At 40.5% G+C, this 288358-nt stretch overlaps 17 protein-coding genes, 1 long non-coding RNA gene and 1 pseudogene across 20 annotated transcripts; 8 read left to right on the forward strand and 11 right to left on the reverse strand.

The window, feature by feature from the left end:
- Positions 1 to 1207: 1207 nt before the first annotated feature.
- LOC307248347 (olfactory receptor 52E8-like) lies at positions 1208 to 2185 on the reverse strand (the record flags this gene model as incomplete). Its single annotated transcript, XM_080024750.1, has 1 exon — positions 1208 to 2185. The coding sequence occupies one exon, from the start codon at positions 2183 to 2185 to the stop codon at positions 1208 to 1210; it is 978 nt and encodes a 325-aa protein (XP_079880876.1).
- Positions 2186 to 4804: 2619 nt separating this feature from the next.
- LOC307248348 (olfactory receptor 10A6-like) lies at positions 4805 to 5755 on the reverse strand (the record flags this gene model as incomplete). The annotated part of the gene is made up of 1 exon (XM_080024751.1): positions 4805 to 5755. The coding sequence occupies one exon, from the start codon at positions 5753 to 5755 to the stop codon at positions 4805 to 4807; it is 951 nt and encodes a 316-aa protein (XP_079880877.1).
- An 8327-nt stretch (positions 5756 to 14082) lies between these two features.
- Positions 14083 to 15033, reverse strand: LOC307248349 (olfactory receptor 13C2-like; the record flags this gene model as incomplete). Its single annotated transcript, XM_080024752.1, has 1 exon — positions 14083 to 15033. One exon carries the CDS (start codon positions 15031 to 15033, stop codon positions 14083 to 14085), a length of 951 nt encoding a protein of 316 aa, XP_079880878.1.
- Positions 15034 to 21728: 6695 nt separating this feature from the next.
- On the reverse strand, positions 21729 to 22643 carry LOC307248350 (olfactory receptor 2AT4-like; the record flags this gene model as incomplete). Its single annotated transcript, XM_080024753.1, has 1 exon — positions 21729 to 22643. One exon carries the CDS (start codon positions 22641 to 22643, stop codon positions 21729 to 21731), a length of 915 nt encoding a protein of 304 aa, XP_079880879.1.
- A 15545-nt stretch (positions 22644 to 38188) lies between these two features.
- Positions 38189 to 39127, forward strand: LOC307248351 (olfactory receptor 6C1-like; the record flags this gene model as incomplete). The annotated part of the gene is made up of 1 exon (XM_080024754.1): positions 38189 to 39127. The coding sequence occupies one exon, from the start codon at positions 38189 to 38191 to the stop codon at positions 39125 to 39127; it is 939 nt and encodes a 312-aa protein (XP_079880880.1).
- A 7297-nt stretch (positions 39128 to 46424) lies between these two features.
- LOC307248353 (olfactory receptor 2AT4-like) lies at positions 46425 to 50914 on the reverse strand (annotated as a pseudogene). Its single transcript has 3 exons — positions 50595 to 50914; positions 46742 to 46933; positions 46425 to 46432 (listed from the first exon to the last, which is right to left on the reverse strand). The product of its transcript is annotated as an olfactory receptor 2AT4-like (transcript).
- A 7935-nt stretch (positions 50915 to 58849) lies between these two features.
- Positions 58850 to 59788, forward strand: LOC307248354 (olfactory receptor 6C1-like; the record flags this gene model as incomplete). The annotated part of the gene is made up of 1 exon (XM_080024756.1): positions 58850 to 59788. The coding sequence occupies one exon, from the start codon at positions 58850 to 58852 to the stop codon at positions 59786 to 59788; it is 939 nt and encodes a 312-aa protein (XP_079880882.1).
- Positions 59789 to 69470: 9682 nt separating this feature from the next.
- Positions 69471 to 70433, reverse strand: LOC307248355 (olfactory receptor 10A6-like; the record flags this gene model as incomplete). The annotated part of the gene is made up of 1 exon (XM_080024757.1): positions 69471 to 70433. One exon carries the CDS (start codon positions 70431 to 70433, stop codon positions 69471 to 69473), a length of 963 nt encoding a protein of 320 aa, XP_079880883.1.
- Positions 70434 to 75455: 5022 nt separating this feature from the next.
- LOC307248356 (olfactory receptor 2AT4-like) lies at positions 75456 to 76394 on the forward strand (the record flags this gene model as incomplete). Its single annotated transcript, XM_080024758.1, has 1 exon — positions 75456 to 76394. One exon carries the CDS (start codon positions 75456 to 75458, stop codon positions 76392 to 76394), a length of 939 nt encoding a protein of 312 aa, XP_079880884.1.
- An 11058-nt stretch (positions 76395 to 87452) lies between these two features.
- On the reverse strand, positions 87453 to 88388 carry LOC307248357 (olfactory receptor 52B2-like; the record flags this gene model as incomplete). Its single annotated transcript, XM_080024759.1, has 1 exon — positions 87453 to 88388. The coding sequence occupies one exon, from the start codon at positions 88386 to 88388 to the stop codon at positions 87453 to 87455; it is 936 nt and encodes a 311-aa protein (XP_079880885.1).
- Positions 88389 to 90430: 2042 nt separating this feature from the next.
- Positions 90431 to 91366, reverse strand: LOC307248358 (olfactory receptor 52B2-like; the record flags this gene model as incomplete). Its single annotated transcript, XM_080024760.1, has 1 exon — positions 90431 to 91366. One exon carries the CDS (start codon positions 91364 to 91366, stop codon positions 90431 to 90433), a length of 936 nt encoding a protein of 311 aa, XP_079880886.1.
- A 5814-nt stretch (positions 91367 to 97180) lies between these two features.
- Positions 97181 to 98122, reverse strand: LOC307248359 (olfactory receptor 1M1-like; the record flags this gene model as incomplete). The annotated part of the gene is made up of 1 exon (XM_080024761.1): positions 97181 to 98122. The coding sequence occupies one exon, from the start codon at positions 98120 to 98122 to the stop codon at positions 97181 to 97183; it is 942 nt and encodes a 313-aa protein (XP_079880887.1).
- Positions 98123 to 108568: 10446 nt separating this feature from the next.
- On the reverse strand, positions 108569 to 109504 carry LOC307248360 (olfactory receptor 52J3-like; the record flags this gene model as incomplete). Its single annotated transcript, XM_080024762.1, has 1 exon — positions 108569 to 109504. The coding sequence occupies one exon, from the start codon at positions 109502 to 109504 to the stop codon at positions 108569 to 108571; it is 936 nt and encodes a 311-aa protein (XP_079880888.1).
- Positions 109505 to 114299: 4795 nt separating this feature from the next.
- On the forward strand, positions 114300 to 115232 carry LOC307248361 (olfactory receptor 13H1-like; the record flags this gene model as incomplete). The annotated part of the gene is made up of 1 exon (XM_080024763.1): positions 114300 to 115232. The coding sequence occupies one exon, from the start codon at positions 114300 to 114302 to the stop codon at positions 115230 to 115232; it is 933 nt and encodes a 310-aa protein (XP_079880889.1).
- Positions 115233 to 116810: 1578 nt separating this feature from the next.
- Positions 116811 to 125097, reverse strand: chrna10a (cholinergic receptor, nicotinic, alpha 10a; the record flags this gene model as incomplete). Its single annotated transcript, XM_080053967.1, has 5 exons — positions 125031 to 125097; positions 120823 to 120968; positions 120523 to 120677; positions 117950 to 118482; positions 116811 to 117517 (listed from the first exon to the last, which is right to left on the reverse strand). Exons 1-5 carry the CDS (start codon positions 125089 to 125091, stop codon positions 116811 to 116813), a joined length of 1602 nt encoding a protein of 533 aa, XP_079910093.1. The 5' UTR covers positions 125092 to 125097.
- Positions 121674 to 123019, forward strand: LOC307269750. The gene is made up of 2 exons (XR_013845511.1): positions 121674 to 121910; positions 122589 to 123019. It is a non-coding gene; the product is annotated as an uncharacterized lncRNA (long non-coding RNA).
- Positions 125098 to 126155: 1058 nt separating the features above from the next.
- On the forward strand, positions 126156 to 129833 carry LOC307248305 (post-GPI attachment to proteins factor 2-like; the record flags this gene model as incomplete). The annotated part of the gene is made up of 5 exons (XM_080024706.1): positions 126156 to 126323; positions 128880 to 129129; positions 129251 to 129357; positions 129456 to 129564; positions 129703 to 129833. The coding sequence occupies 5 exons, from the start codon at positions 126156 to 126158 to the stop codon at positions 129831 to 129833; spliced, it is 765 nt and encodes a 254-aa protein (XP_079880832.1).
- Positions 129834 to 132772: 2939 nt separating this feature from the next.
- On the forward strand, positions 132773 to 163064 carry stim1a (stromal interaction molecule 1a). Of its 2 annotated transcripts, none has more exons than XM_080054043.1 (13): positions 132773 to 132908; positions 134080 to 134212; positions 137574 to 137704; positions 139170 to 139284; positions 143708 to 143819; positions 144058 to 144173; positions 147153 to 147330; positions 153026 to 153203; positions 153780 to 153947; positions 154309 to 154409; positions 156036 to 156265; positions 157913 to 157976; positions 158650 to 163064. In XM_080054043.1, the coding sequence occupies exons 2-13, from the start codon at positions 134092 to 134094 to the stop codon at positions 159170 to 159172; spliced, it is 2037 nt and encodes a 678-aa protein (XP_079910169.1). In that variant the 5' UTR covers positions 132773 to 132908; positions 134080 to 134091; the 3' UTR covers positions 159173 to 163064. The 2 variants fall into 2 exon arrangements, with proteins under 2 accessions (XP_079910169.1, XP_079910170.1); XM_080054044.1 differs by lacking the exon at positions 132773 to 132908 and adding an exon at positions 132957 to 133089.
- Positions 163065 to 163280: 216 nt separating this feature from the next.
- On the forward strand, positions 163281 to 170281 carry LOC307271180 (protein sel-1 homolog 3). Its single transcript, XM_080053568.1, has 23 exons — positions 163281 to 163423; positions 163517 to 163994; positions 164212 to 164338; positions 164428 to 164549; positions 164642 to 164757; positions 164850 to 164911; positions 165000 to 165132; positions 165219 to 165357; positions 165479 to 165616; positions 166555 to 166760; positions 166861 to 167040; positions 167452 to 167571; positions 167788 to 167928; positions 168054 to 168116; positions 168231 to 168404; positions 168510 to 168637; positions 168727 to 168810; positions 168896 to 168986; positions 169075 to 169162; positions 169274 to 169383; positions 169494 to 169621; positions 169716 to 169818; positions 170184 to 170281. The coding sequence occupies exons 1-23, from the start codon at positions 163340 to 163342 to the stop codon at positions 170271 to 170273; spliced, it is 3105 nt and encodes a 1034-aa protein (XP_079909694.1). The 5' UTR covers positions 163281 to 163339; the 3' UTR covers positions 170274 to 170281.
- Positions 170282 to 288358: the final 118077 nt, after the last annotated feature.

A 288358-nucleotide genomic window follows, 5' to 3' on the forward strand; every position in this document is an offset into this window, starting at 1 on the left:
TGTGAAGCTGACAGCGATTTATTAAAAAAGAAAAGGCACAGTGCTTCCTGCAATTGGGTCGGATCGAGTCCGGCCAAATTCACACCACAAACGAACTGCAGCAGAGTACGTTTTGAAGCGCATCGAGACCACCTCTTCAACTGGGTCTCGGAGCGTTTGTTTGGTCCGCCCCCGAGTGCGATTGCTGTATTCACACCTGTCTGAAAGATGCGCACCGAAGGCGGAAGTGCATCTGAGTTCGTTTCAACTGAACTAAACACGGCATGTGTGAATACACCCTTACTGTCTCACAAAGGAGCTGAGCTCATCTGAGGTCTATGTGTAATGCTAAGGCTCACACTGATTGGTATTATATTAGCTTTATTTTTTATTGTTCATGTGTGTGAATCTGTGTGCTTTTCCAATTTTAGTTGTGTTTTGTATTTTAAATAGATGTGTTTTCCAAAGGATTGCAGGTGATTTCCTTTTTGACCAATGTGTCTTATGTAAAACACTGTGTGTAGTGTTTTGCAAAAAGTGTGTTGGAGAATTTCAAACACAGTGCAAAGCACTTATTGTGTTAGTAGGGTTGGTGCTTGTGTTTAGGGCATGGTCACCAAAGTTAGAGGTTGTGATGCTTTGGGCCTAGCAACCACTATTAGTGTGTAAGCATTAGGCAAAAACTGCAATATTTTTTTAAATTTTAATTGTGTTTGTCAAAGCCAGCCACACATTATGGTCATATGTCTGAATCCGGTCCACATGTTAAAATCTAAGAATCAAGCTTACCTTATCATAAAACTCATTTGGCCTGATATTATAGTGTAATACAAATAATATACCTTGTAATAAACAATAAGGTGTAAAAAGTAGTGTAAAAGTACAAGAACTTTAAAAAATATTAATTATTTGAAAATTTTAATATAAAGTAATACAAATACAGTACATGTAAAACACAACTGAGGCTCTGTCTTCTTATATTATATATGTTTTTATTTTACTGATCAATAATGTCAATTTCTCACATTTACTTTGCAGAACTTTGTTTTGTTCTGACAGAAAATGTTAACAACTGCGAAATGTGGAGATTCATAAAACAATTATGCCTTCACACAAAAAGGTACATGAAGCACAAGCTTGCAATCTGAATTACAATTGACAAACATTTCTCATTTGATATACTGATACATTGTTAGAATTTACTGTACATATTCTGACACTAAGTACATTACCTTGATACTTGCTTCATTCCATCTGTAATTGTAACAACTGTAGAATTTTTCAATTTCTTCATTAAAATTTCTTTGATATCCTTGGTTTTGAAGCAATATATGATTGGATTAACAGCACAAGGAACAAGACTGTACAACAATGTCAATAAAATGCGGATGTCCACACTAAAAGAAAATCCTATAGCATTAGCTATATAAACAAAACATCTTGGAATGTAATACAGGCAAGAAATGACAAGTTGTGGCATAACAGTTGACAAGATTTTGTATCGTCCCTCAAGGTTTTGTATCTTCAAAACAGCTGCAAAAATGGCAATATAAGAAAAACCGATAAACGAAAGTGGAAGCACGAGACCAAACAGAGCACCACCGAGAGCAACAATGTTAACATATTTTATATTTCCACCAGATGCACACTTAGTTATTGAAATGTGGTCACAATAACATTGGAAAATAATGTTAGCATTAAAATAGGGCAAGGTTAGGGCATGAAGTACAATTCCAGTCATCCTAATAAATGTCCCTATCCATGACAAACCGCAAGCAAGAGAAATGATTTTGTTTGTAATTAGAGTAGGATATTTTAAAGGAAGACAAACTGCAATAAAACGATCAAGGGCCATTATAAGCAGAAGCAGAGACTGTATCGCTCCCAAGGAATGAACAAAAAACATCTGAGTGAAGCATGCACCAAAAGATGTTATCTTGTCATTCCACCAATACCTGGATATTATTTTTGGTAAGGTCACTGTCCCAAATAAGAAATCATTCATTGCCAGATGACAAAAGATAAGATATGTTGGCTTATGAAGACGTCTTTCAACACTAACAAAAACTAAAATAAAAATATTTCCAACAACGATAATCAGGTAGCCCAAAAAAAGAAATATAGACAGAAGTCCATAAAATGTTGGGTCAAGTCCTGGGAATCCAAGTATCACAAAGTATTTGACTGTATTGTTCGTAAAAAACATTTTGAATTCTGTCTGAAGTGTTTGAAAAAAAATATCTCTACATTTTCTTTGCCATGTATTGCAATTGGTCATCAAGCATCATTCAGACATTATCTACAGGTAACCTCCATCTACCTATAGTGTTTACTTACAGAGCTCAGATGCCATGCCGTCATGAGATCCAAGGTTTCAGTGCATGATACAGCCCCTTTTAATATATATATAAGTGGTCCTTAGTGAATGACGTAATGAGTTACTATGGTTGTGGAAATATGTGTGTGTACGGTGCAATACTTAATTCATTAATATTTTTGTAAAAAAAAACAATGTGTCTCAAAAATCAGTAGTTTGCCGGACTAAGTATTATTTTATAATGTGGAAAAACAGTTTTCTATGAAGAAATTGTACAGAATAAGTGTTGTTTGAGACTCTTAAATAACACATACTAATACGTCAAACTACATGAATAGGGATTTTTTTCCCCACTTGACCACCCTGTCCCAGGTACCAGCGATATATAATTAAAGAATGTTTAGGGTCCCCTTGAAAAATAAATCTTGGCCCAATAAGACGACTCCCAGATGGCACTCACAAGAATATTGTGGTATACTTTCTTATCCATGATGCCATCTACTTTCACTAAGTCACCTGTTCCTGAGGCTGAAATGGCACCCCACACCATTGTACTACCCCTCCATGTTTAACTGTTTGCAATAGACACTAATTTTTATATTTATCCCCCACCTCCGTCGAACATACACTCTTAACCTGTTGCCAACATGTTGAAACTTGGATTTATCAGTCACAACACTTTAAAGCATTCTTCCTTTGTCAATTCCTTGTGTACTTTTGCAAATTTCAGGCATTTCACTCTATTTTTCTCTTTCAGTAATGGTTTCTCTGCTGCTGTTCTACAAGTCCTTCTGTTCTTAAATAAACTGTTTACAAAAGTATTCACCCATAATTTGGTTGAATACTTTTGCATTCAGGCCATACACTTCAAGTTTGGTCTCATCTGACTATGATGTGTCCCCCGCATAGCGTGTGGCAAGGGTTGGAGGAAGGTGCTCTAGATAGATGAGACCAAAAATGAAGTTTTTAATGCTATGTGTGGCAGAAAACAACCTAACAACTGCACATCTCCCTGAACACACCATCCCCACTGTAATACATGGTGGTGGCAGCATCATGTTGTGGGTGATGCTTTTCTTCAGCAGGGAAAGGAAGCGGGTCAGAGTTCATGAGAATATGGATGGAGACAAATACAGTGCAGAGAACCTGACCAGTCTCCAAAAGACTTGAGACTGGGGCTGAATACTTTTGCACGCCACCTTTTTCAGTTTTTTATTTATAAAAATAAATAAAAACATGTTTCATTTTCATCCAACTTCATAATTATGCACCACTTTGTGTTGGTCTATCACATAAAATCCCAATAAAATAAATGTACTTGTGTGGTTTTCATGTGACTTAAAGGCCTACTTCACCGGTTTGAATATGAAGGTGAATTGAATTCTGAGATCCTATGTAGTATAAATGTGCAAAAAAAATTAAAATCGGTTCATCCTAGCCTGAGAAAAGGCAGAAAGAGTGTTTTTTTTAACCCTATATTTCTCCTTCTCGTGACATCACAGAAAGAGAAATATAGGGTTAAAAAAAACTTACTTGTAAATATTACTGTGATGTCACAGTAAAAGACATCACAGTAATATTTACAAAGTAAGTTTTTTTTTTTTAACCCTATATTTCTCTTTCTGTGATGTCACGAGAAGGCCTTCTCGTGACATCACAGATGTCACGAGAAGGCCTTTTCTCAGGCTAGGATGAACCGATTTCAATTTTTTTCGCACATTTATACTACATAGGATCTCAGAATTCAATACACCTTCATATTCAAACCGGTGAAGTAGGCCTTTAAATGTGGAAAAGTTCAAGGGGTATGAATACTTTTGCAAGCCACTGTATATAAATCAACTATTGATTAAAACAGATAATTGTAATAAATGGTTGTTAACTTTTTCTACATTTTGTAACCCGGCCTATTTATTAATCACACCCTCCTCGATACACAACACATTTAAGATATGTTTTGGTCTGCAGTGTATAGGTAATTATAACTTTATTCGAACATGGACAATGTACAAAAGAAACATTAACCTTGTTTAGAGCAAGGAGAGATGTATTGTACCAGGTTTTAGCAAACTGCTATTTTCCACCTGATATTGTTCTTAAAAGACTGTGAGGTTGTAGCTCCTAAACGGTGGAACTCTCTCCCTGTGGATACCTTTCTACATCTGATTATACCTAATCATTTCATTCAATAAATGTGCACTGTGCCCTCGCAATTGTATTACATTTAAGATCACATAAGTGACTATACATGAACATATCTATTTAAAAGAGTGTACATTTCTGAGATTCTAGAATAGTCTGGCATCAAGTAAACAAAAAAGTCAAAGTACAACACTTTACAATTTTTGTACACAAACAGGCATGATGGTAGCAATTGATATATACATTTGTAATATTGCAATTGCAAATCCATTTTAGTTTCACTGCCGATATTTGTTTTACAGGAACATATAATTGGACTGTTTTATTCAATACAAGTCAGTATATCAGAAAGAAGAAACATTTTGCCTAATGTTGTAGGACAGTTCTTTTGTTAAATAGTTTCTGCAAGCTTTCTCTCATGTCTTTCGCTCTTAAACAGTATATAAGCGGATTAATCATTGGAGGGCAAAGGCTATAAAGCATGATAATTACTATCCGCACATCAGCGCTAAATGTAATGCCAACATTGCTGGCTAGATATACAAAACATCTGGGTAAATAATACAGTATTAATATGATCAGTTGAGGACTACAAGTGGACAGAGATTTTCGGCGACCTTGTACATTTGCTATCTTAAGAACACTTATAATTATAGAGCAATATGAGAAAATTATAAATGCCAGAGGCCCTAGTAGGGTAACCATTGCACCACCAAAAGCGGGAATACCATACGGGGCCCTGTCAACGCATGCCAGTATTGTTATACCAATATGATCACAGTAGCAGTGGTTGATTATGTTTGAGGCACAGTAAGGAAGGGGGTATGCCCGTATAACTAACGGCATAGCGAATGAATTAGCAATGACCCATGCACTAATACTGAGAATGTTGATAGTGGAGTTTTTAAGAACAACTGGATATCTGAGAGGATGGCAGATAGCCAAATACCTATCTAAAGCCATTAGGAAGAGAATATAGGAATTCACTGAACCGAGATAGTGAACAAAGTACATTTGAACAAAGCAACCAGTGAATGAAATGGTCCCTGATTGAAACCAATACTTACTGATGATCTTAGGTAAAGTGGTTGTGCTAAAGAGAATGTCACAGATACTCAGATTAAGAAGTATGTAATACATCGGCTTATGAAGGCTGCGGTCAGTTGCAAACAAGAATAAAACTGTAGCGTTGCCTGTCAAAGTGATGAAATATACAAAGAACAGTACAGCTGAGACAAAGCCATTGTACTCTGGGTGAAGTCCAGGGAATCCAGTGAGAATAAATTCCGTCACAAAGCTATGATTTCCCTCTGGCATATTGAAGTTGAATTGTCCTAAACACCTTAGAAATATTTATAGGGAAAGTGATAATACACATCAAATGAAAATTTAAATATCATTTCAACATTTTAACAATAGATGTACTTATCATCATTTAGCTTATTTGTCATTCATTGTCTTGTCACTGTCACTGTACTGTTAACCATTTAATAGTAATAACTGATATGCTTCAAAAGATAATAAAGTGTGTACCTTGTTCTATAGCTTTAATTTGCCACATCACTTTGTGGACTCATCCTATTAATGCTTACCTTTCTCAAACAGTACAGCAGCATACACTGCTGATTCACCTGCTGTTTCACCTCTTATAGAGATTTATAACAGCCTGTCTTGCGATGGCCTAATGGTATCCACTCCCCTTTTGTGATCTTTGTGGATCACTAACAAAAGCTCAATCAATTTCTCTCAGCAACACTATTGGCAATTATTTCGTTGAGCAGGGTCTGATTGATTGTGATTCTTTAAATGAAACAAAGTAACAGTAATGGTGGTTTCATATTTTTCTTTGTTCTCATTAGGCGTCAATAGCCATAATTTCTGACATTCATCAACAGAACAATTAAGAATTTCCTAAGAAAACCCCAAACCCTCTGCCTTAATGACAACTGTCCGGTAACAAACAACTCTATAAGTATAAAGTGCTTTGAGTGGTTAGTCCAGTGGTCTCCAGCCCGCAAAAGGGCCTGTGTGGCTGCACTCCTTACTAAACTTGATCAAACAACGGATCCTTCTCCACACAGTTGATTTGTTGGATCAGCTTTTCTTGGCTTTCCCTTTCATGCATTGATCGAAGACCCCTGAGTTAGTCAAACCATTCATCATTCAGGATTATTAAAGACCCCCATCACCCCAGCAACACATTCTTCCAGCTGCTGCTGTCTGGTAAATGGTACGGCAGCATCCGGCCTCGCGCCACCAGACTCAGGGACCGTTGCATCCCTCATGCCATCAGACTTCAGAACTCTTGAGCTGTCAAACTCACCATATGTCACTTACAACAGTTTACATGTCTTTAAAAATGGATGTCTGTTTACATTTTATTCCTGTTCAAGTTACATCTGTTTATAATTCTAATCACTTACAATAACATTTACATAATTATTTTCCATGTACAGTATTCTAATTAATGACTCTATTTAATCAACATTTAATAAAAAAAAACACTCACTACTTAGATTGTATTTGCACAGATGTCTTAGCACTATTTTTGTGTTTATTTAGGTGTCAGGTGGCTCTCCTCTCTTGTGTGTTTCTCTTCATTTTTCCTCTTTTATATTGCATTGTTAAAGGGAGCCTGAGACTCTAGAACTGCATTGCCAACGACTGCTGGTGAACTTGTTGTGCATATATGACAGATAAACCATTTTGAATATTTCTTGAATCTTGAAGATTAAATTAGCCTGTAGGGAAATACTGCACACTGATCCCTTATGGCTAATTGGAATAATCATTCATTTAATAATGCTAATGGAATATACAGTAAATCCCACAGGAGCTAACGACTGCACCTGTTGCACAAAACCCCAATGTGTATTACATTGATACTGAGGAAGGAGTGTTGAAGTCCCAAGTGTTTAATGGTGGTCTCTTAGCACATAACATGTAATTAATCAAAGGGGACAGCTTTACGCTATAACCCTCAAGGTTACAAGCAAATGATAAATATGTGTAGTCTATGTGAAGCATGCTGGGTTTTGAGTTTCAAAAAGCTGCAAAATGTCTTCATTTGGTTGTTATAATTGCTATAGTAATTTGTAGTGTTTGCTGTTTTAGTATTGGTATTGTAATGTTAAAAATAATTGCTGAAGCAATATATATAATATATACGTTTGAACCTGTCAATTCTACACTGGACCCATATCTTTCAGTACAAGACCCCTTAACATTAATAAACACTAAGTATTTGAAAACACCACCAGCAACAGAAAAACACAATGCACACAATCATTTTAAGTGTACCACAGTGAATTATGCATTAAAGCTGGGGTATATGATTTCTGAAAGGGGACATGAGCGGTATACTTTGACCAATCAGAGCGAGGCTCCGATTTAAAAAAAATAAAAATAATCTGATTCTCTGTTCTTATTGGCTGTTGGGACTGTCCATTCACTTTGGCACCGACATAAGCCCCTTTTACACAGCCAGTGAAAGCCGGGAATATGCCGGCCTTTCGGCCCTCCGCCCTGCTGTTTAAATGCGACAGTTGTGGAACGAGGGAAGAAAGGTGCGAGTGATTGTTCCGGGAATTTTACTACCTCGGGGGGTAGTAAGATTCCCGACACAATCAGTTCCGCCTCTCTGTTTAAATGCTCCAGCTTGTTGTTGCGGAACAGGGGGGCGTTTGACGTTCCATAGCCTACGTTCTAAACATGCGACCATGTTAGCAGTTGAAGGACGTGTGTTTAACATTAATCACGGCGGCCTGATGTCCCGTAAAAATCACCAAATAAAAAGGAACGGCGTATAATCTATCTGATCATAAGGTCCGCTGCTCCATCCAAACCCCTGCGCTTAATTTTGTGTATGAGTCTATTTCTGCCCAGTAGAAGTTGTACAATGGAAAAGCTAGGCTAGGCTAAGCTAGGCTAAGCGGCTGCTACCGGATCGCCGCCACTATTATTATTATTCTAAGTCTGAGCGTATATCCACACTTTATTTCTGCCTACAGTAACGTGACTTCACACACTGTGTGTATGTGTATGTGTGTCTGATTGGCAGATCTCTGCTCTCACAAAGAGACTCGCTTACAGCCAACCTGTCACACAAAGACACACACAGACAGAGGTGAAGCGGATTGATTTTGTCAGTTTTGACGTGTGTTTATCATTAATCACGGCGGCCTGATGTCCCGTAAAAATCACCAAATAAAAGGAACGGCGTATAATCTAGCTGGTCATAAGGTCCGCTGCTCAATCCAAACCCCCGCGCTTAATTTTGCAGAGTGTATGAGTCTATTTCTGCCCAGGGGAAGTTGTACAATGGGAAAGCTAGGCTAGGCTAAGCCACACACACACACACAGGGGCGTAGCCATCATTTCAGAAGTGAGGGGGACAGATTGTTTAGGAGTAAGCCGACGTCTAATGAGTGATTTATCATCCTCGCATTCATTGAGCCTCTCCTCAGTCGCTGAATAACCAAATACCAGCTACAGTACTGCACAGACTTAGCCTAAGTAAAATTATCAAAATCAAAAGTTTGAGCTGCCAAACTCTGTATGAGTTGACATGTAAAGCCGGTAAGGCATCTGCAGCGTAAATAGCCAGAGTGACAACACTGAACATAGAAAGTTCAGTAACACATTGTTCTTATTAGCAGTTACGCTAAGTTCTAGCTATAGATTACATTCCCATGTGCTATTTGTAAATTAGATAGAAACAGTGTTTCCCGCAGGATTTTTTTCAGCAGCGGTGGCGTGGTCCCCGAACGTCCCAGGCCAAATTTTTTTTGTACCCTTAACATTTGAATGCATTGATCTAGTGCACTTTGAGAGGAGAATATGCACTTATTACTATTCAGATAGATGGGATTATTGGTGTTGCAATTTAGCCTTTTGTGTCTTTACTTACAGATTTTGACATTTTTGTATAGAAATGAATATTTGAACACAAAATGCCACAACGCAGAAAATGATTTGCACAATTTATTTACAGTTCTTGCTTAATGCCTAAACCAGACCTGCAAACTCATAAGAGGTGAAAAAGGTGACAAACACCTGACCCCTCTATCAGGGGGTGGTTTTCCTTTATTTGATTTTTTGGGGACATGGAACTAGACAGGGACATTGGGTGCTATAAATGGGAAGAGGTTCAGTAATGTCCAACACAGAAGTAGGCCTACTGGTTATTATGAGCAATTGATAAGCAGGACCTAAGACTTTAATTTAAAATAATGTGATTAAAATTACAAAGTATCCTTATACAAAGGCCTATAGATACAAATAAAACAAAACTATTCATGAATTTCAAGGGTGTAGGTTGTGATTAAACCTTGGTTTGGGACACATTTTAATGTGGGGGTTTGGGGGTGTCCCCCCATACATTTTTGAGCATTCAACACTTCATTTCCTGCATTCTGGTGAATTTGTATGCACCAAATGTATGTAAAGTAGGCTAATTGACAACATTTAGGTTCCTGGTGACAAAAATAGAATACAATACAATGCAGTAATATCATGCATTCTGTATTGCTTTCAAATATTTATTCTCCTGTATTGTTCAAATATTTGATTTAAACTGTTAAAAAAAAAGGTAATTATTCGTCTCTATCATTGAGAATGTAGTGGCTGGTGGTATTTTACTTGCCTGCAATCTTCTAATATTTAAAAATAATAAAGTGCAAAATGAGGGTATAATCCTCCTGCTTCCTTAAAACTAGTGGTAGTGACTAAGTGTGCAGTGGAGAGAGAAATATAGGCCCTATACAGACAGATAGAGGGAGGAAGAGATAGCTTTATTTTATAATTTAGCTTTTTGATTTGTGAGTGATCATCGCTGACTTTAGACTGACTCCCGCTGTCTGCTCCGTGAGGCTCGAGCCCATCAGCTGAGCGAACAGCTGTCCGACACGGAGATGAAAAACGAAACTGAAACTTAACTATCCTGTCCTGCCTGGACTGGTGGAGCAGCCAAATATAAATGAATACATATTGTACTAAACTCTAACACAAGTAATGAGTTGTGGAATTTGCACCAGTAGCCTACAATAGTCCACATTCTTCGCTCAGCCACTAACTGTTTCGTTAGTGAATGTTCCGCGATCTGTTTGTATGTCTCGAGCCCGGATACACAGAGCCCTGACGGAAAACTGACAGCGCGACTAAAGGGACTCTACAGTGAGCCGCTCCCCTCCGTTAGTTTCTGTTTTCCGCCGAGTAAGTTACATTCACCTTCGACGCATGGACAGCGTTTATGTTAGGCATTGCCCCGTTTCTAAAATGAGCTACGTACCAAAAAAAAAAAAGAAAAAAAAAGTAGAATAATGAGGAGGAGGAGGATTTTAATAGCAGCGGCGGAGAAAATATAGCAGCGGTGGCGCGCCGCTGCTGCGTGGGGGAAACACTGGAAGACTAACAACACAACAGATTGGATAGTTGAGGCACTGGCACTGGCTCCAACTGAAAAGGGTTTATTAGAACGTTTTGGCACAACTATTAGCAAGTTATACATTAACACCACACACTGAACATACTTCACTTGATGAAAGTTACAGGCTGATGCCGGCTTCTCATGGTGCGTTTAAGGACAGTTCGGAAAAATGTGTTACGACATATAACAAATGAATTAAGTGGTTGTAGAAAGTGCGGGGGACAGAGGGCACAGACACGAAAAGTGCGGGGGACACGTCCCCCGTGTCCCCCGCGTCGGCTACGCCCTTGCACACACACACACACACGCACACACACACACACACACACACAGACACAGAGGTGAAGCGGATTGATTTTGTCAGTTTGGTTAACAGTCCCAGTGATGTTGGACTCAGCGCGTAGCGAGATCAACTGGCACATCGTGGGGACAGTAAAATACGGCCCTCTTACTGCAAGCTCCAGCACTTCTGCTCTCAATTCACCTGCCAGTGTTGTTGTTGTAAAGCAGCTGACCGGCGCGGCGCTAAATGTTTACGTCACACCTGACGCTGTTTACAAGCACCTCTTTCATTCCGGAAAGTTGTGTAAAAGGAGCTACTGATGCGCCAGCAGGCCGGCGTTGCTTGGTTCTGTGTAAATAACACAGAAGCAAGCAAAGCCGGCATATTGGAGTGATGTTGTTCCGTCAATATGCCGCAATCTCTGTGTAAAAGGGGCTATAGTTGGTATAGACAGGGAGGGACCATAGGGGAGGGACCAAAGAGAACAAGTGGAGCGGTTGAGGTATTTGGATTCGAATCTCTATCCCAACTGCTATTTTCTCCCCAAATCATATACCCCAGCTTTAAGTGCTTAACACAAGACCTACGTACAGTTCAACCATCAATTTACGTGTCCTTATCTCTGCTATAATCTCAGCAAAAAATGTGTTTTTAAAGGGTCCCAGTAAGCAAACACAATATTCTTAATTTAAACCTGACAACAAATAAAAACTAAAATGTATCATTATTATTAACATGCTTAGTGTAGCTCTGGAAACAAGGGAGCTAACTCCCGTAGTCCAGCCAAAGTGCTGCAGACAACCCCAGGGAATGGACGGCCTGGAACTTACTTGATTTTCACAACATTTTAAACTTTACTTTTCTTACTTTTGCCTAGACAAAATAAGAAATGTTAATCTATGGAATTGAAGTTGGATATTTATGTGTAACATAAATAAGCAACATATTTAAGATGTAATGCTCCCAAAACTAGTCAGAGAATAAAATTGGTTCCCCTGGTGTTTGGACTAAGGTGCACTTTACACTGTGAAAACGTGACAGTTTTCCAGTTTTTGGTTTAAAAAAAAAACACGTTCAGACACAATTTATCTGACATCTTCACCCGTACACAAGTTTTCAGAGGAAACGGGCCGAAATCGCTGTAGCAGCAGTGCCAAGCCAATAGTCAGCGGTGACACAGCCTAGTAGATAGCTCTTCCGGTACAATTTGATGCATAAAACCTTACTGTAACCGAAAATGAATGCCACTAACGTTCATAAAGCGGTTGGTGTAAGCTTGGGGTTACAAATATTGTAAAAGACAAGCTTTCTGTCCCCTTCCTTCTCATCACCCGGCCATACAGATGTTTTGGTGCAAATTGCGCTGAATTGTTGAACGATGTACAGATACACAATCTGCAGCCAGATGTTCTTGCAGGTCTTTGGAGGTTATGTGGGTTGTGTGCAACCATTCTCACAATCCTCCACCTATGCCGCTCCTGTTTTTTTGTTGGTCTTCCATGCCTGGGTTTAACTGCCACTATGCCTGTGTCCTTCCATTTCCTGACAACGTTCCCTACAGTCGAAATTGACAATTGAAACCTTTGGGAAAGCTTCTTGTAGCCTTCCCCTAAACCATGACAATGAACAATCTTTGTTTTTCAGATCTTTTGGGAGCTGTTTTGATGATCCCATTCTGTCTCACTTCAGCAGAGAGTCAAAGAGAAGTGTAACTTGCATTTAGGCACCTAAAATACATTTTCTCATGATTAAACAGACATTTCTATGAGGTTCAAGGCTTAACAACATAATCCAACCAACTTTGTGTTTAAAGTCATCAGTTTTACATGCTGTTACAGGCATTAAAATCAACAAAACCACAAGGGTTCCTATATTTTTGCACAGCCAGTTTTTCACATTTTATTTTATTTCATACAACCAAATACTGCTTTTCAAAAAATCTTTGTTTGGAAAACATCCCAGTACTTAGCTGTTCCTAGTAAATTAAAGACATACCACTTTTATATTTTATTTGTGAAAGCAGAGTCAATTATAATGCCGGCTGAGAGGGGTTCCCAAACTTTTTCATATGACTGTATATGAAACGTTTTATGTTTTAAATTGTAAATTATTATATTAAAATTAAACCTTTCACATTATAACAAGATACATTGTATATTGTTATAAAATAATGTGTTTATACTGTATATAATAATAACATGAAAAACCTTTCACGTTATAACCATAGATAGAATATAAAATGGATGTAGCATCCGGGCTGACCTCAGTGTACATGTCATTACACACAAATTATAATACACAGCAGCTGAAAATTTAGATTAAGACTAAACGACTAAGAATACAACTTTTTTCTGGAATTAGACTGAGATAACAGCATTTAATATGAAAATACATTATGACATATACACTTCCAAAATACTCAATACTTTTCAAATACAATACAAATAGCTGAAATTCACACATGAATTAACTGAATTTTCTGGTTTGACCTTTAATCACTAAATAGTTTCCAGGGACAAAACAATTCTAAACAGTAAAAAAAAAGGCTTGAAGTCTATTTTAACTTTAAATCTGGTTTCTGCACTTGTGCTTTCTAAGTAATGAACCATAATGTACAGCCCTGCATTTTTACGCCCTTCATTTCTCTCTTGATCAGTGAAATTTGGCTGCAATAGGGACTGCACTCTGACTAGTTGTGCTGACACGATACGCTAAGGGTCAAATATAATAAACAGTACAGAAAGTACAGCGGTGCATTTTTGCGCAACAGTATGTATTTTGACTATAGCTAGAGCAGCTCTAAAGAAGCAATAACATAACCACCCAATAATTGCAGGCTGTGTCTCAAACAGGTAAACATGGAGGTCACCTTATCATTTTATCAGTGTTTTATTCAATACAAGTCAGTATATCAGACAGGAAACAACATTATGCCTAATGGTGCGGGAAAGTCCTTTTGTTAATTAGTTTCTGCAAGCTTTCTCTCATGTCTTTCGCTCTAAAACAGTATATAAGCGGATTAATCATTGGAGGGCAAAGGCTATAAAGCATGATAATTACTATCCGCACATCAGCGCTAAATGTAATGCCAACATTGCTGGCTAGATATACAAAACATCTGGGTAAATAATACAGTATTATTATAATCAGTTGAGGACTACAAGTGGACAGAGATTTTAGGCGACCTTGTGAATCTCCTATTTTAAGAACACTTATAATTATAGAGCAATATGAGAAAATTATGAAAGCCAGAGGCCCTAGTAGGGTAACCATTGCACCACCAAAAGCGGGAAGACCATACGGGGCCCTGTCAGTGCATGCCAGTATTGTTATACCAATATGATCACAGTAGCAGTGGTTGATTATGTTTGAGGCACAGTAAGGAAGGGGGTATGCCCTTATAACCATCATCAAAGGGAATGCATTGCCAATGACCCATGCACTAATACTGAGAATTAGGATGGTGGAGTTTTTAAGAAAAACTGGATATCTGAGAGGATGGCAGATAGCCAAATACCTATCCAAAGCCATTAGAAAGAGAATATAGGAATTAACTGTGCCGAGTGTGTGAACAAAGTACATTTGAACAAAGCAAGCAGTGAATGAAATGGTCCCTGATTGAAACCAATACTTACTGATGATCTTAGGTAAAGTGGTTGTGCTAAAGAGAATGTCACAGACACTCAGATTTAGAATTATGTAATACATCGGCTTATGAAGGCTGCGGTCAGTTGCAAACAAGAATAAAACTGTAGCGTTGCCTGTCAAAGTGATGAAATATACAAAGAACAGTACAGCTGAGACAAAGCCATTGTACTCTGGGTGAAGTCCAGGGAATCCAGTGAGGATAAATTCCGTCACAAAGCTATGATTTCCCTCTGGCATGATGAAGTGTTGTCCTAAACACCTTAGAAATATTTATAGGGAAAGTGATAATACACATCAAATGAAAATTTAAATATAATTTCAACATTTTAACAATAGATGTACTTATATATCATCATTTAGCTTATTTGTCATTCATTTTCTTGTACTGTTAACCATTGTAATAACTGATATGCTTCAAAAGATAATAAAGTGTGTACCTTGTTATATAGCTTTAATTTGCCACATCACTTTGTGGACTCATCCTATTAATGCTTACCTTTCTCAAACAGTACAGCAGCATACACTGCTGATTCACCTGCTGTTCCACCTCTTATAGAGATTTATAACAGCCTGTCTTGCGATGGCCTAATGGTATCCACTCCCCTTTTGTGATCTTTGTGGATCACTAACAAAATCTCAATCAATTTCTCTCAGCAACACTATTGGCAATTATTTCGTTGAGCAGGGTCTGATTGATTGTGATTCTTTAAATGAAACAAAGTAACAGTAATGGTGGTTTCATATTTTTCTTTGTTCTCATTAGGCGTCAATAGCCATAATTTCTGACATTCATCAACAGAACAATTAAGAATTTCCTAAGAAAACCCCAAACCCTCTGCCTTAATGACAACTGTCCGGTAACAAACAACTCTATAAGTATAAAGTGCTTTGAGTGGTTAGTCCAGTGGTCTCCAGTCCGCAAAAGGGCCTGTGTGGCTGCACTCCTTACTAAACTTGATCAAACAACGGATCCTTCTCCACACAGTTGATTTGTTGGATCAGCTTTTCTTGGCTTTCCCTTTCATGCATTGATCGAAGACCCCTGAGTTAGTCAAACCATTCATCATTCAGGATTATTAAAGACCCCCATCACCCCAGCAACACATTCTTCCAGCTGCTGCTGTCTGGTAAATGGTACGGCAGCATCCGGCCTCGCGCCACCAGACTCAGGGACCGTTGCATCCCTCATGCCATCAGACTTCAGAACTCTTGAGCTGTCAAACTCACCATATGTCACTTACAACAGTTTACATGTCTTTAAAAATGGATGTCTGTTTACATTTTATTCCTGTTCAAGTTACATCTGTTTATTTCATTTAACTTTTATTTATCCTCGAGAGACCAATTGAGGGGTGACCCTCATTTTCAATGACGTCGAGTCAAAACAAATTCAAAACAACAATACAAACAAAATATTCAATGCAAAAACATCAAATACACAACAAGTGAAGAGAAGAAAAAAACAAAACGATTGAAACATTTACAGAGTGGGGAAGAGAGGCAGCAATTAAAAGGCATACAGTACAATATAGTCTAATTAAAACAGTTACAAGTAGAGTTTGGCAGATCCAAGATAGTCTGTTTAAATTGGCCAAAGGATATGAATGTATTTAGTTTAATTTTTAGCTGTAAGTTGTTCCAGGAGTCAGGTGCACTGAAGCTAAAAGCTGTCTTTCCCAGCTCAGACCTCTAATCACTTACAATAACATTTACATAATTATTTTCCATGTACAGTATTCTAATTAATGACTCTATTTAATCAACATTTAATAAAAAAAAACACTCACTACTTAGATTGTATTTGCACTACTGTCTTAGCACTATTTTTGTGTTTAATTAGGTGTCAGGTGGCTCTCCTCTCTTGTGTGTTTCTCTTAATTTTTCCTCTTTTATATTGCATTGTTAAAGGGAGCCTGAGACTTAGAACTGCATTGCCAACGACTGCTGGTGAACTTGTTGTGCATATATGACAGATAAACCATTTTGAATATTTCTTGAATCTTGAAGATTAAATTAGCCTGTAGGGAAATACTGCACACTGATCCCTTATGGCTAATTGGAATAATCATTCATTTAATAATGCTAATAGAATATACAGTAAATCCCACAGGAGCTAACGACTGCACCTGTTGCACAAAACCCCAATGTGTATTACATTGATACTGAGGAAGGAGTGTTGAAGTCCCAAGTGTGTAATGGTGGTCTCTTAGCACATAACATGTAATTAATCAAAGGGGACAGCTTTACGCTATAACCCTCAAGGTTACAAGCAAATGATAAATATGTGTAGTCTATGTGAAGCATGCTGGGTTTTGAGTTTCAAAAAGCTGCAAAATGTCTTAATTTGGTTGTTGTAATTGCTATAGTAATTTGTAGTATTTGCTGTTTTAGTATTGGTATTGTAATGTTAAAAATAATTGCTGAAGCAATATATATAATATATATACGTTTGAACCTGTCAATTCTACACTGGACCCATATCTTTCAGTACAAGACCCTTTAACATTAATAAACACTAAGGGTGTATTCACACATGCCGTGTTTAGTTCGGTTGAAACGAACTCAGATGCACTTCTGCCTTCGGTGCGCATCTTTCAGGCAGGTGTGAATACAGCAATCGCACTCGGGTGCGGACCAAACAAACGCTCCGAGACCCAGCTGAAGAGGTAGTCTCGCTGCGTTTCCAAACGCACTCTGCTGCAGTTCGTTTGTGGTGTGAATTTGTTCGGACTCGATCCGACCCAAATGCAGGAGGCACTGTGCCTTTTCTTTCTTTTCTTTTTTAATAAATAGCCGTCAGCTTCACATTATGGGAAAGTGTTGTTGTCGCCATTGTTAGGAAGATTAGTTGTGGTTTGACCGGGAGCCCAGAACAATATAAATGCTGAATGTGTTCAGCGATCAGATGAAGGAGAGGGGAGCGTCTCTCGCACAGTGCCAACAGGTTCACGCTGCGCAAGAAGTGTGTGTTTTTATTTTGCTTCCCATGTACGGGACCGTCAATACTATCCCCGTGTCAGTTTGGAGCTGAACTGTGCCGACCCAGCTGATACACAGCTTAATCAGCTGAGTGTCAGCTTGAGCCTATTCTTCTCGTGTGACGCGCGTCCAGCACCAAAAATACAGTAAAAATTATGTTTCACATCGTAGGCTACAAGCCACATAACGTGGCATTGACATAAGGCTACACATTATGACCATATGAAACAACAATAATTTGATGTTTTTCCTCTTTATTTATAGGTTAGATGTAGGCCCTTTTATTATTTTTAACCCCATATTATATCAATGATATATATTTCGCAGTTTAAACTTTGTGCTTCCTGTTTCTCTCCACCCCAGAATGTCTGTCCAATGAATGAATGACCTCAGATCACGTGTGGTTTTGCTTCGTAATGCTGGTTCACTTGCAGAAGGGGCAATATGAAGGTGGACCACACCAAACAAAAAAAATCAAAACTCTATTTGGTCTGGACCAAAGCAAGTGAACTAGCGGACTTTCCCAGTGTGAATACACCCTAAGTATTTGAAAACACCACCAGCAACAGAAAAACACAATGCACACAATCATTTTAAGTGTACCACAGTGTATTATGCATTAAAGCTGGGGTATATGATTTCTGAAAGGGGACATGAGCGGTATACTTTGACCAATCAGAGCGAGGCTCCGATTTAAAAAAAAAAAATAATAATCTGATTCTCTGTTCTTATTGGCTGTTGGGACTGTCCATTCACTTTGGCACCGACATAAGCCCCTTTTACACAGCCAGTGAAAGCCGGGAATATGCCGGCCTTTCGGCCCTCCGCCCTGCTGTTTAAATGCGACAGTTGTGGAACGAGGGAAGAAAGGTGCGAGTGATTGTTCCGGGAATTTTACTACCTCGGGGGGTAGTAAGATTCCCGACACAATCAGTTCCGCCTCTCTGTTTAAATGCTCCAGCTTGTTGTTGCGGAACAGGGGGGCGTTTGACGTTCCATAGCCTACGTTCTAAACATGCGACCATGTTAGCAGTTGAAGGACGTGTGTTTAACATTAATCACGGCGGCCTGATGTCCCGTAAAAATCACCAAATAAAAAGGAACGGCGTATAATCTATCTGATCATAAGGTCTGCTGCTCAATCCAAACCCCTGCGCTTCATTTTGCAGAGTGTATGAGTCTATTTCTGCCCAGTAGAAGTTGTACAATGGAAAAGCTAGGCTAGGCTAAGCTAGGCTAAGCGGCTGCTACCGGATCGCCGCCACTATTATTATTATTCTAAGTCTGAGCGTATATCCACACTTTATTTCTGCCTACAGTAACGTGACTTCACACACTGTGTGTATGTGTATGTGTGTCTGATTGGCAGATCTCTGCTCTCACAAAGAGACTCGCTTACAGCCAACCTGTCACACAAAGACACACACAGACAGAGGTGAAGCGGATTGATTTTGTCAGTTTTGACGTGTGTTTATCATTAATCACGGCGGCCTGATGTCCCGTAAAAATCACCAAATAAAAGGAACGGCGTATAATCTAGCTGGTCATAAGGTCCGCTGCTCAATCCAAACCCCCGCGCTTCATTTTGCAGAGTGTATGAGTCTATTTCTGCCCAGGGGAAGTTGTACAATGGGAAAGCTAGGCTAGGCTAAGCCACACACACACACACACACACACACACACACACACACACACACACACACACACACACAGACAGAGGTGAAGCGGATTGATTTTGTCAGTTTGGTTAACAGTCCCAGTGATGTTGGACTCAGCGCGTAGCGAGATCAACTGGCACATCGTGGGGACAGTAAAATACGGCCCTCTTACTGCAAGCTCCAGCACTTCTGCTCTCAATTCACCTGCCAGTGTTGTTGTTGTAAAGCAGCTGACCGGCGCGGCGCTAAATGTTTACGTCACACCTGACGCTGTTTACAAGCACCTCTTTCATTCCAGAACGCTGTGTAAAAGGAGCTACTGATGCGCCAGCAGGCCGGCGTTGCTTGGTTCTGTGTAAATAACACAGAAGCAAGCAAAGCCGGCATATTGGAGTGATGTTGTTCCGTCAATATGCCGCAATCTCTGTGTAAAAGGGGCTATAGTTGGTATAGACAGGGAGGGACCATAGGGGAGGGACCAAAGAGAACAAGTGGAGCGGTTGAGGTATTTGGATTCAAATCTCTATCCCAACTGCTATTTTCTCCCCAAATCATATACCCCAGCTTTAAGTGCTTAACACAAGACCTACGTACAGTTCAACCATCAACTAACGTGTCCTTATCTCTGCTATAATCTCAGCAAAAAATTTGTTTTTAAAGGGTCCCAACAATATTCTTAATTTAAACCTGACAACAAATAAAAACTAAAATGTATCATTATTATTAACATGCTTACTGAAGCTCAGGAAACACGGGAGCTAACTCCCGTAGTCCAGCCAAAGTGCTGCAGACAACCCCAGGGAATGGACGGCCTGGAACTTACTTGATTTTCACAACATTTTAAACTTTACTTTTCTTTCTTTTGCCTAGACAAAATAAGAAATGTTAATCTATGGAATTGAAGTTGGATATTTATGTGTAACATAAATAAGCAACATATTTAAGATGTAATGCTCCCAAAACTAGTCAGAGAATAAAATTGGTTCCTCTGGTGTTTGGACTAAGTTACATTTGCATTTCCTGGGAAAACAACATTGCATAAGACTGTTTTGAGATGGCAATTCACTAAGGTACTAAGACACAAAGGGAGGCCTCCAATCACACCTACACACTTAATTCACACACTTGAGACCATTATTGACATGCAACACTAATTAGGGTCCTCTTGGAACTACTTTGCATTGTTGCTTCTGATTATCATCGGCCTAAAGCCAACACGTCACTCTGCCCTCAAGACTAAACTTTTTAATGGTAATCTGTTGCGCTGAACACAACATCAAAATAGATTGTACATTGGGATTTGGGTTTACAAGATTGTATATTATTTTTATAAAATATAACTTATCAAGTTATAGTGTCAAATGTTTAACATTTTAAAAATATACATGATCCCATGTATATATATGAAACGTTTTATGTTTTAAATTGTAAATTATTATATTAAAAGTAAACCTTTCACATTATAACAAGATACATTGTATATTGTTATAAAATAATGTGTTTATACTGTATATAATAATAACATGAAAAACCTTTCACGTTATAACCATAGATAGAATATAAAATGGATGTAGCATCCGGGCTGACCTCAGTGTACATGTCATTACACACAAATTATAATACACAGCAGCTGAAAATTTAGATTAAGACTAAACGACTAAGAATACAACTTTTTTCTGGAATTAGACTGAGATAACAGCATTTAATATGAAAATACATTATGACATATACACTTCCAAAATACTCAATACTTTTCAAATACAATACAAATAGCTTAAATTCACACATGAATTAACTGAATTTTCTGGTTTGACCTTTAATCACTGAATAGTTTCCAGGGACAAAACAATTCTAAACAGTAAAAAAAAAGGCTTGAAGTCTATTTTAACTTTAAATCTGGTTTCTGCACTTGTACTTTCTAAGTAATGAACCATAATGTACAGCCCTGCATTTTTACGCCCTTCATTTCTCTCTTGATCAGTGAAATTTGGCTGCAATAGGGACTGCACTCTGACTAGTTGTGCTGACACGATACGCTAAGGGTCAAATATAATAAACAGTACAGAAAGTACAGCGGTGCATTTTTGCGCAACAGTATGTATTTTGACTATACCTAGAGCAGCTCTAAAGAAGCAATAACATAACCACCCAATAATTGCAGGCTGTGTCTCAAACAGGTAAACATGGAGGTCACCTTATCATTTTATCAGTGTTTTATTCAATACAAGTCAGTATATCAGACAGGAAACAACATTATGCCTAATGGTGCGGGAAAGTCCTTTTGTTAATTAGTTTCTATAAGCTTTCTCTCATGTCTTTAGCTCTAAAACAGTATATAAGCGGATTAATCATTGGGGGGCAAAGGCTATAAAGCATGATAATTACTATCCGCACATCAGCGCTAAATGTAATGCCAACATTGCTGGCTAGATATACAAAACATCTGGGTAAATAATACAGTATTATTATAATCAGTTGAGGACTACAAGTGGACAGAGATTTTAGGCGACCTTGTGAATCTCCTATTTTAAGAACACTTATAATTATAGAGCAATATGAGAAAATTATGAAAGCCAGAGGCCCCAGTAGGGTAACCATTGCACCACCAAAAGCGGGAAGACCATACGGGGCCCTGTCAACGCATGCCAGTATTGTTATACCAATATGATCACAGTAGCAGTGGTTGATTATGTTTGAGGCACAGTAAGGAAGGGGGTATGCCCTTATAACCATCATCAAAGGGAATGCATTGCCAATGACCCATGCACTAATACTGAGAATTAGGATGGTGGAGTTTTTAAGAAAAACTGGATATCTGAGAGGATGGCAGATAGCCAAATACCTATCCAAAGCCATTAGAAAGAGAATATAGGAATTAACTGTGCCGAGTGTGTGAACAAAGTACATTTGAACAAAGCAAGCAGTGAATGAAATGGTCCCTGATTGAAACCAATACTTACTGATGATCTTAGGTAAAGTGGTTGTGCTAAAGAGAATGTCACAGACACTCAGATTTAGAATTATGTAATACATCGGCTTATGAAGGCTGCGGTCAGTTGCAAACAAGACTAAAACTGTAGCATTGCCTGTCAAAGTGATGAAATATATAAAGAACAGTACAGCTGAGACAAAGCCATTGTACTCTGGGTGAAGTCCAGGGAATCCAGTGAGGATAAATTCCGTCACAAAGCTATGATTTCCCTCTGGCATGATGAAGTGTTGTCCTAAACACCTTAGAAATATTTATAGGGAAAGTGATAATACACATCAAATGAAAATTTAAATATAATTTCAACATTTTAACAATAGATGTACTTATATATCATCATTTAGCTTATTTGTCATTCATTTTCTTGTACTGTTAACCATTGTAATAACTGATATGCTTCAAAAGATAATAAAGTGTGTACCTTGTTATATAGCTTTAATTTGCCACATCAACTCTAACCAGCTTCCCTGTGCCTGCTGAAGAAAAGCATCCCCATAGCATGATCCTGCCACCACCATGTTTCACTGTGGTGATGGTGTGTATATGGTGGTTTGTAGTGTTAGTTTCTGCCACACATTGCATTTTGCATTCAGGCCAAAAACTTCACGTTTGGTCTCATCTGACTATGCATGGCTTTTGGCAAGGGTTGGAGAAAGTTGCTCTGTTCAGATGAGATCAAAATTTAAGTTTTTGGCCTTAATGCAATGTGTGGTGGAAAACTAACACTGCACATCACCCTATACACACCATCCCCACGTAGAAGAAAAAAAAGTCACTTTTTTCTAAACTCACACTGCCTCCTATGCTCATTTCCGGTACATTCAGAATTGATATGTAGATAAAAATAACATGAATCTATTTTTCCAACAATTTTTTTTTATAACTTTCTTTTTCAACTTCAGTCCTCACCATACAAACCATATTCATCTTTATTTAAAGGATTTTAACCCTTTAAATCCCAGTTGCTTTACAAGTCTGCTCCCAATATGGTGCAGACTTTGATATTAAGTACAACTCCAAAAAGAGCAATATCATGATCGCTAGAAGCAGGGAGGACAATAAACTGTTGGTTCCTGATTTTCTTCTGTCCGGTGCTGTCCTTAAAGTATGTGAGGAGGTCAAATACTTAGGGCACTTTATAACTGCTGACCTGTCTGACGACAGGGACATCCGCAGACAGTACTGTATGATGTATGCACAAGCTAATATGTTGAAGCGCAAGTTTAGTATGTGTTCATTGTCTGTGAAGACCACTCTTTTTAAAGCTTTTTGCACCCCAATGTATACTGCCCACTTGTGGCGACGCTATAAGAAAAGCAGTATGCAGAAACTCAATGTAGCATATAATGATGGCATGAGGCTGCTGCTTCATATGCCACGTTGGAGCAGTGCAAGCCAAATGTTTGTCAGTGTTAATGTGCCCACCTGTCCTGCTGTGCTCAGGAATCTTATGTACAGATGTATGTGTAGACTATCGGAGTCATGTAATGGCATAATCACAACTCTAGTGAACCCTACAATGAGTGCGGTTAGGTTCACTTCCACATTATGGAACCATTGGCGCTTTAGCCTATATGCTAATATCTGAACACTCTTTGTGTAGTGTGGAACTGACAGCTGGAGTCTTTTTTAGTCTTTTTTATTGTTGTTTGTCTTTTTACTGTTTTTGTATTGTATTATGGACCGTTTTTCTCTGTGTCTGGAATAAAATTAAATCATAAAGTCAATCGTTTTTATTTATGAAAAAACACAAAAAAATGTATTAAAAGCAAAATACTTATTGCAAATTAGATTTTTTTGAGGGGGATTACAAGAGATTGATAGATGTCAATAATTAGAAATAATATTGAGTAGAATGCATTTCTATTTTTTTTTTGCTGTTTAAGATTTCAAATTTGACACCCATTAAGGGCCATTGTACGGCACACAGACTTCCATTAATATCACACTTTTTGCTGCTCTTGCTGCTAATAGAAGATAGAATCCGATTTTTTTATCATTCTTTTGTTTCCGTGCACTAATATCTTGAAATTTTAAATTTTTGGAATTTTTAAATAGTTGGTGCTATTTTCAAACATATGCCATTGTTTCAGTTACAGACTAAAATGTAATGTTGCACTCCCCTCGTACGTAGGCCACATGCATACATTATTTAAGATAAAATGCTCTGTATGGGTTCTTCATAATGGCATAGAGTGCTGTATACCTGCATTTCGACAAATATGTATGTGTGTGTGTGCCTGTGTGTATCCAATAACAGACAGTGAAATTAATTTGAGGATAAGTTTGTGATTGTGGTAATATTACACATTCATCCTGCTCTTATAACTTGAAATGTAGGGGAGAACGGGGGAATCTGAGGCATCGGGTAATGTGAGCCACCCCCTGTATCTAGGCAACGGAAAACATTTGTGGACATGTGAGATATATGTTTTCAAGCCCCTCTCATTTCCCCATGGCCCTGGAAGAGAGGACCTAATGGTGCTGAGGTAAGCATGTTTTTTTCACCAAAATAGGTATTTTGCATATAAAAGTAAATTTTCTTGCTGTCAACTTAATCAACTGTTGTGCCAAAGCAAATGTATTCACGTAGAAAAACTTCTATCATACGTGTTGATGAACTACCAACATATAAAAACCATGTGATGATATTAGCTAAAGATTAGCCTGAAATGTTAAGAGAGGTAGTTTTTTTCTCAAATTGTGGTGGTGGGGGAAAGTGAGCCAAATGACACTGTCTCACTTTCCCCCACCATGAGGCACAAGTTAAGTTTAGTCTTAAACATATTTTAATGTAATATTACATAACATATGTTTTATTTTAATGTCATACACATTGTAGAAAAGCCATCATGCCAAGGAAATACATCAGGAAGACGACCTGGGGCAACCACATGGAAAGATCACCTTCTCATCTTTCCCTGTAACTTTCAGGGCTGGAATGTAGAGTAGGCCTAGTTTTAGAGTATGACAGGCTGATGTTATAATCCAGTTGGGTCTTCACCTGTGTTCTGAGTCCCAGGCTGTTCTCGCTGGTTCTGATTTCCCTATGCTTTGACCCCCAGACACAAGCTGGCTCTAAGAGTCCTGTGTTCTGACCCCTAGACTGTGTTCTAATCTGACTGGTTCTATCTTTCATCATTTTGAATCTTATTAAAACATTTTGAATTATAATATGTTGTATTTGATTTTGTTCAGAGTTACTTTCAAGTGTTTAGAAAATTTGCTTTGCTTAATTGACCAAACCCCATCATTCTTTTACTAGTCCGACATTAGTTCTGGAATGTGTGGCTAGCTTTCAGGATTCTAACTGTTACAATATGTGTTGTTATGGTAGTTTCAGAGAGGAAAAAGTAAGTGGATCAGTTTACCCCTAGCTGGTTCACTTTACCCCATTGATTTTTCTGGTCTGTCTCAGTTTACCCCACAGCTGGGGTAAAGTGAGCCACATGACAACTTGTTTGAAAACAATCATATTTTCACTGCCCTTTGTCTTGAAAAAATTCTGCTACTGCCCATTTCTAGGAAACATCCTGAATTAATGGGACATGTGTATATTTGAGCGATAAATCATTTTAGCTCGCTTAGAGGGGAGCAAATGTAAAAAGTGGCTAAGATTACCCCGTTCTCCCCTAATCCTTTTATGATTTTTTCAGATTATTCATTAATCGTGTCCTTGCCTATGGCCTTTACAACTAAAAACAATACAATAGGTATCACAGTTCCCTCGTTTCCACTAGGGGTGTTTTTGCTCTTCAGGCCTTTAAGGATGAAATTCACGCATCATCTGTAAAATAGTAAAAATTTTAAATGTCAAGGTATGAGAACAGGATGAAAGTCTAATATTACCACATTCATGTATTTAACCTCAATTGACCATGGGATCAAAACATGCAGTTTTTATGAATTTACATTGAGTGGTTTTACTCTATGCGAATTTCAGTGTCTGTGTTTGGATACACACACAGACACGCACACACACTTATTTGTCGAAACACACATATATACTGTACTATGCCATCACTAAGAACACATAGAAAGCATTTTAGCTGATATAATTCATTCATGTGGCCAAATAGCAGAGGAGTGCAATATTAAATCTCAGACTATAATTAAAACCAATGGCATGTGTGAAAATCAATGAAATTTATAAAAAAACACCAAAAATGAAAAATGTCAAGACATGAGTGCAAGGAAGAAAAAATACATAAAAATTGGTTTCTATCATCTATAGGCAGCAGGGTCAAAGAGTATTTTTTGAATGGAAGTCAATGGGGCCAAAAAGGGCCTAAGGAGGCAGAGTGTGAGTAAAATGAATAGGGGAGAACGGGGTAATGTGAGACACTTTTTACATTTGCTCCCCTCTAAGCGAGCTAAAATTATTCATCAGTTAAATGTACATATTTCCCATTAATTAAGGATGTTTCCTAGCAATGGACATTATCAGAATGTATTCAGGACGAAGCGCAGTGAAAATATGATTGTTTAAAAAAAAGTTGTCTTGTGTCTCACTTTACCCCAGCTTAGGGGTAAACTGAGACAGACCAGAGAAATCAAGGGGGTTAACTGATCCAATTACTTTTCCACTCTGAAACTACCATAACACCACATGTTGTAACAGTTAGAATCCTGACAGCTAGCTTGAAAACCAAATATTCCATAACTTATGTCGGACTAGTAACAGAATCATGAGGTTTGGTCGATTAAGCAAAACGTTTTTCTAAACACTTGAAAGTAACCCTGATCAAATACAACATATAATTAATATTCAATAATTAACATTCAAATGACAGATAGAACCAGTTAGATTAAAACACAGTCTGGGGGTCAGAACATAGGACCCTTAGAGCCAGCTAGTGTCTGGGGGTCAGAGCAAAGCACAATCAGAACCAGTTAGAACAGCCTGGGACTCAGAACACAGGACTAGACCCAGCTGTCATTTTACATCTTTTGAGCCTTTGATTAATATTCTTCTGCTTTTGTTTTATTGGGATCATTCATTGAAAAAAACATATTACTTAAGGTCTATTGATGTTAAAGGTCACTCTCCTGTCCCCCTTATACATACGTGCCAAACCATGCCCTTGCTGACACCCCTTCAACCATTCAACCCCCACCTCCGGCCAGCATTGTCTTTTGTCTTATTCAAACTAGTCTCCTCACAGACACTGTCTCACTTTACCCCACAACATTTGTCTCACTTTACCCCACTGCCACAATTTGAGAAAAAACTACCTCTCTCAGCAATTCAGGCTAATCGTTAGTTATCATCATCACATGGTTTCATATGTTGGTAGTTCATCAATATGTATGATAGAAGTTTTTCTACCTGAATCAATTTGATTTGGCACAACAGCTGATTAAGTTGACAGCAAGGAAATCTACTTTTAAATGCAAAAAATAAATGTTTGTGAAAAAACATGCTTACAACAGCCCCATGAGGTCCTCTCTAGGGTTGCTGGACGGGTCCCGGGATTTCGGGATTCCCGTGAAATGAGTCAGTCCGGGAGTACCGGAAATTGGCCGCGGGACCCGTCCTCCCGTTTTTTTTTTTTTTTTTCGTTTTTTTTGAGGGGGGATATATTTTTAAATATTATTTAGACAGGCAGGCATACGAAATACCAGCGCCTCTACAATACTGAAAGTGCTGTGTCCGAGGAAGAGTCTGATGATACCCAAGAATATGCGTATCAGCCAGAGCCAAGCGAGCAGACGATGACCCAGAGCCTGACTGCACATCTGCAGCAGGCAGTCATTAGCCTCGTTAGAGATGTCGCCGTCTTGCTCAGACCTGCGCAATTATGACGCTCGGCTTGCTGAGCGCACAGCATTTTTGTTGTGCGCTCAGCAAGACGGGCTTCATAGTTGCGCAGGTCTGAGCAAGACGGCTCCAAGTCGAACGAGGCTAATGACTGCATGCAATGTCCCAAGCCAGACCAGAAGTATGGGAATGACCTCCACAAAATAATTTCAAAAGAGTTTGCGCTCTTCGAGGCAACCAAAGAGCGACCCAAACACCTGCAGCAGCTCTACTCTGCACTTTCCACCATACAGCCGACGTCCGTGGAAGAAAGAGCGTTCTCGGTGTGCGGTCAGTTCGTGACAAAGCTCAGAAACAGGCTGAGCATGTTTCTTGAAGTCACACTTCATGAAAATAAAAGAAAGGAAAGCTGGAAAGTAATCTTGCTTAGCGTGTCAGTTTGAATAGGCTGTTAGTTCTGTCATGTCTTATTTCACACGTTAAGAGCAATCGGTAGTGCATTTTTTGTTATTTGCCTATCCTTTGGAAAATATTCAATTTAAACTGATTTCGTTCATAGAAATAAAAATAGATTGTTTGAAATACATTTGTTCGCCAAACACCGTTTTTTGGCCATGTTTTGATATTGAACCTCTGTGAAACATTTTTTGTATTTTCTTCATAAAAACACCGTTTTCAATAGGCCTATTTAACTTCTGGAAAATATTTTGCCTAATTTGAATGGCTTTTCTTCATGTTATTTAAGTAGAAATAAAACGTGATGTAATATAGCGGTGTTCTGCTGCATTTATTTATCTATTGGCATTGATTTAGTCCCATTAAAGTAGTATTAAAGGGCAATAATGGTTTCAACGGGAAATCCCGGGAAATCCCGTGAGGAGCTCTGAAATCCCGGGATTTGAAAAGGGGCCATTTCGGGAAATTTCAGCAACCCTAGTCCTCTCCTTCATGGCCAAGGGGAAATGAGAGGGGCTTGAAAACGTAATTCTCACATGATCAAAAATGTGTTCCATTGCCTTGATACAGGGGGTGTCTCACATTAAGCGGTCTCACATTCCCCTGTTCTCCCCTACCCAGTGCATTATAGTGTTAATATAAATGTATTATATAAATTGGTCAGAAAACATTACTTGACCAAATATGAAGCCATGTGCATGAACACAGCCTAAGTAGTTGTAAAATGAAAAACCAAAATTTATCAAAAAGGGCCTAAGATGCACTGAAGGTTAATATCTGTTTAATTTTTTTTTACATAATCTATTTTTTTAAATGTTACACCTGTTCATGTTACATCTGTTTATAATTCTAAACTAGCTAGCAACCTACAAATGTAACTAAGCTGGTGTCAATATCCAATGTGATTGGATAAAAGGTCTGCCCAATGAACTTACTGTACTGGTGAGCCTCATAGATATATATAGAACACTAGATACGCCACGCCCCTCTCAGCCGCGGCACACGGAGTCGCCATATTGAGTGGGGCATCAGTCTGAGGTCTGTATGTACTCGACTGTCAGACAGCGATAATAATGCCGGTTCATTGTGCTGCTTTTGGGTGTGTACAACGTCGTTCAGTACACACCCGACGAGAGGGAATCACTTTCCACAGGTGAGATACATTTTACATTACATTACATACATTTTTTAAGTAGCCTAAATGTTTTAGTCATCATTAGCTAGCTTATTGTGGAGAACTACGGTGAAAAGTGAATTGTTCGCCGTTCGCGCTAGTAACATTGTATCGCTGATTAAACGTCTGCTTACTTTAATATTACACAGTTCAATTTCCCCTTTAACTTAAGTTTGGTAACCTATATTCCAATTTAAATGTGTATGGTTTAGAGATGTGAACGTTTTCAAACATGTCTAACGGTTTAACGACTGCAATATTTTCATGTAGGTAGATACGTATGTTAGTTTCGTATGGCGAGGGGCGATGTTTTTCTCTTTGTGACAGACAAGACAGACTGATAGACAGAGTAAGGCCGAGAGATCTTTATTTTATAATTTTACTGTTTAACTTCAAAGTGATCATCTGACTTTAGACTGACTCTCGCTGAGAAAAAAGTAGCGGTTTGTGTCAAACGGCTACCGGTTGTGTGTCAAACGGCTACTACTTTCGGAAACAAGGGGGAAACTGAAGGTGGAGCAGTTAAATAGAAATGAATATCCTAAATATTGTCATCAAACTCAATTAATGCTCACGTCGCCCCTCTCTCAAAATTGAAGGGCTACCTTACCCTAACACAAGACCAACTTTTGAACATTTTTAGAAATGTGGAAGGTCATTACAAAGTGAAATGATTTACTCCCCCTTAACCCTAGCTTGACATGTAAATTGTTTTTGGTAAATGCCATCACCTAAATGGTAACTTCTTTTTCCTCTTTTCTTATTCCTTAAGGTTTCCCAAAGCTGGTGACCAGCGAATACAATGGGAAGTCGCTCTTAAAAGAGAGGGGTATGCTGCCAGTGATGCCAGTATGCTCTGCAGTAAACATTTCAAGCAAGAGAATTTTGACCGGACTGGTCAAATTGTCAGGATCAGACCTGGTGTTGTCCCATCCATCTTTGCCTTCCCCGCTCATCTTATAAGAGTAGGTATAGGCTACTATTTAGGCTACCTTGTATGTTAGTGAAACTTATTTATTTATTATGTTATTTCACCAAAGTCAACAGCCAGCACTGAGCGGACCACCTCTACTTCAAGGCGAGCCAGCCTTCCAATCGACAGAGCTCAAGATGCCCCCCTTGAACCTGCAGCTCTGCCACAGTCTCAGCTTGTTGTGAGTAGGGTTGAAAAATATTTACGCCCCCTACTGTGCATGGGAGAGTTGGGGGGGTCATTTTACTTTATTTATTGAATGAGTGGGATCAGACAGATGAGTAATACTCAACAAGGGGGAAACTGAAGGTGGAGCAGTTAAATAGAAATTAATATCCTAAATTTTTCCTCTCTTTTACTAGGACCACACCTATGCTCTGTCCAGTTGTCCTACTGCTCTAAAGGAGGGGTACATTAAGGCAAGGGACAATGTAACCAGACTGCAGAGGGAAAAGAGGAACACAAGGAAGCGTGAACTGAGGGCAAAGAGTTCCTTGCAGGATATGCTGATTGAGCTGAGGGACAAAAACTTGATGACTGAAGACCTCAGTCAGAGGCTTGGATTGTATGCAGGTAAAATGACGTATAGGTCTGATTCCTTATACATGTCTACTGTATGGCCCGAAGACATTGTATCTGTATGTAAAGTTGAATTTGTGCTCATGAGGCCAATTTGTTTGGGAATTGTATTTGTTAATTTTAAGCTGCTCTACACTTTTGGTGAGATGTAATCTACTCTAAGCTATGAATACCCACACCCATAATGTGTGGAACATTTTTAACCTTTTGCATTTTTTTAAATAAATTGGTCATTTCTTTGACAACCGGTGGACTTAATTCTGTATTCATTGTTAGATCTCCCACTGCACCTTTTTGAGAAAAAGGCCAATGAATACAGCAAAGAACAGAGGGAGTTTGCCATCACATTACATCTCCATGGACCTAAGGCATACCACTACCTTAGAAGCACGCTTCAACTCCCTCTCCCTCATCCACGCTCATTGCAAAGGTATTGTAATGTTTTCTTCCAGAATTAAATAAATCCAACCTCTATTAGTTCTAAACAACAATTTTATATGGTCCGGTCTAGAGAGGTTAAAATCAATTGCCAAGTTGTCAAAATGTACAATCATAATGAATTGCTTGAGGAAAATTACTGATGATTCCCTAGCCTGATAATATAATAATTTTTTTTAAAGGTGGTTATCATCACTTGATGAGAGGCCGGGCCTGAACAGTATGATGCTCAATATGTTGGGGCGTAAATATAAAGAAGACCCTGAAAAGCATGGCCATGTTTCATTAATGATCGACGCCATGTCCATTAAGAAACACCTTCAGTATAATCCGAGGGCAAAAAGAATGTCCGGATATGTGGACCTTGGAAATGGTTTCAATGAAACGGATCCTGCCACAGAGGCTTTAGTGCTGATGGTTGTTGGCCTCAAAGGTCATTGGAAGGCACCAATAGGCTACTTCCTGACAAAAACACTAACAGCAGACACACAGAAAGAACTCATGGTCCACGCTCTGGAGGCACTTCATGAGCGTTCCATTAAAGTTGTCTGCCTTACCATGGATGGACATGCCACCAATCTGGGTATGTGCAACCTGCTTGGGACAAATCTGAAGGGAAACCCAAAAGACCCCCTGAGGACCAGCTTTTTACATCCCTCTTCCAGCCATGAGGTCTTTGTGATCATGGATGCTTGCCACATGCTAAAGCTAGCACGCAATATGCTTGAGGTAATACGTTTTTCTTTATATTTGTAGTGGTCTTCATATTCCCATCCTCTGTATGAACTATCATTATAGATCATCTACTATTCTTTCGCATATCTTAATGCAGTTGCTGATGGGCATATCCCTCTGTAGCTGCCAAAACCATATTTACATTGTGGTTCTACTTGTGCGACTAATGACAAATAATAATTCTGATAAAATTTCTGTAGTCATACCGGACTATCAACAGCTGCAGTGGCAGGATCGAGTGGAAGCACATTGTTGAGCTCAACAATGTGCAAAAAAAGGCAGGGCTGCATGCAGCCAACAAACTGACAGACACTCATGTCCATTTCGACAACCAAAAAATGAAGGTTTGTTTGTGTTTGTGTGGGGGTGTGCGGGGGGAGGGGGGAGGGGTGTGATACACTGAGATTTGTTTTAAATTGTAATATGCAATACAAATTACAATACATTTCTTCTTATTAAGGTTTCCCTGGCGGCACAGACATTAAGCAACTCGGTTGCAGTGGCCCTCCAGACACTGAAAGATCTTGGCTATGCACAATTTAATGACTGTGAAGCCACAGTGGAATTCCTTCAGGTACTGCAACACTAGGTTATGTATCACTTGAACCCAATTGTCACTCCTACTGCACGCATCTGTCGCACCGTCGTGATATATACTTGCATGGCATGTATACATGTTTTTTCAGTATACAAAAAGTAATTAGTATATTGACAAGCATGCCTCTCTCACTCACTTCCTACTTTCAGCCTCATATGTTCACCACATTTAAGCCAATATTAATTAAATGTTGACTGAAAGGCAATTAAGTTGGATATCTGATACCTATGGATCATCAGATTTTTCCCTCTAGTTGTCAAAGCTCCACCATCAAATAACTTGTCACAGTGATTTAGATATATGAAGAATTAACCCCAAAATTTCTTTAGACGATTGACAGGTTATTTGACATCTTGAATAGCCGCAACCCTCGTGCTCGAGGATTCAAGGCACCTCTTGGGAACCTTAATTGGAGTTATAAGTTGGAGTTCCTATCTAAAGCCAGGAAGTACCTGATTGATTTAGTGATGATGGATGGAAAACCCCTTCACCAGTCAAAGAGGTTACTTTTTAAATACTTATTGCATGTTGTTCTGCATGGAGGTCATGATATGCTATTATGCACTGAGTTCACAATGTGCTGTTTCGCACGGATTCATGATATGCTGTTTTGCATCAAGTTTTAAAGAAGTTCCGTATTTTTGTAGGTGGAGTTGGTAAAATAATGCACAATGTTGATCATTTAGAGTTAATGTAGTCTCCAGCATGTCTGCTATGATCAGTTCTACAAAACATTTTGGAATTTAAGGTACCTGTCTGTCATGGGGTTCGTTATTAACATTGACACTCTGATGAGGATGATTCCTCAACTCCTGGAAGAGCAACAATATGTCCTGACCTACCGGTTCAGCCAGGATCATTTGGAGCTTCTCTTCAATTCTATCAGAGCATCAGGTTTGATAGATTAGATAAGATAAGATAAGATATGATAAGATAAGATAAGATATACTTTATTCATCCCAGCAGGGAATAGTAGGTGTTCCAGCAGCTTACATACATACATACATACATACATACATACATACATACATACATACATACATACATACATACATACATACATACATACATACATACATACATACATACATACATACATACATACATACATACATACATACATACACATACGTACAGCGGTTCAATTTCTTGTTATCCCTTATAACTAATCATCCAATCACATGGAAGCAATGCATGTAGATGGGGACAGGACAACTTATTGAATTTAAATCCAAGCAACAGAATGGGAAAGAAAGGTTTAAGTGACTTTGAACATGGTATGGTTCATGCAAAAAATAAAAGGGAGCAAGACAATAGGTCATATCCCTTTTGTGGCATTTTTGTGTATGGTCTAGTATAAGTAAATTGCTTCAATGTTAAGTAGCCCTGTGTTGGGTTTGATTTCCTTCCTACTCTACCACTCATGTATCTTCTAATCATATAAGGAAAACACGAAAGGTTGAAATATCTGAAACGGTTGTATGTTGCTGTTTGTTTCTCTTTAAGGAGGCTGGAATAACAATCCAACTGCTGGACAGTTCCAGGGTATCTTCCGCAAGCTCATGTTCAGATGTGGTGTCAAGCCTGTGGATTCTGGCAATGTTACAGGACAGGATGATACTGTGACCCTGTCAGCTGAGCACTACACCAGAGTGTCCCTTTCCGCTGCTGAGATGTCCTCTGCAGATGCCTCCACTGCTGAAGAGCTGCTTTCCCCATTCCTGAACATTTCTGCCCTTGTGGGGGACCACAGCTACCTCCCTACTCGCTTTGGTGGACTAGTAGACAACGCTCTTGTCTACATTGCAGGGTTCGTTGTCCGGTGTATTCTTCGCAGCCTGTCCTGTGATGTGTGCCGTGCCAGCCTGGTGACAGATGCTGTAGCTGTCCCTGTTACATTTGATCAGAGCTACCACCTTCTGGAACTTAGGAATAACGGTGGGCTGATGATTCCCTCAAAAGGAACTGTTAAGGTCAGTAAAAACATCCATCAGCTCTTTCTGTATACACAGCTAGCATTCTGCCCAACAATGATCCACAGCCCAACCCATCCTCTCATACACAGTTACAGCTTTAACATTTTCTAATTCTCTTTTTGAAGGTGGTGAGAGCTGCGGAGAGGGCAATACGCCGACAATCTCCAGGGAAAGCCCCCGATGAGGTCACCGTAGCCCACTTTGTGAGAGAAGAAATCGGGACAGAGGACGTGTTTGAACTGGGGAGCCATGTCGAAGAAACCCAGTTTGGCATCGATAATCACTTGTCCCTCCTACTGTCGCTGGTTGTATCTGTGTTCATGAGAATACGGCTGCATCACATAGCAAAATTAACATCGCTTACCTGGCAGAGAGGAAATACCAGAAAGAAACTGGGAAAAACCATCCTGTTTCAAGGATTTTGAAACTGACAGTGAAAATAATTGTATATATTTTGAAGGAAGTCTGCTTAGGCAGATGTTAAGTCACTCTTAAAGCTCTCCATTTGTAGATGATTTGCCTCACGGGGGACCGATGGAGCTCAAACTTTTTTTGAAATAATTTATAGCTGTCCCCAGACAAATGTGCAGCATCACAACTCTATTACTGAGATCCTCTGAGATTTGTTTCCCTTTTAGCATGTCTGACCTGTATGGGTTCACTTTGTTGAGTCTAAACTGACCTGGTTTTATCTAGTGCCGCCCAATTTCTTCCCTAAAGATCTCTCACTACATTTCATGACTCAATTTGGCCCATCTGATTGTGTTTACTTGCTCGATTTAATCAATGCAGCTCAGGGTTCACAAACGTTTGCACATACAACAGTTGTAAAATAATTTGTTTTATGTATTTTAACGATTGATTTCTGGAAAAGAAAAATGTTGAATTGATAAACAAACAGACTGTGTGTGTGTGTGTATATATATATATATATATATATATATATACACACGTATATATATACACACGTATATATATACAGGTGAAACTCGAAAAATTAGAATATTGTGCAAAAGTTCATTTATTTCAGTAATTCAACCTAAATGGTGAAACTAATATATTATATAGACTCATTACATTCAAAGTGAGACATTTCAAGCCTTTATTTGTTATAATTGTGATTATTATGGCTTATAGTTTATGAAAACCCCAAATTCAAAATCTCAGAAAATTAGAATATTACATAAAATCAATAAAAAAAGGATTTTAAATACAGAAATGTCGGCCCTCTAGAAAGTATAATCATGCATATGTACTAAGTACTTGGTTTGGGCCCCTTTTGCACAAATTATTGCCTAAATGCGGTGTGGCATGGATGCTATCAGTCTGTGGCACTGCTGAGGTGTTATGGAAGCCCAGGTTGCTTTGATAGTGGCCTTCAGCTCGTCTGTATTGTTGGGTCTGGTGTGTATCATCTTCCTCTTGACAATAGTCCATAGTTTCTCTATTGGGTTCAGGTCAGGAGAGTTGTCTGGCCAATCAACACAGTAATACCATGGTCAGTCAACCAGTTACTTGTGGTTTTGGCACTGTGGACAGGTGTCAAGTATTGCTGCTGAGTCTATATAATATATTATTTTCACCTATAAAGTTGAATTACTGAAATAAATGAACTTTTGCACGATATTCTAATTTTTCGAGTTTCACCTGTGTATATATATATATATATATATATATATATATATATATATATATATATATATATATATATATATATATATATATATATATATATATACACATATGTGTATCAATAAATGTATAAAAACATACTGTACCAAACTGTATAGATAAGGATTGTATAGATAATATAAAGTGTAAATATAGTAAAGAAATTAAACAAATAGACTAAATATATAAATTATAAAAAATATAGTATTTTAAGTTGTATTGATTGTAAATATATAGCATCGTAAATATAGCAAATTGTGTATGTATAAAATGATAAGGAACACAGAAAGTACATTTATTAAATATTTTTTATTGTGCTTTTCATTTTGTTTTGTATTTTTCATATGTTTAATTTGTATTTGATGTGTTAAATAAATTCAATCAATAGTTCCAGTTGTATCTCAGTCTGGAGGGTTGCCGGTTCAAGTCCAGTGTGGTGCAGTGTTAGAGTGGTTTGAGAGTTATAATCCTGCTTTTCAACATATGTCTGCAGTTATCTTCTAATCTGAAGAAGTTCTGCAAATATTTTGGTAAACATTCTTTTGTTTGAATACATAGTTAAAATTTGAAGTTCAACAAAATCCGTGATTTTCAATAAGACAGGATGAAAAATGTCTAATGTTCTTTAAATTTGGCTTTTTAAATTATATCTTGAGCAATTTTCTGCAACAAAAACAAAACTGAATTAAGAGCATACCTTAATGTGCTGCATATCAAATCAGAAATAAAGTTTATAACGAAATATGGCCATGGCAAAACATTTCTGATAGTAGATACAATCGTGGCAAGTTAAAATGCCATGTGTTTAAAAGTGTGTTTTTTTGTGTAACAGAGGGAAAAAAATCTTCCTACCACTCAGAATCAAATATGGATCATCAACTATGATGTTTTTAGTGTCATCCACTGAGCCATCACGGCTCAAATTTGCTACATGTTTGTATGAATTTTCCATATGGTGTAATGCACTAGGCAGCAGGTTGACCTCTCCAAGATGGCCGCCGCGTGTGCCGTCAGCCGACTGGAGCTCAACATTGACGTGACGTATCTAGTGTTCTATATATATCTATGGTGAGCCTTACAAAGTCCTCAGATCTTTTTGGTGAACTCCATTGCTGGTTGTAGTGGAAGCTGTTTGATTGAGCTTAGTTACTTTTGTAAAATCTGACATAATATGCTTCTGGATGGTATGATTAACAAAAGGTTGAATGATATTTCGCTCTAAGAAGAGTTTAATTTTTTTACTTTACTTAAATTGTTTTATTCTGAAGAATATTTATTTATTATTATTCTTTCGGACAATTCCACACAATACACAATTATCTCTTTCACATCATACATCTTACTTTGTGTTGTCCGAAGGGTGACGGAAGAAGCCTAAGACTTATCGAGACCCGCACCCATCAATATGCCTTTACAAAATGCTTCAATCAAAGTAACAGAATTTATAATAGGTGGTTTTGACAAAATCAACAATCCTATTGAAGTTGGTGTGGTTATATTGATAGTCTATATTCTAGCTATTATAGGCAATGTGTCAAACATCGTCTTCATTATTTTTGACAAGAGACTACACAAACCAATGTATCTTCTTATTTGCAACCTTTCTGTTGTTGATATACTGTACACCTCCAGTGCCAGTCCAACAATGATCGGGGTGCTACTTGCTGGTGATAAAACTATATCTTATGTGTCGTGCTTCATTCAAATGTTTGTGTTCCATGTCGGAGCAGTGATGGAAATGTTTGCTATAACGGTTATGGCATTTGATCGATTGATTGCTATTGGTTATCCTTTACAGTACCACAGTTACTTGACAAATTTGCGAACCCTTGTCCTTATATTTATCCTGTGGATTGTTGCCTGTTGTTTTATGGCTGTAATGCCTGTAGTCTTGGTTCCTCTTTCTCACTGCAAATCAAGGCTGAAGTACTTCATGTGTGACTATGCTGCCATAGTACGCACTACTTGTGTTGATTTCTCATACTACTTCAATATGCTTACCATCTTGTCATTTTTTCTCATGTTCTTCACTTTTGGTTTTATTTGCCTGTCATACCTGGGGATTATATTTTTTGTGCGACTAGCTTCAAATAACGACAAAAGGAAAATAGGCAGCACTTGTTTGAGTCACATGATCGTGGTAGCATGTTTTTACTGCCCATTATTTGTCCAAATTGTCTTGACCAGGGCAGGTTTGGTATTGACTCTTGAGGAGCGCCATGGTTTATTGATTGGGGCCATGCTCTGCCCATCACTTGTAAATCCTTTTGTGTATTGTCTTAGAACCAAAGAAATTAAGTATAAGATCTTTAAAATATTTCAAAAAGTTAAGACTTCTGAGTAAATTCAGAGTAGTATTATACTAAATTGTTGGGTGTGTATGTACTGTATATGTTTCTGAACTGCTTGTCTGTTTACTATGTTTATGTCAATACACTGTCTGCCATTGATCTATGAAATTAAACAAAGGTTTCAACAGAAACATGAAATGTGCCATTTGATTCTGATATCATAGACAGAAAAGTCAGATGTGTGTCACACCATATTAAAGCTACAACTAAGTTACATTTGCATTTCCTGGGAATGCAACATTGCATAAGACTGTTTGAAGATGACAATTCACTAAGGTACTAAGGCCCTGTTTCCACCTGGCATTAATATGTGGTTCTGAGGAATCCGATCGTTATATGTAAATGTAATATGCTTGTTCACACCTGGCCTTAACAATGCGTCTTCTATGCGCGTTTGCGATCCGGATTCGAATTCCCCGCGCTGTATGGAAATCAGCTCGTACATCATTTCCGCTTATACACTCCATCTTCAATGTTTTCTGTTTTCTGTTGTCTGTTTACCTGCAACGGTGCGCTTTTATGACGTGAATTGTCGCGTGAATGAGTACGCGTTTCCGCCCAGTCACTCGCCGCAGTTGAGTGGGCGGGGCCTAATGTGTATGAGATGCGCATACGCGTTTCCACTGTTAATGGGTATGTGGATAAGTGGTCTCAAACCACCTCCGAATGTGGATCATTTCAATGCGCATTCAATGCGCATTGAGCGTGTTTCCACCTGTAGTTAGCGCGATCGGATCCTAAAAACCACATATTAATGCCAGGTGGAAACAGGGCCTCAGAAACAGCGGGAGGCCTTCAATCACACCTACACAATTAATTCATATACTTGAGACCATTATTGACGTGAAACACTTATTAGGGTCCTCTTGGAACTAACTTGCATTGTTGATTCTGATTATCATCGGCCTAAAACAAACACGTCACTGCCCTCAAGACTAAACTTTTTAATGGTAATTTGCTGCGCTGAACACAACATCAAAATAGATTGTACATTGGGATTGGGGTTTACAAGATTGTAAAATATAACTTACCAAGTTATAGTGTCAAATGTTTAACATTTTAACAATATACATGATTCCGCGTATATGAAACATTTGATGTTTTAACAGTAAATTATTATATTAAAATTAAACATAACAAGATAAATAGTATATTGTTATAAAGTAATACGTTTATACTGTATATAATAATAACATGAGAAACCTTTCACCTTATAATATGATACTATTACCTTTTCTCTTTTCAGTATGCTTCTGTATTAAAGCAAGACATTTCTCATATAAATTGAATAAATGTCTCAAATTTCTCATTACTCAAAAATTATAATCCCTTTTACACAGCAGCTGAAAATGTATAATAAGACTAAACGACTAACAGTAAGACTAGAATAAAACGTTTTCTGAAATTAGACTGAGATAACGGCATTTAATATACAAATACATTATGAGGTAGGGGAGAACGGGGTAATCTGAGCCACTTTTTACATTTGCTCCCCTCTAAGCGAGCTAAAATGATTTATCTCTCAAATTTACACATTTCCCATTAATTCAGGATGTTTCCTAGAAATGGGCATTAGCAGATTTTTTTCAAGACAAAGGGCAGTGAAAATATGATTGTTTTAAAAAAAGTTGTCATGTGTCTCACTTTACCCCAGCTGTGGGGTAAACTGATCCACTTACTTTTTCCTCTCTGAAACTACTACCATAACAACACATATTGTAACAGTTAGAATCCTGAAAGCCAGCCACAAATTCCAGAACTAATGTCGGACTAGTAAAAGAATGATGGGGTTTGGTCAATTAAGCAAAGCAAATTTTCTAAACACTTGAAAGTAATTCTGAACAAAATCAAATACAACATATGGCGCTTTTCCACCGCATGGTATCAGCTCGACTCGACTCGACTCAACTCGCATTTTTGGCTTTTCCACCGCATTTGCATGGTACCTGGTACCACGTAGCGGCTGCTTTTTTGGTATCGCCTCGCTCTAGGTTCCAAGCGAGCTGAGCCGATGCTAAAAGGTGACGTCGGCAGACGACCGGCCACTGATTGGCCAGAGACTATTGTCTGGCCAATCAGTGGCCAGAGACTACCGGCTTCATTCTGTTGTTTATTCTCCCCAACTCTCCGGGACTTTTGAGTGTATTTACGCCGCGTGCAGCCTTCTCTGGCTCTCTTTCATTTGATTTGCATCACAGATCTGAATTTATTTTCCATATATTCGCTAAGCTCACCCAGTGTTGGTTGTTGGGGAAGTTACTTACATACGAGAGGAGACATGTAGGGCAGCTAGCAGCTAGGCTAAATAGTAGCCAGCTGGGACAGACATGATAGCGAGCGATTACATTACAAGCCTCGGACTGAACTGATTACCTCAATAAAATATTCAGGCTGAGACACGGCTTGCATTTGAAAACACGTATCCTGAAACAAGCACTAAACAGTCAACTTTATCATGCCCGTGTTTACGTGCATAGGGATGTACGTGACGCATCCCTACAGCTGATCGTGTGGCAGAGTCACACATCGGGACAACAACCATCCCTTTTAATGGCCCGTAGCAATATTCTTCTACTTCTTTTAGCAAACAGATACAAGGGGGGTATTTCTTAAACATTTTTCATCCGTGTTTTTGGCGGTTGGTTCAGTTAATAGTGCAACAACTGCTCGCAATTTCTGCTCTGCTACTTTGCTCCGGAGTAGGCTTTCAGCCCCTTACGACGACCCCGCCCACGTTCAGCAGGTACTATTTGCGGTGGAAAACGACCCGTGCTGCTACCAAACCAAGTTGAGTCGAGTCGAGTTGAGTCGAGTCGAGCTACATTTGCGGTGGAAAAGCGCCATTAGTATAATTCAAAAGGTTTTAATAAGATTCAAATGAAAGATAGAACCAGTTAGATTAGAACACAGTCTGGGGGTCAGAACACAGGACCCTTAGAGCCAGCTAGGGTCTGGGGGTCAAAGCATAGGAAAATCAGAACCAGCGAGGACAGCCTGGGACTCAGAACACAGGAGAAGACCCAACTGGATTATAACATCAGCCTGTCAGGGCGCACTCACACTAGTGCCGTTTGCCTGTTCCGTGCTCAGCACGATTCAGCACGATTCCCCCCCCCCCTCCCCACTCCCCCCGCAGGCCCGTGCTCACACTGCTCGTGGCCTGGGCACACTTGCACCTTGCCTACGTCACCGTGCACGTTTAGGATTTGGAGCTTAGTCTACTTGTAGGCTATACGACTGTTTGTGAATATTTTCATCCGGCCAAATTTGCATCAAATATTCCACTTCCACTATTAGAGCAACGAGAATCCTTAAGCTATTGTTTTTTTAAAAAATGTAGCCTTGACGTAATAGGTCGCGGTGGACAGTCTCATATTTGTGCAGCACGCTGTTTATTATTAATATAACGGCCCGTCATCAGACCATATGTATCCGGATGGTTTTGTACACATCGATCGCTCCATCAAATCCATGTGTGTGGGGGCCGTAACGGCCCCCACACACATGCGTCTGGTCTGACTTTTTGTCACAGACTGTGAAATCAACGTAGAGCGAGCACACATCCAACCTCAGACGCACTGCTGAGGCGCGTCGGAGGCACGTCTGCAGCGACGCTCCCCTTCACCTCAGGAGGCTCGCCTATTTTTTTCTGAGAGCAGCGCGTCTCTCTCGCGTCTCTGTGCTTTAACTGATAGAGAAATACTCTGCTGACAGTCATACCAGCAGCATTCACTCTAGTTACACGTTTACCCGGTGTGTTTATTCCAAAATAAAACATCCCTCAGTCGTATACGCGAATAATCCCTTTATTTCACGATTTAATTGTGCAATCAAAGTCCGAGGGATTTAAAACCTAATTTTCAATTAGTTCTGGCATTTCATTTTTGGATAAATGACACATATAGAGATCCAATATAGTGAAGAAATAAAAAAGATCATGATGAGCGCAACAGTTTTCCGTTGCTCTATCTGTGTCTACGGCCTTCTTCTTCCCCGACCACACCCCCTTCTCTCTCTCCCGTATAAATCAGTAAAGTGATTTTTGAAATACTCTGCTGAGAGTCATATTGACTTCATACTGGCAGCTTTCGCTGTAGTTTCACCATTTCCTGGTGTGTCCCCTTCAAAATAAAACTTCCAACAAGCGAAAATATGGCAAAAGAAAAGAAGAAAAATGGCAATGGGGCGCACGGATTACTGCAGACTCAATATAAATCATATGCATCATAGATGACATGAAAGAACTTCATTTTTAATGGGAATTATCTAAAACTATATGTGGAAAGATAGGGCTTTTAGAAGCAGCGCTGCAGCAGCAGCAGCTGCTGAGACGTTGCATGTGTGTCCGAGAAAAGTCCGAGAGAGGCAGCAGTAAGGTAACGCGACGCGCTCCAGAGGTAGACGCAGGATGTGTGTGGGGCGCGTAAAGCTGGGAACACACCGCACTGGCCGCGCGGCGAGATTACATACAAAGTCAATGTACTAGCGCGTGGCCGCGCGTCCACCCAATAATCGGCGTCCAGCGGCCGGCGGCGGGGGCTTGCGCGGCGCGTGGCCGCGCCTCTGAATCGGGAGCGCGGCCATTAGCGGCGCATAGAAATTGTGTCATCGAAGGAGCGTGAATCGAAGGCTTGTGCGGCGAGCACGGCGCCGCAGAAAAAGATGAAAATTTTCATCTTTTTCTGCAGCGCCGCTGGGCGCCGCGCCTCCACAGCCAATCAGCGTTGAGATTGCCCGGTGGCGGTGGTCTGCAAGACGAGGTGGGCGTGTGGAGTGAGGACATTGGGCTTCCAATACATTGTGCAAATATGTGTATTTTGCATCTGTTTAGCTGTTGGTTGTACTTTAGCCAAGGTAGCGCCGGTTAGCATAGTGAAACTCACCCAGCTGTGTGCTGCTCCTGAGGATAATATGAACCCAAAGTTGATGGCAGTGTCCGTGTGGAATTCCATATAGTACAGCGAAGCACCGGTGTTGTCCTCCGTCAGCCGGCACACTTTCACTTTCAGGTAGGCTGATGTCTGCCTTTATTTGTGCTGCTGAGCACACACTGCTGTTGTTAATGTGTTTAGTATGTTGCTGAATTGCTGTTAATGTGTGTGTATTTGCGATCGGGGTGCGTGTTCAGGCTGTTTTAATGATATTTGTGACAAGACTGCCGCTGGTTACACAGTGAACCTACATCTGTATTTTTTGGCACAGCTGGACCATGTTATTGTTGTTGTTGCACCGTAAGTGTGACGGGTCTGATCTCGGCGTCGGCGTCAGGAATATATGGCCCAATATGATCAAGCGGCGAGCCTCCTGCGGTCACGCGGCCAACCGCTGCCTACGATGAGGCGGCGGTTGGCCGCGGCGGCGACTGCGGTGAACATGGCCCAATATGACCAAGCGGCGAACCTCCTGCATTCACGCGGCCAACCGCCGCAGGCGGCCAATGCGGTGTGTTCCCAGCTTAATACTGTGCAGTAAACAGACTGTCGCTTCTTTTAAATGGGGAGTGAAAGTCATTAACATCAGACACATTAGGTGACAGTTTCCATTGAAGAGCCCGATTGATTTATTACCAGATCCATTTTCCTCAAGTGATCACGGTTTAAATTATTATATAATTTTTATATTCATATTAGGCTATTTAACGAGGCTCGTCTGTGACTTTAGGATCGCACAAGTGAACAGTAAAGATTGCGTGCAGCCACAGCGTTACATGAATCCACCTGACATAAATCTGACACAGACATTAAAAAGCATACAATACAAACAGGTTTATTAATCTGAATGTAGAGCATGTCACGATGTGTAAGGTGGCCGCCTATATGAACGGACCGAGGGCTGAGAACAAGGCTACTGATCAGATGAATGATCGGTCAAACGTAAAATCATCAGGAAATGATAAAAACATCCCGATGGAGATTTCTATGGAGTGATTTTGCTTCAAACTGTTCAGGGACGCGTGTGACAGTGACACTCTTTCTTCAGTCGGAGCTGCAGCGTAAAGTGAAAACAAACTCAGGGTAGGTCTAACCACCTACCGAGCAGGTTAGACCCATGGCGTATGTTGCCGCAGTAACTGACTCTTGGTTGCGCTGAACCTGCTACCTGAAACGGAAAACCCAGAGTTTCCACTAACTCAGAGCGAACAAACTCTGGGTTGTCTCAAAACCAGCTACCTGAAACAGGCCTCGGCATATTCATTAGTAGTTCATCAACACGTATGATAGAAGTTTTTCTACGTGAATACATTTGCTTTGGCACAACAGTTGATTAAGTTGACAGCAAGAAAATTTACTTTTACATGCAAAATACCTATTTTGGTGAAAAAAAACATGCTTACCACACCATTAGGTCCTCTCTTTCAGGGCCATGGGGAAATGAGAGGGGCTTGAAAACATATATCTCACATGACCACAAATAGCTTGAATTCACACATGAATTAACTGAATTTTCTGGTTTGACTTTTAATCAATTAAATGTTTCCAGGGACAAAAAATTCTAAACAGTAAAAAAAGGGCTTATAGTCTATTTCGACTTTAAAACTGGTTTCTGCACTTGTGCTTTCTTAGTAATGAACCATTATAGAATAGAATAGAATAGAATAGAATAGAATAGAATAGAATATATTTATTGCCATTTGCACAGGTACAAAACAGTACAGGTACATTGGGATTCTTGTGCGAATCTCCCTGAGTCAGCTTCAATAAAAACCATGATATACTGTATAAATAGCATTATACAAGAAAATAAAGAAAATTGTAGACAAGTATGAAAATAAGAATAAGTGGAAGTAACAGCAAAGTGATTTGAGATACCCTGTATAGAAGCTATTCTCTTTTAAAGCAAGATATAATACAATAGAATACAAATAAATAACAAAGGGGAACACTGTACAGTCAGATGGGAGACACATTTTTCCCAATATCTATTGCATTATTTTATATTATTATTATATATTGCACACTTTTACTGCACTGTAGAACAGTAGACTACACTGAGATTAAACACACATGAAGTTATTGCAATTGAAATGTTGACATTATATTATTGCAATATTTAAGGTTAATATTGCACACTTGTATTGCACTGCAAGGTTTTTGTTTGTTAAGGTTAATATTGCACACTTATATTGTACTACGAGGTGTAGAGCACTGAACACTGAGATGAGAAGAAACAAACAAGGTTATTGCACTCAACATTTTCACATTATATTATATTATTGCACTTGTTTAAGGTTTACCTAGAGCAGCTCTAAAGAAGCAATAACATAACCACCCAATAATTGCATGCTGTGTCTCAAACAGCTAAACATGGAGGTCAAAATATATCACCTTATCATTTTAAACACATGTATAGAGATAATGGTAGCAATTTCTATATGTATAGACATTTGTAATATTGTAATCCCAAACCCATTTTAAGACTAATTTCCTCCGTACCCTGCAAGTCACTTAGTTTTGTCATAATGACATACCTGGCAATATTTGTTTTAACACAAAAATAGCATTGGACTGTTTTATTCAATACAAGTCAGTATATCAGACAGAAAACAAAATTATGCCTTTTGTTAAATAGTTTCTGCAAGCTTTCTCTCATGTATTTAGCTCTAAAACAGTATATAAGCGGATTGATCGAAGGAGGGCCAAGACTATAAAGCATGATAATTACTACTCGCATATCAGGGCTAAATTGAATGCCAACATTGCTGGCTAGATATACAAAACATCTGGGTAAATAATACAGTATTATTATAATCAGTTGAGGACTACAAGTGGACAGAGATTTTAGGCGACCTTGTGAACCTCCTATTTTAAGAACACTTATAGGTGAGTCAATCTAGGAAAAAAAAGGGCTTAACCCCAAAAAAATTGATACAAAAGGTTTTTCAATGGATTCCAGTAGTATTTGGTGTGCTGAATAACATACTAAAAGTCTACCAAAATCTACCCCCCAGAAAGCCCTCATTTCCAAGATGGCGGCCGAAATGGCGGCAGGGAGCTTGAAATGGCTATATCTCAAATTGAAAAAATGTTGCAAAGGAATTTTCAACTGATTTTGGTACCTCTGGACATGCTTACAAACATACTAAAAATCTAGGAAAATACACCTTCCGGAAAGGCTTAATTTTCAAGATGGCGTCCAAAATGGTGGCCGGCCAAGCTTAAAATGGCTATATATCTCAATAGAAAAAGATTATTCGAATGATTTTTAACTTGATTCTGGTACCTGCAAATATGCTTATGAACATACTAACAATCTAGGAAAATATACCTCCCAGAAAGGCTTCATTTTCATAATGGCGTCCAAAATGGCGGCCGGGAGCGTAGAATGGCTATATCTCAAATGGAAAATGTTACAAAAGAATGTCAACTGATTCTGGTACCTCTATACATTAATAAAGTGCGACAAATCTAGGTAAATATAACTGCTAGAAAGGCATCATTTTCAAAATGACTGCCTGTAAGCTTACATTGGTTAAATGGTTCAAATTGGTTACTATTCAAACTAGAAAGGTGGTGTTGTTGTTGAATAACATAAATGCCACACTTATTGTGGTCTTTATTCATCATCATCTTCGGGCTCCTCTGGAAGAAACTTGTTAAGTGGATTGTCACATTCCTTAAGTTGACATGGTCCACAGACAGTAGTACAAGGTAGTCCATATTTTCTGCAAGAACAGCGGAGTGTCTTGCAGGCAGTGGTACAGTTACAATGAATGACCTTCAAGAGACTGTCTGGAGCAACATTCGTTGTTGACATGAGTGGGACAAATCTATTGTCCTGCAGGCTCCACCCCCAGTTCAGGGCATCCATACCATCTTCTGTTCCCATCCAGACCATGACCTGGTAGTACGCTCTACTATTCAGTTGGTGGCAGACGTTCAGGCGTTACAGTTGATGAAGCTGAGACAACCTTCTTGCTGAAAATGTTATATCGCATTGCTGCAAGGGAATCTGTGCACTTTCCACCAAAGAGGACAGTCATTACTTGGCACCCAAGGTCATCAATCACCTCTGTGGTCTGGTTTGGGACAATGAATGCATTGGCACAAGATCGAAGGACGGGATCCCCTTTTACAAGCTTCTGGAAAGCAGTCTTTTTGCAAACCCCGAAGATCCGAGAAGTTGTGTCACAGCCAGTGAGAGCATGGATGAACATCAACTGAGAACACACATCATGTCCAAGTACTTCTTTTAAATGGTTTACGGCATACACTTTAAAACTGCCATCAGCTTTTGACTTGTCTGATCTGAAATATACGCCCTTACTATCTCTCTGTGCATAGTGAAGTAGTAAGACAAGGAGATCTGTATCTTCTCCAATCAGCGTAGTGGTGTGAAGAAGAGATGATTCCACTGCGGCCCTTACGATGTCTACATCAGCATCTCCAATTGAATTGACCTCAGTGCAACCCCTTTCTTTCAGTTCATCGCTTATCATTTGGATCAGCCTTTGTTTATTCAGATCTCTTGACATGAACTCCTCCTTCTTACCTGAGAACTCTGTCTCAGCAGTGAAGTTGACAATGGGATGAATATTGTTTCCTCTTCTTTGATGTGTGTTGTCTTTAATGGATGGCCCATCCCCATAGCCATCGAACACAATGGTTGTAGCTGAGCCATAATGTTGGATGGTGAAGTCTGCATATGACTGCACAATTTTACTATAGCTTTGTCCGTGCTTCCATGGTATTCGGTGAAGGAGTGAACCTCCATCAAGAACATAATGATCTGTTTCTGGTACAGAATCTAGGATTGCATCACTTGCATGATCACAGATTGCGTGCGCAAGTTGTGGTTTATCAGCCTTGCGGAAGATGTTTCCAGCTTCAAAGAGGGCAGGAGGGAAAGGACTGAGTTCGTAACGCATAACCTCCTCCAATGATAGCTCTCCAGTTTGGGAGACAATCAGGAAACGTTGAAAAAGAAGTGCAAAATCAATTGTTCGATCAGGAGCAACCTTGATAGACGATTTTTGTCCAAGGGTTATGGCTTTATCCTTTCTACTAAATGAGAACGTGAATGCAGGCTGTCCAATCATTTTGTGCATGATATTGCGTCCAACAGAGTCATAATCATGCACGTTCACTCCGTCCTCAGCAACAACACCTGTAAAAACATTCCTTAAAGAAGAGTCTGGAGAGAAAGGTGACCATATAGCAAGTTTTGAAGTGATCTTCTCCAGGTCAGCAGCATCCCTTTTCATCCTTGCCTCTGTTGAGTCCTTGTGCTGTTCTGATGTTGTGTATGTCTGGTTTGTGAACTCCTGCATTGCGGTGTTGTACTGTGATGTTATGCACTTTGACATGGTCCAAAGGGCTCTCTGATTGTCAGTCATTCCACTTCCATGCGTCTTCAATGACCTCATCAATGTCGTCTCGATGACAAGATCTGAGCTGAAGCCTTCCACATCAACAACGTTAACGGGCAGGATATCCCCGGTTCATTTTAGCCGTAAAGCCACAGGGCTTTTCTGTGCGGCGGCTCACACTGGCGAGGTGTCACTGTGAATGACACCGTTACCCACCGTCACGGAGTTTCAACTGGCAACTCGCTATTTCGCTCACGCAAGGCTTTTGTGTTTCGATTTAACATCAGTCTTGGGCGAGTACTTTAACTTTATGCTGAATAAACCATTGCATTGCAATCGCTGAAAGCGAAAGTGTTTGGGTGGGGGCACAGAAGGGTTCGCTGCATTTACCACACAAGACACGGCGTGCGACACAATAATCAATTTATTACGATTATCTTGTTTTCATGATCGAGGGACGCCAAAATCGTAATCGAAATTGAATTTCAATTAATCGCCCAGCCCTCCCCTATACCATCAGGCAGTCATTTTGAAAATGACGCCTTTCTAGCAGTTATATTTACCTAGATTTGTCGCACTTTCTTAATGTATAGAGGTACCAGAATCAGTTGAAACATTCTTTTGTAACATTTTCCATTTGAGATATAGCCATTCTACGCTCCCGGCCGCCATTTTGGACACCATTATGAAAATGAAGCCTTTCTGGGAGGTATATTTTCCTAGATTGTTAGTATGGTCATAAGCATATTTGCAGGTACCAGAATCAAGTGAAAAATCATTTGAATAATATTTTTCTATTGAGATATATAGCCATTTTAAGCTTGGCCAGCCACCATTTTGGACGCCATCTTGAAAATGAAGCCTTTCCGGAAGGTGTATTTTCCTAGATTTTTAGTATGTTTGTAAGCATGTCCAGAGGTACCAAAATCAGTTGAAAATTCCTTTGCAACATTTTTTCAATTTGAGATATAGCCATTTCAAGCTCCCCGCCGCCATTTCGGCCGCCATCTTGGAAATGAGGGCTTTCTGGGGGGTAGATTTTGGTAGACTTTTAGTATGTTATTCAGCACACCAAATACTACTGGAATCCATTGAAAAACCTTTTGTATCAATTTTTTTGGGGTTAAGCCCTTTTTTTCCCTAGATTGACTCACCTATTATAATTATAGAGCAATATGAGAAAATTATGAAAGCCAGAGGCCCCAGTAGGGTAACCATTGCAAGTCCAAAAGCGGGAATACCATACGGGGCCCTGTCAACGCATGCCAGTATTGTTATACCAATATCACAGTAGCAGTGGTTGATTATGTTTGAGGCACAGTACGGAAGGGGCCATGCCCTTATAACAAACATCATAGGGAATGCATTGCAAAATGACCCATGCACTAATACTGAGAATTAGGATGGTGGAGTTTTTAAGAACAACTGGATATCTGAGAGGATGGCAGATAGCCAAATAACTATCCAAAGCCATTAGAAAGAGAATATAGGAATTCACTGTGCCGAGAAAGTGAACAGAGTACAAGCAGTGAATGAAATGGTCCCTGATTGAAACCAATACTTAGGTTGCGTTCCGAATCGCATACTCTTTCTTTTTTCTATTCTACATACTACATCCGACGATAAAAAGAATCTAGTTAGGATGCAGTAGACATACTATTGGGACATACTTTTCTCTCTTATTTCATCATAACATTGCGCCTTGATCTTGCCTCTTGCTTTTATATCCGTCGCATCCCCGTTTGTTTTCATAACATGGACCTATAGGCTTCGTCGATGTTACGTCACTTCACGTGCGCACTGGATTGTGGGTCAGAATCGCCCAAATAGGATGCACTTTTCAACACTAACAATCTTGGCCACATGAAGTAGACCATCCGGGTATTCTAACCATCCTAAATCTGGCCACAAGAATCGGGACATCCTAAATCTTTTTTCTACATACTATATAGTAGAAAGTATGCGATTCGGAACGCAACCATACTGATGATCTTAGGTAAAGTGGTTGTGCTAAAGAGAATGTCACAGATACTCAGATAAGTTTTAATTAGGCTATATTGTACTTTCACCCATTTAATTTTAATTGCTGCCACTCTTCACCACTATGTAAATGTTTCAATTGTTTTTTTTTCTTCTTTCTCTTCACCTGTTGTTTGATTTGTATTTGATGTATTTGCATTGAATATTGTGTATGTATTGTTGTTTTTCTGTAACGGCTGGATCAGGAGGACACAGGCGCGGAGACAGTATCAGTTTTAAGAAGATTTATTTTGGAAGTAACCAGCAGGGGGTTAGGACCGTGATCCGGGGGGGAAGCTGGCTGTCATGGGGCTCCAGGGAGAGAGCAACGGGGCAAGTCCAGGGAGCTGAGTGTGAGCAGGCTAGAGCAGGCAGGCAGAGGGGTCCGGGAGGAAGTGCTGGCGGGCGAGGGCTGGAGCTGGTGGCTGGAGTCAGGCCGGGAGAGCTGTGGCAGAAAAAACAGGTTAGCTTAGAGAGAGGACTGACTGTGTGGAAACAGAATCTACAATCTGGCAGTGTCTGGAAGGTAGGGCCGGGTATATGAAGAGCAGTTGATTGATGATTGATGTCAGCTGTGAATGCTGGTGATTGACTCCAGCACACCTGACTCCAACCCTGCAATTAGACCAGCACATAGACAAGGGTAAAAGGGAAAAACAACACAAGGGCTTGAGGCCCAAGCAGGATCATAACATTTTCCTTTGAATTTGTTTGAACTCGAAGTCATTGTAAATGAGGGTCACCCCTCAATTGGTCTCTCGAGGATAAATAAAAGTTAAATGAAATGCAAATGAAAATGAAGAAGTATGTAATGCATCGGCTTATGAAGGCTGCGGTCAGTTGCAAACAAGAATAAAACTGTAGCATTGCTTATCATAGTAAAGCAGTAAACCAAGTCAAATACAGCTGAGACAAAGCCTTGGTACTCTGGTTGAAGTCCAGGGAATCCAATGAGGACACATTCCGTCACAATGCTATGATTTCCCTCTGACAACAATTTAATATAATTTCAAATATATAAAAAACAGATATACTTAATCATAATTTAGCTGATGTATATTCTAAAGCTTTAATATTGATGTTTCTTAACATTATAGACAGTGTTCCCAGAACCTTTAATTTGCCTTTAAAAAAAAGAACACATAAAACACATCATTGTTAATTCAACTATGTGTTTTTTAAACACTTTTTTGAGTATTTAACATACAAAATACCAGTTTTAATAAAGCATGAAAACATTATACATACACGATACAGGATATGTATCTGCTATAATGAAATTATCACGAAGCAATGAAAAACCCACCAATGAAACCAGTAGGTACTTGGAAGAGGATTTCAGAGAGGATTTCAGTTAGTTTGGCAATTTTTTTTATCACAACAACTTTATTTTGCTACTTATAATGCATATGTAAAAATAAAACACAGGTTATAAATATTTAAATTTCCTACTTTAAATATAGCTAATTATGTCATTTAAACCATTCATTGGTTTACTTAAATGATAAAAAGACTGTATGCTGCTTTATGAAATGCAAAATAAATGACAATTGACAAAGTTGGAGATAACTCGCCTTGTATACATGGGGCCTGTTTCAGGAAAGCAGGGTTAACAAACTCTGAGTTCAACCCTGCGCTCTGAGTTGACCAACTCTGAGATGAGCAACTCTGGGTTATCGGTTTCAGAACAGGTGATCAGCATTGGGTCAGTCAACTCAGTCTGCTCACTCTTGGTTGAGTGCGTGCGTAAAAGCCATCATCAATGGACGCTGATAACATGATTCACCATGGAAACAGGAGAAACAAATGATTGATCCTCCCACTTCTCCACTTGTCAAAAAAGAAACAAATGGGTTTATGGGGCGGAGAATAATTAACGGGGATATTATCTCATAAATGACCTCGGCAATTCAAAATAAAACGGGGCAAACATTTTTTTGTCAAGAGAATCATTACGCTTCCGTATGAGAAGCAAGCCTATTTAAAAAAGTTAAGCATATCAGCAAAAGTATTGAGCTGGCAAGGCACAAAATTGCTGACAGTGTTTTATTTTCGCTGAATAAAAATGTAGTCAATACATACTATAATCCTGTGCAGTAAACAGACTGTCTTTCACTCCCCATTTAAAAGGAGCGAAATACAACATCAGACACATTAAGCGACAGTTTTATAGAGCCTGATTGATCTATAACAAGATCCATGTTCCTCAAGTGATCACAGTTTAAATTATTAAATAATTTCTATATTCATATAAGGCTATTAAACGAGACTCGCCTGTGACTTTAGGATCACACAAGTGAACAGTAACGATCGCGTACAGCCGCAGCGTTACATTTCAACCTGACAGAAATCTATTCAGTGGCACAGATGCGAAAAAACTCCCGTTAATAAACAAAAGAATGAGATGCAACACAGTTTATTAATCCGAATGTAGAGCATGTTCATGATGTGTAAGGTGGCCCTGTATGAACGACACGAGGTCTGAGAACTATGCTACTGGGGCCGTATTCACAAAACATTAGTTATCTTCATCTTAGTAAAGCTATATTTAAAAAAGTATAGACACATTTATATTAATTTAAAAAAGTGTATTTATTAAGCTCCTTTTCCTGCAGTTGCTGTCGGTTTACAATGCACTGAAAGTTACCGGTGGTGTCATGTTCTGGTTTAATTTCCTACTAGAGTCAAGTACGCCAACTTAGTGGAGGAGTGCCGCAGAGGGGGTGGCGTGCCCGGTGTGTGCCAATAGAGGTGGGCTGTAGAGGCTTTGCAGCGCGGTCTCTCTGCAAAGCATACAGCATGCTTGGAATCACAGGTGCACGTCAGAGAAAGGCCATCAAGACCAGCACAGAGGCAGCTGAGAAGGCCTCTAGATGGCTGTGGATCTAGAGGGGCAATCCGTGGGTACATGGGTGAGGGTGTATGATGTTGAGAGACCCGAAACACCCAATGACCCCAGGTTCCATCACTGATGATGTGTCTAAGTTCATCAATAGATGTATATTAAACTATGGACCTATAAAGGCCTATATGTGGTGCTTCACAGCATCTCCTCTGTTCCAAAGGACGGTCCGCTACTGTATAGTTGTGTGTCTCGCCTTTTTCCTTCCAAAATGGTGAATTTCCTGGTTCGACGCTGTCTGACAATTGCATAGTCCATAGTCCGCCGTTGAGAGAAATACAGTGAGAGTGCATGGTGTGCAGCTCTTCAATGAGGATATGTTATCCAATTCAAATCATTTTAAAATTGAAAATGAATAGGCCTATATGGCGCTATTGGAGGCTAATTGTGAACGAATGTGTGGGAAACCCTGCAGTAGGCTATACTGGTTTCATGTTAAATCAGTGTCACTTATCATTAATTGTATTTAAAAACTCTTTACTTTAATAAAGCGACACAATATGGATATCTCCCACAGTGTTTCTATCAAACTCTTAGTAACTCATTTCCTCTCAGCCAATCACTGTGGGCATAGAAGGTATGGACATGACATCATCCATAGCAACAGGGTCAACCCCACCCTCTTATCTTAGCTTAGGAGTTCCTCACACTCCATGGTAAAAGTTGGTCTCAGGCGCTTTGTGAATAGGTTTTAGGAAATTACTCTTAACTAAGAACTTTAAGTGCTCGTTAGGAGTACTCTTAACGCTAAGATCAAATGTTTTGTGAATACGGCCCCAGATAAATGATAGATCAAACGTAACATCATCAGGAAATGATAAAAACATCCCGATGGAGATTTCTCCGGAGTGATTTTGCTTCAAACTGTACAGGGACGCGTTGTGACAGTGGCACTCTTTCTTCTTTCTTTATTTATTTCTCGCACCACGGAATTCAGGGACAGTTTCATCCCCCATAAGACTTCTGAACCCCGGACATGTCAATCTCACCCAGAGCCGGCCCGAGGCATAAGTGAACTAAGCGGCCGCTTAGGGCCCCCGACTGCCTGGGGGGCCCCCTAAAAAAAAAAAATAATAATTTTTTTTTAGTTTGTGTGTTTGATATTAACATCATACTATGCAAATGTGAGTTATCATACAAAAAAAGGAATAAAATGTTTTGGTCTAGATAATTAATAGCCTAAAAATGTAATCAGTTCATCTCGGAGGAAATCCGAAATTCTCTGATCATGTCACGTTCACATCCATGCACAGTGTGTATTGAGTTTATTTAAAAACAATTGGAAATGGGGCTGCCCTCAGTTGCCCATGCACTGTGTATAGTCTATAGCCCATTTCAGCCTCGTCTGTAGAAAAAAAGATACAGTAGCTGGACAACAGAGTTCTTCTGCTTCGTTCCTCACACTGCATTTAAATGCATTCACTATATTACAGAGAAATATGTCCCGTAAAAGAAAAAGAGCTCCAAGCCCAACCCATAATATTTTATTTTATATTAATATTTTTATGGAAAATCCATGTGTCCTTCTTCAATAGCTTCTAATTCATCTGACCCAGTGTCTCCAAATTATTTGTTCACACACAATTTCTCAGATTTAGCCTCTTAATTTTCCTCTCAAAGTGCACCAGATTCATGCATTTCACTTTAAAAAGGTTAAAAAAATCTCCCGGGGGGGCATACCCCCGGACCTCCGTAGGAGGGTCTGAATCTCGGCTGTCTAATATTTTCGCACAGCCGCACAGTGGAGGCACTAGCGGAAAACACTGGGTGTGTGAATGATATTTAACAAAGATCTATAGTTTCAGCAGCGCTAACATTGGAGAGGGGCCCCCTAATCATATTTCGCTTAGGGCCCCCTGAAGGCTTGGGCCGGCTCTGATCTCACCCCATGTCACTTACAAAAGTTAAAGCCCCGGTAAACCCAAATCCACAAATTGGTTTAGATGAGGCGGCTGTGCTCTAGTTCTTATGACACATTAAGTATTTCCAACCAATCAGGTTATCTGCCCGAAAGTTCTATAAAAACAATGACTGTTGCCATGGAAAGCGTATGATTCGACCAAGCTAAAGGCCAGGACACACCGGCCAGATAATCGCCGTCGTAGTGTCGGTAGGGGGTCGGGACACGAATCTGTTTGGTGTGTGCCGTGACGTCGGCCGACGTAGAGGTAGTCGGGCTTGTTTTGCGCCGATTGAACATGTTCTATCGGCGGCCGACCGTCTTTCATTTGGAGCAATTTGATTGGTGGAGGGCTAGCGAATCAGTGAAGCCCGGAAGTGAGGCGGGTAGCACAAACAGCTAACAACAGCTAGCCATCGTTTTAATGTGTTTGTTCGTTTCGTTTTGAGAGTACTCACATGCATCAACCCTTGTTGACTGCTCGACACCATGCTCGACACTCTCTGCTAAAAATTGTGGTCTTATTGTCCATAAATATAAATACGTATTTCTATCTATGTTTATGCTCTAGAGAGCTGTCCCATCATTTCCGGCTTTCGTATTTTTTCGGGCCACAATACAGATTAGCGCCGCCTGCTGTTGTGGAGACATTACGTCCCGTGCAAGCGCAGAGCGTACGGAAAATAAGCAGTCGTCTCGGTGTGTTTTTTGGCCGCGACGGAAAGACTGGAGCTTCCTGAAACGGCGACTCCAGTTTTTGGGTAGTCGGAACGTGTCAGACTGGTGTGTCCTGGCCTTAAGACAGTCCTGTCAACAGGTCTAGACAGTAAAAAAGCTGTCTTTTTAAATATTTATGAAAAAAAAATTCAATCTGATTTTTGTAAAATCTTATTGAGAAACTCAACTTTTATAGGGGAGAGTGGCCTAAGTTGTGCATTTTGGAAGTTGTGCCACCCCTTGTTTCTAGAAAACCGTGGAAGAAATTGGAAATGTGACCACATATTTAAGAAGAGCCATCCATTTGACTCATCCTGTAAAGAAGGGAGACACAAGTAATAAGATATAAGCACATTTAAGCTAAAAAAAAATGTGTTTTGCCTTTCAAAGTAAAATTTCCATGATCAAGGTTTTTTGATTATTGTGTCTGAACAATTATAGACACGTTTGAAAACATTTGACAAATGTTTTAGTGCTTTAGTATGCTACATTTTGAGTCTATACAGTTAGCACAATGTTAGCCCTAAATTGCTGCATCATGCTTATTATCCAAATTTCTGGGATTGGGGTGATTTGTGCCAAAGGGCCTGGGTGAGTTATAAGTAAGTAAGTAAGTAAAATGTATTTATAAAAGCACATTTATGACAGTTTGCACTGTCCAAAGTGCTGTACATAGTGCATTCAGTAGGTAAACAATGAAGGTAAAATAACCAAAATAAAAGACGTAAAGCCCATACATCCACATAAACACAGATAGTAGTGCAGAGGTAAGATAGTTAATGGGGAGGAAACACCAGGGTGTACAGATGGGTTTTGAGCCTTGATTTAAAGGCAGAAATGTAGGGGAATCACATTTGTCAGGTGGCAGTTGGTTCCACAAGCACGGAGCAACTAGTGCAAAGTACATTTCTGAGAGTTGTGCCAGTGGCATGGCTGTATACGCTGGTCACCAAAAGAAAGTGATTGTCTACAGTAGCTCAGAAGAGAGTGACCTCTCAATTCCACTTAACGACACCACTGATGAGAGTTCAGATGGCCAGAAAGATGATGATGGTGACTGTGTCATTGTGAGCTTTGCAGGTAAAACCATTAGATCTGCTAGGCCTTGTTTAAGAAAATTGTCCTTCAATCTTTGTCAACTATTTACTTTATTTACTTTAAATACACCTTAAATAAGTGATTGTCTAATGGATGTGTCTTGCATTATAGTTTATGAGATATATATCAATGGCACAATTCACCCCATGGTATTCTCTCCAACCGCACAACTTACACCACACCGGGGGCAAGTTGTGCATCAAGACAACTTTTTTTCCAAAAGCTATATTTCTTCAACAGTTTATTCCAGATCCAAAGTTTTTATTGCCAGGGATGCACAAAACCCTGACATATATGTACATATTTGAGTTGGAGACTTTACTGTCAAGGCCTTACTTTAAAGTCACTTTGAGTGAAAAGTTGCACAACTTAGACCACTCTATCATATATTGATTTTTACTATTTCAGATATTTTTTTATAATCTTGTTTACATTTAACACCTGTTCATGTTACATCTGTTTATAATTATAAACTAGCTAGCCAGCTACACATTTAAATAAGCTGGGGTCAATATCCAATGTGATTGGATAAAAGGTCTGCCCAATGAACTTACTGTACTGGTGAGCCTTAAAAATGCCTCAAAGCTGTCTGGTGAACTCTATTGCTGGTTGTAGTGGAAGCTGTTTGATTGAGTTTAGTTATTTTTGTAAAATCTGACATAATATTCTTCTGGATGGTATGATTAACAAAAGGTTGAATAATATTTCGCTCTAAGAAGAGTTTTTTACTATCTACCTTTTTGCATTTTTGAAAAAAATTTATTCTGAAGAATATGCCTTTACAAAACGCTTCAATCAAAGTAACAGAATTTATAATAGGTGGTTTTGACACAATCAACAATCCTATAGAAGTTGGTGTGGTTATATTGATAGTCTATATTCTAGCTATTATAGGCAATGTGTCAAACATTGTCTTCATTATTTTTGACAAGAGACTACACAAACCAATGTATCTTCTTATTTGCAACCTTTCTGTTGTTGATATACTGTACACCTCCAGTGCCAGTCCAACGATGATCGGGGTGCTACTTGCTGGTGATAAAACTATATCTTATGTGTCGTGCTTCATTCAAATGTTTGTTGTCCATTTCGGATCAGTAATGGAAATGTTTGCTTTAACGGTTATGGCATTTGATCGATTGATTGCTATTGGTTATCCTTTACAGTACCACAGTTACTTGACAAATGTGCGAACCATTTTCCTTACATTTATCCTGTGGATTGTTGCCTGTTGTTTTATGGCTGTAATGCCTGTAGTCTTGGTTCCTCTTTCTCACTGCAAATCGAGGCTGAAGTACTTCATGTGTGAATATGCTGCCATAGTACGCACTACTTGTGTTGATTTCTCATACTACTTCAATATGATTACCATCTTGTCATTTTTTCTCATGTTCTTCACTTTTGGTTTTATTTGCCTGTCATACCTGGGGATTATATTTTTTGTGCGACTAGCTTCAAATAACGACAAAAGAAAAATAGGCAGCACTTGTTTGAGTCACTTGATCGTGGTAGCATGTTTTTACTGCCCATTATTTGTCCAAATTGTCTTGACCAGGGCAGGTTTGTTATTGACTCTTGAGGAGCGCCATGGTTTATTGATTGGGGCCATCCTCGGCCCATCACTTGTAAATCCTTTTGTGTACTGTCTTAGAACCAAAGAAATTAAGTATAAGATCTTTAAAATATTTCAAAAAGTTAAGACTTCTGAGTAAATTCAGAGTAGTATTATACTAAATTGTTGTGTGTGTATGTACTGTATATGTTTCTGAACTGTTTGTCTGTTTACTATGTTTATGTCATTGATCTATGAAATTAAACAAAGGTTTCAACAGAAACATGCAATGTGTCATTTGATTTTGATATCATAGACAGAAAAGTCAGATGTGTGTCACACCATATTAGAGCTACAACTAAGTTACATTTGCATTTCCTGGGAAAGCAACATTGCATAAGACTGTTTGAAGATGACAATTCACTAAGGTAAAAAGAAACAGCGGGAGGCCTTCAATCACACCTACATACATACTTCACATACTTGAGACCATTATTGACATGAAACAAAAAGTAGGGTCCTCTTGGAACTAATTTGCATTGTTGCTTCTGATTATCATCTGCCTAAAACCAACACGTCACTCTGCCCTCAAGACTAAACTTTTTAATGGTAATCTGTTGCGCTGAACACAACATCGAAAGAGATTTTACATTGGGATTGGGGTTAACAAGATTGTAAATGATCTATATAAAATTAATTTATCAAGTTATAGTGTCAAATGTTTAACATTTTAACAATATACATGATGCCATGTGTATAAATTAAACTTTGTATGTTTTAACAGTAAATTATTATATTAAAATGAAACATTATAACAAGATAAATAGTATAGTGTTATAAAGTAATACGTTTATACTGTATATTATAATAACTTGAACAACTTTTCACCTACATGATAACATGATACAATTTATTTTTATTATTTTTATTTTTATGGCAGCAGTATGCTTCTGTATTAAAGCAAGACATTTCTCATATGAATTGAATAAATGTCTCAAATTTCTCATTACACAAAAAATATAATGCCTTTACAAAGCAGCTGAACATGTAGAATAAGACTAAACGACTAACAATACGACTAGAACAAAACTTTTTCTGAAATTAGACTGAGATAACAGCATTTAATATAAAATTACATTATTGGCATACCATACACATCCAAAATCCTCAATACTTTTCAAGTACAATACAAATAGCTTGAATTCACACATGAATTAACTGAATTTTCTGGTTTGACCTTTAACCACTAAAATGTTTTCAGGGACAAAACAATTCTAAACAGTAAAAAAAAAAGGCTTAGCGGAGAACGGGGTAATCTGAGCCACTTTTTACATTTGCTCCCCTCTAAGCGAGCCAAAATTATTTATCACTCAAATTTACACATTTCCTAGAAATGGGCATTAGCAGAATTTTTTCAAGACAAAGGGCAGTGAAAATATGATTGTTTTAAAAAAAGTTGTCATGTGGCTCACTTTACCCCAGCTGTGGGGTAAACTGATCCACTTACTTTTTCCACTGTGATACTACCATAACAACACATATTGTAACTAAGAATTCTGAAAGCTAGCCACACATTCCAGAACTAAGTAGTAGTAAAAGAATGATGGGGTTTGGTCAATTAAGCAAAGCAAATTTTCTAAACACTTGAAAGTAACTCTGAACAAAATCAAATACAACATATTCAAAAGGTTTTAATAAGATTCAAATGAAAGATAGAACCAGTTAGATTAGAACACAGTCTGGGGGTCAGAGCGGTTGGTTACGTTGTAACCCAGGTTCTCTGAGTGGAGAGACTATCTCTCCACCTTACATATTCCATATGTACGGGGACTGACCCCCACGGGGGCAGTTGACGTGGATACTCTTTAAGACACACCACTTGTGGCGGCCACGCATGATTGGCCAGCCGTGGCTATATAAGCCACCCCCATGCGTGGCCTCTTCGGTTAACCTTGATTGGAACGCGTTTCTGAGCGGCATCTTGGCTGGAGAGATAGTCTCTCCACTCAGAGAACCTGGGTGACAACGTAACCAACCGTTCTCTATCGTGTCGAGACTATCTCTCCACCTTACATATTCCATATGTACGGGGACCTCTGTAAGACACACCGCGAGGAAACCAAGCAGACCCAGCTGCTCCTGCGGGAGCCTAAATAAAAAAAGGCAGTTGAGTTCGAATGACACGTCACCACTACCAGAGTGTTCACCCATGTGCCCAGTATAAAGGAACTATTTACAATTATACATTATGTACACACACATCGCCAAGGCGCCAGACGCTACCAAGGCTAAGCTGGCCCTGCAAGACGCTAAGGCCAGCCATGAATGGGTAGATGGCCTAGCCCAAACACGCACCGTCCTGCTGCATTGGGCCCAGCACTCGCTCCGAGAATGGGGTGCTGGCTACCAAATTCATGCAGTAGAACCGGATAAAAGTGGACGGGGTCGACCAAGAGGCCGCCGTACAAATCTCCGATAGAGGGGCCCCTCGCCATAGGGCCCATGACGTAGCAATGCCCCGTGTGGAGTGCGCCCGCACCCCTACTGGGGTCGGCTTGCCTGTCCTCTCATATGCCTGCTGGATAGCATCCACAACCCAGTGGGAAAGCCTGGCCTTGGAGACTGGCTGTCCAAGACGGTTAGGCTTGTAACAGACAAAGAGCTGGTCCGTTGTCCTATGGCCACGTGTCCGATGCAGATACACTGTTAGGGCCCTGACTGGGTACAGTAGTGACCGCCTACTCCACCCTGCTTCACCTTCCTAAGGAGGGTGGAAAGGGTGCAGCTCAATAGATCGACTGGTGTGGGACTTTAGGGTGGAATGCAGGGTTTGGCCGCAGCACCACCCCAGCACCACCTGGCAAGAAGCGGCAGCAGTCCTCATGCACTGAAAGAGCATGCAGCTCTCCCATTCTCTTAGCAGACACAATTGCGAGCAAAAACGCTGTCTTGAGAGAAAGCCATTGTAGCCTAGCTGTATCCAGGGGCTCGAATGGCTCATTCTGCAAGGCCGACAGTACCACCTCCAAATCCCATGGGGGGACAGCTGGCCTTCTGCGATGTGGAGTAACCCTACGAGCACCTCTAAGAAACTGAGCAATAAGGTCGCAACAGCCTTCTGCCAGTTTCCGAGGTCCAACATGGACTGCCTTTATGGCTGCCACTATTCCCCTCAATGTCGAGGGAGATTTTCCCACCTCCAACATTTCCTGGAGGAACTGGAGAATGTCATGGGCCGTGCAGGCGAGGGGATCCACCTGTCTCGAATTGCACCATGATTGAAACACTCCCCAACGATAAGCGTATGCCGCCCTCGTTGATGGAGCCCGGGCTCCTTGTAGAGTGCTAACCACAGACTGGGGCAACCCCATAGCTAGAAACCCGGCCCTCTCAGGGGCCAGGCCCAAAGCCGGAGACCCTGGAGAAAAGGATGAAAGAGAGTCCCATGGACCTGGGACAGGAGGTCCCGCCGACCCGGGAGCTCCCACGGGTGTCCCTGAAGGAGGGGTGCAATCGCTGAGAACCAGATCATCTGGGGCCAGTTGGGGGCCACCAGGATGAGGCTCACCTCTTCCACCTGAACTCTCTGTAGAAGTGGGTGAAGGAGGGTGAAGGGAGGGAAGGCATACAGGAGGCCCTGTGGCCACTGGTGTGCCATGGCATCCGTGCCCAAGGGAGGATCGTCCCTTTTCATGGAGAAAAAGAGGGGACAGTGAGCTGTCTCCCTCGAGGCGAAGAGATCGGCTGTGGCTGTACCAAAGCGCTCCCAGATCTCGCTCACAACCTCCGGATGCAGTCTCCATTCCCCGGTGAGGGGTCCCCCTCTGGAGAGCCGATCCGCCGCAAGGTTCACCTGACCCGGCACGTGCATCGCCCTGAGGGACGTGAACCGTGGATACGCCCACTCCCATATTATCTGAGCCAATCTGAAAAGGCGCGGGGAACCCAGGCCCCCCTGCCTGTTTATGTATGCCGCTGCGGCTGTACTGTCCGTCCTTACCAGTACATGCCGGTTTTCCAGCTCTGGCCGGAAGTGCAAAAGAGCTAAATGGATAGCCTGCAATTCCAACTGATATATGTGCTGTGTCAACCAGGGTCCGTGCCATTGGCCACTGATGCCTTGACCCTCGTGTACGGCTCCCCAGCCTACCAGGGAGGCGTCGGCGGACACCACCTGGCGACGCAACACCGGCCCCAGTGCATTGCCCCGTGCTAAATTGGCTGGTTCCTCCCACCAGCGGAGAGCTATGCACAGTATGCGTGACACCAACACTCTGGCATGCAGATCTCTCTGTGGACAAAGACACAGGCTCAGGAGGCAACGCTGCACTGGGCGCATGTTCAGAAGGGCCAGGGGCACTATGTGCACCGTGGCTGCCATTAACCCCAAGAGTCGGAGGCAGAATCTCCAGGTCACTCTGGCCCCCAAACGAAATTGGGACAAGCACGCCCTGAGGGTGGCCTGTCTCGCAGACGTCAAAAAAAGACTTCCTGATTTGGCATCCAAACACATGCCCAGGAACTCTGTCGATTGCAAAGGCTGCAGCCTGCTCTTTCTCTTGTTGAGGCGCAGGCCCAGGTGCTCCAGATGCTGCAGAAGCCGGGTCACATTGATGCGACACTGTTCCTCTGAGCGAGCACACACCAGCCAGTCGTCCAGGTAATTCAGGATGCGAAGACCTTCCTGCCGCAAAGGACCCAGGACTGAGAGTGCAGATCTCTGCGGCTAAAATCTCCCTGCGCTGTGGGTCTTTCACCACTGTAAATGTGGCTGACCTCATCAGCGGGGGTGGGTGCCGAAACTGCAACCGATAACCCTGAGTCATGGTGGACACCACCCAGGGATCCCCCCCAAGGGTCTCCCAGGACCGCAGCCGTCCCGAGGGACGGCAAGGGGGGGCTGGGTTCCCACAACTGTCAGGACCGTGGGGAGGGCCTGGGGCTCTTCGGCCCCCGGCCCCTCCCCTTTGGCTGACCCCGTCTAGTCCTACCCCGCCGGCTGGCCTCCAAGTGGACCCTTAGGTCACCTGGAGCCCCAGACCGCAGGGGTAGCCCGGCCTGTGGAGTTGTTGGGGCATGCTGTTCACGGCCCTGCCGGAGCATTACCGTCACCTCCCGAGCACAACGGCGAGCCTCTTGGCCCTGCTGGAGCATTTTACTTGCATCTGGCCCAAACAAGGCCGATGGCACCACCGGCAGCCTGAGCAGACAGGCCTGGTCCTCCCCTTGCAGGCGTGACTGACTCAGCCAGAGGTGGCGCCTCACCATCCAGAGAGAGGCCATAGCCCTGCCTGTTGCCACTGCTTGCTCCTACATCAGCTTAGCTAGGATCGAGGACACCTGCTGTATCTCAGCCGCCAGAGCGGAGCCTTCCTGCTCCAACCGTTTGGACAACTGGCACTGATACAAGGCTAGAATAGCCCCTGTATTGACCAGCTGTCCCTGGGTTGCCATAGCTCCATGCACTCTGGTGAGCATGGCATCCATCGTTTTAGTGTTTCTGCTTAGGCAGCCTGGCTTCCCCAGAACCGACTTGGTAGGGGACACCAAGGCCCAAGGTTTGATCCATGGGAGGTGGTGGTCCACAGCCTATCCTCTCCCGACCTTGCACACATGCTAGCCGTCTGCATAGACCTGACCAGCGATGGGCTTCAGCCGGTTTCTCAAATTGCTTGAGCACCAGTTCCTCTAGATCGGGAAGCAGCAGTACGGAAAAAGAATGCGTCTGCCCCATCTCTTCATCATCAAAACGGGAGGCCGTCCGGCCCTGCTCCGCTGGCAATTCAACATCCAATGCCTGAGCAGCCCGAGTGATAACTTGCTGATAGAAAGGAGTCGAGCGCTCCTACTCCTCCTCTACCTCTTGCTGTGCCTCCACACCCATCTGGCCGAGGGGGAGGTCTTCCCCCTCTGAGTCCACCCCCAGAATGTCAATTTCCCCTTCATCCGACGTGGGGCATCCCTGCCCCAACTCCCCCTGCTATGCCAGTGCAGAGGTGGGCGGCTGGGTTATGGATGGGACCATCATTGCTGCTGCAGAGGAGGGGATTGCTTCTCTGAACCCTCCAGCAGCCACACCTGGGGTATGAATTAATGAGTGAGGCTCCTCCCCCATGTGATCATTCCAAACCACTACCCTTGGCTGCTTCGCCCGCTGCGGCTGCCCAATGGGTGTGGCCGGACGTTTGAGAGAAAACGCCAAAGCCCTAGCCTCCCTCACCCTTGCTGGCAGGATAAAACAATTCATGCAGGAGGCGGGGTCCTGGCTGGCCATGCGCGCATGGTCCCGCACCAGACAACGCAAGCATTGATCATGACCGTACTCCATTGGCATTTTTACCCCGCAGCCCGAGCAGGCGTGGCCCCTTGGTCTAGACATTTTCTCTGGACCAAAACTTTCTTTTTATGTTTGAATGCTTTGAACTTTGGGAGACATAGCTTATGCGCGTGGCACTAATCACCCCACGCTGACACCGAAACTCTCGCTGTCTGCGGGGACGTGCCCTCTGAAACAATTTACTCTTTGTTTCCTGGAATTTACCTGCAGCTTAAAGTACGCCCGTTCGCTTCCTCCGACTAGGTCGGGTTTTACGAGGGACTATGGCTGTGGCGTTAAACTGCGCCCGTTAATACACACAGCCACACTCTGGCACTCTTTTCTCTCGGTGGTACAGCGATCAGCTGTGAAGCACTCCGCCGCTTCCTCCGACGGGGTCGGATTTCACGGGAGACAATGGCCACCGATCGGCAAGCCGATCAAGCCACGCTTCCAACAGCCTGTGCAGTAAAGACAATACAGCGATCCAGAGAGGGGCACGTAGACCAGCTCTCCTACTCACTAGGTAAGCGGACAACGCTGTTGTCACCACACCTGCTGAACCCACACAACTCAAACGCTTTGCTTCTTTCTTCTCTATTTGCTTTGCTTTTTTTTCCCTATTCTCTCACACACGTCTACTGCTTGTCCGTGGAAATCAAGGAATCGAAGAGGCCACCACAAGTGGTGTGTCTTAAATAGGCCTTTCACACCAAAAAGAACCATGAGCCAGTTCCAGGCTGGTGCTGGGGTCAGTTCAAAACTGGTTACAGCCTTATCCCAGTTATGAACCGGTTGGTTTCACATCGACCGGAGACAGCCATGGAGCCGGCAAGAGAGCAACGTCATGACGTAACTGTAAACGTGTGTGTACGTCGCCCGACGCCGCTGCTCTTGTGGCTAACGCTAAAGCTACCGCTAGCTTTAAGCACAACAACAGCGGCGAATACGTCTTATTTTTACACGTGTTGGCTCTCGCTTTGCTTTCCTAACCAAACAGGACCCATACAGCGTATTCTCGCCGTTCAATTTGATCGCTACGTTTGGTAATTATGTTATGTTTACGTCTCGTAGTAGCGGTGTTTTTAAATATGGCGGGCATGAGGTTTGAGTTGGTCTGGTTGGTCAGGATAATCCCTCCCCCAGCCGCTGGCGCAAGCAGTTCTTATCTCAAACCCTGCTCAATCCTGGTGTTTTTAGTTGAACCGGTTTTTACAGCCCGGAGCAGGCTCTCTGGCGGTGTGAAACCAAAACACTGTCTCTAGCTCCGAACTAGCCCAGAACTAGCGCCGATTTTGCGGCGGTGTGAAAGGCCTAAAAGAGTATCCACGTCAACTGCCCCCGTGGGGGTCAGTCCCCGTACATATGGAATATGTAAGGTGGAGAGATAGTCTCGACACGATAGAGAACACAGGACCCTTAGAGCCAGCTAGTGTCTGGAGGCCAAAGCATAGGAAAATCAGAACCAGCGAGAACAGCCTGGGACTCAGAACACAGGAGAAGACCCAACTGGATTATAACATCAGCCTGTCATACTCTACAACTAGGCCTACTCTACATTCCAGCCCTGAAGGTTATGAGAAGGTGCTCTTTCCGTGTGGTTGCCCCAGGTCGTCTTCCTGGTGTATTTCCTTGGCATGATGGCTTTTCTACAATGTGTATGACATTAAAATAAAACATATGTCATGTAATATTACATTAAAATATGTTTAAGACTAAACTTAACTTGTGCCTCATGGTGGCACAGCATTTGGCTCACTTTCCCCCACCACCACAATTTGAGAAAAAACTACCTCTCTTAGCATTTCAGGCTAATCTTCAGTTATTAGCATCACATGGTTTCATTTGTTGGTAGTTCATCAACACGTATGATAGAAGTTTTTCTACGTGAATACATTTGCTTTGGCACAACAGTTGATTAAGTTGACAGCAAGAAAATTTACTTTTACATGCAAAATACCTATTTTGGTGAAAAAAACATGCTTACCACAGCACCATGAGGTCCTCTTTTTCAGGGCCATGGGGAAATGAGAGGGGCTTGAAAACATATATCTCACATGACCACAAATGTTTTCCGTTGCCTAGATACAGGGGGTGGCTCACATTACCCGATGCCTCAGATTCCCCCGTTCTCCCCTATAGTCTATTTCGACTTTAAAACTGGTTTCTGAACTTGTGCTTTCTAAGTAATGAACCATAATGTACAACTCTGCATTTGTACAACCTTCATTTCTCTCTTGTTCAGTAAAATGTGTCTGCAATAGGGGCTGCACTCTCTGACTAGTTGTGTTGACACGGTACGCTAAGCAGAGCCGGCCCGAGGCATAAGCGAATGCCAGAGGCATTTTTTTTTTTAGTTTGTGTGTTTGATATCAACCTCATATTATGCAAATGAAGGTTATCATACAGAAATATGTGGAATACAATGTGTTGGTCTAGATAGTTGATAGCCTAATAATTGAATCAGTTCATCTGGGAGGTAATACGAGGTTAACTGATCACGTTACGTTCATGTCCATGCAGAGTGTGTATTAAAAAATAAATAATAATAATTTAAATGGGCTGCCCTCAGTTGCCCATGCACTGTGTATAGTCTACAGCCTATTTCAGCATCGTCTGTGGAAAAAAAGATAGCTGGACAACAGAGTTCTTCTGCTTCGTTCCTCTCACTGCATTTAAATGCATTCATTATATTACAGAGAAATATGTCCCGTAAAAGAAAAAGAGCTCCAAGCCCAGCCTTGTGGACCCTGCATAGTATTTTTTTTTTATTAATATTTTTATGGAAAATCCATGTGTCTTTCTCTAAGAGCTTCTAATTCATCCGACCCAGTGTTTCCAAATTCTTTGTTCACACAAAATTCCTCAGATTTAGCCTCTTAATTTTCGTCTCAAAGTGCACCAGATTCATGCATTTCACTTTAAAAAGGTAAAATAAATCTCCCACCTAGAAGGGTCAGGATCTCGACTGACTACTATTTTCTTTTTTTTTTTTTTTTTTTTTTTTGTATAATTCTTTTTATTGACTGACTACTATTTTCACCCAGCTGGACATTGGAGGCACTAGAGGAAAACACTGGATGTGTGATTGACATTTAACAATAGTCAATGATTTGGGCAGCGCTAACATTGGGGAGGGCCCCCTGATCAAATTCTGCTTAGGGCCCCATGAAGGCTTGGGCCGGCTCTGACGCTAAGGGTCAAATATAATAAACAGTACAGAAAGTACACCGGTATGAATTTGCGCAACAGTATGTATTTTGATTATAGCTAGAGCAGCTCTAAAGAAGCAATAACATAACAGCTAAACATGGAGGTCAAAATATATCACCTTATCATTTTAAACACATGTATAGAGATAATGGTAGCAATTTCTATATAGACATTTGTAATATTGTAATCCCAAACCCATTTTAAGACTAATTTCCTCCGTACCCTGCAAGTCACTTATTGTTGTAATAATGACATAACTGTAAATATTTGTTTTAACACAAAAATAGCATTGGACTGTTTTATTCAATACAAGTCAGTATATCAGACAGAAAACAAAATTATGCCTTTTGTTAAATAGTTTCTGCAAGCTTTCTCTCATGTCTTTAGCTCTAAAACAGTATATAAGCGGATTGATCATAGGAGGGCCAAGACTATAAAGCATGATAATTACTACTCGCATATCAGGGCTAAATTTAATGCCAACATTGCTGGCTAGATATGTAAAACATCTGGGTAAATAATAGAGTGTTATTATAATCAGTTGAGGACTACAAGTGGACAGAGATTTTAGGCGACCTTGTGAATCTCCTATTTTAAGAACACTTATAATTATAGAGCAATATGAGAAAGTTATGAAAACCAGATGCCCCAGTAGGGTAACCATTGCAAGTCCAAAAGCGGGAATACCATACGGGGCCCTGTCAACGCATGCCAGTATTGTTATACCAATATGATCACAGTAGCAGTGGTTGATTATGTTTGAGGCACAGTACGGAAGGGGCCATGCCCTTATAACAAACATCATAGGGAATGCATTGCCAATGACCCATGCACTAATACTGAGAATTAGGATGGTGGAGTTTTTAAGAACAACTGGATATCTGAGAGGATGGCAGATAGCCAAATACCTATCCAAAGCCATTAGAAAGAGAATATAGGAATTCACTGTGCCGAGAAAGTGAACAAAGTACATTTGAACAAAGCAAGCAGTGAATGAAATGGTCCCTGATTGAAACCAATACTTACTGATGATCTTAGGTAAAGTGGTTGTGCTAAAGAGAATGTCACAGATACTCAGATTAAGAAGTATGTAATACATTGGCTTATGAAGGCTGCGGTCAGTTGCAAACAAGAATAAAACTGTAGCATTGCTTATCATAGTAAAGAAGTAAACCAAGAACAATACAGCTGAGACAAAGCCTTGGTACTCTGGGTGAAGTCCAGGGAATCCAATGAGGACAAATTCCGTCACAATGCTATGATTTCCCTCTGACATGATGAAGTTTAAATATCCGAAACACCTTAGAAATATACATATGAGGGAAGTGATACAAAACATGTATTAAAACAATTGAATATAATTTCAAATATATAAAAAATAGATATACTTAATCATAATTTAGCTGATGTGTATTCTAAAGCTTTAATATTGATGTTTCTTAATATTATAGACAGTGTTCCCAGAACCTTTAATTTGCCTTTCTTGGACTCAATCTATTAATGCTTACCTTTCTCAAACAGTACAGCAGCATACACTGCTGATTCACCTTTTAAAAAGATTTAGTACAGCCTGTCTTGTGATTGCGTAATAGTGTCCAACCCCCCCCCCCCCCCCCCTCCTCCTCCCCCCTTTTTTATCTTTGTGGATCCCTTACAATAGCTCAATCAAGTTCTCTTTATAACAGCAATTATTTCATTGAGCAGAGACACAACCAAACTCTCATGATGAGGCCTGGACCATGAAATAAATGACAGAAAATTCTAATTCTTTGAAACTGGAGTTCTTATGGGACCTTCTGACAAAATCTAAAAAATAAATAGCAATTTACATAGGCTATATGAGTTTTAATTTGTATCATTCGTGATACATCCGGCATTTTTGACAATTTATTGCTCACAGTTTGTTTATATAAAAAACAAAAAAGAACACATAAAACACATCATTGTTAATTCAACTATGTGTTTTTTTAAACACTTTTTTGAGTATTTAACATACAAAATACCAGTTTTAATAAAGCATGAAAACATTATACATACACGATACAGGATATGTATCTGCTATAATGAAATTATCACGAAGCAATGAAAAACCCACCAATGAAACCAGTAGGTACTTGGAAGAGGATTTCAGAGAGGATTTCAGTTAGTTTGGCAATTTTTTTTATCACAACAACTTTATTTTGCTACTTATAATGCATATGTAAAAATAAAACACAGGTTATAAATATTTAAATTTCCTACTTTAAATATAGCTAATTATGTCATTTAAACCATTCATTGGTTTACTTAAATGATAAAAAGACTGTATGCTGCTTTATGAAATGCAAAATAAATGACAATTGACAAAGTTGGAAATAACTCGCCTTGTATGGGGCCCGTTTCAGGAAAGCAGGGTTAACAAACTCTGAGTTCAACCCTGAAAAAATAAACAAATGGTCTTATGGGGCGAATAATTCAGAATAAAACAGGGCAAACATTTTTTGTTTATAGAATCATTACGCTTCCGTATGAGAAGCAAGCCTATTTAAAAAGTTAAGCGTATCAGCAAAAGTATTGAGCTGGCACGGCACAAAATTGCTGACAGTGTTTTATATTCGCTGTATAAAATGTAGTCAATACATAATCCTGTGCAGTAAACAGACTGTCTTTCACTCCCCATTTAAAAGGATTGAAATACATTAACATCAAACACGACAGTTTTATAGAGCCTGATTGATTTATAACAAGATCCATGTTCCTCAAGTGATCACAGTTTAAAGTATTAAATAATTTCTATATTCATATAAGGCTATTAAACGAGACTTGACTGTGACTTTAGGATCACACAAGTGAACTGTAACGATCGCGTGCAGCCGCAGCGTTACATTTCAACCTGACAGAAATCTATTCAGTGGCACAGATGTGAGAAAACTCCCGTTAATAAAAAAAATAATGAGATGCAACACAGTTTATTAATCTGAATGTAGAGCATGTTCACGATGTGTAAGGTGGCCCTGTATGAACGACACAAGGTCTGAGAACTATGCTACCCCAGTATTCATATACGTCAGCGAGATGGGCTTATCTTCCTCCACCCAATGTCACATCAATGCCCTTTTTCGGTAAGAGGAAATGAGGCAGAGTAAAAATCTGACAAGATGGCGACGCCCAAGCCCCATCCTCAGCGATTTTTACCAGCATCCAATAAGGAAGTGACCACAACTGTAGTGACCCAGAAGTGCCACTGGGGGCTGGATGCAGAAGACAGCCATTTCTCATTGACTCCAATGTTAAACATGGCGTTTTCACTGCATTTTTAAACCTATTTCAGGCCTGGATTAAAAAAAACATTCTAGTCTGTATGTTTAGGTCATATCTCCATGACAACACTGAGGTGGGTGAATTTGTTTGGACCACGCTAGTTTTTATTCTTTTGGAAGTTAAAATGTATTGGCGCGATCTCTTGAGTGACAGCTCTCCGCCCGTTGTCCCTCACTTTGCCTCGGCTACCTCCCTCCCCCCGACGTGAGGCGGAGTAAAAATCTCACAAAATGGTGACGCGCACAAACCAGGATTATTGGATGCCGTGTGAATAACTGAGGTCAGCCCGGATACTAGATCCATATTATTTACTATCTATGGGCGACGCGCATAAGCCAGGACGATTGGATGCAGTTGGAATAACTGAGGTCAGCCCGGATGCTACATCAATTTTATATACTATCTATGGTCAAACCACCTATCCAGCAGGTTAGACCCCCGGCGTATGTTGCAGCAGTAACGGTCCTTGAGTTGCGCTGAACCTGCTTCCTGAAACGGAAAACCCAGAGTTTCCACTAACTCAGAGCGAAATTACTCTGAGTTGCCTCAAAACCCGCTTCCTGAAACAGGCCCCTGCTGTATCTATTTTGATATTCACATTTTCCACAAGGTTTGACAATAAAATAAGTTGTGAAATATTCATTAATTTAGCATTGCATCTATCCAGTAAAAATTCATCTTGACGTGTAAGTTACAATTTTGATGTTTGTCTTGCATTAACTTTTTCAAAATTGGCAACAATATCCATGAAAAAACACTTGTGGATCACTTTATGAAGTCTTTGATCTTTGATGTCTCATTAAAGCAGCTACGAGTAACATTTAAATATCTTTTAAACAGCCTCATGTTTCCTCTGATAATCATAAATTACCTTTAACAGCAAACGAGACCATCAGTGCAAAGAAAGACGTTTTTATATAGTTTTTATTACTGCTTTTGGTCTGGTCGCACACCCAGTCCGATTTTCGCAGATTTCAGTGTGGCGCAGCAACGCGATTTGAGAAGCCTATCCCTCCAGGTGAGGGAAGGGGAGCGGGAGCCTTGTTTGAGACAGTTATTTGTCGTCATAATGACTGATAATGGGGCTGAACCATCAAAGAAAAAAAAAGAAAATGCAATGAAGAAAAGCTAAAAGGGAGAGTGATAGACGGGCGGGAGGAGGACGTTGTTGGCAACGTGTAAACATTCACGGGAGCGAACTAGACTGCAGTGTTTAGGCTACTCCTAAATGAATGAGCAGTACTAACACAAAGTTTACTTTGCTTCACCATCAACAGATTACCATTATTCATCTGAAATAGTCATTATTTACAACAACATAAACACATAACCTCATCGTGATCCATACTGCCGTCTCTCGTTCATTCGCTTTCTGTGAGGACACGTAATCGTTCAGCTCCGTGAGAGTAGGCTTGTTAGGTGACACTGCATCAACTCATTGCAATCAGGTGTGTTTGGCACTGACTGGCATTAGTTGATGCAGAGTCACTAACCACTCTCACGGAGCCGAAAAGAGTCCGGTGCCCTCACACTTTCAATAGGCTACACGGACATGCCCTATATTGCGTCCTATTCATTTGACTCTTGCACGGACGGAAGGCGCTAGAAAACAGCTTTGCGACAGCTGGGGTCGTAAAAATACTACCGCTTTTGTCCAAAGAGGCCGCCAACGGACAAAGTTACTCGTAGTGGCTTTAAGGCTCTCTTGTGCATGAATGAATGCCTCTGGTGGATTATCCGTGCATTGCATGTATTTAATTGTATATCAGGTTTTTCAGGAAAAATTATCACACTGATGATGTAGTGGTCTCAAAAATCATGCACCAAATATGATACACTTGGCGCTACTGGACTGATTGTGTCATATTCTTTAATTGAAACACAGTATCAGTAATTTTTGTCTCATTGTTTTGGTAGTTCGCATTATGCGTCAATATCCAGCATATCTGACAATAACTAAAACAACTATACTGCATTAAAAATTCCCTAAGAAGTTCAAAACCCTCTGCCTTAATGACCTTTATCTGGTAACAAACGACTCCATAAGTATGAAGTGCTTTGAGTGGTTAGTCTAGTTTTCCAATCAATCCATGACTGAACTTATTCAAACAACTGATCTGTCGCCACACAGTCAAATCATTCTTCACCAGCTTCAGGTTCCTCGAAGTTCATATCAGCGAGGACCACACCTGGACTCACCCCACCGACGCCATCACAGAATGCGAAATACAGCATCCGGTCTCGCACCGGGATTCAGTGACAGTTTCATCCCCCATAAGACTTCTGAACCCGGGATATGTCAATCTCACCCCATGTCACTTACAAAAGTTAAAGCCCCGGTAAACCCAAATCCGCAAATTGGTTTAGATGAGGCGGCTGTGCTCTAGTTCTCATGACACATTAAGTATTTCGAACCAATCAGGTTATCTGCCCGAAGGTTCGTATGATTCGACCAAGCTAAGACAGTTCTGTCAACCGGTCTAGACAGTAAAAATGCTGTCTTTTTAAATATTTATTTTCAATCAGATTTTTGTAAAAGCTTGTTGAGAAACTCAACTTTTATATTTTTCATATTTAGATTTTTACTATTTCAGACCAAATTTCCAGAGGCTTTTTTATCTGTTTGAAAATATTTTTTATATAATCTTGTTTACATTTAACACCTGTTCATGTTACATCTGTTTATAATTATAAACTAGCTAGCCAGCTACAAATTTAAATAAGCTGGGGTCAATATCCAATGTGATTGGATAAAAGGTCTTCCAAATGAAAACCTAATGTTCTGGTGAGCCTTAAAAAGGCCTCAAAGCTGTCTGGTGAACTCCATCGCTGGTTGTAGTGAAAGCTGTTTGATTGAGTTTAGTTATTTTTGTAAAATCTAATATCATATTCTCATAGAAGGTATGATTAACAAAAGGTTGAATGATAGTTCACCCTAAGAATAGTTTCTCACTATCTACCTTTTTGCGTTTTATTTAAATGTTTTATTCTGACGAATATGCCTTTACAAAACGCTTCAATCAAAGTAACTGCATTTATAATAGGTGGTTTTGACACAACCAGAAATGCTATGGAAGTTGGTGTGGTTATGTTGATATTCTATATTCTAGCTATTATAGGCAATGTGGTAAACATCGTCTTCATTATTTTTGACAAGAGACTACACAAACCAATGTATCTTCTTATTTGCAACCTTTCTGTTGTTGATATACTGTACACCTCCAGTGCCAGTCCAACAATGATCGGGGTGCTACTTGCTGGTGATAAAACTATATCTTATGTGCCGTGCTTCATTCAAATGTTTGTGTTCCATGTCGGAGCAGTGATGGAAATGTTTGCTATAACGGTTATGGCATTTGATCGATTGATTGCTATTGGTTATCCTTTACAGTACCACAGTTACTTGACAAATTTGCGAACCCTTGTCCTTATATTTATCCTGTGGATTGTTGCCTGTTGTTTTGTGGCTATAATGCCTGCAACCCTGCTTCCTCTTCCTCACTGCAAATCAAGGCTGAAGTACGTCATGTGTGACTATGCTGCCATAATACGCACTACTTGTGTTGAACTCTCATACTACTTCAATATGATTACCATCATATCATTTTTTCTCATGTTCTTCACTTTTGGTTTTATTTGCCTGTCATACCTGGGGATTATATTTTTTGTGCGACTAGCTTCAATTAACAACAGAAGAAAAATGGGCAGCACTTGTTTGAGTCACTTGATCGTGGTAGCGTGTTATTACTTCCCAATATTTGTCCGCATTGTCTTGACCAGGGCAGGTTTGGTATTGACTCTTGAGGAGCGCCATGGTTTATTGATTGGGGCCATCCTCGGCCCATCACTTGTAAATCCTTTTGTGTACTGTCTTAGAACAAAAGAAATTAGGTATAAGATCTTTAAAATATTTCAAAAAGTTAAGACTTCTGAGTAAATTCAGAGTAGTATTATACTAAATTGTTGTGTGTGTATGTATATGTATATGTATATGTATCTGTATCTGTATCTGAACTGTTTGTCTGTGTAATATGTGTGTCAATACACTCTGTGCCATTGATCTATTAAATTAAACAAAGGCTTTGAAAGAAACATCAAATGTGCCATTTGATTCTGAAATCATAAACAGAAATGTCAGATGTTGTTGTTTTAAAATAATCATGGTTAATTGTCTGACGTTTGTTAATTGTAATGGTTAAAGTTTATCCATTTATTTATGCCTCAATCATTGATCACACTAATTGTTGATGAGGAGCAGCTGGAAAGACAGGCAGCGGCTCAGGGCTGATTAGGCTACCAGTCACAGGTGTGCAGGAGAAGCCCAATGAGGTAACCTAGTGGACAAGTGGGGAATGACAGAGACATCTGAAGTTACAACCATACAGTTGATATTTCTGCGGTGTGGTGGAGTATTGTCAAAAGCCGATGTACATTAACAAGGTCCTTTATTCTCTTCACACTCTTGAGACCTAGGCAAAGACTTAGCAGACCCCTCTCATTTTAGACCTATTAGCTTGCCTAATCTTGAATGTAGAATTCTGACCAAAATCTTAGCCATACGCTTGCAATGTCCCAATAAAGTTGGCTTCATGAAAAATAGAACATCACCTGATAATATAAGACTTTTGGTACATTTAATGTGGTCGAGTCAATTTCAAAAGACCCCAGTTACTGCCATCTCCTTCGACACGGAGAAAGCCTTTCATATAGGGTGGAATGGCAAGTTTAAGTAGTGTTGAAGGAAGCAGTTAAATAGTTTAGCGTAATCTTAAGCTACAATATATGGACAAAGATATTGGGCCACGTATCACACCTTACACCAACAGGAGCTTTAATGACATCCAATTCTAAATCAATAGCCATTCATTTGGTCCCCGTCCTTTGCAGCTATAACAGCTTTGACTATGCTGGGAAGGCTTTTTACATGGTTTTTGAGTGTGTATGTTAGAATTTTTGGCCGTTCATCCAGAAGAGCATTTGTGAGTTCAGACACTGATGTTTGACTCAAGGGCCAGGCTGTGTGGGGTCTTAGGTCTGAACATGTGTGTATGAAATCATTAACTTGATATGCCCAGGGACTGCAGACGGAAATAAGAAAACTGCTGTGAAGCATCTTTTCTATGTTAGATCAATGCTCTTTTTGTACATGGTCCCTGACAACTATTCTGAAAAATAAAATAAAATAAAATAAAATAAAATAAAATAAAATAAAATAAAATAAAATAAAATAAAATAAAATAAAATAAAATAAAATAAAATAAAATAAAATAAAATAAAATAAAATAAAATAAAATAAAATAAAATAAAATAAAATAAAATAAAATAAAATAAAATAAAATAAAATAAAATAAAATAAAATAAAATAAAATAAAATAAAATAAAATAAAATAAAATAATTCCCAAGGTGTTTGATGGCTTGGGCTGCTGAGGTCAGGACTCTGTGCAAGTCAAGTTCTTCCACACCAAACTTGGACCTTGCTTTGTACCCTGGGACACAGTCTTCCCCAAATTGTCCCCACAAAGTTGAAAGAAAATAATTGTACAAAATGTTGTGGTAAGCTGAAGCATTAAGATTTCCCTTCACTTGAACTACATAAGGGGCCTAGGCAAATCCAAGAAAAAACACCCCTAAGCATCATCTAGCCTGGCGAGAACAGCCCGATCTCGTGCAGGCTTCACATTATTTTCTCTCCCGCATATCAGCCTGACCTGTCTCCAATCTCCGGCGAGGAACCCGGCCCTGTCCGTGAGTGGAAGTCAGCACTGATTGTTACAATTAAGCATGTGAGATATGGTTGGTCTCACAAGGTTAAATTGATGACTACATTAACCAATCAGAAGCTGCCTTCCATTATAAGGGACAAATGTTAGGTCAGAACGAGGGTCATTTATGGACATGGCTCCTCCCCAAAGAGATTGGAGAAAGGCCAGACTGATTCGCAAAAGCCAGGCCTGGAGTCAGCAGGTCTAAGATTCTCAGAGGCCATTGAGAACCATGGATGAGGAGAAGGTCATCATTGAGGTGAAAAACCACAAGAGTATTTTCAACCCCAAACATTTTTACAAGGGCAACATTACAATAATAATAATAATAATAATAATAATAATAATAATAATAATAATAATAATAATAATAATAATTGCTGATGATAATAATTCCACTCATTGCTCATTGAAAAATACTTTGTTTTTTAAATAAGTTCATAAAATATCTTTCTTTGCATTCATTTGATTCCCAACCAACATGGACATTAAAAAAATGGAGAAATTGCAATTAAAAAGAAAAATAAATTTTATTACTCAAGTGAAACTGAATTGGTGTGCTATTGGTTGACATTGGGACAATGACCAAATGTTATTAGAAACTGCGAGTGGCCGAAATTGACTTAAGATATTCTCGCTCCACTTCTATAGCTAATAAACAGTTTGACACTCTTGTCTTGTTTAATAAAATGCAACTTAGACACAACAAACTCTTTAACTTTCATAAGCTCACTTGTCTGTCACTATAGGAATTGTTGCAAAACAAAGCAGTAGCTGTTTACTGCGTGGTGTCACCAAACCCTTTGAGGTTCATTACCAGAGCTCAGCACTGAGGAGGCATCACTCCAGAGGGATACGCGTGACAAGGCTTTCCTATCAACACGTCGTAAACATTGAAGTCATTAACGCTAATGAGCTAAGTTAAAGAAAGAAACAGTATCCATGACACAATGAATTGTTGTGCCACACTCACCAACAAAGTTCAGTGGGAGAAGAGCTCTTCTGATGGCTGACGAACAGCTAACTAATCAGACAATAGTAAACATCACCGATGAGAGCCAATCTGGATGTGTTGTTTGTCTCCCAAGGTTCATGAATTGCATAACAAGTAAACTTTCAGAAAAGAAAAAACTGTCTTGCATCAGCTGCATATCCCCCTCTAACAAAACAGCTTAATATATCAATAACACAATGTTTATGGAGACATATACAGCATGGAAATGATAAATATGACCAAAACATAAATGTGCCCTAACAATATATAGTATGCATGGATTTTTTCATTGTTACAGCCCTGTAAAAACTCTCTATATTTTTTCTCCATTAAAAGAACATTGATTTATCTGATGATCATTCAATTTAGTTTATCATATCATAAATCCAGCCATACACTACCAGGCCAAAAAAAAGTCACCACCTGGATTTTAGTAAGCAAATATGCAAGAGCCCTACATTGGTCAATAACGTCATTGATTAATATGTTTCAGTTGGCAACAAGTTATTTAACCCTACCTGATGCAGTGAATAGCTTCTTCTATTCGTAAACAACCATGTCAGAAAACATATGCTGTGGTTTTGGAAAAGATGTAACGCCCGCATCAAACAATGAAAACTACTAAGGAGAAGCTTAAACTAAAATTGAGTTGATCCGTCCAATGCATTATTTAAACCTGGATGGATAGGGGTGAACCGTCATCTTTGAGTAAGAAATGTGGTCAGAAAGAAATCTTTAATGATCGTGATGGGAGATCACTTAAGATATTTGGAGCAAATACAAATAATAAATATCAACAGTAGAGAAAACATGTCCTTTTAGCTCAAAATTAAGAAGTTTTATCCGGTGGTCATCAAAATCTACATCTTAAAAATATTTTTCTTCATGAAATCATTTTTTTTATGTTGAGTTACAACAATAACAGGCTCAAGGAATTGTAGTAGTTTAAACTTCATATGGCCAACTCTAGTGATGTTTTATTAATAATATTTATTTTATTTTGAAGTTCTGGTCTTTTTTTCTGGTAACTCGGATTTTACAATGCCAATTAATATTGTTGCAGTTTAGGAATAAAATGTATGAATATGTTTGAATAAAATGAGAAACTATTTATTGCTGGTTGATTAAATGCTGAATATCAGTATACAGTTACATGTATTTATAAATTGCCAGATTACATTAATTGCTTCTTCTGGATAAATTAATATCCATAATCTACCGATAAAAGCCAAAAGCCTAATTGATATCTACAGTATATTGTGCCAATAAAATCCTACTGCAGACAATGAAATGAAATTATAGGTGTGAAATGAACGATATAGATTATATATAAAGGTTATTTTAATGTGCCGTTATTTTAAACATCACATTTCAAATAATTTGCTTCATTGGCAGATTGTTCGAAGATGTTAGGGTTATTTAAAGAGTCTTTCAAAAATTGTGACTTTACACAACATCAACAAATTCAGCAACATTTTAGTTAACTTTAACGATGAACCATAAGGCCCCACTATCTTTGTCTAACTATCAATACATCCCTTGTTTGCAGTAGCATAGCCACCTTTAGATCCACCTGCTCCTGTGTAGTAGTAAGTAGTAGTATACATTTTATTTCGGTCCATTACAGCATAGTACATACACTGTAGTTAGATCAATAAAAAAACAATGGCCGAAAAGGCTTATTTTTGCCTACCATATCAAAATTGTATTTAAATATCGAAACAAGAATAGTTGCAAAACCTGATTTCAAAAAACAGAAAACAGTAGTTATTTAAACAAAGCAAAACAATAAAAGAAAAGAAAAAAAAGAAAAGAAAAAGTTCCATAAATGATTGAATATAGTTTCACCTTTAAATATATATCATCACATGTTAGGCTCCCATATGTATTTACACAATGTAATACATTTAACAGTATAGATGTACACATTGAAACAATACACAATGGATAACAAACAACAACAAAAGCAACAAATAAAACATAAAAATAAAATAATATAGGGGAGAGTGGGGGGAGATGTGCCACTTTTTACTCAAAGTGACTTTAAAGTGAGGCCTTGACAGTAAAGTCTCCAACTCAAATATGTAGATATATTGTGCATCCCTGGCAATAAAAACTTTGGATCTGGAATAAACTGTTGAGGAAATATAGCTTTCGGAAAAAACACAAGTTGTGCCGTTGGAGAGAATACCATGGGGTAAATTGTGCTATTGATATATATCTCATAAACTGTAATGCGAGACACATCCATTAGACAATCACTTATTTAAGGTTTATTTAAAGTAAATAAAGTACATATTTTACAAAGATTGAAGGCCAATTTTATTAAACAAGGCCTAGCAGATCTAATGACAAAATGACAAAGTCACCATCATAATCTTTCTGGCCATCTGAACTCTCATCAGTGGTGTCATTAAGTGGAATGGAGATGTCACTCTCTTCTGACCTACTGTAGACAATCACTTTCTTTTGGTGACCAGCGTATACAGCCATGCTAATGGCACAACTCTCAGAAATGTACTTTGCACTAGCTGCTCCGCCCTTGTAGAACCAACTGCCACCTGGCATATGCAATTCCCCCTCCATTTCTGCCTTTAAATCAAGGCTCAAAACCCATCTGTACACCCTGGTTTTTCCTCCCCATTAACTATCTTACCTCTGCACTACTATCTTTGTTTATATGTAGATGTCTGGGCTTTATGTCTTTTATTTTGGTTATTGTTATTTTACCTTCATTTTTTACCTACTGAATGCACTATATACAGCACTTTGGACAGTGCAAACTGTTATAAATGTGCTTTTATAAATACATTTTACTTACTTACTTACTTACTTACTTACTTACTTACTTACTTACTTACTTACTTACTTACTTACTTACTTACTTACTTATAACTCACCCCATGGCCCTCTGGCACAAATCTCCTCAACCCCAGAATGTTGGATAATAAGCATGATGCAGCAGTTTAGGGCTGACATTGTGCTAACTATATAGACACAAAGTGTAGCAAAGCACTAAGACATGTGTCAAATGTTTTCAAACGTGTCTATAATTGTTCAGACACAATAATCAAAAAATCTTGATCATGGAAATTTTACTTTGAAAGGCAAAAAACAGTTTTTTTGAGCTTAAATGTGCTTCTATCTTATTTCATGTTTCTCCCTTCTTTACAGGATGAGTCAAATGGATGGCTCTTCTTAAATATGTGGTCACATTTCCAATTTCTTCTATGGTTTTCTAGAAACAAGGGGTGGCACAACTTCCCCACCGGCACAACTTAGGCCACTCTCCCCTACTGTATACATATCAAATCATGACCATAACTATATCATATTTATAATTATATCAACAAGTACTTCTGTTGGAGTTATTGTCATAATGATGTTTTATATTTTTCTATTACCTTGAATTTGAACAGTTTTTTAATTTTCTAATTGAGCTGCACATTTTTTATTTGTTGTCTGAGTTGTTCCAAAGGTAAACCCCTTTACAGATAAGCACCTATGTTTAGTGTTAGTTCTTCTTGCCCTTTAATTTTTGAAGATACATCTTCTTCTTAGTTCATACTGGCTTTCTCTAGCCCTGAATGGCTCCTGGATGCAGTGTAGAAGTGCATTATTCTGTGCCTAACAGCAGTGTTGAGGTTAACAAGATCTTTTAGTTTTAAAGTGTGTGGTTTGATGAAGAGAGGATGTGTTGCAGTGATTGGGTTTATATTATTTATCTGAGGTTTCCAGTTAAGATTATTATCAATTATGATGCCCAAACATGCCTTTTTTCAATTACACGTTTAATTTTAACACCATTGATCTGTGTCTTTCTTTTTCCAAAAATAATGTTTTTTTTATTTTGTTTATGTTCAATGACAGCTATAATAGTGTCAAACCACTTCTTTAGAATTGTTCATTCATTTTCCATTGCATGTCTTTTTATTTCCCTCCAGCCCAGTTTCTTGCCTGAAACATATCTCCTTTCATATGATCAAAAGCGTAAGTGTGGCAGAAGTTGTTCAATGGTGAATCTACTGGTGGAAGGAAGCGTTATCACGACACTGCATCAATTGTATTTCCCCCCCCCCCCCCACGTTCATGGTGCTTCACCATTGACTTTTCCTCTAAATACCTAAAATATAAAAGGTGTCATTTTTAAAGTCTCATTGCATAAAATCATATAATTATCTATTAGTTTTGCTTCTTTATTCCCAATAAATGAAACTCACAATATGTGTTGTTGTTGATGTGGGGTTTTTTCTGATTGTGAAAGTAAGAAAATAAAAATTATAGATATTGCTACATAGTGTTGAATATAGATGATTTAGGGGGTGAAATTGAAAAACAAAATGTTTAATTCCTTGTAGAATAGTCACAGTTTAAACATTCTAGTTAAGGATGTAGATTATATTGGAGTCTAATTAAACACAGAGAACGATAGTATTAGCTCCCCTCTTATTTGTCAATGTATCTGGCACGGAAACAGTCCGATCACAGCCTCCGGTCCCTGGACTTCATCTCATTTGCCATCCCGTCAGTCCGTACTGAACTGGGCAAGAAGGCATTTTCCTACGCTGCGCCTGCAACCTGGAACAAGCTCCAGCAGAGGCTGAAGCTGTCCAGTTTTATTTCTTTAGGGGATTTTAGACTGCTAGTAGGAAGGCTGTTGAGACAGTCCGTGGGGGTCTGCACTTGTACATAACTTAACTTGTACTTAATTTGTTCTTTGCCCTTTGTACTGCATTATTTTACCGTTTGTGTTCTGTGTTGTGTCTCCTGTATGTTTAGTTAGTCTGTAACTTTGTGTTGCTGCTGATGCCTACCTGAACAGGTCTCTCTTGTAAATGAGACCCTTGGTCTCAATGAGATTTTACCTGTATAAATAAAGGTTAATAAAATTAAATAAAATTGCCTAAATTCCAAGCTTTATTATTAGATTATTTAGACTTGTTTGATAGGATTAACTATTGGTCATTAATATTTGAACATACAAGGAATTAGTCCCTGGGTTCCAGCTGCTCTGAATGTACTTGCACACAAAGTGCCTGGAACAAATGTACAGAAAGATACTCGAAACACATTTATTTATTTATTGTATTGGTTTATTTCAGGGACATTGCACACTAATCAACATTCAAAATGTAAGTGAGCCAGAGTTAGCCAAAGAGGCTAGTTTTCATCTGTTGTCCCCTGCCAGATATGTAAAAGGCAACCTAAAATTACATAAATAAAATGCATGCATAAACAAAGATTAAAAAACCACATAGTCAACTCAGAAAATACAGTAACACATAGTAAGAACAAATTGACAGACAATGGCAAACAAACAATAAAATAAGCAGACAATAGGAAAGTGCGCAAAACAGTAGATAGAGCAGGACAGACACACCTACAATAAAAACACATATACAGCAGCATAACGCACAAACATGCAGCACAAACATATACAGCAGCATAAAGCACAAACAAGCAGCCCAAACATATATAGCAACATAAAGCACAAACATGCAGCACAAACATATACATTTAGACACTCACATGAAGGTTACTACGTGTCAAGTAACATGGCATTTAAAAAAAAATAAGTAACATAATGATACTTTATCCTTCTCATAATGGTACTGTTCAATATACTATAATGTAAAACAAATTCAATTTACTGGGTTTCAGCGGGTATTGTATTAAACCCATAAATATGTGTCCATCTCAAACATGTTATTTCATGCTTATCTCTTATAGGTGGTTTTAGTGCCCTCTAACTATAGCATGCTTTAAAGAAATAACTGGCTCCTTATTAGCCTTTTGTTGTTTACAAGCGACCTCCCCAGATCACTGACCTCAAAAGACACAAGAGGGCAGCAAAACACACACAATGCAACTGGTCTATTAGAACAAATGCCTTTGGTTTATGAATTAATTCAGTGTGAGCCGATGGCTCCCTCTGCTGTATTTTTGTTGTCAATACTTACAGCAATGTAACTGACATCTCTTTTAGTCTGGTTTTTAAAGGGTCATTTACACATATGAAATACGTATTCATGCTGTTGTCAGATTCCACATACAGTTCAGTTCTTCACCTTATACACCTCCGACTTCAGCCACAACTCTGCATCATGCCATGTCCAGAAGTTTGCTGACGACACGGCCATCATGGGGTGTATAAGGGGGGACCAAGAGGAGGAGTACCGTACTCTAGTGAGTGACTTTGTCACCTGGAGCCATGCAAACCACCTGCAGCTCAATATATCGAAAACCAAAGAGCTGGTGATTGACTTTGGGAAGGCAAAGCCACGCCCCCAAGCAGTGGAAATCGATGGGGTAGAGGTGGAAACTGTGGGCAGTTACAAATACCTGGGAGTGTGGCTGGACAAGAAGCTGGACTGGGCAATAAATACCAGCCATCTGTACAAAAAAGGCCAAAGCAGATTATACTTTTTAAGGAGGCTGCGATCCTTCAACATCTGCAGCAAACTTCTGCTTATGTTTTACCAGTCGGTGGTCGCCAGCATCCTCTTTTACGCTGTGGTGTGTTGGGGAGGCAGCGCAACTAAGAAGGACTCCTCCAGGCTGGACAAGCTAATCAAGCGGGCCGGCTCTGTGGTCGGCATGAAGCTGGATGGTCTGGTGACAGTGGCAGAGAAGAGAACCGCAAGGAAACTTCTGGCCATCCTGGAGAACACCGGCCACCCTCTGCACACTGTCATCAGCAACCAGAGAAGCTCATTCAGTGACAGGCTGCTCCTCCCCAGATGCAGAACCAACAGACTAAAAAACTCATTTGTCCATCGTGCCATCATACTCCACAACTCCACACATGGAGGGAGGAGGGGGGTGGCTGATGGAACATAACCGCAACAGCTTGCATAATCTATTTATTTATTTATTTATTACTACACACTAAGGTCAAACAGAGATATAAATGAATAACTGTTGCTAACATCTGCTGCTGCTGCTTCTTTTTAAAATGTATTTATTAATATAAATCTGTATTTTACTTTTTTACCATGTATATTGATGCATTTTAGTGACTTGCTTGTGTCTTGTTGCATGTACTACAGCTGCTGCTGGATTTTTGAATTTCCCTGAAGGAACACTCCCAAGGGATCAATAAAGTGTCTATATATCTATCTATCTATCTATCTATCTATCTATCAACTAATAAGCGGCACATTTCAGTCCATTTTTAAATATGATGATGATTTTGGTTTCCTTGAGAGGTATTACCATGTTAGTCAGAACAGAGAATACGTTGAATCCTTCAAGTTAGTTTAAATTCAAAAAGCATCACACAAGGTAATAGAATTTTCTGCTGTCTATTCTGGGCTTTAATCAGTGATAATTTTGAATGGAATGATAAGACCTTTTTTTAAACATTAGTTAACCTCGGCAACCTATTTGTATGTACTGTATGTGAAGCCTGTCTTTAAATTTGTAACTCAATAAGTTTCATCACTTAGGTTTCATCTTGCACACATTCACATTTAAATAAGTAACTTAAAATACAGGTTGTAAAGGGTATTTTCATTTCTTATTTATTTTACATGCCTCAATGCCTTACAAACTTAATTTCCCATGACTTGGCAATAGGAAAGCCTTTTTAGATGATCACATTAACATTTTTTTTAAAAATAGAAACAGCTTATAAAAACAACTTCACATGGTCTATGATGAGACACTGGATTTACAAGTTTATGGGATAACATATTCACAATAACTAGTTTCCTTTACAACAATCAATATATACATATACGCTGTATATCAGCTGAAAACAGTAGTGCTGTGTAGTTTTACTGTATTCTTGACAAAAATATAGATTTTATGAACAAGTTCAAAAGTACCTAACTGATAAACACTGGTGATTTATTTGTAAAATTGTTTGCCATTGGTGCAACTGCTGGAGGAGAAAAATAAGCATATAAGAGCTATGCGTGCATGGTAGTGTAATGATTGATCAATAATGAATGGTGTCCTTAAAATGTGGTTCTTTTACGTTGTCTAACAGTAGGTCAACTATGTAACTATGTATCACTGTTAAACACCTTCTGCATTGTAGAAAAATAACAATGTGCTCATGGAACAGAATGCCAAAGGAACTTTGTTTATAGCGAAAAGAGAAGGATTTGGTAGCACAGCATGTCTTTCTAAGCTAGCAAGTCAATTACAACAGTGTCATAGGGAGAGAAAAAAGAGAAGAATGTAACAATTGTAAGACATTTTAACTTGTTCTACAAAGGCAAATACAGTCCATTAAAATGGAACGATTTTATTCCTAAAAACGTACTGTACTTTTTCTCGAATTTCTTTTGTTTTCAGTCCATAGATGATTGGATTAAACAGTGGAGGGAATATCATTGTCATCACTCCAATGAATCTCCTTGAATGTGGTGAAATGTTTTTAATCCTGTATGATATGATGGTGAAAAGACCCATACACTCCAGCAGGAGGAAAACAATTAGATGTGTAGCACACGTCTGCAGAGCTTTGGCTTTTGTGTCGGATTGTTTGGATCTGAAGCATGCGACAAGGATCTGTAGATATGTGTACAGAATCGTCCCAATAGCTATCACTTGTGTAAAAGCGGATAAAATAAGCCCATATAAATTATTGGGAGTTGTGTCAGCACAGACCAGAGACAGCAAAGTGGGATTATCACAGTAGGGGTGGGCCAACTCAGATCGACAGCGGGGTAAACGCAGAAGCATAACAAAGATCACTCCTATTAAAATTATAGTACTTATCCACACAACTGTGATCATTTTCATGAGGTGAGCACTTGTCATAATTGTGTTGTATTTCAAAGGTAAACAAATGGCGATGTATCTATCATATGCCATGCTGGTCAGAATGAACACTGTGGCCAATGCATAGATGTGGATAAAAAAAGCTTGGGCAACACAAGCTGAGTATTGCATTGTTCTACTATTTGTCAGTATTTCCTTGATGATCTGTGGGAAGAGCGCCGTGGGGCCTATAATGTCATTGATGGGAAGGCTCAACAGACTTAGATGCATGGGCTGATGCAGAGATTTGTTGAGAACAATGGTGAGAATTAGAACGAGGTTGCAGAAAACTATGATCATGTAGCTCAGAGTGGCGAAGAGAAATGCAGGAAGGACATTTTCAGAGGAGAGATTAAAGCCAGTTAGCACCAAAACAGATGAGACGTTGTACAAGCCGTCCATTCTCATACTCTTCCTCACCTAGAAATGTTTTTAACATATTGATTAATTTAATGATGAAGTCGCAAAACCGTTTCATACACAATACATACAATCATTGAATAGCAAAATGTCACTGCTAAGGATATAACTTACCAAATCAAAGCCTGAATACAGCCACAGCTCTTTAGTTTGTGTCCACATACATTTCGGTTAAACACGACACCTCATACTGTATATCTGTACATACATAGGTTTTAGGCTACAGAATTCAAATTTTGTACTGCTACTCAAGTCAATACTGGCCCAATGGAAAGATGTTGAGAAGGATCGGCAACTTTATAGGAGGGATTTTCTGCCCAACACCAGGTTGCTCCCTGTAGTGCTCTGGTTTTCCTCAAAGTGTATCTTCAGATTGTTATGGCAATGACTTAAGCACCATCTCACAAAGGGCCTATGACGAATATGAAATGTAGTAGTTAACCCACTCACACATTAGAAGCAAAAATCGACTTTTCAAGAAATAAGAATAATATTTCATTGCTTTCTATTTATTTTGTGGTATATGTTTTATGATTGGTGGTTAACATTGCCATGTAGTTCGTAGCACCCTAGTCTAGCCTGTTTAGAGGACAGGTCTTGCTACACACTGTGTTTCACTTTTTGCTGCATTTAGCGTAAATTTAAACTGGCATTACTCAATGTGTGAGTTTTTGGGTGAGACAAAGCTCAGGGCTAACAGCACATTTCATTGTTTCCTTTGTGTTGGCCTACTTTACTGTTATTTTCATTAAAGGTGCAGTGTGTAGAATGTATCACCATTTTTCAGAACAGACTTGGTAGAAATGTTATATAATATTTCCTGGGGAAATGTACTTAGAAGAAGTGCTATAGAATAAATAACTAAATACATCTTCACCTCATCACTTGATATTGTGTAAAGACTTGAGGCAGTGGTGGATAATGCCATCTTTAGTGACCACTCTTATTCGAAAGGCAGGGGTTACACAGGGAGAATGTCATTCTAGAACTTTCACCACTATATGATGCTTAGATATTAAACACTGCACCTTTAAGTAAATCTTCAGAAAAATCTGCTGATACCTTGGCACCTGATAGATAGCAAGAGTCGTCACAGCCTGTCCACCTGGTCCAGCAGTGATAATATTTGAATGGAATGACAAGACCTTTTTTTAAACATTAGTTTGCCTCGGCAACTTATTTGTATGTACTGTATGTGAAGCCTGTCTTTAAATTTGTAACTCAATAAGTTTCATCACTTAGGTTTCATCTTGCACACATTCACATTTAAATAAGTAACTTAAAATACAGGTTGTAAAGGGTATTTTCATTTCTTATTTATTTTACATGCCTCAATGCCTTACAAACTTAATTTCCCATGACTTGGCAATAGGAAAGCCTTTTTAGATGATCACATTAACTAACAAAAATAATTAAAATAGAAACAACTTCACATGGTATATGATGAGACACTGGATTTACAAGTTTATGGGATAACATATTCACAATAACTAGTTTCCTTGTGCAAAACAATCAATATATACATATACGCTGTATATCAGCTGAAAACAGTAGTGCTGTGTAGTTTTACTGTATTCTTGACAAAAATATAGATTTTATGAACAAGTTCAAAAGTACCTAACTGATAAACACTGGTGATTTATTTGTAAAATTGTTTGCCATTGGTGCAACTGCTGGAGGAGAAAAATAAGCATATTAGAGGTATGCATGCATAGTAGTGTAATGATTGATCAATTATAAATGGTGTCCTTAAAATGTGGTTCAGAAGCTCTTACGTTGTCTAACAGTAGGTCAACAATGTATCACTGTTAAACACCTTCTGCATTGTAGAAAAATAACAATGTGCTCATGGAACAGAATGCCAAAGGAACTTTGTTTATAGCGAAAAGAGAAGGATTTGGTAGCGCAGCATGTCTTTCTAAGGTAGCAAGTCAATTACAACAGTGTCATAGGGAGAGAAAAAAGAGAAGAATGTAACAATTGTAAGACATTTTAACTTGTTGTACAAAGGCAAATACCGTCCATTAAAATGGAACGATTTTATTCCTAAAAAAGTACTGTACTTTTTCTCGAATTTCTTTTGTTTTCAGTCCATAGATGATTGGATTAAACAGTGGAGGGAATATAATTGCCATCACTCCAATGAATCTCCTTGAATGTGGTGAAATGTTTTTAATCCTGTATGATATGATGGTGAAAAGACCCATACACTCCAGCAGGAGGAAAACAATTAGATGTGTAGCACACGTCTGCAGAGCTTTGGCTTTTGTGTCGGATTGTTTGGATCTGAAGCATGCGACAAGGATCTGTAGATATGTGTACAGAATCGTCCCAATAGCTATCACTTGTGTAAAAGCGGATAAAATAAGCCCATATAAATTATTGGGAGTTGTGTCAGCACAGACCAGAGACAGCAAAGTGGGATTATCACAGTAGGGGTGGGCCAACTCAGATCGACAGCGGGGTAAACGCAGAAGCATAACAAAGAGTACTCCTATTAAAATTAAAGTACTTATCCACACAACTGTGATTATTTTCATGAGGTGAGCACTTGTCATAATTGTGTTGTATTTCAAAGGTAAACAAATGGCGATGTATCTATCATATGCCATGCTGGTCAGAATGAACACTGTGGCCAATCCATACATGTGGATAAAAAAAGCTTGGGCAACACAAGCTGAGTATTGCATTGTTCTGCTATTTGTCAGTATTTCCTTGATGATCTGTGGGAAGAGCGCCGTGGGGCCTATAATGTCATTGATGGGAAGGCTCAACAGAATGAGATGCATGGGCTGATGCAGAGATTTGTTGAGAACAATGGTGAGAATTAGAACGAGGTTGCAGAAAACTATGATCATGTAGCTCAGAGTGGCGAAGAGAAATGCAGGAAGGACATTTTCAGAGGAGAGATTAAAGCCAGTTAGCACCAAAACAGATGACACATTGTACAAGTCGCCCATTCTACCCTAGAAAAAAATTAAACATATTGATTAATTAAATTACGAAGTCGCAAAACCGTTTCATACACAATACATACAATTATTGAATAGCAAAATGTCACTGCTAAGGATATAACTTACAAAATCAAAGCCTGTATACAGCCACAACTCTTTACTTTGTGTGCACATAAATTTCGGTTAAACACGACACCTCATACTGTATATCTGTACATACATAGGTTTTAGGCTACAGAATTCAAATTTTGTACTGCTACTCAAGTCAATACTGGCCCAATGGAAAGATGTTGAGAAGGATCGGCAACTTTATAGGAGGGATTTTCTACCCAACACCAGGTTGCTCCCTGTAGTGCTCTGGTTTTCCTCAAAGTGTATCTTCAGATTGTTATGGCAATGACTTAAGCACCATCTCACAAAGGGCCTATGACGAATATGAAATGTAGTAGTTAACCCACTCACACATTAGAAGCAAACTTTGACTTTTCAAGAAATAAGAATAATATTTCATTGCTTTCTATTCATTGTGTGTTATATGTTTTATGATTGGTGGTTAACATTGCCATGTAGTTCGTAGAACCGTAGTCTAGCCTGTTTAGAGGACAGGTCTTGCTACACACTGTGTTTCACTTTTTGCTGCATTTAGCGTAAATTTAAACTGGCATTACTCAATGTGTGAGCTTTTTTTTTTTTTATAGAAATGTTATATAATATTTCCTGGGGAAATGTACTTGTTGGAAGACCAAGAAGAAGTGCTATAGAATAAACGATAGTTACGTATGTAACTACGGTTCTATGAGTTCCGGATGACCGCCAGAGGCGGTGCTTACAGCACTGGATGTTCCATCGCGCGCATGCGCAGGTCGAGATCTTTACGGCCCCCACACACATCCTACCTCTACTGCGCGTCTACCTCGCGTCTGCGTCTGACTTTTTGTCACAGACTGTGAAATCAACGTAGAGCGAGCACACATCCAACCTCAGACGCACTGCTGAGGCGCGTCGGAGGCACGTCTGCAGCGACGCTCCCCTTCACCTCAGGAGGCTCGCCTATTTTTTTCTGAGAGCAGCGCGTCTCTCTCGCGTCTCTGTGCTTTAACTGATAGAGAAATACTCTGCTGACAGTCATACCAGCAGCATTCACTCTAGTTACACGTTTACCCGGTGTGTTTATTTCAAAATAAAACATCCCTCAGTCGTATACGCGAATAATCCCTTTATTTCACGATTTAATTGTGCAATCAAAATCCGAGGGATTTAAAACCTAATTTTCAATTAGTTCTGGCATTTCATTTTTGGATAAATGACACATATAGAGATCCAATATAGTGAAGAAATAAAAAAGATCATGATGAGCGCAACAGTTTTCCGTTGCTCTATCTGTGTCTACGGCCTTCTTCTTCCCCGACCACACCCCCCTCTCTCTCTCCCGTATAAATCAGTAAAGTGATTTTTGTAATACTCTGCTGAGAGTCATATTGACTTCATACTGGCAGCTTTCGCTGTAGTTTCACCATTTCCTGGTGTGTCCCCTTCAAAATAAAACTTCCAACCAGCGAAAATATGGCAACAAAAAAGAAAAAAAATGGCAATGGGGCGCACGGATTACTGTCCAGACTCAATATAAATCATATGCATCATAGATGACATGAAAGAACTTCATTTTTAATGGGAATTATCTATGAAAACTATATGTAGAAAGATAGGGCTTTTAGAAGCAGCGCTGCAGCAGCAGCTGCTGAGACGTTGCATGTGTGTCCGAGAAAAGTCCGAGAGAGGCAGCAGTAAGGTAACGCGACGCGCTCCAGAGGTAGACGCAGGATGTGTGTGGGGCGCGTTATACCAACAAAGTCACCTGTGACACCTGGGTGACCCCGGGAATGTCTATATATTCCGGAAGTCACCAGAGGTTCTGTTCCAATTGGATCTTCTCGCGGTGTCTGAGAAGTCTGAGTGACAGAGAAAAATGCACATTTCAGGGTGGCCTTTTATTGTGGACAGTCTAAGGTACACCTGTGCACTAATCATGATGTCAGATCAGCATCTTGATGTGGCACACCTTTGAGGTGGGATGGATTATCTCAGCAAAGCAGAAGTGCTCACTATCACACATTTAGACAGATTTGTGAACAATGTTTGAGAGAAATGGTAATATTGTGTATCTGGAATGAATTTTAGATCTTTAAGTCCATCTCATGAAAAATGGGAGCAAAAACAAAAGTGTTGCGTTTATATTTTTGTTGAGTGTACAAAGTTTCTACTTGACCAACATATAAGAAATTGTTTTATTCCTGTGACTACTGCAACAAAGGGCCTAACAAATATATCTCCTTCACTAGCTGCAGGGATTTATAGTGGGGTGCTTATGTGAGAGTGGGGATCGATTATTTTTCTGCAAAGATAAACCATGTATATACACACCCTTAAAGGTGGAGTCAGAGATTCTGGAGAACACTCATTGTAAAAATATGTTTTTTGTCCAAATCTGTGATTATCTCCTCCCGATCCACTACCTGTCTGTACTGTTTGTGTGTGCTCCAAAAGAATCAGGTGTTAATATGCAGCCTAGGCTCTGTAAACGGGCATGTTATTAACTATACAGTGGGCCCCCTTTGGTAACATACCCTTTGTTTACAAACCCGTTAACAGAGCTGTGTATTACCACCTGATTTGTTTTCAGTGTGCACACAGTATGAACAGGTTGTGGATCATGAGGAGATATTCACTGATTTTGACAAAAAGTGATTTGACAACAAGCGTTCTTCAGAATTGCTGACTCCATCATTAATGCCATAATGATGACGGCCCACTGCAAATTACAGGCGTAGGGAATATTCAGCAGATATGGGAAACCCAAAGTCATTCACAATGACCAGAGGGGTATACTACGAAGCGAGATTAAGGGCTGAGCGAGGTCTGTTGAGTCTAAAGCGGTCTAAAGCCAGAGTTTTCAGTATCACGAAAGGTGGCTCTCTTTCTACCTGGCTAGATCACCGTGGTAACAGAGGCTGCACGGCTAACCTGCTCAGACCAGTTTTTGTTTCAGAGTTTGAGCTTAAATTCGGCTCTTATAGAGCGCTGCCCTTCAAGGAAACTACACATTTAGAAATCCCGCGGACCTGACAATATTGTCTGAGCGCTACATTCTCACTGAGGAAGCTGTTACATCTAAATGTATTGATCAGTAGGCTAAGTTAATGAACGAAACGAAGCCGTGACATTAGGCTTACAGCAGAGTGAACTGTAACATCGCGCTGGGGCTTTTTGCCACATGCATACAGTTATTGAACACGTAAAATAGCCCACACCTATACTGTATGCAGCGCCACTCTATGCTCTCCTCTCAAATGATTTTACCTGGCGATATACACACACTGGCTCTTAATAAAGCGTTCTATAAAATCACAGTTTGCAACATTATTTCACTGTGGGCTTTCTTTTCATAAGTAGCGATTACAGTTGGGACGTGACAGGTGACAGCTGTCACAGTTCGGACATCGTTGCAGACTCGCAGGTTAAGCTTCTCACAGTAGCCTAGATTCATATTTGTCCAGACTACAGGTTTTTTAATGTAGGCCTATTGGTATTTGTAAGATTCAAATAAAAGGCTAATAGTCTAAATCAAAATTGTATTCATTATGATGTGGCCCAAAACTAAATGATTTTCCATAGGCTATTCATTTTGAGACAGTGTCAGACTTAAATTACATTCTTAAGTGTGGGACTATAGGCGTAGTGCTATAAATATAGCAAAGTAGCCTATATATATATTAGGCTAAATGGTATAGTGTTTAAATCCGAGTTCAACGTTTCATTGTTTTATAATGTCACGTTACGCACTGCGAGAACGATCGGCAAGATAAATAAATAATTTCCATGCTGGCAGCATTCCACTCTCCTTAGCCTATTTGCAGTAATAGTTTTTTTCGGCTCTCTGTTTTCTGCTGTAATAATTCAGACTGACAAACTCTTCCTCTTGAATGAAGTTGGCGACACACTTTTGTTTTACTCAGCTGCTCACAATCAGTCCGTTTGTGTAAAGTTAGCGGCACAAGATCAGTCCAGTCTGTGCGGAAGCAGAGTCAAATGACGGCCAAACGCCCCCTCTCATGGGGACTCGCACAGAGCCTGAAGCTGAAACTCTCGTTCAACATAAGAGGTTGATAACTGCCTTCGTGATACCGGTTAGCTCTGAGCGAGGGTATGTGTTATGTTGAACCAGATCAAAAAAAGAGAGCCGGGCTCTGTTGAGTTTGCTTTGTAGTATACCCCTCAGGCCAGATACTTTGAGTGTTTACAGCCATGCGGGAAAACTGGGCTTGCACCATGGCCCCTAGATCAACGAGAACAAAGGACTCATCAAAGACAAATAAAAAAAAAATATATTAACACTTACATTACAGCCACTCAACAAAACTTTTAGGGAACCATTCTCCTTGTGTGTAAGGCATGTGTGCCAGAATTATTATTATTATTATTATTATTATTATTATTATTATTATTATTATTATTATTATTATTATTATTATTATTATTATTATTATTATTATTATTATTATTATTATTATTATTATTATTATTATTATTATTATTATATCCTTTATTTAACCAGGTTAGTCTCATTGTAAAAATAAAATAAAATGACTGACTAAAACATTCAGAGTCTGACTTCAAACTCATGACAACAGCCAATTACATGACAATTCATAAATGTATGTATATATGAATATACTGTATATATAGATTTTAAATGTATGCACCTCACAGAAAACTTAATAAACACACTTTCTTTGTTTTGCTAAATTTATTAAAAAAGGATTTAAAAAAAAAGTTTAGCTACATAATGTTTTAGTTTTTTAAACATATCTTTGTTTGTTCTTTAAATTGCTGTTCTCAATTACTAAAATGATATACTCTGTCTCAAAACATTCATATTTGCAGCTGAATTTAATGTTATTTAATTGTCAAGGATATGGAAGATGGATGCACAAATATACACATACAGTATAAGAAAATATCCAATCATGTCATCTCACACATTTTCTACATTTTCCATTTAATTTAATTTGTTATGTTATTGAAGAAGTTTCACACAAAGGCACAAACTCAAGGGATTTGAATGAATACATTTGTATTACCTTTTTTCATTTCCACAACAATAGCTCATAATTGCACACTAGAAAATATTAAATATGTGTAGACAATGATATTACGTTACAAAGAGGCAATTTGTGTTACAGCATAGTACATACTGGGACATGTTACAAGCACAACATAGCAGCATATTTTAAAATCATGTATACTTGCATATATTGCACCTCTGTTTTATTGCCTTGGAATCAATCTTGACATGGTTTGTTCATATTTTGGGGCAGAGGCTAGTGGCTGAAATCCTATTGGTAGTGAATGGGAATGATGGTGGCAGACAGTCAATATTCACAGTGGTTCATTGCAGGTGATGCAGGTCTGTCTGCACTAATCCCTTGGTTAAACACTTTTCCCTGGCTCTTTCCTGTGACTTGCTTTAGAGATCCAATACCAAAGAACAATGCAATGAGAAAAGATGCTGTCATTAACACACTTATAAAACATAGTAAGAATGGCGTTGTTGGTCTTATGCCTCAACAAGCATGTAAACATTGAACATATAAAGACAGTGATCAATAAATGAGTTGCCTTAAACAGTCATCAAGAAAAAAACACACAATTTAACTGTGCTGCTGTTTGCCACAGCTTTCTATCCCTTATTTCATACAGTACATTTATGTAAATATATAGAAAAAAGGTGCATCATTTGCCACAACAAATCTTAAAAACTTGTTACCACTTTGTTGAAACTACATTTCTTTGCAGGAAGACTTTGATGCTCTGCCTGAGTTCTTTGGTTTTTAACCCATAGATGATAGGGTCCAACAAAGGGGGGAAAACTAAAACTGACACACCAAGAGCCCTTCTCAAAAACGGGGACACATTGTCAAAGCGATGAGCAATGAGTGTAACCAAAGTATTGGTTTGGAGGAATATGTAAATGACTAAATGCGTGCCACATGTCTGAAGGGCTTTTCGACGGGCGTCAGACTGATTAGTCATGACACATGTTCGCAAAATCTGTGCATACGTGTACAATACTATTGATAGTGATCCTCCTTGGACAATCACTATGGTAAACAACCCATAGTAGTTGTTTATACTGGTGTCATCGCAGATCAGTTTCAATAATGATGGATTGTTACAGTACATATCCACTAGATTTGTCCTGCAGATTTGAAACCGAGTAAGCATCAAAATCAAAGTGCCTATTAATGTGACATTTATTAACCATATTAAGACAATAATTCGAACTAAGCTATGTGGACTCATGATGGCATTATACCTCAACGGATGACATATAGCAATATATCTGTCATATGCCATTGCACTCAAGATGAGCAGGTTTCCTGTGCCATAAATATGAACCAGAAAAGCCTGTGTAATACATCCAGGGTGGGAGATCAGTCTGTTCTGCGTCACAATGCCGAAAATGAGCTGAGGGAAAAAAGCTGTGGCACCCACCATGTCACTAATGGGCAAGTTGAACAGCAGGATAAACATGGGCTTGTGTAGCTTTTTACTCCAAGCGATACCTGTCAATACCATCAAGTTGCTCAACATAATAAGCAGATATGTTAAAGTCGCAAGCAAAAACATTGGGTAAATAGATGCATTAGATAAACCCAGTGATTCGAATGCGAGTATAACAACAGAAGATGCATTTGTGTTCATAATTGTGCAGTACTGCACATTACAATGCTGCTGTTGTCGAAGGAACAATTTTCAGCTAAAAATATACAAAAACATTGACCTTATTAAAACAAACTTTGATTAAATGTCATGCAATAATTCAGCTTTGCCTCTGATATCTTACCTCTGGCAAGACGTGACTATTCCCACCTGCAGCTGAAACGCACGTCACAAGGCGTATTGTAAAAGGCTCTCATTGGCTTTTATGCACGATGATTAACGCTAATAATACCCAAGGGAACAACGCAGAACTTTTTTGACAAGGCTGACACACCGTTGTAGGAAAACATATTTTGAATAGTTAACTTCAGTTCGGTATTTTTAGTTACATTGAAAAATGAACAATTTCCCCAGCTTGTTACTGTACTTGTTTACCAGTTGGTTTATTTTTTCAGCTACCATTTAGCTTTCATAACATGAAGCAAACATTAATAACACATATCGTTTATTACATTTACATAATCAGGTAGTGTCACTGGGATGAGGATCCATTTTTTATGATTGACCTCAGAACAGGAAACATTCATGGTCAGGGGCCGTATTCACAAAACATTTTAAGGCTAAGAGTAGGTCCTAACGTGCTGATTTAGGAGTAACTCTCAAAAATAAGGGGCGTTTCACTCCTAATTTTAGGACTCCTAACTTTTTAAGATAAGTTTAATTCACAAAGCATTTTAGCGCTAAAACTAGCTCCTAAATCTATGAAAAGCTAAGAGTCCTCGAGAGGACTCCTAAGTCACTAAGAGTAATTCACAGACAACCATTTGATGGCATTTTGGAGAGATTTAATGATAGTGAGCTTAACAAAAGGTACCTTTAATAACTGTGAGGGTTTAATGATCTTAGTGAAGTTATATTTAGAAAGTATAGACACATTTATATGTATTATATTCATATAATTCATATATATATTTATTAAGTTCCTTTTCCTGCAGTTGCTTTGGGTTTACGATGCGCTGAAAGTTACTGTTGGTGTCACGTTTGGGTTTAATTTCGTACTAGAGTAGGCCTATAGCCTATGTGGCGCTTCGCAGCATCTCCTCCGTTCCACAGGTCCGCTGTCTGTATAGGTGCGCGTCTCGCCTTTTTCCTTCCGCATGCACTTTACGATTTCGCCGGCTGTTGTTTCCAAATTGTGAATTTCCTGGTTTGTCGCTGTCTGACTATTGCTGCATAGTCGCCGTTGAGAGAAATACAGTGAGTGCATGGCGTGCAGCTGTTCAATGAGGATATTTGTCCCGATTCAAATCATTGTAAAATGTAAAATGAATAGACCTATGTGGCGCTATTGTAGCCTATAGGTTAATAGTGAACGAAAGTGTGGGAAACCCTGCAGTATCTTGGTTTCATGTTAAATCAGCGTCACTTGTCATTAATTGTATTAAAAACTCTTAACTTTAATACAGCGACACGATATGGATATCTCCCACAGTGTTTCTATCATAAATTCACTCTTAGCTCTCATTCTCTTTCAGCCAATCACTGTGGGCATAGAAGGTATGAACATGACGTCATCCATAGCAACAGGGTCAACCCCGCCCCCTTATCTTAGCTTAGTAGTCCCTCCCATTCCTTAGTAAAAGTTGGTCTTATCAGCTTTGTGAATAGGTTTTAAGAAATTACTCCTTACTAAGAACTTTTAGTGCTCCTTAGGAGTACTCTTAGCGCTAAGATAAAATGTTTTGTGAATACGGCCCCAGACAGACAAGCACAATCAAGCATTCATTGTGTAAACTCTCTGTTTTTAAAGGTGGAGTCAGCTATTCTTGAGAACGCCTGTTCTCAAACTTAGTGAATATCTCCTCATGATCCAACAGCTGTCCTTACTATGTGTGCACTGAAAAAAATTCAGTGTTAATACGTTGCCTAGGCTCTGTAGACGGGCATGTTACTCGCTACGGTGGGCCCCTTTGTTATACCCTTTGTCTACGTGCCCATTTATAGAGCCTCCGCTGCGTATTAACACTGAGTTTTTTCCCCCAAACACACAGTATGGACAGATAGCGGACAGTGAAGAGATATTCTTTGATTTGACAAAAAGTGATTTTGACAAGCTTTCACCAAATTCACTGACTCCACCTTTAAGTTTGCCTGACGACAAAATAAACAAATACCGAATATAGAAAACAGACAGAAATAGAGAAAAAGAGAGTGCAGTTGTTCCTCTAACACATATAATGTAAAGCAAAATGTTTTACGACACTTTATTTTCGCAGTTTTATAAACTTCTTACAGCTGCCTCACATTAACCACATCAAACATGAGTTGAATGTGTGCTCAGTAGACCCACGTTATCTCTGTTGAGAGAATAAGAGATAAACTCACAGAGTATCTAATCGACTGCCATCACAGTGGCCACATACGTCATTTTTATTATGATCTCCAGTCCAACCTGATAGTTCAAGCTGAATTGTATACAAATATAAAGCAAGTGATAGGCAACTTTGACAGCCACAAACCAGAAATCCTTCTCTCAGATGTTATTTATAGATGTTTTGGTGGATCTAAAATGTTCAAATACATCTGACGTTTTGCTTTGATGACTTCAGATTTAAATTTTTTTTAACTTTACTGGTAGTGAGTTTTAAGGCACCACTGTGGAAAAGGACTGAACAAAGTGGAATGCCGGTTTATTGATTGTTAACACTGAGTAGTAGGTTCAGCTCGTACCATGGTTTTCCAACCTTGTCTATCAACCGCCTGTCTTGTGATTTGTTTGAGAGGCCACAATCTGAAACATGTCTGATTCGGCATGGAGAGAAAGACTAATGCACATTTGCAGAGGGCCACTCAACACGTTAACAAACCAGGATGTAAGAATTGTTTTTTCTGATGCATTGAGAGAGCAATGTTCATTGGAAAGGACTCAATATCATTTAGCCTAAGTCTGAAATTTATTTAATTTTTTTTATTTTTGATAAATGTTGAAAATGCTTTGGTAAATATGTAAATCATGTAAAGTGTGTTGGTTGATGGATCTTTTGCCTTTCCACACAGCTTCTTTGTCAACTTACTAAATACTACAAACTTTTTATTCAATTTATTTCAAAACATCGTCATCGCTAATGCTACATAATGTGACTTGTGAGACTGAAGGTTAATGTACAGTAAAAGTGCTCTGTCACTGGTTGCTATGAAGGTATCATTGAATTTTACCAGTAAAAGCTTGACGCTATGCTGTATTTAATGTGACATAATTGTTCTTATTGGTATGATAATCATGTAAGGTAATCACAGAGTAATGAGGGATTAGTAACTACTGTGTGGCAAAAATTATTTTATCATTACACTCGTTTATTTTTGTCATTACACTCGTTTATTTTTACGCATCACATCGCCCTGTGTTGCACACAGGGCGATGTGATGCGTCTAGTGTGGCTTTAAGTGTGGCCTGCTGCTTTGCATGCTCTCGCTTTCAGATGTCACCACTGGCTAGCCCTGTGCGAACGGGGGAGCCGAGTGCGTAAGCCTCCCCTTGCCAGTACATAGCCTCTCCATCGTCAAGACCTCTGCTGTGCCTCCTCGTGGCCACACACGGTAACTGGGTGCCTTGCGGCTCCAGGCGAAACCAGTAGAGGATCTCGGAGCAGCAGGAGGCCCCAGAGGTGTGGAACCAGAGGTGGACACCCCTGGTACCACACCATCTCCTGCCCCACTGTCTTGTGGGTGCCCATGGCTGGGAAAAGACTACGGGAGAAAACCCAAAATGAAAAATCTGCGGTGGAGACCCGCACCAGGCGAGCGCCACTATACCGACGACTTGGCAGTCTCCTGCAACACTCCACAGTGACTGGCCGTCTTGGATCTCACCTTGCCTCCAGCCTAACTGTGGCTTGCCAAGATGGTGGGTTGAGGATGGTGCACCCTTTCCCCACCTTAAGCATATATTGCACAAGTCTCACTTTATGCCCCACTACTTCTTTCCCTCATCCCCTATTTCCTTCTTTCTTCAAAAGTCCTGAGGCGATGGAAGCAGAGCATTAGGAGCAGGTCTGGAGAGACCGGAAGCTCTTAGCCCTGCGCTACACGTGAGGCGGCCTTGGATAGATGGTCGCTGGCATGGCTGGGGCTCGAAGACAGCAGCTTCCAGAGGCAGCTTCCAGGGTGTCTGGGCGGCCCTATTTAGGATCCGCACCGCCCACCCCACATGGGGAAAGGTCTAGAAAAGGTGACATAAACATTGTCTGTCTTCATTGCACACGGGTGGGTAGCCGAGCTCACCGTGTCTCCCTTTCCATCGGTCGAAATATTAAAGATAAATCTTCTACCCTAACCCTGGCTACATGGAACGTAAGGACACTACTTGATACCGCCAACCAACCGGAGAGACGCACGGCACTGATTGCCCATGAACTGAATAAATATAACATTGATATAGCAGCCATCACAGAGTCTCGATTCTCTGGTGAAGGGTCCCTCACAGAGAGTGGAGAAGGCTACACCTTCTTTTGGAAGGGAGTGCCTGAAGACCAACCACGCATACTGTTACTAGAATCATTTACCCAAGTATTTGAATAATTGAAACTGAGTCAGGCTTTCTTGAAAAGCAGGTGAAGTTTACTTGCAAACAGCATACAAGGGAATCAACAATGTATCTGGTTTGGTACATGGTTGAATACAAGGAAATGAACAGTGTACATGGGATTATATGCAAGAGAAGGTGGTGTGTGCGCAAACACACACTAAGTTTGGTGTGTCCAGCCCTTGTTTTGCTGGCGAAAGCAGAAATGTTTTTAATTAGGTAGATAACAGGATATGGGAAATTTAGGGAGTCTTTTCTTCTCAACTACTGTGCACATGAATGCGTCATACCTCTGTATGTGCCAAAATCTTATTAGGCAGTTTCTTCTTCAAGGCTAAACAACAACTTTTGTCTTAGCAAAACACTTTGGGGCTGTTAGTTTACTGGGACAAAGTTCAACAGCCAGAAAGCATGTATTGTGCATTAAAATATTATACAATCATAAAGCAAATTAAATTCTGTTAACACATACATGGTGTTGCTTTCGCCATACGAACAGCCCTCATCCAGCACATTCCAACCACCCCCATTGGAAAATCTGAGAGACTCATCCAGTGGCGTATCCCTTTGTCAAAAGACCGTCACTTATCAATTATTAACGCATATGCTCCGACCTTACCTACCAACGAGACAGCTAAAGATCAGTTTTATGCATTACTCCACACCACCCTGCAAGCCATCCCTCGGGAGGACAAGCTGATCCTCCTTGGCGACTTTAATGCCAGGGTTGGAACAGATCACCACATATGGGAAAAGGTGCTGGGTCGCCATGGAACTGGCAAATGTAATGCTAATGGTCTTAGGCTCCTCAGCCTTTGCTCTACACATGCGCTCACCATCACCAACACTATATTCCAACTCCGTGACATGCATAAAACCACCTGGATGCATCCACGTTCTAAACAATGGCACCTCATAGACTTTGTAATCACACGACAAAGTGATCTCAAAGACGTCACGATCACTCGCTCAATGCGAGGTGCAGATGGAGGGACAGATCACCGTCTTGTACGAACGAAGCTGAACCTCAAGATAAGGCCACATATACGACGATGTGCACCACCTGCTCGTCTGAACATACGCGCTCTCCAAGATGAGAAAATCCTCTCTACATTCCAAGCAGCACTGGAAAACGAACTCACCATAGACACAAACAACCTCCACACTACTGCAGACCTCACTAGAACCTGGGACAATGCATGCAGCAACATCCTAACTATATCTCGACGTGTACTAGGCGTCAATAAAAAGACCAGGCAACAGACATCCACAAGCTCATTGCTGAAAGAAATAAAGCCTTCGCAGCTGCATTGGATAAACCATCTCACGCCAGGCGTAAGAAGCTCGCTGCAATACGCTCAAAGACACAGAATATGATTAGAGACATGAAGAACCAATGGTGGACAAAACTGGCTCAAGAAGTTCAAGGCTATGCAGACTCTGGAAACCAAAAGGAATTTTACAATGCCCTTAAAACCGCTTATGGGCCTTACAAAAATGCCTCCCACCCAGTCAGAAGTGCAGATGGGAACACACTGCACACAGAGAAAACAGAGATCCTCACACGCTGGGCAGAATACTACCAAGATCTTCTGAACAAAAACACGCAAACTGACCCTAACCTGCTCAATGAACTCCCTGATCTACCATTCATTCTGGAGCTGGACGCTCCCCCTTCCCATGCTGAAGTCAAGAAATCCATTGATAGCCTTAAAAACAACAAGGCAACTGGACCTGATGGCTTACCCGCAGAAATACTTAAGTATGGCGGTGATGCCATCATAAATAACATCCACGCCATCATCACATCCATCTGGGTTAGTAAAAATGCGTTCCACAACAGTGGAAAGACGCTGACATCACAAACATCTACAAAAAGAAGGGTGACGCGGCTGTGTGTGGAAACAGCCGCGGAATTTCACTGCTCTCTGCAGCGGGCAAAGTCCTTACAAGGCTCATGCTGTTTCGGCTCCTTGTACACATTGCCGAGGATGTTTTACCTGAAACACAATGTGGTTTTAGAAAGCAGAGAAGTACCATTGACATGCTCTTTGTAGTAAGGCAGCTGCAAGAAAAGTGTCGAGAACACCACAAACCACTTTATATAGTCTTTGTCGACTTAACAAAGGCCTTTGATACAGTCAACAGGCCACTTCTCTGGAGCATCCTGGAGAAATTTGGCTGTCCTCCGACCTTCCTTGCAGTTTTAACAGCCCTCCATGATGGGGCTATGGCACGCGTCATCAGTGGAGGTGGGAAATCTGACCCCTTCACAGTAGGTTCGGGTGTCAGGCAGGGCTGTGTTATTGCCCCCATACTCTTCAACCTCTTCCTAGCCGGTGTTATGAAGACTTCCGCCCATTTGCTCTTGCCGGATGCCGGGATCCCCATCAAATATCGCCTCGATGGTAATTTATTCAACCTCAGACGCCTCCAAGCAAAAACCAAAGTGACAAAAGAAATCATCCGTGATCTGCAGTATGCAGATGATGCTGCCTATGCAGGGCTGTACGCTTATTTTTTTAGGTGGTAGCACTGGTGCTAGCAAGCAAAAAAAATCAGTAGCACAAAAATAAATTCAGTAGCACACAAAGTATGATCGAAAACTTGCATAACCTTAACCCTTGCATTTCGCTCTAATTACCTTTTAGCCTGTCATCTTGGTCTCATTTGAAATTCTCAATTAATATCATATCCTAGTGTGTGCAGTAATAATTGTAGAAAAATTAATAGGGGTGCACTGATTGTAATTTAGACAAAAGAATATAATCTGCCAATTGCAATTTTTTGCTGATTCAGAATTATTTCTCCCCATAAAATGAATATCAATATATTTTTTGTATATACATATCATTATTATATTCATAATAATAAACATTTTGGTAAATGTCCTTCTGTTAATTAAAACCTATAACTTTAAAACATATAGCCTATTAAATAATTAAGTATATATATTGGTACAATTTAGGATAAGTTAAATAGGTTGTTGTGAATGTGTTGGGAGTTGTTCTTCAGTGGCTTATCAGTTATTTCAAAGTTACTGTTGACTGCTCTCTGCAGCTGAATGAGTTGCCTTTCAAGCTAGCGCACTGCAGGGCTGAGAAGCGCGAACTTCCTGTTCTTACCGGCTTCAAAAAAGTAAACTGACGTTTGGCTAGTAACATGCTTTTAATGTGAAGGCGCACAGGAAATGTTCTGTTTGCACACGCGGTAACTTAACTGCGTGCCGTCTCCTTCCGGTTATTACCGTTGGTGAAGTTTATTAGACGCTAGAATCGCCGCTCCACAGGTCCCGCGCACACATCTTTCACCAGCCAAAGTGGAGGGTGGACTCAATAACTTACTTGCCTAAGACTACATTGACCCGAATTTGGAGTGTTAATGTAGAGCCCTCTAAGCAGTGTTGTGCAGCGCTCCTATGTGTTTCAAAGAGACAGCATCTGCTCATTAGCACGGTGCGAGTGGACTTGTATTCATCATCGCACGTGATCAATTTCAGTAGCAAATGCGATCAAAACTTTCGCACTGTACAGCCCTGTGCCTATGTCAGCTGTTCATCTGAACACCTGCAGCACACCCTAAACACCCTAGCCGACACATACAATCGTGCCGGTCTTACTATCAATACATCCAAAACTGAGGTTTTAATAATGCGGGATCCTCCTCAAGACCCCGTCACATTCCATATAAACAACCAACAACTCAAGACCGTCCCACACTTTCCATATCTAGGCTCCATAATCACAGACACTGGTGACATTACCAACGAAGTTCACAGAAGAATCAGCCTAGCATCTGCCTCCTTTGGAAGACTGAACAACAGAGTCTTTCATAACAGGGACCTAACAATAAATACCAAAATGACTGTTTACAAAGCAATTTGCTTATCTATACTTATGTATGGCTGTGAGGCGTGGGTTCCATATAGGAAACATCTCAGTAAACTGGAATCGTTCCATACAGGCTGCCTTCAGCGAATACTGGGACTGAAGTGGTGGCACAGGATCCCAAAAACTGAACTTTATGAACGCGCTAACATCGAGCCCCTGGAAGTCTTCCTTTTCCAAAAACAGCTGCGCTGGGCAGGACATGTAATCCGCATGCCTCAGGATAGGCTACCCCGAAAGGTCCTATACGGAGAGATCCCAGACAGCAGTAGGTCAGCAGGAGGTCAGCGCAAGAGATACAAAGATCACTTGAAAACTTCTCTTAAGTTGTGTGGCATCCAACCACTAGTGCTGGAGACATTGGCCTCTGACCGACATCAATGGAGTGTATCCTGTCACAAAGGCTCTGTAACCTACGCAACTCAATTAAAAAACAAAGCAGCTGCAAAGCGGGTACTACGTCATCAACCTCCCGCTATGCAAGGGGAATTCTGCTGCGATGTATGCAACCGAATTTGCGGATCACGAATAGGACTGCACAGCCACAGACGAACCCATCAGAAGTAGCCAAGAGCCATGGACTTTTTGATTCTTCATCCTCAAGGGCATAAATGTGACGTCATCGTCGAAATCGACGGACAACTTAAGAAGAAGAGACTTGTGAGACTGAAGGTTAATGTACAGTAAAAGTGCTCTGTCACTGGTTGCTATGAAGGTATCATTGAATTTTACCAGTAAAAGCTTGACGCTATGCTGTATTTAATGTGACATAATTGTTCTTATTGGTATGATAATCATGTAGTAAGGTAATCACAGAGTAATGAGGGATTAGTAACTACTGTGTGGCAAAAATTATTTTATCATTACACTCGTTTATTTTTAGCTAATAAGTCCAATCTAATCAAGTACGACCGGTCAGTGTGTTGCAACAGATCTCTATGAGTTTAACATGACATGATTCAGTAATATAATTTATTTAAGTCTGTCCATGCCAAGTTTATATTACCTAACAGTGCAGTGAATATTCTGACGCAAAAATAGATGTACATATAAACATATTTCTGCAACTTTAATATTTAGAACCAGTTAACATTGAACTCTTAAAAGATGGTGTGAGAAGACGTAGAAAATGAGATGCAGAATTTCACTACACCACCTTTACTGCACCGTATTCTGGTTTCATATTTTCCGTTAGCTTCTAAATCTGCATACAAAATTATATCTGACTGCATACATTTTTTAATTGAGTTTTCATTAAATAATTGAACAACATGAAATACTTTTCAGAAAAGGTATATTTTATTCATCAACCACACTGCAAACAGCAGCACATACTGTTTATATTATATAGATTTTTGTTAGTTTTGAAATAACCAATATTTGCAGTGTAACATATGCATGCATATGTGTATGAGACTATAGACTAGAATTATACAACCTTACAAAGTCATTTGCACACCAAAAGAAACACAAGAGATCACAGGTTGTATCAGGCACACAAAGTTCAGCATAGCATTTTGTTTCAGCCAGTTTCATCTGTGAGACCCCAACACTCCTAACAACTTGGGCTAATATGTTTTACACCTTGTAGAAAATTCACATCAAGTTGTATATTTAGAAATCTATCAACTATTACACATCAAATCCAGAGTCCAATTTCCCCACACTTAAAAAAAAACATTTCTTTATGGAATTTCAGTTTCCATAGCAAACAAAACTGTTGCAAATTATTTTAGTACGTGTTCGAATCCATGCAGATCTTATTGATAACCTTTATTTAACCAGGTTAGACTCAGTGAGGTTTAAACCTATTTTCCAAGAGAGACAAGAAGCACAACAGTAGACAGTTACAGACACAACATTGCACTCACATCGAGACAAATACGAGTTATAGTTTGATGTGGATATATGATTTTGCTTACACTGACTATCCTGAGATACAGTATCACAGTGGTGTGAATGTGATTCCAGTTCAAAAAGACAAAAAATCAGAGCATTGCAACTGCCTTGTGTGTAGAATTAGGCCCCTACACTATTTTTCAGGACGCCCAGGAGAGTGTTCCGTATTTCCCGTGTGTAGAGCCCATATACGAGCGGATTCAAAAGTGGAGGTACAAGAAATATTAACATGCCCATTATCTTTTGCAGGTCAGGCGAGACATTTGTAAACCGGTGAGATAAAATTGTAAAAGTTCCCACAATCTCAAATATGATTAAAATGACCATCTGCGCGACACACGTGTTGACAGCTTTGGCTTTTGCTTCGGATCTCCCCGAAACCACACAGGTGATCAGAATCTTCACGTAGGAAAATGCCTGAATAGACACACTCACAGCCTGAAAGACAGCTGTGTTAAACAATCCTATGATGTTATTGACTGCTGTGTTCCCACACGTGAGCTTGAGCAGAGATGGATTATCACAGAACACATTCATGATGAGAGATTTGCACCTGGGAAGCCTTGTCTGCAGCGAGAACAACAATACAATCAAGGCAAAGTCAAAACCCCAAACTAGAGAGATAATGCAAATGATAACTCTGGGGGTCATGATGGAGCTGTAGCGTAAGGGCATGCATATGGCAGTGTAACGATCGTAAGCCATGGCTGCTAGAATAAACAGTAGTCCACCACCGTACATATGGAGCAGAAATGCTTGTAAAACACAGAGGGGATAGTACACCTTGTTTGTCTCTGTAACAATGTCAGAAAGTACTTTTGGGAGCATTGCAGTTATGCCTATCAGATCATTGAGGGGGAGACTAAACAGGATGAAATACATGGGCTTATGGAGGTTCTTCTTCAGAATGATCAATATCAATAAGGTCAGGTTGCAAAAAATGCCAAAAAGGTAAATTGTAATACCAAGAAAAAATATGGGATACTTCCCTCCAGGTGGAATAACAAACGTGTCCAGGGTTAGCTCAGAGCTGAATCCAAAAGATTTGTTTTCCATTTCTCACTTTAGTTAGTAAGTAATGCAATTTCATTATTGGAAATAGACTTCATGTACAAAGCACTCGCAAGTGACACAACATGTCACTTTTAAAGTAGTGCCGCATGAAGTGGTTCGCACTGCCCTGCTCTCCTTGCTTTATGTCGTATTGCCATCACCTCAGCTCTGTTACGTCGTTTTCCTCCGGGATTTGTCCGGAGGCTTTTTTTGCAGAGATGAAAAATAAGAGGATTATTGTCAACATAAAGTTCTGATATCCTTTCATAAAGAAAGACAAAGTTTTACTGTTTTTCCCCTGAAATAATGAGTACCCTTATATGACTTTTATTTGGAACAAGTAAATTACTTGTGTGTGCTCAAATGCCTTAGAAACAATCCAGTTTAACAGAAGGAACTGAAGTATGTATTGTTGTGGTTAGTTTGTGGCGGTGTTGTAGAGGGTTTTACTTTTGCGGTGCCCTGGATATACTGTATTAATTACCAGAATATGTCAAATGTTGTGAAGCTCCTGGCCTGCAAAACATGTAAAATGTATATTTAAAGTATAAATTATGAATTGCTTTAATCCCTTTGTGACCTAATGGTGGATAGAACAGAGGTTCCTTGCAGCCCAAAATGTTTCTTAAATTGAGCCCATATTTTTATTGAGTGGTTAACTATAATATTTGAACTCGAGTTTTTGCTAAGAGGAGGCAAAGTTGGACAAACCACTGAGCCCGGGTTGTGTCGGCATGATGAAAACTCCAAATGCACCAAGTCGGCCTTTTCAGCGATTGGTTTGTCTTCAAACCAGTTGATACGTTTCTGGATGTTGCATCACCAATTATAATTTAAAAATGGGAGATATGCAAAGCCAGGCCTCCTGAGGTTTTGGTCTTTGAAGCTGAGTTTTTCCAATTTGACTAGGTTTACATGGCATACAAAAGAGATAATACAGAAAAAGTGGTTCATTTTTGGCACATTTCTTTTCTAAACACTTGAAATGAACTCTGATCAAATACAACGTATAATTCATAATGTTTTAATTAACATTCAAATGACAGAAAGAACCAGTTAGATTAAAACACAGTCTGGGGGTCAGAACACAGGACCCTTAGAGCCAGCTAGTGTCTGAGGATCAGAGCAAAGGACAATCAGAACCAGCTAGAACAGCCTGGGACTCAAAAGACTAGACACACCTGTCATTTTCCATCTTTTGAGGCTTTGATTAATATTTTTCTGCACTTGTTTTATTGGGCTCATTCATTGAATAAAGACATATAACTTAGAGTCCATCGATGTTAAAGGTCACTCTCCTGTCCCCCACATACATAGCTGCAAAACCATGCTCTTGCTGACACCCCTTTAACCATTCTACCATACCTGCGGCCCGCATTGTCTCTTGCTACCTTAAATATAATGGATTCATTAAAAGAGGGCACAGACAATGTTACACTTTACCCCACAGCATTTGTCTCACTTAACCCTGCCGCCACAATTTGAGAAAAAACAACCTCTCTTGGCAATACAGGCTAATCTTCAGTTATCATCATCACATGGTTTCATATGTTGGTAGTTCATCAAAATGTACGATGTAAGTTTTTCTACCTGAATCAATTTGCTTTGGCACAACAGTTGATCAAGTTGACAGCAAGAAAATTTACTTTTACATGCAAACAATTTTTTGAAAAAAAATGCTTACAACAGCACCATGAGGTCCTATCCTTCATGGTCAAGGGGAAATGAGAGGGGCTTGAAGACATAATGCTCACATGACAAACAATGTGTTCCATTGCCTAGATACATGGGGTGTCTCACATTACCCGATGTCTCACATTACCTTGTTCTCCCCTATAGATACACATCAATGTGAGTGGAATTTTGCTATTTTCATGTTCACCTTTCTTCCAAGTATTGATAGAGAGCTATTTGAAATCTTTAGTGACATTCGGCTTTGGTTTCAATTGTAAATGTATCATTGTACTGAATGTTGGTGGCTTATAATTGGTCATTTTAATGACATTACAGCTACAGGGGCTTAGATAAATGTTTTACAGTGGTTTAAACCTGTTAAAATTTGTAGTGTGACTGTTTCAGAGTTGGATTCAATAAATCCAGCCATACTGTTTTCAGGAGTTTTAATGGTGGACAATAGTGTCATATAGCAAAGCCACATTTGGCCTACAGTTTTGCTGCACAGGCCTGGCTGGAGTTGGAAATCTTGCTCCAAACTATTCTGAAGTCTATTTTTCTATGTTTTTTCCAAGTTTCAATAACTGCATTTGCCCTGGTTGAGAGTTCAATGTATTTGTAATTGTACTATATCAATTAAATTCATTATTATTTGGTATTAATAAGAAGAATTCAGGAAACTCGAAAACAGATTTTATCAGACTTTCCAGCTAAGAGGCTACTGCAACAATATTATGTAAGTAGATATTCTACAGATTGGCAGAATTACATCAGCTACATGTGTCATTACTCTGTCAAAAAACATTTATTAATGAGCCCCTTGGAGATTCAATTAACTGATGTGTTATCAACTGTGTCACTTTGTAATTAATCCCTGGACCATTAGTAAAGCTCCGGTTGATAATGAGATTCCTCGTTTAATAACACCCTGGAGAGAACTGTAACATGTGAGGCTGCATGTGACATAATGACTTGTAAATATTGATTTGATTAACTTTAATCAACAAATATGTTACAATTTCAACCATTTTAGATTGGATTCCAGATTAAATACTGCAAAAAAGTTTGTGCCTTGGGTTTTGGAGTTTTTCTCCCCATTTATCTGCAATGTTTGATAGGAGAAAAGTTTCAATGTGTTAATTAATATATTTATGTCTATCAGAATGTATGTGTATATATACAATTAAATAAACATTAGAACTCCACTGTTCAGCCTTTTTATACTTGTTTTAAATGTCCCAGCAGAAAAATAGCAATTGAAACTGAGCAAGGAAGTGGTCACATCAGGCCTCCAGGGGAACAAGGACCTTGTTAACAAACACATAAGGGCTTTTAGGACATTAGGACATCAGGAAAGACTAATCATCTCACCCAAGAGAAATGGACATGGTGGACCCTTGAGTGGCTTTGATAATTGATTTGACCCTATAATTACTGTACTTTCTGTGGCCTTTTTCCAGGAGACTTTACTTCATCGTAATAATCTTTCCAACACTAACAGCTTCAGGTTAGATATACTTTAAACTTTTACCTGTGCAATAGATGGCTTGTAAATGTGCTTATACATACCAATGATAACTATTTAAGACAGGCCACCTGTCAAACTCAACATAAAACCTCCGCATGGGGTTTCTCCTTAGCCTGGCACCGCCCGCCTACCTACTTCCGCTAAATTTTCATTTTTGGCAGCTCAGAAGCCAGCGCATGACATACGTCACGACTAAACACAATGCGATTGGTTGGCAGATCCAGAGTGGCACTGGACAGATCCAATAGTTTTAAACTTCAACAGACACCCGCCTTCAAGTGAGTTAGCGTTTGTCAATTGAGTGATTCCAGACCTTCTGTACAAATGAAATGAAGTACGATGGTCTGGTAGGACCAGGCTAGTTTCTCCTCGCTGCCCAAACTGAATCCTGTTTGTGCCAGTTATGTACCAGTTTATGGACTTTGTGTTTTGATGGTTCAATCACTTGGGGAGAAAAGGCCCAGTTTGTGTCACTGTAAAGCTTTCTGGTCTTAAAGGAACAGTAAAGAAGTCATATATATCATAACCTTGCAATGCCTCAAAATAATTTGTGAACCAACTCCTGCAGGGTTTTGGATCATTTCATGTTTGCAACATTTTAATTTGAATAAAGTCAAATCAATCTTTCTTCGGGGTTGACTGGTGAGAGCATAACATTAAAAAAAAACTATGTAGGTTTCCTTTAGTCAACACAATGCATGTGATGTCATTTTGGTTATTTCACCTTTGACCTCAGGCACTTTTTGAAACTACACTTTACAAAAAGTAAAACATGTGCCCAAACAAGTTAAATAAATACATATCAAACTAAAAGTTACCATGCCTACACAGTACATGTGGGGATCACAAGTACTGTACAAGGAGCCTTAACTGTGTTGAATGGTTTTCCTAAGGGAGGTCAGAGGGAGAGGAATCTAAGCAAAATGCTGAGGATAAAAGATCTTAAGCTCTAACTGCTGAGTGTGGATTCCTACATTCACAGGTATGGTAACAACATCTGGACGAACTAAATGCTGTCATCGCAGTATACACTATGCCTAGTTGTAGGTTTAATTGAGCAGTTATTGCATTTATCTACACAGGATAGTGGTCAGCATCATTGTGGAGTAAAATAATTATCACTTTAATACATACAGTGACCACTCTCCTTCTTTGTTCTAATGCTTAACTTAATGTTTATGGCATTATTGTCTCATTTACAGAAACTCCTTTTGAGCTCAGATGATTGAAGTATATGTACAGAAAAAGGTGACTGAAACTAATGGTCTAAAAGGTAATTATTGTCTGTGTACGAAGCATAATGTTTTTTCCCCAGATAAGTCATTTGATATTTTAAATGTATATTCCTATTTTATAATTTATTCACTTTGTCTAACTACTAAAAACACTAAATAATTAAATCTGCTATAAAAAATAACTGGACGGAGTCCAACATGATTTTCAGAAATGTAAATTTTTTTCTGTACATAAACATTTGGAATATTATAACATTTGAACATTTTAATTTTGACAGGTTTCGAGTCTATTCTTTTATCCACTCATTAAAGCTACAACAATTTTTTTCTCTTTTAGGTTTTTTCATCCAGATGAAGCAGAATGGAAATCATCAACACGACAAGTGATATCCTAGAGATTCAGGGCTTTGACATATCTCCAGAGTTGACGTACCCTCTGTTTTTCTTACTGCTTTTTGTTTACTCTTGTCTGATCTTTTCCAACATTGGAGTGCTCGTGCTCATTATCACAGAGAGGAGTTTGCACCAGCCAATGTACATTCTCTTCTGCAACCTGTCAGTCAATGATCTAATAGGTAACACAGTGCTGCTGCCTCAGCTGATGGCTCATATCATTTCCACAGAACGCTTTGTCACCTACAACCAGTGTGCGGCTCAAGCCTTTTACAGTCACACCTTCGGTTCAGCTTCACACATGATTCTCGTCATTATGGCCATCGACAGATATGTGGCAATATGTCACCCCTTGAAGTATAACTCAATTATGACCATCAAGACTGTGATCGGTCTGTCTGCGACTGCATGGGGGGTGTCCTTAGCGCTTGTGTCTGTTTTGATAGGCCTCAATATGAGGCTGTCCCGGTGTAGATCGGTTGTGCAAAACGCCTACTGTGACAACGCATCTCTGTTCAAGCTTTCTTGTGATGATGTGACCATCAATAACATCTATGGGCTTCTTTTCACCGTGCTACTGTTCAGCTGCTCGTTGGGAGGCATAGCTGTCTCCTATTTTAAAATAGCTCTCATCTGCTGGATCAAGAAAAACAAAGAGCTGAATAACAAAGCGCTGCAAACCTGCGCCAGCCACCTTGTCCTGTATCTCATCATGCTCTGGTCGGGGTTTTTAACCATCATACTGCACCGTTTCCCGGATTACCCAGATTTAAGGAAGATTGCATATATTTTATTTCACGTGGTCCCTGCTAATTTAAATCCAATTATTTATGGGATGCAAACAAAGTCATTAAGGGATATCATTCTCCAAAAACTGCTAAGAAAAACAGCTCCAACATAATGCCCCCTTTCTTCTGTTTCACATATATGTTTGAGGCTTCAACATAAAGAGACACAGTACATAGGTCATTATTTCAGGTCATTAAATTAAATATATATGCAGTTTATATGTTTATATATACTGTATATATATTTAATGTACAGCTCCCTCTGCACACTCGTGAAAGTATGATCCATTCACATTTGTTTTGATATCTTAAAAACAACATTATGCAAAGTAGACAAAGTTGAAGGATATGTGTCTGCTGTAACTCAAGTTATTGTATTTTATTAATTAGGACTGATTTCCAAGTCAAAGTCAAGATAGATTATCATCATAAATTGTGAGGACAGTAGAATGAAACGCCTGTGTGCTGGGCCCCTTACAGAAAAGCTCTCTACATCTTGTGTCTTCAAGCTAGAACAGCATCAATGACCTTGTTTTGTATTTTGTGTTTAGTATTAGTGAGCACACAATAAGAGTAAATTCATGTATTGGTTTTCAGTGAGTTGCAGGTATCATAGTCATAATAAATGTAGAGTATTCTTTGTTAACAGTTTATTCCTGTAAGACTGATAATTATGCTGTTAAAGGTTCTTAAACTCTTAAAGATGTATGTTATGTCTATTCAAGCTGTTTTTTTGGCCTGTTTATAAGGTATGTGATGTAAAACTTCATTGTCCCTTTCTCATTGTATGACAAAAGCTTAAAGTCACATATGTTATTTTTAAAGGAAAACCTTGCATGTAATAAGTGCAAGAATAAATATACTTCTAAATGAGCAGAAATGTAATAAATATTCCCAGATATTCTGTCGTCGCCTTTCTTAATGTTTGCTCAAGATACTGAGGATGTTTTTCCTTCTTGTAGGCGTCTTGGACTCATTAATTTCAACATGTTTTGGATTGAACAAGTTTTTTTTAATTCTCGATTTCTTCAATTAACTTGCATGTTCATGTTACAGACTAGTAGTCGAAATATGTCAAGGTACAGACAAATGAATACTAGTCTGTTTACAAGAACACGCACGTTAATGAATTGGTTTGCTCCTGATACACAATATCCGTCATCGATAAAACAATAATTAATGTAGGAAATTAGTAGAGCAGCAATGGATATATTTTTTCGTCACTTCTTTATATGGCTTTTCTGAATCCTTTGACTTATTATCCAAAATACAAAGAAAACGATGACTGATGTGCAGAAACAAATCAATATTTTATTTATCTAAAATAGTTTGCATAAATGTGGAAACCATCAGTAGAAAATGTGTGTATTTACCAACAGACAATGTATGTCTTGGCTGAGATCCGTATGTTCAATGCAGCATTAAGAGGAAAGTTGGGGAATGCAGGTTGTCAACGACAAAACCCATACACAAGAAGATCATCAAAGATCTCATTAAACTTATATTAAGGATTGCAGTAGGGTGGGTGAATACATGGCCTTAAGGATGGACCATTTCTAAGAGGTTCAGACAAAGGGTAATTCAAATGACAATTAAAGTATTGGATGCAGAACCTCATAAATCCCGTTTTAATCTCTGTGCGATGTACACCAGTTAAAACTGTCATTTAGACCCACTTTTCAGTTCTGAAGCTAGATGGCTTTGCCCATGATAAGGAGGCTCATTAAAAACACCATGATGAAAAACATCCACATGAAGAAGCGGTCTAAAACTTTGGCCACTTTTTTCCACTCCCCAGTCCTTTTCTGCGTGGCCCTCTGGTCTCGGTAGCAGTTGGCTATGTACTCAATGTTACGCAGCAGCTGTTGCCTCTCAGCGCTTTGGATGCTGGCGAAAAGCTCTCTGTCCTTTCTCTCTCCATCACTCACACCACCCTTCCTGCATCTCCTCTGGACCCCCGAATCCCCACAGTCCATGCTCATGAAAACGCCATTCTTCCAAGAGCTGTAGCGGTTGGTAGGGTTCATCCCAATTGAGCCAACGGGACTCTTTATCTGATCCATTTCTTCCCCCTCCTCCTCTTCGGTGGTGGAGCCCACCGTCTCTTGTCCTCCCTCCATTTTGAAGAAGCATTCCTCTCTGCACGGTCCTGCCTGACCATTCATGGTGCAGTTGGTGTTCTTTACCAGAGGAGGGTCCTGTTTCTCCGGCCGTCGGGACAAGCAGTTCTCACCGACTTCGTAGACAAAACACATTCTGGCCAAGTACTGCAGAATGACTGTCTTGGCCCACTTGGGTACGGCTTTGGCATCCGGGCCACAGTGGTGGATATTCATGATGAAGATGGTCAAGGCAGTGGAAGCTGTGATCATGGTCATCGTTGCGATGTAATACTTTCCTGTGGAACAATACAAAAGCAGAAATTAGGGTTGGGCGGTATGGTCAAAATCTTCCTTCACTTTATTTGGAAATTTAATTTCCATACAAACTGGTGAAAAATATCAGACCAGCCTGGCTTCAGTCAGTCACAATGCACAATGTCAAAACAAACTTTAGTTAGTTTTTAGAATTAGTTTTTAAATCGGTGGATGCGCCATACACATATTTTGGCTTTCATAGGAGGCTACTGCCCTGCGTGCTTCATCTTTAAGTAGTAGAAGATTTTACTTGTTCTTTCCCCGCAGTATAAACGGTATTTCCAAATGTCTACTGGCAGATACATTTCTCCCGTAGCCCGGTATAATACTGTCATGTCGCCTTTAACTCTAGCGGAATCAACATAAGTCGTGAAGAACATAAAAAAAGAGGAACCCTTTTATTGCCCCCTTACCAATAAGTGGCACGTTATCAGAGGGTGGCATGATCTCTGCAACCAACAGCTGGAAGACGGTGAGAGCCAGCATCACAGTGACACCCAGAGACACCTTCTCTCCAGAGTCGGCGGGCAGGTAGAAGCCCAGCGGAGCCAGAAAAGAGATCATCACGCACGGTATGAGCAAGTTGAAGACATAGAAGGAAGCTCTCCTCTTCAGCTTCAGCGTGTAGGTCACGTCGGGGTAAGGGTCGGCACAGCAGCCGTACTGAATGACGTTCTTCTTGGCCGGCATACCCAGCACCTCCCACTCCACGTTGTCCACCAGGTCGGCCAGGTCGGCGCTCTCCATGGCGTTGAGGATGTCCAGCTGGTTACCGTTGTAGGTCCAGGAGCCGTACGTGAACCTGCACTGCTGGAGGTCGAAGGGGAAGTAAGACACGTCCACTTTGCAGGAGCTCTTGGTGATGGCGGGCGAGTCCCACATGATCTGGCCATCATGCCGGATCACCACATTGGTGTCCATGGAGCCTGTGAAATGGTCGTCAGCACTGGAACACAAAGACATCTTAACCCAACTTAAACAAATATATATTTTTGGATACGTTCATGAGAAGAAAAAACTAATGAAAACGGAACTCTGCTTTTTCCTGGAGTAGGTTGAGAGGTTGATTTTGAGAAAGAAACTTGATCAGCACACCAAGGCACAAGTAAACCCAACCTGAGGGAAGAGTCAACTCATTTTGTGAAAAGTTGTACTTATTCCTCAGCATTGTATCTGCATTTTAAATCTCTCCAGTAATGCTATGTGTTTAGATGTGTCAGCATGTGGTAAGTACAGTGTCCAGTGTCCAGTGTCATTGAGGACATTGCTAAGAAGTCTTGCCCCATAGCAACATAATTACATACAGTCCTGCTCACCATTATTGGCACCCCTTCATTTTTTGCATAACCTGTACAATATATTCAGAAATAAATGGAAATGTATCAAATGTATATCATCAGGATCTTTTAATTAGAGGTCCAAAGTAATTTAACAAAGAAAATTGTTTTTTCAACTTACATATTGTAATTTCAAAGAAAAAAATGAAAAAACTGCATGTGCAGCAATAATGGCACCCCTCTTTAATATTTGGTTGCACACCCTTTGGCAGTGATGACGGCTTGCAAACGTTTCTTGTAGCCATCTATAAGCTTTTTGCACTTCCCAGCTGGTATTTTCTCCCACTCTTCCTTTGCAAATTGTTCAAGCTCTTGAACGTTTGCAGGTTTCTTTTCCCCAATGGCAGATTTCAGCTCATACCAAAGATTTTCAATCGGATTGAGATCAGGACTCATTGCTGGCCATTTTAAAACAGTCCATTGTTTCCTTTTCAACCATTCCTGTGTGCTTTTGGATGTGTGCTTCGGGTCTTTGTCTTGCTGGAGGATCCATGATCTTCTACTCAAACCAAGTTCTTACACTGGGTAGGACATTCCGCTTCATTGCGCCGTCTGTAAACAAACTGCTGGTGTGCATTCCCAAAAAGTTCTATTTTTGTTTCGTCTGTCCACAGAACATTTTCCCAGAAGGATTGTGGTTTGTCCAGGTACTCTTTGGCAAAGATGAGTCGTTCCTTTTTATGCCTTTTCTTCAGTAATGGTGTCTTCCTGGGCCTTCGTCCATAAAGCCCTGTTTGGTTTAGTGTGCGGCGTATGGTACTTGTTGAAACCATGACCCCAGACTGTTCCAGGTTGGCCTTCAGGTCTTTGGATGTTTGACGTGGTGTTTTTTCCCACCATTCGCACCAACCTTCGAAGACTTCTCTCATAAATTTTTCTCTTTCCCCCACGTCCAGCGAGGTTCTTGACAGTTCCATGCTTGGCAAACTTCTTAATAACATTACGCACTGTTGAAACAGGGATACCAAGGTCTTTGGAGATGGCCTTATACCCTTTGGAGGTCTTGTGTTTGCTAATAATCAGACTTCTGATGTCCTCTGACAGCTCCTTTGTCTTCACCATTGTGACAAAGGAAAAGGGGCTAACAGATGTCTTTTTAAAACACAGAAGTCATCATTCATTGGCTAATTCATGTCACATGGGCACTGACAATTTATCACAGGTGATTCTCATTTGTGATTTACCACAGGTGAGTCATAATGTGTTTACATACTGATTTAAAGCAAAGGGTGCCAATACCAGTGACACAGCAAGCTTTAAGCTTTTATTTTTTTTCCTCTCATTGTTTATTGTTTTAAATGGTTGGTTATCATTTCCTCTTTTGTATCAAACACAAGTTCTTTACAGACAAAGAATATTTCACTTGAATATTTTTTTTCAGAAGATATTACAAATTATGTTCTTTAAATGCATGGGTGCCAATAATGGTGAGCAGGACTGTAGGTGGTACTCCCTTCCTCTCTTTTGTTGTTCTGTCTTTATCATCAGCCTGTAATTATCACTTGTATTACTGGTGTATATATAAAAAGCAGACAAAGGCCTGTACATTCCTTTGAATAATGGCTTTAAGGAATGTTCAGCTTGTGCCTTTTATACTGACCAAAATGGGTAATAATTAAAAGGATTAACTCAATACCAGTCCGACCTACTTGTTATATAGGACTATATCAGGTCTCCATACATAACTACTAGGTATGCGGATGGTATCGAGTCCATCGTAATCATCTTTATTCCATGTGAGGTGTGCATCAACCCACACTTGCCGTATCCATAAATATGCCGTCAAAATTTGGTTTCGCTCATCCTGTAAAACATAGTACATTTCAGGAAATGATTGTGACCAACGGGGACATATAAGAGGAAGAACCGAGACATGATCAAATATAAAGATGGCATTAAACTGGTGCAAAGCTATCATGTGGGCATTTGTGTGCACTGTGGTGTTTTACCATGTCGATAATTTGTGACAGTGTAACCTGCAGAGTCACATTCAGTATGTTGCCCGTGTCCTCCACTGGCCTCAGAGCACTGGTGTAGTTGGTGAATAAATCATTCAGGAGCTTCTGAGCAAATTTCCCATGAGCACCCCAACAGGCTGCAGAAAGGGAGAGAATTGATCAACAGTCATATCGCCAACCCAAACCACCTGTTGAAGTTCACTTACTTATGCCACATTATTTTAAATCAGGTAAAAATAAGTATTTGCTTAAAGCTATAGAGCGTAACTTCTGTTGCCCCCATGAGGAATTCTGAGTTATTATAAAAACACTGTCAGCACACGTGAGGTTAGCCTTTATGCGATCACTCATGGATCACTCATTCTTTCTGCTGTATGTCCAGCATTTTTCTTAGCAGTAGAATCAACAACTGAAACTTCTAAAACAAAAACTGGAATTTCTAGGGGCTTCTTGGTATTGAAGCTCCTGCGCCAGTGTCGGGGGGAGACACCAGTTCAACGCTGCCATACTAAGAAATACAGAAAGAGTTTTTTGAAGCTGACGGGCTCAATCAATTTTGTGTATACTCATTTGGTGATGGCCTGAATTTAAAGGGAAAATTCGCCCATTTTCATGTGAATGGTATATCAGGGCCGAGTATATTAGTAGTCTATTGAAAAAAGCCCCCCAAAAATTGATCCGAATTGGCAGAGAGCACAATGATTTCGGATTTAAACTGATGACGCGGGGCTGACGTAGCCGTTTTTACAGTTCCTACAGGCCCCAGGATGCATTGCGCGGGGGGGGTACGCTCTGCAGCCTGCCCAGATTCCGAGCTGCTCGCGTTACCATGGGGACATAAACACAGCACGGACCTGACCCGTGTAAGCAGTACAGTAATAGCGCGCTTCGTATTATTTCACTGTTGGACTACTACCACAAAGAAAACATGCCGTCCTATAATGTGCCTAGATGCGCCAACTTTAGGAAACAGAAAAGAAGCAGGAGTAAGCGTAAGCTGAAGATACTAGGCCCTACCTGTTGCCTATTCACCGGCGTGATGCATAGCCCCAGCCCCGGGAAAAAGAATCCGAATAAAGGTAAGCTAACGTGAGCTAAATTGCATAGTAGCCTACTGTAGTTAGTATCAGTGTTTCCCCTACATTAATAACTGTGCTGCCCACACCGCTGTTGAATATTGTGTCCCGGTGTAAGGCTGATAGATGGGGCAAGGAGGAATTAGTCTACCGGTTGTAGCTGTAGCCAAGTTACCTTAGCCGCTAAGCTAAAGTTAGAAGTGAACTCGTGAGGGGGGCAGTAGGCCCCTCTGTGTATCCTTGAGGAAGATTTAGTTGCATTTGCAAGACTGTTTGTGTGTGACTGTGTGTTTGTTTTCCATGTGCATGGTTATTAGCGATGTCGTTAAAATGATCAGCTTTCCAAAACCATAAACAATTGCTATGCTGATGGTGATGGCTGGGTGATTAGCACTGATGTCCCTAGTCTTGTGTCGTCTTGGCTCTTCCTAATGCAAATGCATAGCCACACCCTGGCATACAGTATGCTTGGCTGCTAATATAAACATGATGTCTTCTTAGACAAAAGACTACTATTGTGTTAGTGCACTAACTGACTGACCTATCTATGGTTACATAGTGGTTTGTCTGTTTTATATATTTATTGCAACAGCAACATTATCTTTACAGTATAACATTGATTTTTCTTTTGTCATCTCTTCAGTGCTGGCCTTGTGATACAATCATAATTTGTCATTTCAGGTGAGGTCCAAAGGAAGATGGTGTATTGTCCGAGGACCACGCACTCTGTTGTGAAGACTGTTTACATCCCGCACACACGCACCACTTCAGAGCATCCCTCGTAGAACTCGTCATCACATGAAGAAGGGACTGCTGCCTGCAAAGTGCTGACATCATCACTACAGCTCCCTCAGCCTGCCCTCCCTCACAACATGTCCAAAACCAACTACAGAAGAAGCTGCTGCTAAACATCACTCAATATTTCAACAGTAACTTGACGAAGGAAGCATTATGCTACAATTGTTTTTCCCAACACACTGGAAACTCAAAGCTTTTGAAAATGTTATTTTTCTTTTTTACATTTGTATATGTACATACTTTACAGTTGTGTGTAGAATAATGCACACTGTTTTACTTGCTTGTTATATTAAACTCTATCTATGCCTTATAAAGTGTTTGATTCTCTGAAACTATTTCACTTTTAGTTGATAAGTCAAACCTATGTATTAAAATGGTTACCTATGCAATGACAAAAAACAATCATGTTTATACAAAATTATTTTTATTTGTAAATACAGTCAAGGAGAATTGACACATTTTCACATGATTAAATCTCAATCAGTGTCCATAGTTAGCAGCAGTATTTACAGGTCAAAATATTTGATCATAGCTCATCCGTAGCTTCTACGTAGCGTCTTCTTCAGCCTGTCGCCTGTAGTGACCATTTGGAGATGGATATTTGGCTCTGATGCGCTGTATGACACAATCAGGTAAGACGATGCGGTGCCCTTGCCAAGTATCTCCCCTTTGGAGCACCCACTCAATCAAGAACCGACGTGTGACAAGTCGATTATGTCTAAAGAAATTAAAACACAAAACAAGTGGTTACTCTCCACAAAGCTATAATGTAACAATAGCAGCCAATGTAAGAACAAAAGACTGGTCATTTTATTTGACCTGTTGTAAAGGGTTCTTCTGAAAAGTGCTATAGACATGCTAAGTGCAACATCAGTGCAATGGCTCAGACAACACAATGTGACAAAGATAACGTTACAACATGCTAGAAAAAAATAGTGTTACTCACTCAATGATCATCTGCCCTCCCGGTCTTGCTGGTATTTGTTGTCTTTTCCAAATTATTTTTGGGATATTGAAAATGTCTCTCGGTTTCTAATGGTGATCCAGTTGTATTGTCTTACAAGGCTAACCCTAACCAAGGCTGAAACAGCTGCAGCCTCGGCCTCTCTGCATACTGTATTTCCTCGCTGAATTTCTTCAGCAGTGTAGGCTTCTCTGGCCCAACTAAATACCCTGCTGGTTCATTCCAGTCGGCCAACACACTTTTTAAAGTATCCTCATCCATATCGTCTGTGCCCATGTGAAAAGATGCAATTTTCAATGCAGGAAATGATACAAGTAAACTGTCACGGACCATGGGCATGGACAGACGGTTTGTTTTGGTTCGCACGTGCTTTTAGAGCCCGCCCCCTGGATTCACAGAGAGGGGGGTTGGTGAGCTCGGCTCCAAGAGTCTGTAGTCTGCACGAGCTCTTCCTTGACACGGAAACGTCACAGAAACGTCACCGGTGAATGGATTTTTGAAGCTCGGCCCCCGCGAAACGGACGATGTTGAAAAAATACACGGGGATATAATGCAACCCAAAGGATATTATGGTAGATGAGTTAAGGTTGAAAATCGGCGAATTTTCCCTTTAACTGACATTTATGTATATGGTCAGTGATAATCAGGGCAAATGCAGCAGTGTTTGTGCTGAAGTGGTATGACATGGATAATATGAATGCATGACAGATGGTGGAAGGGGACAAAGGGGGATGTCAGGCTAGATCACCCTTCACTAAAGCTCTAGAAAGAGATCAGGCACATCTGCCATCATGTCCCAGTATCATAGTTCTCTGCTTAGACAGTTTGGCATGTGTTGATTGAACCCTTAATCCACAGACACGCAACATATGAAATTCAATGTTGATAACAATCATTCCAAGCTACCAGGACGCCATCAATGAGATGTAGTCTACCTCTCTGTGGTATCTTTTAGAATGGAAACAATATTATAAACCAACTGGAGGATGTTTTCTGGTGTCAACAATGGATTTGGGCCAGCCAGATGTTATCCCTGAAACACTATTTCGTCAAAGCCTCTGAGCTGGATATAAATAAAGTCTATATGGGATTATAATGATGGTAAATCCTTCAACAACTGACTCCACATTCGCGGAAACTCTATGAGTGGAAGAAGAAAGGAAATCTGAGGGGAAATAGATGATTCATTCATACAGTAACATTACAACAATGGCATTAATCTAAGGGAAAATATTTTATCTAATCTTTTCTCGCACTTTGTTTGAACTGCTATTAACTCAAATCAAGAAAAACAGCTTAGTTTTAGTACTTATTTTAGATCGCATGAGGAAAGGGGGAAAATGTAAGGAGTTTAAACTTACTTGTCATAACACTGACCCACAGAAGTGAGCGAAATAAAGTTTGAATTCTCCATCGTTTCATCGTGCTGAAACAAATTATCTCGATCCAAAGAACATAGGAGCTGCTCTGTTCCCAACAACTTTACTTAAAATATATATATATATAAAAAAGGAAGAGAAGAAAAGAAAAAGAAAAAGAAAAAATCAGACTGGCGGCGAGTGCATATTTCCGTTTGCGATCTGCACAAAACAGTTAGTGTTAAAACTGAAAAAGACAATAGAGACACATTCTAAGCCCCACACACAGCTGGCCACCGGGACTCACACAGTAAGCGTGTGGCTTACTGTGTGAGTCCCGGTGGCCAGCTGTGCTGTTATAGGATGCGTTTATGGAGGGGTGGGGGGAGATCAAAACCGAAAATAACGCTCCAGCACCACGGAGAGCTCCATGTGTAGCTCTAAATAAACCTGTATGCACGTAATCCTATATTTCCTCTGTCGTTAATGATTAATAAGTGACACATAGTATACATGATTTAGCATGCGGTCTGTGATCATTTTGAAAAGGCTGCGCCAGCCAGACGTGGCAGCATCATCAGCACTCTTTCTCTTCCGGGTGCTGGTGTGGTTTAATGGAGGATGCTGTATCCGCCCTCCTGTTATTATAGCCTTCAACTGAAATGCAGTGCATGCAAAACAAATGTCACAGGAGTGTGAGATGGCTGGATGATCCCCTGCTCTCATTTACCGAGCCAAGCGCGTACTATTTGTGGTAGCAGTTATTGGTAAGGAGTTAAATTAGCGGAGGTAGGAAGATTTAATTTTTAAGCCATATCTTCAGTAAATGCATGCATTTACTCAATGCATTTGAGTGACTCAAATTATTGGTGTGACTATTGACAGCCTATAACTGTGCAGACATTTTTCATTTTAGTAATCTCTATAGGCCAATTTATAAATATAAAGATTACTAAAATAGAAAATCTTATATTCTTACACAAAGATGAAGATGTGTAGTGTGTATTCTACGTTGACTACGAGATAGTTATTCATGCCACATGCATTACATTCTCCTGCATGTGATAAATATGTAAGATAATGTTGAAATGTTTTTAAATCAGACTTTTATTACTGTTGCAGTCCAAGATGCTACAAGGCTCCACTATATTTGGGCACGAGAGGCCGCTGGTAGTCAGTGTATCATTCAGCACCTGTGTGCAGGGTACTGTTTGCCTTCCACTGATCGGACTCATCACATGTGTCTTCATATCCTCTGTTTATCATTTTGAGGACTCTACTGGTACACATTGCCAGGTAATGCCCCCGTTTTGAAAACTGAACCCATATTGTTTTTCTTCATTCATCTGCTTCTCTACATTTCAAAGGCAAACGTTTAGTGCAGGAACCAAAACCAAACCCCATACATTTTTTAGATAAAAAATAAATGAAAAATAAAACAAAACATTACCTTATTTTATTTTATCATAACCTTAAGATGTTCATTTCATGAATTGAATGGTCATATTATTATTATTTTAAACTTTTACTGCTAGTGTCATTAAATTAATCTATAAGTGATTCACCACATAGGCGTAAAAGTAGCCACAGGAATTGGCTGCCCTAGAAAGTGAAAGGACCAAGTTAATCCCTTGTAATTTTCTACTGGTTGGATTTACATAATATTTTCACAGATGGTCAACAGGTAGTGTACCTACAGTACGCCTCAAAGCAACTACAATTTCAAAATATGCTTCAATTGTGAATCAGCAGCCTTTAATATAATACGTTATTATAGGTGGAAATATCATACATCTAATTTTCCTGAGAAATATTTACTTCTAATCCTATTCTACAGTACAAGGGTAGAACAAAACATGACCTTGATTTTTCATAACTCATAGTTGTCTCCTTCGTGAAATGGTTGGTCTTAGTTTCTAATTTTAATGAAATAATCATTAAAGGAGAAGTAAGTGATATTTCTTTGTTAATATGTGAGTTAAATCACTCTATATTCATACAGCAATCACTTAAACAGTATGCACAGTTCACAACACAGGTCTCCCAGTCATTCAGTTTAGCAGTAATTGCCAGTTAAAATGTTGAGTATCCTGCTCTTTTTTATCCAATCAGGAGAGAGAGCTCTATAAAGAGTCGGGTCTCTATGCTTGTGAACGGTGACTCGCTGCTCTCCATCACAGCACTGTCTGACGATGATGGCTGCATGTTCATCTGGTCGTGACGAAGGGACGAGGGAGGGGACTGCTATTGCAGTTACTGACAGGAAGTTAGTTAAAAGGACCAGATCACTTATTTCTCCTTTAAAAAAATTCAAAGTTTTTCACCACATATTTAAATATTTGCAAAAGACGCCTGCCCTGAAAGACACATGTCATGTTCTACCTAATGGTTTTATTTACATAGGGTGAATACTGGCATCTTGGGACAATGGGCATCTTGGGACAGTTAAGCTTAATCGTGTTTTTCTTTTAATGAATAATATTTTATTTCTAAAATTCTACACTGAGCCAATCATGAGAAAGTTTGGAATGAAAAAATATTGGTTATGTGGTCATGACATCACTTTTGGTGGCATGGTCTAGCCATATTCAACAGCATTGCAGGGAATTTCGATGAAAAGTCAAATGACATAGCGTTTTCTTGTAAATGATGTTAAGATCATAAAAATCTAACACATGTATGGATGTTTGTAATGTGTATATATTATGTTAGGTAATAGAGTGGTCAATCAGAATTTTAAAAAATCATGTTCAGATCAATCTTATTTTCTGTAAAAAATTAGATTTTGTCACTGTCCCAAGATGCCAATTGCCAATTGGCATCTTGGGACAGTGTATTACTGGCACTATGGGACACAGTGATTCAAGTCATTTTAATGGGGAATTTTGTCCTCATACATTTAGATGGTAAAATTTGCAAATCGATTATTCCAAATAGCTTTTATTATAAAAAAAAATCGGTTTATAATAGCTAGCAAGCAATAGCATCACATTTATCATTAGCACTGCCAGCTAGCTCAATGGTAGTTTTAGTGAATATTTGTTGAGTTCATTTTTTTTGATTTTCCTAGGCAATATAGCTCAACAATGATTAAGATAATCTGTTGCACCCTTCCTTTGAGATTAAAGTGCTTTTTATTTGAATTGCTACTGTTTTATTACTTCAATTTGATGTGTTTTAAGTGTCCCAAGATGCCAATAACAGGTGTCCCAAGATGACAGTAATGCCTTGAAAAAAATTTTTTTGGGTCAATGTGTGTTTGCTGAAGAGTCATTCATCCTGTGTTTAATTTTGACTTATTTTTTCTTCTCTGTTGTATAGTAGAGATCTCAAGCTGTTTAGAATGGTATCATGTGATGGGAAAAGACCTTTGAATCATACGTAAAACTTCCACAAGACATATATTTTCGGAAAGTGTCCCAAGATGCCTGTATTCACCCTAATATCTGCACAAATGGACTACAGGTAGGCCAAGGTCGTGCATGTGCATCTGTTTATACTTTGTGCATTGACACAAAGCTCATGAAAAGTTGGAAAATTGTAGAGATATATGGTTCCCACAGGACAGTAACCCTAGAAACATTGTATGATCTTATAGAAGATGCTGCATTATAGTAAATAAAGACATAAATGCTGAGATAAAAACATTATATTCAATAGTAAACAAATGACAGGGTCCAGTTTACTGCAAGATAAGTATACCAAAACAATTTTTCTAAATAATACCTAGGCTACTTGAATTCAAGTACCATCTTGAATGAAGGACTTAGCCATTGTGTTTATTTTTCCAGAGTATGATTGTTGGACTTTTACTAACAAATCTTGCAAAATCACATTACTGTGTGTTTGCAGGTTCCCAATTACCTGCCATCCATAAGTGCCTCAATAAGTCTGTCACCTGAGTGCCACATATGGCGGTTCTGCATCGGACTGCACTCAGCACCACGGTTCCTGGTCGCCATTACCTACTTCAAATTTTACAAGGCACGTTTTGCCTCCAAGTTCCCTGAGAGTTTACTCAGCTGCTTGAACCTGGCCTTTTCCCTTTTCGAAAACCTCGGCCTCCTTCTCCTCACATATGTGTCCTCCAGTGAAACATACTGTGAGTAATCAACATTTTGGTTGCCTTCATTTGAGAGGCTTTGTTCACACCTCCTTCACACCCAACTGTCCTTTTACTGACCAAAGCTTTCCCTCTCTTTGTGTATTTTGCCTCCTTTTAGTTGTTCATAAGGAAGGTTTCGTCCTCTTCATTATCAGCTCCCTCATCCACATGCTGATAACCTGCCGTTTATGGAAGGCTATTAAGAAGTATTCACTGAGTCCCGAGGTAAAGAAGGCCAAACCACACACTACAGACTGAAATCCCTCAATGCCATTGGCAGTTTTTCCGTCCAATTTAGTATTGCTGTTTTTGCTCCTTCACAGGATGCCACATCTTACAAGTGGAAAGTGCGCTTATTACGTCTTAATGTATCCTGCTGTGCTTTCGCTGGATTCTTTTATTTGAAACACAACATGTACTGTGAACCAGGCAGTAAGTTTTAAATCAGTTTGATCATTTATATTTCATGGAAAGCCACATAAAAAGCAATGTCAGAAATAATAACTAACAAATGCTAACCAAAACATACAGCATGACTATTATATACATGTGGTTTTCTTCTTTTCGCAGGTTATACATTTTTTGCCCTGTTTGAGTATCTGGTGGTCTTCTCCAACATGGCCTTCCATCTCACGGCAGTGTGGGACTTTAAAAGCCGGGAGGTCATGGTCGTTTCCTCCTCTGAAGAGAAACACTTCTGACTAAAGTCTCAAGGACTCAGTGCTCAATGTGCAACCACTCCACCACCTGATGATAACAGCCTTGTTTCTGTCCAGAGGAAGAGTGGGATGAAAACTGTTTTCACATATGTCCATGATGACGGCTCTCGATGTTATCGGTGTATATGTCGGACAATTTTAAACAAACAATATGCCTATGTGCTAATTATTGGTCCATTCAGTTAGTTGTGAGTGCATTGTTTTTTTTCTCCTCAGTGTCACATTCATGAATGCCTTTGTGGAATTCAACTTTTGTACAATGCACAGAAACACTGTGGTCATACTCATACTGTACTGTGCATGTTGTGCCAAAGTAAAGTGACAGTTCAAGTACGGTATGCTCTGCTTTTGTTTTAAAATACAAAATGGTGGAGAAATGTCTATTACTTTTTATATAGGAAGTGAAATAGTGGAAAGTCCATGTGGCATTTGAGCTACTACACCTTAGTAAATATATATATGATACATGTACTATATATGAAACATAGATATGAGTATGATTGCAATGCTCTGTCATTCTCGTCCCAGAAATCCAACCCTGATGATGCAAGTACCTGCAAAGCACTAGCAGGAAATTTCATTTTTGCTGCAAAATCTTGATTTATAGTCATTTACAGCCAAAACCAGTATCTATTCTTTCTATTTTTCCACTCACGGTTGACTTTAAGTGTATGATGTGATTAGGTTGGTACATTAATGTAAAATCTGAGACAGCACAGATTTATGTATTTAATTAATAGTTCTCTGATATAAATACACATCATAGTATATTAAATGTAAGCTAAATCACATGTGAAGCTTAACACAGTAGATGATAGAGGTCCTTCTCATATAATTAGCATATTGTGATAAAGTTGATTATTTTCCATAATGTAATGATAATAATTGAACTTTCATATATTTTAGATTCATTGCACACCAACTGAAATATTTCAGGTCTTTTGTTGTTTTAATACTGATGATTTTGGCATACAGCTCATGAAAACCCCAAATTCCTATCTCAAAAAATTAGCATATCATGAAAAGGTACTCTAAACGAGCTCTTAACCTAATCATCTGAATCAGCTAATTAACTCTAAACACCTGCAAAAGATTCCTGAGGCTTTTAAAAACTCCCAGCCTGGTTCATTACTCAACCGCAATCATGGGTAAGACTGCCGACCTGACTGCTGTCCAGAAGGCCATCATTGACACCCTCAAGCAAGAGGGTAAGATACAGAAAGAAATTTCTGAGCGAATAGGCTGTTCCCAGAGTGCTGTATCAAGGCACCTCAGTGGGAAGGAAAAAGTGTGGCAGAAAACGCTGCACAACCAGAAGAGGTGACCGGACCCTGAGGAGGATTGTGGAGAAGGGCCGAATCCAGACCTTGGGGGACCTGCGGAAGCAGTGGACTGAGTCTGGAGTAGAAACATCCAGAGCCACCGTGCACAGGCGTGTGCAGGAAATGGGCTACAGGTGCCGCATTCCCCAGGTCAAGCCACTTTTGAACCAGAAACAGCGGCAGAAGCGCCTGACCTGGGCTACAAAGTACTTTTTTCGGATGAAAGCAAATGTTGCATGTCATTCGGAAATCAAGGTGCCAGAGTCTGGAGGAACACTGGGGAGAAGGAAATGCCTGAAGTCCAGTGTCAAGTACCCACAGTCAGTGATGGTCTGGGGTGCCATGTCAGCTGCTGGTGTTGGTCCACTGTGTTTTATCAAAGGCAGGGTCAATGCAGCTAGCTATCAGGAGATTTTGGAGCACTTCATGCTTCCATCTGCTGAAAAGCTTTATGGAGATGAAGATTTAATTTTTCAACAAGACCTGGCACCTGCTCACAGTGCCAAAACCACTGGTAAATGGTTCACTGACCATGGTATTACTGTGCTCAATTGGCCTGCCAACTCTCCTGACTTGAACCCCATAGAGAATCTGTGGGATATTGTGAAGAGGAAGTTGAGAGACACCAGACCCAACACTGTGGATGAGCTTATGGCCGCTATCGAAGCATCCTGGGCCTCCATAACACCTCAGCAGTGCCACAGGCTGATTGCCTCCATGCCACGCCGCATTGAAGCAGTCATTTCTGCGAAAGGATTCCCGACCAAGTATTGAGTGCATAACTGAACATAATTATTTGAAGGTTGACTTTTTTGTATTAAAAACACTTTTCTTTTATTGGTCGGATGAAATATGCTAATTTTTTGAGATAGGAATTTGGGGTTTTCATGAGCTGTATGCCAAAATCATCAGTATTAAAACAACAAAAGACCTGACATATTTCAGTTGGTGTGCAATGAATCTAAAATATATGAAAGTTCAATTATTATCATTACATTATGGAAAATAATCAACTTTATCACAATATGCTAATTATATGAGAAGGACCTGTATATATATATGGATGGATGGATGGATGGATATACAGTATACAGTTATATAGATTGATTGTTAGATCATATACCGTAGATGGATCGATAGATTGATTAGATACTAAGATAGAAAAATCAAATGTTCATTAAAATTAGCATACTTTATTTATTATGGTAGTCTCCCTCCTGCCACATAATGGAATCATTTTATGCATTGTGGTTAGCAAGAATGAACTTCTGCACTGCTCCTTAATACAGTGAAGCTGAAAGAGCATCCCACTTAACACTCTGATGTCTGACGAGTAGGTTCTGAGTGGTGCTGTCCATAATATCTGGTAGCTTTTGCTGTTTTGAAATGTGAAAAGATCTAACTGTTCAATAAGGTTAAAATGTGGTCCTACCTAAAATCTTCCACTAGATGGCAGACTTCAGCAATATGTTTAAACGTGATCTGCAGAACATACTCCAGACGTTAGGGGGCGACACCTGCCAGAGATAACCAAGGTCTTGGGGGTGTAGATGAAGACAAGACTGCTGTGAGTCCACATTCTGCGGCGTTTCGGTTCAGTCTCGGTCGGAGGCAGACCTTTTTTTTCAGTACGGGAGGTGGAGTTCGCAGTGCTTCAACTTCGGGTGACGAGTCATCTGCTGCAATGTTAACACAGAGCTGAAACGAAGGATCCACTGGCTCTGATACATGACAGGTACCTTTTTTGTAGGCTACTAACGTATTGTTATCGGCATAGTGTTCGTCCCCGTGGATGTAACCATCTACCGTAGCTTCATTAACGTGCCTTGTTGTTAGCTAAACGTCAACCGTCGCTTGTCTGCGTGTGTAGGAAATTGGAAAGTCGACACATAATGTGAAAAAAACACGGAAGCAGTGTGAGTGTGATGGCTCTGTATTGTTACACTTTACACCCACTTTATTCTTTTACATGTTTGAATATTTCACTCCATTTCCTAGTTAGCCAAGGTGTTCAACTTGCTAGCCGGGGTTTGTCAAACACACAGACACTAGACCCCGACGGACCAGGCTTCTGTTACTTTCCCTAATCTTATTATTTCTCTCCCATGTGTGAGTGTGCAAACACGCCAAAGACAATGCTAAGCTGACTAAATAAGGATTTCAAGGCGTCCTTAGCTAAAGCGGAGTATTAGCAAGCTAGCAAGCTGTGTACGACCATTCATTCAGGAAGAAGATCTTCGGAAGTGATGGCATGTGACTGCAGAGGAACCTTTAATTTATTGTTGTGCTTTAAGCCTATTGATATTGACATATGATACAGAGTTGTATCATATATGTTACAGTCTCTAAGGGTTAGGCTTAGCCACATTGTTGTAAACTAACCTAGAACAGCCAGGGTTCTTGCAGATCATTCACAATCTGAAAAGGCATTGAATACAATGATCTAAGCATGAGGACTTAACTGTTATCAAAATCCCTTAAATCAACCTTTCAAAAGCTTGTAAATGTTAAAACATGTGGAGAAGGTTAAATAATATACAAACGATTTTATTTGTGGCTAAATAAAATCATGACTTCTTACCAAATACAAAAAATCTTATTTTTCAACATTTGAAGTAGTTCTTCTTACTATTTCACTGGACCAAATAAGTCATGTTTTATGCAAAATTGTCCTTTTTAAACCTGTTGATTTAAAAAATAATATTAAACAAATAAATAAATAGTCCTCTAAATCCAAGTAATTGATTAAGTTTTTTTCTACAGTTTTGGTTCATGTAAAATTGGTCTTTGATTACATTTCAAGTTGAATTTATAAAAAAAACTAAGTCTTAAAAGTCTTTAAATCTAACTAAAAAGAAACAAGCAATAATGAGAATTTTAAAGCAAGTCTATTCTCCTCTTTCCAGAACACACCAGTCATGGAGATCAAAAATGTGTTGACCTTGTGGATATTTTGTACGTGTCTCGTTGGAGAAAGCTGGACTGACAAACCAAGTTCATCTCCACCGGAGAGTCACAACGTGGAAAACGGGGTGTCAGGTGAGTCATCAGTCTTGACTTTCATTTGTTTTAGCATTTTTTTAAAGTTTATTTTCTCCCCTCCTGTTAAACTAAGCGGACACACACATATTATAGATTGGCCGTTAGTGTATTACTGTTAGTGCCACATCTTTGTGATTGTGCAGGCACACTATGTATGTTGCCATGCTGAGAATAGTCCCAGTGGCATTCTCCATTAAGCCCCGTCCTCCAAATCAGTTCAACCCAGCTAGACAAACGGGAGGTAATTGATGTAATGGTTAGTGGACTAAACGAGCAGGGGTTTAAGTAGTTTCTGAGTCACACAGCAATAGTTTAGGTGTTGTTGCAAATGAATCATAATTTAAGAACATTGTGCAGCTTTTAAACATTTGTATGTACAATGTTTACAATACAAATTCTTCCTTTCTTTGTGGGAATTGCCCTATCATAAATATACATTATTAAAGCCTAAGCCTTACTTACTTATAGAACCTGACCTGAATTCTATATAATTTAATTATTGAATGTGCAGTTCTATTAGGACTACATTATGATATTATACAGACACTGATCTCACTTAAATGATTTACTACGTCACCTAATTTGGAGAGGCAATGTGAGCTTTGTATACCACATTACACAGCATAGTTTGTTACTTTTTAAATTAAAGGTTGTATAAGTACAAACATGTTGAGTGAGTTTAAACAAGCTCCTCTCGTACAGATACAAGTCTAACCATTAGCTAAGGGATTCTGCTGCTGTGATAAACTTTGAAACCTGAGTCTGCTCAGGATATGCAAGCCAGTTATGACATACTATGACTCAGTTTTTTTTTTCTCTCAAGTGCAGAATATGAATTCCTATCTGTTTTTAAAAAAAAAGGCATAACTGTAGTTTGGATTTATATTGTGAAATATTTAACTTGACTTTAATAACTATGCTTTAAAAAAAAACTTGGCAAATATCAAATTCTATACATGTGCTTGGTTGTTGTCATATATTGTTACAACCGTTGTACAGCATGGTTAAACCGGAGCTGTTAAGACGTTGTACAAGTTTTTGATTGGAAGCACAATTTTACTATCTGTTAAATGTCACTAGTCATCTCAGTAACAAGAGGCCATACTGTGGGAAGCATTTTTCTTGACTGTGATTCTGAAAGCTTGACAGGTATTTTGAATGCTGCTGATAGTGAACTGTTGTAGTTACGAAGGGACAAAGCAATGGAGTGTGTTCTTCACCTACATGCAGCCACACAGAGTGACTTGCGTAACACTAGCTCTTAAAAAAAGCAGGGCGACCGGTATGTAAATATCTTATCTTGTGTCTCTGTAGGTTTGCAAGCCAAATGAGAAAGAGGGCCAGGTTGGGTGTATGAGATTGTTGCAGGTGGTAGGCTTTTACTTGTGTAACTGCTATTCTTTGTTTACCAGACTGACAGTGTGTGACTGAGTAGAATATCTGAAAGCGGGTATTTGACTTTTTGGTATGTGGCTTTGCAGGTTCTCTGAAGCTGAATGCTGTGGCTCAAAAATTAACTTTTCACTATGCGGAAGAAGCTCACATGGTGCTTCCTGCCATCCTAGTTCCGGTTTAGTGATTTCATGTAGTAAAGGAGAAGGAACTAGATTTAGCAAGTACAACAACTTTCACAGCTACGGTGGACACAGCAGCCGCTGCAGGGATACCATCTGACATGTTTTTTTCTGATTAACCACTGAGCAAACCTGCCCCAACAGGCGGTTCAGAGAATAAAGAAAACACAGATTGATATGCTTGGTTGATCAGTGGGAGGGGGCATTCCGCTGTAAATGCCAGTCGCGTAGGTAACAGTAATAAATAATAAAGCAGTATCATTTTTATCAGTTTTTGAGCTCGGTCATGTATGAAAGACGAAGTGAGTTTGAGTGCTGCCACGCCATTCTGTTGTGGGGATCAAGCAGGAAACCAACCGAATACCCATTTACTTACAAACAAGAATAAACTACAATGAAGCGTTTTGATTCCATGTGTTGTGGTTATGAGGGTTCAATAAAAGAAATGATGTAGCTGTACTGGTAAATTGTTGGTAAAAAACCAACGCTATGGAAATGCAGCCCACTTTTTTCATATTTTCGAGCAAGGCCACCTTCCGCCTTAACCCTCAACTTCCTCTTTTGTGGTTGTATTGCAGTTAGATAGACCAAAATAGTATGACAACAGTAATATAAATGTTAGACATACGGTTCTAGCATGGCTTAATTTCTCCAGGAAGAGGCCTCACTTAGATTGAACATCTGAAACGTCTCGACTGATATAGCAGTACAGAGAGCTTATTTAAGACAGACTTGAAATGAATTGAATAAAATATACGCCGCTGAAGGTTCCAGGGGCAATATTCTTATTGACTTCAACCACGCTGCTGTAAATTTGAACATTTACATTTAAAGGGTATCCTGCCGTGCACTTTCACAAAACTCCACAGTGTGTGTCTGCAGTACATGCCAAACAAGGTTTCCTCTCAGTGCGAGCGGCGGCTTTATCATCTGATCTTTTGCAGAGGATTTCTAATCCCTCAGGAAGGAGAGGAAGCACAGAGAGTGGGCATGCTTGACCCGATAACTCGAAGCTACATTACATTACATTTATCAGCCAAACATACATTGTTGATTGTTCTTAACTTAATTCTGCAGCCCTACACATTGTAGTCCTTTTTTCATTACTGAGGCCTGATTGCAAAAATGCCAAAATACAGCTGATTCTAAACAACCATTTAAACAAACAAACCCAGGTTTTCTGATATTAAACAGATCTGTTAAACCCTAATGTATGACTAATAACAAAATGAATTGTCCGTAAAATCCGTAATTATTTCAAGCTTATTCGTACCGGGACATTGCCTGCTTATGGTCTGACGGTCACAGTATCTGCCTTCTTGGTAACATCCCCACATTTAGTGAAAGGCCTTACATAAACAAGGCTTTGTCGTCGGCTAAGGAATTTAGCAGTTCACTTATCTTCCCAAGACACAGAGGTTGAACGTGATCCATCAGGCACATTTGCATTGTGACTTTTCTGCAAAGGGAAGACAAGGTTGAAAGCCATGAACTGTTGTGGCTAATCAGAGAATTAGTTGGGGGAGTTTTTATGAATACTACTTAGATGAGTACTTAAAAACTTGATCACTTTATGCCTATATTTAAATGACTTGTCTTTACAGGGCATCCTTTTCTTTTTTTCTGTTTTAATTAAGGAACATTGTTATCAGATATTCTGGACATTCAGATGCTGGTATACACGGTTGTACCTCCTAATCTTTTTGAAAAGTGAAGAAAGACATTTGAAAAAGACCCAACATTTTTTAAATAAACATATTTCTATGATTCTGTTTCTCCAACAGAGTTCTGTCGCATCGATGACAAACTATGCAAGGATGAGAACGGCATTCTCAGCTACGAGGCCATTCGTAGTATCCACAAGCAGATGGACGATGACGCAAACGGCAATGTAGACGTGTCGGAGACAGACGGAGTGAGTACCACCAGCCTAAGAATTCATGGTGGACAGGCGCTGATGCTCTGTTGAAGAAGGGACTCTGGGTTGTACAGTCACAGACATGGTCATTACTCAGTCTGAGAAGTTTACAGGTGTCATTATTGTAATGGTCTGTCATTTGACTTGTAATAGGATTTGCTGTTTAGATGGTCAGTTAATCTGTTACCGACCGCAACTTGCTCTCAGTAACTGGAGGTTTCTGTCCCGTTGGTGTCAAATAATTAACCTTATTCACATGAACTCTGGTTGCATTGCATGTTGTAGACGTACTGTATAATCACATTTGGACAACATCTTTGTAACAATGGGCATTGGAGTGTATATTTAAATCGGACTATATGGTTTGTATTTTAAGAAAAACATGAAGAATAGTCTTACCCACTTTTCTTTTCATTACAACAAAGTATGCATGGTTACAGCTTATATTTGTATAATCCTCTTCAGAAGTCAAGTCTGTTGTGTTTGAGCTGAGAAAGAGAGAACTCCAAAGGATTAAGTGCACTTAAAGACAGAAGTCCTGCGTCCTGTTATCCTACAGTAATAGTAGATTTATAATAATACAGTAATAATAGTTTATTTCTTTATGACCAAGATCAAAGTCAGCATCTGGTTTTCAAGAATGAGCTTCAGGCCTTGGCCAGATAGGTCCTGCTAATGATTTTACAATGAATATGTTTTCAGGAGCAAGATATTTCACCTGCAGTACAAACCTTCTCTCCTCCCGGTAGTGAAATCCTCCCACATAAATCTATCAACAAAGAAAGGCATCATGACTTATTACCGTCTTCCACCCTTGACGCAAGAGTTGGCGTTAGTAGGAGTGCAAGATCTTGTGCATGGTTTTGTTTTTAAAAACCTGGTGGCTGACATAGCCTACAACATAGTGGGCACCAAGTAGTGTGGTTCCATTGGCCAGTCTTCAACGATTACCACTCCATTGTGTCAGACTGCCATCCATTTTGGGATAACATTACAACACACGGCGTGGTGTAATGTAGATTAACTAGTGAGGAGCACGCCATGTGCTGTTCCAGACCGTTGAGCACTGGGTGAAAACAATCTTTAGCTCATTTATGGTTGAAACATGTAAAGTCTTTTATGTCTGTTTCACAGTGAGTGATGCAAATACATAATCAGGCATTTTCCTGTTTATGGGGATCATAAACGCCAACGTAGTTGAACAGGTCGGAGTCACTGTGCTCACAATAAATCCGAACCTCTCAACAACTAATCTGCAACACCCTTTGGACATTCTACGTGGGCATTTTCCCTTGATCTGAAAATATTTCATTCTTGAATAAAGTAAAGGAAGAAAATACAATACATTTTACTGAGTGTAACTTTAAAAATTCTGAGATTGAAAATATTTTGTTGGTAAAAAAATACCATTTGTAAGGCAGATTTGTTGTAACCACCACAACCATTGCTTGTCATTCTGCAGTTTCTGAGAGAAGATCTAAACTACCATGACCCCAAGGCCAAGCACAACACCTTTCACGGGGACGACCAGTTCATCAGTGTGGAGGACTTGTGGAGTGCATGGAGGGGCTCTGAAGGTACTGCTTTCTGCTTTATGGCATTTCCTTCCCCCTAGAGTCCAGGGGCCTATCCGAAAAGTCCAATCTCCTAACCTATAAGCCTCCTTTCCTATGCCTTAACCCCTAAACGTCATCGGGGTTAAGGAGAGATGAAAGGTGCTTCCTATCGAACATAGGAAAGGACAGCTCTGTTTCAAATGAATTCGACTCCACTTTTCCTAACCGACGTCATTGCGCGACGGCGAGTATTGCTGACGTGAGTCACTAGCGTGAAACTACACTATTCTCCGAAAATTGACTACAACAAGCGCTCGTTTGATCCATGCGTTCTTTTCATATTGATTTTAATCAGGTGGTCGCCAACAGAGTGAGAATCACTGGCGTATATCCCAATGCACATGTGGAATAAAAAGAGGCTACACTAATGTTGATGAACTGCCCCCAGTAACTTCATTAAATGTGAAGTTGGTATTTTATTTTCTTATGGTGTAAATTATGTGCTACGAAAATAACTATTATGATGTTGGTCTTTTATGAGTTCTTTATTATCTTTATAGGGGAGGGGGGGTATTTTGTTTTAGCCGAGTTAAATCTTCCTCTCTTCTCCTCTCCTCTCTTCTGTTTTACCTCTCGCTCGTATTCGTGTAGAGTCGGTAAACTCCGGCGGTGGCCTGTTGCTTTAAATCTTGCCGCCGTAAAGGATTATGGGATACCACTATCTCCTTTCCTTTAGCATAGGTTGGTCAGGAGTAACCTATGCTAAAGGAGGGTTAAAGGATGAATCGAGGCTCCTTTCCTATGCCTTTCCTAAGCATTTTGAGAATTCGGATTACCTATCTGCCGAGTACTTCCGGTTCATCTCGATAGGAAAGGAAATTTCCTATGCAAAAAAAAGTTTTCGGATAGGCCCCAGCACTGACTCCACAAACAGGTCTTTCTTTTTCAGATCATCTTTGTATTTCTGAGGTAGACTGTAAATCTTGTTTTGTACACAATGTTACACATTGATTTGCTTAGCCAATACTGACTGTTTGGTATTGAACTGACTCCTCCTTGTGAATTTGACTAATTGTCTAGACAGCAGGTTTTTTTTTTTAAATAGCCAGTTAATGTGACTTCCCTGTGACTGAAAGTGTTGGTCCCTGCTTGACCTTCTCACTCACTCTAAAAAGGAGCATGCCAGTTGATTAGATGACATGTCCAGCAAAGTGCAGTCTACTTATTATCAGCTGTAGCCAGTGGCAGAGCGGACATCGTTGAATCTGTCAACACAAAATTCACATATACACTCTCACCTCCTTCTGCCTATCTGTTCGGCTGGATTATCGTGTACTCTTCGAGAGCGCTTTTCATGTGCTGTACCCAACACTTGTATGTTTTCACACCCTTTGCGCCGCCCCCTTTTTCCTCTTCTTTTTATTCTCTAAGTACTGACATAGCCTGCGCATTGCACTTTTGTGATAGGGCCCAGGAGCTTATGAGCCAGGAAACTTGGGTTTTGTTCAAGATAGCACAACACATTTACACAGACTGACCACACTGTTGAGCTAGGGAGCGTATCTTCCTTCCCTTGTTATCTTTGTAGGCTACCCAATGTTATGCTTAATAAATACGTTATAAATCATTCACTGTATGGAGACATATGGACATACACTCACCGGCCACTTTATTAGGTACACTTGTTCAATGGCTTATAAAAACAAAAAGCTGATCAGCCAATCACATGGCAGCAATTTAATGCATTTATGCATTTAGACGTGGTCAAGACAATGTACTGAAGTCAAACCGAGCATCAGAATGGGGAAGAAAGGGGGTTTAGGTGACTTTGAACATGGCATGGTTGATGGTGCACGGCAGGATGGATCCATACTTTCATGCTTTTTACGCCAAATTCTGAACCTGCCATCTGAATGTCCCAACTGAAATCGAGGCTCATCAGACCAGGCATGATTTTTCAATCTTCTATTGTCCAATATTGGTGATCCTGTGAGAATTGTAGCCTCATTTTCCTGTTTTTAGCTGACAGAAGTGGCACCCGGTGGGGTCTTCTGCTGCTGTAGCCCATCTGCTTCAAGGTTGGTCGTGTTTTGCGGTCAGAGATGGTATTCTGCATACCCTGGTTGCAACGAGTAGTTATTTGAGTTATTGTTGCCTTTCTATCATCACGAACCAGTGTGCTGATCCTCCACTAACCTCTGACTTCAACAAGGCATTTTACGTCCGCACAAATGCCGCTCACTGGATATGTTTTCTTTTTCGGACCATTCTCTGTAAAACCTAGAGATGGTTTAGAGTGAAAATCCCAGTAGATCAGCAGTTTCTGAAATACTCATACCAGCCCTCCTGGCACCCTCAACATTGCCATGTTCAAAGTCACATAAAACCCCTTTCTTCCCCATTCTGTTGCTCGGTTTCAACCTCAATAAGTTGTTCCGTCCAGGTCTACATGCCTAAATTACGCGCCCCACACACATCCTGCGTCTACCTCTGGAGCGCGTCGCCTTACCTTACTGCTGCCTCTCGCCTTACCTTACTGCTGCCTCTCTCGGACTTTTCTCGGACACACATGCAACGTCTCAGCAGCTGCTGCTGCTTGTTGGAAGTTTTATTTTGAAGGGGACACACCAGGAAATGGTGAAACTACAGCGAAAGCTGCCAGTATGAAGTCAATATGACTCTCAGCAGAGTATTTCAAAAATCACTTTACTGATTTATACGGGAGAGAGAGAGGGGGGTGTGGTCGGGGAAGAAGAAGGCCGTAGACACAGATAGAGCAACGGAAAACTGTTGCGCTCATCATGATCTTTTTTATTTCTTCACTATATTGGATCTCTATTTGTGTCATTTATCCAAAAATGAAATGCCAGAACTAATTGAAAATTAGGTTTTGAATCCCTCGGATTTTGATTGCACAATTACATCGTGAAATAAAGGGATTATTCGCGTATACGACTGAGGGATGTTTTATTTTGAAATAAACACACCGGGTAAACGTGTAACTAGAGTGAATGCTGCTGGTATGACTGTCAGCAGAGTATTTCTCTATCAGTTAAAGCACAGAGACGCGAGAGAGACGCGCTGCTCTCAGAAAAAAATAGGCGAGCCTCCTGAGGTGAAGGGGAGCGGCGCTGCAGACGTGCCTCCGACGCGCCTCAGCAGTGCGTCTGAGGTTGGATGTGTGCTCGCTCTACGTTGATTTCACAGTCTGTGACTAAAAGTCAGACGCAGACGCGAGGTAGACGCGCAGTAGAGGTAGGATGTGTGTGGGGCGCGTAAATGTATTGAGTTGCTGACGTGATTGGCTGATTAGTTATGTGTTAACAAGAAAATGAACCGCTGTACCTAATAAAGTGGCCGGTGAGTGTATATGTAATATGTCTCTGCCATGAAGACAGTTGTTTATTTTTTGGCTGTATGCATTGTGTTCATGAGTTTAAGGTGCACTTTGCAGTTTCAGAGAATGGGGATTTGTTTACATCTGCAGAGCCTGCAGTTAGTTTCCGAAACTGTTCATGTAATCCTTTGTTTTGAGTAATTCTATGATCATACATCCAAACCAAATTATTTTGAGAACCCTGGAACTAAAATTAAATACTAGAATGTGTTTGTAAACAAAACTGTGGGCCTGCTGCCAACAGGGAAACATTAACCTTTTCTGGTAGCTTTCTAACTTCAAACATAGTTTCAGGGATCCAATTTTCCTTTGAGTAAATTGTTCTATTTAGTTATGAGAATATACCTTTGAAAACTTTCACTTCTGTGACACACCCAATTTGACATAGTACACCTTTAAGTGCTGCCTTTCAGCTTGAGCTAAAACTTGTTTTCATCGATTTCCGATAAACAGGGAGAGACAGTATTTGTAGAAGTTTATGCAACCTTTGCTACAGTCATATTATGTTTGGTTGGAAATGTGTATGCCAAGCATCTGCTGATCTCTGGTATCTTCCCTGGTGATCTGCCCTGCAGCAATTTTTTTTAATTACTGCTGCTTTCCGGGGGGATTTTCCCCAATTTTTTTTCTAAAGCAAGAGAAAAGCATGACCCATTACACTGTTCAGCTGAATGAAATTCTTAATTGCGTTTTCTGATGGTTTAGGATAGCTGTTCTCCATTGTTCTGAAATAAATCGCTCCAAATGCTCCAAGGGTCACACATACTGGTAAATTTTTCATTCAATATAGATATGTACACCCTCAAACAGTTTTGGAAAAAGTCAGCTGTTTAAATACAACGTCATTGTTTGATTTCAAACCTTTTCTTTATTTTTTATTTTGTATTTTTTATTTTTTAAGAGCAAAACAATTAAAAACATACTACTATTGTATCTGATATGAGACATATTGGAGCCTTATCAATACTGAATTATTCAAATTGTAGTTGTATATGTGAATCAATGAGCGCTATAACTAAATGTTTCCTTTTTTCCTTTTCCCCCCAGTCTATAATTGGACAGTGGATGAGGTTGTGGAATGGCTCATCACCTATGTGGAACTGCCTCAATATGTGGATGCATTTCGCAAGTTCAACTTCAATGGCAGTGTCATGCCAAGGTAAGAGACCTATTTAGTTGTTTGTTTGGACTTTGCCACTTCTCAAACTAGATCTATCAAAAATCCAGTTTGTACATTTGTCAAACAGCTCAAATAGTGCATCTCATAAACATTAGTCTTTAAAATCTCATTGGTTGGATTTAAACACTTTGTTAGGGGGTCACATTACACATGACTCGAAATGGATTACACCCTTTCGCTCTTCCTTCCTTGCTCTTACACGTCTGTTTTCACTCAGGCTAGCCGTGAAGAACGCCACTCTGACAATGGCTATTCTGAAGATGCTGGATCGCAGCCATGTGCAAAAGCTGCAGCTCAAATCCCTGGACACCGTACTGTTTGGAGCCCCTCTGAGTACGTGACAGTCTTCCCATTTAATCCCTGTTGCCGCTCTTATTCATAAAACTTTTTTCATTATTTCAGTCCATAGGAATGTTTTTTTTTTAATCATCATTGTTACCAGATTGAAAGGCTCTATTTTCCCCAGATGCTAAATCATTCTTCTCAGCATTTTCTTTTATTGCGGTCATCAGAGAAGCATAGAACATCTTCCAAATGACTCAAGTCAACTCCTTATGTAACTTCCCCATAGGAAAAAAAAATAGAATAATTGTGAAACATCTGTAGGAAGTTTGCCTTCCGTCATTATTACCCACATCCTGGCCACTGTTGTCTGCTCATCTATTCACTGACTTACTCATACATTAAAAATTCAGTTGGTTTGAGGAGGCAATTCTCTAACGCCCTGTATCAGTGTCAGGGATTGAAAAATACTCTTATGTGCACTGCTCTGTATTCCAGACACACCCCTTTGCGTACTGAGACAAGTGTACACACACACACACACGTATCATACACACACATTCTCCTTCTCCAGTATCGCTGTTACAGTTCTCACATTACACATTGTTGTCCTGCTGGTTTGCCTGTTTAACCTTTTGTGTGTGTATGTGTGTTCTCTATCTGGGTTCATACATCACAGTGGATGGGGTGTGACTCAGTTGTAATGTCTCTCGGCAGTGCTCTATTTTCTTAGCCTGGTCCAACCAGACCATCGTACTTCATTTCATTTGTACAGAAGGTCTGGAACTGCCCTATTGGCAAACATTCACTCACTTGGAGGCGGGTGTCTGTTGAAGTTTAAAACTATTGGATCTGCCCAGTGCCACTCTGGATCAGCCAACCAATCGCATAACGTTTGGTCGTGACGTATGAATACACTGCAGCCCCAGACTGACTACTGAAGTAAAATGAAAATTGAGCGTAAGTAGGTAGGCGGGCGGAGCGAGGTTACTATTTTCTGGGATTGGTAATCTGTGTTGACATCAGGGAAACATGTTCCTAGATTCACTGCCTAAATGATTATCATAATTCCATTTTTTTATTTAGAATGTTGTCATTTAAGGGCAGTGGGCATCAATAGTGGGAAGAGAACATGTAATTAACCTGGATCATTTGAATTGGAAATAGTGTGTAGTGGTCTGTGTCTGGCATGTGTCACTGTGGACGTGTTTTGTTATTCACGCCCAAAAGAAGACATTGGCGAGCGCCGTCTGGCTTTGACAGCCTCTCAAAGAAACGGTGTCCTACTGATAGTCAGACTGACTGACTGTATACAGCAGCAGCCTTTTAAGACACCTCGCACAATGGGTTGATTTGATCCTAATCCAGTGGACAGTTCTGTAGTAATTAACCCGAGGTCACAAGCACATTCGGGTCCAGTTATTTCCAATTTGTTGGCTGATTTAAATGTCACTATGCTCTCTTGGTGGTGTCTCTGAGAGGTGGTGAGTCAGTGTAGTGTTTGCTGCACAACATGACATAGAATAGACTGGTGATGACAGAAGGCACACAGTGTTTCCTGTTTAGGACAGATAAGGAAGAAGACAGATATTGTAAGGAAGTAAATAAAACGAGAACAGTATGTCATTAGGAAATAATGTCATACTATCTATCCTAGAGATAATAGTAGCACAGTAATTCCTTAAAGCATCATTGCTTGGTCACAATGCAGAACCAAGATAAATTTAGCACACTTACATTTCAGTTAAATATGTGACCTCATTTTACGGAGTCGTGCTCTTGGTGGTTGAAAGGTAATTAGCAGCATTTTCCGGGCCTACCAAAGCATTTACAGGGCCTACCAAATATAGCTGAAGCATAGTTATTGTACTCGGTTATTCAGTAGAATTAAGAAGAGGCGGGAACAGTGGTCCTGTAAGTTCCTTGACTCTGACAACCTGTGTTTGTTCTTCACTTGTATAAGCAAGTCTACACGAATATACACAGTCCTCCTGAAATATCATCTAGCATCGCCATCAGCTAGTTATGTGCCTTTTACAACCCAGCTGGTTTGTATATAAAATTAGGATTCCTGGTGTTATTTTAGTTATCACTATGTCAATAACAGCCAGTGTTTCAGGGCCATGTTTGTAAAGAGCTTCTAGGTTAAAAGTCCTACTGATCATATCTAGAGAGAAAAGAGCCTGCATTGTCTTTTTCCCCTAGTTCTACTTGACTAGTCAGATTTCTAGTCTTTTGACATCACTATCCCCACACCACTTGCAGGTGTGCAGGTTATTTGAGAAATACTGAAATAAGTAAGTAAGTAAGTAAGCTTTATTTATATAGCGCCCTTCACAGACCAGGGTCACAAGGCACTTCACCATACACATTTTATACATACACTCAAACACCGATGGCAGTAATAAATATCAGGTGATGATGTGGCAATTGCTGCAATTACAAGTTGACTTATTGAACCCAGTCTTGATTCTGGGCTTAATTTTAACGTGGCCTGTGGGAGTTCTCCTCTCTTTTAAGTTGACCTAAATCTTATCCAATGCTTTTTTACAGATGATGTAGCTGCTTTTTACCTCCCCTGACTTTAAATAGCTATTAATCACATACAATGACGAGATCACATCACACTCACACTTATTATTTCAAAACTCTTTATGTGTACCTAAATGTTATAGCCGCCGGCATTGTTTGGTGTTCCTTACATGTGTACTAGCATTGGTTACCAGACTGAAATAGGTTGTGTTAAGCTGGCTTTATCGTGGTCTTTTGCTCAAGGCCCCTCTCACCGCAACTTGAACTTGTGCTACTGACGCTCCTATTTGTGTCACTCTACAACACTTGCAGTATGACTAGGCTACATTCAAGCTTAAGCATCACACAACATCCTTGTTGAGCTTTCTCATTGTTTTACAGCCTTATCGAATTTGATACCCATTGCCTGGCTAAAACATACCTTCTCTCCTATTGGTTTATTGATGTTAATTGCCTTGTTACAATATAACTTATTCTGTATGTTTCTCTTTCTATCAGTGAACAGACATAGCCACTTGAAGGACTTCATGCTGGTCGTGTCCATAGTCATCGGCATGGGTGGCTGCTGGTTTGCCTACATCCAGAACCGCTACTCCAAGGACCACATGAAGAAGATGATGGGAGACCTGGATGGCCTGCAGAGAGCTGAACAGAGTCTGCATGACCTACAACAGAAGTGAGGGTTTCTTCCCACCACCAAAACAACAACCTGTGTCATATTTTACAATGCACACATACCAATAACAGTTAGACTGGCCTTCTTGTCCGCTTTGTAGAAACACTTTCATACACTAACTTCCAGTGCTGTGCCTGATCGCGTTCAATTAACGATCGTTCATGAACTCGTTCATATTGGGGGGCGAACGTGAACTGAACGCACTGTTTGCTGCCTGATGAATGTTATTGTGAATGTGTTCATTCTGGTGTTTGTGAACGGCGCTCAGTTCAATAGAGTGCCAGATTTCCATAGAAAACCCCGCTAAAACACACAGTAAACAGGCCTTAATATGTAGCAGAAAAAACACCCAAGCTGGCAACACCAGCCACAGTTGCATCGCCGCATGCGTCATCAAAATTCTCTATGTTTTTTTTGCCCCCAACAGAGCTTGCAAGGCAAATCGGCCTGACCGGCCCTATGCCCATGGCCTAACCGCGGGGGGCAGCGCTGCCTTCAAGGTTCAGTTGGGGGGATAAAACACCCATCAACATGCAAAGCATGGAGGCAAAACAAATGAAGGCATATATTTCCAGTATTGCTTTCTACAGTATAGGCTCCTTTTTAGTATGGACTGAAATGGAATTTGATGTGAATTGTTTCCAGGTTTGGAAAATTACGTATGGGAGTGGGTAACTCATTTTTCAATATTTATTTATAAAGATATAGAAACATGAATGGTTGAAGTAGACATTGAACTGGGTTCAGGTGCCTTGTTTGAACAGCTGGACTGGTATTCAAGCCAGTTTAACAACTCTTGACAACTTGTTAATCATGAGGTTTCATTTGTAACTTGTTGGGCCATGTTGAAGTCGGGAGCTTCAACATGTTCTTAATTACATTGTGTTTTGAAGCCAACTCACGAGTGCTATGTTTTGCACATTTTTCAGTCGGTGTGCTCTTTAAAATGAGTTCCCTCACCGTTGTTGTAAGGAGAAAAAAAACTAAAAACTAGAGTACAAATGTGTGATTGGTTAGTGCTAATCTGCTACTCTTTCTAAACTGTTGGGATGAATACCGCAAGCTTTCCTTTGAGCTCAGGTGATTCTATTCATTATATTTTGTTAATGTTGTTTGTAGCATTGGCTGCAGTTATAGTTAAAGTAATATTATTGGCTATAATATTTTAGCTGCCAATTTGATCTTGATGTATGTCTTTGATGTATAAAGCATACACATCATTACACCAAGCAAGATGAGGTTTCCCTGCTAGTTTGCATTCCTCAGTCTGGATGATATTATGTGGAGCTCTTTGGTATTGAGCTGCTCCTCCTTCACAGGCGGAGGAACCAACTTAGGAGGTCTGTTACCTGGTGCACTTGCCCCTGGCATTTTGCTTTGCTGTCACTGTAGAAATTGAGTCCATACAGCTTATGAATATTTGGTATGTATTAACTTTGAAATACAAATGGGGAAACAGCAGGAGACCTATGTCAAACCTTAGCCATTATTAAACACAGTCTGTGAACATTGTGTGTCTGCATTATAGCACACATTGGTGGTGTATTCAGTCTTAAGAGGCACACAGTCATTGCTGCCTTAATGATTACATGTTTTGAAATGTCAGGTTTTACACACCCCATATACTAATGCCTATTGCATATAAGCAATTGAGTTTCATTAGAAATAATTCAGGGTTTAATGACAGATCTAACTATTTTGGACATGTTGATACTTTAAGTAATGCTTGGAATGTGCTTTTAAAGCGTGCACTACCTCATCTTATTCCTTTAATGGTTACTTAAACACAGTTTCACCACTCTCCCATATGTAGCTCAGGTTTCGTAACATGAAAAGTCAAAAATGAGCTGCCTTCACTATGGTTGTATTGCACTAGGCCACAAGTGCATTGCGATGCAGAGCATTTTGAAATGTGTGAAGTTGCAGGTTTTGTATTATTCAAGGGCAGTATGAGAAGATTCTTGTCATAAATGTCTCTGTATTTTTGAGTGGGATTTTTGTGTACACCTGCTGGTTTGGCATAACATGACCACCATGATCCGTACTGTCAAGGAAATGGTTAGGAGTCTGAAGGGGGAAAAAAATGACAGGTTGTTAAGCCCAGTTCAGACCAAAGATTCGCCTTGCAACTCCTTGCGACGAGACGGTTGAGATGTTCTAAAACTGGACCTTGCGATTTGACATGTTGAATCTTCTGCGACGCCTTGTAACGGCTTGCAACGCGCTGCAACAAGCAGTTCACACCGCTGCAATTTTTCCCCCGCAACGTTCTAAAACCGTCTCGTCGCAAGCAGTTGCAAGGCGAATCTTTGGTCTGAACTGGGCTTTAGAGTGAGCATGTTGTGGCATCATAGCCTGGCATTCCCAGACCTGCCACTAGGCGCTGGCAAATTAAATTTGCTGCGCGTGTTGGTCTGGACACGCTCCGTTGAAGCTTATCAAGAAAGCCAGAAATCTGGCGGGCGCGCCAGAGCCCCTTATATGGTACTCTGTGGAGGACGTAACCGGATGACGACAGTGACGTGCATGCGACGTCGAAGCCGTGATAGTAAACATCAGAGATGGCTGCGGATATGTTGTGTGAGTTTGAGACTGCTTTGGCCTCGACCCTTAACGATTTGGAAGACGGCACTCAAATCTTTCATTAGCAAGTAAGTGGAATGTTCTATTTTGCCGACCGACAACGGCAAACGTTTAATTTAACAGTTTAACAGCTGTTCGCTAAACGAAAGGGGCTTACGTCGCCTTGTGCATCGCTCTGATTGGTTGTAGTGCTATCCAACTGCGTGCAGTGGCATTTGAAATGCACGAGTAGGAGCCCCCCCTTAAGTTGGAAATTACTAATGATCGTGGCCAGACCCTCTATCGTTCAAGATATCAGGGTCTGGATTTCCAGGCTAGTGGCATCATGCTGTGTCATTGAAAACCTTTTCAGAGTCAGAATCAGTATTATTGTGACATCTATAAAACACACTCTGCATACATGAGAGAAAAATACCATTCTCCATAGATAACATTATATATCACTTTAAAAACATACACACATTTAAAGAGACGGACACATTCAAATAGAGAAATACAGTTTAAAGTGTCTTAAAAGGATCAGCATTAAGTCATGCAAACTTCTCAAACCACATATTTTTCACATACTGTATGTCATACGAATCTGTCCCTCAGGTTGATTATGAAGGAAAGCTCCTGGAGTGGCCAAAATGGAAGGTGCATAAGCTTTGGGGATGCCATGTATTGTTAGATTTAAAAACCAGGGATAGGCTCAGTACCATTCACTGGCCAGAGTAGTGACAGCTATTGCCACATGACTGCATAACACTCCTGTCTTGATGCTCTGGGGAATTGAACAGTTAGAGATGAACTGTTGTATGCATCAACATGTTGAGTGGTTTGTACTTTGAGTTCTGTGGTTTGATGAGGGGTCACAGCAAATAGACTGAAACAACAAGACTTATGTTTCACCGGTGTTTGGGTAAGCCTTAGATTTTTTACTTTCTGCAGAAGAAGCCCTCTCCCTATTGCACCGTAGTATCTCTGTTGTGGCTTCCATGCATATTTCATATGAGATGTGAGGGGAATCTTTATGTGTGAGCAGTACAGTGAGGGAGTGGAAAGTATTTTTTTTGTAGGATTGATTTGCCTACTGGCTGAATACTGACCAATAGAGCCAGTGACTGCTTGTGTGGGGACAAACCATTGAGGTCAAACTCGGTCCCTTTGATTGCCTGCCAGGTCTGTCTGTGTGCTGTGGCTTTATACATTGATAAGTTGGGAAAACACACCTGCCACTGCCAGCTTTAAAGTGCACCCTGACATTTCTTTCTTTCTTCCTAAGCTAATTGCTCAAACTTAATTGTCTTCTGCATGATCAACCATACAGCTTTTAATCCATCTTAAAGGCCCACAAGTGCAGACATTATTCATCAAGTTCTGCAGATACCCAAACTTACCATTGTTATGGACAATGCTGCGTCATACGTGTACAGTATCTTGGCAGACATTGCATTATAGCTCGTATTTAGTGTCCCAGTATAATTTATCTTCTGAAATGCAATAGTGGTGTAAACTACCACATTTTATGACTTTTGATTATAAAACGGATTTGGTGTATCTTGTGTATTCATACTCAAAATACATTGTTCAGTTAAGCTAGCTTGTGTGAATCTACTGCCAAAAGCAGAAGATTCTCTGAAGTTTCAGAGCTGGGGTCAAGCAGTTAGCTGTTGGATGTCTGATTGTCACTGTACATGTTCCAGACGGTCTGCCAAGCTCTGTGTCTGTATTATATTGTAGGTCATTGTGACCAGTTACAAGAGACTTTTATCTCACACAGAGCATGTTTTAGGGGGTGAAAGAGAGAGACAGACAGACAGAGAGATATGTCCTCTGTCTGTAGCTTTGCCTTTCTTCCTGATCCCTGTTGCCAGCTGCTCTCTTTCCATGCCTTCAAGCAGATCCTGTGTTGGTATCAAGTAGCCTGGCCCAGCCATGGCTCCCCTGTTGGGAGACAGTGGGAGGAGGCTTTGACCGGAGCTGGATTTCCTAGGTGCCTCTTACAACACTGTTTGACTTCAGCCTCACTGGTGGGAGATGGTGTTAAGCAGGACTGCTTAACATGTCAGCTCTAGTGCTAACTCACCCACATTTGGATTGGGGTGTGGCGTGTTGACAGATATCCTGGGACAACAACAATGCAACTGATCGGTGTTAACAAACACTTCTATTACACTCATCTACTTAGGCAATTAAAACGAATGGAAATATGTCAAAATTAGTGTGTACAATTCTTAAATATATTTTAGCTTATCCTGCGAGGTCTGCAGACTGCAGAGGCATTTTGTTCGCACCCTGTGAGCCCTGCAATGCAGGTCTGTTGAAACAGCCTTTGCCTTCTCTCGGTGCATTGTAGCTCTGCCAGTGCTTTCGAGTCCTGGCTAGAGAATGGCCAGGGTCAGGGTCGAAAGCATTAGCAGGACTGCCCACCACCCACATTTTCCATAGCTAGCTCTCTGGATCACCTTTCATTTCACTGCACTTCACTACTGTTTTGTTAAGCCTGACAGGAGGAAATTGCTTCGCTCTAGCAACTGAACTATAGAACCGCCTCCTGCCCCTCAATGTCTGGAGACTAAAAACAGTATTTTTTAAGATGATTTGTAGTTCCGCTGAGATCAAATCAAACCCATTTATTACTTTGTGTAATTAGTTATATAAGGTATAAGGTATTTTTAAAGAAAGTGTGTGTCTAAGCACAAATTATTATGTGATGGGTGACACGCCCATCTTTTAAAATGTTACTGTTTTTAAGGGGCTAGTCTAAATATATCCCACATTCAAATCAACACATGAGCATTGGGTACCACACTGTACAGTTCTAAAGTTACACACTGGCAGCTGTTCCCCTTTCTTGGCTCTGCGTCGGTTTATTGTAAGCTAGCCTAGCAGCTGCCAGTGGCTCTTTGCTGTCTACATGTTAGCCATTGTTTCCGGTCATGCGTGGCTGATGCGAGTCCTTCATTCCACACATACATGGCGCTGACATGCTGACGTCACACCTGCCCATTGACACTGACACTGGCATGTTCTACGTTACGTTCTTTTGTTTGACCTCATTATGTGGTCACTGACATCTTGCTTCTGAGAAGAACTCAAATTAAAAGCGATTGTTTGTATTTGTCCCCAGGCTGCAGATTGCCCAGGAGGAGCACCGTACAGTAGAAGTGGAGAAGGTGAACCTGGAGCAGAAGCTACGGGATGAGATCGACACAGCCAAGCAGGAGGCCCAGCGCCTGCGGGAGCTGCGTGAGGGCACAGTCAATGAACTGAGTCGCCAGAAGTATGCAGAAGAAGAGCTCGATCAGGTACCTGCAAAGTCATGAAGACTATTTAAGAGTGGAGTTTTTAGTTTAAAAAAAATCTAAAATGAGAAGTACTGAAACTGAGTGAATAGTGTTTTATTATCTTACAAGGTGGTAAGTGCACATTATGTTTAGGTCTCTCATATTCACACTGCCTATAGTAGTTATAGTATAAATACACCCACTGTCGTCATCTACTGTATTAGAAATTTGGCAGGACCAGCTCAGCACAGCCCACACAAAGAAGAGTATTTGTTTGAAGGACTATCACAATGATCTTATTCAGACGCTTTTTTTTCTGTGATAGATTTTAAACAAGCAGGACTTTCAAAGTTCATGTTCAGCAGTCTCTGGCAAGGCCAGTCACCACACTGCTCCACGTCAGGCCTGACCTATACACTTGGTTTCAAATTTCCTTTATAAAAGCAGCAGTTTACAACAATAGCAATGTTGACGAGTATCACATTCAAATGCATGTCTTTAAAGAATCAGAAAGTGCGTAGAAATAAAATACTCAGAGCCAAGAATGTGTAACTAGCTAGATAATATGAAGCTCATGGGTGTGTTAATTTTTTGCAGGTGCGCATGGCGTTGAAGAAAGCAGAGAAGGAGTTGGAGTCACGCAGTAGGTGGGCTCCACCAGAGTCTCTGCAGAAGTGGCTGCAGCTCACCCACGAGGTGGAAGTACAGTACTACAACATCAAGAAGCAAAACGCTGAACGGCAGCTCCTGGTGGCCAAAGAAGGGGTGAGCATGTGCAAACCTCAAGGGGAATGCTATGCTGTTTAAAAGTTCCTGTCTGCCTTGACTATTGGGGGATCCATTTAAAATCTACAAATTATATTTTCCAATGCAGCAATTTTACAAAGTCACCAGATTTGGGGAGATATAGGGTATCTACTTCATTTGTTTAAGCAGTAGAATTGAGATTGCAGTCAGAATAAAAGCAGCCTCATTAAGTAATCTCATGTATGGTCTTATGAAACCACTATAAATGTCTTTGCATATTCAATAGACTGCTTCAGTGGGAACAACGTTTTTTTTTTTTTTTTTTGCTTGGATAATGTCAATACAATAGAGATGAATGTTTGGTCATTTGTTTTCACAGGCAGAAAAGATAAAGAAAAAGAGGAACACACTTTTTGGGACTTTCCACGTGGCTCACAGCTCCTCCCTGGATGATGTGGACCACAAAATACTGTCAGCAAAGTAAGACTGGAATAGTACAATACTTTTCATTGCATTTTAGAAAAACTGCTAAAGATAATAAAATTACTGACCAGCACCAGACAATGTTAGAAGTCACGACTACACCTTCCCTAGGAAAAAAACGAATCACTTCAAATGGGGCTTTAGTGATGATTTCAGATTTTGATATTTAGTCTCTTAAAGTTGCACTATGCAGTTTCAGAGGAGGGGGATTTCTTTACATTGGCAGGGCCTGCAGTTAGTTTACAAAAAAAAAATTCTCTGCATGTAATTCTTAGTATTTTTTTTTTATACTTTATTGTAAGATCATACAGTATTTCTGATGAGTTATTTTTACATTTACATCATCCTACAAAAATGTTTTATTTTTATTTTTAATTCTTAGTATTAAAGCTACTACGAGTAAGTCGGCACGTTGGCGACACCTTTGAACAAAAGCGGTAGTATTATTACGACGCCAGCTGTCGTGAAGCTGTTTTGTAGCTTGTGCAGGCGTGCAAGATTCAAATAATCAGGAAGCAATATGGTGCGTGTCCGTGTGTTGAAAGTGTGAGGGCACCGGACTCTTTTCGGCTCCGTGAGTCTATGGGTGACACAGCATCAACTAATGCCAGTAAGTGCTAAACACACCTGATTGCAATGAGTTAATGCATTGTCACCTCTCACGGAGCTGAACGAGTCCCCGTGTCCTCACACAAAGCGAATGAACGAGAGATGGCAGTTAGTTAGTATGGATCATGATGAGGTAATGTGTGTATGTTGTAAATAATGACTATTTCCGATGAATAATGGTCATCTGATGATGCTGGTGAGGCAAAGTAAACTTTGTTTTAGTAGGCTACCGCTCATTCATTTAGGAGTAAACACTGCAGTCTAGTTTCGCTGCGTGAAATTGTGTATACGTTGCTTGGCAACGCCCTCCCGCCCGACTATCACTCTCCCTTTTAGCTTTTCTTCATTGCATTTTCTTTTTTTCTTCTTTTATGGTTCAGCCCCGTTATCAGTCATTATAACGACAAACAACTGTCTCAAACAAGGCTCCCGCTCCCCTTCCCTCACCTGGAGGGATAGGCTTCTCAAATCGCGTTCCTGCGCCTCACTGAAATCTGTGACCAATACGGATATGTGACCATAGAGCATGCACGCGTGAACCGAAAATCGGACTGGGTGTACGACCAGATCAAATGCAGTAATAAAAACTATATAAAAACGTCTTTCTTTGCACTGATGGTCTCGTTTGCTGTTAAAGGTAATTTATGATTATGAGAGGAAACATGAGGCTGTTTAAAAGATATTTAAAAGTTACTCGTTGCCGCTTTAAGTAATTGAATAATCATAGATCAAAACTAAATTATTTGGAGGAACCTGGAACCAAACGTAAGACTAGAATATGTTTGTTAACCAAACGGTGGACCCTGTTACAGTGAAACAGTAACTTTTCAGGAAGCTTTCTAACTTCAAACAGTGTTCCAGGGATCACATTTTCATGTGAGGAAAGTTTGTTTATTCATTCATGAGAATATACCTTAGAAAATGTTTACTTCTCTGACACACCCAAAGTTACAACATATAGTGATAGCAAGGTTATTTTTCATCTTGTCCTGCTTTGTCCTGGTCCTTTTGCAGACAGGCCCTGGGCGAGGTGACGGCTGCTCTGCGGGAGAGGCTTCACCGCTGGCAGCAGATTGAAATCCTCACAGGTTTTACCATCGTCAACAACCCGGGCCTTCCGTCCCTGGCCTCGTCCCTCAACCTTGACCCCAGCTACTTGGGCGGCCGAGCTACGCCACAGCACTTCATCCTGTCTGATGACATGGACGACATGGACGAGGATATGGTGCCCGGAACTCTGCAATGTAAGAGTTCATCCGAATATGGCGGCCATTCTGGGGCGATTAGCAAACAAACCCCTAAACTCTCCAAGGCCTTGTTGGGAAAATCCACATGACAATTTGCACCTTGTTTATCCTGCAATTACCTAAATGTGTCTTTGTGGCTTTTCTGGTGATGTTAGTAGTGAGGGTCCACACATGTGTATGATTGAGTGAGTATTTGTCTGACATTTGTATAATGTGTACCATGTAAATTCACACAATTGTCTTGTTCTTTTTACACACAATTCCAGTTGAATGCCTTTTGTTGATTCTGAAGACTGTGCCTTTCCTTTTGAACTGTCAAGACAAATATACTTCTAAATGAGAACACGTTTTTGTGCTGACCTATTTGTAGTGGTTGTGTCCTAACATGTGCTATAGACCTTTTTCAATCTACTCTTTTTGAAACTGTTGCAGCCATAGGAAATGAAAAGGCAGTGAATAGCCATAGGACATATATGCAGTCAAACATTGACTGCATATATATCGCATTATTAGGTTTAATTAAGAGAAGAAGAAAAATACACAAGATGGCCACTTTCATGCAATACTTAGTTACTAAAACTATAACAATTTTCCTTGCAGAACACATTCACACACCTTTGTCATCAAGAACACCAAGAACATGATCATGACTTTTGTAGACATGTTTTTAAGGGCTCTATATTTGATAACAGGGTTTGGTTATTAACGCAAAAATTGACGTACATTAGGTTTGGCTTTGACTAACTGCAGGCAAACGTTGTACCTCTGAATCGGACTGCAATAGTGAGTAAGTCTTTAAATCAACATTAATTGCACTCCCTGTGTCACTCCCCTTTCTCCCTCCACCCACTATCTGGCATTTGGCTCCCACTGCTGTCTCATTGGCTGTACTGCAGATGGTCCCCGACTGTTGGAACGTCGAGCCAGTGACCTGTGTCAGCCCATGTGGAAATATCCTGGTTGGCCATTTATTCATGCCCTAGTTCGGCCCTCAGTGTTACACCCACGTCTCTCCCCAGTCCCCTTGACCCAAAGCCACACCGACCTATAATACTTTTTAATTGTACGGTACGCTGCAGATGGACACAGCTGAAAGGAAAAAAAAAAAAAAAACTTCTCCATGCTGCGTTCATCCCAATGAGTCACCCATGACCACGCCTTAAGTTGCTTGCTTTCAATGTTTACTACCTCCTCTAATTCTTTCCACCACCCAGTGCACCCCTGCTTTATTCCCATAGTGATCTGTCCGTTACTTTTATTGTACATGAGTACTTCCTTTCAAAAGTGGGCTGATTATTGTTTAATATTTTTTCAGTTATTTTGATTTGAACAACATATCTTAGTTGTTAAAGCAGTTACTGTTTTTGCTTTTTATTTTATTTTATTTTAATATTTTTCTTTGTAAGGAGGAGAGGTAAACCAGGAGCATTGGGATTTAATCATTATGAAATGCTGGTGTGCAGGAAATGTGCAAAGGCCAAATTTAACTCTTGCGACTTAAAAAATACTCCAAGTTTTAATTCAGTCCGTCAAGAGTAAGATTTATCCCAGCTCCTGAGTATCTTTTCACCGGTCTCTCGATGTCCGTCAGACTCTATATTTCTTGACTGGATGTCGATAATTCTGTTGTCTTTGTGTCTGCAGCTCCCAGTATGATGTCCCTGCGCCAACGCCACATTGACCCCCAGCTGGCCATGGGCTCCCAGAGGTTGGTAGAGAGTTGCCAGTTTTCAGGGCAGCAGGGAGAGGGAATGGCATACCCGCCCAGGTCTAGGGCCGCCTTTAAGCATTCACGCAGCCACTCCTTTGGCCATCTCGAGAATCTCGCTCTCCCTCCTCTTTCCTCGGCTGTGTCTCACCCCTCCATCATATGTTCTTCCAACCTTCAGTCCTCCTCTTCCTCTGTGGAAGGTGTTACAGCCCCCCATTTCTCCCATGTGCATCATTCCTCTTTCCAGCCCATGGACCCTATTCCTGATTTCACCTTCTCCGATGTCTCCAAAGCACACTGCTCTCGCAGCGACAGCTACGGGTACCCATCTCTTTCCAATTTTCCGTACACATCGCATGTGGTATTTTTATGTTTTCAATTCAGTTTTCTTGTACCAACCACTGTATTTCCATTTGTTAACATGCATCACCGCATTGCTTCCATCTTTTTCTCTCTCTGTCCATCTACTTTTTCCCCAACCTCTCCATGTTCCCGGTGTTCTTTGCCTGCTCTACTAACAAGTGTGGAGTTCCAGTGTCCAGGCTGTGCCCTGACTGTCAATGGCTTTGCAGGCATAGTGTAGTAGATGAACCCCGGCATGCAACAATTTAACTTTAAACAATTAGTTTATTTCTCATTCATCTAAGTTGTTTATTGGTCCTCCCCACAGGGATCTCAATCGCTCCGACTCCGACTCCTCCCTGTCCCTCTCCCAAGTCGGTGACCGGCTGTCTGCCTACAGCTCTAAGGGCCACCTGATCAAACCCACCTCCCTCATGTACGGCCTGTCTGGCCGCACAGACGATACCGTCTCAATGCACGCTTACACACAACCCAACGGAGGGAACCGCATCCACGAGGTCAGCCCTACAGAGATGGTCATCGACAGCCCCATACTCATGAAGAAGCTGTACGACATGGAGAAGTCGCCCAGCTTCGGGGAGGTCAACAGTATGACGGAGTCGTCACGCTCGCTCAGCCCCAACTCCACCGAACCTGACACGCCCTCGCCAACGGGAGCAGGGCAACAGGGGGTGGTGGTGGTGGGGGCAAAGGTCAACACACGCATCCCACAGCTCTCCTCCAAGAAGAGCCCGCTGGAGGAGGACAGCGGCTCCACGGGAGAAGACACAGATTCCACTGCCAGCCGCAAGAAGCACACCTTCAAGATCTTCAAGAAACAGAAGAAATAAGGGCTACATGAACTACGGGCTATCCAGCCTGTTTGACTGTATTCCTTAGATCTGTCTTTGAAGAAAAAAAAAATGGGGGTTCATTAATGGTCAAACGATGGCACACTTAGTTGCATCTCTTTGGTGGGTGTTACACCTACTCTGAGAAACTGGACTATGGCAGCAACCAGCTGTTCTGTTCTGTATCTGCTTATTCTGTCAATGTTGAATTTGTGGGGAATGGGTAGGTTTGTATTTTGGAATGTAAAGTATTATTTATTCAGCAGGAAAATGTTCCAGTCTCAAAGGGAAATGTGTCTCCCAGTTGGTTTTTCTTTCTCTTTCTACAATTGATATGATTTTGCATGTCTTCACTTTTGTTGGTCTGATTCTCGAATGCGCTTAGTGTTTGCTTTGTTCTTGTCGTTAACCTGCTTAGACAACACTTGGTGTTTCTTGTATTACTACCTGACCACCTAGCCTACAAATCCAAGGTGAATGCACTCTCCTTTTTCCCCACAACGGTTTTAGAGACCCTTGCAAGCTTTTCTGTCTTTCGTTGTCGTCTTCTTGGCAGAGCAAATGACACATACTGGAAATCCTCAAACAGAAGAAAAGCAGTACAACTCATACTAGTAAATCAGTGACTCCAAAGATAGTTTTGGCTGTCATAAAATGTGCTACTTACAGTACCGTTTAAAAACAGCACAGCAATAGTAGCTACTTAATTAAAAAAGAATATGGATTAAACAGGCTCTATACTCATTTGCCACATTGGATCATCTCGTCCATGTGTACAAGAAGTAAACCTCCCTACAAAATGACTCCATGAACCCTCACATTGCAGCCATAGCTCTGCTTTGCTTTATTTTTAGTATTTAGGGCTGCGTGCATGTGAGCATGAGAGAGTGAGAAGTGCTTTCCTCAAATGTAACCGCTGATACATTTTTGGATTAACGTGTATCAATCACTGGACCAGGGACAAGTGTTTAGAGAGGCTGGCCAAAATGTCAAGCAGGGGTGTTGGTATCCATTTATTTTTAGGCAGAAATGTTACCAAAACACACACTTATCAAAATGTTAAACAGAAGTACCAGAGTGTGTGACAATGAACTTTTCTCACTGTGTTTGAACTGAAAAAAATTAGGATACACTTTGGAGGAAGTGTACGATAAATATTATGAAAAACCTCATTTATCAAAGACCATAAGACAAAACACATGAAGCACATTTTTATTCACAGCTGTTTAAAAAAACCTTACAATGTTTTTTTGTGAGAAATATACTCTTAAATGGGACTTTGCTAAGTGGGATCCAACATTTTACCCCAAATGTCAATTTAATTTCTTCCATCTTATTGTTTCTTTTGTAATGATTATTTAGGTACACAATGAAAATGAGTTTGTCGTGAGGGGGATGGGTGCTGGTAAGGGCTATAGTTACTCTGTGAAAGCATTTTTCCCTGTTCTAGATAGAGATTTCCAAAGTAGTTATTACTTTGTGATCCTCCTTTTTATGGAAATATTTACGAGTTGTGGATTATGTCAAAGTGCCAAATCCCTATTTCTGTCAGGCCTCTGTATTTGTTATGTGTTTGACCCTTCAAGCCACTTTTTCGTGGGACATAAAACCACATATCTCTATCAACCTATGGAGATATACAGGTGAAACTCGAAAAATTAGAATATCGTGCAAAAGTTCATTTATTTCAGTAATTCAACTTTAAAGGTGAAAATAATATCTTATACAGACTCATTAGATGCAAAATGAGATATGTGAAGCCTTTATTTGTTATAATTGTGATTATTATGGCTTACAGTTTATAAAAACCCCAAATCTCAGAAAATGTGAATATTACATAAAATCAATAAAAAAAGGATTTTAAATACAGAAATGTCGGACCTCTAGAAATTATAATCATGCATATATACTACTAAGTACTTGTCTTGGGCCCCTTTTGCATGAATGATAGTGATTGCTTTGATAGTGGCCTTCAACTCCTCTGTATTGTTGGGTCTGGTGTGTATCATCTTCCTCTTGACAATAGTCCATAGTTTCTCTATGGAGTTCAGGTCAGGAGAGTTGTCTGGCCATTCATGCACAGTAATACCATGGTCAGTCAACCAGTTACCAGTGGTTTATGGTACTGTGGGCAGGTGCCAAGTCTAGCTGGAAATGGAAATTGTCATCACCATAAAGCTTGTCAACAAACAGAAGCAAGAAGTGCTCTAAAATCATCTGGTAGATGGCTGTGGTGACTTTGGACTTGATAACACAGTGGCCTAACAGCAGCAGATGACATGGTGCCTCAAATCATCACTGATCCAAATTAAATGTTGCGTTTCATTTGGAAATCAAGGTCCCACAGTCTAGAGGAAGAGTGGAGGGGCATAAAATCCAAGGGGCTTCTGTTAAGTTTCAACAGTCAGTGATGATTTGTGGCACCATGTCATATGATGGTGTTGGTCCACTGTGTTATCAAGTCCAAAGTCACCACAGCTGTCTACCAGGAGATTTTAGAGCACTTCATGCTCCTGTCTGTTGACAAGCTTTATGGAGATGCTGAATTACTTTTTCCAGCAAGACTTGACACCTGTCCACAGTGCCAAAACCACAAGTAACTGGTTGACTGACCATGGTATCATTGTGTTCTTTGGCCAGACAACTCTCCTGACCTGAACTCCATAGAGAAACTATGGAGTATTGTCAAGAGGCAGATGAGACACACCAGACCCAACAATACAGACGAGCTGAAGGCCTCTATCAAAGCAACCTGGGCTTCCATAACACCTCAGCAGTGCCACAGGCTGATAGCGTCCATGCCACGCCGCATTTAGGCAACAATTTGTGCAAAAGGGGCCCAAACCAGGTACTTAGTACATATGCATGATTATACTTTCTAGAGGGCCGACATTTCTGTATTTAAAATATATTTTTTATTGATTTTATGTAATATTCAAATTTTCTGAGATTTTGAATTTGGGGTTTTCATAAGCTGTAAACCATAATAATCACAAGTATAACAAATACAGGCTTGAAATATCTCACTTTGAATGTAATGAGTCTATATAATATATTAGTTTAACCATTTAGGTTGAATTACTGAAATACATGAACTTTTGCACGATATTCTAATTTTTCGAGTTTCACCTGTATGTGCACAGTCTGCAATGTATAACGCTGAATGTCAAAGGGTTAGTATAGTCTCTGTGACAGTATGATCAGTACAATATGTTTCCATTTGTTACAGATTGTTACTACCCTAAGAATACCACAAAAAAGAACATTGTGCCAGTTTTATTGTCCGCTTCAAATGAGCACAGAACTATGCATCAGTAGTTGTAGGTGAATACTAAAGTAGTAGGAGCGCCAATACGCTTAGGGTGCTCCTGACCGAAGAACAACCAAAAAGTGCTGCAAAAGACACAGTCGGCCTCCCCCAACCCTATTGATGTAAGAGGTGGTTTGGATGTCAAACATGTTTAAATATTTAAGTTTAGAAACCAGTTTTTTTAAAAGTAATTTCCTACTGGTACTTTTGTAAATTGTCATTTGTACATCTTTTGCACGACCCAGCTCGAAATGTATTATGACATCTGAATGTGTGCGTAAATGTGCGTGTGTGTGTCTGTGTGTGTGTTTGTCTGCTCCCAGTATAATGCACTGTAATGTTGATGCATGTCATCTGTTGTATCAAAACCTACAGTATATTGGGTTAGAGGAGTGGATCAGCTTAAGCTCCTTTCTCCCCACCTTCCCTTTTTTCCTTTTTCTTACTTTTGGGCTTCTATTTATGAGTATACAATATATTTGTACTGAGAAAATGATAATTTTGCATCTTCTGTGATGGTCTACACTTTTACGGCACTCTTGCATGATAGCAATAAACTATTTTGAATGAAAGATGAGCTGGTTTCTAAGGTGTCTTAAAACTATTTTCAGTGTGTATATCCCCCAAAAAAAGAAGTTTTATTCAAATGTAGATGTTAAATTTCAATAAAATTAAGAATAGTCTAGTTTCCCTTTGGTTGTATGTTAGGTATGCTCCACCTTAACTGCACTGTGTATACAGTAATTGGGTGGGGCTACGTGTTGTTCAATATTTACTTATGTTTGAGCACAAGTGAGGTGGAGCAGGATGAGGTCCGGGTCTTCAGACTTCTTGTTTCTTAGCTTTCACACATTTTAATGGAGAGATTAATTAAAGCACGGAGTCAACCATGGATTTCCATACACTACAAATACGTCTTTTTGTTCTGTCTCAGCATGCAGGTAGGTAGATTTAACTTCATATTCTGTGACACACTGCTTTTTTTTACACATGACGTTAGCAACCATGTGCCTGTCTTCTGCGTCATCATACAGATGGTCTGGGGTTTGGACCAGGTGACGATCCTGAATCCTCCAGAGGAGCTTCTGCCGGGCCATTTTTTAAAAGTGCTTTACTCTTGTGATGAACCTTCCACAGTACAGCTGAACTTTATTGTATCTTTTGACACTGGCATCTCCTCCCCACACCTGCTAAGACAGTGGACCTGCTTCCCCATGGCTCCTAGAATAAGGACTCTGGAGATGAACCTGCCTGATTGGTTGGTGTATCAACCTGATGGGATTGTTCCAGAGTCCCAGTGGGTGCTAAGTTGTATCCTGCTAGCATCAGTCAATTACAGTAGATTTGATGACACTGAGAGGTCTGTCGTAGTAGCTAAGGATGTGGCAACATTGCAGCCTAAACCTTCTTTTAGTCGACCTGTAAAGCAGCATCAACTGTGCATTGCCTGGAGCACTCAAATCCTGCAGTTAACTCAGCTGTTTTCAAAGAGACAATGCCCTTTGGAACAAGGTGAGGGAACAGAAGTGAGCTTACAACTGCAAAAAATTGCACATGTGGACAAAAGGTCCTATTTCTTCTGTCAACATTTAAGAGTCATGGAACATCTTTTCAAAATGGTACATTATACATAGATAGTTTTCAAGATGATGATAATTCACTGTATACAACACTTCAGTTGTCATGCAAACATCAACTACAACTACTTTTTTTTACCTATGTCCTTCAGAAACGGTGCATTTGCTGTCTTCAGTATATGGTTCCACTGGAGAAAGCTTTGGTATCACAAAGACACTGGACACGTACAGCAACAATGTACTGGAGTATTTACGTGTTAAAGCCAACACTTTCCCATGGTAAGAAGGAGGAGGTCTGTGCTCTCTATTATTTAAATACACTAACCATTTAGTTTTGGATTTTTAACTGTGCTCCGTATGTTTGGCAGGTGTACATTCTCCATCTGGATATTTGTGACCAGACACTGCCAGACCAACCTATGTGGAGTGTTCCACCATATAGACTCCCATAATAAATATGCCACACCAATACTATTCCTTACAAAATCAGGTACGATTGAGATTTGTCTCTCACCTGTCAGATATACCTTTGTTACTACAGAGCACCATTTTCAGGAATTAACGTCTGTCTTGTATGTACAGGCCAGCTACACATCCAGGTGGACGGAGAGTCTGACGATTCCACTGCATATCTCTCTCAATTCAAGGTGCCTCTAAGTGAGTGGTGCCAAATAAGTGTGGTGTTGCAAGGTAAAACGGTGAGTAGTCTTCTGTTGACAGAAGATATTCTTACAGGAAGTAAATATAGGTAAATATGAAATATTAAGTTGTCATTGTTAATGCATTTTAGTTGACTCTCTCCATGGTGTGCTTGGATAAGGAGCAGCGGACAGTTAATACTATGGAACACATGTAAGTCTATAGGATTGATATGACAAAATGGTTCAACTATACAATTATCCAGTGTCTGTTGGCAACATGTCAGCATTGTGTCATACAGGTTGGGGCACAAGGTTGCGCTGGATGACACTGATGGATATTTTGTGATTGGCGGAGGGAAATACATAAGAGGTGTGGAAGGTTATTATGGACCGCTGGTATACTACCGTAACAGAATACCTCCTCACAGAATGGTAACGTACAGCAGCATCCGCCCACAGTCATTGTCCATGCTGAATGTTCACAACATTTGAGTCTTGATCGTCTCCCTCTTCCCCAGCCCGAAGAAGTTATTATTCCAGGTGTTATACAGACTGTGAATCTGACTGGTTGGATGCAGACCTGTCAGGCATTTCGTCTCAAGATGGTTGTGAAAATGAGTGGCTATTCCATCAAGGCCACACAGGGTACAGAGTCTGGTAATAGGCTCATACTGTAGCCACACTACATGGTGCTACAATGCTTGTATCTCATTCTCATAGGGGATTGGGTAGAGCTGTTAAAGATACTAAGAAACTGTTGATGTTGGGTCATTTCCAGAGACCTGTTCAGATGTTTTCCATGAGTGGATGCTGAAGGACCCACTGCCATCAAAGTCACAGTGTGAGCTGTGGGAAGGAGCAGTCCCTCACAGAAGACAAGCTGCAAAACTGGCCAGGCTTTTGGCTTTCAAACATGGTTAGTGGCAAACTGTACAAATTGAATTTGTGTAGCAGTGGTTCACAACATCCAGAGGTGGGAAATACTGTATGTTTGCTTATTGACGTTGAGTACAGTGCTAAGGAACTTCAGCATCTACAACACTGAAATAGATTCCCAACTTGCTTGTTAAGAGGCTAAGTATACTTACGTTTACATATTATTCAGTAAGATAAGATATCCCATTATTTGTCCCAAAGCGGGGAGTTATGTGTTGTTAAAGCATCAAAGGGGACAGTGCAGAGGCATTATATAATAGGTAAACAAATATAGAGTACAATGGTAACCATTGTAACAACTGTTGAGTAAATTGGTAGTAGGCCTAAGTAAGTTAAAGTAAGTAAACACAAGTATAGAAAATAAGTAATAATTCAATTAGTATACAGGTGTACAGTAGGCCTACATACACTCAACAAAAATATAAACGCAACACTTTTGTTTTTGCTCCCATTTTTCATGAGATGGACTTAAAGATCTAAAATTCATTCCAGATACACAATTGTACCATTTCTCTCAAACATTGTTCACAAATCTGTCTAAATGTGTGATAGTGAGCACTTCTGCTTTGCTGAGATAATCCATCCCACCTCACAGGTGTGCCACATCAAGATGCTGATCTGACATCATGATTAGTGCACAGGTGTGCCTTAGACTGTCCACAATAAAAGGCCACCCTGAAATGTGCGTTTATATTTTTGTTGAGTGTAGATTCACTTGCTTTTGTACACCTGTTTGTTTAATTATTAAATTGAATTCTGATACAGTTAATAAGTAGAAAAGACACAGTGGTATTGGACTTGGTCACATTGAACAAGGGTATTACCCATGGAGTTGAACAGAGATATTGTTAATAAAGTTGATGTTGATAGATGATACCCATTTTAAGCACTGGAATCATTTCACGATCTGACTTGCAGTAGGAAGAAGAGTTAGCCTGCTAGCTGTCGGCAGAGCGCTGTACTCCTTATCGCTTCATAAGCTGGACAGAGCAAGAAGCGCCGCAGTGATCAGCACAATATTACCACTGCTGCTCCAAGGTGGCTGCCTAGGCGATAACCGAGCACTGCACATGTCGTCGGTGCTCTACAGCACTGCCCTGGGAGTTGAGAGAAATCCAAATAAGGTGTGTGCGCTACCTGGGTCAGCTATAATGAAACTATTGCCTGTGGCGAACAAGTACTTTAAAAACATATTCACTCATGCCCTTGCTCTCTCTCGTGCAGGCTTGGCTCCTGGCACTGCTGGCAGCCCAGAACGATGACCGATTAGCACTCCTGCATCTAGGGCACCTACACCACCGAGGTCTCCATGGCCTCGCCACAGACCCAGACCTGGCATATGCATATTATGTGAACATTGCTAGACAGACGACCATAGACCGCCATGATCCCACACCAGAGCAGGTAATGCACACATTCGTAGCCCGACAGTTTGGTGTGTTTTTTTTGCATCTTGTTTGATCCAAAAGTGATTCAAATCTACTATACGTTCAACAAAAAGCTAATCATTATCGTACATTTATTTGGGAAAATAGTATTTGTACAATATATTCATGAATATAAGTGTCAGTGGCTAGGAGGAATGTAGCCGTGTGCTTATTAAAACATGTGAGCTGATGTGTGCTATTGTAATATAGGTTCTGGCCCCCTCCCCCTTAGTAGCTATTGTTTTCAACAACAGTATTACAAATGTTGTTATATTAAAGTGCTCAAAAGAGATTGACTTTTAAGTTAAAACACTGACTGTTTGTGTTAGGAAAGGATCAATTGAATTTTACATGTGTCCTCTCTCCTTCCTTTATTTTCTTTTTTTAGACATTTGTTGAGGCTGTTTACTTAAACAATGATGAGGTGTTGAATCAACAGACCAATGAAGACCACCATATCTTTCAGTGGCTGAAACTGCAGGCACGAAGGGGAGCAACTGAAGCCGAGGTGCCCTGTTATCTCATCTCTTTTTTTTAGGCCGCCAGTATATAACCAAGCCCAGAAAGTCTGATATAAACACGTTTATCATAATGCATATCATTAATTTCAATAAATTAGGTTTCAAATGTTACGTTTGTGTCTTAAAGTACACTGTTCTGGTCACAGACACTCGAACAAGGTGACAATGTTTTCTTTGACAATAATCAAGCAACCGTTTTGCAGCAAGCGGTTGCCCGCATGCTGTTCTGGGGTCAGCAGGGAGTGTCTCCAAACATCCAGATGGCTGTGAGACACTATGAAAGGGGAGCTGTCCATCTGAAAGACCCAGTATCAATGTACGACTATGGCATAGTCCTACTGCAGGTCAGAATTACACACACTGATGTAGAATGCAACACATGACAATCTCCTGTATATCATAATCTATGTGAAGCAATCATTATGTTGGAGTATAACCTATTAGTAAACATCCGTTTGTTTCACTTCAGGGGAAAGGGGTTGAAAAGGACATTCCAAAAGCTCTCACTTTCCTGAAGAAAGCCATGGACCAGGTTTTGTATGGTTAATGTTAATACTCTAATGTTAGGAGCCTGATTTTTTTCTGCTAAGACCCTTTCAAGGTTCCGCTCTCCCTGTATTTCCTCTTACAATATTCTGTTGCACAGGGTTTTGTTCCTGCAATCAATGCCCTGGCCTGGTACTATGAGCAGTTTGAGCAGGACTATGTACAGGCGGTGCAGCTGTGGGAGCAGGCTGACCTCCTCCAGTGTCCGGAGGCTCCTTTGAATCTGGGTGTCATGTACTTACAGGGTCTGTATCCAGGCAAAAAAGCAGACGAGGTAAGCTCAAGTACACATGCTTAGTCTGATCATTCACTAGTACGCTTACTCTCTTGACTTGACGCCTCATATAAAGAGTATGATTGTTTGTTTTTCCAAAAACAGTTTAGGGCCTATGAGTACTATCGGAAGTCTGCAGAGAGAGGGCACATGAGGGGGGGAATTCTCCTCGCTGAAATCTGGACCACTGGGATACCCGGTCGTGTCAACAGACGTCCATCAGATGCGCTTTTGTAAGCTACTGCCCCTTTTATTTCTTTGACTTCACATACAGGCTTTTTTCCTAATGTCATGACTGAAATGTCTCTTTAATTGACTGCAGGTGGGTAAAGTGGGCTGCTGAGCACAATGGATACCTAGGCAACATCTTGCGGAAAGCCTTGGATTCATACCTGAAGAGTGACATGTAATCATAGTCTCTATTCACACCTGCCATGATCCCCATCAGACGACTTTGTTGCAGCCAAATTAACATTGTAGCTTTTCAACAGGTTGAGCTCAATGCTTTATTACATGATGGCTGCTGAGTGCGGGTACACAGCTGCCCACTTCAATGTGGCATATCTATGTGAACAAAATAAGGTGAGTTATCTTTATATTACCTCTAGTGTCGTGGTATTGTTACCGTTATATTTTTCATTTTTATTCATTTTTCTCCTTATGTTAATAGTTTGCTTTCCTGGACCCTGTGTTTGCTTCAAACTGTATGTGGAGACATTACAACCTTACAATCCAAAGTCAAAATCCTGACACGTATGGTACATAATTATTCTTTTGGCCTTTTAATATTTGGAAATTCCTGTGTAAACATTTGCAATTCAATGTCTTTGTACATAATTTCTCAATCTCTAATTCTTTTACCTCTCCAGCCTTGATGAGGATGGGTGACCTGTTATACGAGGGGCATGATGAAAGGCAGAAAGACTTGTTTTCTGCAGCAAAAATGTACACACTGGCAGCACTAAAGAAAGACCCACAGGTCTGCCTCTTTTAAACAGATTTTCTTGCTGTGTCTTTTCACGTTTGTGTTTTTTCATAATTGTGCTTGTTCATACGTGTGTTTGTGTAAACCATACTATTCTTCCACAGGGATGGTACAACCTTGGCCTTCTTGCTGAAGAAGGTTACAGGCTGCCGCTGTCAGTATTGATCGATCTTGACCTTTCAGAGCTGTACCTAGCAAACAAGAGTTTGCTTCTAAGTACTTTGTACAAAAGGTGTGTATAAGTGCCATATATGCTTTTCAACATAAATCCATAACAAAAATAGGGAAATCTATGTGGAAAATAAGTCTTCATTTTCCTCCAAAAGATGCAGGGACACAGAAAATACGGATTCATACTTACCTTGCAGCCTGGCCCTCTTCAATGTGTATCTTCAATCTTTCCAAAAGGACTACAGTGCTGCTATCAAGGTCAGTATGATATTCTCCAGCTACAATTGTAATAAGTAAAAGTACACAAGTATGATCAGCAATACATATTTTTCAGAATACATTTCATAATTTGAGGTAAATTATAGTATTCTAATTGGTTCAATAATATGTTATTAGCATTGTATATTTGGGTGGTTGGTTGTGCATACTATACAATAGTAATTTAAACTTTTAATAAAATTATCTTTATAAATAAAAGTTCCTTGCTGATAATCAAATAATAATAATCAAATTTCCTAACCTGATGAAGAACTTTAGTAAATGGGCATAGTGTGTGTATCTACTACTGGCTAAAGTATAGCAGCTTGTCATTGCTGACATTTTGGTCATTTTATTACCCACAGTTCTCCACTGCTGTTACTGCGCTTATAGCCTCAACGATACTCTTAATCATCGTTGGTGTGCTCAGGAGACCGGTCCTCTCCCTCAACTAGAGCAAAGGTTCTGAGGATCGTCAGGGCAACAAACTAAATGACGTAACAGCAAAGGTCAACCTGCACACCAACAGCATGGCAATATTTTGTGTAAATGTACTTATGTAGGGGATCATTGTAAAGAACAAATGTGATAAAGATGTATTTGATATATATGTGGAGTTTTTCGTCTTAAAGTTATGTATTGAGTTTTCATGAAACAAGAAAATTGATTGAACAATAAAGAGAGTGAATGAGTGCCACGAGACTCCATTTCAAGATCCTGTTGGTTGATCAAAGTTGTGGACTATGGATGCCCTTTTGTCTCCCATTGTAATGACTCCTTCCCTCTGTGACGTTTTTCAGGTAATGAATGCCCAGGTGTAGCCTCAGTTTCACCATCGCCCCTGTTTACTTCAAAGTGTGTCTTGAACAAGCATCTAACAAAAGCCTCCTATGGCTCCAATATGGCAACATTGATTTTGCCCCAGCCTGCTCAGATGTTGGAATATAGGGGGATTTCTTAAAAATGTGATGCTTACAAATTTCAAAATAATCAGTGTTTTAGATCATTAAAAATGTGTAGCTTTATTCAGAATGAAAGCAGTGACTGACTGTCAGACTTCACAGACAGTTTACGATGGCAGAGGCAAAACATCTGTTCTCAGTTAGGGCTATGCTAGTCTCGCAAAGCCAGACCAAACTACAGCAAGTAGTAGGGTCTGGAAGCACTCTGTTTAGAGCCGTCTATTCGGGTGGGGAAACCGGGGGAAACTGGGCTAGCCTGTTTGTATTTGTTTAAACCAATCACAATCATCTAGGGCGGGGCTAACCCCGGGAAGCAGCAGCGGTGTCCTGCAAAATAGTGCCGGGGGGGGACTTATTTTGATGGAACGTCTTCACGTCCAGAGACTGTCAGAGAAATGGCTAAACCCGCAAACGCCACACAAAAACTATTAAAGACAAAAGGAATATACATAGTATAGGAGCCACATCCAATATGTGTGTAGTGTGCTCCGTGGGGTTTGACTCCCGGGTGACTGGTTGACGCGCTGTGTGTCTCAATGTTTGTAGCCTAGTTGTGGTTGTTAAACAATGACTGAACCAAGCGATCATCTCCGGTGCAGACCGTTTATTTTGACACCAATTACGGTACATGTGATTACGGAATACATAGACATTTATAATGTCTATGACGGAATACGTTTGTTAGTTCCTCAGTGATAACAACTGTCAGCTTCTAGCGGTCAAAAACCGTGAGCCCTTCCGGGGTCAAACAACAAACAAACAATCAAGTGACACACCTTTTATACCTGTGCCCCAGGCAATAGGGCAGTGACACCAGGTGGACAACACATGACATGACAACGTATAGATACCCAAAAACTGGCTCTTACATTCCGGCCCCTAATTGCTAGTGACGGATGGAACTAACAATTCAACTAAATAAACAAAGAGCCATTATGCATTATGCATTAACATACCTCTTTGGCTACCTTTAATAGACAGTTTCTGTCTCTTTGTGATAGTGTTCCCGCTGAACTATGGTTTCATGAGTGGGAGCTTCCTCCAGCAAAGTGATGTGAGCTAAGCCTTTCCCCATTGAGAATACCTGTTCTCCATCGCATTCTCTCTCTAGCTTCAAGGTCTTCACAAGCCTTTTGGTACAGCTGGAGTTTGTGATCTTTGGTGGTAGAATATTCTTCACCTTGGAGCAGTTGGATGGTTCCGTCTCCATTTGCATGGTCAGACTGAAGCGTTTCCTCCAGTTTATTCGCTTCGATCCTATTCACCAGAGCAGAGGAGAACTCTGCCTCCATGGTGCCACTGTTTCCATTCAGTGGACCACTCACTGACCATCCCATCACCGTCCTGATAGCATACGGGCCATTCCCACAGCTGCTGACGACCTCCCTTGGTTCCAGTAACCTGGGAGCATTGGTTCCAATCAATAGGTCGACGTTTGCCTCAATACTTTGGATGTTAACCTCTGCTAAGTATGGCCACTTAGACAGATCTTCCTGTGTCACTCTGTCGTCAGCAGTCACTGGCATCTTCTCCTGTATGAGAACGTCTGGCAGCGCAAAGAAATCACTGCTGTCGAGAGCAGCAATCTCTAGACCAGCCACAGAGTAAGCAGTTTCAACTCTTTCTTGACCCATTGTTCTTAGTAGAAAGCTGGTTCTTTTACCTGCAGCATTCAGCTTCTTCGCTAGGTGTTCAGAGCAGAATGTGCCTGAGCTGCCAGGATCAAGGAACGCATATGTTGTAATTATATGATTTCCATTAGAAGCCTTCACCTTTACAGGAAGAATAGACAGAGCAGACTGGACCTTACCGGCCCCTGTAAGTCCACATGTTGTGACTACAGCAGGCTGTTCATTGGCAGGTTCCTCTTGCTGGTCCTGAGTTGGTTGCCTTTCTATATGAAGCAAGGTAGGGTGAGTTTGACCACAGATGTTACATTTTATGCGCCTCTCACAGTCACGGCTCATGTGACCCACGCATAAACATGCAAAACAAACTCGCTTTTCACGCAAAAAAATAATTTTTTCTTTGTGTCCTTTTCCAGTGAGCTCCTTACACTCGTCCAATGAATGCCCACGAGCACAGTAGAGGCATCCAGCTTTCTCCATTTCTGTTTGTTCTTCGATTCTTTCAGTGAAGTTTGTAGAAGCTATGGTGGAGGCAACAATACTTTCCTTAGCTCTGTTCCTGGGCTGTGCGGTAAACCGGGTTAAAGTCCTTGGCCCTGCAGCTCCAAAACCGGGGTCCTGTATGTTGCCAAACAATGGGTCTGACAGAATTCTGACATGGCGTTCAACAAACGACACTAGGTCCTTGATGTGTGCTCTGTCGTTTGTTCTTTCCATAATGTCATGAGCTCTGGCTCTCCCCTGGTCTCTCGTCCTAAACGGTAGCTTGGAAATAATGGCCCTCATGTTAACTGGCATGTCAAGTTCCTGTAAGTACTGGAGCTCCTCCATAGCGTTGCAGCAACCACGCAAAAACAATGCATAGGCTTGGAGCGCGTCCACATCTTCAGCTCTAATTGACTCCCAGGCCAAAGCTTTCTCCATATAAGCTGCTGCAATTGTATAGTGGTTGCCAAAGTGTTCTTGTAGGAGACCCTTTGCCACTCCATAGCCACTCTCAGGATCCATATGCTGGCAGCTACGCACCAACTCTCGCGGCTGTCCTCTGGTATATTGCTCCAGGTAGTATAGGCAATCGGCTTTGCTTGCCTTTCCTTCAACTCCTTGCTCGAATGCCTTTATGAATGACCTGAATGTGAGAGGGTGTCCTTCAAAGGTGGGAATATCTCTCGGTGGTAGAGACAAGTAGTGCTGTTGTTGCACCAGAGCAGCAGTTATTTCATTTTGCTTGTGCATGATATGAATTATGTCGTCGGACGGATTTGGATGACTACCATATTGTTTTGGTTTGTTATCTGACTGAGCAACTGTAGGCTGGCGCTGTGCATACTGTGATGTTGCCATGATGTTTCCTAACAATTGCACAGGTTGTTTTGGCCGCACGACAGGTTGCTTTGGCCGCACGACAGGTTGCTTTGGCCGCACGTCCATTGATGTTTGTTTGTCAGGTGGTAATGAGGATTGTGCCCAGTGAATTTGTTGCACAGGCCTGCATGTAGGCGTATACTCCTTCGCCATGGGATTTAGGACAATGACAGAGTCCTCTTTCCCTTTTCCCTTTACAAAATATGAATTCATTCCATCTGAGCCTTTGGAAGAAGAACCTTTTGTTTCCCATGCCTGCAGTACTGCCAACTTTGCATTAGATGCAGCAAGGTCGGATTCCAAGTCAAGCTCCTCCATCTTGCTTTTGAGCTGTTGTTGCTGCTCCTCCATCTTGCTTTTGAGCTGTTGTTGCTGCTCCTCCATCTTGCTTTTGAGCTGTTGTTGCTGTTCCTCCAAAGCATGTTTTTCTTTGAGGACAGCTTGGCGAGCAAGAAGTGCAGCTGTCTCGGCCTCGGCTATCATACGGCCAGTGGATGCGGTGCTTGACGTACCACTGCAGTGGCTCTTTTGACCTGAGTGTTTGCTACCCACATTTGAAATACTGTCATCAGGACAGACATCATCCTCCACATGACCAGAATATACACCGAAATGACCATTGCATAAACCCCACTGTTTAGCCTCAGCAATAGATGAATTATTTGACAGCATTTTTGCTTCAAACCAGGTTTCATGCTTTGCTTTTTCTTCAGCTGGCAAAAGGGTTAACAAAGAATCATGGCTGAATTTAGCCTCATTACACACCTTCATCAGTTTGTCAAGAGCATTTTTTACCTCAGTTTCTTCATTATTCAACATTAAACCTTGCAATGTTTTTCTTATCACACCTGCTTGATTTAGTTTGTTTACTCTTTCCTTTTGTAAACTGTCTAATTTACCAACAAGCGCCTTTGCTGTAAGTTTAACCACCCTCTTTGGTGGCAGTGCCTCAGCACCACCAGTAGTGCTACTTGCCTTTTTAGCAGTTGGCATTTTGCCAGTCCCGTTTACAATGTCCGATGCTGCGTTTCCCTCCATGATGACCAACAATCACAAATCAGTTCAATAGTTCGCGACACAAAAGTCAAGTCAATGCAAAGTCTACCGTCACGTCAGTTGTCACCAATGCATTGGATTTATAGCCCGGGCATGTGTGCACACATTTTAAATGGCCAGTGTAGCGCTACACGTACCTGCCCTTTAATGTTGCGGTGTGCGCCGTCCAGTAGCTTGCGTACGATGTACTCCACAGCCGTAGCCTCCAGCGTTAACACCGTAGCCCCTGGTTAGACCCGATGATGTAGCTGCAGCCCTGACAGCTCCCGCCGGCGATTCTCCTCGAAATCCCGCAGCCTCCAGACGCCCTCCACCGAAATCCCAACAGCTTCCCGGTCCATCCGCAGCCCAAAAACGTCCTCCAAAAAGGTACAATAGCCGCTGCTGCGCAAAGCTACCGGTAGCTTTCCAAGTCCTTGTGCCGCCTCTGTATTAGTTCACTTACTTGCCGAGGGTTTTCTGCAGATCCAACGGCTAGTTTTGAATAAACGGCGGGTTTTTGACAAATATAGGAGCCACATCCAATATGTGTGTAGTGTGCTCCGTGGGGTTTGACTCCCGGGTGACTGGTTGACGCGCTGTGTGTCTCAATGTTTGTAGCCTAGTTGTGGTTGTTAAACAATGACTGAACCAAGCGATCATCTCCGGTGCAGACCGTTTATTTTGACACCAATTACGGTACATGTGATTACGGAATACATAGACATTTATAATGTCTATGACGGAATACGTTTGTTAGTTCCTCAGTGATAACAACTGTCAGCTTCTAGCGGTCAAAAACCGTGAGCCCTTCCGGGGTCAAACAACAAACAAACAATCAAGTGACACACCTTTTATACCTGTGCCCCAGGCAATAGGGCAGTGACACCAGGTGGACAACACATGACATGACAACGTATAGATACCCAAAAACTGGCTCTTACACATAGTGTGTTGCTTTCTAACCAGCATGTCAAGACACCATACACTTTAGCCCCCGAGGAGCTCACGGGATAACTTAACCGGAGTTAACTAGCCACCCACGTAGTGTTATCTCTGGTAACATTATCATCGGAGGTTGAGAGGACGGCTACGGCGGTCGAGTAGAATTTTTAGCATTCGAGAACTTATGTCACTACCTCCTATCGCTGTAGTCAGAGCCGTAGTCCGTCTGTTTACAGGCAGAACAGGGTTTTGACGTTGTGAGCGCTACACCAACTGCAGCAAGTAGCCGTAAGAGTTGCTAGGTGATAGTGGAAGCCGTTGGAATCTTTCCCCGTCGCTAAAACACCGCTGCATAGTCCCTAATTCACCAAAGAAAGGGAACGGCGGATCTTAATCTAGCTGGTTATAAGGTCCGGTGCTCAATTCAAACCCCCACGCTTCATTTTCCAGAGTTTATGAGGGTATTTCTGCCCGGGGGTAGTTGTACAATGAAGTTGGACAGCTAGGCTAAGCTAGGATGCATCCCGGACCGCCGCCGCCAATATTATTATCCCGAAGTATCGCCACACTTTATTTCTGTCTACAGTAATGTGACTTCTCACACCCTGTGTGTGTGTGTGTGTGTGTGTGTGTGTGTGTGTGTGTGTGTGTGTGTGTGTGAGAGAGAGCGCTGCACATAAGCACACGGGTTGACTGTGAGCGAATTGTTTCCGAATTTGAGGGGGATCACAATAGGGGAAAGCCAGCAACCGGAAAAGGAGGGGGCTGCGTCAGGGCTGCGTAGCTTTTCGACGCAAGCGAATAGACGCTGGCGGAAGTGGTCATGCCAGACTAGGGCTATGCTGATCACAACCATGCCATAACATGACTTCAGAATATGCACAACTTGTATACTTATGATTTCAATCTTACAACAATGGGTGGAAATAATCTATAGCAAAACAAAATTAAAAAATAAACTCCCCCTTTTTAGCACAATTAGTTAACTATTTGGCCATGAATACAATTCTGATTGGTCAAAATTAACATGAGCGGTACACTTCAGAGCGAGGCTCCGATTCTAAAAAAACAATAGATATATACGATTCTCTGTTCTTATTGGCTGTTGGGACTGTCCATTCACTTTGGCACCGACGTTGTTGGTGTAGACAGAGTGTGTCAGGGAGGGACCATAGGGGAGAGACCAAAGAGAACAAGTGGAGCGGTTGAGGTATTTGGATTCAAATCTCTATCCCAACTGCTAGTTTCTCCCCAAATTCTCCACCCCAGCTTTAATGAAAGGTTGGACACCACCACAAAACATTGTATACATTGCAGTACGAAAGTGCAGACAAAGTTATTTTTTTTGGAAATGAAATTAAAACCACTGTGTGAACCGCTGGCTAAATTATAGCCAACAATAAATGCAAATAATTTCAACAATTTGTATACAGTTTTGGTGTCTGGTCAAAATGTGTGAGCAGGGGTTGCAAGAATCTCATGACGTCATTATTCATTCACGTGGCCAATTATCGGAGCGCGAGCACGAGGCGAGCGATGAGTCAGGTAAAGTCCATGGTCTAAAACAAATGACCTGTTACTCTAACTACGAACTCTGTCCAGCCTTAAAAGTCGAAATGTAAGTGAGCCTTATATATATTTTTTATGCATACAGCCAAGTTTTCTTTCGTTTGTCAACCCGAGAAAGTTGTCAAAAAAAGTCTCCATTGCTGTGAAGGTATTTCAGGAAAATTAACCCGTATGTCGTGTTCCGGTCAAATGGACCCGTTTTATCTTTTATACATGCTACAGTACCACCACAAATGTATGTCCCTCATAAGGAGTGCGGGTCAATTTGACCTGAATACAGTCAAATACACACACAGACACAACAAAAGAGAATCTAATTCATGAGAGGCACCTGTTATACCCCTGGCAGGTAAGCCAGGCAGTTTTTCAGGTTAGAGGCCAGTGTAAAAGCAGCATTGCCATCACCCATTGGGAGTATAGGATGATTGGATATTAATTAAGTGTGGAGCTCATGTGCATATTCAAATTCATTTTAAAAGAAACTTGTAATACAAAAAAAGTTACTTTTCAAGTATACTTTTACTATGCAACGTTTTATTGTGGTAGGAGTAAATGAAAAAAATAAGCCTATTTGGGTTTATTTTGGGTGTACGATTAGTGTATAGCTCATTTGCATATTACAATTCATTTTTAAAGAATCTGTAATACATAAAAAGTGTATATTCATGGATACTTTCATTGTGTAAAGTTTCATTTTGATAGGAGTAAAGGAAAAAAATAGCCCCATTGGGGTGTATTGTTGTCTCGCCTTATTGGCACACATCTCGGATTGATGAGAATTAAACATATTTCCTCAACTAGGATTTTTTAGGACTTTTAGTATGTTGTTTTGGACACCTCATAGAAATGATCTGAGCTGAAAACAATTATTTTACAATTCATTCTATCCATCTCCTTATTAGTATCCAAGCTTTTGAGGCAGAATAGAACCATATATAAGTAGGAATGGTGTTATTTAGGCAATTAATTATACCTGGTTTCTACCAGTGTGTTTGATTGCAGTTGAAGATTGAATAATTACATTTTCAGTTCATCAGTCATCCATCATCTATTCTTGGCGTATCACCTGCATTTTTGCAAACTGTGTGTGTCTTTTAAAAAGATTCAAAGTAGTGTGAGTAGGATATTTATATAGGGGAAGGTGGGGTGATTTGTGCAACTTTTTACTCAAAGTGATTTTAAAGTGAGGCCTTGACAGTTATGTCTCCAACTCAAATATGTACATATATTTCAGGATGTTGTGCATCCCTGGCAATAAAAACTTTGGATCTGGAATAAACTGTTTAAGAAATATAGCTTTCGGAAAAAAAGTTGTCTTGTCGCACAAATCACCCCACGTAGTGGGGTGATTTGTGCGTCATTGTGTCACAATGACAAAGTCACCATCATCATCTTTCTGGCCATCTGAACTCTCATAAGTGGTGTCGTTAAGTGGAATTGAGATGTCACTCTCTTCTGAGCTACTGTAGACAATCACTTTCTTTTGGTGACCAGCGTATACAGCCATGCCACTGGCACAACTCTCAGAAATGTGCTTTGCACTAGTTGCTCCGTGCTTGTGGAACCAACTGCCACCTGACAAATGTGATTCCCCCTACATTTCTGCCTTTAAATCAAGGCTCAAAACCCATATGTACACCCTGGTGTTTCCTCCCCATTAACCTCTGCACTACTTACTTACCTCTGCACTACTATCTGTGTTTATGTGGATGTATGGGCTTTACGTCTTTTATTTTGGTTATTGTTATTTTACCTTCATTGTTTACCTACTGAATGCACTATGTACAGCACTTTGGACAGTGCAAACTGTCATAAATGTGCTTTTATAAATACATTTTACTTACTTACTTACTTATAACTCACCCAGGCCCTTGCGCACAAATCACCCCATCCCCAGAATTTTGGATAATAGGCATGATGCAGCAATTTAGGGTTGACATTGTGCTAACTATATAGACTCAAAGTGTAGCATACCAAAGCACTAAAACATGTGTCAAATGTTTTCAAACGTGTCTATAATTGTTCAGACACAATAATCAAAAAACCTTGATCATGGAAATTTTACTTTGAAAGGCAAAACACAGTTGTTTGAGCTTAAATGTGCTTATATCTTATTCCTTGTGTCTCCCTTCTTTACAGGATGAGTCAAATGGATGGCTCTTCTTAAATATGTGGTCACATTTCCAATTTCTTCCACGGTTTTCTAGAAACAAGGGGTTTTGCAACTTCCAAAATGCACAAATCACCCCACCTTCCCCTACTGTACAACATGATAATCAATCTGATTTCTAACACCTAGTTTATAGGGTGCAGATACAGTCATAACAACACAGGAAAACAAGCTGAAATGCCAAATACACAAGCCATGTAGGCCTAGGCCTACAGTAGTGTGCTCTCCAGTGTTGCCAAGGGTATTTAAGATTCTCGTATTCCATTCATACTATCATATTCTGCATGCACATAGTTGACGTTAGAGGCCTGTCTATGAGAAAAGTATTCATTTGTACAACAAACTATATTTAAAACTGGTGTTGATATGTGGTTACATGGTGTTGGTGTTTTCTATTTAAGGAAAGGATTAAGGTGACTGTGGCATTATGGCATATGACTAATGTCTCTTTTTTGGACCGGCTCCCTAGTCAGCAGGGAGAGTGTCCTTGAGCTACCCAGATTCAAGTCCCTGGCTGGTGTCAGCTTGTGTTTTTGCAGAAGTTGCTAAATTGTTACAGTCTCGAGGGGAATCTAGCTGAGCTCCTCTCTGCTCTGACCTTCCCATCATTAGGGAAGCAAGGTGATTACAGATGGTTGCTGAAATTATGTCAACCCCTCATTGATAAAGACTTGGTAGAAATGGAATATCATTTTCACAAGTTTGTTTTAAGTTGTGTATAATACCTTTTACAATGAGTGTTTCCTATCTAAAGTAGGAGCATAGCACGCCGCCATGTTGCAATTACATAGTGGCTGTCCACCAGAAATGAACCTGTTGGAAGACAAAAAAAATAAGTACAATAGAATAAAGAACTAAATAAACCTGACCTCATCACTTGATATTGTGGAAATACTTAAAGCAGTGGTGTATGACGCAATCTTAAGTAAGTAGCTTCTTGGCCTTGCAGGCTACATTAGCTATTGTTAATTCTCAGAAGGGAGACTCGAGTCTCTTCTAGAATCTAGAACGTTGACCACTAGATGATGCCAAAATACTTTTTATTACACACTGCACCTTTGTTGTACTGTTTCTTAATTAACATAAACATATCCTTGGCATATGCTGTACCTAACACACAAGCTGATACTGATATATCTGTGATAAGCCCATATTGGAACATCTCTTGTCTGGGTTCTGTGTAGTTTGAATTTTTTTCTGCCTTGTATTACAACTATTCCACTGTCATTTATCCAGATTTCATCTTTTGATACAGAGAAAGCAGTTTTTCCACAATAATAACCTTCTTGCTTCTTATTGTTGATCTTAAATGTTTTTTATTACTTTGTTCTATGAACGGCTATAAGCTAGGCTTTGTAGTGCTTTAATAAGATGCCACAATAGATAGTCATTGGAGTGCACAGGAGCCAAGCTCTTAATTTTGAGCTCAAAAGCTCAAATGCAAACGAATGAATGGAAAAGGAAACGGCAGCACTGAGGGAATGTGAAATCAAATTAGATAACTGCAATTCTAACTCATTGGCTTACAAATAAAGCAACTCCTGACAATTTACATTATCAAAGCAATCTGTCTCTCTTTCCCTCTTCTTATTCACACCCATTGGTTTTCCTCTCCTTTTCCCTCCCTCTTTCTTTGCAGATGGGCTGTTTGGCTAGACTCTAGAGAAAGGGAAGAGAGAGCTGTACGGCGGGGGAAAAGAGGAGGCAGCAGTGGGAGCCTGACTCATCAATGGGACACAGAGGTGCAGATACAAAACAGGTAATGTTACTCCGTAGCACTAGATTAGGAGTTATTTGAAAAATTAGAGACTGTCACTGCAGCGCTGACAACTTGCTGTACTGTCCTTTGAGACAACATATAGTAACAAGATTGTTATGGTTAGACGCTGGTTGGACCCAAGAGCAGGCAGAGACAGTATTGGATAAATAAAAAGGTTTATTGAATGAGGTGGAGAAGCTGGGGGTTAATGAGGAAGCCGGGGGGAAGTGCGAGGCAGGCGAGCTGGAGTGAGAGATCCGGGTAACTGCAGGCAGAGGAAACAAAGTTAGGATGAGATCGCAAAAACACAACAGGAGACGAGAGAGAGAGAGCGAGGTAGACAAATACACTGTAGCCAGGTACGTATAATTACCGCTGGAGTGCGAGGAACGCTCTGGCACCGACTGCAGGGAAACCAGGAGTATATGTAGGAGAGTTGATTAGTGATGAGAACCAGGTGTGGAGACAGACAGGGGGAGTGGCAGATGGAGAAGGAAGAACACGCACAGCATCCAGCTGTGATCACCACAGAACCCCCTCCTCAATGGACGCCTCTTGGCGGCCTAGGCTTATCTGGGTGGGCCAAATGAAAATCATGGACGAGAGAGGGGTCGAGGATAAGACCCCGAGAAATCCAGGTCCTCTCCTCTGGCCCATAACCCTCCCAGTCTGCGAGGTATTGGTACCCCCTGCCCCGACGACGTATGTCAAGCAACCGCCGGACGGTGAAGGCAGGGTGGTCGTCAACCAGACGGGGCGGAGGGGGGGGAACGACCGGGGGGGAGAGCGGGCTGGTGGAGACTGGCTTCAACTTAGAAACGTGGAAGGTGGGGTGGAAGTGCAAAGAAGGGGGCAGCTTGAGCTTCACAGCAGAGGGGTTGATAATGGCAACAATCGGGAAGGGACCAACGAAACGAGGGGTAAGTTTCTTAGAACCAGTTTGCAGTGGGAGATCCTTGGATGAAAGCCATACCTGCTGTCCCACCTGATAGGCAGGAGCGGGAGCCCTGTGGCGATCCGCCATGCGCTGGTTTTGTTCCGCAGAGTGCAGCAGAGCGGAGCGAGCGCCCTTCCACACCCTGCGGCAACGGCGGAGATGGTGCTGGACAGAGGGAACGGAGATGTCGTCCTCTTGAGAGGGAAATAAGGGTGGCTGATACCCCAGGGAACACTCAAAGGGGGACATGTTTGTAGCAGCACAGGACATAGAGTTATGGGCATACTCAATCCAGGGTAGATGGTCGCTCCAAGCAGAGGGGTTGCGTGCAGCCACGCAACGCAGTGCAGTACCGAGGTCCTGGTTAGCTCTTTCCGCCTGCCCATTTGTCTGCGGATGGTAACCGGATGACAGGCTGACCGTGGCCCCTAGCGCACGGCAGAAAGCTTTCCACACTTGGGAAATGAATTGGGGACCCCGGTCAGAGACGAGGTCAGATGGAATCCCGTGGAGGCGAAAAACATGCTGCACCAGTAGCTGAGCAGTCTCGGTGGCAGTGGGGAGCTTAGGTAGGGCAATGAAGTGCACAGCTTTCGAAAATCTGTCCACAACGGTGAGTATGACAGTGTTGCCCTTTGAGGGAGGAAGACCAGTAACAAAATCAAGGCCAATATGAGACCAGGGCCGACTGGGCACAGGAAGGGGGCGTAGCAAACCAGCAGGAGGTTGATGGGAGGACTTGGCCCGAGCGCAAACCGTGCAGGCCAGCACGAATGCCCGGGTGTCAGCGTCCATCGCTGGCCACCAAAAATGCCTCTTCAATAATGACAGGGTGCGACCCACCCCAGGGTGACAGGCAAAGCGCGATGTGTGGCCCCACACCAGAACTTGTGAGCGCACCGCACTGGGAACAAAAAGGCGGTTAAGAGGGCCGTTGCCCGGGTCAGGGTCACTGGCTTGGGCCTCCCGGATGAGGGACTCTATCTCCCAGGTAACAGCAGCCACCCTGAGGCAGGAAGGAGAGAGGATAGTGTCAGGGAGGGCCGGTGTGTTCACAGTGTTGAACTGACGAGAGAGAGCGTCAGGCTTGACATTCCGGGACCCGGGACGGAAAGTGAGGGTGAAATTGAAACGTCCAAAAAACAAGGCCCACCGGGCCTGACGGGAATTAAGGCGCTTGGCCGTCTGAATGTAAGACAAATTCTTGTGGTCGGTCCAAACCACGAACGGCTGTTCTGACCCCTCAAGCCAGTGCCGCCATTCCTCCAACGCCAGTTTCACAGCCAGCAGCTCTCTGTTTCCCACATCATAGTTCCGCTCAGCAGGAACCAGCCGGCGAGAGAAAAACGCGCAGGGGTGAATCTTCTCATCAGTGGCAGAGCGCTGGGACAGGACCGCCCCCACCCCAGTGTCCGATGCATCAACCTCCACAATGAACTGCCTGGAGGGGTCCGGTTGGATGAGAATGGGGGCAGACGAGAAAAGCCTTTTAAGCCCAGAGAAGGCAGCGTCCGCCTCAGGCGTCCAGGCAAAAGGGCGGGCAGGAGAGGTGAGATGGGTGAGAGGGGCTGCAACCCTGCTGTAATCCCGGATGAATCTCCGGTAAAAATTGGCAAACCCCAGAAACTGCTGCAGTTTCTTGCGGGAATCGGGGATGGGCCAGTCTGTCACTGCAATGACCTTCTCGGGGCAGGTCCTCACTTGCCCGCTCTCAATGATGAACCCCAGGAAGGATACAGAGGTGACACTGAACTCACACTTCTCGGCCTTCATATACAGCTTGTTCTCCAACAGCCGTTGAAGAACTTGTCGGACATGCTGAATGTGTTCCTCCTGGTTGCGGGAAAAAATCAGGATGTCGTCTAAATAGACAAAAACTGAGCGGTTGAGAAAGTCCCGGAGGACGTCGTTAACCAGGTTCTGGAACACAGCAGGGGCATTAGTTAGGCCGAAAGGCATGACGAGATACTCAAAATGGCCGAGGGGGGTGTTAAAGGCCGTCTTCCACTCATCGCCTTCACGGATGCGAACCAGATGGTAGGCATTACGTAGGTCCAATTTGGAGAAGACTGTGGCGCCCTGCAGTGGCTCGAATGCGGAACTGATGAGGGGCAAAGCATACTTGTTCTTCACTGTAATGTTATTCAGCCCCCTGAAATCAATGCATGGTCGAAGTGACTTGTCCTTTTTGGCCACAAAAAAGAAACCTGCACCAACAGGAGAAGAGGAGGGTCTCATGAGGCCAGCCGAAAGAGAATCCTTAATGTACTTCTCCATGGCCTCCCTCTCAGGACGGGACAAGTTATAAAGGCGACTACTGGGCAAAGGAGCGCCGGGGAGGAGATCAATGGCACAGTCATAGGGGCGATGAGGAGGCAGGGTGAGCGCACGACACTTACTAAATACCTCTCCCAGGTCATGATAGATTTGGGGAACCAAGGAGAGGTCGGGAGGTTCCTTGGGCAAGGGAACATCTCCCACTGCCGGAGACAGGGCAGATTGTAAGCAGGTGGAATGACAAAAAGTGCTCCAACTCACCACTTTGCCAGAAGACCAGTCAAATTGGGGATTGTGCCGCTTGAGCCAGGGGTGCCCCAGCACCAGGGGAGTGAGGGGAGACAGGATGACATGAAACTGCAGTATCTCGTGGTGATTACCAGAAACAATTAACTCAAGGGGCTTAGTACGGTGAGTAATAAGGGCCAGGTGACGGCCGTCTAAGGCGTTAGCATTTAAGGGAGAGGGTAATTGTTCCAATTTAATGCCAACCTGAGACGCGAAGCCAGCATCAATGAAGTTCTCATCCGCTCCAGAATCCACCAGGGCTGAAACAGGAAAGGAATGCCCGAGGAACAGGAGAGTGGCATCCAGCAGTGAGCGAGAACAGAGAGAATCGGGGACGGGGGGGGGGGCGTGGCTCAACAGGGCCCCGAGCCTCACTGTCGAGCCCTGTCTTTTGGCAGTAACGGACAGGTGGAGATGAGATGCCCGGGCAGCGCACAGTACAGACACACTCCGGTCTTAATCCGATGAAGCCGCTCTGCCTGGGTGAGACGTGTGCGGCCCAGCTGCATGGGCTCCTCTTCAGTGACAGCACGCGTCACAGGGGCAGAGAGGGCAGTCTTAAGGCCAGGACACACCAGCCCGATAATCGCCGTCGTCAAAAAAAAAGACGAATCTGTTTGGTGTGTGCCGTGACGTCGGCCGACGTAGAGGTCGTCGAGCTTGTTTTGAGCCTGTCGGCCGCCGATTGAACATGTTCAATCGGCGGCCGACCGTCTTTCATTTGGAGCAATTTGATTGGTGGAGGGCTAGCGAATCAGTGAAGCCCGGAAGTGAGGCGGGTAGCACAAACAGCTAACAACAGCTAGCCATCGTTTTAATGTGTTTGTTCGTTTCGTTTTGAGAGTACTCACATGCATCAACCCTTGTTGACTGCTCGACACCATGCTCGACACTCTCTGCTAAAAATTGTGCTCTTATGGTCCATAAATATAAATACGTATTTCTATCTATGTTTATGCTCTAGAGAGATGTCCAATCATTTCCGGCTTTCGTATTTTTTCGGGCCACAATACAGATTAGCGCCGCCTGCTGTTGTGGAGACATTACGTCCCGCGAGCGTACGGAAAATAAACAGTCGTCTCGGTGTGTTCTTTAGCAGCGACGGGAAGCTGGAGCTTCCTGAAACGGCCGACTCCATTTTTTTTGACGACGGCGACTATCGGGCTGGTGTGTCCTGGCCTTTAGGGAAGAGTGGGGAACAGGAAGCAGTGAAAGCCGGAGGCACGGAGCTGCCCGCCTTCTCCCTACGCCGCTCGCGTAGACGATTATCCAGCCGGATAGAGAGGGAAATCATTTCATCGAGAGTGTCAGCTTCCTCCCTAGTAGCCAGCTCATCCTTGATTGTCTCACTGAGACCGGAAAGAAAAAGCCCACGTAGTGACTTGTCATTCCAGCCTGACCTGGCTGCATAGATCCTGAACTCAACGGAGAACTCAGCTACACTGCGGGAGCCCTGACGTAAAGAAATAAGCCGCTTGGCGGCGTCCCCTCCCTCTACTGGGTGATCGAAAACTTTTCTCATTTCAACTACAAAAAGGTCAAAACTGTTATTGACTGGGGAATCACTGTCCCATACTGCTGAAGCCCACGCTAATGCATTCCCCTTAAGTGACCCCATAATGTAAGCGATCTTAGCTTTATCAGTGGGATAGGTGAGGGGCTGCTGACTGAAAACTAGGGAACACTGGATCAAAAAGGTTCTGCACGTACGCATGTCCCCAGCGTAGCGCTCAGGCGCAGGAATGAAGGGCTCACGGGCTCGTGGCAGGTGTGACGGGAGAGTGGGAGCAGGCGGGGGTACCGCAGGTAGTGGAGGCGCTATGGTGTGTGGGACCAGTATGTCCAATTGCTCACCCAACTGTGTGACTCGAGTAGCGAGATTCCTAAACGCTTCCATAGCGTCATGGAGGGCTTTGCTGTGCTCCGCCACCTGAGAGCCTTGGGCGGCGAGAGCTCCGCGGATACAGTCCATGTCCGCTGGGTCCATCTTGGCCAGAGCGTTCTGTTATGGTTAGACGCTGGTTGGACCCAAGAGCAGGCAGAGACAGTATTGGATAAATAAAAAGGTTTATTGAATGAGGTGGAGAAGCTGGGGGTTAATGAGGAAGCCGGGGGGAAGTGCGAGGCAGGCGAGCTGGAGTGAGAGATCCGGGTAACTGCAGGCAGAGGAAAAAAAAACACAACAGGAGACGAGAGAGAGAGAGCGAGGTAGACAAATACACTGTAGCCAGGTACGTATAATTACCGCTGGAGTGCGAGGAACGCTCTGGCACCGACTGCAGGGAAACCAGGAGTATATGTAGGAGAGTTGATTAGTGATGAGAACCAGGTGTGGAGACAGACAGGGGGAGTGGCAGATGGAGAAGGAAGAACACGCACAGCATCCAGCTGTGATCACCACAAAGATATCATAGTGACAACATACAGTTACTAATATAGTATGTAGACAAAGTGATAGCCAGCAGCCCTGTTCAAAGTTAAATCTTTATGTACCAATTAAGTTTAATCAGCATGTTACATGACTGATGTATGTATGCCTTGTGACTAACTTTTTTCTTCTCAATATTCATGTTGTTTGCTGAATGACTGAATGTTTTTTTGATTCCTGAGTTCCTGCAGTTTTAATCTCCATTTAGTTGGTTTACATTTTTGGGAAAACCATACCCTCACTAATGGGCCAAGTATGACAAGTCCTTAAAGTCACATATCAAAGTATTAGTTAGCTGTGTAGAATCTCATCTGTTACTGGAACTTGTTGTTTGGACTTTTTGAAGCCTTACGCGCCCCACACACATCCTGCGTCTACCTCTGGAGCGCGTCGCGTTACCTTACTGCTGCCTCTCTCGGACTTTTCTCGGACACACATGCAACGTCTCAGCAGCTGCTGCTGCAGCGCTGCTTCTAAAAGCCCTATCTTTCTACATAGAGTTTTCATAGATAATTCCCATTAAAAATGAAGTTCTTTCATGTCATCTATGATGCATATGATTTATATTGAGTCTGGACAGTAATCCGTGCGCCCCATTGCCATTTTTTTTCTTTTTTTTGCCATATTTTCGCTGGTTGGAAGTTTTATTTTGAAGGGGACACACCAGGAAATGGTGAAACTACAGCGAAAGCTGCCAGTATGAAGTCAAAATGACTCTCAGCAGAGTATTTCAAAAATCACTTTACTAATTTATACGGGAGAGAGAGAGGGGGTGTGGTCGGGGAAGAAGAAGGCCGTAGACACAGATAGAGCAACGGAAAACTGTTGCGCTCATCATGATCTTTTTTATTTCTTCACTATATTGGATCTCTATATGTGTCATTTATCCAAAAATGAAATGCCAGAACTAATTGAAAATTAGGTTTTAAATCCCTCGGATTTTGATTGCACAATTAAATCGTGAAATAAAGGGATTATTCGCGTATACGACTGAGGGATGTTTTATTTTGAAATAAACACACCGGGTAAACGTGTAACTAGAGTGAATGCTGCTGGTATGACTGTCAGTAGAGTATTTCTCTATCAGTTAAAGCACAGAGACGCGAGAGAGACGCGCTGCTCTCAGAAAAAAATAGGCGAGCCTCCTGAGGTGAAGGGGAGCGTCGCTGCAGACGTGCCTCCGACGCGCCTCAGCAGTGCGTCTGAGGTTGGATGTGTGCTCGCTCTACGTTGATTTCACAGTCTGTGACCAAAAGTCAGACGCAGACGCGAGGTAGACGCGCAGTAGAGGTAGGATGTGTGTGGGGCGCGTAATGTGATAATTGATGTCCATTGATATTAACTGATATTAAGTTCTACATTGTTTGTAGTTGCTTTACTATTTATTTGCTTGGATGTTGTAATGAATAATATTTTATTGAATGAAAATGCAAGACAATGCATTTTATTCTTGAATGCATTTTTAAAATTGTGTTAACAGAGTCTGATAACTGCTGGCCATGCCCGGCCTGCCCTCAAAACTGCTTCAAAAGATCCAAGCCTAAGCACAATAGCTTCTTGCCAATATGTCACAACGTCTTAATAGGCGCAAGTTTGGGTTTTGGAGCTTCTTTCTATCGGATTGTTTTTGAACATTTTCATCCGGCCAAATTTGCAGCAAACTTTCGACAACCTTTTTTAAATGTCCATTGCACGCATGGACTTATTGGGTCGCGGAGAACAGTCTCATCTAAATTGACATCAGGATCGCCGTCTATGCTTGTACATATCGGTACCGTGCTGAGGTACACCTCTTCCAACCTTGCCAGGGCCAGCAGTGTACCATGCTTGAGTGTGGAACAGAGCACTAACCTTGGTCAAACAAGCTACAATTTAGACATCAATCTTGCTTGGGCACAGTACAAATGCCTATTGTGAGTAGGACCAAGTCAGTGAGTGCTTCTTATATAGCTGTGATACTTTGGCCGGAGATTAGACTTAAGTGATGAACATTTGTTGAATTATCAACACATGATTTCTTTTTCCACATTAACCCAGTAGTCTTATTTTCTTATATTTTCACATATCATGTTTGATGGACCTTTTCTCAAACTTTATCAAATAATGTGCAAATAAAATGAAAAGGCTTGTCAATATCTGAATACCTTAAGTTTCTTAATCTAAACTGTAAGTCTTTTTCTATAGGATCCATTGGTGTCATGGCCACAAGGAACAAGAGCAGTCTGGGATGCAGAGCACCCAGAGTGGACGTGCCTTTTTCCACCCTTCATCTCCTTCTAATTCTTTGTAGTCACTTACTGAATGCCCAGGGTCAAGGTAAGAATCAAATATTTCCTACTTCTTCTTGGTACAGTTTAAGACAGAGTGCATGCATAAAGCTATCATTGTCATTTTCCCCTCAACTTGTAGTTATAACTACTCATTAACTTCCCATTTACGCATATATTTTTGCTTAACTTTTTGGGCTTGTATGTAAGGGTTTTAGTCTCTTTTTTATTTATTATCCAGATGAACAATGTGCAAAGGTACAGTATATGAGGTACATAAGGTAGCAGTTTGTAGAGCAGATTTAATCCTCATATCCTAGGGAGGCAAGGCCACTATGCCCTCTGCTGTCAAATCACTCCACTGGCTTCCATCCCTCCCTGTGACTGGTTTTATTTATAGCACGGCAGGAATTGCTACACTAACAAGTGACAAGGGCTCAAAATACACACTCTCACACACACTCACACACCTTAAGAACCCCCGTGCACGAGTGCCAGCTTTTCAGGGTGGTAAGGGGCAGCAACAAGGTTAATGCATGAGAATTCAGAGTAGCGTATTCAGTCCCTATAAAATGAGCTCTGATTAATGGGCCTCCACCTTTGAGGACAGCAGAGGGCGATTGCCCCACCAGGAGGAGATTAGAGTCATCCTTCGAAACAAATATCAAACATTCATCTGGCATTTGGAATAATGACTTGACAGTTATGTTTCCTGATTTGAAAATATGAAAGACCAAAACTGTTAGCCTTCAAAACTGAAGCTCCAAATCACAAGCTTAAAACAAGCTTTGTATATGTATCGCAGGTTACAGAGAGTACACTTATTTTTTAATAATACTGTCATTGGAGACATGTTGGACATTCAGTATGCAGCAAGAAAAATCTTTTTATATTATAAACAGGGTTTTTCCTGCTTATCAATTTCGGAGGCGGTCGCCACCACTTAAAATGAAACCAATGTCGACAAAAACTTACATTCTATGATCATGTCACTACTTTACCACATTTTCTTATTAAGGTGCATAGTTGTCCATCGTAGCGCTGTCGCGTCGCCTGACTTCATGCCTGCATCCCAGAATGGAAGCAGGGGAAGACAAAATAAACTTGACTTTTTTCCATGATTTTCTCGATGACATTTCTTCCTCCAAGAAGACATCGGCGTCAGTTGATGCCCTGGTACCTAAGCAGGTGAGTATAGTTTCTTTTGCATTTCTTTAGGGGGTTGCCTAAATTAACGTTGCATCCTATCAGTAAACATTTTTACAGTTTAGCAGGTATGGCTCTTTAAAATCAGTTATTATTTAAAACGCTTTTGCGTGGAGGACAGTCGAGGCGATCATTCTAGGCAGTTAATCAAGCCCAATGGTCGCAACATGTAAGCCTTGATATACGCTTATATGTTTATATATTACATTTACCGGCGTTATTTGGCCCGACGCGACAACAAAAGGCATTACTCATGTTAAAGACGAGATTCGGTTTATGTATCCCGTCTGAAATTATTGCTGCTCAGCCTTAAAGGTGCTGTCAGAGGAATGGTTCTTTTAGCTAACTTCCTGTCAGTTACTGCAGTTAGCAGTCCCCTCGCTCGTCCCTACGTCACCACATTAATGCACTGCGGTCTACAAGCAGCAAGTTATCTAGCATCATCTCAGATCCATAAGTGTGATAAAACATGATAAAAACCATCAAAACAGACATTGGGAAGGATTTTTACCTGCTCCGCCATTGTAGGCGCATAAACATTCACCCATGTGTCGCTCTGGCAAGCACCGGCAGTGAGACCATGAGTGAGACGGGTGCGGACGGGTTTCGGTTTGTAGCGTTCTCTCTTGTGATTGGACAAAATTTCAGGATACTACAAAAAGTTTAATTGCTTATTACATGCAGAGCAGCTGACTAAGAGATTGGCTTTATGAAACGCGCACATCATGTAAGTGATTACTGTATGAATAAAGAGCGATTTAACACTTATACTGTATTAATATAAATAAACCGCTTACTTCACCTTTAAGTAACGGATGGGGCCTTTGGCAGAGCGAAGCTGCAGTGTTATTAGGCGTGTACTAAAGGAGTCAAATTTTACATGAATTAACAACACCATTGTATTCATGTTCCCAGATCTAATAAACACAGAGCCAGAGTTTTTGGCCCACAATGGCTGAAATAATTCACCTGGTTCAGACACGAGGAAGGAGCTGCAGCTGGCTTTGTGGAGCAGCTAATCCACTGTTTACAGATTGCAAGATATGATTGAAAACACTAGCATCACTCATTTCTCACCAGCATTAATCATGTCTGTATATGAATACATTTTTAATGCAGGAATGGCAATGTTTTGATGACACACACACACACACACACACACAAACACACACACACACACACACACACACACACACACACACACACACACACACACACACACACACACACACACACACACACACACACACACTGGTCAGAATACACATGTGGGTGTGAACATGGGATCAGGAGTCGTACAGTGTTACAAGAAGGGGTTACGCTTTAAATACCGCTTATTGCATATAAAGGCATATTAAGCGATTGTAATCCAGAACACTTATTGTCAAAGTCAGCTAATCGCTGGAGATCGCCTACCCCACCTTTTTAATTACATATTTAGCTGTATCCATATACTTAGTTTTTACTTTTCCACTGCACAGATAACATTTCCTTTGTGACTTACATTTGGTTATTAGCTGTTCTGCTTCCCATGCTTATATGCCTTGTGCTGAGTATATAGTATTTTTCCATATGCTTCTCTCGTATACTTATATTTACTTTCCCAGAATTGAATAACGACAAGTCACATTGGTGGCAGAGATGAACACATTTAATAAACAGCAATTGCCATGTCAATGTGAGCTTCAAACACAATTAAAGAGTAACTTTACATACTTTCTATGATTTCAGCATATTATGTGAGGTTGGCGTCATTTGCAACTGTTACACCATATGAAAAGGGCTCATGATGGCACCGTGAGATGTTACTGAATACATGGTATCTATTAAAACTGTGACACAGTGAATATTGAACTGAAGCTATAATCTCAAAAATTATTTTGCAAATCAAAAAGCAATTGCAATACGTTAGAAAAATTTCGACTAGATATTTTCCCCCCAATGACTTTTCTCCTCGGTTCACTTGATTTGAACTATTAATCTTTTAACACTATCCTTAGCACATTTTTTCATGACTCGCTTTCATATAGTGTACTGATATTGTATCCGAAACATACTCTGTACCCTTGCTGTGCTCGTCATTCCTTAGGTTGATGTGAATCTTGTGATCTAGGAATAAGTGCTTATCACACTTCACCACTCATTCTTAATTGTTGCGTCCTTATTTAAAAACCTAATATAGAGTGCGCTGTTGATACTGTTCTTGTGGCATTACATTAATCTGTCATACATCTCTCTGAAATCTGTTTATAGTATTACATTTTTAATTAAACAATCAATGTGAATGATATGCAAGTAATTTCTCAGATGTGCTGGACAACCCAGGGCAACACCCTGGAGGCACTTCAGCTACTTGTAATGTGCCAAAAGAAAACCCTGCCTTATCAGCTGCTGTGGACGCCTGCCAGCCACATGCAGATTGATTTTTTTATTACTAAGAATAAATGGATATTGAATCTCTGAGTAATGGAGGGAGCCAGCAATGAAGACACTAATATATTAAAGTCCAGTGTGGGAAAGTACAGTTTGACAGCTAAGCTGATTCTATTAGCTGTAGTGTTTTACATTTACACAATGAAAAGTGGCCAAACCTGCGAGTAGGAACATTGAGAGACTCATTACACTTATAGTGGTCATATTTCTTCAACCCCTTTTTTAAAGTACTGTTTTATTTGTTATGCTTTATGTTTGTGTTACACTTATAGAACAGTAAACTGTGTCACTTTAGTCTACAGCCCATAATAATTATCCGTAAACACTACATTAATGAAGCATCATAACATCTGCTCAATCTGTCTGCATGCATTGATGTTTTGTCATAAGTACAATTGTTGTTCACATTCACAGTTCACATTTTGAATTAAAGTGCTTTTCATAATTTTGCTTTCTTTGAATATAATGTCTAGAGATTTTGGTTCTGGCTTACCTTAACACATTCTTGACAGCTCCCTGTCTGCTTCAGGTGAAGTTAAGATGTGCTGATATCTAGCTAACCGGAGGGTTCAGGCTGAGACAGGGTACGACTATGACTATCATGCTGTTTGTCACTGCAGGCATTTAGTTGATCCTGACACCTGAGTCAACATTCTGAACCTTTATAGAGCAAGATAGACATTCAAAGTAGATGTGTGGTGCCACAGATGGAACAGTACTGCAGCTTTTTATCTAAATAGCTTCTGTATTAAGTGTCAGTGAGTGGGAATCCTGGCTCATGTGACCCTTCCCGTAGGCACTGCACCTTTGAAGGATTATTAATGACAAGATTCAAAAATCAGGAGTATTAAGAAGTTATAAATTGATTATAAGACATACTTTCGGTCTCAATGCTCCTACACTCAAATATATGAAGATACATTGATGTGTTACATTTTGACATTTGTCATTATTTGTTTGAGAATCAGAATCAGAATTGGTGCGTTTACACATACAAATAATTTTCTGTGGTCAAATGATGCTCATAATTAACATACAATTTACATAAACATAGTGAAAGATTCCATTATGGAAATTCCTGATATCTGGCATTACAGAGTACCAACCTGGTTTCTTGCGAATTCTTATAAATAAGGATGTTGCATTTACCAGGAACTGAATCAATGTAATTAATAGCGGAAACCCTCGATACATAAATTGTGCTTATTGTGGATTGGATTATCAGCGATGAAACTAATGTGGTGGATTGGATTGGTGTGGCAGTATTTTTCCTTCAGTGGCAAGATGTGAATACTGTGCTATCACTGAAATGATATGTATTACAAAACCTAAGATGAATGCTGGAAGACTTGGTGTTTCATTGCTGTTACACACTGTTATTCTCATGTTTGTAGTTTCCAGCCCACGCAACCTGCCACAGTATGGTGTCTATACTTTTAAAGAAAATGTGTTCATAACACATTTACCTTTTATCTCTTCTCAAAGCATACATTTTTTTTTTACATGGCATATTCCAGAAATATGCTGAGCATGTGAGAATAAGTCAAATATTTCTCATCACACTAGATGGCAGTGTTGCTTTGTTCAAAATAAGTATTTCATCCTGCCTTTCTAGGTTGGTAGAGTTGAGTGTCAAAAAGACATAGGCTTCAATTAATTGATAATTCCTTCAATTGGCTTATTTTTGTATTTAATCTGTTAGTGTGGTATTGCTTTTGCCTTCACATTTGCGAATTTTTTATCTGTCATGGATGGGCTTTGTAGATTACATTTTAAGATATTTTCTTTCAACCTAAATTATGCTGATCAATTTTGAAACATTTCCATTAAGTAGGGACAACATCATCATTGTTTAGAGTGGGTTGGGTTTTGTGTTATCCAGACTTGTGGGCCTGCACTGTCACTTTTTTAAATGAAAGTGTGGAGTCAAAGTAATCTAAGATTCATTAGCCCAAACATTTTTGTTGACTTGACTTGGTCAAATGTAAACAAAAAAACCCTAACACAACAGGGTGTTGTTTCATTACAACACAAATTACTTTAGAAAGCCATCTTGTGAAAACCACCATTGAGGGAGCTCATTTGGGATGCCTGGTTGCACGTTCTTATTTTGATGACCTTAATGTCAAAGAGCCAAAAGTCATCATGCTGAAAGAGTTTCTGTGGCAGTGTTTTTTTTAAAGACTGTGGCTGTTGCTGCTGTGCTTTTCATCTGCTTCGCTGTGATTTACCAATGTATAGGGTCATGAAATATTACTGGGGGCTATAAAAGGCATTGCACGTCTTCACCCTGTACATAATAAGGGGAGTGAACTCCCAGTGGACTGGCACAGTCACAGCCTATGACTCCCTACACACAGCAAGGCCCATTAAGTCTAACTATCTGGCTTTACGTTTCCCACTAGCAGCACCTCTTTTTCAACTAAACTCACTGAAGGATAATGTTTATTCAATTTTATAGGAGAAAAGTGATATAAATATGACACACAACATATGTATTATTTTGAGGTTGTGCCCTTTTAAATGGTCTCCCTGGAGAAGTGGAGATTTTTGGCATTTAGCATATCCATTCCATAGCAACATACAGAAAGACTCAGTTGCTCAGCTTCACAGGAAGTTCAAGAAGAGACCATGTTTTGTTGTTACTGGATCTACAGCAGTTTAAGTCAGTCTGAATTATGCTTCGACTGCTGAAATGATAAGTTAGTTGACAAAACAATTTTACTTCAAGGTCCATTCAGTAGCTTATCTGTATCTTTTGATAGTAGGCCTATCACGAAATCACAAAATGGAATTTCCCCAGTCATGGAAATGTAGATACCTACCCTGTGAAAATAGTTGTATCATTTCTTCTGTTGCTCTTGGGGGAAATTTGTAAATCCAGAGAAAATAACACTGATGACAATTTCAGGGTTATCTCAGCTAGGGCTTGGCAAGGCCACATTTGAACAAAAAGCCTATGTTACAAACTACAACATAGCATTTTCCAGGCACAGAAAGTGTAAACTATGTAATTTAAGTTGCATTATGGGAAATGTAGGATCCAGCATTTTAAGAACTTCCCCGATAGTATTTAATAAAAATCGAGATAACACGACCAATGTTGTCTCAGTTTTTAACTTATTTGAAGTCATTACGGAAGTCTTTTGAAGTCCAATAATACATTTGGTAAGGACTTATTTATCCAGGCCAGTCCTTGTCCAAGCTAACCTTTTCGCATTTTCACCACAAGGTCCATTTACTTTAGCTGTCCTATCTTCCTCAGCATATGTGTGTTCATTATATTGACCAAATTGTTTTATCTTTAAGATATATTTAGACATGGTTTCCATTAAAAGTCCCAAGTGTGGTTTGTCACCACTCACTGTCATCGATCATGGCAGCATCTAGCCACATATCCCTAGTAAAGAAAACTAGATGAATAATTTTCCACTGAGACCTCATTATACTCACACACAAATAAACACTTACAATACCTGCACAATGGCCCCTGCATTGTGTACTCTTGTTTAATGCCCTCTCTCCCTTGAGAGGAGCCCATATGGCATTCCCTCATATCTGATCCTGTGGATGTAATAGCTGTGGACTCAGGATTTAGACATATCACTGCATGCCCTTGGAGAGACATTATTAAGAAGATCTGTTTGATTTCTGAAATTAGAGCCAGAGCTTGTGCTTGCACCAGGTGATGCTGACTATGCAAGTGTGTTTTTCTTCTGTGCTCACCAGTGTGGTAATACATTTAACTATTCTACTGGAGTGGGAAGAATACAAATGTCCTTGGAGTGTTGGAGTGTTTGTCCTCTGAGCGGTAAATGGTGTTGTGGTAATGTGGCTGTTTTACCGGTCTCTTGCTTTGACTGTAGCAATGACACTGTTCTTCAAAATGACATCTGAGGGAGGGACCTTTCACCAAATGCATCACAGTCTCATCAAGTGTTGCAGACTGCCCAGATTAATGGGGCTAAGAGCTGATTATGCAGGGCTGTACATCATGTCTGTCTAAATGCCTGCTGCTCTCCCTGCCTGTCAATGCTCCAGCCTCCTATATCCAGGGGCGGGCCGTCCATTGAGGCAAACCAGGCAATTGCCTGGAGCCCGGCCCCTTAGGGGCCCCCAAAATGCCCTCTTTATATTTTGCCCCATATCTATTGTTTTTTATAAAAAAAACTCTTCACAATAGTATCACCGGGATGTCTAATTACTTGCGTTTTGACGGCCTTTCTGCCAACCGTGCACCCCCCTTCAGTCTGCACTACATGGACTAATCCATTACACATTACGCTCATGACGCTGCACGTTCACGCGTAATTCCAAAAAAGTAAATAGCGGGAGAAGAGAGAGACGAGATAAACCTAACCTACCTATACCAAAATGAAGCGAACAAAACACAAAACAAACAGAAGAAGGACCAAAGGCAGGACTTAATATCAAAGCTGCCGAAGCTATTAAGCTTTTTTACAGCACCCAGAGCGGTGGCAGCGGGACCTTAGACGGAAGAACAGTTGTCTACATCATTAACCGGTAACGTTCCAGCTCCTACTGTCAATCCAACAGGTGGCTCTGGCTCAGCCAGCAGCTATGCTAATATCTCTTCCTCCCTCTATCTGTGTATATTTCTCTCTCCCCTGCACACTTAGTCACTACTATCCATGCTTAAAGAAGGCAGGGTTATAACCTAATTTTTCTTTTAATATTTGAAGATTTTATTTCAAATAGGCCTAGACTCTGTGGACACAGGCTATTTTGTAATTCAATGTGTATTTAAAAAATAAAACAACACATTTAATTGAAAGCAAAGTCATATTGGTCTCTAGAATTTTATCCAGGTTAGTGGCAATCATCAACTTCCTGTCAGAGAGAAAGCTTTCTCTGCGTGGCCCCTCTGACACACTTAATGAACTAGGACTAGACAATGGACATGTCATGGGTAAGGTTCAGTTAATGGCTCAGTTTGACCCTGTGATGTGGGATCCTCTTAAGGCCAGGACACACCGGCCAGATAATCGCCGTCGTAGTGTCGGTAGGGGGTCGGGACACGAATCTGTTTGGTGTGTGCCGTGACGTCGGCCGACGTAGAGGTCGTCGGGCTTGTTTTGCGCCGGCGGCCGACCGCCTTTCATTTGGAGCAATTTGATTGGTGGAGGGCTAGCGAATCAGTGAAGCCCGGAAGTGAGGCGGGTAGCACAAACAGCTAACAACAGCTAGCCATCGTTTTAATGTGTGTGTTCGTTTCGTTTTGCGAGTACTCACATGCATCAACCCTTGTTGACTGCTCGACACCATGCTCGACACTCTCTGCTAAAAATTGTGCTCTTATGGTCCATAAATATAAATACGTATTTCTATCTATGTTTATGCTCTAGAGAGCTGTCCCATAATTTCCGGCTTTCGTATTTTTTCGGGCCACAATACAGATTAGCGCCGCCTGCTGTTGTGGAGACATTACGTCCCGCGCAAGCGCAGAGCGTACGGAAAATAAGCAGTCGTCTCGGTGTGTTTTTTGGCCGCGACGGAAAGACTGGAGCTTCCTGAAACGGCGACTCCAGTTTTTGGGTAGTCGGAACGTGTCGGACTGGTGTGTCCTGGCCTTTAGACCAATCCAAGCTAAGAAAACCTCTGACACGTACCTGAGTAGTCTCATCCAAAATGAAAAAAAGCTAGTGACTTTTGTTCATCCCTTGTATGGAGTATCTCAGTGTGCGCGATATAAGGTACATTAGATGCAAGGGCCCCCAAATGACTGTTCGCCTGGAGCCCCAAAATGGCTAAGTTCGCCACTGCCTATATCCTATCCTTCCAGGGGAAGAAGAAGGTAGTGGTACTGTCGCCTTTAGCACTCCTCCCTTGTTTTACCCCGACACTTAAGCAATATGATGTGGTTCAGCAGTTTGTCATTTATCAATGAATAAAGTACAGAGGCCTCATTTATAAAGCTTGTGGCGCACAAAAACCTTGCGTAGACGGACAGAAATGTGTGGGAAAATGTGCGGTGACAAACGTTGGTATTTATAAAAACCTTCTTTGCGGAGAAGTATGCGTATTCCCACGCCAACTTTCGACCATGCGTAGAGCTACCGCAAGGTTTTACTGACTAGGGGAATCAGCGACACTCAATGGCAACACCACGAAATAAAGCTCAGTCATCAGAAAAACCCAGACAAATGATGCTTGGCACCCAATATATTTAGTCAATAAAATGTATAAGCTTACCTAGTTGCGAATATATGGCTACTGTAGTCTATGGCATGCAGTTGTGATGTAGGTTGAATTACTTATCAAGTAGCCTAGGTCTACATGTTTTGGTTATATCTTATACGTTGAATCTTATAGCGCTACTTTATAATAATATCCTATACGTCGGGAGGTGTTTCCGTGAGTGGCCAGCGGGAGAGCACATTTTAAGAGTAGTTTTGTACAAAGTTAAGCCCAACAGATATCAATTAAAACTGTATATTTCGTTAGATAAAATCATGTTATGAATTTAGCAAATCATTACACACATCTCTTTCCCATAACAATTCACCCTGGAAGATATAACTATAATCTGACGTTGTTGGAAATGTGTGGATCTCACGGGAGATAAACAAAGCTCTCGAATAGACTATAGGCATTATTTCACTTGTTACACCATTTTATATAGGCCTATAGTAATACAGGTACGCTAATACGTGATATTGCATACAGCACAAAGGTGGGCGAAACTGCTTTACAAAGACGATAACGACTGTGCCAATCATGATATGTGATAAGCGCGCGCGTGTGTGTTTGTGTGACAGTTACTGCAGCACATGGCTTTCTTCCTTTCCAGCCGCTTTCTTTGCGGCCGGTTGCCTCCTTTTTTCCTCATGTCAGTCAAAATTCCGTGCTTATTAAGAGCGTCATCATATTCAGGAGCTATTTAGCATTCACCATTTATGGTAGATTGTAGGATGAAACTGGGAGGTGAAGTTGGAGGACACAGGGTGGAGATCGTCTGCGCACAATTCACCGCAGTTGGGTAATTATAAAGGGAAGATTGCGTGCAAGTGTGCGCCGCACAGTTTTATAAATCTGATTTTTTTTTGCACAGCACATTTTTGGCTTTGTGCGGACGCAATGTTTTAGGATGGTTTCTACGCACACCATTATAAATGAGGCCCCTGGGGCCTCATTTATAAAGCTTTGCGTGGGATTCACGTGGAAGCTGGCGTACAGAAGAAATGTAGGATGTACGTGCGAACAAAAATATTCGGATTTATAAAACAGTGCGCACTCACGTCCTACGCCTGTTTCCCTTTATAAATCACAATCAACTCTAAATGTGGCGCAGCCTTTGCGGGCTTCACGTACCGCCCATATTTACCCATACATAGTCATCGACACGCCCGAATTAATATCATTTACTGAGTGCATGAAGGCGGTAGTGGCAATCGCCGACTGAAAGGGAAATGGAAAAATAAACTCCACACGGTGTGGATCACTGCGGTCACCCCGAAGTACCCGTTGGAGAAGTGGCGAACAGGGAAAATATAGTTTGGTGGCAGTGTGAGCGTAAAGGCGATAGAGTGCAGCCTGTGGCGATCTCTGTGAACGCTGTGGCCGAAATAAAAAGAAGTGATCCGACATAAAAGTGGACGCAAACAAGTGCATATCCTCACTCACACAACAGTGTTTGTGCCACGAGCGGGGGGCACCATGAGATACAGATTCGGAGAATTCATCCCGGGGCAGTGACGGGCGGCGGAGGGTTAATAATAAACTTCACAGTCCCTTTCAAAACACAATTGCGACGTGCTTAAACACAAAGAAAAACACATAGATAAAACGGACTAAAAGCCGTGAAAAAAATCACAGTAGCCTATGTGATGTACAGTAGGCTTATCATTAGTGTATGAAAAGGTGCACTCCTGTCTGCCTGACTGAGGCATCGAGAACAGCGTCAGTGTAAAAGTAATAGGCTGTATTCCACCTCAATATTATCAGAATTAATTCCACAACATGCAGATAGGTTATTCTTTAATAACTGCAGAGCTTATTCGAACGTTGCTATTTTGTTTTTATTTGCACCGTTTGTAGGCTATTTAAGATCCTAATTCGTTTTGTTTTTGTTGGTATCACTCCATGGAAAAATCCGTGGAGGCATTTGTTCATTAGTTGTAAGAATGGCTTCATCCGTTTTGCAAAGGAACTCCCAATATATGATAGACCTACATGGCTTATAATAGGCCTATCTGGATACATTTTACACAAACACATTCGTTCTCGCACTTCATACATGTGCCGACGGAGTCGCCTTTTCTCCTTTCTCCACTTTCTGTGCGTACGCATGGGTCAGAGTTTGCGTGGAGGACCGCACATCTCCCGTCAAGTTTGGTTTTTATAAATCCCAATATTTGCTTAGAAATTGGCGTGCGCCCTCTTCTGGGCGTACGCAACGTTTATAAATGAGGCCCCAGGTTATTTGAAACATCCCTACTATCCTGACTGAGTAATGTACTCACTTGTAAAAACAGCAATCTTTCTATTTGCCTTTGTTCATACAAAAACATTTTACATTTTAATGAACTATGCTGAGACACAATGTATAGAAGAATAATATTTTAGGAGTCATCTGTAGAACAAACTATTTAAAAAAAGAGAGAGTCATAATGTATGGTCTGTGTGTCAGCCTTGCAGTTTTAATTCATGATTTTGACAGACTGTAAAGTTTAAAGTGTATTTAAATTGATTGGAACTGCTAATACAGAGATATTTTACAACTCCAAAGGCCTTAACTGCTGAGTTGGGCTACCTGCACGTGTAAATTACCTCTGTCGCCGCACCCTGTGAGCCCAGCCCCGTGTGGGGGATGGATTAATCTTCCCAGCACATTATTGAATGTGTTCCCTTGCTTGGGAGCAGCCGATAAATTGTGCTTGTCACAATGGCCATGCACCTGCTCTCTATAGCCTTGGAATTTCTAACAAAGCATCACATTTCTGAACACAGCACTCAGGGATATAAAAAAATATAGTCACAACATGGATAGAAAATGTGTGAGGAAGCCGTGGGCAGGGGTGGGGTGAACTGTGGAGGAGGGGTAGAAACACAGGAACATTAGGTATACTGTCCTAGTTGTTGATTCACATTCTAGAGCAAACCAAACACATGCCCAGCCCTCCAAATTCCTTCATTAACATATACTCAAACATTCAGTTTTGTGATGTCCTGTTGTGCTTTTGAACTGTTGGAAATAATGATGCCCTAGTAACAAATACTTAACAGCTTTGACTGAAACTTGTTGTCTGTTCAATTAAACATACTTAGCATTGATGTTTCGTTTAAGCATATTGAGCAATATAATTACAATGTCTACATCTGAAATTATCTGTTTAAAATCTCTTTAAAAAAAATTAAAAAGTATTATATAGTTGTATCCATTCCTCTGAGATACTATCTCTGTCTCCGAGGAGCTTTAGGTATGGCATCTGAATCAGATGCATCTGAACCAGATGCAATACTGGCGAGAGCCAGTTAAATACATTATTTGTAATCACATCAAATTTGTAATTACATAAATTATTCAGGGCCGTACATTGAATCTGAGAACTCAGTTTGATTGTCTGTTCCAAAATACTTCAGTGTGATTAGATGTTGATGGAACTGAATGTTAGTTTGTATACAAACTTTGGCATGCATTCGCATTGCAATGGCTTCATATGATTCACGTGCAAAGTGAAATCCTCAGCTATTATAGCTGTGAACAGTCCACTGAGCAGAATAAGCCAGCCAGCTCAATCTGATACGCTAAAATACACATCCACTATGAATAATTGACATTTAGAAACGAACACAACTGAATCATAGGGCTCCCTTCACGTCCTTTGCACTGCTTAATGATTGAATCAACTTTCACAACCTTATTTCGTTCTTAACCTACAGTCTTTCTTTGCAACTATTCTCATCTAAATTAATATTGTATACACTCCATTGAACTCACTACAGCCTATCGAGTTCATGAAATTCTAAGAAATTACATGTTTCCCTTGATATTCCCTTCTTTGTTTTGTTGCTGTTTGATTCAGATGCATTTTTTATATACAATGCATACCATATTGTTTGGATTGAATATTCAATGGTTTGGATCTAATGGATGTTTAACCTAAAATGGTGCTGTATGTCCATCCTTGACTTGTTAGTGAGGTATGTGGTGTAATGAAAAAAAATACTTTTCCATTTTACCAATAGGGGGCGCTTGCACACTTGCCATCATCTGTGTTCTTCTCACACTTCTTTTACTCTTTCATCATGCATCTTTCTTTATTCATGCCCCACCATATAGCCATTTTTACAGCATTTGTTTTACTCCACCTTAAAAGGTCATATGCTCTATATTTTCATCGCTTTTGTTTGCTTGTCACATCAATGGTTTTCGGGGCTCACACAGCAGTGATTAGTTTTGCTTCATTGTGGAGTCAGTGAAAATGTTGTTTTTTTCCTGAACAAGACCATTGACACCAGTTAAATGAATGTCACCATATCTCCTACTCCATCTTCACCCTTGTCATTGCTGTCTCTTTGTTTTCATTTACTCACTCTGTCTTTGCGTCCACCACCAACCACCTCCCACCCCCACTCCCACCCTAGCTGCACTCATGCAGCTTCCTCCCCAGAGGTGAAGAGCAGACTCCTATAATTACCCAAGTGTCTGTGAAATGAATCACTGGGTGGCTGATTGAGCTGCATGATGGGAAACATCCATCCTGAGTAGTACGACTGAGTGTTCTCAGCCCTCTACCCCATCTCTCTGCTTATGCCCAGGGCTGGCACGTGTGCATACTCAAAACCACTGCTGAGAAAGACAGGGTGTGGTCTGCAACCACTGTGTGCTGTAGCAGGAACCATGAGAGCTGACAGGGAAATGTGCTTAAATGCTGTTAGACTACCAACATAAACAGCACCTGGATTAATTATCTGGTACAATTGCTGCTCTTAGAAGAAGGATCCCACACTACCACAAGAATTGCCCACCTTGTTGCCGGGAATTTCTGCTGCAGCATGGCATGTGTTAAAGTGTAATGTCTGTAGGGGGCGCCTATCTTACTCACACAGCTTTGCACAGGTAAATGGACTACAGTACTGTGGCATGGGATGTCATTTTACTATGTGCTGCAATGAGATTGTAGAGCACATTGTCAGCGCCATCAATTAGCCAATACACTTTAAAACACTGTGAATCACATACGAAGCCATGTGAGTTTTATCAAAGGTGGGGGGGACACAGGTTTACCGGGAAATAAAAAGTACAGGCAATTTAAATACACAGGCTACATGCATGTACTTATCTGGAAGTTCAGAACCTGGTTCAGATTAGATGTGCTTCATATTGTATATCCTAATCACCTAACCTTTGCCATTTGCCAGTTGCGTTGATTCAAATCATGCTTTTGATGCACCTGATAATATCGCAGTGATCATTCTGTGAGAGCACGTACAGCTATTGTCATTAACAATGGATTATTTATTGTTTATTTTGTCAGGACATGATCATAAAATAGTTTTGATGGATGTATTGTAATACGTTTAAATATTTACAATTAACATGAAAACTTGGCACATCAAGAGCCTTTTATTAGATTTAACTTAAGTAGACAAAGTGATTGCACTGTCAACGAAACTGTAAGAATGTATCCCAGTGTAGACGTTCAGAGTGACCTTCACAGGTAGTGGGGAAGACCAGCCCCTACAAAACAGACACACAAATCCTTGACTTTGGACTGATGCTGAAAATGGAACATATTTGAGCACACTTTAAGCATCTTACTTATAACAAAGTAAAGTTAATGACTGAGAAATTATCACCTTTGAGGTGTATATACTGTACATAGCAGCTACAGGAGGTGAAGTAAAGAACAATTCTAAATGTATTAGTCATCGCAAAATCAGTCCCACAATAGTAACGTGCAGCTTGCTGATGCACTGCTGCAAACAATTATTTTCTTATCTCAACTTTGTCAGACAAAAAGCACTAAGCAATCAGTTATAAAGAACAGAAGGTTTTCTTTTGAACTCCAAACAGAATCACATTCAGTGATTTCAATGGATTTTGTTCACCTGTGTTTTGTTTCAACTAGACCAACTAGGATGATCAAAGACCTCTCATAAATCTTGTGGCCTTTACTCACAGCTGGCAGCATGTATACATTCATAGGTATTTAAATAATGTTACTTTATATATTAGTTACGTACTGAACTTGTGTGCGTCTTCAAAACCCATTTTGTATTTGTTGACGGATTTGATAGGGACTGATATTTCAGTGACCCCATGCAAAAGTTGCTGAATTTGACACACCATCCTTATGGTTCTTGACCATGTTGATAGTCAAGGTTTCACAACTTGACCACATGCTCAACCTACACAGCTCTCTTTGCTTCTTGACCGACCAAAGCTGATTGTTCTGAAGCTTCCTGTTGATTTCCCATGAGAAATATACAGCAGGACTGTTTACATGATTGACTAATTTAGGTTCCTGGGGACCATGATCTGAGACACCTGCAGATGTGATAACAGTTCCATCTTCAAAGCTTCACAGAGAAACGGAACAAATACCTAACGTAAACGTATTTAATATTTTCGGTTTAGGTTCAACCTTATTGAACCAGAGGGTACATTCGATTTGGAAACAGTGCATAATTGCTTTATAGAGACATACTTGACAACATTGAAACCAAGAACAAAACAAGCAAAAGTATCATCGTCTGGAAGTTAGAGTGCACTTTGTTTTATTGCATAGACATTTAAGGTGTAGGGATAAAGTCCAAGTGTCAATGGCCCTCATTTATCAATTTTGCGTGGAAACTGTTGCAGATTCTGGCGCAAATACCTCCCTACGCCAGGTGTCGCGTGGTATTTATCAAACAGTCGTATCTCGCCAATCTCAGCGTACGCCAGGCCATTATTGATAAATGCGGCGGCTGAAAACGATCGTACCACGCCCCTATATTTTCTCAGTTTAGAGGCCTCGCCCAGAGGTTTTACAACATGGATATGCGAATTACGGCACAGAAGAAGAATTTATCTGAAGTAGAAATTGACAGAATAACAGCGAAAGTAGAAAAAAAATAGTTTCATTTCGGAGCATTACAAGCGGCATCAAAGAACAACAAAAGGCAGCAGTTAGGAAGGAAATAACTGCTGCAGTCAACAGCGTTGGTGTTGACAAAACGATCTCCAGCTGAGGATTTTGCATTTTAGGTTTACATCAGTAGGCTACTATCGCTCAAATGCTATAAAACAGCATATACAATTATATGTCGCCATTTCTTTACATAGATGAAGAAAAAGTGGTCTGACTCAAACATCGCGTGTTGCTGTTCTGAAATGCAACCAACTGAGGGTGCGGGCATAATATAGCCTAAGTGGTAGAGGAGAAACAGACGCACCAACTGTCCGGTAATGGTCCCCATGAAATAAATACAGGTCTGCAGAGATTTGAATGATTAGAATGTATTGGCCCTTTTAGATAGCACTACTCAAAAGGGTTGTAAAAACTAAAAATAACACATTTTGCGTTTTACTGTATGACAGCAGGAGTGGTCAGCCCGGCGGTCAGCTGCACAAGCCGACCCGGCAACGATCAGCTGTGAGAGCGCCCACAGTCCTGCTCCACCAGCAGGTCGGAAAAACATGCCGGTTAACGGTGGAAATAAATCGCTCGCTTAAGCGATCAATAACACATTAAAAGAGGAACTAACATCTAAAAAGTGCGTCAAATAAATAAAATGTTAAGCTGAATGTTGTGCCGTGTATTTTTTATCATAAAGAGCATTGTAGGCCTACTACATATTTAATACTGTGGCTAACATTTTGAATGAATGCAGCCCCCGTGCCTCAGTGTCCCCCCAGCAGCTCCAGACGGAGATAACTGCCCTTACGCAGTCCCATGCAGCGCTCCTAAGTGGCCGGTGTGTGCACTATTGAATCAGTGCTCCTACTCAGTTGCGCACCATAAGCTGCACAATTTTAAGTGATTAATATCTTTATTTCGGTCTGAGCAAACACTGCATTTGTATTATCTTCTTATAATTGTCCAACAAAGTCATCGGCTACCCAGCACAGCCTGCACTGCAAGTCCATGCTGTTTACAAAATTGCGTACACGAGCTGAGAGCTGGCGTGGGATTTGAGCGTATCCTACGCTCACGTCCATATTGATAAATGCCGAGATTTGCGTGGAAATGTACGTACACCCATTTTTCTGGTCTACGCAAGATTGAAAAATGAGGGCCAATATGTTTATGCACATTGCCCTATTGCACTTAAACTTGTGAGTACAGTGTTTAAGTCTCAAGCTATGTATTGCACATTATTCTATTGCACTAAAGTTCATTCTCATTAGGATTAGTTTGTTTCTAGTATAGCCAACACTCTGCCTTACAATTTTTGGAACTTAATCTGTTCTTGATCTTTAGAGTTATATTGTGTTATTTTGTAAAAAATTGTTTTAGTTAATATATATATTAAACTAATCGAAATATTTCAGAGGAAGCAAGAGGCAGTTTAAGACAAAAGACTGTCAAAGGGGACATATATGAAATTATTTAATTTAGGTGAGATTGCTATTTACTGTGGGCTGACATTGTTACTAAATAGTTTACTTTTTCTGCACACAAGGTCTTATGTATCAATGCACCCTAATATGAGTAAGTGCTGTGTCAAATGTTTAATTTATTGCATCCACCACATCAAGAGAAAGTAATTTCAAGACACTTTAGAGAACTTCAATACTATTTGTGCTCAGCAGTTTAGCTTAACTCAACACTCAAAGCTTTGGTTTGCTCTCTCGGAGCTCAGTACGCCTGCTGCTTTGATGCTGACTCTGCTCACAGAGACGAAGAGAGATAGGAGGACAAACAGTCTGTGACAACAGCCCTTCTCCCCGGCTGGCATTAGGCATGGGAGTTTATACGGGGGAGAGGATGAGTGCTGTGACAAAGTCAGTAGGACAGAGGGTGAATGGGACTGCATGGGTTTGATTGTTTAATTAGAGTTTACTTCATGGAATGCCAAGCCTAATGAAAAAGGAGGAAAAAAGGATTGTGGAAAAAACGCTTGAAATTCTTGGCCAGAACTCATTGTCACAGACTGTGATGGGCTCATGAGATTCTGGTTAGTTGCTGATAGTGTTGTCATTGTAGAGTTTGCACTTCGGTTCATTGCAAAGACTTTGGACATAATCAATGTTAAACTTTATGATTATTATTATTTTTTTTTAACTGGCCAAGTAGAGTCAGGCTGTTTGATGCTGAGCATTTTGTTGGCAATGCTTCCTTATTTTCTCAGCCACCTCAGTACAAATAATTTCTTGGTATTGCCTCACTATCAAAGCAGATATACTTTCTTAGAGTAACACTAATGTTATTTGGGGGTAATGGCCTATAGCTTATTGATTGCTTCATGAGTTCAACTAATGCTGGGCTTACACTAGATGACTTTTAAAAGACTTTGAAAAGACTGAAGACTGAAACCCTCTTACATCTAAAGACAATCAACTCACACCTGAAGACAACTAGTCATTAGTTTTCAGTCACAGAGTGAGATTTTGAAAAGACAGGGGGTCTCATATTGCAAGACTACAACTAGATTCCTTTTGAAATTAATATTATTTCCGCAAACGCGATAGTGATTATTTAATTAAAAAAAGGTTAATTCAATATTCCGAGCGGGGGACTTCCTTTAGTTATTTGACCATCTTTATTTGCTGATCTCGTCCCCCAATAACTTTAACTCCTAACCCTGTATTTGACGGTAAAGTGTTAAGGTTGCGCGGCTGTCAGCCTGGTTCTCCCTCCGAGGCTTCAAGGAAAAAGTGTCCGAAATAAGTGCCTGCACAGGCGGACACAGGTCGCGACTAATGCCGCTCCCCCTGCGTCGTGCTTGGTGCATGCGAGAGTGTGACAGTGTTTACGTCATTTCGCTTGAGCCAACTCCAGCACGACTTCTGTGATTTCAGTCCGACATTGGAAGATTTTGTATGCTGCTTCTGCAAGTAAAAAAGTACAGGGACAGGCCTGCCCAACTGTAATGTCAATAGAAAGAGGGGAGAAGGCTAGTGGCTCTTGAGTGGTTTAGAGGTGCATTACGTATTGCATGAATCCTTACTTTTGTTCTTGCAGAATTTAAATATTAAATCAAAAGAGGTCCATAATGTATATTTTAGCCTTGTGTAAAGTTGCTTCTTAATTACAAAGTGTTAGAAGACAGTAAAGTTGTTCTCAATATACTGTATTAGCTGGAAGAACTGATATTCACTATCACCGAGTGTGTGTGTGTGTGTGTGTGTGTGTTTGTGGTGTTCTGTGACGTTCTGTGACATCTGCTGTTGCTGGCGACTCTCGGTAATATTGGTAATATAGTGCATTTGTATAGAGCGGCATCCTGACAACCACAGTGGCTATTACAATTATTATGGGGAATCTGCTCTGAAACAAACAAAACATATTACTTCACATTTTTCTATGTTTAATGCATTACTTCTTGAATATAAGTGCTGATCAGGCCTGATTAGGTCTTTGATATGTGACACATAGTGTAATATCATATAGTAGCCATCGCTTGAATACCTGAGTCAGTTTCAGGGGGAAAATAAATTGAAACAGAATGATTGGATTTTCAATAGAAGAAGGTAAAAAAAACACTCAACCTTATAAAACACCACAGGTTATTTTCCTACAGGGCAATATTTATGACTTTTGTGGAAATGTGCCCTCAATAAGAACTGAGTGCAAAGGTTTGTGCATTAGTCTGCAGGCTATGTTGTAATTATGAACCCCCATCAACCTCCTAAGAAAGGGCTGAGAGAGAGAGCCAGTCAGGCTGCATCCAAAATGACTGTGGCTCTGACTCTTCTCCTGTCATGCTGACAGTTATATTCAGTTTTTCTTCTCATTTGCCTCCCGTTATTAAAGTGTAACTTGCATATTCTGTGCTTTGGCAAGAACATTTATAAGTAATACAAAGGAATGAGGTATACATAATGTCTGTAGTTGTATAGGTGTGGGGCATGGAGAATCAGAATACAAATATCTTTCCTTTTTGATTGTCGCTGTACTTTAGGCTTTATATATATATATATATATATATTCAGTCTATATCAAACATTAACAAATTGTTTCACATATGCACTTTTTTTGAAACTTTTATTTGAATGATTTTGCAGTTTTTTACATACAAACAAAAAACAAAAACAGAATAAGTAAACACATACAATACATACACACCTCGCACCCCCCTCCCTCACATAAACAGAAGTGAAATAAATAACTAAAACAAAATTATTAAGAAAATAAGCTGTAAATAAACAAAAAACAAAACAAAGCTAAAACAAAAAACTAAACTGGGGCAAACCTCACACATTTTAATTCCCTATGTGCTGGAGTACTGGGCCCCATACGGCGGATAATCTGTGGGGGTGGTCGGACAGTTCATATCTCAGCCTTTCGATATGTAAAATACCCACCAGTTCCCTCAGACAATTATCGAACTGAGGGGCCAGGTCGGACTTCCACAGTTTTAGGATACATCTTTTCGCAATTACAAATGCCATAAACTATGATAATACGTGCATTTTGGTCCAATTTTTCCAGGGCTGTGGAATTACCAAACAGAGCGGTTTCCAGTTCAGGGGTTAAGGAGACATTTAAAACATTAGAGTACCATTGAAATACAAGACACCAAAAGTTGTAAAGGTTTGGACATTCCCAAAAGCGGTGAGCAAGTGTACCCTCTGCAATCTTACACCTGTTACATAAAGGCGAAATATCTGGGAAAATGTTATGCAGTTTAACCTTAGAATAGTGCAATCTAAAGGCCAGGACACACCAGTCCGACTTGTTTCTACTTGTTCCGACTACGCAAAAAATGGGGTCGGCCGTTTCAGGAAGCTCCAGGCTTCCCGTCGCGGCCAGAGAACACACCAAACTGACTGCTGACTTTCCGTACGCTCTGTTGCTTGCGCGGGACGTAATGTCTCCATAACAGCAGGCGGCGCTAATCTGTATTGTGGCCCGAAAAAATACGAAAGCCGGAAATGATGGGACAGCTCTCTAGAGCATAAACATAGATAGAAATACGTATTTATATTTATGGACCATAAGAGCACAATTTTTAGCAGAGAGTGTCGAGCATGGTGTCGAGCAGTCAACAAGGGTTGATGCATGTGAGTACTCTCAAAACGAAACGAACAAACACATTAAAACGATGGCTAGCTGTTGTTAGCTGTTTGTGCTACCCGCCTCACTTCCGGGCTTCACTGATTCGCTAGCCCTCCACCAATCAAATTGCTCCAAATGAAAGACGGTCGCCCGCCGATTGAACATGTTCAATCGGCGCCGACAGGCTCAAAACAACCCCGACGACCTCTACGTCGGCCGACGTCACGGCACACACCAAACAGATTCGTCTCCCGACCCCCTATCGACTCAACGACGGCGATTTTCGGGCTGGTGTGTCCTGGCCTTAAGTGTGACCTTAAATTTAATTAACTGAAGCCTCGAGTTCATAGAGTAGGATTTTATGCTTTTTAGCGCTCCCTCCCAGACATCGTCAGCTATTCCAATGTTTAAGTCTTTTTCCCAGGCTTGCTTTATTTTTAAAGTAGATTTGTCCTGCCGGTCTAAAAATATTCCCACAAAAGATGAAATCAGGTTTTTAGCTTCTGGTGAGCCCAGTAAAGTTTTGGACGGGCAGGGATTCAAAGGATGGTATATTCTGTCTGACATAATTCCTTAACTGTAGATATCTGAATAATTGAGCTTTCGACAGTGAAAACTTTGATATTAGCTGATCAAATGAAGCAAAGTGACCATTTATATAAAGGTCCTCATCTGTTACTATTCCCTTCCGACTCCAATCTCTGAATGCTGAATCTGTGAACGATGGGGGGAAGGCATGGTTATGCCAGACTGGGGCATGTATGGTCGTGCTCGATAGTTCACAGGCCTTCCTAATTTGGTTCCAAATTCTCTGACCGTTGGACAAGGTAAAGTGGTCTCCTCTAAAGGAGGCAGGCGGACTGGGAGAAGAGAAAAGGAGGGCAGTGAGAGAAGTTTTTGGGGCCAAGCTTTTTTCAATTGCCAACCAGGGGGGCAGATCAGGTCTATTGCCTTTTTCATATGTAAATTGCCAATACACCATCACTCTAGCATTGGCAGCCCAGTAATAATGTAAAAAACATGGTAACCCCAGTCCGCCATGCTCCCTGGGTTTCTGAAGATGGGCTTTTGAGATCCTATGTGCTTTATATCCCCAAATGAAAGGCATTATAATAGAAACAATTGACTTAAAGTAAGATTTAGGAATATAAATTGGCACATTCTGAAATAGATACAGGAATCTCGGCAGGGAGACCATCTTTACTGCACTCACACAGCCAATAAGGGAGATCGGTAATGTTCTCCATTTCTCTATGTTCTCCTTTAGTTTGTTCAATCTTTACGTAAAATTTAACTTAAAAAGTGTCTTCGGGTTTTTAGATAATTTAATGCCCAGGTACTTTATACTGACCAGATTTGTTTTAAACTGCGTATTGGCTAGGAATGTTGGGTCCAGATCTGCTGTTAAAGACAAGAGTTCACTTTTTTGCCAGTTTATGGTGTAACCCGAGACGTCACCAAAATAATTAATTAGCTGGAGTAGGTGGGGGATGGAATTTTCGGGGTCGGCTACAAAGAGGGCGATGTCATCTGCGTACAGAGAGATCTTATGGTCCATCCCACCTAGTGATATTGGCTTTATAAGTGCGTGCCCTCTTATGCTAATAGCCAGGGGCTCGATGGCCAACGCAAAGAGGAGCGGCGAGAGGGGGCAACCCTGGCGCGTGCCCCTCTGAAGGGCAAAGGGTGTGGATCTTTCCTGGTTTGTTAGAATGGAGGCGGTGGGATGGGCATATATTAAACGCACCCAGGAAATAAAAGGGGCCCCAAGACCGAACTCCTCCAGCACCTTGAGCAAGTACCCCCACTCAACCTGGTTGAAAGCCTTTTCGGCGTCCAGACACAGAACAGCTTGTTTGGAAGAGCTGTCGAATTTGTTATACATAATATTTAGGACTCTCTTAACATTAAAAAATGAAAACCTATTGGGGATGAACCCGGTCTGATCTGTGTGAATAATGGATTCTATAGATTTGTTTAGTCTATTTAACAGAATTTTTGTAAATTTTTGGAAATCCAAAATTTGAATTTCCATGGAAATTGGTCGATATGAGGACGGGTTAGTTTCATCTCTGTCTTGTTTTAACAAGAGAGAAATGTTTGCATTATACAGTGTTGGTGGGAGCCTATTTGCTTCGGCTGAGTGGGAGAACATTCTATGCAGGATCGGGGTTACTTGGTCAGCAAACTTCTTATAAAATTCAACTACGAAGCCATCTGGCCCAGGGCTCTTGCCGTTATGCAGCGATTTGATAGCGTCCGTGATTTCTGCAGGGGACAGTTCAGAGTTTAAGGCCTCGCGGGAGGCGCTGTCTAGTTTTGGTATGTCTAGCTTTTTTAACCATGCGTCGATATCACCATTAGCTTTGGATTTATACAGCTCCTGATAATACTCCTTAAAGCGTTTATTTATCTGTTTCGGGTCAGTTAAAGCCACACCTCTGCTAGATTTTATTGGATGTATGGATCTGCTGGCTTGTTGCCCTCTGAGATGGCGGGCCAGCAAAGTATGTGGTTTATCGCCTAATTCAAAATAATGTTGCTTAAGTCTGAGAAGCTGATCACTCACTTGACTCGTTAAAATAGTGTTATACTCGTATTTAAGACTAAGAATATTTTGCAGAGTTTGGGGGTCATTTGTGCCTCTGTATAATGTCTCCAGCGAGGTGAGCTCCAAGTCAATATCTTTCAAACGTCTTTCTCTAGATTTCTTAAAAGACCCTTCATATGAAATGATATAACCTCTCATGACCACTTTAAAAGTTTCCCACAAGGTGGAGTCAGAGACAAATCCGAGGTATCGTTGGTCTCTAAATATTCAGAGATTTTTCCCGACATGCATTTACAAAAATTTCTGTCGTTGAGCAGAGAAGGGCGTAGACGCCAATTAGCTCGCTGTTTTGATCTCCCAAAGTCAAGAATAATGGCCGCTGGGGCATGATCCGAGATCAGTATGTTGTGATATTTGGTGTCTTTTATGTTGGGTATGAGTCTTGAGTCTAATACAAAATAATCAATACGAGAATACGAATTGTGCATTTTGGAAAAAAATTAGTAGTCTCTGTCTGTGGGGTGCTGTATTCTCCAGATGTCAACTAAATTAGTAGTTGAAATCAAGTTTTTCAGAACTGTAGATGAGTTAGAAGGGTAGCTTGTTTTATTTGATGACCTGTCCATATGTCAATCAAGGATTACATTGTGGTCCCCTGCAGCAATCACATTTGTGCCCAAAAGGTCGGGTAACATATCAAAGGTTTTACGGAAAAAGGTAGCGTCATCAATATTTGGGCCATAAATGTTAAGAAGTGTTAGCCTGGAAATCCAGACCCTGATATCTTGAACGATAGAGGGTCTGGCCACGATCAATAGTAATTTCCAACTCAAGGGGCGGCTCCTACTCCTGCATTTCAAATGCCACTGCACACAGTTGGGTAGCACTACAACCAATCAGAGCGATACACAAGGTGACTTAAGCCCCGTTCGTTTAGCGAACAGCTGTTAAACTGTTAAATTAAACGTCTGCCGTGGTCGGTCGGCAAAACAGAATATTCCACTTACTTTGATTTGATTTGATTTGATTAAATTTATTTCAGACATATCAAACATACAAAACAAAAATGACAGCATGGAAATACAATAAACAAATTATGTTTTCACAAAAAAAAAAATTAAAAATAAAAGAAATAAAAGAAAACAAATGATCTGTAATGCTGAGATATGCCTGAAAAGGAGCAGGAAGAAGTATTACACTTATTTAATCCTACCCCTTTTCCATAGTAAAATAAAAATAAAGAATAAAAATATTTATTAAATAAAAATAAAAAATAAATAATAAAAAAATATTTATTATATTCGCATATATTCACTGTAATTGGCGATACTGTGTTTGCCATTTATAAACTATACATACATACATACATACAACTTAATATACTATAAAAAAATATATATATATTTTATATATTTATACAATGCATATATCTATATTTATATTTATATTTATAAACAATCAATATATCCATATCTACATACAAATCTATACAATCAGTATATATATCCATATAATTATAATTTCCTTCTTACTTCACACCCTCATCCCTGTACCTTTTGAAACCTTACTTGCTAATGAAATATTTGAGTGCCGTCTTCCAAATCGTAAAGGGTCGAGGCCAAAGCAGTCTCAAACTCACACAACATATCCGCAGCCATCTTTGATGTTTACTATCACGGCTTCGATGTCGCATGCACGTCACTGTCGTCATCCGGTTACGTCCTCCCCAGAGCACCATACATAGGCCTCTGGCGCGTGAGTTAGAACCAATTGAAACGTGAGCCCAGATTTCTGGTCTTTTTGAAAAAGCTTCAACGGAGAGTTTCCAGACCAACAGGCGCAGCAAATGTAATTTGCCAGTGCCTAGTGGCAGGTCCATGGATCAAAACCAGCTAGAAGATGTAACCAGTTTCACATACCTTGGGAGTGTAATTACTGTAGAAGGAGGATCGGAGGAGGATGCCAAAGCCAGAATTGGGAAAGCAAGGACAGCATTTAACATCTTAAATAAAATCTGGAAAACAAAAAACATATCACTGAAGACCAAACTTAAAATCTTCAACTCAACTGTCAAATTCACTCTACTTTACGGATCCGAAACCTGGAAGACAACCACCAACATACTCAACAAACTACAGACATTCAGCAACCGCTGTCTACGACGCCTCCTGGGAATCTATTGGCCCAACACCATATCAAATGCCAACCTGTGGGAACTCACCAAACAAGAACCAATAGAGACCCAAATCAGGAGAAGGAAATGGAAATTGATTGGCCACACACTCAGAAGAAAACACAAATCAATTACAAAACAGGCCCTAATGTGGAACCCACAAGGCAGGAGAAAGAGGGGAAGACCTAGAGCCACCTGGAGAAGAACCACAGAGCAAGAGATGAAGTCGAAAGGGCTGACATGGCAACAACTAGATCGGATGGCACAAGACCGAAGAGGATGGAGGGTTTTCATCGATGGCCTATGTTCCCTAGGGAACTTAAAGGCCTAAGTAAGTAAGTAAGTAGTGGCAGGTCTGGGAATGCCAGGCTAACGAAGTGTTACATGAACAGAGCAAAGGTACCCAGTTACTATAAGGAAACAACCATTCGGGTCAGTTACTGTAGAGATATGTCTGAAATCTATGTTTTTCTTAATAATAATTGCCACACCGCGTGCTTTGCTAGAAAAAGTGGATTGAAATATCTGTCCTGCCCATCTGCAGCACAGCCGGTTCCGCTCTGATGGTCTAATGTGAGTTTCTTGGAGGAACACAATATCGGCAGATAGAGATTTAAGATGGGAAAAAACCTTTGCTCGTTTAATTGGATGGCCCATGCCTCGCACGTTCCAGCTCACCATGGTAACCCCCTTACTTGTATCATCACACCCGGGTATCATACAAAGTTATACGCCAAAATACACATGCAGTGTAGTAGTTTGCCCCAAACAAAAATACAGTTAAACCACTAGAACAAACACACATACAGCCGTCCCACCCTCCCCACTTTCCCAAACAAAGCGAGGGAAAATACCCTAAGGATAACCCACCCCCCACCCCCCAAACCCAATGTCCTCATCCCCAAACGACGAAGACGGCAGGTTGAATGTAGATTTAAACTTCCGTTGCATCTTGACAGAAAAAGAAAACGCTATCCTCTCTTCATGCAGAGAGGCTCTGAGCGTTCAAACAGAGCACCGTGGGTGCATATAAAACACAAATGAACACCACAATTAAGAAAAGTCACATATTTAGGCACTGTTTGCCTACCACATCCAGCCAATAAGCGAGCCCGACGAGAAAGAGAGGAAAAAATAAATAAAATAAAAAGGGGCATGGAACGCACCGAGGATCAGTGCTCGGCCACAGGGCGATGAGCAAAAACCTCAGCAGCCCGCAAAGGACACCTTGATCTGGATGTATATTAGTTTAAGAAAAAAATAGGCCTATATAATAAAATAGATTGATTTAAGGCGAGACACCCCAGGTGAATAGGGATTTTTTTTTAACTTGTAGATATCATCACGAAACTTTGCCAGTTGATTACTGACACTAACACAATTATTTTTTGTATTACATGTTTTTCTTTAGTATTATATTAAATATGCAAATATGGCAATATTTAACCAATTATGCGTAAATTTGGGTCATTTTTCGAGAAAAAATTTGAGATGTTGGATAAAGCCAGAGTTAAAATCTCTATTTTATTTTAACCACATATTAGTTTCTAAGGTTTTTACAGAACAGATTTTGGATACAGCCTTTTTTCATTTAATAAATCAAAAAATACTATGTACATGTCTTAGAAATGCATTTTAGGCATGTTTTTAGGAGGAAAATGTATCATAAATCAGACAATTAACAATATATTAACAAATCCTTCTGTAAAAACCTTTAAAATAGTGCTATGAATGATTACAGAAAGTTTGGTTGATGTCAGTGGTCTAGAAGTTGAGATATCTTTCGCAGAGTATTGGAAATAGCTCATTTTGAGAAAACGGCCGTTAAAGATAACAACGTGAATTCTGCTGATAATCACTGATGATAGCTAGAGTAATTTATTGAATTAGGCCCTACACCCCTCAATGCCATATAGGCCTACTACTGCTTAACATATATAAACCATAGCATAGTAACATTTACATCCACATGCTAATTTAAACTAGCCTGGAAATCCTGACCCTGATATCTTGAACGATAGAGGGTCTGGCGACGATCAATAGTAATTTCCAACTCTAGGGGCGGCTCCTACTCGTGCATTTCAAATGCCACTGCACGCAGTTGGATAGCACTACAACCAATCAGAGCGATGCACAAGTGACGTAAGCCCCGTTCGTTTAGCGAACAGCTGTTAAACTGTTCAATTAAACGTTTGCCGTTGTCGGTCGGCAAAACAGAACATTCCACTTACTTGCTAGTGAAAGCTATGAGTCCCGTCTTCCAATTCGTTAAGGGTCGAGGCCAAAGCAGTCTCAAACTCACACAACATATCCGCAGCCATCTTTGATGTTTACTATCACAGCTTCGACGTCGCATGCACGTCACTGTCGTCATCCGGTTACGTCCTCCCCAGAGCACCATATAAAGGGCTCTGGCGCGCCCATATTAGATAGAACCAATTGAAACGTTATACCAGATTTCTGGTAGTCTTGATAAGCTTCAACGGAGCGTCTCCAGACCAACACGCGCAGCAAATTTAATTTGCCAGCGCCTAGTGGCAGGTCTGGGAATGCCAGGCTAAATTTAAACGTGATTCATTTATTATTAGCCACTGTCTGTCAACCTGCTCCGGAGTCGGCACAGACGCTCTCTCTCCCCACCATGTCCCCTCTGATCCTCTGACAGTCTGTGTCTCTCCGACGTGATCGGCGTGATTTACATGTCTTTAACACTTCTCCCCTTCAAATGGCGATCATGTAGTGTCCGTAGCCAAGTGTAGTGTATGGCATCCCACGTTAATACGTGATGACGTCAGGTCTCGCGGGGTTTGTGTATTACCAGAAGTATGTGAATAAAGCAGCATGTTAAACGGTCCCGGTGTTGGTAATGTCTTGAGTGATAATCCAAGGTAAAACACTACAAATGGCGACGAGGATTTAAAAAGGAACGCTGTAAAGTGCACGAACGATGATACTGCATGAAGTTTGAACTGTCGAAGGGAAGGAAAAGAGGATAACGAAGCAAGCATGGCGCTAGGTTTACCCGTGGTCGGTACCTTTGATGTATTGAGTGAGTCGGCTAATGTCGGTGTTCGCTGGGAGAAGTGGATAAGTAGTTTTAAACTCTATTTAGCTGCATCAGGAATCCGCGAAGCCACACGAAAAAGGGCTTTACTGTTACATCTGGCAGGACCCGACGTTCAGGATATATTCTTCACGTTGGAGGGCACTGGAAATGATGCTGACTACGACGGAGCGGTAAACAAATTAAATGCATACTTCACACCTCAGAAGAACATTCCCTATGAGAGACATATGTTTAGACAAGCAGAACAAGCACAAGAGGAGTCTATGGACAGTTTTGTGAGCCGATTAAAGAAGCTGGCAGCAACGTGTGAGTTCGGAGATAACAAGGACGATTTTATCCGTGACCAAGTGATTGACAAGTGCATTTCAAACACGCTGCGCCGACGGCTACTGCGGGAGAAAGACCTTAAACTCCTAGGGCTCCTGGATATTGCACGGACAATGGAGGCAGCTGATCACCAGGCTGCAAGAATGGGAAAATTGACTGTTAACGCTGTGGAGAAGAGACCTGCGAGAGGGAGGGGCAAAACGGTAAGACCCAGAGTCTCCACAACTCAGAATCAGTCACCACGAAATGAGCACGGAACGAAATGTTTCCGGTGTGGACGTGAAGGTCATTTAAGTCGTGAGTGCACAGTAACAAAAAACAAAAAGTGCAATAACTGTGACAAAGAAGGACATTTTGCTGTAATGTGTAAAACGAAGAAAACACATAAAGTGAACAGAGTAACGACCACAGACACACTCAAACAACCCAGTGACAGTGAAGATGACCATGTATTTACAGTGAATGATAGTGTTGAGGATGGAACACTAACAGTACTGGTAAACGAGCAGCCAGTGGAAATGTTAATTGACTCAGGGGCTACCTGTAATATTGTGACTGAGACAAAGTTTGAACAGCTAAAGTCCAAAAGTAACATAAAACTACAGTGCCCAGAGAAGCAAGTCTATCCATTTGGCTCAACAACACCACTCCATGTAAAAGGGATTTTCATGGCTGAATTAAAAGCAAGTGGAAAATCAGAAGCTGTCACTGCCAAAATCCAAGTGATTGAAGAAGCACGGATTTGTGTGCTGGGGAGAAAGACTGCTGTACAGTTGGGAATGCTTCGTATCGGTCCTATCGAACAAGTGAATACGGTGCAACCAAAAGACACAGCAGCTTTTGTGGCTGACTTGGAGGAGAAATACAGAGACTGTTTTCATGGCCTAGGAAAACTGAAAGATTTTCAGCTAGGGCTGCATGTGGACAGTACTGTAAAGCCAGTAGCCCAGCCTGTTCGCCGAATACCATTCAGTTTAAGGAAACAAGTGGATGACAAACTCAAAGAACTCAAGGAGATGGATGTCATAGAGAGAGTAAGTGGACCGACGCCATGGGTGTCGCCGCTAGTTGTTGTCCATGGGAAGAAAGAGCCAAGACTGTGTGTGGACATGCGCAGAGCAAATGAAGCCATAGTGCGTGAACGGCATCCTATCCCCATCATAGATGAAATACTGGAGGACATGACAGGAGCCACAGTGTTTTCAAAGTTGGATCTGAAGTGGGGATATCATCAGATAGAATTGAAACCTGAATCCAGGTCGCTCACCACATTTGTCTCACACACAGGGTTGTGGCGTTACAAGAGGCTGATGTTCGGAATCTCATCTGCACCTGAGATTTATCAACACATAATCAGCCAAGTCCTACAAGGCGTCCCAGGAGTGCACAACATATCGGATGACATCATTGTTTCAGGTGAGACAACTCAACAGCATGATGAAAGAGTACACCAAGTCTTGCAACGGCTGCAAGAGAGACAGCTGACAGTCAACAGCAAAAAGTGCCAGTTTCGGATGTCACAACTGGAATTTATGGGTCATGTACTTTCCAAAAATGGCATAGGAGCAGCGCAGTCAAAGATCGAGGCAGTGGAAAACACACGTCGACCAACAAATGCGGCTGAGGTGCGGAGTTTCCTAGGGCTTGTTAACTACTGTGGGAGATTCATCCCTAATCTGGCCACGACATCAGAACCACTGAGGAGGCTCACGAGGCAATCCTGCAAATGGTCATGGGGGTCAGAGCAGGAAACGGCATTTGTGGAGCTAAAGAGACAGCTAGCCAGTTCACATGTAATGGCATATTTCAGCCAGAATGCAGAGACACATGTGGTTGTGGATGCCAGTCCAGTAGGATTAGGTGCAATACTGAGCCAGAAGCAAAGTGAAGGAACACACAAGCCTGTCTATTACGCCAGCCGAGCTTTATCTGACGTAGAGCGCCGCTATTCCCAAACTGAAAGAGAAGCCCTTGCCATTGTGTGGGCATGTGAGAAGTTTCGTGTGTTTCTCTACGGAAAAGAGTTTGTGATGGTGACAGATCACAAGCCACTCGAAATTATATATTCACCGAAGTCCAAACCGCCAGCGAGGATTGAAAGGTGGGCTCTGCGGCTGCAACCCTATCGTTTCAAAGTGGTGTATAAGCCAGGCCCACAGAACGCAGCTGATTCGCTGTCACGCCTCACAGTCAACCCGCCCGTACAAATTGGCACCATGGAGGATCATGTCTACTACGTGGCTCAACATGCAGTGCCGCATGCTTTCACACCACGACAAATGGAGAACTTGTCGGCAGAGGACTGCACTCTAGCTACTGTAAGGAGCTGTATCGAGACTGGTGACTGGAGTAAATGTGAGGCTGCTTATCAAACCGTCAAAACTGAGCTCTCCACTGTTGGGAAAATAGTGCTGAGAGGTTCCCGGATTGTCGTTCCTCAGGCAGCACGACAACAGACGCTGATGTTAGCGCATGAAGGACATCAAGGAATAGTCAAAACGAAACAAAGACTGAGAACAAAAGTGTGGTGGCCCGGAATCGATCGTGAAGCAGAGGAGTTAGTGAGGTCATGTCATGCTTGTCAGCTCAATAGCTCGACTTCACAGAATGTTCCTACTACAAGGTCCGAGCTTCCTGCTAAGCCGTGGCAGACGCTTGCAATGGACATGTGTGGACCATTCCCATCAGGAGACCATCTACTGGTGGTAACTGATTACTACTCTAGATGGGTAAGTGTCGATATCCTCAGAAGCCCTACATCAGTGAACATAATGAAATGTCTGAGACACTTATTTGCGACTCATGGAATCCCAGAGTCTGTAGTGACTGACAACGGCACGCCTTTTGTGTCAAAAGAGTTCGAAACATATCTGCAGGAGAGTGGAATCGAACATCGCCGTGTCACACCATATTGGCCTCAGGCAAACGGGGAAGTTGAAAGGCAAAACCGGACACTTGGTAAAGCAATACGTGCAGCACACGCTGAAGGCAAAGACTGGCGCAGTGAGCTTGACGTTTTTCTAATGGCTTACCGCAGCACGCCACACTGTGTTACAGGTCGCAGTCCGGCCGAGCTACTCTTCAACCGCCAGATCAGAACCAAGCTTCCTGAACTGTCAGCAAACAACCAGTTGCAACCGGCAGGGCAGGATACTGCTGTTCGCAGGACTGATGCCGTGAGGAAGGAGAAGGGACGTGTGGATGCAGACAGGACCAGAAGAGCAAAAGACAGCACTGTGAAGCAGGGTGACAAAGTCCTGCTCCGTCAGCAGAAACAAAATAAACTGTCAACACCGTTTGAACAAGACCCCTACACTGTGGTGGAACGAAAAGGATGTTCAGTCATTCTTGAAAGGGACGGCAAGAAGATAATGCGTCATGTGTCGTTTGTGAAGCGGTGGGTTCAGCCTGAACCAGAGACAGTTGTGCCAATCTGTGCTGCAGGAGAGAGTTTGGTCACTCAACCTGCTGACACAGCACCAGTTGAAATCCCTGAACAGGACACTAGACCTCAGAGAACCAGGAGAATGCCAATTCACCTTGTTGAGTATCGTTTAGACAGACAGTGCCATAAAGGGGCAGAATAATCCCCAGCATTTGTCTTAATGGCAGAGTAGTCCACCCCTCGCCATTCAGGTCATGTTCTGTTACATAAAATGTAATAGTTTTCACTAATTTGAGAATTTCATATATGTATTTCTGTTACAATCTAAAATATTTGATTACATTTCTAGCTGAGCCGGAATGTATGTTTATTATTAGAGTTATGTTGAAAATTAGTATTCCCAAGGAATGGTGGAAAAAGTATTTGGAAAAGTTATTACAGTAATAATGCTGAAGACGTTGGTTCAAAGTGTACAGCATGTATATTTAAGTTGCTACTTAAAGAGAGATGTTTACTTTCAACAGGAATAGCTAACTGAGTTTCAGTATTACCAGTTTGTGTTATTACAAGTTATACTGATGTAAGTTATCATCTAAGAAGAGGAGGGATGTAGTGTATGGCATCCCACGTTAATACGTGATGACGTCAGGTCTCGCGGGGTTTGTGTATTACCAGAAGTATGTGAATAAAGCAGCATGTTAAACGGTCCCGGTGTTGGTAATGTCTTGAGTGATAATCCAAGGTAAAACACTACACCAAGTGATTAAGTATTTTTTTTTGTGTTGGTTTGGCATATTTTCGACGTTTTTCCCATTTTATTTTGTGATTTTCGAGCTACCGCGGCTAGCATCACGTGATGCCTTTTAGCGAATCACATCGTCAGAAATGTGCATTAGCCAATGAGGTCGCGTTCCTAGCATTGAATCCCTCCTTACACTTTCACGATTGGTTACTGATACAAAGGAAATGACCATATTTGGATCAGATAACGTTGTTCTTGAGATTCAGAGCTTTCCAACAGTACCATGGTTATTATGATTCATACAGCGGTCGCGGTGCTGTATGTTACGTTAGAATGCTCACTTTTGACGAATTTAGGAGCAAAATACAGACGCAAGCAGTCAAAGTTTAGTAAAATAAACACCTAAAACGTATATTTTGGACCTTTTATCCATACTAGTATGAAAGAAGAGATGTTATGGAAGCTAAATAGACACAAATCTCAAAATTGACCAGTGCTTGAAAAAACGATGTTTTTGCCTGCCGTGTCTCGCCTTAAACAAAATAAAACTCTGGGCGGCTGGATGGGGCCGGACAACAGTGATCGACAAGACGATGTGTATTAAACAGAAAAAAAAAAAAAAAAAAACATCACGCAACTCAGCTGGGGAACCCCATCAACGTTCAACACCAAAACAGTGTGGTTTAGAACAGTATCTTAAGGCTCGTGTGGGGATGGAGTAGCCTAGATTAGGGTGACCAGATCCCAATTCACCAGATGTGGGACAAAGACTACGTTTGTGCGGGGCAATGCGGGACAATGTGCCGTTTTTTTTAGCAAAATAAACTTGTGTCACCACCGGTAATGCCAGAGACACTGCTTTCTATATTAAAAAACACTATCTTTAGCAGCACACTGCAGTTAAGTTACTGTTAAACAAATAGAGCATTAAGGCTGCGGCTTCACATTAAAATCATTTCACTGGCTTGACATTAGCATTTCACTGGACAAACGTGAGTTGGCTTTTATTTTGAAGTAACAGGACAGTAAACGCTGAAGCAGGAAGCACCTTCACAGAGCCCACTGAGGGCGGTCATGTCGGGGGAAAAAGTAAACATTCTGTCCATGGTACCTGAGCTGCTGTGCGTCCCTCTCTCGCCTCAGAACACACTCCTTATCGCTGAAGTAGTGGAATCGGACAATAAATACTCTCGGTCTGGACTCCCTGCCTTCCTCCACCGAGCGCGCTGGGCCAATGCGGTGAGCTCTATCCAAAACCGGAGGAGAGGAGAAGAAGCTGTCACCTAGGACCTTGTTGAAAAAGGTAGCCATGAACTTTACTGGGTCTGCTCCCTCGGTCTTCTCCGGGATTCCAATCACGCGTAGATTATTGCGACGTGACCGTGAATCCAAATCTTCGGTCTTAGCCATCAGCTGTGTATTTTCAGACTGCAAACGTGCACATGCCTGCTCGAGGGCGGTGATCCGGTCACTGTGGTCAGAGTGCTGTCTCCATGGCGGTTATCTTCAGGTTGAGCGAGTCGGTGGTCGACTTGACAGCATCTAAGGCAGCAGAAATGGGCCTCAATGCTTCACTCACTACCATTTTCATGGTTGTAGTAAGGGTTGTCGTTAGGTCGGATAGCAGCACAGCGCGTAGCTTGTCTAGATCAGGCGGCAGGGAGTCGACTCCGCCATGACAGTCCAACCTCGTGGCTGCCTCTTTCTCCAGCAAATTCTGCCCTTTTTCCTTCTGCTTGCTGCGGCCCATCATCACCAAAAAATAAAAATATCAATAACCAAGCAAAAAAAACGGCTTTCAGGTAGTGTGTGGTGTTATGATATATAATATATAATTGAACGCTTAGGAGCCCCGGCGCAACACGTTCTTCTTCTTCACATGCTAAACCGGAAGTCCCGTTTCACATAGGCACTTTTATCGATCCACATTATCATCACCTTGACCTTATAGTATAGAGCAACATATGTATTTCAGTTGGATAAAATAGCCCCACGCTTCCATATTTCCTCTTCTTAACAATGACAACTCTAATAATCCGAAATTGACATTTTAAAATGCCAAGTCTGAAGCTTAATTAAGGTGGTGTCAGGGACAATAATAAATATTTTTAAAGTATAGAAACAAGTGTGTTTAATAATTATCTTGTAGAAGCTATTTAATTCTTGTAATTGGCGTATGCCTCTTTGTCTGGAGGCTAATATGAGAAATGACCCATATTTTTGTTAAGCATGATATGAAAGCATTAATTCTCACAAGCAAAGCTGAAAGAACAGGGCTCCTAGGGGCGAGTTAATACAAAATGATCACATTTTCACTCATGATCAATATTGGTTAGTGACAGTGGTCCTCCATTTTTCATCCAGCCAGTTGTCTGGAGAGAATGATATGTGGCTCTTTCCTGGTAAAGGGCCCTCTCAGCGACTTGGAGATGGAAATGCCATTTTTAACAAGTGGCCTGGGAAGCTATTGATTATAGTTCCATTTCTGGGGCTGCCATTTCTATGCCATGGGAGCCTCTACAACCATCTACGCCGGTTGATTCTTTTTTTTTTTATAATTCTTTTTATTTGGAAATGTTTATGAACACATTCATATTCTGAGCATACATTTAAGCAGACATATCCATAGTTTTTTGTTGTTTTTTGTGTACATACACATACGAACAACAGTATCCCACCCACCCCACCCACTTGAACATTTAGTACACACACTTAGACTAACAAAAAGAAGAAAATAGAAAAATAAATACAGTAAAAATAAATAAATAAAATAGTAAGCAAGGTCATCATACTTAGTCGTGCCAAATGTCACCATGTACTTGTTCACATGCATATTCACAAACACTCTACATTATAGGCTGACATGCCAGCATCAATCCACATCGTAATTACACAGACAATGCATCATGCATACATACGGTACTCTATCCGAAAAACAGTTTTATAATTGGATTGGCCCAGAAGTGACCAAATCGGTAATTAAACAAAAAAAAAAAAGAAAAAAAAAAAAAAAAACTACTGTACGCTACATGATATAGGGCCCTGATGCAAGAAATATTGCTATGGGGTATCAGGTATAGTTTTGAGTTTCCCTATGTATTTCAAAACAGGATCCCAGGTGGAGTAGAATTTGTCCCTTGACCCCCTAAGCGAGTATTTAATTTTCTCTAATTGTATAAAGTGCATCAGGTCACACATCCACAAAGACGCTTTGGGAGGGTTTTTTGATTTCCAATGTAATAATATTCTTCTGCGTGCAAGCAGAGTCACAAAGGCCAATATGTTTTTATAACTTTTTCTTACTATAGAATGTCTACGATCTGTGATACCAAATATAGCTGCTGCTGCATTTGGTTGGAAATCAGTATTGAGCGCCTCAGATAATGTTTTAAAAATCATAGACCAGTAAGTGACCAGAGCAGGGCATGACCAGAACATATGGGTTAAATTGGCAGGGGTGTGATGACATCTGTTACAACTAGCGTCAGAATCAGGATATATTTTAGCTAATCTTGCTTTGGAAAAGTGAGTCCGGTGTAAAACTTTAAATTGTATTATACTTAATTTTGCACAAGAAGTGCTGTCATTCACTCTTAGTAAAGCACAGTTCCACATGTCATCTTCCATGTCTTCCCCCAATTCATCCGCCCAGTCCGCCCTTATCTTCGCGATGGTTATGATTTTAAGAGAAGCTATACAATCATGTATTCTAGAAATTAGCCTTTTCGAATTGAATGGGGATTCTAGCAGATCATCTAAGCCTGACACTGAAGGTACATTTGGAAAGTTGGGGTCATGGCTCATAAGGAAGTGGCGTACTTGAAAATATCGAAACAGGCTAGATCGAGGAAGGCCAAATTTTTGTGATAAGTCATTAAAGCTGGCAAATACACAATTTATGTACATATCTTTAAATTTAGAAATGCCTTGTCTCCGCCAAAAAGAGAATGTAGCATCTAATTTAGCTGGGGGGAAAAGATGGTTGTTGCTTGTAGGGCTTAGGCTAAGAATTTGTTTGAAACCAAAGAACCGTCTCATTTGAAACCAGATCTTCAAAGTATTGATGACAATTGGGTTGTTTGTGAACTGGGTAGTAGAAACGGGAAGACTGGAAGTGACCAGAGCCGTGAGAGACGTTGAGATGCATGATGTAGCTTCATACTGGCACCAGTCTGTATCCGGAGTATGAAGCCAAAACATTATTTTTTGAACATTTGCAGCCCAGTAGTAGTAGAAAAGATTAGGAAGAGCTAGGCCTCCCTGTAATTTAGGCCTCTGTAGAAGCTCTAAACGTACCCTAGGGTTCTTGCCATTCCAAATAAAAGAAATAAAAGCGCTATCAATACATTTAAAGAAAGACCTAGGAAGGTAAAGTGGGATACATTGAAACAGGTAGAGGAATTTTGGGAGCACACTCATCTTGATGCAATTCACTTTACCTGCTAAGGATAAGTGGAGTGTTCTCCATTTCTTTAGATCTAGTTTGACTTTATCAAGTAGAGGAGCAAAATTTTCCTGGTAGAGGTTTTTCATATCTCTTGTGATGTTAATGCCCAAATATTTAAAACCGTTTCTAGACATTTTAAACGGTAAAACATTATCCTGGATTTGAAGAGCCAAGTTGTTAACAGGGTAGCATTCACTTTTACTAAAGTTCAGTTTATACCCGGAAAATTTACCAAATCTTAACAGAGCATGGATGATATGAGGTACACTAAGAATAGGGTCCGAAACAAATAATAATAAATCATCGGCATATAAACTTAGTCTATGCTCATCTCCTCCTCTGAAAATTCCACTTATAGATGGCAATGATTTGAGTGCGATGGATAAGGGCTCTATGGCCAAGGCAAATAACAGTGGACTAATTGGACATCCCTGACGGGTCGCTCTCGACAGAGTGAAGTATTGTGATTGCCTGCCGTTTGTAACCACCGAGGCCTTGGGTGAGCTGTAAAGAAGTTTAATCCATGAAATAAAATTTGGACCATACCCAAATTTCTTTAAACACGTGAATAAATATTCCCACTCAACCCTGTCAAAAGCTTTCTCTGCGTCCAGTGAGATGACCACCTCAGGTACCTCACTGGACGCAGGGGAGTGAATAATATTCAAAAGCCGTCGGATATTTGTAAATGAGTGTCGACCCAGAATGAAACCGGTTTGGTCAGCAGAGATCACATCAGTCATTGTGGTTTCTAGGCGTAGGGCAAGCGCTTTAGCTAGGATCTTCACGTCACTGTTTAGGAGGGAAATGGGTCGATATATGAGCCACATTCTGTATTCTCTTTACCTGGCTTAAGCAGGAGAATAATCGATGCCTCAGTGAGAGTTTGTGGTAATGACCCACGGGACATAGACTCTATAAACATATCAAGTAAAATTGGGGATAGTTTCTTAGAAAAAGTTTTAAAAAATTCTATTGGGTAGCCGTCGGGGCCAGGTGTCTTACCACTTTGCATTGCCATTATTGCGTTAATAATTTCAGACAGTTGTAGTGGGAGTTCGGTCTTTATCTTATCCGTTACCTTTATGGAAGGAGCTTCAAGATTGCAAAAGAAATGTTCCATATCAGTTCTATCATTGGTCGCCTCTGATGTATACAGGTTAGAATAAAATGAGGTAAATGTTTCATTAATTTCTCCCGGGTCAGTAGTTAAATCCCCATTTGGTTTCCTTATTTGTGAGATTTGTTGAGAAACAGATTGGGCCTTAAGTTGGTGTGCTAGAAGGCGGCCAGCTTTTTCTCCATGCTCATAAGCATATCCACGTGATTTTAACAACATTTTTTCTGTTTTACCGGTTGACAACAGGTTGTATTGAGTTTGAAGGTCAAGCTTTTTTTTATAGAGTTCAGGGGATGGAGACGAAGAGTACTGAGAGTCTACTGTGCTAATTGATTTAATAAGCTGGTGTTGTTCAAGTCTACGCATTTTATTGATTCTTGCTGAATATGATATAATCTCACCTCTGATCACAACCTTCAGTGTCTCCCAAAGCAATGAGGAGGAGATGTCATCTTTTTTGTTGGAAACTATAAAATTGTCAATTTCTTTGTTTATCAAATCACAGAATGAACTATCAGCCAGTAAGGTTTTGTCTAATTTCCAAGGAGGACGTTCCGAATTGTTAGGAGGAAACACAAGATCTAATAAAACAGGGGCGTGATCAGATTCAACTATGGTTGAATAATCAGCTTTTGTGACAAAAGGAAGAAGGTTTCTATCAATAAAAAAGTAGTCTATTCTGCTGTATGAGTGGTGAACCGGGGAAAAGAAGGAGTAGGATTGACCAAGTGGAGAAAGAGAGCGCCAGGGGTCAACACCTCCTATTTGATCCATAAGAAAAGATAAAGATTTGGCCATTTTTGAAGGATCTGTAGATTTAGGATTAGAGCGGTCCAATATTGGGTTAATTGTGCAATTCAGATCACCCCCTAAAATTAATTGCTGTGAGTTTATGTCTGGTATTAACGAGAAAACTTTACCCATGAATTTATCATCATCCCAGTTTGGGGCATATATATTAACCAAAACGACAGGCTTGTGGAAAAGTAGCCCAGAGACCATGACAAAGCGCCCCTGTGGGTCAGAAATAACAGTGGTAGCACTGAACTGGATTTTTTTATGTATCAATATAGCGGTCCCACGTGTTTTGGAATCGAAACTTGAGTGGAACACATGTCCCACCCAAGCTTTCCTGAGTCTAATTTGATCTTTCAACAACAAATGAGTTTCTTGAAGAAATGCAATTTCACATTTTAAATATTTAAGGTGATTGAATATTCTAGCTCTTTTTACAGGCCCATTTAAGCCTTTTACGTTCCAGCTAATAAATCTTACATCAGCCTTTCTTACATTAGTTCTTTGTTCCATGTTTAAATCAGAAAAAGGATAAAATTGTTATAATAACTGTAAAGCAAATAAATGGTCATAACAAAAATGTGTACAGCTCCATGGATAACCTCATTAAGAAAGAGTGAGATAAAGAAATAAAAAATATAAAAAATAAAAAATAGATTCTAGTGGTGTACCATCCCATAACCCTGTCCCATACCCCAGACATAGACACAGACATAACTAACACTAAGCCTATACTTGTTCCTCTCCCTGAGGCAAGCTGCAGGCATAACACTATTTCCAAAAACTTCTGGTAGAACATCATCTTCTTGCTTCTAGCTAAGAAGGCTCCCAGTAATAATATATAAACAAGCTTTACACAAAGGCCATGAAGGCAAAAGCAGGGCTGAGGGGACAAAAATATTATAAAGTAATACTTAGGTGTAAAAAAAAAATATATATATATATATATATAAATATATATATGGTACATCCATGTAATGGAAAAGCTATGTGTCCCCCTCCCCTTCTCTTTTGTTCCCCCTAATTAGCCCAAACATAACATGAATGAAAGCAGTAGCACACAGAGTAACACGAGATCCGGGCCACTTTTCCCCCCCCCTTTTTTTTTATCCCTTCTAAACATGTTATCCCAAAACGTAGCGTGGATGAAAGCACAGTACCTTAAAATCCAGGGCGTATGACAGACTAATTGCAAAGGCAACGTACACAGTAGAGTGTGCAATATTTACTGTCCGTCTCCAGTCCATATAGTGAAGGTAAACGCTGCTGAATTTTTACTCTTTAATCCTCTGATCGTAGAACCTCTGGGCTTCATCAGGTGAGTCGAAGGTGAGCACGTCGTCCCCGTGTGTCACGCGCAGCCTGGCAGGGTAGATCAGGTGGAACCGGACGTTCTTTTGGTAAAGGGCTTGTTTTATCCCGTTAAATGCAGCTCGCTTTTTAGCAAGAGCTGCGCTGTGATCTTGAAACATCCTTATGACAGTTCCTCCGTACCGCAGTTCGTGATTCCTTGCCCAGCGCAGCGCGGCTTCCTTCTGTTGGAATCGGGAGAAACAAACCAGGAATGTGCGCGGAGGCTTTCCTTGTCCAGATCTGAAGGTCGGGGACCGGTGGGCTCTCTCCAGTTCGGGCGGCGCAGTGAAGACGTCGGGGCCCATCACCTGCATCAGCAGCTCAGACATGAATTTAACCGGGTCTTTGCCGTCTTCGCTGCCTTCTGGTATGTGTAGTATACAGAGATTGGCTCTCCGCGATCGGTTTTCTAGGTCATCGAGCCGAGTCAAGAGAGATTGGTTTTGGGCTTGGAGCGTCTTAATGCTAGACTCCGCAGCGCATACACGTTCAAAGTTATCACCGGACACAGACTCCACTGAGGTGAGGCGCTGTTGGAATGTGTTCACTGTTGTTTGGAGTGAGTCCAGCGAGGCTTGTAGTGGCTTTGTAGATTCTTGAATCAGAAGAGAAACATCATTCCTTAGTGTGGTTCTCTGCTTCGCAAATTCTGCAGCCAGTTGATCCTTAGAAATGACAGCGGTATCCATGGTTGCTCCCGGTCCTGAAGTTTTTGTCGCTGTCGGAGGGCTATTAGCTGAGAACGTTGCTAGCTTACTTGCGGCGCTAGTAGCAGCGCGTGTAGCTGGGGTTTGTGCACTGCAACCTGATTTAGCGAACTTCGAATTGCTCATTTTAAGTTAAAACACTTAATGAAACTCACTAATGTCAAAAGCACTGGGAAGAAAGCATGATAAAAACGAATATAACAAAAAGTAGACTGGGAGCCTTCTCTCGTGCGTCCGCTCACCACATTTGCCAACCGGAAGTCCCGCCGGTTGATTCTTAACAAAGCGAAAGCAGGAATATTGAAATGATTTCCACTGTTTTCTGTTGTTTTATTTCAGAACATTTACTATTGTCATCTTTTGTCATGGTGCTGCTTTGTTGTCTGTCTATCCTATGCTTTTAATCTTAGTTGAGCTACCTGGCCAAATGCAATGAACACGATGAGTTAATTTAGTTATTGCTGCTGCTTTTACCTTATTTTAAAAATCTTATAACACAGCATGTCTATCTGTATCTGGCTTAGTTTTTACTTGTTAATATATGCCAAGTTAAGCCAATGCTTTTTTCATCCAGCTGGTGAGATGAGAAAATGTATATGTAATAAGTTATTTGTCTAGATAGAACATAAAGAAGGACAAGTCTACATATTTTGCTCCAACATCTGAGTACATTCAGGGCCAAAGGTTGGCCCTGAATGTACTCAAATGTCTCAATTAGGTAAGATATTAAATACCATAATTTGAAGAATTTTGACATTTGAAGAATTGGAATTTGACATTTAAATAAGTACTTTCTTTATTACCTTCTTACGTCAACAGACATGTGCAAGAACCACCTCTGGTTGTGTGTTTTATTTTTTATTATTTCAAAAACTGATTGAAAAGGCCCTTTCTTATAAGATGGGTGCTCAAGCTTCCTTCATGGCCTACATTGAAAACACTGCAGCTTGAAAAATAAGATTCTGGGAAGTAATACATGATTTTGTCTGCTCTATTCATACATTTGTACGAGGAATACTGCCCAGCTCCTTGTTAAGTTGACTTCAGACATAGCTCACTTTTGCAGCTTATTTCCCCTATGACACCTTTCCTTCATTGCTCCCAAGCCTACTGTATGATTCTGAAGCATTAAGAGCAGAAGCAGTGTAGTAACTCAGCAGCATCTGCAGCATAACAATTCAGATTTTCCAAACTTGTTTGTCATAACCCAGTCTGAAAGTTGAGAGCAGGTCCACAGGATTCGGATCAGTCATAGCTTTCTCAAATGCTAAAGAATAACTGGGCTGGCGTTTATATCCTCTTATTGTCAACAAATCCCATGGATAAAATAACATCTATAATATCCAGGTCTTTACTGCAAACGTAGAACTTTAAAAATGAGTTGCATATACAGTATATTTCTACTTGTTTTTATGTCTGTAAATCATTCCCGGGAATAATCTGACCCTTGCAAAAGGCATTTATAAAAACTATGTAATAAAGTGTTCTTTTCATTGATGGTTTCATTGATTGTTTTCTCTTCCAGGTCATTTATGATCATCAGAGGAAAAATTTTACTGTTTCACAAACATTTCAAAGTTCCTAGTAGGTTTAAATTGAGGTCAAAGTATCGGTAAAGTGATATAGAAAGGTCCCGGTACTGCTCCCCAGTAAGCATGGACGGCCCCTCAGAGTACCCCAGGAGAGAATGCTGTTTAATTAAAAAAATTCCATAATATAATTTTTGCAAAATCTCAATACTTTTTTTTTTGTATTTTGCCTACGGCACCTGGATATAATTAATTGTAGCACTCACATTGCTGTCTGTCAAAGGCTACACAACACTGTACCTGACATGATCTGACTTAATACACCTTCTCATCTTGAATGTAACTGATGGTTAGATGGCAGAAGTTAACAAGTTATAACTTTTAACTAACTGCTGACACATCTATTTGCCAGATGGTGAATTCACTTACTTAAACAGATTTGCTTAGTGGGACTGTGTTATCCAGGAAGGAGGGCCCACTGAGGCACAACAGAGAGAAAAGGAAATTGTGTATTCAATCTGTGGTTGATCATTCGTGTTAACCTGCAATAAAGGAGGAGGGATTTGTCATGATTTTAAACCTACAAACTATTACATGTGGGATAAAGTGTTTAATCTGAACCAGTTATATCTTGAATGCTATCAATAGATTTTCATTAAAAGAACAACGACAAAAACCTATGCTGAACAGATGGGGAAAAAACGGAATACAAATAAATGTGGTTATTGTCACTTATCAGGTGATTAAATGTTTTGAGTGTCTCAAAGTATCTGCTCAGAAAGACCTGCGACCGCATTAACTCTTGAAAGGAATAGGCAAATCACTACAGCTAATCATGCCCTGGAGATGAAACTAAGGCTATTGCAGTTGCCAACTGCAGTTAATTGATGTGGCCATCAGATGGAATAGCACCTCCCAGATAGTGGAAAGATTCCTCAAACAACAACTTGCCATTTGTGCTGCTCTATTCTCTTCTCAAGTGAGAAAAAGTGCAGTTGACATTTGCACAATAACCTAAATGGACATCGCCAAAGCTGATGAAAGCGAAAGTGATGGCCACTGAAAGCACTGGCCATCATCATGTCTGGGGAGAGGACACTTACGTTGTCAATGATTGCTCCACTGCTTCACAAGACAGAAACAGGCTTTAGTGGTGCTGACACGCCAGTTGTTCGGAAAATTAAACAGGCAATGCATATAGACTTGGCTAAGAGATAGACAACTTTGCATGAGATGACTATACTCCACACAGCGTATTTTCCCAACTCAAAGGTTTAAGGCAGTGACTTTCTGCAACTGCACACACAGTCGGTCCAGTCTGATTGCTAAGGGTTAATTGTAGGGTTACAACAAAAGTGTTAAATTTATGCATACAAAAACCATATCATATTTGTAAGTAAATAATAGTGATTGTATATGAACAAGCAAAACAATATGGTGCAAGTAATCATTCCATTTAATTTCAAAGGTGTGTGTTGTAGTCTAATTTTTATTTTAGGTGAAGGCAAAAGACAATAAGAAATTAATCTGGGAAGAAAACTATGTTTTGTTGCTGTTGTTGTTGTCTGTCTTTTCAACTGCTAGAGGAAGCAACTGGGAACAATACTGAAATATCAAATCACCTAAGTTCAGGTTCAGATGAAATGCATGCCCCACCAAAAGAAAAACTATTTTCTGCATTCTTGGATTTATTGAGTAAGACATTCACTTAAGTCAGAGTAAAACTTGATTTGTCAGAAACAGAAGATGACACGTTTATGGAGGCCTTCTAGCTTTCTCTCAGGTTGTGGAGGTCAAGCGAAATGTTTTCCCCCACTGGCTAAGTTATTCAAATGGTATTTGTGTATCTCTGCACACAAATAAGCATTTAAATTATTTCCTTCTGCATTGTTGTCACTGGCTACATAGTACTTAGTGATTGTTCAAATAGTTTTCTATTTTTTTTATGAACACAGGGCTGTAACATGTTTAATGATTGCTGCAATTAAAGTAAAAAAAAAAGAACAAAAAAGATGTGCAATCCCACATATTGTTCTCTGCCATTTGATCCATCAGTCAGTGACATTCAACCAGATCAGGAAGCTTTACTGCCAGTTATGTTTTATTATTGCAGTTTAATTGACTAAACTTGTGAGTGAATGGTTTGGCACACAGTGCAATAACGTCAGCCAGGAAATATAGCTGTTTTGTATGTGTATTGAAACCAGAATTTATACCATATAAAGATGTTAAATTCCCAACCATTTTCATAGATACTCATCTCTCATTAAAATTTTTTGTGCAAAACCTTTATATTATGATCTGTACAGACGCAATGGACATTGAAGAGTAATGTTGTTCTTTGTGAGCACCAATGCATATGCAACCTAATTTTTTAATTTTTCTGTGCAACTTTAGTCTGCAAGACTAAGGTTGCACAGGAGCTGTCAAGTGTAAGGCTTAGCTGCCTTACCTAGCTTGATTTACAGTTTTAGGGCCACATTTACAGCAGGACTTATAGGCATAGGAACCACTTGAATAACACTGCGTGTGAGATGATAATCACTCTTGTGTCCTCGTGTCCTCTGTTGTTGTTGCATGTTGCTCATTAGAGCTGCTTAGTGTGGGGCCGGCGCACAGCTGTACACGTACAGCCATATGCAGGGATCCTCCTGTCCTTTCTCCTGCTTGACACATAAGCTCTGCTGGTGCCAGATGAGCTGTCGCTGACAGCTGGATGTAGGCCGGTCAATCCTCACGGGTTCACCTGTCAGGCTGTGTTTCTGTTTGCCTTCTAAAGCAACGCTGACACTTCTCTGTCCCTCTCCTCTTCTCCTCTGCTGTCAATCTTTCTCCTCTCCTTCACCTTCTGACTGATTTACTGACTTATTTCACAATTACGGGGCTAATCATGTAGCTACTTGTCTTCCCAACATACCCATCGTCCTAGAAAATGTATCTTTTTGTTCACTCTCCTTTGGTTTCCCTTATTCTAGGACATACTCATTTTCTCCCTTCAAATCTAAGGGTTTATATCTCTAGTTGTGCAGTGGCTTAGTGGTCTTTTCACACAGGACGTTTACACTTGGGCACTACCTTTTCATTCACTTCTCTCATTTCCGCTTATGTAACAATCATCAACATATGACATTAATTGGTTCATACATTACATACATACACGAATGACCTCAGTTATTTCAACTGCATCCAATCATCCTGGCCTATGCACATCGCCATCTTGTCAGATTTTTACTCGTCTCATTTCCTCTTACCGAAAAAGGGCATTAATGTGACGTTGGGTGGAGGGAGATACGCCCATCTAGCTGATGCATACCTCCGACGCGAAGTGAGGGTTAACAGGCAGCTAGCTGTTACTCAAGAGGCCTTGCCTCTAATTATTCTTACATTTTAACCTCCAATAGAATAAAAACTAGCCTGCTAAAAAAAAAAATCACCCCCCTCAGTGTTGTCATGGAGATATGACCTAAACATACAGACTAGAATGTGTCTTTGTACCAGGCCTTAAATAGGTGTAATAATGCTGTGAAAACAGCATATTTAACATGGGAGTCAATTACTCTGTTTTGAAACCTGCCCTTAGGGCACACTCAGGGGCACTTTACACGGTGAAAACGTGACAGTTTTCCAGTTTTTGGTTTAAAAAAAAACCCCGTTCAGACACAATTTATCTGACATCTTCACCCGTACACATGTTTTCAGAGGAAAAGGGCCGAAATCGCTGTAGTAGCAGTGTAGCAGCCATGCCAAGCCAATAGTCAGCGGTGACACAGCCTAGTAGATAGCTCTTCCGGTACAATTTGATGCATAACACCTTACTGTAACCGAAAATGAATGCCACTAACGTTCATAAAGCGGTTGGTGTAAGCTTGGGGTTACAAATATTGTAAAAGACAAGCTTTCTGTCCTCTTATTTCACTGCATTGAACTCGTAAAAACAGAAGACTTGCTGATAGTGAAGGGGCTTCGTGAGCGGATACCTTCCTGTTAGGCGTACTTCAAAATAAAAGTCAACTCACGTGTGTCCAGTGAAATGCTATTAATGTTTAGCCAGTGAAATGCTTTTACTGTGAAGCCGTAGCCTTAATGCTCCTTTTGTTGAACAGTAGCCTAACTTAACCGCTGCACGCTGATAGTGTTTTTAATGTAGAGAGAGCCGTGTCCCTGGCATATAGAAGTGACACACGTTTATTTAGCTAGAAAAACAGGCAGAGCACAAATCTTTCCCCAGCCAAAGTGGCGGGTGGTCTCAATAACTTACTGCGGTAATCGCTTGGACTAAATTGGTGAGTGTTAGCCTATATTTTAGCCCTACACGTCACTCTCCGCTGATCACAGTGATGGTGCCGTGGAGACACCGTTCATGTTGTCTTCTAACTTTATAACTCGCTTGTGTTGTGTGTATTTTGACAGCAAATGTTCATACCTGCAAACTTGTCGCTTTTCGGCGAAAATCGCCGTTTAGAATCAAAATATATGACCCACGTGAATCGTATAGATCCGAAGAGTTTTTGTTTTTGGGAGGGGGGGCTGGGGGGGTAGCGGCAGCTGCCAGAGAAGTCAGCCAGCGCTTCCCAGACTGGACTGTGTGGGCGAGTTACCGTAGTGTGAGACAAGGGAATATCGTTATCTTGGCAATAAAACATCTTTGGTAGACGTCATGCGTATTGTCCAATCAGCGTTAAGATCGGGCACAGTAAAGCATCACTGCTGCCGCTGTGTGTTCAGACTTTAGAATTGGCTAAAAGTCTCAATCAAAGCCCTTTTGATAATAAAAAATTAGAGGCTTTGATTAAACACTGTCAATGCTTCAGAGGTTAATGTAACAGCCTACTGAAACAGAAACTATACGGAGGGACGCAGCTCACTGTATTTAGTCGCGCTGTCAGTTTGCCGACATGGCTCTCTGTTAGACTCGAGACATAGAAAAAGATTGCGGAAGCCGTTCCCGTAGACAAAGTTAACGGGCAGGATATCCCCGACTGATTTCATCCATCAAACCACAGAGTTTTTTCTGAGCGGCGTCTCACTCGCTCACTGGGTCTCCCGGGTCCCGGTGATTTTCACCGTCACAGCGATCGACTCGCTGCTTTGCTGGGGCGGAGACTTTGTGTGAAGGTGATTTAACGTCACGGTCGTAGACGAATGTTATAACATTATGCTGCATAGTTTGCACTGCACTGTTGACCCACACAGGACTCTTAAGTGAAGCTGACAGTTTAATGAGCGCACATTGCAGAAATGAAGTGTCTGCAGTGCGCTCACAATCAGAGCCGACCGACAGCCCCCCCCCCCAATTTATTTTTATTTTTATTTTTTAGTTTGTGTGTTTGATATTAACATCATATTATTATATCATACAGACAAATGAATACAATGTTTTGATCTAGATAGCCTAGTTAATAGCCCAATAATTTAATCAGTTCATCTGGGAGGTAATCCAAGTTGAACTGATCACGTCACGTTCACGTCCAGTGTGTATTGAGTTTATTTAAAAACATTTGGAAATGGGGCTCAGATGCCCATGCACTGTATAACCTATTTCAGCCTTGTCTGTGGAAAAAAAGATAGCTGGACAACAGAGTTCTTCTGCTTCATTCCTCTCACTGCATTTAAATGTATTCATTATATTACAGAGAAATATGTCCCATAAAAGAAAAAGAGCACCAAGCCCAACCCAGAGGACCCTGCATAATATTTTATTTTAAATGAACATTTTAATGGAAAATCCAAGAAGCTTCTAATTCATCCGACCCAGTGTCTCCAAATTATTTGTTCACACAAAATTGCTCAGATTTAGCCTCTTAATTTCCCTCTCAAAGTGCACCAGATTCATGCATTTCACTTTAAAAAGTTTAAAAAAAATCTCCGGGGGGGGCATACCCCCGGACCCCCCTAGGAGGGTCAGGATCTCAGCTGGCTATTATTTTCACCCAGCTGGACATTGGAGGCAATAGTGGAGAACTCTGGTTGTGTGAATGATATTTAACAATAGCCAATCGTTTGGACAGCGAAAAACACCCGACCCCCCTAGAAGGGACGGGTGTTTGTCACCTTTTTCACCTCCTATGAGTTTGCAGGTCTGATGTTATAGACTACGCATGTGTGAGGGTGGAGCCGTGACGTCAGCGTTATCAGGGGAAATGGTTTCGGTGTTTACAGGAAACCAAAACCGTTAAGTTTTCCAAAAAATCCTCCCTGGGAGGTGATCTCAAAAACCTGCGGTTTCATGCCTGCGTTTGCTGTTTTCCTGTAAATGATATAGTGCAACCGCGGGAATTTTTCCGCGTTTTGCACCGTTTCGTGTTGTCGTGTAAAGTGCCCCTCACACTAGGCCATTTATTCCGTGCCCGAGCTCATTTGCATACTAAAGTCTGGAACGTTTGGCTAGTGTGAGCATGCCATCTGTATTCCAGCACGGAACACTTTCTTGGCCACGGCACAGTTGGGAGAGGTGTGCCCGGGCATGGTACAGATGCTAATGAGATGACATGCGCATACGCACGGATACGCAACCTGAGCTGGATGACGTAGTCCATGCGCGACCCTTCTTCCCCACAATAATTGTAAACAATGGCGTCAAGAGGTTCACGAGTGGGTTCCGGTGCGATAGCGAAGTGGAGAGGTTGCTAGCAATTTGGGCCGGCGACAGTATTCAGTCGCAGCCATGGTCGCAGCTGGATAAGACCCACAAAAATTTGGAGGTGTTTGGGGCAATCCGTGACTACTGTTGTTCTCCATTGTTGTTCTACTAACTCTGGCAGCGAGTACACTTGGTGATGACGTATGTATCGTATTACGACGTGATGACGTATGTATGAATGAGCAATCGTGCACAGGCCACAGCCTTTGGGAGCACTGTGACCATGGGCCAGCGGGGGAGTGGGGAATCTTCCTGCAGCACGGAACAGGCAAACTTGCCTAGTGTAAGTGCGCCCTTAGTGGCCACCCTTAGTGTTGAACTGCATTGGATGCTGGTAGAACTCACTGTGATTGGGGCTTGGGAGCAGTAGCACTTGTAATGGGAACATTTTGGTATCCAGGTCCCTTTATGTAATGAGTTACACTAAGTCTCAAATGTATTGGCTCATAGCTCATTTGGTTGTGAACTTTTGTTTCCCTCTATTGTTCTCTTTAAAAATCCACTGCATGCTTGTATTATTCTTTAATGTTGGGCAATAGAGCATAGTAGTGTTGGTAACTTACTTCAGTGTTGTGAAGCTTAGCAGAGTTTAGATCATTGTTCTGGGTATTCAGGTTTAATATGTATGGTAGTGTATCACTGTCTCATCAATAACCCCCATTTGAAACCATAGGCAGCTGTTGCTCTGACAAGTGGGGTGTACACTATCTGGCCAGAACAAAAAGAGAAGACATTTTAGGTTAATCATTAATGGACATGTGATTTGACACCACACAATGGGGCAATAGTTATTATCTTATCATATTATATTATATTATAATATCATTATTATGTTAAACTTCACTATTAAACACATGTCACATATTGGTTGTTGGTTGTGACTGCATGTCTATAGTCTTTTCATCACATGGAATTTGGTACTGTTTCAGCTGACCATTGGATCATATTTTGTCTAACATATCTCTGTGTTTTTCAACATATTTTCTTGCCTAACAGAATGTTGTTACAATTAATCAGTGCAGCTTTTTCAGTTTAATTGGATTAATAGCTCTTCTGCAGTGTTTGTATGTGAACAAACACCATATGGACATGCCATTTATCAACACAATCTGCTGCAGGTCTTAAAGTTCAAATAACAACAGCATGAGAATAATGATGTCAACATTGTGTACTAGTCACATAATTAAAATAAGAAACCAACAACTGCAAAAAAGAAAAAAAAGCTGCTTGCAATGAGAAGTATTTCAATATCTTTAGAAAAAAACCAATACCAAATCCATTAATACAATATTGATCATAGGATGTCAATAAACACACAATAAACACACATTTTATAGATAAAACAATGAGGTGGAATTTACCAATCAGTATTTACACTTAACCACACATCTGCATAAGAAATACAATTAATTGACTAACATGTCCGTTCCACCTCTCCTATTACTGTGTCTCAAGCTCGTCTTCGATTACACGGCTTGCTGCCTGGTGTTAATGCTGATGGTGCGCTGTATCTGTGGAGACCGCAAAGGTGACGGCTAGCCTGAGTGGACTTGTGTCCTGTATAAAACCCTATCTCAAGATGGGCCAAAGAAGATTTAGTGGTGAGGGAACGGGTCCTTTAAATGACTAAGTGCTGGAAATGTGAAGACACATCTCCACACCCAGCCATTTAGACTGGAATAGCAGAGAGGTGAGCACTAAGGTCCTGTCCATTTGGAAGACTGACAGCGCAATCAGAAGCATCTTAATCACATCTGGTTGTCTCGTTAATCAAATGAAGTACTATTGTTAAATATTATGCCTCAGTCCATCAATGAAACAGTACATTTCTGTTAATAATTTGGCTAACCTTCAAGGAAAGTTATTTTAATGCACAGAAGGAAAAGCTATATATCCTATCAACTTAATTAGTGAGATGAGATATCACAAATATAATTTAGAAAACATTTTCAGGTTTTGAAAAAGGGGAACAATGTAGTTTATAGGGTTTTGTATATTTGATTCAGTCCACATTAGGTTGGTTAGTTTTGAAGCATGACATTTTGTTATATGATAGATATACACTCAACAAAAATATAAACGCAACACTTTTGTTTTTGCTCCCATTTTTCATGAGATGGACTTAAAGATCTAAAATTCATTCCAGATACACAATATTACCATTTCTCTCAAACATTGTTCACAAATCTGTCTAAATGTGTGATAGTGAGCACTTCTGCTTTGCTGAGATAATCCATCCCACCTCACAGGTGTGCCACCAAGATGCTGATCTGACATCATGATTAGTGCACAGGGGTGCCTTAGACTGTCCACAATAAAAGGCCACTCTGAAATGTGCATTTTTTTGCTTTATTGGGGGTCTGGGGACTCAGAACCAGTCAGTATCTGGTGTGACCACCATTTGCCTCATGCAGTGCAACACATCTTCTTCGCATAGAGTTTATCAGATTGTCAATTGTGGCCTGTGGAATGTTGGTCCACTCCTCTTCAATGGCTGTGCGAAGTTGCTGGATATTAGTGGGAAGTGGTGCACGCTGTCGTATACGCCGGTCAAGCACATCCCAAACATGCTCAATGGGTGACATGTCCGGTGAGTATGCTGGCCATGCAAGAACTGGGACATTTTCAGCTTCCAAGAATTGTGTACAGATCCTTGCAACATGGGGCCGTGCATTATCTTGCTGAAACGTGAGGTGATGTTCATGGATGTATGGCACAACAATGGGCCTCAGGATCTCATCACGGTATCTCTGTGCATTCAAAATGCCATCAATAAAATGGACCTGTGTTCTTCGTTCATAACAGATGCCTGCCCATACCGTAACCCCACCACCATGGGCCACTCGATCCACAACATTGACATCAGCAAAGCGCTCACCCACACGACGCCACACACGCTGTCTGCCATCTGCCCTGAACAATGTAAACCGAGATTCATCCGTGAAGAGAACACCTCTCCAACGTGCCAGACGCCATCGAATGTGAGCATTTGCCCACTCAGGTCTGTTACGGCGACGAGCTGGAGTCAGGTCAAGACCCCGATGAGGACGACGAGCATGCAGTTGAGCTTCCCTGTGATGGTTTTTGACAGTTTGTGCAGAAATTGTTTGGTTATGCAAACCAATTGTTTCAGCAGCTGTCTCAGTGGCTGGTCTCAGACTATCTTGGAGGTGAACATGCTGGATGTGGAGGTCCTGGGCTGGTGTGGTTACACGTGGTCTGCGGTTGTGAGGCCGGTTGGATGTACTGCCATATTCTCTGAAACGCCTTTGGAGACGGCTTATGGTGGAGAAATGAACATTCAATGCACAAGCAACAGATCTGGTTGACATTCCTGCTGTCAGCATGCCAATTGCACGCTCCCTCAATGCTTGTGGCATCTGTGGCATTTTGCTGTGAGACAAAACTGCACATTTCAGGGTGGCCTTTTATTGTGGACAGTCTAAGGCACACCTGTACACTAATCATGATGTCAGATCAGCATCTTGATGTGTCACACCTGTGAGGTGGGATGGATTATCTCAGCAAAGCAGAAGTGCTCACTATCACACATTTAGACAGATTTGTGAACAATGTTTGAGAGAAATGGTACAATTGTGTATCTGGAAGGAATTTTAGATCTTTAAGTCCATCTCATGAAAAATGGGAGCAAAAACAAAAGTGTTGCGTTTATATTTTTGTTGAGTGTATGACATGTACAGGTATATGATTCAGTGTCGGCCTTTTTATAAAAAAGTCACTGAAATATTAAATGCTTTAATATACCACAGGATTTATTATAACATTTCAAGGACTATGGATGACCTTGATAATAAACTCAATTAAACAACATGTAAATTAACATAAAATATAATAAATGCTGCAAGATCCGCATCAATCTTTAGTTTAGTTTTATTTGTGCAAGATAAACAATATTAAAATAGCAAAAAAAGATGGACATAGACAAACATAATTGCATGAGTGGGACACAAGAAACCCCAAAGGGCTTACAAAGGGTGCCCGCCTACAATTAGGTAAGGTAAAGAAATAAAGTAAAAGAAAAAAACAAAAACAACTGCAAAATCATGTTACAAATGCAAAATACAAGCACATTTAAGTTCATATAGTAAAACAGCAAAATAAAGAAATAACTGACAAGCATAACGACAATATAACATACAGTCAGTAAGTTAATATGTTATCGTAAGCTTTTAAAATTAGATACATTTTAAGAAGTTGTTTTCGGAGTGTAACAGGGAAACTGTTCCAAATGAGTGGGCATCTATGCCTAATTGAAAACTGGCCAAGATTTGTTCTGTAAAATTGACGGTGAAGGAGATCAACAGATCGGGTCTGATGACTATGGATCTGTGCTTGCCCATACTATATTGCCATAGGATATAAAGGGATAAATAAGGCAGTAATATAAATCCGTAAAACATTTTCTTGACAGCACGGTCAAGTCTTACTTGTCGTATAACCCCAATATTTCTCGCTAATTTATTGGACACATGTGATATATGTTGTTTCCAACTGAGCTTATTGTCAATAAAAAAACCTGAAAACTTTAAATTGGAAACATTTGCAAGTGTACAGTGAACAGTGAAATAAATTACATAATGGCTTTCTTTCTCTATATTTGGCCTCCATAGTGTTTCTGTTTATTCATATTGCTACATTTCAAATCTAGGCTCGATACAACATGTTGAATGGTGTGCAATGTTCAGTGGAGTTTCCTTCTGTGGCACACTGTATAACACCAGGTAACTGTCTCAGTATTGATCAGTTTATAATTATTGCAATATGATTATGATTGCATGGTTGGATTCTCCTTCTGTTTCACTGTAATGATCTTTCAACTCTGTTACTCTGTCTACAAATTTACACCAGATTTCATTAATCTATTAAAATCGCAACAATGGACAAGGCTGGTAACTGGAACACCTGCCAACTTTCTATAGCCAACCTCCTAGTCTTAGAACTTTAAGACCCCTCCATGCCTTCCCCCTTTAGCTGATGGTGTAGTTCAATCATTATAGTAATAGAGAAAGGTCTGTCTCCCTGAGGCTCGCTACGACTTAAGAACATACATAATCAATCATCACCAATCAATACATTGCATTGTGACACTGGACCTTGGATTTAGATGTGTATTTTCTCTTTCACTTTTTCTTGCTTCCACTCCCTGTATAATGCATTGATATTATGCTGCAGGTGAAAGGTAAACAATAGTTGTTTCCAACCAGTGAGAACATGTTGACATCTCTGTAATACAGTAAGTCGAAGTTCAGCTAGGGACAAACACACAACAGACTCATGATGAACATCGGCTTACAGCCCGCTATGACCAAGTGACAAGCAATTTATCTCCCGAACATTCTTCAGACTTGCATCATCACTGGAGCCTGTGTGATAAATGCACTGTGTTCAACTTTGTGTCTGACCGTGGATAGAATTAATATACAATGTCATAGCTGTTTGTTTTGCATTAGGTTGCTGCATGCATACGCTTTTTATAGAAAAACAAGTCAAACAGGAAACACCAATGTAACAAAAATGTACATTCACATTTGCAGGTGAGTTTCAGTCGACTTTGATCAACCTTCAAGTTGGACTCATAAAGGCTGGCTAACTGTCACCCCTGTCAGCACAGTCTGAGAGCTGGACAAGATATGTCATCCCGACAAAATTTAAAATGTGTTTTGAGGCCCCCTAGCTGAGTGGCTGCCACTCTTTCTCATCGCCAGGCAGATTTAATGCCCAACACTACTCCCGAGAGCAGTGGGCCCACCCCGGCACATCAAAGGGTGTAATTTCTCTCTATCTCTTCCTCACTCTCTGTCTACTTGTGTGAGGGACCCAGGTGGGGGCATTGTGGAGCTAAACCTTGAATTCAATTCAGAGTATTTCATTAGGTCAGTAGTTTGACCTCTTTTCTTCCTGTTGAACAAATCTGAATAGAAAGTACGGTATGTTAAGATTGTGTTTGCCACTTCTATACAGGAACTAAAACTTTGTCATAAAAAATGTTTGCCTCCACTGTAGACATGGTACTCCATATTCTCAATGATATTTGAGTGAAAAGGTATTTTTTGTCATTATTATCTAGTTATAAAGTCCAACATCTACACATGTGTGAGCATGATAGGATGTTACTATTAAGCTTGTACCCTGCCAGCTGATAGACAAATGAGCAATAATGAAGAATATATAAAGACGCTGGTGCTAAATAACTTTAGAAAGTGTGACTTCAATTCTCTGCATAAACCAATCCATCCATTATTCAATCAACACAAAAGTCACCAATCTTTTTGACAATCACTGTGGTTAATTGTAATGATTTTCTTTCCTCTGATCAGTGTTAATTGAATATATTTTATGTTTTGGACTGTTGCTTGTTCAAAACAAGATTACCTTGGTACTGAGGAGCTTGTGATTATCAGTTCTAACTATTTTTGACATTTTAAAAAACAATCATTAATTTTGTGTAAGCAGCTCATCCTTTCCAGCAGCACCACAACAATTACATTTCAGCAGAGATCAGGAAGTTGGTTTGACAGCATAGAAGTATGCCGTTTATTCAAATCTACCAATGCAAAAGTTAGAAAAGCACCAGCTAATGAAGTGTCTTATTGCTGGGCTGATGCTGTTGATTTAGCTTCATGGGAATACAAGTATGGTATGAAATGCATCACTACCAATTTAGTGACTCTGTGTATCGGTAGTTGGGAATATAGTCAATCAAAACAACAGCTACTAACTTGAGAGTTGGTCAACCTTTTTCAATAGCACAACATGGATGTACAATAGTGAGCTATTGGTTTTTATTAGTCAGACAGAAATACATTTCTACACAGTACAATACAAACAAACACAGTTCCAGTATATGACCCCCTGTATGTGTGAATACGTGAATGGTAGTAGGCTACATTTTGTTGCCCATATGAAAAGTGATTCTATTTTTCTGGTAGAGAACAAAACACTACAGGGGGGGAAAGAATATCATTAAGGGAACACCTGACTTCATTCTGAGTGCATTCTTCCCCTGCTGTTATTTCTGCATATGAACTGGATATAAGGGGGTTGATTTCACATTGACTGGCGTATTATACTTATTCAATTTGCAGTGATCAAAAGTGTAACTGAAATGGAAGGATGTGCTGTTGGCCTGTGTGACTCTGGATGCTGGGCTGGCAGCTCCAATAAAGCCTGAGGCAGCTCAAGTCTACCTGGAAGTGTCTGGGAGATGATGTGATTGTTGCTGATGATATGGGGTAATGGATGTGTATAGCTTTCAATCTACTGGCAGTCTGTCCTACTCCTCTGCCTGTAGGCAGGGATCTCATTTTCTAAACACCTTCAGAAAGTCCATCTGAGAGTCTTGGTTTTCTCACATCATTCATCTGAATAAATAGCATGCACATGTTACAGGTTTAAGAAATGAAGCTCTGTTCTTTTCCTCTGCAACACATTTATTTCCTCCTGTTGGAAATATAAACAGTTCACATTTAAAGATGCGCTCTTTAGCGTAGCATAAATTCATCAGCTCTACTTTACTGCCCTACTTCGGCGCTACTGGCCCATATAATCTAATCTAATACATCTCCAAAATACATGCTCTTAATAACAATACACTTTATAATACACATTAATCATAGAAATACCTCTTTAAGCATACTGTAAATAAAGGTAAACATAAATGCATAAACTCAAATGACAGAGCCTTCAAATAACATTAGGCTACTCTCAAAACCAACACAACAGCATTTGACCAGACTATTACACTCTTATCCAAACGCTAAACTGTCCCTTTAAGTGACGTGACCGGGAGGAAATACCCAACGGCTATTAGCCTTAGCATTAGCGTGCTAGTGGGGTCTAGCTCGGCCCCGTTCATCAATACCCACGGCTCATTCCGTCTCCCGACCCATTCACCCGTTTCATCATGCATCAAACAGTCTGTCATCACTCCCGGTCCCCAACCACACATAGCCACACAGTTATTACACTAACCCTAACCCCACACAGGACGTAACTAGCTTATTTATTTAGCCGCGTCATTGCGATCGGCGCCGCGATCTTAAACACTGGCTCGTCCAAATACAACATCACCACCCTTAGCCATGGCCAACTTCAATGTTCCTATTAAAACAGGGGAAAGTTTAATCTCTACTATACATTTCGCTAGTGTATATTACAACATACCTGTTGGAAATATAAACAGTTCACATTTAAAGATGCGCTCTTTAGCGTAGCATAAATTCATCAGCTCTACTTTACTGCCCCTACTTCGGCGCTACTGGTGTCAGTCACCGATGCCCATCCAACTGTAAGGCCTAGAGCGCCTTCTGCTGGTGAATACGAGTTCATCAATAATGTAACCCTTTCAAAATACCTTGTGATATATATTATACGACAGAATCTGTGTTTAGCTTGTTGACTTTGGCATAAATATTAAAAAAGGGGGGTCAAATAATCCTTTGTCTTTTAATACACAGTGCCACACACACAATGCTTTTGGTGCATGTTTTTATTATGAGGGCTTCTTTTACCATAAACCATGCCACATTTTGGCATTTCTGCCACAGCTACGTTGTGTTGTATAATAAACAGCCCCAGTGAAGTTATTTTATATTCTTAGGCCAAACAACCCTCCATATTGTATACAGCTGATGATCGATTGGCCCACAATCTAGTAGTTTGCAAATGTACAGAATTCAAATGAATGAGACTGTGCAACAGCCTGAAGCTAAACTGAGGCTATGATTTATGTCTTGTGGCATATCGACTCCGGATAAGTACAGCCCATTTCTAACCTTTCCATAACATTGCATAAGTTGGTTCTTTCTATTCGGTGCACCAGTTTATGACAGGTGTACTGTGTAGATGCACTTTGTTGGGTAGTGCACCTTGTGTAGGTCTGAACAATATTATTGTCTTCATAAGTATCTATAAGTTAAAAATACTGCCAATAGAAATGACCCCATAGCCTTAGACTGTGAATATAAAGTCAAAGCTAATTCAGATTTTTCAAGTAATCATAATTAGATAGTTAGTTTTGAAACGTTGAGCACAACTAGGCAACTGTGTGTGATCCTTTTTATTTCCTGAAACATTTGGAAAGTTCAAACCCATTATTGGATCTTGTTCCATAGTCATGTTGCAGTTAAGGAAGGTTAATTATTATTTTTTGCCACACAAGAAATCGGGAATAGCTTAATGATGACAATGATTTGTTCTATAAAATGGAACAGAAGCTGCCTGTTTGTAATTTTAATATCATGATTATACTAACAGCTTGCAGGAGTTTGTGATAAACAACTGAATAATTACAAACTAATATTGCTACATTGTCAGAAAATGGAAATCTAGTTCTGCAGACCACAACTGAGTGTGTAGTTGAGATTGTATTGCATTTATTTATTTTTAGATGTGATTGAGACATGGAGAAACACTTGACACACTTTAGAAAATGTGCATAGTCTGGCTTTCACAGGGGACACATATGTTTAAATTTGTTCAGTTGTGAAATTCTCTTGCATTTTGCTTTTGTGGCAATACTTCTCTCTTAAACAACCTCACCACTGTTTCTATGATATTCTAGGCATATGTAATGTCTCTACTTATTTAGGAAAATGAGGACATGGCATTATGCTGATTGTGTTAGCGGGCATGACTCTGATTCACTGACATCTGCATAGTGGTAATAACAAAATTTTGATCGCAATGTGGAAGCATTTCTTGATGAATGAGCCCTGATGTGTCTGAAAATAACCCTAGCATGGTTAGAGGCTGCAACTCCAACAGTAGCTCTGTCCCCCTCCAACCTGAGCAAAGATCTAATTAGCCACGGTATTGAAAACACCTGTGTAGGTGTGCAGGGCCTTGAAATGGCTACAGTCTTGCTGCTGCAGTTGAAGTATTGAATGCAAATACATTTGAACATAGTTATGACAAATTGTTATCAATATTCTGTTCAGAGGTCTAGTGCACTGCAGTCATGATGAATATACACTGTAATTACATATATCGATATTGATTTGTGTGAAATTAATATTTGTTTGTCAAAATTAATTTCCTAACGCAAAATAAAGATGAAATCAACAGCTCATAGGTGGACCTGAAGGCAAACAATTGCAATCTGTAAACCCCCTGCACCTCAAACATTTGCTCTACATATGACCACTTGTCATCATGTGATTGAATTTCCTTACTGGCGTAATGGTAATAAAGACAGTTTTGTAGCATGTTGTCTTTGTCTAGACAACAACTTGTCCAAACTGTAACAAACTTGCACCAGAATTGTTTGTTATTGATAATAAGCTTCATCTTGCATAACATATCGTCCATAATTCAAGAGGGTGATACCATTCATATGGTTTTATCATTGGTTGTTGGCTGTTAAGAGGAAAAAAGTTATTTGATGTGAAGGGAAGCGAAGGATAGATGAATACCGAGACAAAAGGAAAAAGCTCAGCACACAGTAACAGTTTGGGTGGGTTGCAGAGATGGAGGAAAGCCTCAGGCTGGAGCCACGCTGCCACCGGCATACCATATAAGCCTAACACTGTTGCTGTTTTAAGCGCCTGCTTTCCAGTTCACAATGCTCTATTAGACAAAATGTCCATCTGCCAATATATTCAGAATCCACTATGGAGGTTATTAACATGCCCTTGGCAAAAAGGGTTTAGCTCTGTGGGGCAAGCATCTCCATAAATCGTGTCATAGGCAGTTTTATTACAGGTTGTAAATAGAAGCCTCTGCCATATTTTATGACAGCCATCACTAACTCATTCTGATTCTTATTACCTCTCTGTTCTTTGACTTGCGGGACCATTCACAGACACATACTGTGCACAAGTGTATGCGGTATAAAGGATTGATTGTATAGGAATTTATTCCTGGTGTAATTGCACGTTCAGCTTGCAATTTGACTTCAATTGCTGTTTTCATGTACATTATAACAAGCCTAGCCTGCTTCTGAATGGTTACATATACAATTTGCATATGAATATGCCTGTACTAGCATTTTGATTGAAGAGCTGTTTAGTACATCATGTTGTGGAAGTGCAGAACACAATACATTTTTGATTAGTTTACACAATTTTATCATCCACATTTAGTTTGAAGGAAGCACATGCATTTGCTTTTATCTACAGTAATTGTTAAATTCTAATTGATTTAATAATAGGAAAGTATACAGCTGTTCACTGTATCGCGTGGTTGTTAATAGACATTTACATACCATTATGATTCCAGTTTTCACAGTGATCTTTCACCAAGCACATAAGTACATTGAAAACATTTTAACTTTTAAAAACACTGCACAAAAATTGAGGACAAAGACAGGATTCAGCTGTTAAAGGAAACGGTTCCACCTTTGATTTTTTGGTTGAAAGTCCTTCAGGTAAACTTATGAAAATGTGAACCACGACACACAAAGTAGAATTTCAGGAGAAATGACCGTTTATAACATTCAACATTGCTTCACAACAGTCATTTCAAGAGGCAAACAACCAAATGTATTCCATTATAGACTTCCAAACTACACCCCTGTCCTGCACTGGGACACACATGGGTGGAGTGAATGGGGATGGATGGTTGGATTAGGAATGCCGGGGGCGAGTAGATTATCCAGTATCTGGGCAGGCAGATGCACAGAGGCAAAAATGACTACACAAAGAGCCAGATCTCCATCAGGGGATCAATTCATGTTGCTCGCTCTGTCACTTCCTGTGAAAAAGAAAATTTCATGGTGTGTTTTCAAGAGGCCAGCATCAGAAAAACATCAAGAATACATTTTATCTCTCTTTGTCTGTCTTTTTACTCTCCTGCTTTTACCCGTCTACTCTCTAGCTCTTTGTATTCTGCACTTACTTACTCTCTCCATTTTTGGGTTCAGTTGTAAGACGTGCAGATGTGTTCTCTCCAACAGTTGCACTTAAGGCACACAAACACACGCACGCTGTAACCTATATTTGCTGAGTATGGTGAATGCCTATGTGTAAATGTTTTAAGAGGTTTAGCTGCAAGAGCTGGAATGAGTGTTGCTGTTGGCTGAGTTTCTCAGCCCGGGGCCCCTTGTCTCGCTCCCCCATTTTGCCCAGTAGAGCTTCATTCTTATCACTGTCCTGCACCCCGCCACTGCAGAAGCTGGGCTCCTCTCCTGCTTGACCACATTTATCCAAGGGGCTCTTGTCTGGGGGTGATAAGCTGTCAGACTTACCAGTATGGATGTAGGGGTTCCCACATCCCCTCCACTGCACTCTGTTCTCCTTTACTCCTTTCACAGTAGTATTGATTGTTTTGGTGAAAGTACTCTATTACCAATAATTCTGTTCTTATATATATATGTATTGTACACATCAGCCTTCTTTGACTATCGCACTGCACAGGTTCCCTAATCCTTCTTAGTCCCACTCCTTCTCCCCCTTCTGTTTCTTAGTATTATATTAAAGAGGCAAAAAGTATTTTGAAGCAAAAACAACTTTGAATAGTTAGTGTAATGGGCTAAAAGGGACCTTAGACAAAGAAAGTGAGTGCTTATTCCAGCTGCACTTCATTAGATTTATGTCTGTGTGAACTGATTTTACACAAGAGGCAGCAGACATCAAAGTCGGTCCCATTTTCTGCTGATGACACACAGGCAGAGCTTGTTTTTAGAACATCTGTGCTGTTTCTAAACTTTTTCCACATAATTGTAAATATATCTGCTACAGATTCATGCGTTGTTGTGTAATTTAGCTGCTTATTAAGAGGGAGGCTGATGCACATCACATTTGTAGATTAGCGTTGGTTTGGAAAACGTAAAATAACTTTTTGCTCTTTCATGTCACAGTCCGATGAATTAATCGCGCAGTGTTAATACAACTTTTACCTTTTCAAGGTGTGAATGAATACTGTGCAGTAACCGCAACAATACACTTGCCATTAAAGCAAAGATTGTTATTCTCAAGGTTCTTGCTCTACACAAGTGGCTTATGTAACACGCTGTCACTGTAGACCACTTACTATTTAGCACAAGCTGCACCATTGCTCCATGTATTTTCAGGTCGTCCACCACTAACTGCTTGCTTCCAAGCTATTGGTGCTTAGCCTTGCAAGCATCGTCTATGTTTTGTAGCCCAAGGTACCAAGCAAGGCTCTTTATATGCACAAATAATAATCCCTGAATATTACTGTTTAACAGAAAAAAGCTCCAGGCTACTAATGAAAAACAGAGGTGTATACATACAGCAAGATACATTGGGGCATAGGGGTTTGAATTTGCCTCGTCTTGGGCAGATTTGCTTTTTATTTTAATAACTCAATACTTTAGAATGATGGACTCTAGCTATGGTTTAATAGCCCAAAGAGAAGCTTGTTTATCCGTCATTAGGAATGTGAATTGCTGACAGATGCTCCTGCTGGTGTCTTAGAGAAAATACACATCTTTGTCTTGGTGTGCAAAAAAAGCTTAATTATAGTTCCTGGTGTTGTTGCAGGTTGTAATGAAGGGGAAGCGAGATAGCGTGAAGGAGTAGCAGAGGGTGGGGGTGCAGGTAGGAAACCAGTTAAGATTACGCGTGGATTCAAGGTATTCATTTGCACTGTGTATAAGAAATTATGGACTTTATCATCAGTTTCTTCAGAAGCTGTAATTAGGACATTAAAGCCATGGTGTGTGCACGAAGCAGCCTGTTCATACTCCCCGCTTGTGAAGTACCTGTTTTATGAACTTGGGAGCATAACGACCTTGGTTCTTTGTTGGAGAAATGTGCCTGGTATCTTTTGCATCCAAAAAACAGGCTCTATCTAGTGATCATAAATAAATCAAGGTTTTTAATGAGTTAGTGTGGGCTCTGTTGTATTGGGAAACTTGAGATTATTCACAGTTTTTTTAAAACAATTACCTTGCAATGGCTGAACACAGGCGTAAACTTGGAGGAGTGACTGTGAGGAGGTGGTAATATGAGACTGCTACAGTGGTTTGTTTCAATGATTCAAATTATATCAGTGTGTCATGTATCAAGCAGGAATACCAAATATTGTTAGATATGATTGTATATTACATAAAGCATGACTACAAAGGTAAATATTAGTTTTGGACTGTGGCCCAAACAATTAATTGGCAGATGAATGATAAAGCACCATTAAAATACAATTTAAATTGTCCATTGTTTAAAATGTACTGCTGTCTGAATGGCATGGTTGTTTGATGGCATGGTTGTGTGATCCACAAACATACTTATACCTAATTATTTAACACATTTCTCCACAATGATTTTGTTTAACTTTCTATGCACTGGTCCAGGGATATTTAATACACTTTTCCAACCATGAACTGCCACAGCAGAGGGGGATGGGTCAATAGGCGAGAACCCTACAATTTCCCACACCAGAGTGCTCCTTTCTCATCTCCTAGTCTGGCTTTTCCTGCCATATTCTTCTCCTTCTTTCCTTGCTTCATTGCTCCCAGTGAAGCCTGGCACCTTACTTTGGCTAGAAGGATGCAATCTCCATGCACATGTCTAACTGAAAAAGAGCAACTCTACAACATATGGACATTGTCTTTCCTCTTTTCCCCTTTGCTCACCATCTACCTGTTAGTCTTACTTGCCCATGTGTTGGTTAAGTGTCAGCCTTGAAGAATTATTTCTGAAGTGCAGTATCTGTATATTGTGCCACCATCTCTCTCCCACAATGTGAAGATCTAAGCAAAGCGACTTACCACAGAGAAATTAATTCCTTCTGAAGCCCAGAGTGAGGAGGGCAGGAAATAATTCAGCAGCAGCTACTCCAGCAACAGCAGCATCGGCATCAACAGCGGTGGCAGCAGTGAGCGTGAGAGAGAAACAGAGACAGAGGGAGTGTGTGTGTGTGTGTGTGAGCGAGCTGGAGTGAGAGCGAGTTCCTATGCATTGTGCCGAGCGTAGTAGCTGAGCCGTGCCGTCGTGTGGCAAGCTGTGTGTCCTCTTTTGGTTTCCCGTGCGCTCTGTTGAGGGAGAGCTTAACAGAATAGAGAGATGTGGCTTCAGTCTGAGCTCCAGCGTCAGTGAAAGACCAGCACCCAGCCGGGGGCATCGCAGAGCAGCATGGTCGGACTACAGACCCACTGCTGACACACCAGCGTGACTGATGATGACAGCCCACGCGTGGGTTACCATGCGCCACAGTCGCGCTGCTCCAGGAGCAAACACAGCCATGTGAAAGTGACTCGGCTGCCAGCAACTCTTGGACATGTTTTCCAGGGCAAAGTCTGGATTTCTTTCTTCTGTGTTTGAACTTGTTTTTTTTCTATTGGTGCTGTCTGGCTGTCCCGAACTCACCTATCAGGCAAGGACTAAAGGCAGATGGAACAAGGGGGGTGAGTGATGATGGACAACCATCACAAACGTTTGTAATGTTCATTCCGAAAATGTGTGTCGTAAAATGTAAGCTGCACTGTATCGCTATGTTGTTAAATGAACTGAAGATTTGACAAACATCTTCAGGTGATCTTGGGTGCGACGGTGTTCAAATGTTGGATGACACAATCTCATCACAGTGTCTGGCCATAATTGGATGTATGTAAAAGTCAAGACCCACACATACTGCTCTTACTCTGTCTTGTTATGCTTTGATGCATGTTCAAAGTAAGATAACCTGTTTTTTTGAGAATAGGAGGAAGTAATGACCTCCTATGGTCTTTTGGTTGGTTTTGTATAACTTTTCAGTGCTGGCCAATGAATAGCTGTCCAACAGGGAACACTTTTGGTTTACGCTTTTCTTACTTTGAAGGTGTTCAACACACTTCTAGTATTCTGCTGCTATCTTTTTGTGTTTTTAAAGGTATTTTTCAACACCCCTCAACGATGTGTAGAGTGAGATCACATTTATCCATGCGCACTGGAATGTCTGGTTGGCACTTGGCAGGACATGCCACCAGTGTCTCAGAACTGTGATGTTTGGTTTAAAGACTTAGATCACCAGTCTTGAGGAGAGGTGTTAATAATTCATCTCAGCCCCTCCGTGGGAGCGGCTCTCTCGCCTCTCTTGTAGCATTTAATCCCCTTTGTCGGATTAAAGGAACCTCTAATCTTAGTGCTAGTGCTCAGTGAGAAGGCTGAGATGCTCCCTGCAGCCTGTCAGCATTGTGAGCACTCGTGGCTCATGCTTGGTGGAATTTGTGTTTCTTCAAAGAGGCAAAGTCACCACCGTGATCTATTTAATGATTCCTTGCCACTTGCTTTTCTTGTTCTTGTTTGTCCTTACCTGTTCTCTATTTAACATTTCTTTAAACACATCTCTATTACACCCTCCATGTACCGTGTCCTTGCTCGTCTCACCAACATACATCATTACCACACGTAAATTCTGCCTTGATGACTTGGGCCAGGCTTTCCGCTTGAATTGATTTAACCCATTATAAAAATATTCGATGATGACATAATTTTCTTCTCTTTCATTTATTGTTTATTTAGCAGGGACAGTGCACAATATACAATTGAACCAGATTATAGCCACATGGCTAATTTTCGTCTGTACTCTTACTTGAATCAGTTCACATGTATAAATTGTTTACAACTAGGTCATACAAATTTAAGATACATTCAGTTAATTTTCCAGATGTGACAGCAACCTATGATAGAAGAATAATGGCAGATTAAACAAGAGAGAGCTTAAAGGGACACTGTGTAACATTTTAAGTAATTTATTAGCTAAAATCAATATCCTCATTCATAAATATGTCCTCATTGGTGTAAAATCACCTCTGCCAATAATCTGAATAATCCTCCTGAGCGGAGAATTACAAATATTAATATTACATTTTGTCTATTGAGCGGGCAAGTCTTATGGAGGAATCCATGTTGGTTGGAATGTCATCAGGTGCATTGTTTAAAATGTAGAATTGTTCTTGTCCTTGAAGGCCACTGTAGCTTCTGTTATTATTCAAAAGTGGTGGGGTTACCCAGGGAGCGTTGCATTCTAGAACTTTCTTGATGATGTCACATTACACAGTGTCCCTTTAAGCTCTCATTCTGCCAGAGCCCTCGAAATTAACATGCACATTAGGCACATTTTTTGAGTCAATTGAACTGATGGGTAAAATGTGGTCAAGGTCGAATTTTGATGTGTTTGTTGCCAATATGAATCAGCAATCTTTAAACCAAGGCAAAATGCACATATACAGTGAGAAAATCCCAGCTCTCATTGCCCTCCTGTGAAATGGAGGGCAGTGACCTCCCTTTGTGTAATTAGGCCATAGACTCCATTCCTACCTGTGCACAGTTGAATAAATCATTATACTGCCATACTCTGTATTGTGGCCTTGTGTGGGCTTGTTTAATAATAGTTGTGTGAAACATTTTCGAAAGTAATTATATTTTCCATAATTAAGATAAGGTATCTTTGCTGTGTTGACAAATCGTTCTATATGTCCTGTCATTACCTGCAGAAGATATTTTGCCGAATGAACTATTTAACATTTCATTTGTGTGCCAGCTATAGTATCATTGGATTTCTCTTACCAGCTGTACTTTTCATTGACTGAAAATTGCCATTCATTATCATATTTAACATCATGATTATCATTAGCCTGGCATTCCCAGACCTGCCAATAGGCGCTGGCAAATTAAATTTGCTGCGCCTGTTGGTCTGGACACGCTCCGTTGAAGCTTATCAAGAAGACCAGAAATCTGGGCTCACGTTTCAATTGGTTCTATCTAATATGGGTGCGCGAGAGCCCTTTATATGGTACTCTGGGGAGGACGTAACCTGATGACGACAGTGACGTGCATGCGACGTCGAAGCCGTGATAGTAAACATCAAAGATGGCTGCGGATATGTTGTGTGAGTTTGAGACTGCTTTGGCCTCGACCCTTAACGATTTGGAAGACGGCTCTCAAATCTTTCATTAGCAAGTAAGTGGAATGTTCTGTTTTGCCGACCGACAACGGCAAACGTTTAATTTAACAGTTTAACAGCTGTTCGCTAAACGAACGGGGCTTACGTCACCCTGTGCATCGCTCTGATTGGTTGTAGTGCTATCCAACTGCGTGCAGTGGCATTTGAAATGCATGAGTAGGAGCCGCCCCTTGAGTTGGAAATTACTATTGATCGTGGCCAGACCCTCTATCGTTCAAGATATCAGGGTCTGGATTTCCAGGCTAGATTTTCATGCTTTTCATTTGAAAATACACATTGTTAGCTCAACACTGTCACTTCTGTTTCTATTTAAGAATATACACCTACTGAATGTCATCTAATTCACTTATTAGACATTACATAGCTGAGCTCTATGCATCATACATCTAAAGTTTCTATTTTACAAGTTTACTTGGACTACAAAAAAACAGACAATTTGACGTTTATTTATGGATATCACAAAGTACTCATCAATTTAATCATTGCCAAAAATAATATCTAAACCCCAACAGCACTGATTTTCAATAGACTTGAACCATGTTTTGAAGGGATCATCCACCCAAAATCGATCTATTTTGAATATCTAACACGCACCTGCAATAGGCATTAAAAGTGGCTGCAGCAATTATTTGTTTTACTTTCTCTCAATAGGATGTCAGTAGAACAAACATATAAGATAATGTAAGATAATGTTACTTTGAGACTTAGAAATGGTAAACAAGTAGATACACACAGTTTTAAAAAAAATATGAAATGAAAGAACACAGCAATAATATGTTGATCTGTTAATGATTCTGACCTTATTTAAAAAAATCTACCTCTAGGCATACTCACATAGGCATACATTTTTCCCTATGAACACTCCAAGGGGTTGATCTACTACGGTCCGAAATAAAGAGTGCTAAACTGCGTGAGCATTCTAAAAAAATGTTTTGCTTCGTGGGAGTTCTGCGTGTGAATAACTAAGATTAAATGCGCAAATGACTGTTGCAATCATGTAAGAGGAAGTAGATCAAAATGAGGGTTTTGCGTCTTTGGATGGAGAGCAGAGTGACAGCAAGCGCTAAGAGAAATGTAATGCCATGGAAATGGAGTTATTATTATTGGAAGAGGAAAGCACAAGCACTGTTGATCTATAGCCAATTAATATTAATATTACTCAAAGAAACGCGATAAAGGCGAGTATGTGAGAAAATAAATGCTGTGGGTAAAACAACAAGTACTGATGAAATTAAGAGAATATGGCAAGACATTAGAATAAGAACAAAAGAAGACATTTCTTTTAAAAAGGCAAAAGTTTATTAAATCAACCCCCAAGAGCGTTTAAGAAAGACACTATAAGGTTGGAATTCCAATCTGACCACTGAGCGGTCTTTAAACACTTAGCTTGTTAAGTCCCACAATGGAACAATATAAGACCTTTGTTTTTTAAAGATAGTATAGTGAGGTTCCTTATGATTCTGTGGGACCAAACTGTGACATTCAGCAATCCATGCACAGCCTGATGTGTACTGACTGGAAGTCATTGGGTTAACACCAGGTGTACCAGCTGAAGTATGCTAAAGGTTGCAACACAGTATTTAATTATTGTCTTCCTATTTCTAGAGAGTAGAGTGCTAGTTTTAAGATATTTTGACTCAGAAATAACTCACTTGCTTAGCATGCACACTTTCTGACAGCACACACAGAACCCAGCAAATTACTGTTACAGTTATATTCTCATACCACCCTGCAGAAAGCCTCTATAACTAACATCACACAGACACCCAGATCAGGTTCAGCAGAGATTGAAATGAGCCTGGCAATAGTGGGGAAATCCAATTGCATGTATTGCAATCCTACCAAACTGTACAATAAATGGTTATGTTAAGACAGTACCATGAGAGATGCCTGGCTGGGTTAGCGTTCAGCCCTGAAGACAAACAATATGTGGACTAGTCCAAGTTTAGAAACAGGGTCATTATTTGTAAAGTTTTCTACAACTGGGGCCGTATTCACAAAACATTTTAAGGCTAAGAGTAGGTCCTAACGTGCTGATTTAGGAGTAACTCTCAAAAATAAGGGGCGTTTCACTCCTAATTTTAGGACTCCTAACTTTTTAAGATAAGTGTAATTCACAAAGCATTTTAGCGCTAAAACTAGCTCCTAAATCTATGAAAAGCTAGGAGTCCTCGAGAGGACTCCTAAGTCACTAAGAGTAAATCACAGACACTCATTTGATGGCATTTTGGAGAGATTTAATGCTAGTGAGCTTTACAAAAGGTACCTTAATAGCTGTAAGGGTTTAATGATCTTAGTAAAGCTATGTTTAGAAAGTATAGACACATTTATATTTATTATATTTATATAAAAAATTATGTATTAAGTTCCTTTTCCTGCAGTTGCTTTGGGTTTACGATGCACTGAAAGTTACTGTTGGTGTCACGTTTGGGTTTAATTTGTTACTAGAGTAGGCCCATATGTGGCGCTTCCAACTCCTCCATTCCACAGGTCCGCTACTGTATAGTTGCGTGTCTCGCCTTTTTCCTTCCGCATGCACTTTACGATTTCGCCAGTTGTTGTTTCTAAATTGCGAATTTCCTGGTTTGCCGCTGTCTGACTATTGCGGCATAGTCCGCCGTTGAGGGAAATACAGTGAGAGTGCATGGCGTGCAGCTGTTCAATGAGGATATTTTTTCCGATTCAAATCATTGTAACATTTTAAATTAATAGACCTATGTGGCGCTATTGTAGGTTAATTGTGAACAAATGTGTGGGAAACCCTGCAGTATCTTGGTTTCATGTTAAATCAGTGTCACTTGTCATTAATTGTATATAAAAACTCTTCACTTTAATACAGCGACACGATATGGATATCTCCACAGTGTTTCTATCATAAACTCACTCTTAGCTCTCATTCCCTCTCAGCCAATCACTGTGGGCATAGAAGGTATGAACATGACATCATCCATAGCAACAGGGTCAACACCGCCCTCTATTCTCAGCTTAGGAGTTCCTCCCATTCCTTAGTAAAAGTTGATCTTATCAGCTTTGTGAATAGGTTTTAAGAAATTACTCCTTACTAAGAACTTTTAGTGCTCCTTATGAGTACTCTTAGCGCTAAGATAAAATGTTTTGTGAATACGGCCCCTGATTTACTAACCAGGGACCTGCTGAGGCAGTCAGTTAAAGAGTAATGGTGAAAGGAAGTGACCAACACCTATTACAGAAATACCACTCACACTCCTCTCTCTCCCACAGTTGGGAGCCTGGCCGTCTGGGGTGGGACTTAGAGAGTATCAGATTTATAGACCTGGGGCCGTATTCACAAAACATTTTATCTTAGCGCTAAGAGTACTCCTAAGGAGCACTAAAAGTTCTTAGTAAGGAGTAATTTCTTAAAACCTATTCACAAAGCTGATAAGATCAACTTTTACTAAGGAATGGGAGGAACTCCTAAGCTGAGAATAGAGGGCGGTGTTGACCCTGTTGCTATGGATGATGTCATGTTCATACCTTCTATGCCCACAGTGATTGGCTGAGAGGGAATGAGAGCTAAGAGTGAGTTTATGATAGAAACACTGTGGAGATATCCATATCGTGTCGCTGTATTAAAGTGAAGAGTTTTTATATACAATTAATGACAAGTGACACTGATTTAACATGAAACCAAGATACTGCAGGGTTTCCCACACATTCGTTCACAATTAACCTACAATAGCGCCACATAGGTCTATTAATTTAAAATGTTACAATGATTTGAATCGGAAAAAATATCCTCATTGAACAGCTGCACGCCATGCACTCTCACTGTATTTCCCTCAACGGCGGACTATGCCGCAATAGTCAGACAGCGGCAAACCAGGAAATTCGCAATTTAGAAACAACAACTGGCGAAATCGTAAAGTGCATGCGGAAGGAAAAAGGCGAGACACGCAACTATACAGTAGCGGACCTGTGGAATGGAGGAGTTGGAAGCGCCACATATGGGCCTACTCTAGTAACAAATTAAACCCAAACGTGACACCAACAGTAACTTTCAGTGCATCGTAAACCCAAAGCAACTGCAGGAAAAGGAACTTAATACATAATTTTTTATATAAATATAATAAATATAAATGTGTCTATACTTTCTAAACATAGCTTTACTAAGATCATTAAACCCTTACAGCTATTAAGGTACCTTTTGTAAAGCTCACTAGCATTAAATCTCTCCAAAATGCCATCAAATGAGTGTCTGTGATTTACTCTTAGTGACTTAGGAGTCCTCTCGAGGACTCCTAGCTTTTCATAGATTTAGGAGCTAGTTTTAGCGCTAAAATGCTTTGTGAATTACACTTATCTTAAAAAGTTAGGAGTCCTAAAATTAGGAGTGAAACGCCCCTTATTTTTGAGAGTTACTCCTAAATCAGCACGTTAGGACCTACTCTTAGCCTTAAAATGTTTTGTGAATACGGCCCCAGGAGAGGAGAGCACAAATTAATATTGCCTTTTCCTACTCACACAGGAATAGTGTAGCCTACTACTGAGCAACAGCCCAAAACGCTTACTTCATCACTGTGTTTACACATACTGCATAACGGTGCAATCATTAAGTGCAATTCAGGGATGCTCAGAAACAATAAAGCAACCACCTACAACAGACTTAAAAGTCCCTGAACAAAATTAACTTTAAAACATTTATTGAGGTTGCCTCCATTCTAAATGAAATTGCGACTCTAATTCTAAATGTTTTAAATAATTAAAATCACTATTTAATGATTAATTCATTATTGAATTTGTGGCTGCTATAATTTTGAGGGACTCATGTTGTGGAAGGATAATTCCCTTAATTTTTTCTCATCAAAGTGATTGCTACATCACTGCAAACATGTCAAATATGGCTAGAAAACCATCTAGTCATATGGTCATGTGTTTTTTTTTGTTTCTTTTACAAACAAACACCCAGGTTATCTTTGGAAGATATTTTTCTTCCTATATTTCTGTGATTGTATATTTTCCTTTGCAATACAGTATTATTGCAGTGTGCTCACTGTAATGTTTACCTTAAAGTGGTCGATAACATGGCTAGACCATGTTGCTTGGTCATTATTTAGCTGTGTCCCAGCATTTTGACAAAAAAAGTAATAAATATACAGGCATTATTATTTAAATCTTCATATTCATAGTTGTTTTGTGTTCACACTTTCAACACATTACTTTGTCACCAGTTTGTTTTAGTCAGTACTCTACAAGCAGCTTCTTGGATTAACGGTTCATTTATTTATTTTTGACTGAAGACCGTTTTCTTTATTTTCTATTAGCAGGTGGGAGAAAAAAGAAAACTGCTTACAACATGACATAGTATTGTTATACTGGTAGCTTTGGTATCACAACCTGGTTTGTATAGTTTTATTAAGGCTTAAGTCCCTTGTTTTATGAAACAGTCTTATTATTATGTAGAATAACTATTAATGGATATCCCTGAAACCCTCATCGTGCCACTCGTGCTCCAAGCCTAGCAAGAAGGCAGAACAGGATGTAGGGATAGAAATAGTATTATAGAAACTAATTGGGGAAAATTTGGCAACAGCCTGACAAAAAAAGTTTAATCACTGTCATTACTTTTGATTAATATGTTTTGACTTGTGTCTTGAGGCAGGGGACATAGTGACTGCTGTAATAGAGCAAGAGGAAAATCACTCTATCTGTTCCTGTGACATTTTGCTGACATGTGACTCTCATTTCACTTGTGAGCATTCTGAAAACTAACTTCACCATGCCATGTATGCTAATGTGAAAATGTAGGCCGATTTATACTTGTGCCAAACACGTGATGTTCCAAACTAAATGTTTACAAGAGTACATCTATAATGAAGCAGACTTTGCGCCCTCATAATTACCCAATCATGATGAAAAAGGCTAGAAAGGCAAAAAATACGCCTGCTGTTCGTTGTTCAGTCCAATTAGATCATTAAGCTCTGTGCTGCAGCAAGTTGAAAAGAATGGGTTTCTCAAATGCATTTACGTTCATTGTGGGTGCCTAAGCCTCGTTAGAAATACATGTAATATGCAAGCTGAAATGTGTGAGATTACAGATACAGTGTTAACAGGATTGAGTCAACACAAGGTAAATGTTGTTGCTACCCAATTTAAAAGTCAGTGTGCAGGTATCAAATAAACTTCAGTGTGGTAAGGAACTGATTATACAGTGATTGTGATAGTGAGCCAGCATTCAGGATCTTGAACTTGAATGAGTTGCCATTGGAATGCACTCATTTATTTGATTGTTTATACCTTAGACCTGCTCTTCCTACTTTGAAATGCAAAATTGAAAAAAGCATACAGACTTATTAGTTGGTCTTCAGCCTCTGACCTTAACTGTGTTTATGTGTTGTTTGGCATTCTGTTTGAATCATTTTACAGCAAATTGTTGTGTTGCCCTATATATAAGGCTTTTAATGGCATTTTTTTAATATATTTTGTCATTTTCAAGTTCAGTTCAGATGGATAACCCATCCCCAATTATTACAACATTTTGTAAACATGCCTATTAGCAATGCAAGTTCTTATGAGTAAATACAAGCTAATAGGACTGTCACTGTTTTTTTAAACCTATGAAGACAGGTAAGAGAAAAAAGAGCACACTTATAAAAGCTACATTCTGGTTTGCAATTGATTTTACTGATTATGTTTAAATTGTCCTATAAAGCCTGTAGCTATTAAACCTCCATTAGCTTGACTTATTCTAAGGTAAAGTTGACCGAAAGCCAAATAGCTTAAAGGTAACAAACTGTAGAAGATAACTGTCATTAAAGTAATTGGCCAAGGTGTTCTGTGTATAATATAATATATATATATATATATATATATATATATATATATATATATATATATATATATATATATATATATATATATATATATATATAAGTAATATGTGTAAATTGCTCCCATTAGCAAAACCTAATTTTGTATTATTGGTTATTATGTTAGTTATTTGTTACAGACTCATTTAGCTAATTTGGCATGGGTAGTTGGTAGCCATGATAGTTATTATTCTACTCTTTACCTTCTCCTCACCACCCAAACCTCCAGTCCACTTGCCATACAGCGCAGCTTAATTGACACATTTCAGTCACACGTCCTTTAATGAAGCTGATTTCTAATTGCAGCGGAATTACACTTTACAATAACAGCGTTTTATGGGTGAATTTCCGCCTATAAAGATGACAACTTGTGGTGATGAATATAGGTGTGTGGGCTTTACTGCCTAGGACCCTTTCACCCTGTCATTCCCTGACTTGGCTAAGACCAAGTTGCAGAGTATCTGCTTGATCACGTGTTAACAGGCCATGTCTAATAGTGTATGCATGGGTGCTTTTCTGTGCTACATATCTTTCTCTTTTGCTTCTCTCTCTCATTCGCTCGCTAGAGATGATGATGGTCGTGCTGATGGTCATAATATCATCATGAAGGAAAACAAGTTTTGTAGTTTTCATTAAATGTTTGATTTGAATATTTGAACTATCGGAAAAGGACAGATGTTGTCTGCAGGAGAGGGTGTGTAAAGCTTCCTGTTTAACTTGCCGCCCAAAACGTTTGCTTTTTTGGAAAATCTTTATTATTTAAAGGTCACATATTATGCTAAATGCACTTTTTAAATGTGTTCTAACATATCCATGGGTCCACGGTGTGCCTAGAGACTGCCAAAATATCAAAACAAATAACAATCTCTCCTTTTCTCACTCTCCCCCTTTCTGAAACCCCCATCCCTCCCCCCCCAATAGTGTAGCATGTAGCTTCGGGAGTAGCACCCAACGTTTGCTTCTATTACACTAACTTAGCTTTCCCATTGGAGTTTAATAATGCCTCGTTTTTAACACCACAAAGGGTGGGAAGTTAGTCCTGTAGAAATCAAACTTTGAAGCTACTGTTTTCACTGGTTTTAATCATGTCAGGTCATGTCAAACTGTTCAAAGTATGGCTTCGCTCCGGGTAAATACTGTGTTCGCAGTCACGCAGTGTCTCTCTAGTATCACGAGAGCACGGCAGAGACGGTGGGAGGGCCCGGCAGAGAGGTGGGAGGGCCCGGCAGAGAGGTGGGAGGGACTAGCCAGATCGCAGGCTGCAGACACCAATATAGGTCATCCGGAGACCAGAGGAACATCAGGGTATAGAGGCTTGCTACAATAAATGATCTGAATGGGTTTTTCAGCAAACATTTAAAAAAATAAGTATTAGGGACTACTTAGACCATATAAAATTGACAGCAAAGTGCATAATATGTGAGCTTTAATTGAAAATGTCATCAGCTAAGGATAGAGTAACATCAGAGTCTCTGCCCAATTGAATCTTTCTTCTGTTGCCAGGAAGATGACGTTTTCATGGTCAGAAACAGGAATCCTTCACAAAGCATTTCAGTAGACTATATCTCACTAAGCCTTTTTTACCTTATCTCTGCCTCACTCTAACTCACTTTTTCTTCCATATACCTCCTTACCTCTCTTTGCTCTCTGCAATAAAACTTTAAAGAGATAAGAAGCTTTTTTCTATTTCAGGGTCACCATTAGTCTGAATAATGCATTGACAAGAGGAGAGCAGTTTTAGTCCTACGGAGGATAGAAGCACAGCCTTCAATTAAATTATACATCATTATCACAGCTGGCAAGCCTAGTGCGACGGTACCCTCTCCATCCTCCTTTAAATGTTCCATGTTACTGTCTTGTCCAATATTGTATGTCAAGCAACAGCCAGCACTAACCTGGGATGCAGATAAGGCTGCCTGTGCTGGATGGAGGTGCACATAAAAAATAGGAACAGTCTAATGCAGGGACATATAGCTAAAGTAAAATACTAGTGATATTCTAGACATACTGTCATTTACAAAGATTGTTTATGTCTCTAATAGACATTGGCTATTGATCATCAAAAACTGCAGCTCTTTGCTTCAGTCAAATAGTGTAATTTCCCATTGTATTTTCTGCTGATTGTGTTCAACTTTGACTTGTGCATTAGTACCGTTGACAGCAGACCAGAGAACAAATCTAAATATTTTTTTTTTAAAGTAGACCTTGAGTTAATAAGTATAGTCCTGTACTATAAACTGCAATACAAGTCAGGAGGATATGCTTCTATACAAAATTCAGAATACCAAAAATATTACAGTGGGTACGCACATGATGTCACCGTTTGCGGGAAGCATCAGTCACTGCTCTTGGATGGCAAAGTTGAAGCAGTCTCAATCTGCCATCAGGACAGTTTGCAGACTTGTGTAATGTAGGGATACATTGCATTTTATCTTGAAGTAATTTGTTTATGCTGGAGTTGTCTAAATCCTGACCAAGTCTTCCATCTCCATAAGCAGATCAATACTGAAATGCTCACTCTGGGGAACATAATACAGGACAAATACAGACCTAATTAGGTACCAACATACTGTATAACTTAAAACATACTTTATCTGGGGATACTCAATATTAAAAGTCTACAATAGGAACCAAGAGCAAAAAAAGAGATCCCAAAAATATACAATTAATTAATAGGTTTTATATAGCGCTTTATTGCCTAGGCACTCAAAGACGCTTTACAGGGTTCCTGGTTCAATTCGTTCACACACAGTCATACCGGTGGTGGTAAACTACGAGAGTAGCCACAGCTGCCCTGGGGCAGACTGACGGAAGCGTGGCTGCCATTCAGCGCCAATGGCCCTTCCGACCACCACCTCAAACATACAGCAATCATACACATTCACACAAGGCAAGGTGGGTGAAGTGTCTTGCCCAAGGACACAACAACCATGACACAGGTGGCCGGGCGGGGATCGAACCGCCAACCCTTGGATCGTTGGCCAACCCGCTTAACCACCTGAGCCACAGTCCAATGCACACATGATGATAATATTGTATTTATATAGCGCATGGATGTGATAAACACATGCATATTCTCCAGTGATAGAAAAACCACATACATGCTCCAGTATTACCAGTAGCTTTAGGCTAGGTCAGATTTGGGTCCGTGGAAAGGAAAGGGAGCTACATTTAGCCTCTTACCATGCAGAACAAACTATTTCCAACCAGATGCTGAATGTCATTTTGGACCCCAGGAGATGCAGCAAGAAACTCTGGCTTTGTGGGAAATATGTCAGTGCAGTATTGATATGAAGCAAGGGATTTACACTGCCAGATTAAGGTCTACAAAGGCCCCCTTTACATATTGCATCAGCATGCGTTTTATCCAGAACCTCCCTTGCCCTAAAAAAATGTCACCATTATGGAAATTGCTTCCCAATTCATTTAAACAATCATATAACGCTAATTACGAAATATAAGTTGTAACCACTTCTTTCATTGTAACATAACTTTTGTGGTGTATGTTTGTTCGGATGAGGTCATAGGAGATAAGGTATAGGGGAGAACGGGGTAATTTGTCACACGGGTTGGTTGTCACAATCGTTATATCTCGGAACCAGAAGGCGCCTACATAGTCTTCCTATGTTAGACTTCTGAATTTGAGGTGAGACGACTGTTTGTGTTTTTCTTGTCAAATTGAAAATATTTAGCTCCTCAGTATTTTTCTTCTAGGCTTTTACACAATGGGTTTATAACAAAACACTTGTTACCCATACAAAGTGTGAAGGGTAAACTATAGTTTAGATTGTGGTTAGCAAGCTAATTAGTTTACAGATGGTTGTTGGCCTTGATGCTAGCAAGAAATTCAAGTTGGGGTTGGTCGTCACATTTTTTGGGGGGTTGGTTGTCACATGTAAAGGCCAGGACACACCAGTCCGACACGTTCCGACTACCCAAAAACTGGAGTCGCCGTTTCAGGAAGCTCCAGTCTTTCCGTCGCGGCCCAAAAACACACCGAGACGACTGCTTATTTTCCGTACGTCCCGCGCTTGTAATGTCTCCACAACAGCAGGCGGCGCTAATCTGTATTGTGGCCCAAAAAAATACGAAAGCCGGAAATTATGGGACAGCTCTCTAGAGCATAAACATAGATAGAAATACGTATTTATATTTATGGACCATAAGAGCACAATTTTTAGCAGAGAGTGTTGAGCATGGTGTCGAGCAGTCAACAAGGATTGATGCATGTGAGTACTCGCAAAACGAAACGAACAAACACATTAAAACGATGGCTAGCTGTTTGTGCTACCCGCCTCACTTCCGGGCTTCACTGATTCGCTAGCCCTCCACCAATCAAATTGCTCCAAATGAAAGATGACAGGCTCAAAACAAGCCCGACGACCTCTACGTCGGCCGACGTCACGGCACACACCAAACAGATTCGTCTTTTTTTTGACGACGGCGATTATCGGGCTGGTGTGTCCTGGCCTTTATCTCAAGGCTGCAGCCAGAAAAGGAACCCAATAACGAAATAAATTGTCAGGCTGTATCCTCACTGACACCCCAGAGAAGGAAAGAATAGAGCAGGAAAAGGCAGCTAGCATGCAAAAGAAAAAAGGGCAACAAAATCAAAACAACCCAGTGCATCCCAAACTAGACCAGCTGCCAAGGCTACAGTAAGTTATGTAGGCCTATTTGTCAACTTGACAATGCAATTAAACTTTCAAATTTAGTTCTACTTTCTTGCCTTATTTTTAAGATTATTCCCATTAAGATAACATTGTGACAAACAACCCCATAGTGTTTGACAACCGACCCCTTGATGGGGTACACATTTCAAGCCAACACCTTAAGCTTCAATTTAATGTAGGAATGACTATTGAAAGATGGTTAGGTGATAAGCAATTCTCACTAGAGTAAAAAGTGTGCCTACTTACCCCGTTCTCCCCTACAATAGGGGTGGGAAAAATAATAGATTTTCCGATTAATCGCGATTCTCTCTGGAACAATTCTGAATCGATTCATAAAAGTTAATAATCGATTTATTTAAAAAACAAAATCTATATATATATATATTTTTTTTTATATATAGGCTATATGTATATTATTTTTTTTTACTAGTAGGGGAGAATGGGGTAATCTGAGCCACTTTTTGCATTTGCTCCCCTCTAAGCGAGCTAAAATGATTCGTCACTAAAATTTACCCATTAATTCAGGATTTTTCCTAGAAATGGGCATTAGCAGAATTTTTTCAAGACAAAGGGCAGTGAAAATATGATTGTTTTAAAAAAAGTTGTCATGTGGCTCACTTTACCCCAGCTGTGGGGTAAACTGAGACAGACCAGAAAAATCAAGGGGGTAAAGTGAACCAGCTGGGGGTAAACTGATCCACTTACTTGTTCCACTCTGAAACTACCATAACAACACATATTGTAACAGAAAGCTAGCCACACATTCCAGAACTAATGTCGGACTAGTAAAATAATGATAGGGTTTGGTCAATTAAGCAAACCAAATTTTCTAAACACTTGAAAGTAACTCTGAACAAAATCAAATACAACATATTATAATTCAAAAGGTTTTAATAAGATTCAAATGAAAGATAGAACCAGTTAGATTAGAACACAGTATGGGGTCAGAACACAGGACCCTTAAGGTCAGGACACACCGGCCCGATAATCGCCGTCGTAGAGTCGGGAGGGGTCGGGGAGTGGACACAAATCTGTTTGGTGTGTGCCGTGAAATCGGTCGTCGTAGATGTCGTCGGGCTTCTTTTGGCGGCGGGCAGTCTTTCAGTTGGAGCAATTTGATTTGTGGAGGGCTAGCGAATCAGTGAAGCCGGAAGTGAGGCGGGTAGCACAAACAGCTAACAACAGTTAGCCATCGTTTTAATGTGTTTGTTTGTTTCGTTCAGCGAGTATTCACATGCATCAACCCTTGTTGACTGCTTGACACCATACTCGACACTCTCTGCTTTATGGTCCATAAATATAAATACGTATTTCTATCTATGTTTATGGTCTAGAGCAGGGGTATTCAACTAAAATTCAAATAGGTCCAGTTCGAGAAAATGTCCTCAAGCAAAGGTCCGGAACATCATAATGTCTAACTTGCGTTATGATTCAGTGTGATATATAGTGAAGTAGCCAGTAGTTGTATCAACGTCTGCATGTAATCAACAACTGACTGTCAGATCAATATAGGAAGAACAATTCAAAAACATTTCAACAATATTTATTCTCACTTTTAAATAATTATAGATATATAATACTGAAGATATATGTATTATTTAAGTGACTCAACTGAAACTAATCTCTTCATAGAGAAGGGCTGCATTTAAAAATAAAATGGTGAAAATAAATATAAAATAAAGATAAAATATATAATTCATTTTTGAAAAATTCAATAAAGTATAGCAGCAACTTCAGTGTTGCAGAACATAATGACTCTGGGTGCATCTGAGATTAGAAGGGGTGCAAAAAAATGAATTATGCAATTTGAGAAATATTTCAATGTATAATTTCTAAACTTCACTATACCTACTATGTTTGTTTAACATAGTAATCTCCCACTTTGTCTAATACTGGATTTTTATTTTGCAATTTTGAAAAGCTCTGAAAAAGTGACATGTCAGAAACTAAACTCCTGTAGGGGGGTCTGTGGGTTTCCCCCCCAGTAGTTTTTTTTGTGTTTTTAGAATGTAATCGGAGCATTCTGGTGCATCCTGGGGAAAATAAAAGAAAAGGTCAACATTTAATATAGTTAAGATGAATAGAAAAATTAACAAAACAACATAACTTGCTAGCAGCCAGATGCTTAACAACTGGACTGAGGGACAGATGACCACTAGCTTTCGCTAATGTTAGTGGGGCTACTAGCCAAATATCTTGCTAAAAAATTAACCTGTATTTATAAATTCTGCCATTACTAATGTAGAAAAGGCCCCAAAGTTATAGGTTTACAGTGTTTGATATTTCTTACAGTGTGTTAAGTTGTATTTTGTTTAGTGTGGGTAGCTGTCAGTTGGGGCGGTGACGTCAGTCGGCGGGAGAGTGTGTATTGTAAGTTTCTTTTCTCCTCTCGCTCCGTCAGATGTCCGAGCGTGTATGTTGCCGCAGTGAGCGATCATTGTACAGTTTTAACATGTTTATTGGACTTATTGGAATCGCCCGTGTGTGAGTGGGGACATGCAGTCACGATCGCTTTTATAATTTATAGTTTATGCAAGTTTAACGGCCCGATACGAGGGTCGCAATAACAGCTGTTGTAACGGCTCGTCTCGAGCGAAACCTTTGTTCTTTTCCCGCGAGCTGTGTGCTGTGTCTGTAAAGAAGGAAATAAAGAGCGGATAAACTATACTCCTCCTCTCCTAGTCTCATCCTTATAATTTGATGCTTTTGGCCATAAGTGGTGTTCTGGCCGACACCTCTGAAGTGAAACCAGTGATACAAGCAAATCAGCGCGGTAAGCTACATTCGCCAGTTTCCTCCGCTACAACTAAGAATATGTAAAACTTAAAATGTAGATAATTGAAACTACATACAAAAAAAATAAAAAAATAATGTTTTTCCTGTTGCTGTTGTGGGCAGTATATGCAGTGCTGCTGGCGATTGGTGATTATGTCAATCTTATGTCTGTGTCATTCACACATAGGTCTACATCAGGGTAATAGAGAATCCACATGATTGCACCTTCACCGGTTTTCACCAGTCTTACAAAAGGGGAAAAAAACCATAGATAGTAAATAATAGGAAAAAACTCAGCTGTTGATCGCTCGTTAACTCGCTCGCGACACACGGAGCCGGTGAGCGAGCGGGCGAGCGAGAGAGAAAGCTGTCTCTCACTCTCCTCCCGCTGTCTTTCTCACTCTAATCTGACTTATTTCGCTGAAATTCTCGTAATTCTTGCACTTCTCTCTGTCATCTCTCGCATGATAGCTCACTGTCTCTTTGTCTGTGAGCCAGCCTGAGCCGGGAATGCACAGATTCGATTGGCTGCCTGAGTAGCAGGAGGCGGGATGGCTTTAACTCGAATGCATTTCCTGATTTGCTAAACCAGTACCGTAAAGTCTAGCTGCGCCGGTCAAAATAGAAGCGCCCCGTCAAAATTTTAAATACTTAAATAATTGATTGACTACAGGTCCGGGTCCGTATAGGACGGCGTCTGGGTCCGGACACGGACCGCGGTCCGCCTGTTAGTGACCCCCGGTCTAGAGAGCCGTCCCACCATTTCCGGCTTCCGTATTTTTTCGGGCCACAATACAGATTAGCGCCGCCTGCTGTTATGGAGACATTACGTCCCGCGCAAGTGCAGAGCGTACGGAAAGTCAGCAGTCGGTTTGGTGTGTTCTTTGCACTTTTTTGGCCGCGACATGAAGACTGGAGCTCCCTGAATCGGCAGTCTCCATTTTCGGGTAGTCGGACTGGTGTGTCCTGGCCTTTAGAGCCAGCTTGTGTCTGGGGGTCAAAGCATAGGAAAATCAGAACCAGCGAGAACAGCCTGGGACTCAGAACACAGGAGAAGACCCAACAGGATTTTAACATCAGCCTGTCATACTCTACAACTAGGCCTACTCTACATTCCAGCCCTGAAGGTTACAGGGAAAGATGAGAAGGTGCTCTTTCCGTGTGGTTGCCCCAGGTCGTCTTCCGCCTGGTGTATTTCCTTGGCATGATGGCTTTTCTGCAATGTGTATGACATTAAAATAAAACATATGTTATGTAATATTACATTAAAATATGTTTAAGACTAAACTTAACTTGTGTCTTATGGTGGGGGAAAGTGAAACAGTGTCTCACTTTCCCCCACCACCACAATTTGAGAAAAAACTACCTCTCTTAGTATTTCAGGCTAATCTTTAGCTAATATCATCACATGGTTTTTATATGTTGGTAGTTTATCAACACATATGATATAAGTTTTTCTACGTGAATACATTTGCTTTGGCACAACAGTTGATTAAGTTGACAGCAAGAAAATTTACTTTTACATGCAACATACCTATTTTGGTGAAAAAAAACATGCTTACCACAGCACCATGAGGTCCTCTCTTTCAGGGCCATGGGGAAATGAGAGAGGCATATACTGTATCTCACATGACCACAAATGTTTTCCGTTGCCTAGATACAGGGGGTGGCTCACATTACCCGATGCCTCAGATTCCCCCGTTCTCCCCTATTTAATATTAGTATTTCCTGCGCCACTGCGCATGCACACCACACAAGTGCGAGTTGTTAAAAGTGGCGAAAAAAGGGCAGAGCAGCAAACCCATATGCTTTGTGTCTGTTTACGTTTTTGTATGAGAGCTGAATTCTGAGCCATACTTTTTGCACAATGTGTTGAAATGACATAGAAAATAATAAAATAGAAATCCTATAGAAACATGATTCACAAGAGTAGAAAGAAAATTTAAAATTAATCGGTTTAGTTTTTACATACTTCCATATTGTGTTGAAATGCAAGCTGCATTGATTATTGCACTGGTCATAGAAAGTCATATTTGTGACAAGAAAAGATTTTTCTCTAATACAATATTAGAGAAGGTAATTCATCTGTTGATTGTATTTAATGATCATCACAAAAGTAGGAAGTGATTAGCAAACTCTGAATAGCAAATTCAGATGTGTATATAAATATATTTTTGAAAATCACACACAGGTATGTACGTAAATAAAAATTGCATCGAGATGCATTGAGAATCGATTTTGAATCGAATCTTTGACCTCGGAATCGGAATCGAATTGTGAGGTGCCAAGAGATTCCCACCCCTAGTATACAATGTACACTGTTGACCAGTGCTTCATTTGTAATGTAGGAGGTCCCGGAACACAGCAGGGTGGGGAATTCAAAAATCCACAGTGAATGCAAAATACTGGATTGTGTGTTGCTACTGTTACAACCAAACTGTGTAGCCTACAGTTTGTTGCTTGCTCTCTCTCTCTCTCTCTCTCCACCTCTCGTAGGCTAATTTATGTCAAATGAGGGTCAACAGATTGTTTCTCTATTAAAACAAAGAAAAATATGAAACTGGTGAGCTAAATAGTGTTGCGACGGAGCCGTCACACGCCTACTGCATCAAAGGCTGCTCTAATCTGATCCAACTGACTGGCTTGTTTGAACAAATTCAACAAATTCGATCATCTTTTGACATTTTACCAGTTTACTCCTTGCCAATTCATACCGCATATGAAAACACAACATCAGCACCCGTAAAGTGCTGATGTTAAAATTCCATACTCTGCTTTCTCTTTTTTCCACTCCTCCAAAATCGGATTTTAAATGCATCTAAAATAGGCAAATAAGCGATTTTTGTGCAACTTCAATGGGGAATAAAGTCTAAATACACAGAAAACAATCTGGACTGATAAAAAAGTAAGTTTATCATCGCAGCTATTTTTTGTCAGATGTAGATAGCATACCTTTTCTCATTGGTATCTGATGCAAATTCCTTTTGTTTTCTTCTTTTTTTTGTGTCAGACCTAATGGCTCAGGTGCCATGTTAGACATGCACAGTACATCACTGTTACAAAGACATCAACTCTTTTTGGCTGAATATTAAAGTGAAATGTATTTCTAGCAACCAAATTTAGAAGTGGGGTTTTAACCATTTTGTCCTTAACTTAATTGCCGTTTCTCTTTGCTTTTGAAATAGTCATCAGTAAAGTAATGGTGGTGATGACTTAGTATCTTGTCATCTTTTTGCCCATTTAAAAGTAATACGATTTTTTCTACCCGGTCAGTGATGAGGAAACAAAGCAATCAGTGTTGTTGGAAAATGTGTTTTGGGTGATGGAGCTTTAATTTGATCATCAGAGGGGGCTGTCATTCATTACATTTGAAGAAATTACAATACACCAATGCCGAACAACCTCAAGCAGTGTTAATAATCTCTGTCAGTGTTTTGTGGTCTGTTGATGTCTGTTGTCGAAGGAAGGCATTGTGGACAGCTAGAACTGTCAGGATATATCTGCTATTCTGCTTGGAGGAGAGCTGGAGTTAAGAAGGACATTCTCAAGTGTGTTAATATCTGCCCTATATTAGTGCTGCATTATTAATATTGTCCTTAGCTCACTAGTTAATTAACCCCAAAGACCTTAATTTACTGACGAATAATGCATAACAATGGATTAACTTCCTGTTCTCATTACTAAGATTGATTGATTAAAATCACTGCTGTGTTATCGGTCACGTTTAAATATGACCATATTATCAGCGAGTTGCTAATATTGAGTTACCACCAGCACTGAACTCCAGCAGTAAAATATTCATTGTTTTCAAGTATTTCTGTCCTTCATGCAGACAGAGCAGAGACAGGAAGCTGTTTGGATACCATGGACATTTAAACCATTGACTTATGAGTTCGAAATCGTTTGCCAACAACAAATTATTTACTACAGTATATTTTAAATGAGAATTTTATCCTATCATGTTGTACAATGAGTTATCATTAACATCATCAGGGCCGGCGGTAGCCAGGGTGGGCCGTGCCCACCCAAATGTGGGCTGTGCCCACCCAATCCAAAAAATAAATAAAAATAAAATTATGTTTTTTTTAGGTGCAAGTCCAGACCCACTATCGGACGGACCTGTTCATTTGCTGTCCAAGAAAATGTCAAATAAAATTCAGACAATTAATTAATACTAAAGAATATACCATTACCATGCATTGCTTCTAATCGTATTATTGGGTGGGCAGGACAGCCTGCCTCCAAGTTACCCACCCGCTTATAGTGGTCACTGGTCAGCAGAGCCAGCCCGAGGCATAAGCGAAATGAGCGGTTGCTTAGGGTCCCGACTGCCAGGGGGGCCCCCCCGATTTTTTTTTAGTTTGTGTGTTTGATATCAACATCATATTATGAAAATGTAAATTATTATACAATAAAAGGAATACAATGTTTTGGTAGATAGTTAATAGCCTGTAGGCAGCCTGAGCTGATTGAAGAGAAAGCTTTGGGACTGGGCAACCTGGATGGTGGTAGTCCAGAGCTATATACTATACACACTATATAGATATATAGTCTTTCCACTATTGGCTCCGATGTCCAGCTGGGTGAAAATAGTAGCCAGCCGAGGTCACGTCCCTGCTAGGGGGGTCCGGGGGTATGCCCCCCTGGGAGATTTTTTTTTACCTTTTTAAAGTGAAATGCATGAATCTGGTGCACTTTGAGAGGAAAATTAAGAGGCTAAATCTGAGGAATTTTGTGTGAACAAATAATTTGGAGACACTGGGTCAGATGAATTAGAAGTTATTGAAGAAAGACACATGGATTTTCCATAAAAATATAAATTTTACATAAAATATTATGCAGGGTCCTCTGGGATGGGCTTGGTGCTCTTTTTCTTTTACGTGACATATTTTTCTGTAATATAATGAATTCATTTAAATGCAGTGGGAGGAACGAAGCAGAAGAACTCTGTTGTCCAGTTATCTTTTTTTCCACAGAAAAGGCTATAGACTATACACAGTGCATGGGCAACTGAGTGCAGCCCCATTTTCAAATATTTTTAAATAAACTCAATACACACTGTGCATGCCATGAACTTGAACGTGACGTGATCAGTTAACCTCGGATTACCTCCCAAATGATCTGATTCAATTATTAATACTGCGATAAAAAAAAAACATTATGTTGTATATAATGTATCTTTTTTATATATAATATTGTACGTTATTCATAAACATTTTGAAAAAAAAAACTTGCAAGAATCAAATCTCCCACACAGCAACACTCAAAGTTTATTTGCATATTGTGTTTTACACAATTCACAGTAAATGTGCCAAAAAGCAGACGCAGAGATCTTACAAGGGTAAAAAAATTTGGGCGCACGCTCGCATCTTCGGTCTCTCTGCCCAGTGTGCCCACCTAAAATGTCTACAGGCCCACCCTAATCTGCCTGTCTAGAACCGGGCCTGAACATCATCAATAAACACATTATATGCTAGATTACACAAGTACTTAAAAATGTATATTGCATACTGTATTTACATTAAACAAAACACTTTTTAATCAAAGTATTTATAAAATCATTTTGTTTTCACTCTAGACTATATCATTAGTTGTTTGCTCCATCAAAGTTACAAATTGGGCAAAATATCTTACATTTATCCACAATCTGACATACTTCAACTGGAAGAAACACTTGCACAACTTGTTTAAAAATACAGAGAAGGCTGGATAAAAGGAAACACGTTTTTTCCTGCATAGCAGCCATATATGAAGTGATTAAACGCATTTTAAGTTAAGTGGTTTGAACTAGCCTTGTTAAAATCAGCCTGTGGCAGTGTAATCTGGTTGTTGTGATAAGGGTTTCTATTTGCCTTATTTAAAATCAAAAGCAATCTTGGAAACCCCTGAATAAGGCCCCACTTCTGTTGAATTATAAAAGTGTTTGCTTGCATAATTCCAAAGTAAATGTGAAAAATAACGTCTGCAAATATTAAACTGAATATTTCGTGGAATATTGTCCTGTCATTATGAGAATTAATTAAAGCGTGTGCAACGACTAATGACAGTTTGGGTAAAATAAAGTCCTTCATAATGTTTATCACAGTAAGAAATCCAACTGTTTGGGCTTTTGCTCATTGATTGTATAATAAACCCCTGCGTGTGACCATGCTATTATTTGACAATGCTGCACTCCTGTGACTGGCAGTGTTGCTTTGCACGTTGTAGGTGTATAGTCATATTCAGTACAGCATGATGCCTGTGTGCACTTTTGTGTTGCTAGATTAGAGAAAATTCATCATGTTCCTTTTGCTTGCCAGGAAAGATATCTCCCCATCTCTGAAAATGTAATGGGTCTGCTTTGCAAATACAGCTAGAGGAATATTAACAAGTGGTCTCTGCAATCAGCCAGCTGATGCCCTGCAAAGGCTCAAGAGCACAATTTCGTGCAGAGACCAAAATAACTTGTAGAATATTAATCTGAAGGCAATGAGCGTAAAACAAAGTCATTCTCAGGATATTGCTTCATCTGCCAAGGATAATTTTCTGTTTAAGCCTATAAAATGTATGAAATGAGAAACATTCTGAATCACTGTGAACTTCAATCTATGGTTTCTTCTGTGTCGTAACTGTTAAGCAGAGGTTTCCCAACCTTTGCTTTCTGTCATATTGTCTGGCTATGATGCAATGGCAGCATGAAGTGATGTAAGGCTGTGGATGCTTTGAAAGATGAGATGGAAGTCTGTACACTGAGGCTGGATTAAGTGTTTAATGACTGGTAAAATTGTGGCATTTTGTCCAAGGTGACCCCTGTGGAGGGATGATCGTGCCAAAGCTAGATGAAAAGTGAAGGTAATCCTTTCTTCCTCATTTTCCAGATAGCTGTCACCAGCACAGGCTTTGTCACCAAGGCCCGAGGCATGTAATTACACTTTTATTGGCTTTAGGGAGACTGCATCATTCATTTAAAGAATAATCTCACCTGTGAGCACAAGCCACAGCACAGATACATCATACCTGCATGAAAGCCTCTTGTTCTGACTCGCTGCGGTTTAATGGACCTTCATGAATCTAGGTTTTATGCATTGTTAATAGTGTGTAGGGTGTTAATACCTGAGTGGTATCCAGAAGTCATCCCTCTCTCTCCTCTTCAGTTGGGGCGTTTTGCGAGTTGAAGAGCAAGGCCATATGATTGTGACAGCATCCGCATGCAAGTGTCTGGGTCTACTCCCAACCAGCCTTGACACCATTAGCTGCGGTGACACATTAAGGTTCTGTTTGCCTTGTAATTTGTTTTGTCTGTCAATTTGATGGATGTCTTGTTTGCCGGGACTTCCTCACACATTGGAAAACGGTGGCTCGGGGACATTGTTAAACGAACTTCAAAAACGGAAACAGAAGGCATTTGTTTTCTCCAAACAGGTTTTTGTGTTAATGGGTGTGTGTGCAACGTTGTCCCGAATCCGTGCCACACCAGACACTGGATAATTAAAGGTGAAGGGGCTAATTTGAGGAGAAAGGCAGGGCCAGTCCGGAGGCTTGAGAGAGCTAGAAAAATTGATCACGGTGACATTCTTTTGGAGCTAATTTCTTAGATTATAGAAGTGGAACTCTTAACTTTGTGGCTTGCCGCAGCCCCCCCTCTTTTTGTGTAGAAAAATGGTTTGCACTCAAGTGTGAAGACTGTAAAAAGGACCATAATGTTAATTTCTTCTGCTCCTTCTTGCTGAAAATGAATAGTGGTACGCCAGTACATTATTTCCACGATAACTAGCCAACCCTAATTCCACTGCAGAGTCTTTGTTCACACTGACCTCACCTCTCTGAGCATCCCCTGTATAACCCCATAACTGCAGTTTAGAACACTTGAGGAAGTGTAGCGGTCTGACAAAGAATGGCTTCACCTGTTTCTGCTTAGATGACAAGGCAGGCAAACAATGGTACAGGACTGTAGATAGTTCCCTTGTTGGACCACTTCCCTCCAGCTGTGCAGTGTGGGAAGACATCAGCACCCTCTACGCAGACCACTCAGCCGAGGAAACGTTACAGCTACACCAGCAGCTCAGCTTAATGAACCACCTCACCATTACCTACATGCAATGCCCTATCAGTAGCACAGTCCCACACCTTACTAGATGCTCAAACTTAAGCCCTTTTCAGATATGGAATACTCAATAATGCTGGCTACATCTATTAAAATAATTGCTTTCGGTCAGTCAGACATAACTGACTTTTATGTAAATATCTCTTACAGCTTCATTCAGACATGTCAGGAAAGCAATATTTCGGCATTTGAAATGCAAGAGTGAGCGGTGTCACAGCTTCAGAACAGCGGTAGTTTAAAAATAATGCTTTAAAGAAAGAGGATTATTATTTTTTTTTTAATTGTTTGCATGAAAAGAAATTTGTAGGATGTTTTAAATGTAAAAAAATAACTCAGAGTAATAAATGATCCTACAATAAAGTATAAAAAAAGAAGAAAGAGGAGTGTTTTTTGTTAAATATTGAATAACTGTTGCACATTAATTTTCTATATACGCTTATATAATGCAAGGATAATTGAACAAATCAGACGTATTCAGACCTACCATTGCATATGCAACTTTTGCAGTTAGTGATAATGACTTGGACTTTTATTTAGACATTACAGAAATGTAACATTGGCATTACATTACATAAGGAGGTGCATGTCTTGAATGTGCTTTACTTAGGTATTTTAGCATAGTTTGCTCCAAAGTGCAGAAAATGCAGAAAATAGAATACATTCAGCTAGCCATCTTAAATGCATACTATTTTTAGGAGTCAGAGAACCGTGTCTGGTGGAATATCAGGTGCCACTATACTGTGTTGTTCTGTCAGCTCCAGTTTACATGCAGAAGAAAGCCTTTTCTCGGTCTAAAAACTTGACTGACGTGAGTAAACCCTGTGTGTCATATCTCTTGACTCTTTTTCTCCCAGTGGCTTCATTTGTTAGAACAGACCTACTAATGTGAGTGATTGTGAAGAGCAGTATAAGACTGTAACAGACGTCTCAGTCTCAAAGCCATGGCTTCCTTTCCATTTTTTTCCCATGTGGAGAAGATAATATGTTACAGCTGAATCTTTTCACCACTCTAATCCATGGAGCAAGGGATGAAATCTTATTTAGGGATCAGCACCAGTGCATCACTGCCATGATAGTGACAACATGCAACTCTGCAAGCTCTTTCTAAGAGCATTAGAGCCTAGGAATGAATCAGTCAGCAAAAATAACTCTTGGCTCTAATGTTTTCAATTATAAAGTCAACAGCCAAGATACTGCTGTCCTGGAGTATGTCACGAAAATGGTCATGTCTTAATCCCTCCATTCATTCGCAATATCACCCTTACCAGCCATTAAACATTTCTATACATTAAACTCCTTTTTGCCTTGCCAAAGCAATATATTTGAGACAGAGAGCGTTGGATTATTTCAATACAAAAGTTCGGTGAATGAGCTTTGCGTTTGTGTGTGTTTGTTTCTTTTTCTATCCTTTGAATTTGAAGCCAAGATTGTCTCAGAAGGATATGCAAATTTAGAGGAAGAATGGCTGTCTGGCTCCCTGAGAAGCTCTTATCCTTTACTGTAGCTTCAGTGCTGAATAGAGCTAGAGGATTTGAATGTGCCGTAAGGCGCTGTTTGGACAAACTCTCACATATGTGCAATGGAATACTTTTGTTCGCTGTCTGAAGAACATAACTGGACCCTTTGGTAGTGATTATAGTCTTTGTGTTTCTCTGTTCTGTTGTTGATGGTCTGAATAACTTGTCTTGTCTATAAATAGCCATTTGTAATCTGTCAATGCTATTTTTGTCATCTTATTTTAGGCCCTGACAAGCTAGTTTTAACACCTGCTAATACAGAAGAAAGGAGGGCACCTCACTTCTTATCTTGCAGAATCATTGGAGGCTGAATGTGCTGCACTGCTTGCATAGCAAATAAGGGTCTCCATGGAGCCATGCAAAGCTGGTGGAAAGTGTCGCTGCTTATAAACAGGAGTTCATGAGATGTTACACTGCAAAGAGCCGAGAAGCAAAAATGCACAGCTTCAATTTGACAAGCAGGTTCAATCTATCTTACTGAAGTAGCTGCTGCTTTGTTATTGTTCAGCACAAAGACTCAAACGGTCCTACTTGTGTTGCTAATAGGGCTTGACATGTTTTCCAGCACTTCATTGGTTAGCTTTGGAGATGCAGTTTTCCAGCCTGTCGATACATCAATATCTGTTTGCAGTCAAAATGCATTTGTGATTAAGAAGGCCCCATTAGCATATTGGAGCAATGTTCCAATTAATGAAGATAATTTCTTCCATGCAGACACATGCCCAACATCTGTGCTGGGTGGCAGCCTACAGTAACAGCTGAGAGGATAGGCTTTGACTCAAACAGATGAATGAGCAGATGTGAGTTGACAGTTTGCGAACACAGGTGAATTTAATGATGTGAATATTATGGAAAGCAACCTACTGACACCCTTGAATCATAATGATTATTCACTTCCAACAATACTACTTACTATTTACTTTTGAGCCAAAATATTGTATACATTATATTGTAATTTATGTTTCTCTTAGTCCCATATATGCTGGCTTTATTGTAAAAAAATTACTCAATTAACTTTTCACTTTGAGTTTTTAAGCTATGCACTTATTATTTGATATGCAAATACTGGAGCATAATTCTTATTTATCATATTGCATGATGCATCTACCTACAGATTTCCAAACAGATGGTAACAGAGTAGCTTATTGTGATGCCCAACTGTTCTGTATCTACTTAGCTAAAATAAAAGAAAGGTGTGGTGCTACTCTAAATAGGCCATCAGGATCACATATGAATATTTTATTGTATGTGCTGTAATGGCCTGGGTTACTTCAGTGAGCCTCGAGGGAAGAACATATTTCTGGAATGGACTTCATGTTACACAGCAAAAATAATAATACGGGATTGTGGTTACATGTATCTTTAATGCATTTGAAACCTTTTTTGCATGGATGTATGTACACAGTTGCATGATAGTATAATCACATGCAGTATGCCATTTTTTGGGGCCCAAATCCATTTGTTTGCTGTTGAACAAGTTGAACAGATGCTATTTGTTTGCATTTTTGCTTGTTTGGTCATTTTGTAGTGCCAAATTATCCTGCTTGTGCAGCATGGGTGGAGCAGCAATGTTTGTACTAGTTGCATCAGGAAGTTGTGCTTGCGCCTGCTAAGCTTGGCGCCTCTGGTCGATAAAATTATAAAACATTGTTGACCACACCCATGTGTTCTTGTTTCATAATTGTGTGGTTGGTGTTGCACCTGAGGTAATCACATGCCTGAGTGGAAACCCCTATATCATGGCATACAACTTTTCTGAGCGCCCTACATAAATGCCCTTGAGTTGCTCCAAAGCAGTATAATCAAACACATGAAAATTTTTTTTGTGAAATTACAGAAAATGCCTGTGTATTTTGCATGTATTTGTGGAAATAACATATCATCAGCATAGGACGCTGCAGGAAAGAGAAAAAACATCACCTTTTGTAGCAAATTCACATTTCCCTAACAATACTTTCTTTGGCGTAAGCCCGAGACTCAATAAAGCCAGGCAAGAGGCAGAGGGGGTGGTTTTATCCGCAACCTTGTCCCATTGGGATGACGAGCTGTCTTTGTTATCTTACACCCAACATCAAACTCCTGATCCCAATCATAGCCTTTTTTTATCTGTCCATACTCTGAGAGCACACTACTCCCCCACGTCACCCCAACTGCTTCAACAGTGCTCCTCAGATTAGAGAACTCGCCAGCTCTCAGCTTTATCTACCACTGTTCCCAACCAAACAAAATTGGCTCCAGAGGGGGAGTGCGAAAGAGATTCACACAGAGACGAGAAAGGCTGGCTTCATCTTAATCAGCTGGAGACATTAAAAAGTTACACATAATTATTTTTTGTCTCGCTCCTCTCTGACTGGGTCATTAGGGTTAACACTGTCAAGATGTGTCTCAGTGTGTGTTGTTGCTCAAAGTACAAGAACAGTTGAGTACACCTGGTAAAATATGGAGGGATAAGCATGAAGAAAATCAATATGATGTTTAACTGCAGTTTCTTTTTTGTTTCTGATGTCAATGGTGTCCTCCTGAAAAAAAGCCTACTGTATAATCAGTTTGTTTTCGTTATTATCAATTGTCAATTTTATAACTTGGAGAGTTTGCTTTACTTTTTTTCTCACTGATGGACGTGAGTGGGTAAACAAGGCGCTGTTCTTAGATGTGTAACATCTTTCAACATTCATTATTGTACAGCATTTATATTCCCTTTATCTTCTACAATCGGATAACATCAAATCAGCCCCTCTCACCATCACCAAAGGGGTGCCACAGGGTTCTATTTTAGGCCCAACACTATTCTCCATCTACATTAACAATATAACCAGGAATGCAGGCAACTCCAAGATCCATCTATATGCTGATGACACCATCATATACTCAGAGGGCCCTTCTCTCCCCTCTGTGGCGGCCACACTACAACACAGTCTCACTTCTGTAGAACAGCATTTCCATAGCCTTCATCTTCTCCTCAACACCAAAAAAACCAAATGCATTATCTTTGACCGGAAACACGCTCCCACCTCTGTCCCAAAAATCCTCTGTGCCAACGGCTCTGAACTCGAATTTGTTTCTTGTTACAAATACCTTGGCCTCTGGCTGGACTCATCCCTCTCATTCACCACCCACATCAAGCACCTACAATCAAAAGTCAAAGCTCGTCTGAGCTTCCTTTACCGCAATAAGGCCTCCTTCACTCATGCAGCCAAACACACACTCGTCAAAATGACCATCCTGCCCATTTTTGATTACGGTGACACCATCTACAGAATTGCATCTCACTCCACTCTCAGCAAACTGGACCCACTCCACCATTCTGCCATCCGCTTTGCTACAGGGGCTCCATTCACTACTCACCACTGCGACCTCTACAACCTGGTAGACTGGACTTCCCTTCACACCAGACGGCTCCATCACTGGTTTCTGCTCATCTACAAATCCATTCTCGGCATAACACCTCTCTACCTCTCTTCTCTTCTACACCTCTCCCACCCTGCCCGTAATCTAAGGTCCAGTGCTTTCATCAACCTCTCCATCCCCACTGTCCGCACTGTCTTTGGACGCAGTGCCTTCCGGTTCGCTGCAGCCTTTGACTGGTACACCCTTCAAAACACCCTTAAACTTTCTGTCTTCACCTCTCTCTCTGTCTTCAAACTAAATCTGCATAAAATCTTAGTTGACTCCTGCACCTGCTAGTAGCCCTTCTTGTCATACACTATTGATTAACTGTTTATTTTATTGTATTGTATTATATTGAATTTTTTAAAGTGTATTTTATATATTTTTGTAAAAGTGTAATATATATATAACCTTGTTTTCACTTTTAGCACTCCCCTCCCCCTTCCCCTTCAGGCTGCACTTGAAAATAAGAATTTTGTTCTTAATTTGCTTGCCTGGGTAAATAAAGGTTAAATAAATACACCTAAATGATGCAGTACATCAAGATTCAAGATTCAAGATTCAAGATACTTTATTTTGTCATTGTACCAAAACAACGAAATTTTGTTTACATAACACTCCCTATCGACTAACTAAATCAAAAATGATGCAGTACTTACAGTAATTGCTTGCGGCACATTTGTTGGGAATGTGGAGAAATTTGGACAGAATCAGCTGTGATAGAACCAATGATGTATATATCCATTTGACGAAGCATCAAATACATTGAACTGTTAGATGTTCCGTGTGCATGTTTCTTTTTTACTCCATTCTCACCTGGGATTAACAGATAGTCTGTATATGCACATATTGTCTGGAAATGAAGAAACACGCTGATGCAGATATAAATACACACACAATTCAGCACAATTAGAAGGAGTTCGGATAAACTAGACCTCATAACAAGGAAGTCACGCTATGATTTGTTCTTAGCCACTAACCCAAGCAAATAATTATGCCCAAATAGAATAAAGGTCACCTTGCTCTGCATTTTTACTCTTTCAGGCAAAAGACACAGGTGGTCCCATGTCACAGGAATTGACGATGTCCACCACCTTTGTCTACCTAATGTGAATATTGAGATCCGATCATACTGCAGGCAGTATTGAGATAACGAGAACATTTCTTAATACCAACATCCATGGAGCCCTATGATCTGATGTCATTATCGAGATAAATCACCTAAATCTGTGATTAGAATCCATCCTAAAACAATGTTACTCCCAAAACTCAGAATGAGATTTATAAAACCATGCGGCGCACACTTGTACGTGGTCTTCCCTTTATAAATACCCGCCTTTGCGCACAGGATCTTCGCCCTTTGTCATCCTACTCCTCCTCCAAGTTTCATAAATGGTCGATGCTAAATAGCTCCTGAATATGGTTACACTTTTAATAAGCATGGCACTTTGACTGACACGAGGAAATAAGTGAGGTGACCGTCTGCAAATAAAGCAAATGGGAAGGAAGAAAGCCTGTGCCATGCATGCGCTGCTGTAACTGATTGGCACAGTCGTTATAGCCTTTGTTAAGCAGTTTCGCCCATATTTTTACTGTATGAAATATCACGTATTAACCTGCCTGTAGGACTATATATATAGGCCTATATGAAATATGTTGTGAGAAGTGAAATAATGAATTATAGTCAATTCCAAAGTATTCTTTCCCTCATGTGAGATACACACATTTCCAACAACGCCATAGTAGTTGAAATGTTATTGAAAATAGATGCATGTAATCATTTGCTAAATTCATAACATTATTTTTTCTAATGAAATATACAGTTTAATTCACATTTGTTGGCCTTAACTTTGTACAAAAACATTATTGGTATTGATAAAGCATAAGGCAGAAAATGCATTAAAAATAAGTCATTAAGAAAACCTTGAAATTGCATTTTAAGAGACAATAAACATTAAGTTATGTTTTAAGACCTGATATACAGTACATGAGCTAACAGTGGGGAGGGGATTGGGAACATAGAAACTATAAGTTGCTTCACCTTACTTGTTTTTGATTCTTGCAACAATGCAAGCAAGTTTATTTATATAGCACATTTCACATAAGGCAATTCAAAGTTTGCTTAACATGGAAATCACTAAAAGAACAAAACATAAAAAGACAATAAGCAGTTAAAGTGAGTAAACCTGTTCCAGATGACCTGAGGGGTCTGGATGCTTAATGTAAAACTAAATCAGAGCATTTCGGTTTCAAGACCGTTTATTGTTAAAAAAAGAAAAAGAAAATAAAGTAGTAGGATTTTTATTTATCCTTTTGATACACAGGAACAAGGACAAGTGAGGGCAGCATCATTGTGGACAATCTCCAGCTGTCTTGAAGGTCACATATTATGCTAAATGCACTTTTTAAATGTGTTCCAACATATCCATGGGTCCACGGTGTGCCTAGAGACTGCCAAAATATCAAAGAAAATAACAATCTCTCCTTTTCTCACTCTCCCCCTTTCTGAAACCCCCACCCCTCCCCCCCAATATACTCCGTTCATAATTCTCGCGGTTTATGATGTCATAAACTGCACAGCCACATCCCCATATTTTATTTATATGTCCATGCTTCCCCCCCACATTAGTAACCAGAAATTTCCACCGTGCAGTAGTCTATGATAACCCCACCCCTCCCCCCATTTCTTATTGGTCCATGGCCCCGAGATCCTCTAGAAATTTTTCCGAGCGACAGCCATGTTGCTTTGCAACATAATTCTATTACCCACACCAGTCTGGAAATGCCTCGTTTTTAACAGGACAAAGGATTGGAACTTAATAGTGTGGAAGTCAAATTTGAAGAGATTTTTTTCACTGATTTGTGTGGTATTTTTAGCCGGTAGCTTCCGAGCTAGCTTCGAGACAAGCATTCAGCTTTTGCTCATAAAAACATAATTCTATTACCCACACCAGTCTGGAAATGCCTCGTTTTTAACAGGACAAAGTATTGGAACTTAATAGTGTGGAAGTCAACTTTGAAGATATTTTTTTCACTGATTTTAGTGGTATTTTTAGTTTATTTTATCGTCTGAGTCTTATTTTTAGCGTTAGCGCCCATGTAGCTTCGGTTGTAGCACTACGTTGTGCTCATAAC

Source organism: Ammodytes marinus (assembly GCF_949987685.1).
Source record: "Ammodytes marinus genome assembly, chromosome: 3".
Classification (NCBI taxonomy): Eukaryota; Metazoa; Chordata; class Actinopteri; order Uranoscopiformes; family Ammodytidae; genus Ammodytes; species Ammodytes marinus.

What these genes read in the sequence shown, in the direction of transcription:
- LOC307271180 (XM_080053568.1), top strand. Translation starts at nt 163,340, where the DNA reads ATGGAGAGATTAATTAAAGCACGGAGTCAACCATGGATTTCCATACAC. An exon ending in ACTATTCCTTACAAAATCAG is followed by an intron (nt 164,550 to 164,641) that starts GTACGATTGAGA and finishes TTGTATGTACAG; the next exon opens with GCCAGCTACACATCCAGGTG. An exon ending in CTAAGTACTTTGTACAAAAG is followed by an intron (nt 169,622 to 169,715) that starts GTGTGTATAAGT and finishes TTCCTCCAAAAG; the next exon opens with ATGCAGGGACACAGAAAATA.
- stim1a (XM_080054043.1), top strand. Translation starts at nt 134,092, where the DNA reads ATGGAGATCAAAAATGTGTTGACCTTGTGGATATTTTGTACGTGTCTC. An exon ending in CACAAAATACTGTCAGCAAA is followed by an intron (nt 154,410 to 156,035) that starts GTAAGACTGGAA and finishes GTCCTTTTGCAG; the next exon opens with ACAGGCCCTGGGCGAGGTGA. An exon ending in GGTGCCCGGAACTCTGCAAT is followed by an intron (nt 156,266 to 157,912) that starts GTAAGAGTTCAT and finishes TTGTGTCTGCAG; the next exon opens with CTCCCAGTATGATGTCCCTG.